General features: G+C 41.1%; 1 protein-coding gene across 3 annotated transcripts; it reads right to left on the bottom strand.

Annotated features, from left to right (window-relative positions):
• Window positions 1–11615: 11615 nt before the first annotated feature.
• SFMBT2 (Scm like with four mbt domains 2) lies at window positions 11616–218755 on the bottom strand. Of its 3 annotated transcripts, none has more exons than XM_084869269.1 (21): window positions 218701–218755; window positions 193282–193430; window positions 183107–183201; window positions 177102–177342; window positions 113228–113316; window positions 111302–111548; window positions 105248–105345; window positions 87050–87151; window positions 81142–81289; window positions 69473–69555; window positions 63145–63271; window positions 50421–50534; window positions 48177–48219; window positions 46062–46132; window positions 43625–43764; window positions 32312–32421; window positions 22293–22468; window positions 20768–20934; window positions 19941–20210; window positions 18676–18804; window positions 11616–11997 (listed from the first exon to the last, which is right to left on the bottom strand). In XM_084869269.1, the coding sequence occupies exons 2-21, from the start codon at window positions 193379–193381 to the stop codon at window positions 11857–11859; spliced, it is 2691 nt and encodes an 896-aa protein (XP_084725395.1). In that variant the 5' UTR covers window positions 193382–193430; window positions 218701–218755; the 3' UTR covers window positions 11616–11856. The 3 variants fall into 3 exon arrangements, with proteins under 3 accessions (XP_084725395.1, XP_084725394.1, XP_084725396.1); XM_084869268.1 differs by lacking the exon at window positions 218701–218755 and adding an exon at window positions 218257–218413; XM_084869270.1 differs by lacking the exons at window positions 177102–177342; window positions 183107–183201; window positions 193282–193430; window positions 218701–218755 and having other exon boundaries at window positions 111302–111357; window positions 113228–113310.
• Window positions 218756–288358: the final 69603 nt, after the last annotated feature.

Consider the following 288358-nt stretch of genomic DNA (forward strand, 5'->3'; position numbering starts at 1 on the left):
TTTCCATTTCAGTGTATTCATATGGATTGTTGGGACGGCACAGATTAGCCTGTTTACATAGTAAGGATGCCCTGTTTGAAGTGAGTCAATTGCTAGGTGGCAAATAGCACAAGTGTCTGTGTTTAGACAGTGTGAGTACTTAAATCGCCTATGCCAACAGAGGGGAGAGAATGGATCACTGCTCAAATCTTGACAGGTAGGAGCATTGTTAGTGTGCGGAATTGACCAAAACAGGCCCATTCTCACACTTACACCACTCCAGCCCCACCCCTCTCAGCTAGGGATTTATGACAAGTCAGAGGGGATAATATGCAAAACAGTTTTTTCAAACCACGATGTTTTACTACGAGTGAAACTATGCAGAAGATACATTTAGAAATGTCAACTTCCTGAGCATTTGGGGAATTGTACCTTAAATGAACCTCATGCCAATATGAATTTTCACACGGGCTAGAATTCTTATTTCTAAATAGCCTGAATAATACAAACATTAGCTTCATTTTCGAACTTACTCTAATACCACCTGCAGCTTGGAAGTCATTGTCTAAAAGAAAGGTAATATCTGAGACACTTTTCATCAAGATGGCTCTGTAAGTTTAAACCCAGTCACAATTCTGTTCTAAAACACAGACAATGACAGATAAAATTTAAAAAAATGATGAGGCATGGCTGAACTAAAAAATAAGGTGAACACTGCTAGTGACCAGAAAAGGTACAGAAACACAAAGTGGTGAGTAGGCTGTAAACTTGCTGGGTTCTGAAGCAAGCTCCAAACATCAGTCATTGGATGCTCTGTCATTGTGGAGTGAAGTGCTCCATGAGAGTTGGGGTGGAGCTAGGCTGAGAGCTTGAAGCTAAGGTCTGTGGAGGCCTTCTCCAACTGTGAAACAAGGCTGGCCCTAAGAGGAAGACACAGCTCAAACACGGGAAAGTGAAACAAGCTGACCATTGGCTCAGTGTGTGGCTGAGCAATAGCCCCCATAGCCCATGAGATTGAAATGCTCCCTCACGAACAATATGAGACCTGGTTCTGTTCGCTGGTCTATGGGATAGATAGAACATGCAGAGCCAGTAATTTGATAAGCAGAAGAAGGTAAATAAATAAAGCACATACTTCCCATTAAAAATAAACCAAAATTCCAAAGCCATAAAAATAATGTAATGCTAAAAATAAAATAAAAAAGATTCAGGATGGAAATTCCTTTCAGCTGAGTTCACAGAAGATTCTGGATAGAATATTAGCATATACAAATCAATAGAGTTCACAGGAATAGTGAACAAAATATACTAAAAAAAAAAAGGGGGGGGGGTAGCCAAAAATTATAAAATGTATAGGGAATATATTTAACAAAATATGCATACGGCTTCTATGAAGAAAGATATCTCACCCTTATTGAAGGAATCATAAAAGAAATGAGTAAAGAAAGACATTGTCTTCTGGTTTGAAAGGTTCAACAGAATAAAAGAAGTCAACGTTCTCCAAATTTTCCCATAAATTTAATGCATTTCTAATCAATATCCTAATAGAGTTTTCTATGGAATTCAACAAGTTATGCCTAAAGTGCATGATGAAGAACAATAGGTCAAAAATAGCCAAGACAATTTTAAAGGAGAATAACATAGGGAGATTTTTCCAAATATCAAGGGTTATTATGAAGCCATTAGAATTCATGCACCAGTAGGGTCCCTCAGCCTGGCCTGTGGGATCAGGCTGAAATCAGCATCTGACATCCCCCAAGACATCCCAGATTGCAAAAGGGTACAGGCCAAGCCAAGGAACTCCACTGGTGCATGCTCAGGGCTGGGGAGGGACACGGGAGGTTGGCCAACTGGAGAGTGATGGAAGGAGGGCTCCAGGGCCTATCTGGCCCATCTCACTCAGTCCCAATCAGCCAGACCCCAGCAGCAAGCTAACCTACTTGTCGGGGCACCTGCCCCTTGGTGGTCAGTGCACATCATAGTGAGCGGTTGAGGGCCTTCATATATCATTAGCATATTATGCTTTGATTGATTGAACATCCAACTGGATGACCATACACTTAGCATATTAGGCTTCTATTACTAGTATATAGGATAAAACTTAGTGTGTTGTGGTATAGGGTAGTGGTCGGCAAATCACAGCTCACAAGCCACATGCAGCTCTTTGGAGAGCTGCATGTGGCTTGTAATAATACGTGTAATAATACCACGTAGTATTTTGTGGAAGAGCCACTGAATGTGGCTCTTCCACAAAATACTACGTGGATGTGCACGTACAGTGCAATTGAAACTTCCTGGCCCATGTGCAGAAATTGGTTTTTGGCCTGGGCGAGTCTATTTTGAAAAAGTGGCATTAGAACGAACACTCAAGGGACCAAAGAGCCACATGAGGCTCACAAGCAGAGGTTTGCTGACCACAGACCAATGAAACAGACTATGTAGCCAAACACAAACCCACACATATAGGCAAAGGTGAAATGTGACACAGGTGGATGAATGGCAGGTCACTGGGGGAAGGATAGATTTCTGGCAATCATAATGGGACAACTGAGCAGCCTCCTGCCATCCATTAGCATACCTTTTCCATACCCATCCAGTCGGCAGTGATTAAAAACACTGGGGAGGATGTGAGGCAGAGGTGACTTCCATGGCAGGAGTGAAGCACTGAAGATACCAACCAAAATACATGTGTCCCCTCAAAAAAATGTATGCACACTTAGAATGATTATAAACTTAGTGTTTATTAACATAGAGTATATTTGAAAAATGTAAAAGAAGCTACAGAAATAAATAATTTTTTGTCAATGCTTATTTTCAAGCTGATGACCGGTCTGGTTCATGTACTACTGATAATGCAAATCAATGAAATTGCAAACATTGAGAATCATTTTGTTAGTTATTTGTGTGCCTTCAATTTGATTGTTGCTATTTTTGTACCATAAACTTTATCTTCTATGTATCCCCATAAAAATGTTTAGTGGCACTTTAGGATACATTTTCTTTGTTCATAGTCTGACTTCACCCACTATTTCAAATCAGTTAACCTGAAAAGAAGTGAAAATTAAGTGAGTTATCAGCTGTTAAAGTGTGTACACATTTTTTGGGACACTCTATATATGTACATTCTAGAGAGATTGGACAAAGACAAACTGACTAACTTTTAAAATAAAATATAAGAAACCATCTTAATGTTTTCAGAGTAGAAGAATTTTCTTAAACAAGAGAATAAAAGCAATAATCATAAAGCTAGAAATAATATATTGAAATAAATTAAAATTAAAACTTTCCTGAATTACAAAGAACAAAATAAGTAACAGGTCAAGAACAATGTAGAGAAACACATTTGCAACATAAGCAGTTGAATTTAAAGTTAAGAAGTTACCTTTAAAAACTCTTATAAATCAGGAAAAAAGATGGGAAAGAAGGAGAAATAATGAGGCTTTGTATAGGTTATGAACAGGCAATACACAAAGAAAACATAAATGGCCAACAAGCATATGAAAAGATGGTAAACTTTACTAATGATTAGGGAAATGCAATCAAAACTCTTGAGTTAGCATTTCCACACTCAACAGACTGACAATAATAAAAAACTCTGCCAAGTGTGGGCAGGGATGTGGAGCAGGGTAACTCCTACACATGCCTGGCAGGAGTACAAACTGGAACCGCTGCCTGAGACGCCCCTGGCACCGCCAGGCCAGCCCTCCTCAGTGACACTGCTACCTGTGTGCACAGAAGAACTAACTGCAAGAAAATCTTCATGGCAACATTTTTTAAAATAGCAGAAAAACTGAGAACTTAAAGATCCAATAGTATGAGAATGGACAAGTAAATCATGATGTATTCCATTGAATTTATGCAGCAGTAAAAATAATGAGGAAAAATACTAACATGCAAAACTCTCATAAAAATAATATTAAACAAAAAAAGCAAATTGCAATATGATCTAAGTAGCACAACACCTTACTAATATGTAGAAGACCCGTAAAACAGTGGTGTACATTATGATGGTTATATGATGTCTAGAAACAGAACACACTGTAATCAGAATTGCTGTTACACCTGGCACAAGAGGGAAGATTGGAGAGTCAGCTCATAGATAAAGAGGATTTCAATACCATCTGTAAGATTTTATAAAATATATAAATCCAAAGTAAATATGGCAAAACAATATTTTCCAAAGTTGGGTGTAACATTAGTTATGTTGAATTATTTAAAAATTATTGAAATAAAATAGTTTATTTTAAATATTGAAACATTTTTTTAAAATCCTAATATATAAAAAGCCAGAGGCCGCCATAAGCAAAACAACCAGATGGACAACTGAACAGCAGGCTGAATGGGGCGACCCAGGCCAGCAGGGGGGTTAGTAAGGGACGACCAAATGACTGAATAGCAGGCTGCATAGAGCGACCAGGCAGGCAGTGGGGGGAGGGCAGTTGGGGACAACTAGGCCAGTGAGGGGAGCATTGGGGGCAACCAGGCAGGCAGGAAGGAAAGTGAGCAACCAGCAGTCCCAGATTGTGAGAGGGATGTCTCAGATTGGAGAGGGTGCAGGCTGGATGAGGGGAATACCTCTCATGCACAAATTTTGTGCACCAGGCCTCTAGTTATATATATATATATATATATATATATATATATATATATATATATATATATATATATATATATATAAAAACATGAACTCCACCCAGAGAACATTACAAAATGAGGTAGTGAAAAAAACTTAAATGATATGAACAGTTTGACTTTAATATTGTGTTATAAATATACATGGAAATATGATAAAGTGGTAGTTGATCATAATGAGTCAATTTAATAACTGCCCTTTATTTTCCCAAATTGACTACAATATACCCATATTACTTCAATAACCAGAAAGAACATTTTAAACTTGTATTTACAACCCATGCTTTAAATTCTAAAAGGATTCCTATCATGAGCAGTGCCAAAGGCTCTAGATGACAGCTGGATTTCACTAGAATATTTTGTCGTTATTATTTGCACATAGTATATGAAGCATAATAATGGCTGCCCCGTCTCAGACTAGCTCCCTAGAAAACAAGGTTCCAAGCTGATTCTTTGGTGGTGGGATCCCAGGCTGAGGAAAGTTAGGGGCAAGTCAATGCAAAGCAGTTCATTGGAGAGCTGGCCATGTTCCACGGGTAGCTGTTCAGAGCAGGGGGAGTCTCTGGACAGACTCTCCACTCCACCGCATGGAGAAAGTCCATCTATGTGGGATGGCAGAGGAGTTTATTCTCTGGCCACATCCTTGATCAAAGTTTGTCCAGGAGACATGAACTTCCTGGCACCTCCAAGTTCTGTCACCCGAAGCAGCCACATTCCACAGCCCAATGCTCCATCAGAGTCCAGAAAGGATGGGAGGAGTTGAAGCTTTGATGAGCCCAGTGCAATGGCTCTGAGTGCCAGGGTGCTTGTGGTGGCCTCTAGGGTAGGCATCAGCTGGTGTGCAGGAGCCAGCCATTATCTTGGGGAAGGAACACAGCAGGGGGCGATGAGAGATGAAGCAGCAGCCACAGTGGCTGGGCTGTCCACAAAGGAGCTGCACAGCGGGGAGGCCAGGGATGCTGAGCCAGTCTGGGAAAGTGCCTTCAGCGACTCAACACTGAGTCCCAGTGCCAGTCAGATGCACTCACTCTCTGTGACAGCCTACCCTCACACGCGGAGAACAGGTGCCTCACCTTTTTTCCCAAGAGCAGAAGGAAGCACAAGTCGATGTCCCTGAAAACTGCATTCAAGGGGGAAAAACCAGCCCTGATTGACATATGTATCCATTACATCTCCAATGCCTGACTTCTTCAATACTAGGACAAGGACGTTCTGGAATTCCCGACTTGTTCACTGTAAGCCAACATCAGAGGACCATCCCAGGTAATCCATAGCCTGGCTCCACATAGTCCATACAAAAATATTGAATCCCAAGTTATGGGTAAATGCCCAACTTCTCGAATTTCCCACATCATCTTCTATACTGTCCGTTTGGTCTAATAGCCTCAGTTACTCCCATGTACATTCCCCAGCATCTGCAGGGACATTAGCCACATCCTGTAATCGCCTCAGTGTGTGGACTGTCCTCCCAAGATGGGGGTTTGTAATTCCCAGCTCAGATGGTGCTGAGACCAGTCTGGAGAAGCAATGGGGTTGGCGGGGGCGGGGGGGATGACACACGTTGAGAATAATGAATTTTGCAAAGCACCTGCATCTAGTGGAGTGGTTCTGTGGTGTTCAGGCAAGGAAGGTTCTGGAAAAGTGTTTTACTGTTGTTATTTTGCTTTATTATATAGCCTTTTAAATTTCTTTGTTATCAAAGACCTTCATTACAAATAGAAATACAATAGTCGTATGTACTCATGCATATAACCCTTGCCTGATTTGCTTCTAATATATTTTGAGAAAATGAACAATATGCTTCCCATTTTTGTTTGTTCTCTGAGGATTTCTTTTTGTTATTAAGGTTTTACTAAGAGAAATAGCTTCCATGATTAAAAATGAAACCAAGATTTCTATATGCAGGACTTGTCAGCGGGGTCAACATATATTAATAGGCTTGAGAATGTCTGCAGTCGGGAGGAGAAATTGTGCAGGATCCTGCTACCTCCTTTCCCTGAATGCCTCCTGCCCTGGTTCACCTTCCCTCTGTCTCTAGGCAGTTACCTGAGTCAGTACAGCAGAGGGGGCAGAGAGGGCAGAAGCAGGACCCGCCTCTGAGAGCCCCCATGACAGGACAATGACAAAGGGACCTCTTCCTCTTCCAACGGAGACACCGGAGACTCAGTCGTGACATTTAAGGGCAATGATAAGTACAAATGTGGTGATTACCGTTCTCACAGACATAAAGCAGTGCTTGTCCTAATGCACCAGGTAACCATAGAGCAACTGCAATCACTGAAAATGGGGAAGCTAGAGGTGAGCATGCGAGGGATAGAATAATGTTTCAATGAAAAGAGCACACTCGGGCTCTTAGAATAAAACGTTGCAGAGCTAGTTAGCATGTGACCCTGAAAGATAACATAGGATTTTGAGAACCACGGTTATTAAAACCCTGTCACATCTGTTTTAGCACACAGCAAAACAAACCTGAAAAATAACTAATAACCTTCAACACAAAGACACAAACACCACCATAGAATTTATTTGTACTTTATTAACAATGTGGCTTACATTTGTTTTTCAAGTAAAAAGGGTTTTTGTCATTGAGAATAAAAATTAAAATATAACTCTGATATAGATTTTCATTTATTTACAGGAAAACATATATACAGAATACAATCTTACAATGAACCAACAACATGCTCTTTTGTCCTGCAAATCTCAAAAGTAAAGAAACCCCAATTTTCCCTGTTATGCACTGAAACATACACAAGATAGATGACTCAAATTTCAATACAAACTCTTCAAATGGGAATGCAAAACAGGGAAAGGGCTTTCGACATTCACGACTAGGGACAGTTTACGCTTCCAGATATCATGCTAGCTTCCATTTGAACATCAAATGAGATCATTACTTTTTCTGTCATTTAAAGAATGTTGCCTCCAATTTCCCATCATAAAGTGGTTTCCAGCCTGCCCCCAAACTTTCCTTTCTCCTCTATGCTGCTCTTTGGCGCATAGAAAGCACCACTCTGCTTGGTGTTGTGACTAGATCTCCGTATTCACTGGTACCAAATCCTGGCCATTGAAAACAAAAGCAGTGAGATGGAGAGTCTGCAGCTCAGGACACCGTTCCTATTTATCATCTAAACTAGAGGTGCTTTTAACCCAACCCCAGGTGTCAGCCATTACAATTTTTATGTAAACGAAGTGTGAGAAAATAACCCAATTCGATTTTATTTCATCATGTTTTGAATACTTGTAAACCAACTCTAGTGATAGAAGCTACAAAAATCAATCAACCTTAAGATTCAACCAAGTTAAAGGGAGTCTAGAAATCCCTTGAACAGAAAAGGAGAGAGAATAAATAGGAGAATCATTAAATTGTAACAGTTGCTAGTTAGTTATTGCACCAAAGAGACATGGGCAGTATGCATCTCCCTCCAACAAATTCATCCTTAAAAACAACAGATACCTTACGTTACTATTTTTCCCTTCAAATCATTGCACACGCAATCACAGCTTTCTAAAGACAGAACAGAGTACTTGGAGCCTAGGTTTACCATCTTAACCAAAAAGTGACAACAATGTTCAAACCACAACAAAGATTGTACACTACTGTTTCTATCGTCCTATATACAGAAATAAATATGAACGGGTGTTCCACAAAAGAAGTATGAAAACACCTAGCACTTCCAAAACGAAGGGAGAACCGCTCTTAGAAAGGGGTGTCTGGTCTGAGATAAAAGGAAAAGCTCAGAATCTGCCTGATATGACACTCAAAATCCTACGAGACAAACTAGAAAACTGAGACCAGACTTCAAAGGCTGATCAACATCAACCTTCTGGAGACTGTAGCAGGGTCAGAGGCGGCAGTGTTCAACTTCTGAGTCGCTTTAATTTATCGAGAAACAAATCAAAGCAAACACAGGAAATCATCCTTCAAATGTGATCAAATAAGCTAAAGCCACCGAACAGCTCTAATGCTCAACCACCGTGAGCCAAACTTTGATCCAACGAACCTAATTCTAAAAGGAATGGGTGAGTTCTTCCTGCTACACAACTCCATGGTGAAGGAAATGGTCTTTGCCTGCTTTTTTTCTTTTTCTTTTTCTTTGAAAAGCACATTAAGTTCTGTTATGCCAGTCACCCTGCTCTTCTTAGGTCTTTATGCTTATAGTTTTGTGGAGAGTATTTTTCCAACGCAGTACAAATAAAGTCAAGAAGTTAGGGGCTGAAACGAGCTCCATTCGATTTCGAGTGGGATCGCGTGATGACGGGCCTTTATCCTGAAAGACGAGGTGGCATTTCTGCTTCCCAAGGTATGGATACCCATGTCCAGATTGCCAGTGTGTGCTGGCCCCGGGGACGGAGAACACGCGTCCCAGCCATCCCAAGAGGTACGAGCGGCATGGTGTGTGCAGGGTCCGGGTACACAAAGGACAGGACTTTGGTCCCAAAGTATTACCAGAGAGAGAGAGAGAGGCGAGATCACAGTATCTGGAATGGGCAAGAGAGGGGCGTCGCTTGTAGGAGTGTTTCGATGTAGGGGCAGTGGTGGCATTTGGGGGAGGGGGTGGTAGCAGGTGTCACATCAGTATTTCCTGCCCTAAGAGACACAGTAACAGCACAGTAAAACGTTCCTGGGAGTTGGCCCTATTTCTAAGACAGACGCTGGTGAGAGGCGGCTCATACAGAGAAATGAACACCGCCTTACAGTTCCGTAGCTCAGTTGCTACTGGTGTGAAGTTTATACCCACCACCACGGAAATTCCCAAAGAATCCAAGTTCAGGAGGCCATAGGCAACACTCAGAGCAAAAGCATCTTCTTGATCCTAAAACATTATTTGGGCTCCCAGAAGGGCCAGGGGATGGCATGCGATCACTTCAGGGCGATCACTCAGGCTGGCCTTCTGCCTGTGGTGACAGGTGTATCCTCCACACACACAAAGCAGAGCACAGATAGAGAGACAGAAAGAGGAGGGTCTTGGGCACCTGGCCCTGTGGGGAGCAGGAAGCGTCCCCAGCAATGGTGGCCAGCTCTTGTCCAAGCTGCCTGGTGGGGCCTTCCAGCTCCTCTGAGTGGGCGGCTCCAGATACCCCCTCCTCCCCCAGGAAATCTGCTCCAGTGCCGCGCCTCCTCCTGTGTGTCACCTTTGAGAGGGCATGAGAAGGTGATGTTAGTGCTGCAAGCACATTGCTAGGTTTCGGCTGCCACATTCCCTCCTTCCTTCCAGTTTCAAATGCAACAGAAAGAGCTGAGCTTAAAAGGCCACAGTGAGAGATCAAAAATGAGTCGGCACAGGGAGAATGCCAAGATCTTGAAATGGATACCCTTTCCAATTGCTGGTCAGAGTTTAACTCCACAAGACCGAGCATTTAAGGCCAAAAAGCATGTGGCTGAGAAGGCGGGGATGGGAAACCGAGAGGGGGGTCGGAACTTTCGCTTCGAAGAGAGAATGGACTGCAAGCCAAGCAAAAATCACCGGGGACATTTCCATCCTCACAACGGTGCTTAAGACAAGAGTCCTTCCGTCAGCAGTCCCCAGGCAAGTGCATTTGCCACAAGTTTAAAACTGGACTGCAGAAATCAGCTACAGGGGGATGAAAATGTCTCAACCGCAAAATACTTGTTTTCCATTTTCATCTGGAGCAGTGACAGAATGTTAGTATGGCTTAGCATTAGTAATCAAACTTTTCCAAGTCTGGCAGTCCTGCCTTAAAATGTAGCAGAAGTACGAGCAGCTAACAAGCGCCCTCCCCGGCAACCCCATCCCCTTCCATGGTGTTAGTGGAATTGTTGAGACTCTGATCAAAGCAAAAAGATGAAGGTGATGATAGTGAGAAACGTAACTGAAGGGCTTGCAGCCTCTGCCTTTGGTGTTCACTTCTGAACAACTTGGCATTTAAAAAGGTATTGGGGCAACTACCGTAACACAACACAATATAGTCCATTTGGGTTTGAACATATATATTGGATCACTCAGGGGGCATACACATGTGAAGTGTTTGGTACACACAACCAGCCAGTTCTCAGAGTCACAGACCTTTCTTTACCAATTTAATAAAAATTGCCCAAGAAATGTCATAAGAATCTAAAGCCAGAGTGAGCTGCAGGACTCTGTGGACACCTCTTTTCCCCATTTACTCTTTTCCCCATTTTGGCCAATCTAGACTCTTCCCTTAGCAGGAGAATGGAGACAGGAAAAGGTGTGCTCACTGCTCCAGTCATAAGTGTCTCAGCCAGTCACTTGGCAGGAATGATCGCCACCCAAGATTACAGTCATCAGCCACGCCAGGGAAAGACCAGGCCTGACTCCAGGGCACTGCCCACTCCGCTGAGGCACTGGCCGATTGTAAAGGAGTGGCCAGGGCCAAGCATGAGAATGCCCTTCAAAGGGAATCTGCTAAGGGCACGTAGCTGGTATATAAGAAGTTTCTCTCAAATCTCTTCCCACTCCTGTGATCTGAAATTAATCTCCACCTTCACTATACAACTCGGCATTTCCCCAGAGACTAAAGGAGTCTCTCCCAGATACAGTCACACTTCAATGAGAACGTGAGAGATATGTGAGATCCCGTAAGAGAACCTGCAAACAGGTGTCCATGACTCATGGAAAATGGTCTCATCACCAGGACACACCGCCTTCCTTCACCCCCAAATTTCCTAGAAGGCACCTCTGACGGGCGATGCAGGGTTAGCACACCCCTTCACAGCTATGTCCTGAAACATCGCCTACAGCTGTGTTTGAGAAACTAGTTGCCACCAAGATCAAACGGCGGTGACAGTCACACGTGTACAGGTACGAAGAAGCATCTGTGAATGCGCCTGAGAATGATTAGAGCAAACACCACCAGCCAGGCAGCCTCCTGGGTCACACTGAAAAGACATCAATGCACCTTCAGCTGTTTTCAAAGACACATGGGCCCCGGTTCAGGGAGGCCCCGTTCATAGGAAGCCGCCTGGTTTGGGGTGGGGCAAAGGCGAGAGGTGGCTGTACAAAGAAGCTCCTCATATCCCGCAGGGTCTGACACAGAACTTTAATGTGCACCCTCCAGAGCCACTGCTGTGGTCCTGGTGTGTGCTTTGAACACAGGGAACTATGAAACAGGCTGGGGGTGAAGGAGGTCCTTGGTGCTTCCTGTTTTCCGGTGACTGAATGAATCATCTCACGTCTCCAGGGAAGAATAAAAGTTCCAGTCCTGGACACCTTCCTCAGACACCGCATCACCAGACAACGACCGCCTCCGTGGAGGGTAGAGTCAGTTGGCATACTGGGCGTAGAAAGCCACTTTAACTCTCTCGATCTGATGGCACAGCTTGATGGCGGGCCCCAGCTTCAGCTCCATGCACTCCTGCACAGTTGGGAGAGTCAGCAGCAGGAGCGCCTGACCGTCGATGTCCTGTTGGAAAATAAAGCCAGGTTAGACCCCAGACAGTGAGCACCGAGGGGAGGTCTTGGTCCCAGCAGCCTTCACCCTGGGTCAAGGGCGGGAGGGGCTGCTCTCCTCTCCTCCCTTTCTGGAGAGCGAGGGCAGACAGCAACTTGGCTGGAAGGCTGTCTCATCTCTCTGTTAACACATTCTTTTTGCGAAAAGATAATTTGGCTATTCTGAAATTCACTTCTGAGCGGGTGGGGATGAGGGGCTGTAGCAGGTGAACTGCTGCAGGAATTCTTCCTCCCACGCTCACTGCCCCTTGCAGGGAGAGCACCCTGCGCCCCGAGGCCCCGTCCTTCCCAAACTCCACTGTGATGTGATCTGGGCACTGGAAAAGGGTTCTGTACTCAAAGAAATGGTCTCCCATCTCACCATCAGAATGGGTGAGAAGATGCTAGAAAAACACACCAGCTACACAGTGCAATTTTCCATAGAGGAAAACACAGGTGTTCAGACACACGGGCACGCACACCTACACCCACATACCTACATCACCCAGAAGGAAGGGCTACCTGTATTTTTATCTTAATTAGTCCTTCTCCGTCTACACGCAGGGGCCCCACAGTGACAATAACATGTCTGTGATACCGCACGGCTGCAGAAGGAAGGCTCCCTGCAAAGCTTTAGGATCATACCACTGGATATTTCTGCCCCTTCGCCCGATTGGTTCTATAGTAATGGGGTCCATTGACATAGATATTATCTGACTGAGTAACTGAATGTAACTACCATCCCTCTTTCCATTCACCAGGACTCTCTTCATACTCCAGGGGGAATACTGAGGCTCCAAGAGACTGTGGGACCAAGGTCACGACAAAGGTCAGGGAAGGAACGACAGCATAAACAGACACTCAGCACACCAGCCTTTCTGCCACAGGGGAAGCAGCGTGCCCAGGGTTGCAATAGCCACGGAGACTTAATTGTCATGCAACTAACTGCATGCGTGATCTCAGGCATCACCTGTCAGTGAATGTCACGTATGTGCTCATTTCTTTTTCTTTTTAAAAAAATATATTTTATTGATTTTTTACAGAGAAGAAAGGAGAGGGAGAGAGAGTTAGAAACATCAATGAGAGAGAAACATCCATCAGCTGCCTCCTGCACACTCCCCAGTGGGTATGTATCTGCAACCTTGACCAGAATCGAACCTGGGACCCTTGAGTCTGCAGGCCAAAGCTCTATCCACTGAGCCATATGGATTAGGGCTCATTTCTTAAACTAATAGTTTATTTAGCTATCTTGAAAATATCTACAACAACAACAACAAAACCAAAGTGAGTAGGAATGTCAGCCTTAGGAAGACTAATGTTATAAAACTATGTGCAGGAGGCTTAGCTATTAACTTCAATGAAATTAACAGAACAGGATAGAATAGACCTGAACTTATTTTAGAAACTGGAAGCTTTTCTTAAAGATGGAAATTGATGCCAAAAAACTACCTAGTTAGAGACAGCATTGAAACTGGAATCATGTTTTTGTAGTGTTAAACTTTGGAAGGAAAAGTTACAGCTCAGCTTTTAACACCTACATTTAGTCATGATGGCCATCCTTGGGCATAGAAAAACAATTATAATTGAAAATCTGCCCTAACATGTAAATGTAACTCTATATAGACAATTTCAGTGACAGTGGCTGCCATAGGCATGTAACACAGGTAAGTATGGGTTGCCATTCACTCAGCAAGCATTTACTGAGAATCTACTAAGTGCGAGGCACACTCTGACAGTCTCTGGGGGTATCATACTGAACAGAACAGACTGACCACCCACTTCCAGGAGACTCTACAAATCTCAAGGGAGGCAGACAAAAAAACAGGCCATTATGATATAGAAAAATATGAATGTATGGGCACAGAGCTACAGGTTCAAACTGAATGGCCAAATGAACTAATCTTACGGGAGTCCAGGAAGGCTTCAGAGATTAGGAGATACCTAAACTGAAACCTAAGGGAACAATGGCAATTATTAAGGAATCAAGGAATTAGTAAGATAATAATTCCCTGAGAAACAAGGAAATACAAACTAGGCCCACAATACAATTTAATTTTATAGCCACAAAAACCAAGATCTAACAATACTAAGTGTTGACACAGAAGTGTACTGTAAAGAGGACCCCCTTACACTCCTAGCAGAAAGGCACACTGTGTATAAGGAAAAAAATCAACTAAGAGCACAGGAAACACCAAGTTCAGAATAGCATTTACGGCCAGTGGAAATCAAGGGGGCTGTGCCTGGAGTTTACCATAAGAGGTCTCCATTTTGAGGCCACAGTTGGGGGTAGGGGGTGGGAAAAGTCCATTCCCTGTGTCCTGAATTTCAAATGTAGGCAATCTGGATGGGTGGAATCAAGTCCACGTCTTTGAACTTCCCTCTTCAGAGCAGTTAAACTCTTCTCGTGGGTCTCACGGGACCCACATGGCGGTCCCTGCACATCTGGGACTAACAGAACTGGGAGAAGTACAGCTGAATTTTGTCTGCAGAGACATTCCTATTTGCAGGAAGATGAAGATTATGGGGTGGGGCTGGGTTAAGGCTGAACTATCTGATTCATTACAGCGATCCTGCACACCAGCGTTTTATCTGGGCAAAACTGACAACAACTGGGACGATATCTCAAGTGGGAGCAGCGGTTAAAGCGCAGGCTGTCTGCACTGAGCCCCCTCAGGGCCTCTGCTGTCCTCTGGGTTCTCACCTCATTCGCCATCTTCCATGAGGATGTAAAACAGAACTCTAGAATGTTCTTGTTTTGAGAAGAATACGCTACCCAGAATAAAATCTGACCTCTGATTTCCAACACCAAAGTGTGTGCTGCCTGTTGAAGGCACTAGATTGAGCAGCCTGACCATCGGATTGTCATTGGTATGGGAGAGCAATGGTGGTGGCTACTGTTATCAAATGTGGTTGACCAACATGTCTATCTCATGCTGCAGGCTGCGCATCACCAACGACCATGCAGGGTCCCCACAGAGGAGTTGGGGGGGGGAGGGGGAGAGATGGATAAAAAAATTGGGCAAAACACACATAAGATCCTGCAAGGAGTCAAGGAATGCGGAGGAACTCCACCTGGCAGTTCCTCTCATAAGCAGCTGTTGCTCTGGTTTGAAGAAAGGTTTCTTATTTCCATTGATTTTGTAGTAACAGACCTCACAGTTAATTTAATTCTTACAAATGTGCTTTCACATAATTCAGAACTGCTGGCAAATCACTTGTCATGTTCAACACAGAATTAGCACAAATGGACTACTAATTTTTAGAAAATGAAATGTAATGAAATACACTGCGTGAAAGTTATGCTTAGCACATGGCAGAATTAACTTTATTTTTGTTTGATAAAGAGGTCAGTATAGGACGTGGCAGTTTCTCAGTGGGAACATTCAAGTCTACTGAAGTAGAAAGAAGAGGGAATAGTCTAAAAGTAAACCTGTAAACTATGCTGACAATTTTTTATTAAAATAAATCACTAATCTGGTTCTTTGATTATTCTGTGTCTCCCATTCATAAAAAGTGAATGAATAGGCAAAAATTTTTTGAGTGTTTGTTTAGTTATAGAAGTATGGGGTTTTACTGGTTAATATACATGTGTACAACATGAAATTACAGAGTATAGATTTTTTAAGCAGTTGCCATAATGTTTAAGAATTATAAGGCATGTATTCCAGGAATGGGAAGTTTATAATTTCTACAAATGCTCCTGGTGATTAAGATAGTCTCTGAATTTACAACACCCAGAGGAGCGAGCTCACATAGCGATCACCATTCCGTGCCCTGTGATTTTTTCACAAGCTGGTGCATAGAGACCCCGGGCTCCTTCCAGTTCATCTCAAAATTCACACGGCGCCTGGAGTGTCCTCTGGAGACCTCACCAATCACAGCCGTGGCATTCCCACTCAAAGATGATAGAAAGTATTAGTAAAAATTAGTAATTAAAGGTCTGATTGAACAAGAAAGGACTCAAGTGCCCCTGTGTTTCAGATAGCACAGCGGGGTAACAGCCTTTTATTATGACAGGCAAAATGGCCTATCGTGGAATTTGAAATTAATAGGAATGAGGCTATTATCAATTAAAGTCCACCTATTTTTCCTTTTACATGAGAAATAAGTAGGTATGTAGAATCAAGCTTTTAACTGATGTGAGAAAAGCACCTGAAGGGAGGGCCCTGCCCATTGCTTGGCTCTAGAAGTGGCAACCTGCCAGGAACACTTCACGTCTTAGAAGCCTTAGCCTGGGAAGGCATGGAGCTTTCAAAGATGCTGTTATAAGCAGACCTTAGAAGCATTAAAGTAAAAAAGACTCAGCATACGTTGTACTTGAGCCTTCTCCCCAAATCAGCTTTGATTTCACTTGTTTATTACTAGAAACTTGTAAAAGGAATCAACGCATGAGCCAGTTAACCTTTCACAGCGCAAATGGTCTCAAGCTTCATGGATAACCTGGCATCCTGGTGGGAGAAACTCTGCCCTCTGTTCTGTGTTAGGACCAATTGAAAAACATTTATCAGTTAAAGACTAGAGAGACATACACTGAGTGGCCAGATTATTATGATCTCTGAATGCATAATAATCTGGCCACTCAGTGTATATCCTATATATAATATATGATTATACACACACACACACACACACACACACACACATATATATTCACACACACACACATACTGAGTGGCATATTATTATGCATTCAGAGATCATAATAATCTGGCCCCTTAGTATATTTTTCATTTATGAGTTACAGTCATCTCATCTGCTAGATTTGGGCCTAAAATAAAACAAAAAGAAAACTTTAGACTGATAGAGAAGGCTGCATTTCCCATCTGCCTTTTGACTATAGAGGTTCCATCAGTATATGTGGATTGTGCACATATGAATGAGTAGATACATGTTACACCATCATGTTTTATACCTGCACTTGTCATGTATTCAAATGCAATGCTTTTAGCAAGATTTCAAAGTTCTGCTGTATTTTCATTCTCAAGACAGAGACATAGCTGATCAGCATGCTCCAAGTCAAAAAAGTCCTAACATTTCTTGTAATTCTCTCTCTTTTCTGTCTGTGTGTTTTAATAAAGAGACATGTTCATTAGGCAGGTTCCTTGTGTCTAAGAAAGAAGCTTTTTCCTACCTGTCTGCTTTTAAGTGTCACCCAGAGAGGAAATGCAGTCAGACAGCTGGGAGGTAACCTTGCCCTCTCACCACCATTCATTCATTCATTCATTCATTCATTTTTCATTCATTCAGGGTGCACGCATGGTTGTGTATACAAGACTCTCATGGTCAATCAGAGACCTTTAAACATTAAGCACTTCTCTCCCCTGGGAGGAGCTGGGAACCACAGTTATTTGCTTTTCACAAGTCATTGCCGCATTATGGTGAACTTGGGAGAAAAGCTGAGAAATTCACTGGGAGCATGGGAAATAAGAGGCCTTTCTTTTTTTCTTCCTGATTTATTGCTCGAATTGCCCCTTTTCTAAACTATTGGTTTGTTTGATCTAAAAAAAGACTGGATAGACATATTTTTAATTTACTTTATGGAAAACTTTAAGAAAAATAGACAGGGTCTTGAGTGACATATATTTACATTGTGACACAATGCAAGAAATTTTTAGCAGATTAAGCAAACCCAGCAGAGCACGCACCACAGGCTTAAACTTGAACTTTTTATATGAGGCCAGTGAGAAGTCTGCGAGGAGGCATGGGTTTAGAGAGTACCAATTTGTTCACATATTAATTTGAGGGAAAATATAAATAAAAACCATCCTTTCCTATGGTTCATCATGGCGCATCTTACATTTTAGCGCGTTACAGTCACCTCATATGCTAAATTTAAAATTCCTATAAGATATAGATTGCATCACTTGTTTTTGTGTTTATCCATCACTAGCACAATACCCACCTGACATACTCTGGGCTTTAAAATATTTTCCCAAGCCAAAGGGAAGCAAGGAAGAAAACAGTGTTGAAAGCAGCATGAAGAAAAACAAAGTGTATAGAAAATTACTTCTGGAAAAAACTGACGTGTCATATCTTTCCCTATTTCTCCCACTAAACATAAAGAAAAGCCCTAGATGTTATAAACAAACAAACTTCAGAGGAATTTGAAAGTGAAGAGAGGCAGACCCGCTGGGACTGCGGGACCCAAGATATGGCTTGGGGGTGAGTGCTCTGGGTTTTCTTTCTTTGGCTCCTATACCCAAGGCTTATTGCTAAAGAAGCTGGGGACCCAGAAATGCCAATGGGCATAGATGACCGAGACCTGCTCCCTCTAGCCAGAGGACTGGGGAAGGGGTGGCCTGGGGAGACAAAACCTTTCAGACAACGGCTGCTCCCCTGCGGGACAAAGCGGCCCAGGCACCATCACCAGCACAGGTGGCGCCGGGTCCCCACCCCCAGAAGTGGGGTATCTAAGAAGGTCACGTGGAGAGTCGAGACTCCCATCTCCACTTGGCCACAAAGAATCCTCCAAGGAGGTGTCGGTGAAGACCATATGTGGATCTCAGACTTCTGCCCCCCACATACAGAAGAAATGAAGACGTGCCCCTTCTCTTACCAAAGCTGTGTCTCAGGATGCCAGTTAAAACAGGGAGTTAATTGAGAGCCAGAGTCTCATAATACAAACAGCAAGTACACCACAGAGCCACTGTACCTGTTCCTGAAAAATCTTGGCCAAGGGGGCGCAGTCTGTCAGTTTGATGAACCGCACCACGTCGGTCACCGTCCACTCTAGCGGGTTGCTCTCCAGAATGAGCCGCTCCTCCTCCTCCTGCTTTGTTTCCTGTGGAGATGGAGGAAGCGGGAGGTCATTGTATCACTGCATGGGCGGTGGGGTCCTTTAACGCTTTCTGGACCCTGAGGGGATTCCCCGTAAAGTCTCTCATAACTCGCCAGGACAAGCCACAGAGACTTCCTGGGGACCTTCTTAGCAACTCATCTGGGTTATGACTGCCTCCAGTGATGGGTGTGCCTTTAGAGTAAGGTGACCAGACGTCCCACTTTTGGTGGGACAGTCCCGATTTTTAACACTTTGTCCCGCGTCCCGAGGCATTTCTTTCCAAAAATCGGGACTTTTTTTTAAATGCCTCGGGATGCGGGACAAATTGTTAAAAATCGGGACTGTCCCGCCAAAAGTGGGACGTCTGGTCACCTTACTTTAGAGTAGGGGTGTCGAACTCAATCAGAGAAGGGGCCAAAATCTAAAATCCAGCCTAAATCGCGGGCCGAATGGTTTACTTTACAGTCATAAACTGACAATGTCATAAACTGACAGCGGAGTGCAGTGATGACAGCGCGGTGCGGGCCACATTGCAAGGCCTGGCGGGCTGTATTTGGCCCGCGGGCCTTGTGTTTGACACATGTGCTTTAGAGGGAAAATATTTTTTAAAGGGAGTGATAACAGCTGTGGAATCCCATGTTCAGGAAAACTTGGGACAGCGGACCGAATAGGAGAAATGAATGACAAAGGGCATCTGCAAATGTACACAAGACAGTGAGCTGCTCCCCCATTTGTTTGGGGGACAATGGTGTCAGTGACCTGCTGGCTGATCATCTGGCACTCGTGGGCTTAGGGGAGACCCACCAGGCTGATTTACTATTTTATGGCATCATAGAGCACCCTATAAAGGGAACGACTAATGTTCAATGGGACCTTGAGGGCTTCTGTCTGTGCTCCTCAAAGAATTCTTGGTGGTTTTAAAGCCTTCCTTCAGAACTCCAGTCTGATGCTCACTGACCCACTCAGTCAAGCCATGAAATCACCAAGCCTCTTGCCCTTGACTTAAAATTAGGCTGGAGCCATGCTAGTGTTTTTAGTATTTTAAAGAGGTGCCCAAAAATATAGGTCAGGAACGATAATGCATTTTCTTCTTCAACACTCTGCCTGGACAAGCCAGTTCCTGGGCCCACGTGCTTTACCTGGGCTGTGCCCTTGTCCTGGCCGGCTGCCAGGCCCTTGTCGCCGCCCTCGGCACAGGAGGCGGCCTGCACTCTCCGGCCCCTTCTCATCCGTTCCACGGGCAGCCGGGGCTCAGGCTCGGAGCTGCTCCTCAGGGTGACGGCCCTCCGGGGCCTGGCAGAGGGGACCTCGGCCAACGAGGTGTCTATCTGGTCATCCCGCAGCTCAGAGCCGGTTTCCTCGCTCCCTGTGTCATCATCCAAGGCATCCGCATCCTCCTCCTCACTTTCCTGGGAAGGAGGGAAACATGGGGATGGAGTTACATAAGAGGAGCCTTCATGAACACGCGAGGCTGGGCTCTACCCCAAGGTCTTTCCCGTCCAGGTGGCCCTGAGGACCAATCTGCAGGTCCCAACCACGGTCCCAGTGGCAGCCCTTCCCCAGATGGAGCAGCTGACAATCTAAATCAACAAATGAGAGCCGAAACCAGTGTAGCTCAGTGGATAGAGCGTCGGCCTGTGGACTGGAAGGTCCCAGGTTCAATTCCGGTCAAGGGCATGTACCTTGATTGCGGGCACATCCCCAGTAGGGGGTGTGCGAGAGGCAGCTGATCAATGATTCTTTCTCATCAATGTTTCTAACTCTCTATCCCTCTCTCTTCCTCTCTGTAAAAAAAAAAATCAATAAAATATATTTAAAAAACAAAACAAAACAAAAAAAAATGAGGAGGAGGGTGCTGGTATCTCATGTGTCCAACCATTCCGATCAGACTTCACTGAGGCCATTGCTCTTGCCCCCAGGCCCTGTGTCCCAGTGCAGAGCTGGGAGGTGCTCCCGGTGAACATACCTCCCCCGAGCCTGCCGCAAAGTCCACGGTAGAAGACCTCCGTTTTTTCTGCACAAAAATGGATTTTCGCCGTTTCCTACGCCTGGCTGGTTTAGGGTGTCCACTTTCAATGCTGCTCTCCCCAATTGGGGGCTTAATGATCTTCTTTCTCTTTCCATAATAATAGGCTACAAGGAGAGAGAAAAGACAGGGGATTTAAAGTGTTTTTTTAAAAGGCTACACACACATACATGCATGGACATAGAGTGCAGGGGCAAGAGGGAGAAGATTCCTATGATTCATCCATGAGTGACCGTGTAGGCAGGATGAAATGGGGAGATATAATATATATCACATAGGAAATGCACACTCTGAATAGTGTTTCAAGCATGTTCAGGTTCCTGACACACCAGGTGACAAATGCCATCAGGATGGGGCCCACGGAGCACCGACCGTGCCTGTGGGTCCTGGAACATGGGCCGGCAGAACAAACTCCCAGGTCACTGTGATGGGGGTGTAGACACCCCTTGGATTAGACACAACTGAGGCAGACACAGACAGAGCAGAAGCCAGGACCAGAGAGCCTTCAGAGCCTGTGCTGTCCGCGGTGCAGAGGTGAGACCAGAGCAGAGGCAGGACAGGGCCCAGGGAGGCCAGCGCGAGAAGGAGAGGTCACCAATTGGTGGGGAGATAGAAGGGGCAAGTGCCGAGGGAGAGAACATCCTCCCGGGAAGAGGTCAAAGCAAAAGCGAGGGCCTTGGTAGCTACTCTCCCAGGCCGGGTGGAGAAGCAGAGTCAGGAGCACAAAAAGCGAAGAGTGCTCTGCCCCTTCAAACTGCTCCTGTCTGAAGGAAGTAGTATCAACAGGAGAGAAACAGATTGTGACAAGGGTGTTGCCCGTGTTAAAAAAAAAAAAAAAAAAAAAAAAAAAAAAAAAAAAAAAAAGCAGTGAAAGACTCGCCATAACTGCTTAGTGTTAAAAACCAAGAAGTAATTCTGGTGACTAGCCATTACCAATAACCTGTTTTATTGTGCCCTTCTTTTAGTTTTAGTTTTCTGAATCAACCAATGTCCTGACATGCATAACAGCATATACACTCTCGACTCTTTGTCGTCAATGCCAACCAGTGACACACGTCCTGATTTTAATCACCCACCCCCTCCTTAGACCAAGCTGGAAAACACAGAACCATTGGCCACAGCAGATCATAGAGAATTCTTCCACAGCAGTCCCTATGAAAAACATCTCCAAAGGTTATTTAAGCCCGGCCAGTGTGACTCAATGGTTGAGTGTTGACCTATGAATCAGGAAATCATGGTTCAATTCCAAGTCAGGGCTCATGCCCGGATTGCAGGTTCGATCCCCAGCGTGGGGTGTGTGCAGGAGGCAGCCGATCAATGATTCTCTCTCATCGTTGATGTTTCTATCTCTCTCTCCCTCCCCCTTTCTCTCTGAAATTAATAAAAATATGCTTTTTAAAAAAAAATTACTTAAAAAACCACACACACTAACTACTTGACCCTTCTGTTCAGTATTTGTACTCACTGTACTTGGTTTTGGTATGAATGGAGCAGTTTTCTGGGCAGTTTTCAGAAACCAGCACAGGACTGAACAAATTTGGACAGCACTCCAGCTTGGCACAGACCCGTCTGCAGAAGTCCGCTACTTGGTCAGAAGTTCGTACAATCTTGGCCACGGCCCTATATGTTTTGCCTCTGTACCTAGAAGGAAGGAAGGAAAAGTTTTGGCAAGATGCAGAATTACTCAGCCCTAGTTTGCAGAGTGTCTCCCAAAGTACCCTTTTATTTTGTGACAATAAAGCAGGTTTTGTGTGATTTCCATGTCATTTGTTTTTATCACTCTTTATGTTCTCTCACAAATATTTTTAAGGAATGCCAGTGCTGACAGTGCTAAGAGAACCACCACAGTAAAGATTTCCACTTAGCATATTCTCACTGTGGCATAAGTAATTCACACCAATTCCAGATGCTTCCAGAATCTAGATACTGTAATTTGTTGCTTATCAATTTTGAGAAGAAAACATTCTCCTGCCCAAGAAAAAACCATATGCAGTGAAATTACCAACATAAAATAGGACCCAGATCTTCTGGAAAGCGGGTTGGGTTCTGCTTTAACGTAAGTCCTGCAGGCCTCCTCCAAATATAGGGTGCCCCAAAAATGTATACACACTTTGGATAATTATAAAGGCAGTGTTTATTAAAATACATTTCATTTTCAAAATTGAGCTATCAGCTGTTTTGGGAGACACCCTGTTTTTATGGTAATTAATGATGCAAATAATGCCTCCTTGAAAGGATGAGAGCATTTGGAAATAGGTTGAATCAGCTTTCAATATATTTTTTAAACTATCATTGGCATAAAATAATTATAAACTCTTGGGTTGGCAGCAGATCATAGGTCCTTACTTTTAGTTCACATTCACTGAACTTAAGAGTCCATTGAAATGAGAACACATCAAATTGAAATCTTGAACAAGAAATTATTTTCCAGAAAACTAGCAGGTGGGGGTGGCTCTGGCAGAGAACAGGCATGGCTTTTGGAAAGCTAACCGAATGCAGAGACGCTGCCCAGTAGTGAGTGAGGATGTAAGAGAACTCTTCGCAGCCTTGCTCTTTCACACACACAGAGGTTCAGGTCCCGGGCAACCCACCACACATCACAGGGACAGGAGGCGAATCGTGCAGCTGGGAGTGTAACATCAGGTAATCATCACCATCTTTGCAGTTTGTGAATAAAACACTTAAGTTCAAAACATTAGATCTGGTTCACTAAAAATACGGTGATGGAAATAAATAGCTTTTATTTCAACTTGGTGGGGGATTTTTTCTGTCCTTCTGAAGACTAAATATTTCCCCCCTAAAATTCATTTTTTTAAAGTATCAACAACAACAAAATAAATTCTAACTTGGAAAAACTGGCCTGTGTGTTCATTCACTGGTTTTCCTTGTCCCAGTCCCTCTGTCCTTCTTATTCTTCTGTCTCTGAAAGCCAAGCTGCACATTCTGGGTAATAAGAACTACTGGTACAAAGCAATTCTTTACAGACAAGATGGTGCTTTAAGAACACAGCCTTGTCCGACTGCTGACTCTTCTAGGGCCTCCATGGACCCTAGATATAGAAGCAAGAGTGCCCCCGCCCTGAGAAGAGGCTTCCTGACTCCCTCTGGGTGGTTCTTGCTACTGCTTCCTTTGCGTTTCACAAACACAGCACAACTCTGAACAAAACAGTTGAGAGTTGAAATGTATTTTCATGAACACTGCCTTTATAATTATTCAAAGTGTGTGTATATGTTTTTTGGAGCACCCTATATTTGGAGGCGGCCTGCAGGACTCATTTTTAATATATATATATTTTATTGATTTTTTACAGAGAGAAAGAAGAGAGGGATAGATAGTTAGAAACATTGATGAGAAAAAACTATCAGCTGCCTCCTGCACACCCACTACTGGGGATGTGCCTGCAACCAAGGTACATGCCCTTGACCGGAATCGAACCTGGGACCCCTCAGTCCGCAGGCCGATGCTCTATCCACTGAGCCAAACTGGTTTAGGCATGCAGGACTTCTTTTAAAGCAGAACCCAACCTGCTTTCCAGAAGATCTGGTTCCTAATTTTATGTTGGTGATTTCACTTCATATGGTGGTGGAAACGGAGAATTAAAATACAGTCTTACTCTACATTTTCTCTTGTGATTTTTTCTACTACGATTTTAGTATTTCTGGGGCTCTCTCTTCTAAAGAGCTCAGTATCAAGATTCGTAAAGTCCCTATAAAACAGTAAAATAACAGAAGGTAAGATAGCAGAACTGTAAAAAATCAGGTCAAAATTCAAACTGTGGAAGTAGGGGCCACAGGCAGCTTTTTCTGTTCCCAGACGTCACATTCGCAAGCGGACTCTCCCAAAAGCACAGGGGAGGGCGCAGGAAAGCGGGAACAAGCACCGGAGACTGCACACAGGGTGGCCTTTCTTCCTCTCCTGAAGGAGGATGACTCAGTGGGAGAGTGTTTCAGTACAGCCCTTCACAATTAGGAAAAACCAATCTAAACTTATGAAAATAAAATTAGTCATTTTTTAACCATATCTTTATTTTCATTGTTGACACTATTGCAGATGTCCCCATTTTGCTACCCTTTACCCATTTCCTTCCCCACCTTTCTCCCCACCCCCCTCACTCTGGCCATCACCGCACAGTTGTCTGCGTCTATGGGTTATATATATCTTCTTTGGCTAATCCCTTCACTTTATGTCATCCAGTCCACTCCTCCCACTTCCCTTCTGACAGCTGTCAGTCTGTTCCATGTATCCATGCCTCGCTTTCTATCGTGCTCATCAGCTTATTTTGTTCATTAGATTCCACCTATAAGTGAGACCATAAGGTATTTGTTTTCCACCTCCTAGCTTATTTCACTCAGTATGGTTTAAAGGGAAGGGACTCCTCTCCTCTTTCCTGCCCTTTGGGAATAATTCTGTCTAAAAGCCACGGCAGTGGTGGTAAGGGTGGGAGGACAGAGCAAGGAAAGTGTCAGCCGGGGAAGGCAGGGTGGGACCTGCAGTGTCCCAGCCGGAGTGTGCACACTCAAGTGCTGCTGGGATCTCCCTTCCCTGAAGGATGAGCTGTCCTGGTTCGAGCAGTGCTGCTGGCCGGGGACCTCCAGATGTCGCCCCTTTCGGTTTGCCACAGCTGCAGAAGTTGCCTTGCCCTCCGCCTTCCCCCGGACAGCCCCATGCAATGACTAAGTGTGGTAGGGGAAAAAGGCGTGGCCACCTGGGCCAACTCTGGACAGCCACGGAGGGCCATAACGCCACAGCTGCCCACAGGCTGCAGATGGTCCCTCCCTCTGCCCAATCTGGTCTTTCTTCCACTGTCTTCCACAGGTGTCCCGTCCCCAGGGTCCCCCTTAGTTAAACCCCAGCTGGAAGGACCCACACCTGAGGCGGGTGAGAAGAGGGTATAAGGCGGCCTTCTGTGCAGGCTGCCGTGTTCTGAGCAGGGTGAGGACATCTGCATCTGGCGGATAGCTGGCGTGGGCGGGTGCGAAGGCCTGGCATTGAGAGTTGGCCCCCGAGAGGGGTGAGGGAAGAACAAAGTGACAAGAGACTGGCACTGCACTGGAGCCTGACCAAATAAACATGCTGGAGGTGGTGTGAGCCAGGTTGCCCATGTATATCGGGGAGGTTGGGGCATCTGACCAACAATTTACTACCAAATCCATCTGGAGAAAGAATAGTCCATTTTTATTTTGTAGTTGCAATCTGCGGCTTTTCAAAATAAACATAAAAAAATCATAAAAATAAAATGTATCTTATACAATGATTCACACAACATGAAGCTTAATGTATATTTCCCACCAAATGCATACTTTCGAGCGCTATTAGTACTGGGATCATTTTTCAGTTATTGACACAAATGTGGAAGAAAACCTGTTTGAAACATTCGAATCCAGACTGAAGCAATGATCGGGTTTGTTTGGGAGTTGGTCAACAAATCAGGGCAACTGTTCAAACAACTGTTTTAACAAAGCCCGAGAAACTGAGAGAGGTGCTGGCCTACCAAGACACACAGCATAAAGCAGCTCCAAGATCCTGCCCCATGGTGGGGTTTAAGGAGACAACCGTGTTTTATGCAATACTGTCCTTTCTATTTTCTCAAGGACATTACACCACATCACCATTATATAACCTTCCAGACAGAATGGATGGACAGGTGTCCGCAGCCCCACCTGAGGGACGCAGATGTGGGAGGGCAGCTGGCACCTTCGGCAGCACCCAGGCATCCAGGTGGAGCTGGAAGCCACAGTCCTCACCACTGCACTGCCTTCACGTCACCACAGGTGAACATCAGTATCTGTTTTGTAGCTGTCCATTCCACTGAAGGCTTAAGCGCGGTATCCCAATGACCTAACCTTACAGGCAGGAAATGTGAGAAGAGCTCAAAAGCCTGGGATAATGCCTTTCCCTTAGCCTCTCATTGTGAACGTGGAGAGAAAAACACTGAGCCATGTAATTTACTAAATGGCCCAGCCAGGCTATTGTAAACAGACGAAGATAAGATTTTCTTCAAGTATTACAAGGTTGGTTTTTTTGTTTTTTGTTGTTTTTTTGGTGTGTGTGTGTGTGTGTGTGTGTGTGTGTGTGTGTGTGTGTGTTTTGGGGGGGTGGCGTGTGGGATATTGAAAGAGACAAACAAGCTAGTACCCCCCGCATTGTCAACAATCTCTGAGAGAAGGAGGGAAGGAAAGAAGTAACAGGCTGCTGGTCTGGAGCCCAGAAAGAGATGCTGAGAGGACACCCGGGAGCAGAGAACAACAGACGGACAGAGGAGGGATAGCTCCCCTGGCTGCCAATGTGGGGACCCACTCAGAACCCCAGGGCTGATAGGAAGATTATTGTGAGGCAAAGGCATTTGAGATTCTGCAGATGTAGAGAGAAGCTTTTTCAGAGCTTCCATTATCTGACTAAAAGCAGAAACTTTCGAGCAACGAAGACTGCCATAAATTCCCTCTGCGAGGCAGCTTCTAATCGCTGGAGAGAGACCGAGAGTAAACGTACCATAAATCCCCTCTTGGGAGTTTCACGGGCAGGACAGAAAGAGGGCTCCCGCTGCATAAACAAACATTATCACAGACTTGCTTATCTCCTATTTGTTCTCCTAAAACACATTTGTCTTACCTAAAGAAACCCACCTCTTCTTCCCCTGGAGGCCTCTTCTCCATCCTCCCTTCCCCCCACTAAGCTAGGTCCCATGCAAATATATGTTGTTCCAAATCCTAAGGGCCCCCTGGGTTACTCAGCAAGGGGCACTCCTGCCCTTGCACCTGTAAGTAAACTGCACTTGTAAGTAAACTGTCTTTTCTCTTGCTAACTTGTCTTCTGTCAGCTTAATTTGCAAAATCCCAAGTACTGAACATAAGAGGCAGAGAAAAGGTTTCTCCTCCATGACCTCAGTAAGGAAGCGTGAGTGGCCTTCCAGTATCTTCCCACCAACCCAAATAGGGACTTATTTCCACGTGTGCCCGCACAAGGCAGGGTGAAGAAAGACAGTGAAGGTGGAGGAACAAGAGTGCTGGGAAAAGTGGTCCCTTCTTCTCCAGGAAAGAGCTAAGAAAAACCACAGTGGATTTTGAGCCAAAAGAAATAGCACAAAAAGACAGACACTGGCCTGACAATCCCCAGAATCATCGTATGGCCCATGCGGGATGCCCTCAACTTGGCCTAAGTCACGTCATTCATCTTCAAATGACTCACATCGGGACCTTCTCACAAAATTTGGGTAGGCAGTGAGAGGGCGGAATCCACATCCTTGTTTATTAAAGGAAGAACTAAAGGGTGGAAAGGGGTAACCCCAATAACTCTGTAGAAATAAGGAAGCTTCACAAGCTGTCAACAAGGAGATTTGGCTCTGATTTCCTTCACTGGGCACACCACCCACACCAGGGTCAATACGCTGGCTCCGTCACTGGTTCTCAGACTTGTGATACTCAACTCCTCAAAAACGTCTCTTCCTTCTTGATCCCTGCATTGCAAGTGCTGAGAGCTCTGCGCAATACATGAGGGAGGAGGAAGAATGGGGGGAGGGGGGGGCGGCAGGGATAGGGGTGTTTACTTTAGGAGGACCACATCTGTGTTTGAACCAGCACACCACACCTATAATCTGATGAACTGAAGCCCACACACAGAAATTCAGTCTTCTTTCCACACGCTGCTTCACCTGCCTGCTTCATGTAGTGTGTACAGTATACATTTTTCAGGGGAGCAAGTTGCATACATCTAAGCAAGGTAAACATTAACAAATGAGGAAACAAAATGTTTTTCAACAAAAAGTCTCTGTTTGGGAATCCTTCTTCACATCAAATCCTTATAGCCAAAAATTACATTTTACTGGCTCATAAAATATGGGCATGAATAAAAGGCCCCGGAAAGTAAGATAAAGACACATACAAAATTAGTCACTGCTTATGAAAAACAAGAAACCAAGATCTTTTCCATGAATCCGAGAATGACTCACCTAAAAGGACGGATCTGACTAACACCTCGCTTCTGCCTAGCTGATAATGAAGACTAATTCACTTGAAATTATATCAGGATATATCCTAGTTAAGTAAGAAGTAACTAGGGAAACCTACTAAACCTCCACCTGGCTTTTGTAAAGCTGATCACAAAAGCCACTCAAAGAAAAGCCCCCCAGACACACAACCAAGATTCTGTAACATATTGGAAAAAAATATTTAAAAGTCTCTAGATGCATAGAGTTGGACTTTTTTTTTTTTTTATTCCCACTAAGGTAGAGCCTAAATTCCTCCTCCTGAAATTCAAAACAATGCAGGTCAATTTAGTGCACTTCAATATCACCCGAAAGGAGTTTCTCTGACAGAGCAGCTGGAACAAACTGCATCAGAGTCCACCTTTCCCTTGGCACTGCCGCACTACAGTGAGCCTTTCATGTTAAAGACTCATAATATCACAGACTCCTTACACAGTGATCAAATATTGCCTTGACTTGTTTTACTGTAAGGGTATGGTTATTGGACAAACAGAAAAATAAACTCTGAGGAGCAACTGCAGGTGACAGTGTTAGCTTTCCTTCTATGCACAAGTCAAACCTTTTCAATGGCACCTCCACCCTACCAAGTAAATGGGTCTTTATTTACCCTTTAGAATGGGGGTGAGGGGTGTCCGGCCCACAGGCTGTATAAGGTCTGAGAACTCATGTGGTCTGGCCCTGCCAAGGCATTAGGTGAGCTAATTAAATGTTTGGCCAAATATAACAGGCTGATTTTTAGCTTGATAATTCTGTATGGCCCGAGAAGGATGTTATAGACACCTAAATGGCCCTGGCAGAACAAAGGTCCCCCACCCCGGCTTTCGAAGTAAAAGCCATTAGAAGCCCAGATGCTCAGTGACAGCATGCAGAGAGTCCTCTGGAGGGTCTGATGCTCTTTCTTCCCCAAAAACATCCTCAGTGATGCTATAGTTTCTCCGGCCACAACCACGGTGGCTGGATGCCCTAAATGCAGGTCTCTGTGCTGAGTTAATTTACTCATGACAGCGACCACATCAGCCTTTCAGCTCCCAGGGCAGAAGCCAGCTCTCTCTCTCTCTCTTGCTTCCCATTTGAACCAAAGAAATAGCAAGGTTGTCAGGATCTAAAAAGTTGTCGTTTTACATCCGGAGGAAAGAAGTGACTCAATACCCAGTGTGGGGAAAAATGCTCCCGCTCACTGGAAGTCTGTGGGCTTTAGCAGCCGCGGGGAGAGGCCGCTGTGATCCGCACAATTGAACCCAGTTCACAGCCCGTTCCCCAGCGCGCTGTGTGCCATCTTGCTGAGGAACTCCCTGTCACGTTTGTATGACAGGCACTTCACCGCCTTTACAATAGAGCTGTGCCGTGTCTGCATTGATTGAATCAGGCAGGATTTAATAAAAGCTCTGATAGACATGGCGATGAGAAAATGAGTGCAAATACTGGAAAATGAGTGCTCCTTTGTCATGTTGGTATTTACAGCAAGTTTCTAGCATATGTAGGAGCAGGGGGAGATTTTAATAGAATGTAGGGGTTTGTTTTTGTGTTGTTTTTTTTTAACTTCTACTATTTCCATACCCATTAAATGTATTTTGGATATATTGAATGATATAGAAAATTTTAAAAATAAGAATTAACAAGGGTTTCTGTATAAATACTTACTCACTACTATAATCAATTGCCCTTGATTTTACTATTGCTAATGGTCATCCCCTTAAGTAAGTTAGGAATATATGGAATATTACCTTGGGAAAAAAACTTATTTTGGTCTTTCCTTGGTTATATGTGAAGCTCACTTAAATATTTCTTGGGAAAGAAATGAAGGATGAGCTATGGTACCACCTTCCATTCACACGCCACTTCATAGAAATAGTCTCCTGTTTGCATATATTCCCTTTCACTTTTGTGATTTGGCAGAATATCTGTGGACCATAAGTGACTTTTACTGAATCTAAAACTACAGAGATGTTCAAAATAGAAACTAGAAAGTACTGAGTGGGTAAATGACAAAAGGTGTTGATGAACAACGCAGTACGTAAACATCTCTACTTAGTACCAGTGTAGGATAACTACAGGCTAGATAATTACTGCTCATACACATTAATTTAATATTCCTCAACTTTCACTTTGAATAAGGTATGTACTTTCTTTAAAGAAGGGTTTACATACATGCTGGCCTTTGAAAAGTGGTTCACTCCAGCATCATTTCCCAAATGTTATCTAAACAATGTTAGTTCACTTGTACAAGAAGCTGACCAGAAGACCTATTCTATTTGAAAAGAGTAACTGAATATTAAAAGGCCTCCCAGGACACCAAAGCAATTACTAAACGTAAGTGGAGAAAGGGGTCGAAACAATCCAGTTCAACCCTGTTGATCCAGGACAGGGGTCCTCAAACTTTTTAAAGTGGGGGCCAGATCACGGTCCCTCAGAGAGCTGGAGGGCCGGACTATATGAACTACTAATTCCTACTGTAACACCTCGGCTGCGCTCACTGCCCAGAAAACCTGGCGGGCCGGATCAGACTCCTCTGCGGGCCGCATGTGGCCCGCGGGCCGTAGTTTGAAGACCCCTGATCCAGGAGGTGCTCTCAGCTTGGGAACTCAAGAAACTGAAAGCAAAAACAGCACTTTTCCAACGAGCCTATTTCCAAATAAAGGAACAAGCTGAGCAACTACATGTCAATCTGCAGCACATTCACCAACGTCAAACAGAGGTACTGGTTCATTTTATCCTTTAGAGCAGTGGTTCTCAACTTTTCTAATGCTGTGACCCTTTAATACAGTTCCTCATGTTGTGGCAACCCCCAACCGCTGCTGCTTTAGAACTGTCAACTCTCAGGGTAAAGAATGTTTGGATCTGGCTTAATTAAACTTTTTACAGTACCAAATATTAAGCAATGCTAATGAATAATGCATATTGATAAGGGATAGTCTATCTTTTATAAAAGTTTCCCCTTTTGGTCAAGTGATCTATTCTATCTGAACACAGCATGTTTTAATTGTAAATGTTTAGCACACTACATGTTAGTTAAGCAACTCCCTAGTTCAGCGCTCACCAGCAAGTGGTCCGTGCGGTCCGAAAGGTTGGCGACCACTGCTCTAGTTCACTGGAGGAATCCTTAGGAGGAATCCTAAGGCTCAAGACAACTCTGTGCAGCAAATGCCAACAATCAGTGCCCAGCACCCAGAACTACAGAGCAACAGTCCCTCTGCTGCCATTTCCCTGGGCTGTGGCCAAAAAAGGGAACACAAGTTTCTGGCCCTGGCTGGGTTGTTCAGTTGGTGAGAGAATAGTCCCAATACACCACATTTGAGGGTTTAATCTTTGATCAGGGCACATACAAGCAGCAACCAATGAATAAATAAATAAGTGAAACAAAAAAAAAAATCAATGTCTCTCTCTCTTTTCCTTTCCCTCTCTATAAATCAATAATTTAAAAAAATTTAAAAAGAGGAACAAGTTTCAAAGGAGCAGGGCAAGTATTACAAGAACCCTTGTTTCCCAGAATTAAAAACACTTACTTTGCCTTCAGCGTCTCCTCCTGAAAATTCCAGTGTGGATCTTCCACTAGTTGTAGTTCTCTCAATACCCTCCCAGGTTTGTAAGCTGCATTGATTATCATGCTAAGAACCTGTTGGGGGGAAAAGAAGACACTAAATGAACTTCAATTGTAGCCATTCTCCCTGACACCAGGAGGCTCTGAAAACCCCCTGCTAACACAAGAAGCATTTGCTCTGCATCTCCATTCAGTGAGGAGCTGGGGAGAAGTTCCATAGGGCATTCTGCCTGCTCAGCAGCAGGAGAAAAGGGTGGTACTCTCTACTCTCTCTGCTGAGGAGAGAGGGTGGCCCGCTCTGACTAACTAACATTCCTGATTGCAGAAAAATTGAACTATTTCTTCCAATGTGTGTGTGTTCCATGTTGTGGAGGTGGCTCTGACTCCTGGTGACCCTATGAATGGGTGATGGCCACAATATTCTGTCTAAGCTCCTGCAGACCCATGCCTACAACTTCCAAAGAGCCAATGGTTGTTCTACAATAGACACTCTTCAGTAGGACTGGCAAGTGACATTTCATTTTACTCTTAAAAATAAATTATCAAAAGGCATCAATAAGAGGGAGACGACAGGTTCATGCCAATGCTTCTGGATAGACTGCAGATACAACAATTATGTGAAACTCACCTGATGCTGCCCCAATTTATGGATATTTCATACTAGGCTAATTCTCTCAGAGAGGCAGTGTTTCAAAAGGATGTTTGGAACACCCAACACCATCCAACATCTTATTTCCTCAAATGACCCCTTCACTTCCAAGCCCCAAGTCCAACAAAATGAGCATGTTCTCACTGCCTACTATGACACCCCCAGACAGACCATACCTACCCCTTCTAAAGTCTCAACTGTATGCTCTGGGGAGATGGCATATCCCTGTTCATCTTGATGTGTTTTTCAAATGAAAAGACAAGGAATTTAGATCCCTTGGGTCCCTCACCTTCCCATAAGCAAATCTTCATTAACAATGAACATTAATAAGTTCTGGCATGTTGCTGCTACGTGGATAGAGAACTGAAAGAATGTGAAGGTGCAATGCTGCGTACAGAGACATGGGACCTATGGTTCAGTTCCATGCAATGCCCATGGTCAGGATTTGCCATGGACCAGGCCTGGGAGCACACCAGGAGCAGGCCCTGCTGCCGCTCCTGGAGTCTCCCCCAGTCCTGAGGAGCAGAAGCCAGGCACTGAGCTCATTCTTCATGTTTTAGAGCAAAACAACGTCAAAAGAATGATAAACATATCTTATCGAGATGGGACACTGGCATCACTGCCGAAGCACCTATTATGTGTTGGAGGAGACCAGCACACTGTCAACGGGAAGGAAGGAGATACAAGTATGTTAGAAGAATTTTCATGTTTCAGTTTTCATATATCTGATGTGTTCCAGAATATGACTGTCATGGTTTGTACCCTGATTTAATTCCAAAAGACAATAAAGCTTTCTCATATTAAAACTGGGGACTTAACCTTAAAACATTTTATACTGTGCAGTCGGCATGGCAACTGATTTTTCTTTCCTGGAGTAGCATTTTCTGGGGCCCTGTGACTCCCCATAAAGAAATCGGGGTTCAGCCAAGGCACTAAGAGGCCAGGATAAGGCAGAACAAGCAGCTTTGGTATACGTATTTATGTTTTCTGCATTAGAACAATCATCTGATTTTATTGTTTACTGTCAGTACAATTTACAGAGTTGGCTTAAAAATAAATCCAATCAGTACTGGTTGGAATAATGTGCAAAGTGTTTGTCAATGGACAAGAAAATTTCAACTGATTCTTTTCATCGTGTTTTACTGAGGAACCCCCGCAGCTACATGTTATTTGCTGCATATCAAAATGCATTTTGTGGCTGTGAAAAGAAAATGCCTTCCAGAGTTCAATTCAGCCTGGAGACAGGCAGCAATTAAATTGTAAAAAGCATATGATATTGGATAATTTTCCCATGACTTTTCCCAATGCCACATCATTCTTCTCTGAATTCAACCAGCTCCCTATAAAACTTCAGGATTATGAGCTGAGCAACTTCCGTGTACGTGGCATCTTGGTGTACTGTTGTTACATCCATGACAATGACCAAGTTGACAGCTGTTACCATTACCCATAGTTAGACTGCGTGACTGTACCTCACAAAACATCGAAATGCAACTCATGATGAGGCTCTTGGCCAAAAAGGAGAGCACAGACCCTGCCTCCAGTGAACTAGCAGGACATGATTCATGCCGGAGCAATGCCTTGGAGTTCACGAATTGTTTGTTGAGAACATACTTCTATGCAGAAGCCTCCACGCTGTGTTATACAGCAGAAAGGCAATAACCTTCGTATTAGATAGGTCCCAAATCAAATCCCAGGTCCATCCCTTAGAAGCTGTGGGTCTTTAGGCAAGATGCTTGGTTACCTTTCCTCCTGTGTATAGCGGGGGCACTGCCCTTTACCTGGTTCATAATGAAGGGAGTGAGAGTATGCCACCTCGAAATATGCCCCTGGGACATTGGATTATTTTGCAGTGAAGGCAAGTGAGAAACAGAAGACGTTGCCCTCCGCTTTCGGCCTGGAGCAGGGCTTAAACTTCCCTTGTGAAGGCGCCCGTCTCCTCTCCCCCGTACCAGATCCACAGTGACCCTCCTCACTGGGGAAAGAAAGATGGCACAGGGAGGACGCTGCACAAACAAACCTTAGGAAAAGAGCCCTTATCTCCCAATTGTTCATCCTGCAAATCTACCTTCCCACCATACCACCCTTAGAAGCCCCCATCCCTTTTCCTTTGCTTATCACCTCTCCATAATTTATTGCCTTCTGTTAAAATGGTATGGAAAAATCTTTCACTTCGTTTCTGTGAGGCCTGTGTGCATTCAAAACAAACCCTTTCTTCCAGTTACCCTGTCTTTTGTCAGTTTCATCTGCAGGCCCCAGCTACAGAATTTAAGAGGAAAAGATTCTCCTTTTCTCCAACAGGGGTATTTTGAGAAATAAAGGAGATAGCAATTTTGCATAGCAAAATATTTAAAGGTAGCCCTCTTCCTAATAGCAATGCAGCCCTCCATCAACCCATAAAATGAGCTCTCCGGTGCCCTGGGCCTCTCTCTCCCATTGGCCCACACTATTTGTCTTGCATCTTTGCAAAATAACTTTCCTTAAAAGCTCCTTGGCTTTATTATTGCTTCCTTTTCAGAACCAAACCATCTCATAAAAATAATTTATACTTTCAAATTATTCATCTCCAATTCAATTCTCAGCCTACCCAAATATAGTTTCCTCTGGAGTCACTACACAGAAATGCCCCGTGACCTAATGTTAAATCCAGTGAGCACTTCTGTCTTTCCAGAACTGGCCGCAGGCTGACTGTGCACCCCACTCCTGGTCCTGCAAGGCAGCTTTGCTCTCCTCCCTCTGCTCCCTCAGGCTCAGAGTTTGTTCATAAAATAGTGAATGGGTCAGGTATGGGGAAGAGGCAAGGAATAGCCAGAGGGAGGGAGGAAGAGAGAAAAGAGCATAAGTGCTCTTAGCAGGGGAAGGAGCAAACTCTGCAGCTGTGTTTGGTGCACAGGCCCTCCTCAGTGTGTGCCAGCTTCCTGCTCCCACTCCTCCCCTTTCTTGTCCAATGTCAGTGCTCAAAATACTATGAAAATCAATGGGATTTTTTTCCCCCTGTCCACTCATGAAATTACGCTAAACCATGATTTCCTTTCATATTTGCTCTCAGGAAAACTTCTGCCCCAAAACAAAAATTACTTAGATAATTCCAAACCTCAACTGTATCCTGTGCTTAAATTATAATTATGTTGAAAGTGCAGGGAATCCCTTAATATAGACAAGTTAAATCTTTAAGTGTCAAAATTAGAAAATATTTCAGAATGCAAATATGGCTCCCACAACCTGGGTACAGCTGGGTCAGTGGGAAGATGGCAGATTGAAGGTTTGCCATGTGTTGAATCCTAGTGGCCAGGGGGGAAAGGTGTGTCTGGGGTAGACTTTGGAGACAGATGTCCACAGGACACGTGAAGGAGACTATCTCCTCTGATGGCAAGGAGCTCACCCTGCCCACCAACCCCCATGCATTCACCGTTCCAACAAACCTTTCTGCTTTGCAGTCTGCCCAAGGACCATGGTTATAATAATTCCGTTTACAAACTCAGGACCATCAAAAGCCCTCAAGGCCTAAAAGGTTTCTTATTTTCAACCTCAAAATCAGATGGAACGGAGCTCACTTTATGAATACTTTTTTAAAAATCAAATGTGTTTTTTTTTTGTTTTTTTGTTTTTTACTTAATAAGCACTTTATCAATAGGGTTTCGCTCATGAATGGGATCTTATGTGGAAAATTCAAAAGGAATAAAACGAATTAAGATTCAGACTTCACCAGCTGGCCTTGTCCATACAATGGGAGGCCCAGTGGGTGCAGAGCAGATAAGCTGAGTTTTTAGTGTTGGGACCAGGATGTTATTTAAGACCTGCCTCCTTGGCTAAGGGGTTCGGGGTTCAGAATTCCAGCAGCTGTACTTTTTTTTCACAGAATTCTGTCCAGCCTACCCTCCGTTCCAGACATCTACACTGCATCCACCATGAGCAAAGGACATCAAACTGGAAATCAGGAAGACATGCTCTGAGAGAAGACAGGATCCAGACAGTCTTCTCTTTTCTTTAGTACAAACGTAACCTTCACCAAAGCCAGAGAAAAGCAGGAAACGAGTTTTGGCAAGAAGACAAGGCAAGGAACTCTTTCAAGTTACTGACCCTTGAAAGTGGGTGTTTTCATTCTGTCTCCACTACATCTAATAAACTCATAAAAACTATGTAATAATAACTGTTTTGTTCATCCCCCCCCTTTTGTTATTAGTTGCAAAAACTCTAATAACAACAACAGTAATAATCTGACATTTTACCAGGTGGAAAACTGCTTTGGCCAACACCAGCCTCCACCTTTATTTAGATTCTTACACACTTGTGCTTTGCCAGCCTTCCCAGACCCTCTCTAGGGACTGCTGGTGCCTGCTGGTGTCTGATGAGCTGGGTACGTGGTTCTTAATGGGTTAATGAATGTCCAGCATACACTTAACACAGCAGCAACAAAAACACAGAATTCAAGAGGCACGCCACGTCTTTGATTTTGTTGACTGACTTAACCAGATGTCACCTGGGCGAGATGTTTCCTCCATCCATCATGACCTGGAAAGTCCTTTCTCTGAGGCCGCATTTCCTGCTGCCTCAGCACCACCTCCTCTCAATTATATCAACACATTCATGGATGCTTTGAAAAGTAAAAGCTATCTTCCTTTTCAGTACATTACAGTGAGGGTGACTTTAGATTTCTTACTTTCTGGGTTCCCACACAAAGCTCTAGTTTTTAAAAGCCACGACAGGGAGCCCAGGACAAATGCTCACAGATACATAATAAAGGAGAAAGTCAAACAAGTCATGGCAAACTCCCCAAATGTGGGAAATAAACACTTTAATCAAAACCAAGAGATGGAGGGAAATAGCTTAATGTGCTGGAACAATTATCTACTGAAGCCGAACTTCAAGCTGCCAGGTCCCAGTGAAAACTTCCAAGCCCGGTGGCTTTGGGGGTGGGTGGAGGTAACTTCCCCTCTATGGGCGCTCCCTCACTACGTGCAGCATCTCTGCCTGAGGATCAGGAGGGAAGGGAGGCCATGAGTTCCAAGGGTTCTGGGCAAGTAGGGCCCCAGCCTTGTGCAACCACAGGGTTTCTTTGGAACCTTCTGCTCCAAACACCTGGTTCACATGTCAGTAGAGCAGAGCAGAGTCAGCGCAAGGCCCGAAAAGCTCACTTAACGGTGGGTCTGTACCCTCACTTTCTGCTTCAGATTCATTCAGTCTCCTGTGAGGTTTGAAATCATACTTCATCTGACTGGCTTCTACTTAAGTCACTTTATGGAAGAATCCCAGAGTCAGAGATTAGCAGATACCTGTGTTAGGCAAATTTCCTCCATCCCTGCGAGAGAAGAAAAAAAAAAAGAAAAGAAAAGGCTCTGGATCCTGAGCCATAAAGAGCATACCAAACCCACTGACACAGCAACTGGACATGAGAAAGGGGATCCCTGTAAGAGCCACCTCTTCCACCTTCCATCTTATTGTCAAGGGCTCCAGCATAAAAGCAACAAATAGCAATGGGCTCCAGGTTTAAAAGCCACATCTACTGCTCCCACTGACCCGAGATAACAGAGCTGGGTGTTATTCTAATATAACCAGGACAGGTTCTGCTGGTGGTTCTGCTGGTATATTGGTATTTGTGTGGGCTTGTCACCAGGAGGCAAGGAGAGAAGATGAGGCCCCTTCCTGTCTACAGGGGTTCTGTCCACTCTCTGAGGAAGAGCCAATATCCCTTTCTCATACAACCCCTCAGCTTCTAGCATAGTGCCTGCCTGGTACATGGTTGTGACTCATGAATTCCTCAGGACACGAAGGGATGGATGGATGGAAGGAAGGATGGAGGATGTCTTATTCACTGCTGTGTTCCCAGAGCTCAGGGAACCTGAGATGGCTAAGGCTGAACACCTTGGTATTCAAAAGATTCCACAAAGACTGCAGGTAGGCAAAAAGAAATATTCATGGAGCACAGTGGCACCGTACAATCCCCACCTCATTATTCCTGTACTTTCCGAAGCCACAGAAGCAGATTGAGACCAGTGCTCATGGCTCTCATTATTTCTGCAGCTACTTTCTGCCAAGTTAAACTTATCACAACCTGTCCGCTTAACCAGTCATGTCTAAACCATTGAATCCCTTAATTAGGCTGTGATGAAGAGTACCAAAGTGACTTTTCTAGATACAACAGCTAGATAGATAGAAAGATAAAATAAATGATACCTTGATGATGGATGGATGGACATATGATAGAATAAAAGTATGATAGATAGATGGATGGATGGATGGGTGGATGGGTGGATGGATTAATGGATGGATGGGTGGATGGATTAATGGATGGATGGGTGGATGGGTGCATGGATGGGTGGATGGGTGCATAGCTGGGTGGATAGGGAGGTGGGTGAACTGAGTTGGGATTGGGTGGGTGCACACATTACTTGCATTTTACTCAACATTCCCACCCTGGCAGAGCAGAAGCTCTGTCTATCTCACTTACTTTATCATGTCACTCTAGACCAGTGGTTGGCAAGCTGTGGCTCGCAAGCCACATGCGACTCTTTGGCCCCTTGAGTATGGCTCTTCCACAAACACCACATGCGGGTTCACACATACAGTGCAACTGAAACTTCATGGCCCATGTGCAGAAGTTGGTTTTTGGCCTGGGCAAGTCTATTTTGAAGAAGTGGTTCTAACACCAAGCCACACTCAAGGGGCCAAAGAGCCGCATGTGGCTCACGAGCCGCGGTTTGACCCCCACTGCTCTATACCATCATACGTGGACTGACGCTGATGTTAGGTGGGGTGCACAGGTCTCCAGTCGTGTCTGTCACCCTCAATCAGGGGGTGGAAGTTATATTGGAGGAAGAATAAGTCACGGAGGGTCAGCCCTTCAGAAGTTCCCCTGACTGTTTGGGACTCAAGTCGCTTTCTCTGAGGTCGTCTTTTAAGCACCAGAAAGAGGAGGAAAGCGAGCAGAACACTGGGTGCTCTATTTTTCATGAGTGCACGACTTGTCGATTTTCCTACGATAAAAGTTCATGCCTTTCATGACCGGCCCAGGCTGCCAAAATGCAGTGCGCAGAACACAGGCCATTTCTGCTGCTGAGCTAGCACGTCCCACAGCATCAGCCAGCTCCACACATCAAAGGGTGATGAGCAAAACGCGACAAAGGACTCTCAGAGGTTCCCCTCTGGGAAGGTGACACACTGGCTTTAAATAACTTAAACCAAATAACGTTTAAGAAAACCATGCGTGTTCCCCAATCTCTGTAACCCACCAGGGACCTTTTCCAGCTGTGCTGCCTTTACATCCATGGCCTTTAGAGACCCTACAGTCCTTCCCAAACAGGTATTTTCAGTTATTTCTGCCAGTGGGACTGGGCCGCTGTTCTCTCATTTTGTCACGTGTCTATCAAAAGACGGCTTTTTAATGATGGGGCACAGTGACATGAGTAAACACATCACTACAGTTCCACTCTTCCCTGTCCTGCTGCACTCAGGCTGGCTCGCTTACATAATGCTCTTCTGCTCACATAATGCTCTTCTTTCACACACGGACACGACACCTGCCTCATCTCTCTGTACATGAATTAAGGACCACAGACCGGTGCCTGCATAGAAAGCAGAAAGCAAATTCCCCCACACCTTTGTGAATGGCAACAAGAATGGGGTTACTGATCTCTGAGTGAGGACAGGCTTGGAACACTAAAACCTCATGAGTCTGCCCAGGGCTGCGTAGATCTGTAGTCTCCGTGTTTATTTGGGAGACCCTGGCATCCCTGGGGACAGAACAGTCCTGGCTGGTGAAGATGAGGCTGAGCGTACAGGTTTGATTTACGGCAATGACCACCATTTACTGTCTGGACTCACAAGTCCCACCCTCGATGCAACAAGGCCCAGGGTCCCATAAAAACGCCCCAGCCTCTCAGCGTCAACAGACTCATCCCCTGTCTTGGGCCCCGGGCCTGCTTGTTCTGAGTCTCCTCATGTGGGATGACCGGACCTGACTGGGCCACCAGCCGGCTCTGGCACCAGCTCCCTAGAGTCACCTACCTGCCTGGGCAGCTCCCTTGCTAGAACTGAGCCAGACACAGCTCTTAGCCCCTCGAAACCTCATCAAGTAGAATGCTCAGCATGCTCACTGGCCAGAGGTGAACAGAGACATGCATTAATGATCACTTTTGCCAGAAACATCCTCCACACTGGGATTCTGCCCTCGGAGTGCAAGACCCTTCTTCCCAATTCTCCACGGGCCAGCTCTGCATCTAGACCCACAGGCATTATCTGCTTCTAGCAGGCCAGACGGAGGGAAGGCACTGTCACTTCATGTTTCCAAAGACACGAAAGAAGCCTGTAACTGCTACCACCGCCAATGACCTGACAAAAGCAAATGCACTCTGTCTTTCTCCAATTACCTCATTCTCTGGAAGTAACATGAAATTCGAAACCACACAGAGGTTCTAGTGCTGAAGGAAGAGCATTAGCATAAATATTGGCCTGGCGGAACTTACATTTTTCTTGGGCTCCCAGAACTGAAGTGCTGGCTTTTTTTTTTTTTTTTTTTTTTTTTTTTTTGCTTTTTTTTCTTTCTTCCCTTCCTGCCTCATGCATTTTCTGAATGTCAGCAAAAAACTAGTTTTGTCATCAGAAAACTGCTCTGGTCTGGCTTTCAAATCTGGCTGCTGGCACCTATCGGAACATTGATCCAGGGATAAATACCTTTGACTTAAAAAATCATGTAGTAAAAGTAAAGTAACCAACTGCCAAAGGGAGATGGAAACTAAGGTCATCTTGTTTGCTTACAGAGCTGGCAGCTGCCCAAGTGCTCATTTTAGTAACTGGGATGTGTGGTGCAAAGGGTGTTGCTCCTGTCAGTTCACCGCATTATCATCCGCTTTCGTGTTCTGTTCTGATCACTCACAATGGAAACAGGCACGAATTCAGGCAAACAAAATGGCTGTAGCAAAAATGCATTCAGCCCCAAAGCGTGGCAAACTAAAGAGTCAATTCATGGTCCCTGGGTCTTACTTTATATAACGACAGCAATTCTTACAGGTCATCCTGGTTTGAGCTCTTTGATCAAATCTAACATCTGTAGGGATCTATAGTCTGGGCTAATTGGAGTAAACCAGTGATCCTACCTACCATTTACCCACATATCTTTCAGAGGTATCCCTGAAAAATGAGATGTTTTTTTCTTTTCTAAATATAACATTCTTTTAAACCTGTGAATTATCCCAAGTCTAAAGACCTACCCTATTCTCCAGCAATACATGACCACCTTCATTACCCAGACACCGACTTGAACTTTTCTACCTGTGGAGTCTTCCATGCTGTGCGTTCAAGGTTCTATTTACTTCACCTAAGCCAGAGCAAGTGTCCCTTGGCATGTATTTGTCACTCCCCCCCTGTGCTCCTGGAGAATCTGCTGTGTACTCTGTTGTGTACATCAGGCTCAGAGTCATGTCATCTCCTAAATGGGAGCTCGAGACCCGAACAAGCAGAGGGCAGATGATTTTCTGACCGACTACGTCATGTAGTGCCTGGCTCCTCAGAGTTGCCTAACCAACATTTGTTCAATGGATAAGGAATTGTTGTGCCCAAGGGATTAAAACACATTCATCATGGTATAGTAGCAATAAAGAAGATATATGGAGTGTCTTTTTTCTTCAGAGAAAGTACTGATGTGTGTGAAAAATGCAGACATTTCAAGAGCAGTTTGGAAGGAAATGGTTCCAAATACCAGTCTGTGTCCAAACACGGTCTGGGGCTAAGCTATAAAAATGTAACAGAGAGACACCTCCACCAGCATAATCAGGCTTCACCTCCACCTGCAGGTTGTTTCCCAGAGGCAGGAGGAGAAATGGGAAACAGTACCATGTAAGCGATGTGCAGCCTGGGCTCTGTCTGGATGTAGCCACAGCACAAACCTGATGCAAGTGCCCAGAGCCTGTGAAAGCTTTCCTCATGAACCTCCTCCTCCCTCGTACTGTGAGGGATGGAAAACCTGCCCCTGCAGATCCAGCTGAGGAGGGTCCATTCTTTTTTTTTTAATATAGTTTATTGATTTTTTACAGAGAGGAAGAGAGAGGGATAGAGAATTAGAAACATCGATGAGAGAGAAACATCGATCAGCTGCCTCTTGCACACCCCCTACTGGGGATGTACCCACAACCAAGGTACATGCCCTTGACCGGAATCGAACCTGGGACCTTTCAGTCCAAGGCTGACGCTCTATATCCACTGAGCCAAACCAGTTTCGGCCGGAGGGTCCATTCTTAACCATACCCTCCACCATCACAGGAAACTCTTTCTTTTGCTCTTCCAGGCTACTTACCTCTTCAGGGAAACCTTCACTCTCCTGCTCTGAACCCTCACTCCACATACAACTGATCTTTCCTCTGTCTTCCCGAAGCTCTATTCAGACCTAGAGCAATGTTTCCCCTGACTCAGAGGATGGTATGTACACCCCTCCCACTAGACTGTGGGTCTTTCATGGGCAGAAACACTGTTTTCCATCTTCGTAGGACCAGCTTCCAGCCCGCAGGGCTGAGAAAAGAGATGCTTGGTAAAGGTCACCCGAATTGATCCACATTGCCATTATCTCCTTCAGAAACTGCACCTGCACCTTTAACACCCTGTGGAAATAAGCCAAATGCAACCGTGAAAGCACTTTACCTCTTTCAGAACCAGCACGCATTTGCCTGGTCCCACCGACTGAGGTAGCTCTGCGATCCTCCCCTTGTTTAGGTAAGGGCCTGAGAAACACCTGTGGTTGATGAAGAGCTGAGGACAGCAGTATTTCCCGTTGACAGGACCTATGGGAAGAGCAACCCAGCTGAGACTTGAGGAAGCAACAAAAAGCTTGCTTGGTCAATTTGGTTGGCAAAAATCGTCCAGAGGCACACTATGTCTTAATATCAGAACGTTTTATAGACACAATATTATCTTAGAAATCCTGATTCTTTTTCTACCACGTAAATTAAATTTTGTTTATTATGCAGTATTCAAAACACACACAAATGCAAAAACAAAGACAATGATATGGGAGTGAGGGCCGGAAATCACATTGTACACCTAAGTTCCCCTGTGTGTTTCACCCCAGAAACTCCTCCCAGAGGAAGCCACTACCCAGCATTGGTGCTTATCATTCCCAAGTCTATAAATTCGACCACACACATATATGTATGTGTGTAACAATAAGCAATATATATATTTAAAATATTCCATAAATGGTTTTCAGCAACATTTGGTGGTTCAACCTGATGTTTCTGAGATCCACCCAACTTGGTAAATAATTACCCAGAACATTTATTCATTTTTTCACTTCATTTTTCATCATTCCATTGTAAGAATATATTACAATTGAGTTTTCCCTTCTTTTATTGATGGACACTGTGTTGCTTCCACTTTCTCAATGTTACCAACAGTGCTTTAATGGATACAACTGTAAAAATCTACTTCTGTGATGGGCCAGAGTCTTCCAAGTACACAAGGAGTGGAATTGCTCAGCCGTGGGATCTGTGTATCTTTAGTTTTACTAGATATAGCCAAACTGTTTTCCTAGTGACTACCCAAAGGGATCCTCGAGTAAGCACTGTGTAAGAGTGTCTTGTCTCCCACCCAGGCCAACAGAGGCTTCTTCATTTGGCCAATCTGATAGATGTGAAATGTTCCTTTCAGGGGCTTAGATTTGCATTTCCCTCACTATTTTTTCAATTTAGAAAGTGAACCGGGCAAGTGGTTGGTCTAGCTGTATCTGGGCTGCCCCAGGGAAAAGGAGAATTACTACACGGTAAAATGTCACTCCCAACTTCTGCATGCCTAAGAACACAGACTGAGACTTCACTTTCAGCCAAGGACTCGGGCTCTGCCCCACTGCTCCAAGCTAAGCTACACTCACGGTGGCATTTCTGTTGAACAACTGTTATAATTAAGATGGTAATTTAACAATCCGGGAAGTTTTGTTCTCATGGGACTTCAACTAAAAAACCAACATGTAGCAAGAGGGAGTAAAATAACAATTACAGACTGAATGAGTAGCAGACACAGTATTTTTAAAACCATACTAAATTTGAATTCTATAAAACATGCTAAAAAAAAAATTAGTCTACAGCCGAAGCCGTTTTTGGCTCAGTGGTAGAGCGTCGGTCTGCGGACTGAAAGGTCCCGGGTTCAATTCCGGTCAAGGGCATGTACATTGGTTGCGGGCACATCCCTATTGGGGGGTGTGCACAACGCAGCTGGTGATGTTTCTCTCTCATCGATGTTTCTAGCTCTCTATCTCTCTCCCTTCCTCTCTGAAAAAAAAAAAAAATCAATAAAATATATATTTTTTAAAAATTAGTCTACAACTGCATTTACATGGAATTTTTTGGTAGGATTACTGTTCCTAGACCTTTAGGAAAAATAATTTTAGTAAGCTACTCATAAAACTGCTCTCTTTATGATAAAGATAATTTTAACTAATATGGTTTTTCCACAGCATAAAGCTTTTAAACCTGGAATTCAGAGCAGATTTCACTTTGACTAGAAAATAGAATTCTTAATCAAATATATTACTGAATGTACCAACGCGTCTATAATCAGATTTGTGGTCAAAGGCTAATTCACATTTGTGTTTCCAAAGATCACTGTAAGATATAGGACTTTTCATTTTAAAAAACATATGATTCACAACCAGTTATTCAAACACAGGGGGTTTTAAAGAATGATTCAAAAGCCTGCAGGGATTTAAGTATTAACCACTACTGTAAAAATGCAAGTGGAACTGACATAAAATTTTAAAAAAAAGGAATGTCTGATAATTATTACTTTCAACTTAATAATTGGGCTCATAATTTCTAATTAGTACATGGACCCTTTTCCTGCAGACCAAGAGAACTGTCTAGAGCTACTGACAAAAAAGCAGAAAAGAATAGACACTTAAGAATTTAGCTTAAAAACACACACACACACATGTTTTAAAATGTTATCCGTTAATAAGTAGCAACAGAGTACAAAAGAATAGGCTCAAATCTAAAATATTTGCATATTGACCTAAAATATATATTCATGTCTCCACTCCTAACAACAAATTGGGAAGTGACAGAGAGCCCTAAACGGGTTCGTTTACCTGTGGTTTCCAGGTGAGGGAATAGACAATGGTCATGAGGTATTTTCTCAACAGGCACTGTGGATGGCAATCTGTTGATAAAGAAAACAAAACTCTCATGGGTCCACACTGTAGAAGAAACCACTGCATTCCAAAGTGTTTTTACAACTTAAAGCGACTATTAGAGAAATCCAAGCTAAGAGCCTAGTAAGATAGGATGTGTGCATCTAGGAGAAACCTCACTAAGAATATATAAAAAGATCATTTAGATTGTTCTCAAAATCTTGTAATAATCCTAAGACACCTGACCCTGGAGTGGTCATCACTGATTAATGAGGTTCTTCTAGGTCACTCCTGGGCTGGTTTTTTGTTATAGAATTATAATAATGTACTTAACGATATTTTAGACAAGAAGAAACATCAACTTACATTGACTTTAATTAAAGTCAGAATTCTCTCTAATGTCTAATTGAAAACCACTTTCTACTGACCTTTGGTTTTGGGTGACTGTGTTTGTGTGGGTCGTGGCCACACTGAGAACAAGACCTTAAAAGAAAACCTATCAGTGATGGCTCTTAAAATGTGCAGTAGGCTTATTCTAAGACAAACGTCTACATTCTGTTTCAGTAAAAAGTTGCTGAATAAATATAAAGCCTAGTGATCTTAGGGGGGAAAAGAATGGATTTCACAGGGCGTCTAGGCTGGCTGGGTAGAAAACACACTTGAAAAGCTACATAAAATTGCAGTAAACCAATATGAGAGATGTAAATTGGGTGGTCCATGGCACTGATTCTCAAAGTGGGGGCCTGTACACTGGCAGATCAGTGTCACCTGGGAACTTGTTAGACATGCAGAGTTGGGTGTTTTGGAGATGGGAGCCTCTAGCTGCCTGTGTTTGACGAACAGTCTGGTGAGTGATGCAAAAAAAGGGTGAAACCTGCTGAAACCAGTTTGGCTCAGTGGATAGAGCGTCAACCTGCGGAATGAAAGATCCCAGGTTCGATTCGGTCAAGGGCATGTACCTTGGTTGTGAGCACATCCCCAGTAGGGGGTGTGCAGGAGGCAGCTGATCAATGTTTCTCTCTCATTGATGTTTCTAACTCTCTATCCCTCTCTCTTCCTCTCTGTAAAAAATTAATAAAATATATATATTTTTAAAAAGGGGGTGGAACCTGCTGATCCATTGACTGCACACTTAGGGGTTAGGTATTCAAATCTGGATTCAATGATGAAACCATTATTTTATTACTTATTCTTTAGTTCAGTGTTGGAATCACATTATTAACTTGATACACTGTTTAGAAATGAATGTGCAAGAAATTCTGTTATCCACATTTCAATAACAATGCAGTTATTCAATTTCATTTTATTTAAATTTAAACATGAAAAATATGGTTTTTAATTTCATTTCCATCAGAATATTGAGAAAACAGAAAGGCTTGGCAAGGAATATGTATTTTAGTATATTTTAGATATTTTCCAATATGTAAAAATGTTACCCTCCAGTCACAAGTTTCTTAAAAAAATACTGCTGGCATCTACACAGTATTCCCAAATACCCCTTTTTCTCATAAAATTACAACTGAAATGTGAGATAATCTATACTTATTCAATAACATAGGGCCTACAAATTTTACACACAGAATCTAATTTAACTGTCCTAAAAACCCTGAGGAATAGTAATCTTACAATTGAGATGCAAAAAAATTAAAGCAACTTGCAAAAGTTCACCCAGCTGGGCAGCAACCCTAAAGTCTCTCTCAGCAGGCCCAGCCATCACTAGTGGCGAGGAGCATGCTGAGTGGGGCTTCGTGGCCTGTCGGGCATTAAGAACCACTATCACAGAGTGCCATCACTAACAGTGAGTGAGATTGGGGTGTCCTTCCGGTATGCTGAGGTGGAATCAAAGTGAGATGTTACAATTTGGAGTAGAAGTTCCTTTAGAAGCACGCCCTGTGCCCTGCACAAAATAGGTGCACAGTAAACCACAGATATATTTTACTGCCATCTTTACTAGTGTTAGACTAACACTATTAACACCAGCCATGCTTCCTATCCTCTATAAAGATACTCCATAGTTTATCAGTTCATTTTTGAAAACTAAACAAACAAACAAACAAACAAAAAACAACTTACTGTTTTTCTGGCTGCACAACTGCAATCTTTCTCTTCTGTTGTGCTGTAAAACAGGCCAAAAAAAAAAAAAAAAATCAGTTTGGTTAGCTAGTTGGGTAAAAGCACTTTAAAAAAATGGCTTAGTGTAAAGCTGTTAGTTTTAAAGTAACAACTTAAATACTGTGAAGTTATTTCATTCATACCACAATTTTATCTTAATTGCTTCAAGCATAAAATAGACTTTGACTAATCAGAAATGAGGTCTAAATAGAATTCAGTACATTTAATCTTATCACTACACACTGTCTACTTCATTTTAAAATATGATTTAATAAGAAAGAAAAATAGCACGCCTATCATACCTCACATGAACACACCTGGTAAGATGAATTGTTGCAAGTATGGTTATCTAGATGAGTTTTCCCCCCAAAGAAAGTGTGATAAGTCAAATAATGTTACCATAATAGCTACTCCCAAATTAGGATTAGAGACATGTTCTTAAACTAAAGCATTTTATTATTGAAAGGAGGATTGCTATCTACCAAATATGTCTATGAAACAGTAACATAAAGCAGTCAATAATAATTTTTCTGAAAAGAAAATTTTCATTTCATTTTTATAATTGATTAAAACCACCTTAATAAAGAAAGACCAGAGCTTCTGGCATTTATTTTGGTACAAATGTTCCTGAAATTTCCAACATAAGCATAAATTGATCCCAACAAAACTTCTAAAGATGTTGAGAGTTGTTGGGTTTAGACATAGATGGATAAATAAAAAACAATGACTTGAGATTGAAATAATTATCCTGGGCTCAAAGTTTCAGACATATTTTAAAATGAAGGGAAGATATTACTCTCATTAGGTCAGTTTCCCTGAACAGTATGGTATCTGAGAGAGAAGAATCCTTTAAAACCCACTTTGCCTATAATCAGAGCTACCTCCTTTATTTCACACAGTGATGAATATCAAATAGGAGGACTCTAAGTTCCCTTCAAAATCTGTTGACATCAGGAAACATAAGGAAATAAAAGGCCAACTATGAGATGGAACTTTCTTTATATCAATGCTCTGAGATTCTACATAAATGTACTAGTGTACATGTAATATATACGCAAGTATATTGCCAGAAAGGAGTAAAGCTAGTATATAAATTATATTTAAAATATAATAAATATAATCTGGGTTATAAAAATTAAAACCCCTTATCTTTAAGGAACCAAAATTTTAAATAATATTTTTTACAAACCTATGGTAGAATACTTAATGCCAAGATTTATTAGGTTTGAAGATTTTCAAAAGGTTATCTTTTCAAGATAAAGACATATTATTATAAAAATGTATCTTAACACACACTGCTATACACCCAGGGTGTCCCCAAAGAAAGTATACACACTTCAGCAGGTACTAGCTCAATTTTCAAAATGAAATGTATTTTAATAAACACTATCTTTATAATTATTCAAAATGTGTGTATACATTTTTTGGGACACCCTATGTTTAAGTGCGTGTATTGTGGGATTGATTAACCACTAATGTTGTTTTAAGTTGGTACTGGATGTGATGTAATGCTCTTTTCAAAGAACAGTTGACATTTCTCTGGTCAATTAGTGCTGATAATAGTTTAGTTTTTATATCTATGTTGCTAAATTATTGGGGCCATTTATGACTCCTTTGGGGTAAACCTCATGAGAAAAAGTAGTCTTTTCTCAGATATGATAATATAAAAATATAGTAGTTAGTCTAATTTTTTAATAAAAATAATGAGTTGTCTACAAAACAGAGAGAAGATTCCAGATATTTATTTTTGCCTCTCTGTGACCTTCAGTTGTGTCGTCATTGTGACTTTGTCAACCTGTGAAATGTTCATCTCATTAACTTAATGAATGAGATTTAAAAAGCCAGTGTTCTGTGGGAAATTTAAAACCTTTTCTAGCAGAAACCGGTTTGGCTCAGTGGATGGAGAGTCGGTCTGTGGACTGAAGGGTCCCAGGTTCGATTCCAGTCAAGGGCATGTGCATTGGTTGTGGGCACATCCCCCATAGGGAGAGTGCAGGAGGCAACTGGTCCATGTTCCTCTCTCATCAATGTTTCTAGCTCTCTATCCTTCTCCCTTCCTCTCTGTAAAAAAATCAATAAAATATATTTTAAAAAAAAAACTTTTCTATGTTTACAACTTGGCTATACTATCTTAACAAAATTGTCTATTTATTCATACCAACACTGGAGGTTATCCATCTGGGCTTCAAACTAGGCAATACTTACGAACTATTTTGTGAGGTGTGGTCAAAGGGTAAGAATTCGCTTCACACCATCCCACTGGGAAGATGTCCATGGATTCAACATCAACAATAAACTCTGGAGCAGGAGTCTGCAGGCCTGCATTGAAAAGTTAAGACAATAGGTACAAACAGGTTACACCAAAAAAGACACCTAGGAAGAAGGAAAATACTGTGCATCCCTGAAACTGAGAAAAACATACTCCTGGATATTAAACACAAAACTGGCAATAGCCTTATAATAGGCACAAATGCCTGAAATATAAAACAGCAAGAGTACAGGAGTTCAAATAGAGTGGGGATTCTGGAAAGGAGAGATCTTGTGACTGAAAATGGGAGGAGGAAGTAACCCAGAAACATTGGCATTGCCAGAAAAGCGAGCAGAGGGAAAGAGTCTCGTCCTTCCTTTCCTAGGAACAGCTTTGAATTTGAAGAAGCATGGCTGAGCTTCAGGTGGGGGCCACAGGATATACATTTAAGCCACCAAGACATTCTTCACCCCGCACCAAGCAAAGATCAGCCTTTTGCTAATGAAAGTTAAACATAACTTTCTCTACAACACCAATTAAGAGCAGTGAAAACAGATGACACAATTTCTCTAGGGAACATGTTCCTTTATAAGTTTGATTGCAATTGATTATTTTGAACTCAGTTTGTGACTTGCAGGCTTTGGCCATGTCACACCAGAGTCATTGTCTTTTTAGTGGGTATCTGCCGACTTCCTGTTTCGTAATCATAATAATGATAAATCCGCATCTTAGCTGAGCCTCTGAAAAGGAGGAGAGGTTGCAATGAAGAGGGTTGTTGAGTTATTTTTCTATTACACAGGAGATAAAGAGGTTCTTAGTCTTCAAACTCACAAAAATAGTCTGTGTTTCCCAGTTACTCAACAATTTTGCTCACAAATTGAATTCAACTACTAGATATGTTTCTATTTCCATATTTATATTTAGCTACAAATAACTTTTCAAGGTCAAAGCAGCATTAACTGAACTTTATAGCTTATTCCTTTATGAATTATGACTTTTGTCTTCCAATGTTCTGCTAGTTCAAACATCACATCATATTAATGCTTTAATATATACACTCTATAACAATGTATACATTAATACATTTCTAAGGCTGTGTTCACTGTACTTTAAAATTCTTTGATCATGCTTTCCATTCAATTAAGCAAATATTTATGAGCTGCAATGTGTCAGCTACCCAATCCTTAAAAAAGTTATAGTCTTGCCTTCCTCCCACCCCCAAATTTAGCCCATTAAGGCAAAAACGAATGAAAAAGTGGGTTCTCTGTCATCCAGGAAAGATTTCCAATCTTGTTCTGAATGAAGGTGCTAATTCTTTATTTCTATTTATCAACCTTATGAATCTGGATACATCTTGCTGGACTCTGAAGAGTTTTTTAGAACATAACCTCTTATAATCCATTAAAAATGTATACAATGCTCTTTTATTGATTATTCTAGGATTTCCAAAACCACGTATGCAAAATTAGATGCTCCACTAAGGACTGCTATAATATATTTATCATTTCACAGAAAAAACTCTTATAAATGACACAAGACCATGGCTTAATCTCTGACTTTATTTCTGCTGCATCAAGTCAATATGGACTATACTTATTTGTTCTTATCCAGATCCTTCATTTAAAAAACCATCAGGAAGCCTAATCCTCCATCTATGAAAAAGAAATTAAATAACTATTACACATCCATAAGATGGAATATCCTGCTGCTATGAAAAACGTATAAGAAACCTCTTTATATACTTATATGTAAAAACATGTATGTATAGTTGAATACACAATGATCAGCAGGGTGCAGAATACTCTGTATATATATTAGGCTACCATCTGTTTTAAAAAGAAAAATAACATTTTTATATGTGCATGAAATAAATCTAGACGGGAAAGCAAAATAAATTTGTAAGAATCACTTTGGAACCTTCAAATAATATTGCAATTGGCTGTATCCTGAGACTGTGTCCTCAGACCAGCGGCTACCCTCCACTTCCGCAAAATCCTACTTGCCCTTCTAATTGCAGGGTTTAACCCAGCAGACTCAGGGCCCTGCCATTGAGTGTGACCTGTTCTACTCAGAACATCAGGATGAAAGAAAGAGATAGTTTGTGTGACACTGAAATCTTGGAAACACAGCCCTGTCACATTACATAATGGCTTCATCCCCAGCAAACTATGGAAGAGAACGAACATGGGCGAGCACAGGAGTAGCAGATGCTACTGGGGGGCTGGAGACAAGAGGGATGTGAGAGAAGAGACTAAGAGCTAACTGTGAGAAAGAGGGTTTATTTTCATTGACTCCAGTATTAGAACTGGGACGGCCCCTCCATCTCAGGTAAAAGCTGGAATGGGAAGAAAGGCAAAGGAAGTTAAGGAAATAAGTTAACCTTGCTCAGTGGCCTTGTTAATAGTAACAGGTTGCACCAAATTGTGATGGGCTCAGCATGTGATTGAGAGGTAAACCACTAGAAGGATGAAGAGCTGGTTGATTATGGTGAGCAAGCAAGAACTGGGTGCTGGAAACCCCATGGGCCACCTGTCATGCTTCTTCCAGTGTCAGATGCCCATTCAGGAATAGGATTTTAGAGTATCCCTTTGTCAGCTACGGAACTAAATTCCCAAGGAATAAAGAGAGGAGCAAAACTGTGACTGGAAAGATCCAGATATGACAGAATGTAGATAACCTAAAGGAAAACTGCAGAAATGGAATTCAATATGTGTGTGTGGCAAGAGAGACATATACACTCACAGGAGTGCAACTATTTACAGCTCTTTTCCGTGTTTAATCTGCACCACAACCCTAAAAGATAGGGACAGTTTTCATCCCCATTTTATAGATCAGTAAACCGAGGTACAGAAAAAGATCAAACAGCCAGCACGTAGCACACCCAGGTTTCCAATCCAAGTAGTAGTCTAGTTCCAGAGCCTCAGACAGAATATAAAAGTAGGCAGCTTTCTCCCCGTCCCCCTCCATCTCCCCTTCCCTGCCCCCTAACCCCCCCCCCCTTCCCTTGCTTGTTGTTTCTGGTCTATCTATCATGTCTTATTCCTCTTAGGGACCTATATTGTTTCTGCAGAATTCCATTATGAGGCAGCCATTGCCATCTACCATAAAGGAGAACAGCCAGATCTACCCTCTGTCTGCAGGCAGATGATGTCGGGCTCAGACCTTTTGAACCACCATGTGGTCAGTCAGAAGTCACATTCTTCACAACGGCAGCTTGAAAGCCCAAACTTCGCTTTGGTTCCTGCTGCAAAGTCTCCTGGAGCCGCCATCCAAAGGCCTTCCTCCCAGATTCCCATTTTGCTGAGACAGCCAGAGCCAGTTCTGTCGCTGGCCACCAAGAACCTGTCTAACTGCCCGACAGTTTGGGGGACAAAGCAAATTTGGAGTGATGAAGGCCTGCTCCCAGGGACAGCTCCCACTGTGGGGCCACCCTCTCGGAGGGCAGGAAATTCTGCTGCATACGCTGATCTGCCAAAGCAACCCCCCCCTCCCACAGTGCCTTCTTCAGGCTGCACCCCTTTAAAGATTTGAACCCACCCTGACTAGAAATGTAATTCTTTTCACATTTGCATTTCCCTCTGTTTCATTTTTGCAAGTCTAGCGAAATGCTTATTAACCACCTGACTTTTCACAAATCATGGGGCAGTTATCTGCCCCTGGTATCCTAAAGAGAAGAGGTTGGCTCACAGACTTTTCTTTGAAACCTGCTGCACTCTGTTCATTTGACCCCCTTAGGGTCCCTTACAAACTCCAGTGTGCCTGTGAATCACCTGGGGAGGGGACTTTAAAAGGCAGACCGCCAGGAATCTACATTTTAGTAGGACTCCTGTTGATTGTTGATTATAATATGGAAGGTAGTTTCCTGGTACTGAATCAAGCATATGAAAAAAACTGACCAAGACGTTTTTTAGATTTTAACTTACAAGTATAAAGTACCTCTCATCATTCAAAATTTGGTTCAAACAACAATTCTTAAGGGGCTGTTGTATCCTAAATCACTTTCTCATTAGAGACCACAGATTTTATTTATTCCTCATGTCTATTCAGCAAACACTGAGTGAGCCCATGAACTCGAGTATGAACACCATGCTCCGTGATAGGCCAGTGGTCGGCAAGCCGCGGCTTGAAAGCCACATGCGGCTCTTTGGCCCCTTGAGTGTGGCTCTTCCACAAAATACCACACTCAGATACACACATACAGTGCGATTGAAACTTCGTGGCCCATGTGCTTAAGTTGGTTTTCGGCCTGGGAGAATTTATTTTGAAGAAGTGCCGACCACTGCGACAGGCTATAGGCGAGGACGGGAGTACAGCCGTGTGCAATGTCTCGCAGCACCAACCACGGTATCAGGATGCTAACCTGAGTGGTCTATTCGGACGGCACACAGGCTCTATGCAGAGAGGTAAGGCTTCAGGGAAGAACACTACCTTTCTTTTCGCTCCTCACCACCTCCACTTACTGGGCTCTGACTATTACGGGCCAAACACAACTCTGAGCACTTTATAGACACTAATTCTCCCAGCTAATCTCCATAGCATCCTCCAAAGCAGAACCCATTATTATGTACATTTTATAGCGCTGTACAAATAAGAACAGGGATTTTAAACTAAAAAAGTCCTCATAATCACACATCTAGGAAGCAGGTGTGTTGCTGAAAGCCAGAATTGGAGTCTTGGCTCCACGAGAAATACAGACTCCACATGTGTTAGAAGAAAGGCATTGACTGCATTTTACAAAGCCAGCTCTTAGAGTCCATGAAGATGACAGAGAAAGCAGTTAGGGGACTACTGAAATCCTAAGAGGAAGGGATGAAGACCTAACCTGGAGAGTGGCAGCGAGAAGGAAGAGCTGCCCAGGGACACAGGGCTACCCAAGTGACTACCTAGTCACAGGAGCTGTGGGGTGTAAACAAACAATGGGAGTTATTCTAGAATTTCTAAGTTGGATGACTGTGGTGCCACCAGGTCAGATCAAAAACTCCAACAGAAGAGCAAACACAGGGGCGACATAGTAATGTCTGTACCAAGCTTATGTGCACACGGAGGTGCTTTGCGGGTGGGCGAAAATGGGGTTATGCCTGTGAGTGCTGAGAGTGGTGGGCATACGGGTTGGTTAGCGCAGAACTGCTATTTGACGCACAGAGAAAGATGAGATGGTATGGGCACCGGGGAAGAAAAGATTTGAAGAATTCTGCCCTTTACATGTGAGGAAAGCAGTACAAAGGTGAAAACAAGAACCTCAACTAGGGAATCCTCAGTGGGGAAGAGAAAGCTGCCCAGCCAGTATTCCGGAAAAGACGGAAGGAAAACTTTGGAAAAAAGACCAAGGTAGGCCAAATGCTGCAAAGGACATTTTTAAGATCTCCGAAAGTTGGGGAATTGCACGTGACTGTGGAGGAACTTACATAAAAAGAAACATCTTTCTTAAAACAAAAACAACCAAAGCAAGGGATGGAAATGTATATTGCACTTCTTCGCAAAAGGAAGACTGGATGTGAGGGGGAAATGGAGATGGAAAGGAAATTACTTAAGGAAAGGGGCACGACACCTGCCATGCCAGGAGTGTGAGTCAGAACTGAAAATGCCTCCCGTTTATCCACTGACATTCCCAACACGTGAGCAGAGCGAACAATGCATGTCTTGCTTTGTTACTTAATGTTAAAAATGAAACTTACTATTGATCAGCTAACTTGCTGAAAAGAATAAGCTTCCACCATTTCAGTATGTAACCTAAGATTTGTATGTTTCAAAATATTTATTGATGTCTACCCTGGTTTTGGCCTTCATCCCCATGTCTGACATAGAATCAAATTGTGCCACAAGGGACGCAGGCAGAAAACTCCATTAACCATACTTAGTATATTTGTTTATTCACCTCATTTGTTTATTCACCAAGTAGCTGAGAGTCCTCAAAGTACAGAGGACAGGAGGGCAAGAAGCAAGCCAGTCCAGGCTGCCGGCCCCGAGACAGGCAGTGGCGTGGAGGCAAGGGATGGGTGCGGCTAGACTGAGAAAAGACTGGTTGAAAGTCTCTCCAAGAAGCAGTTAGACCTCTCAACACACTGACAACTCTGCACAGCAGGTCACACCTCCACCCAGGCTGGTGGCTACAGGTTTACTCTTTAGAAAGCAGGAATCAGAACAACTACGAGTTGGAAACACCAGGAGACAGCTGAGAATAGAAAAAAGGCAAGGGCAAACACGGGATTATGTGAAGGTCCATGCTCCAGAAGTAAAAGGCCTGAAGCTGCCACCATCATCCTAATAGCACAGATGTAAGCTGGGTTAGGACACTGCTAGTTGCAGGTAAAGAGGGTGAGGATATGGCCCTGCAAGCCTGGCCTGGTCAGGGGACTGTCCTGCAAAGTGCAGGGCTGCATTCCCATCAGCCCTTAGATGATGCCTAAAACGCAAAGCAAGTGGACAAAGGGACACCAGCAGAACAGCACGTGCCAGGTCTATCTCACCACAGCCAAGAAACTGAGAAGAAAAAAAAATCAGATAAATAAAAAACTGGCACTGGACAATTCCACAGAGTATGCATTTCTTAAGAGGGAGAAAGGAGAGAGCAAATCCTGTGTTTAAATACCTACACTGAAATTCTACGTGAGGCACACAGGCTTAAAGAGTCCACACATTGCTCACTTTGGCTGACACCTGCGGAAACCCTGGGCAACATGTGAACAGGGCCCTGCATGTTCTGTGCTTGTCAATGTGGAATGTGAAGTTCACAGGGAAGGATGCAATCCCAGACTCTAAAAAGCTACTGTCCAAAACTATACATCACATGATCCACAGATTGAAATTTATACACTACTAGAGGCCCGGTGCACAAAATTTGTGCATGGGAGGGGAGGGTGTTTCTCAGACCAGTCTGCACCCTTTCCAATCTGGGACTCCTGAGAAATGCCCTACTGCCCACTTAGGCCCGATCCCAGTAGAATTGGGCTTAAAAAGGCAGTCGGACATCCTTCTCACAATCCAGGACTGCTGGCTCCCAACTGCTCATCTACCTGCCTTCCTGATTGCCCCTAACCACTTTTGCCTGGCAGTCTGATTGATGCCTAACTGCTCCCCTGCCAACCTGATTGTCCATAACTGGCCCTGCAGGCCTGGTCACCCCTAACTACCCTCCCCTGTAGGTTTGGGTCTCCCCCAACTGCCCTTCCCTACAGGCCTGGTTGCCCCCAACTTCCTTCCTCTGCCAGCCTGGTCACCTCCAACTTTCCTCCCTCACAGGCCTGGTCCCTCCCAACTGCCCTCCCCTGCTGACCTGATCACCTCCAACTGCCCTTCCTTGCAGGCCTGGTGCCTCCCAACTGCCCTCCCCTGCTGGCCTGATCACCCACAACTGCCCTCTCCTGCTGGCCATTGTGTGGTGGCTATCTTGTGTCCACATGGGAGCAGCCATCATTGACCACATGGGGGAAGCCATCTTGTGTGTTGGAGTGATGGTCAATCTGCATATTACTTTTTATTAGATAAGATAGAGGCCTGGTGCATGGGTAGAGGCCAGCTGGTATGCCCTGAAGGGTGTCCCAGATTAGGGTGGGGTTCCCTTGGGGCATGGGTTGGCCTGGACAATAGGCCTGTGGTGGTTTGCAGGCCAGTCACACCCACCAGTGACCCAAGTGGAGGCCCTGGTATCTGGGATTTATTTGTCTTCTATAATTGAAGCTTTGTAACCTTGAGCAAAGGCCAGGACAGGCCAGGAAGTTTGGCCTCCTCCATCGGTGGGAAAGTCCAAGCCTCCTGCTCACTCTGTGACCACAGCCATTTTTGTTGGGATTTATTTATCTTTTTTAATTGAAACTTTGTAGTCTTGAGCGGAGGACTGGGTCAGGCAGGATGTGCAGGAAGCTTGGCTTCCTCCATTGCCGGGGGAACCCAAACCTCCAATTTGCTCTGTGGCCACAGCCATCTTGGTTGGGTTAATTTGCATACTAGCTTCTGATTGGCTGGTATCCGTGGCTTGTGGGTGTACAGGAGCCATTGTCAATTTGCATATTACTCTTTTATTAGATGGAACTGAAAGCCCTGGGTAATAAAACTTACAGGATATCCTTCTCTCTAGATGTTCCCAATGCAAAAACACTCATCAGGAATACCCTGTCTGTTTTCATTCATAACAGTGCTCCAAATTTCAAAGCCAGGCTTTGATGCTCATATTCTAAAGCTCTCCACAAAAATTACTGTAGTGGTAACAAAAAGAGCTAAATAACTTAGCAAAAATTAAGCCTGTTAGTTTCCATACATTTTATGACATAAAAGGCATTTCTGCCTCAGCTAAAAATCTAAAATACTTCATATTCAGGAATGAGGAGTCCACTGCATCTCTTCTAAATGAGAAAATCATCTATCTATCTATCTATCTATCTATCTATCTGTTTCTCACCTAAGTATCTACCTACCTACCTACCTACCTCCCTATATAAAGAGCCAGGGTCCACAATGTTCAAAATGTCCAAATGGATTAACTGAACATTGGAAGTCAGTCCTGCAGTCAGTGCTGGGTTGCAGCAGTGACTCAGCACTGACTTCCACCACTGCAGGCGTGGTGACCCAGCACTGACTACTGTGGGGGCTGCAGATAAGACCCAAAGAGAGGCCCTGAGAGAGAAGTAGGGTCTGATCCATAGCCTACATGGCAGCTGTTAATCAGCCCTTGCCTCTCTTTCTCTCTGGGTCTCACCAGCAGCTGTAGGGGCTGCTGATCAGCCCCACCTTTCTGATCGGGCCCAGAGATAGGCCCAGAGATGCTGACTGGCATAGAAATTGACCAATTAGAACCAAATCAGGGTGAATTGCAAGGAGCAAATGGCTGCCTAGGAGGCAGAGCTTTTGATGCTGATTGACATACAAATTGACCAATCAGAACCAAATCTGGGTGAACTGCAAAGGCAGAACTTAAGGTGGGGGCTGAGGAGGGGTTTTAAGGGCAACAGTTGTTTGGTGTAAGGTGTAAGATATGAAGTTCAATTTTTTAATGACTGGTTTGGCAATATATGGCTGCTATCAGTCCAGACATTGGAATTATGTATTTTTGTCTGTCAAGAGCATATCCTCCTGCCGAAACCCCCCTCCCATTTAAGCAATCCTATCCTATAATTTATCTATACTAATAAAAAGATAATATGCTAATTAGACCAGGTTGACCAGATGTCTGACTTTCTTCCAGACAAAGCCATGGTGGTGGGGGCTGAGGCAGAGGTAGTTAGGGGCAATCAGGCTGGCAGAGGAGGGTAGTTGGAGGTGAGATAAGGCTGGCAGCAGAGGACAATTGGGGGAGAGATCAGGCCAGCAGGGGAGGACAGGTAGGGGCAATCAGGCAGGCAGGCAAAGGGATTAGGGGCAATCAGGAAGGCATGCAGAAGCAGATAGGGGTGATCAGGCGGGCAGGCATGTGAGTAGTTAAGAGCCAGTGGTCCCAGATTGTGAGAGGAATGTCAGATTGGAGAGTGTGAAGGCTGGGCTGAGGGAACCACTCCAACACCCACCCCCTGTGCATGAATTTCATGCACCAGGCCACTAGTATTAATAATAATGATATAAGGGAAACCAAGAAGGCAATGCAAAGATGTAAACCTTCTTAGAGAGTGAACATGCTATGAGGATGAACAGAATCCTCACATCCTATTTGTCCCAGGAGAAAATGACCTGAACTGTTTGTGAAGTGACTTGGATTTTGAGAACACAGACAGAAAAACCAGAGTGTGAGGCAGTGTTGTGTAGCTGCAATATTGGATGTGTTAACATTTCTACTCTATAGATAATGCGAGGATGGTACACATGGTTACCTAGAGCAGAGTATTACCACAGAGAAAGCACAACAATGTCCTTCCAAAAACACAAAGCCCCTTCATCAGAAACTGCCTTGATCACTATCAGTGGCTTTGTGAGAACTTGAGATTCTTTCCAAATATGCACCTAAAATAATATTACACAAATCTCATGTAATTTATTCATTGCTCCCCCTTCAACACTTAAAGAACTATCTGACTTCAAGAGAAGTGAAATATTAAATAAAAATTACCCTTTTAATGACCTACAAGTGGTCAATTAGGCATGTGTTGAAATACTTCAAATCAATTTAATGCACAAATATAACTGATAAATTGTTATGAAGTACTTTATAAATTCAAAGTGTCAAATAAATGGTCTATAATCAGCATTACCATCATTATAAAAATACTCTAACAGGCACAAAGTGAGCATAGTGGATCTCTAACATTTTGTCCCCAGGACTGAGGAAAGAAAATACTATTACATAAAACTGAAATAATGAGAACTAAGTACCAGCAAGCTTGCTATTATATAAAATAATAAATGTTCAGTAAAGACCCAAACCAAAAACAAAATAAAACATAAAATTTAAGACCATTTAAGGAGACTGAGTGGAATTTACTTTATTTGATGAGACAAATGCATAATTTTAACCAATAATTCCAGGTAGATGATAGTCAACAGATGGTTTTAATTTTTTTCTTTAAATGTGCACGGCCTGGAAAAATGGATAATTTACTTTCTGGCCTGCTTTAGAAGCCTAACTAACTCATTACTACAGAATAAAAGCACTCTGAAGAATAAGCAAAAGCGTTGCCATGAACTGACTTGTATTTAGTTTGCTATAAATCCACCAATTTATATCTAAAGAAAAACAGCAATTTGGATATAAACAAATTAGGACTGCCAAATAATTTTAACCACAATGTGCTCAATAATAATGGTAATACATGGGCTTTGAACATTTCCATTTTTGTTTTCAAATTAATAATGCAAACAAGACTCCAATCTCATGATATAGCTTAGCATAGTATAAGTTAGTAGCATGTTCGATTAAGGCAGTGTTTCCCAAACTTTTGACATATGTGTACCCCTTCTAAAATTTTCGTAACGCTGAGTACCCCTTGTACTCATGAGAACGTAGAATTAGGCACAGCTAAGCACAGTGCAGTGCATATCCCCACCAAACTCCGGTGCAACGCGTACCCCCACCAAACTCTTCCCATACCCCTGGGGGTAGGCGTACCACACTTTGGGAAACACTGGATTAAGGGATTCAAAATCATCCAAGAGCTCCTATTTTTCCAAGAGCAATGGAATCAACTTTGCACGTAGTAATGAAAATAAGGTCACACAATTACTGTGGTTGCAGAATTATCACTATTATGCTTGTGTCTACCTTTTGGCTATTTCCACTAGAGGCCATTTTATTTGAAAAACAAAGCAATCAACTTTTTGAGAATTTCCTCTTATTTCAAACTCGAGAACTGGCACACGAATTCATGCAGGGGTGGGGTGCAGCTGGCCTGTCCAATTGGGGCCAATTAGGGACAGGCTGAATGGGAGGAGGGGCCATGGGAGGTTGGATGACCAGCCCCAACCCTGTTTGGGGTGGGGGAGGCTAATAGGGAGTGGGGCCAGCCAGTGGGAGGGGCCACAGGCAGCCACCCCTGGTCAAACTCTTCGTAGAGGGGACAATTTGCATATTAGCCTTTTATTATGTAGGATTGGAAATCTTAAACCATGGTAATGTTTTAAACTATTTTCTGGGAATTAACAATACCTATGATGTTCAGCTAAAATGACTGCTCTCTGCCCTTCCTACTCTCCTGAACTGTAAGGTTGATGAGATGGTAGGCCTAGCTAAAAACTTTCAATGCTTGTTAGACCTGATTACTGATGAAATAAGGATGAAGAGATTAGCAGAAATTCTATGACCTTCCAAACTTTTTAGTCCAATGGTAATACAAGCATGTTAAAAAATCTAAAATATAGACCAGGAAAGCTAACATAACTTTATTATTCAGATCTAGTCTTACTGTTTTTTTTTTTCATAACTATTTTGAAATAACTATTGAGTGTTGTGAAACTAACAAACAAACAATAAAAAAAAACACTCAGTATTTTAAATCACAAAAAAATGTGAAAACCTTGGATATCAAATTCATTTCAATTCTTTCTCATTGAAAATATAACATCTAGAAAACAGTCTTCTATCTGATCAAGGTTTCTTTACAAAGTACATTATTCTGTGAATTATATAATATGTATAATTGTAAGTAAAAGGTAGCTATAAAGAACAGTTTAAACACCAACAAACAAGCCTGAATTCTGTTTATTATACAGGGGTGGGCAAAAGTAGTTATCTTTGTGAATATGCAAAACAGTTTATTGTTGTATTATTTTTTATTAATTATTGTATTATTTATTTGTATTACAAGTATAAACCTATTTTGGCCTGTATATTTGGGGAGAAAGCCGTCTCCATTTAGTATTTTAAGGAAAAATTAAACAACTATGGAAGAAACCAAAGTAAGGGCATTATTCACATTAAAATATGCAATTCCATCCTCATAATTACTAAGTTTCATAATAACCAAGACCTCAAATACCAGTCTTAGTGACTCATATTAATTTAATTGTGACATTAGCTTTTATAATCATAGATGTAAAAAACCCACTGTGTTCCAAATATAATTATCACTCCAGCATCTCATTTCATGAAATTATTAAATTAAAATGAGAGCCTCTGTACAAATTTGTATTTGATTAGTTTCACTTACTTGAGAACACTGAATAATTTAAGAGCTGTTTAAGTAAAAGGAACACAAAAAGGACACTTCTGAGACGTGCTGGATGGATCCTAAATTCTCCGGAACGGTTACAAAGCAGGCTTACCTTCCAGGTGAAGCCACAGCAACCGCCCCTTCACCCTCACGACAGAGGCCACACAGAGCTCTCCTGGATTCCTGGGGTTTACGGCTTCAAGCTTCATGTTCTTTGTGAAACCCCGGCTGAATGATGTCTGAAAGAGAGAAATGAGACTGAGCCATTGGTACCAGCGTGCAGCAACAAAGCTGGCCAACTGAGGAAGCAGACATGCGCACACAGGCACACGCGCGCGCACACACACAGATCTTATCTATAAGACGAGCAGTCTGTTACCGTGCTTGTCTTTCCCGCCACTCATGAAGAAAGAACCATGCCTTCTTCATTTGTATCCTAGACATTAGAGCTCTGCTTAGCACACAGCAGGTGCCTAATAACATGTGTTGAATGAATGAGAGTATGAATACAACCACAATGGAGATACAGAGCGATACCTTCACCTCCAAAACCCCCTGCACTGGCCTTTCGGTAATCATCGCCTCCCAGGCTCCAGATTCCTGGACCACCAATCTGTTTTCTGCTCCTATAATTCCACCTTTTCCATAATGTCCTATAAGTGAAATCATATACTATGTAGCCTTTGAGTCTGTCTTCTTTCAGGAAGCAAACAGCACTTGAGCATCATTCACGCTATTGCACGAATCAGTAATTTATTCTGTGCTACTGCTGAGTAGTTTATGTAGATGTATCACAGTTTGTCCATCATTTATCAGTTGCGAGACATTTGAGTGGTTTACAATTCTTGGTGCTTGTGAGTGAAGCCACTCTAAACATTTAAGCACATGTTGTTGTGGGAACATTAATATATTAGTCAGCTCCAGCTGCCATAAAATACCACAGACCTGGTAGCTTAAATAACAGAAATCTATTTTCTCACAGTTCTGGAGACTGCAAGTCTAAGAACAGAGTGTCAGTGGAGTTGTTTTTTTTTTCCTGAGGTCCATCTCCTCGGCATGTAAATGGCAGTCTTCTCCCTGTGTCTCCACATGTTCTTTCCTCCAAGCTTGTGGTGTGTGCTCTTATTATCAGGACACTGGATGTATTGGGTTAAGGCCCACCATATGACCTAATTTTACCTTAATTACCTCTTTAAAGACTCTAACTCCAAATACAGTCACTTTCTGAGATCCTGAGGTTAGGACTTTAAAGCTTGTATTTTGGAGGGACATAATGCAGCCTATAACGCTGTTTTCATTTCTCTAAAAACAGGATTGCTGGATCAGATGGTAAATCTATAATAATAAAAGTATAATATGCTAATTAGGTTAAACAGCCAGGCAACCTTCCAGACGAAGCCAGGGACACGAGGGCTGAGCCCCTTGCATGAATTTCGTGCATAGGGCCTCTAGTGTGTATATATTTCTAAAAAACTGCTCTATTATTTTCTAATATATCATCTTGCATTCCCATCAGTAGTGTATACAGTTACAGTTGCTAAACATCCTCCCAACTGATACTGCCAGTTTTTCAAATTTTAGCCATTCTTATAGGTAAGTCTAGTGGCATCTCACTATGATTTTAACTTGCGTTTTCCCTATGACTAATGACATTGAGTAATTTTCACTTTTGTCATTAGTATATCTTCTTTGTTGAAGTGTATTATTATTTTTTAAAATATATTGTTTATTGACTTCAGAGAGGAAGGGAGAAGGAGAGAGAGAAACATCAATGATGAGAATCACCAATCAGATGCATGCCCCCTACTGGGGATGAAGCCCGCAACCCAGGCATGTGCCCTTGAGCAGAACAGAACTCTTCAGTCAGCAGGCCAATGCTCTACCCACGGAGCTAAACCGGTTAGGGCGAAGTGTATTATTTTTACCTTCATTCTTACTGGATATAGAATTGTAATTCCATAATTGTATATTTTTACTGGATATACAATAGAATTGTAATTTTTTTTTTCTTATAACACTTTAAAGAAATTGGTTCACACTCTTTTGGCCTCTGTTGTTTCTGATAAAAAGCCTGTTATTATTCAAACTGTATTCCTCTATTTGAAATGTATTATTTTTCTCTGGACACTTCCAAGAGTTTTCTCTCTATGTTTATTGGTTATCAGCAATTTGACTATGCAGAGTTTCTTTGTATTTAAACTGCTTGGAGTTCACTGAGATTCCTGAACCTGTAAATGTAGATCTTTCAGCTGCTTTGAATAATTAGGAATCATTATTTCTTCATATATTTTTTCCTTCCTCTTTTGTGTCCACTTCTGGGTCTCCAGTTACACATGAGATTGGCCCTCAGATCCTTTTTTTTTTAATTATTATTTTTTATTTTATTGATTTTGTACATAAAGGAAGGGAGAGAGATAGCGAGTTAGAAACATCGACGAGAGTCATCAATCAGCTGCCTCTTGCACACCCCCTACTGAAGATGTGCCCACAACCAAGGTACATGCCCTTGACCGGAATCGAACCCGGGACCCTTCAGTCCCCAAGCCGACGCTCTCTATCCATTGAGCCAAACCGGTTTCGGCAGCCCTCAGATCCTTGAGATTCTCTTCATCTTCCTCCCAACCCCATACCAACTTTTTTCTCTGTTCTTCAGATAGAATAATTTCTGTCTTCAATATCATAAACTCTTTCCTTGCTCATATCTGTCCTGCTACTAAGCCCTTTCAATGAATTTGCTTATTTCAGATATTGCATTTGTCAGTTTTAGAATTTCCCTTTTTTATACATCTACTTCTGTTCTGGCACTTCCTATCTTTTCATTCATTAGAAGAATATTTACCTTAACATCAATGCTTCTAAAACTTTAGAGGATATCAAAATCATTTGGAAAGCCTTTAAAAACACAGGACTGCTGGGCCTCATCCCAAAGTTAGTGATTCAGTTTGAGTAAGATAATTTGTATTTCCAACAAGGTGATTCTGAGGGAGCTGGCATTCGGGCCACACTTTTGGATCCAGTGCTTTCCACCACTGAGCTTAGTTATAATAGGGACTTTAAAATACTTGAATGCTACCAACATCGGGGTCATTTGGATTTAGTCTCTGTTCGTTGTCTTTTCTACTGCGAATGAGTCAGATTTTCCTATTTCTTCATATGTTGAGGAACTTTGGATTGAAATCTGGATGTTTTAAATGTTATGTTGTGGCATATTACTCCCAAGATGGTTGGTTTTTCTGTTATAGCAAGCAATTAACTCGGTTGGTCTCAAACTGCACACTTGCCTCTTGAGAAGCAGCTCAGATCTTAATTCAGTTCTTTCATCCTTAACTACTAGGCTGCTTGGTGTTTTCCTGGCAAATACTTGGTTCCAGAATCTGTGGTTCCTCCTCCTGGCTCTCCCCTGTTTGTGATTCTTCTTACTTTCCAGTAGCTTGTGGTTTCCTAAATTCTGTTATTGTGTTCATACGGCCAGAAAGATTACAAATCTTATAATCACTGTTTTAGTCACATCATATGTTGTCAACTGTGGCTGACCTCAGGCCACTCATCTGAAAATTTGGGGATGATCACCCCACGGTCTTCTTTTTATTTAACACCTGCCTCCCAGCCCCCAGTATCTGCCTGCTTTTATTCCTGTTCCTTCAGTAGCTGTTTTCATCCTGCCCAGTGTTTAGTTACTATCTGTAAGAGGATGGATTCAGTATTGAGCTTAGCCATTACATTCACTTTTAAATAAGTAAGATACAAAAATTTCCAGTCACCCACTTCTATAAATTTTAACCAGATATTACCATATTATATAAATATATATGTTTTGAAATCTATAAACTGAGATAAACAAGTTTCTGCCAGTAACAGATTACATCTCTTAGTTACGATGGAAGGAAACGAAGGTAATTCACATTTACATGTCTTTTTATATAAGCTAAGTTGAAATTAAAGTCTATCTCTATGTAAACAGAACAAAATTATCCAATGTATGTTAAGAGACCAGTTTGCTCCTTTCCTTTATATTTCCTTGGAAATAGGAATCAAAGCTACTCTATGTGGGCTATTTTCCTACAAATCATCCTAACTTATCCACACATATTGTGTATTGAGCTTCTTTCTGGTAATACAATTTGATAGAATGGGTGCCTGTAAAGTCTCTAAGTAAGTTAAAATGCCTTTTATTCTACTTAATAAGGGAAAGCTACAACCACATAACCTCAATTTGAGAGTAATTTATAAAGGATCAATGGCAAAACCGTTATCTGTGAGTTTATTTTACAAAGCATTTGGCTGTGTCAATCCATTTTAGAACTGCCTGTGATTGTTAAACATCCTCAGGGAAATGTTATCCATGTATCCACTTCTAAACTACCTCTCCTCTGGTATACACAAGATGTATGATTAAAAAATGAACTCATAATAAGCATACCACTAAAGATCACTGCAAAGTACCAGTAATGCAGCCCATATGTCAACAAGCAGATAACAATCCTGTCGATTAAATAAACGAGGAACCCGAAAAAAGGGACATATTTGTAACAAGTGCAACCCTAATAAATACACCAATGCATTTACTAGAAAAGATGTAATCTGGGTAGCTAAATCCTAAAAGCTCAGAGGCCACCTGGGGATGTGGCTACTTGCTCCGCTATTAAGATGCATTTGGACAACAGCTGGCTGAATGGGAGCAGAGGACAGATAAAAAGAAGCCTTGGTATCACCGAAGAAACTCCTCCTTAAATACAGGACCAGGGGAGACGGGAGGGTTTCCTTCCCAAAGCTGAAGAATCAGGGAAGGGATTTTTATCATTTTCAGGTATAAAGCACAAAGTAAAGGGGTTTCAAGATATGATGAAGTGTTTCCAGGATCCTAAATGAAAGGCCAGAAGGCCAGTAGTTTTTGTCACAAGGGATGTCAACATGGTAAAAAGGTCAATAAAACTGCATTGGACTTCATAAGCCTTGAGAGGTGGCACGATCACACAGCTAGCTGCCCCCTTCAAACCACCTAAACACTCACCAGGCAGTACTTTCAACTACAGAACTGCCTTTGTGCAAAGGCTGTGTCATCCAAGTGGAAAGTCCATTTAATCATTTACAAAGCTTTGATTTCCACTCTGCCACTGATTTGTTTCTGTATTTAGGAGTACAAGTTGACCCAGTAATCAACCTACTTAATTCTCCAAAATCCGTTTTTGACTTATGCTCAGTATTGAGTTTCTCTCTACTAAGTCAACCCTTTCCTCCTCTCAGTTCTCGTATTCTGTTACCCTGAAGAACAAACTATAGGTGGGGCGGCAATGATTCAGCAGCAATAGAAGCACATGTCTAGAAAACAAGTCTGTGATTCGGGAGCACTCTGCATTTAGTATCTGCAGTCCTCAGCTGGAGGACTGTCTTTTCTCAGCACAAAGAATTAGCTTCATCATGTAATATGTGTTCAATGCACTAAGCTATATATTGATGCCTCATTCTTAAATCAGAGATACTAATCTACGTCTCTTTTCATAGTTCCCCAGGGCTGATGAAATAAAAATGAATAATTTATAAACTACTCAATACAACCAATTCTGATAACAAAGCAAATACATACATGTATGAGTGAGTGCGCACACACACACACACACACACACACACGCACAGCTTTTTTATTTGTCACAAAAATCCTATTACTGTGCCAATAAGTTCTATTTGAATGAGGAAGGGGCTTAAAGTAAGCAAGCAAAGTACAAATTTGTTGGACTAGCATCCTAGAAAAATAATCCAAGGCAAAAAAAAAAAAAAAAAGATCATATTTTAAGAATATTTCTCAAGTACACAGAATCTGTACCTATTGATGGGCTTAACAATATTATACCCCATAGTCACCAATAGCTATGCATACAAAGTGCACAGCTATTGGTAGCACAGGTGGCTAGCTGTCCACCAGTTTGTCCTCTCTCTTCTACAGTATGGAGTCACGGCTGAGGAACCAGCCAGGGCATCTCCTAGCCTCATTCATGGTGCAGATGAGGGACTGGTTCTCACTGAGAGAAAGGGAACAGAGTAGTGTGTGTCAATACTGGCTGCCCTGCTTACAACTAGGGCTGTCTTCTCTCCCTATCTGCTCACCAGATCCAGGGACTGAGACCAAAACATATCTAGCTCAAGGCTCACCACAATGAGAAGAATCACCCAGAAACCCAATACATCCTGGACCCTTCCCTCAGTGAGAACTAAATGTATAGCATGGGTAAGCCACTGTTCATTCAGTAATCAATTTGTTACTATCTCCCAGAATTACTGTAATAGACAAGCTAAAAGGAGGACTTTTCAAAAACTATGAAAGTTTTGGTGTTCCATGGAACATAGCAGCACTCTACGCTTGCTCAATAAATACAAAACAATTGATGGCACTTATGGTGAGCAACATCTGTGGTAAAAGGAGTGGCAAGAAACGAGCGTCTTACATTTTTGAAGCAGAAAGGAGGTGCTTCTTCCGTTCCATGCTGCTTGTGGTAATCGGCCCAGTCAAAGTCCTGGCCAGAGTAACCTGCACAGGACAGAACAGGACAACATTAATCAGGCTAAACACCAACAGTGAACAGCTTCACAGTGCCACTAATTAAAATAATGAGGGGTGCAAGGTTAGGCACCCCAAAGGGGAAGTCTTTTCTTAAGCCTCACAGCACATCAGATTTCAGGAGGGTCGAATGAGATATTTTGAAAAATGTGAAGTACTGCATACAGGTTAGGGTGCACCATTATTTCCAGAATGCGGTGCCCGAAACCAGGTAAAGACAAGGTGGAATTGACCACACCAGTGCATAGCAATGGATAGATCTGTTCTGAAGAATAGATAATATTGAGGGAGGGGATTGAGAAACAACTATTCATATATGCTAAATTTAATGAGATTCAGATCTTACCAAAGTGGTTTTTTCTTTCTTTATTCATTTGATTTTTGGGGGGGGAGGTACACTTATAAAATATATATATATATCCATCATACCCACCCAAGACATGGGAGAGGAAAACAGTTCAAAATTATAAAATAAGAACAACACTGAGTGTATGGCTTAAGCTAGATGGGAAAATACATCTTAATGTGTGAGTATTTGCATTTCCTGTGAAAAAAGGACTGATAGGAATGAAAAATACAGTAGTAATCAGGATTCATTGAATCTGTACAAAATGTCACTATACTCTTCATTTAGTGTTCTCCCTTTAATAGTTTAAGTATATGTAAAATACATTTAAGTATATTTATACCTGAAAGTTCACTTAACATGGGGACTTTAGTTCCTAAATCCCATAGTTGCAGAGTAATGACATAAATTTTTTACTAAAGAAACTCAAGATAACATTTGCCTCCTACCTCCATCTGTACTCACAAGTACAAAATAATGTTCTTTTTATTAAGTAAGCAAAATTTACCCAATTTTTCCTAAGATGGCGGGATTAACCTTCTCTGGCCCAGAGGCTGACCCTTGACCCTCCCATGAGCTGCTCCCCATCAGTGGCAGAGGTACCCACTTCCTTGTAAGATGTCCCTCTCATTCTATGAAGACTGACAAGTCCTCACTTCCTTCCCATAAGGAGATAGGAAGTCTGAGAGTTTTGAGGTGCTATGTACTCTTTCTAGCTGGTTCTGAATGGGGCCAGCAACATCTTCCGGCTGCTCTGCCCCTCCAGCCAGAGGCTCCAGCAGCAGCAGAGGTTTCTGGGAGGGATCAACCCAACTTTCTTCCGAATATTCATAAGCAAAACAAAACGTGTGTTAAACAAGGCAATGCAAGTTCCTGTGCAATTACTACAACCCGCCACTTGAAGAGCAGTAGTCTGTCTGGAACCGTTTTGGGTTAAATACTCAAATTAATGTATAAAAAAAAAGGAGAATCCCAACTGGTGAGAAGTTACCTAACAGTACGAAGGGTACTGAAACCAGAAGGAAGACTGATTTTAGATCCAGTTCTCCAAGAACTAGATGGACCAATGTGAAAGTAAATTAAACCTTGTATGCAACAGACTTTCTCTACTACTTCACACAATAAAGAGACGATCTTATAAAGCCCCCTCTAGCTGCTGCATTCCATGACTCAGAACCACCACCACTGATAGTTCACTGTTGCTGCTTAGGGTTTTTTTCTTTTCCTCTGTGCTTAGTGTCCTTGTCTTCTCCCAGGAGAAACGTGTGGCAGGGCTGACAAACAGAGATTACGTGACAAGACGTTCCCTAGATGAGCTCTCAATTGAACAGCTGACAAGATGAGCCCCTGTAACAGGACCGGATTTGTCCCATGGTGGGGCCAGCCGAGTCTGTTACAGAGTCAAGGTCTCTGTTCCATCTATTCCCTACACTTCTGCTGCTTCCTTACTTAATTTTGTGAATGAGGAAGCCTCATCAAGATCACAGGTGAAGAGAAAAATTAGAGGGAAACATATAAATAGTAAATTATGTTCTGAGATAACATGAAATTTAGGTATTTTAAAATATATATTTTTAGCCGAAACCGGTTTGGCTCAGTGGATAGAGCATCGGCCTCCGGACTGAAGGGTCCCTTGTTCCAGTCAAGGGCATGTACCTTGGTTATGAGCACATTCCCAGTAGGGGTTGTGCAGGCGGCAGCTGATCAATGTTTCTCTTTCATCGTTATTTCTAACTCTATCCTTCTCCCTTCCTCTCTGAAATCAAGTATATATAATTGATTTTTTACAGAGATGAAGGAAGAGGGAGAGAAAGATAAAAACATCAATGATGAGAAAGAATCACTGATCAGCCGCCTCCTGCACGCCACACACTGGGGATCAAGCCCACAATCTGGGTATGTGCCCTGTCTGGGAATCAAACCATGATCTATTGGTTCATAAGTTAATGCTCAACCACTGAGCCATGCCAGTTGGGTAAAATATAGGTATTCTTTATGGTCAATATCTGTTCAGATAAAATTTTCAACTCAGAAATTGCCTCTACTTCTACAGACAGACATTTAGCAGGGTTCTCTAGTATTCAGTACCTAATTGCTAACTCCAGTGGACTTCAACCCCCTCCATAAAATGTTCTGCTCCATTGTTTCTTGGACCAACATTCATCCTCTACATCCAGTCTTCACGATTCTATGGGAGCCATTTTTAATCTAATAATCTCAAAGGATAACCAAGTCTTGTTGAGTATGTAAGCAACGCTAGAACTCTCTCCTTTCCCTGAACATTTGAACAGCCAATACTCCTCCTCCTCCTCTCCCTCCTCCCCCTCCTCCCCCTCTTCCTCCTCCTCCTTCTCCTCCTTCTCCTCCTCCTTGTCTTAGGGACCTTTATTCACTTCATCACTTAAAATTCTTTTCCTTCGGGTTGATAGGGTTGATAATGAGGTCTCTTTGTAAGGCAGTTTTGTGACAGTTCAGAAAATAACTGCTACATAAAAACAAATTGCTATGCCTTGTATAATAGAGACAACAGGGGTCAATTATACCCATTAATCAACAAAGACAGAACAAGAAGTACTAGGGCTTAACTGCAGCCAGAAAAACATGTTTTAAAGCCAGAGAGAGGGAAATAGCAGAGGGGAAAAGAAAATGAAGGCAAATCAAAATCCCTTAGGCTATTAAAATTTGCAGCTAGCTGCCATAGGAGACTGTTGAACCACAACCACTAGAGTTATTTCAGCTTTTATTAGTGTTTATTCTGAATGAAGTTCCAACTGTTACAGATCCAAAAGGGAACAGGTCGATGACCCATTTCCATTTGACACAAATTAATTGACATAAAGCAGCTCCACTTTCAAACATTGCTATTGGCAGTGCAAGTAGACAATTGTTTTAAAAAACGGTTTGGCAGTAAAAATGTTCATGGACTTTGACACAATTTCTTTTCTAGGAACTTATCCCATAAAAACAAACCTAGAAATACAAAAAAGAATGCTATATGTTAAGATATAATGGCACTATTATTGATAATACTATCTGGGGGTGAGTGGAGGGGGGATGGGGAGAGCTTTGTATCCAAATATAGAAAATGTTTTGATACTTATCCAAGACCATGTCAAGTGATGCAGACATGAAACTTCACAGTCAGTTTTTTTAAAAAGGTCATGATAAATGATTGCTATGGCTTTATTTTATTTTTTATTACATATATTTTTATTGACTTCAGAGAGGAAGGGAGAGGAAGAGAGAGATAGAAACATCAATGATGAGAGAGAATCATTTATGGGCTGCCTCTTACACAGCTCCTGAAACCCAGGAGCCTGAAACCCAGGCGTGCACACTTGATCGGAATTGAACCAGGACCCTTCAGTTCACAGGCCGACGCTCTATCCACTGAACCAAACCGGCTAGGACAGTGGTAGGCAAACTCATTAGTCAACAGAGCCAAATATCAACAGTACAATGAATGGAATTTCTTTTGAGAGCCAAATTTTTTAAATTTAAACTGTAGAGGTAGGTACATTGTTATTAACTTAATTAGGGTACTCCTAAGCTGGCCTTTGCTAAAAATTCAAGGGACCAAAGAGCTGTGTGTGGCTCGCGAGCTGCAGTTTGCTGACCACTGGGCTATGGGTGATTGCTATGATTTTAAATGAAAAAAATGGTACAAGCATATACAGAATTACCTAATTTATATTAAAAATACGCAAAAATAAAAATAAAAATAAAAGAAAGAAAAACCTAGTGATAAATATCAAAATAACTAACTGGGTGGTGGGATTCCTGGATACTTTTTTCCCTACCTCTTGGTACTTTCCAAGCTTTCACTCATGATCACGAGCTACTTCAATAATAAAAATTACTTAAAAGCATAACATCTTTGCTCTATTTTAAAAGCTAATCAAGGCACTGGTCAATCAATCAAGGGTTGATTCATTATATAACTGCCTCCCCACAGCTGTCCTCTCACTTCTGGTGTGCTTACAGATTCCTGATGGTTTTCAGTTCCCACAGGAAGTCAGATCTCTCCTCAGTACCCGCATTCGAATCAGGGCAACCCTGAGATAACCATGGTGGTCAGGCCTGTAGCCAGTGATTTGGGAAGGAGGGGAAGAGAGGGTTACAAAAAATATTTCCCTTTAATAAAAGACAGGATAGGAATAAGGGCTGCTCCTCTATGCTGGGTAAATGTGGAAAACAAAACAAAACAAAACAAAAAAACCTGTACAGTTTTAATAAAAAATAAAAACAGCAAAAGAATATCATGTTTGCCATCTCCCTGATTGGCAAAATGAAAAAACAGTAATATGAGTCCCACCCTGTAATGACTGTTGGGAAGCAGATACTTTTTTTTCTGGTTGGTATCTAGCTTGAATAACGATTGCAGGAGTCAATTTGGCAACATGAACCAAATTTTTAAGAAAGTGTTTACTTCTCTACTCTAACCATTTGCTCATTTACACACCCATTCATTTAGAAATATTTAGTAAGTGCATGCTGTACGCTAGGCAGGGTTTTAACACTAGGAATACAGAAATGGACAAAACTGACACAAATCCTTACTTCACAGAGCGAACACTTCAGTGAGAGGAAACAGATTATACACAAATGTAAAAAGTCAAGTGATCACAAGTGCTAGAGAGAGAAAGTGGACAAAAGGTGTAGGAAGGGCTGCATCAAGGGAGCCCTTAAGGAAAAATTGAAATGTAGAGGAATGGTGGAAGCGAACCATGTGCCAGGCAGAGGGACTGGAAACTGCAAAAGCAAAATTCTAGCAAAAAATTTCAAGTTACAAAAAGATAATATAATAAAATGTCAATTTTCCTAAGTTAACCTATATATTAAAGAGGGCAGCCAAACAGACCACCTCAAAATGCAGGACTGAGGAAGGGAAGAATGTGACCAGCTCAGGGCACAGTGAGTGCCAATGTCCTATGGAGGGGATGTGCCTGCCCCTGGTCCAGGAAGGGCAAGGAGGCTGGAGTGAGGAAGTGGATCAAGGAACCCTTCAGAGATGCGGCATTGTAGGCTGTTGCCATTACCAGAACTTGGCCACTGCGTGAGGTCTGAGCAGACAGAGGAGGAACAAGTGTGCTTTACAGTTGACTACGGTGTTGAGAGTAAACTGAGGAAAGCAGGAGGCCACTGCAAGTAACCCAGGTGAGATTTAAAGGAGCCCTGAACCCAGGAGGTGGTGATGACGTGTGATCAGATCCCAAAAATGTCAACAGGATTCACAATGGATCGGACATGGGGTGCCAGAACTAGAGAGGCCAGCATGCCTCAGTTCTCCGTTATATCTGTAATGTTTTATTTCACTTTTAAAAAATCAGAATCAAATATGGCAAAATGTAACATCTCAGTCATGGTGGCAGGTGCATGAGAGTGGGTTCATTTTCTGTCCTTTTGGTATGTGGCAAATATCACAGATTACAAAATGGGCTGCGTTCATCAGTCAGTGTCCAGGAAAAGAGAATACCAGCAAGGGTTCACTACTCTGTGTCCCGATAATAATTAAAATACACCCTTACTTCCTAAACCTAAGATGGCCAGCTAGTAGACATGAAGTGTTAAAATAAGCGATTTTCTTCAGCCTTCGCTCAGACATTTTACAACAGAAATGAAAGGCTAAACATTTTCTACAAAGATCCCCAAGTGGGATGTTCTCTCCATTCATTCTACCGCTAGTCTTTGATGTTCCCCGCCATGGAGGTTAGTGAAATCATTTTGAAATAGCAAATCATGGTTGATACCCTATACGCATTTTTGCTTAGATGATTTATTATCTTGTTTGGTCACTTTTAATGCCTATAAAATTGAATTCTTCACTGGGCTTAAAGGGATGGGGTAAAACCTCCAGGCTCTGTCCCTGGCTTTATAGAAAAGCATTTGCTCATGCACAGAGAGCTCCGAAAAAGTCCTACCCACTCCAGCTTAGACGGCTTGTCTCTACAGCCTGGAAACAGACTTCAAAAAAATAGGAATGAAGTTAAAACAATGTAAGTAAGGACCTATGTTTCTGCACATCTCCTAGACCACTGGTTGTCTTTTATTTCATCATCTGCTGCTTTCCACTGACTGGGGAATGAATAGGATATCTTTTTGCTACTGGGCAACACAAAATTATAAGCAGTGTTTATGACTGGATAGGAAACCAAAACAATATATTACACTTGTGGAAAACATACACACAGCACATCTAAACACCTCTCAGCAAGTAGAATAAATCAGACATACGCTCTTTATAAAGTTCAGAATTTAAGTTAAAAATAAAAAAATTAGTTCAAAGACAGTGTATACTTTCATAAAGCAAAGAATGGTGTTTTAAAAGAATTCTACAACATAACTCCCAGCCCTGGTGTGACTACCAAAGACATTAACAAATTCCCTCACAAGAAAACAATCAAATCAGCATTAAGGAAATCCCCACCACTTCCTCTAAACTGTATTTCATTTTAATTACAAAAATGAACACATTCCCCTCTCACAAAAAGGTAAGGGAGCTCAATAAGTAAAGCTGTGACTTTGTTAGATCTGCAAGCACTTGGAAAATTATACCTGAGAACTGAAATTCTCCAAATGCTCTGACATAGAGACAATTCCAGTCACAGAAGAGCCATGGTCCACTGACATCAGCTAATCCTCTCTAAGGACACCCAATAGCCCTACATTCCTGAGGACGGCTTTTATGAATATAACAGTGACAGACAACAGGAGTAAATGGTAGATTCGGTTATAAACGCACACACACACAATTTGGGTTCTTAAGACTAGGGTTTTTAGCCAGTACTTCTGCTTCAGTACTTGAAAAATTTATTATACACCAGAGCTTCAATTTATCCACAAGTAAAATGATTAAAACTGATGAAGTCATCTTTAAGATCCCTTTTAGTTATAAAAACTCTCTACTCTTAATAATAGGTTTACTTTTAATGCATAATACATTATGTTAGATCAAAAATAAAAATACTCTTAAAAGTATTCTGCTCAGAGTCTCACTCATACCCTCACTTCCATCTGTCCTGCTCGCCATCTTTATAACTTGGAACCTCCATTCAGAATTCTCATTTTTATTAGTTCCTTTTTGTGTTTACCTTCATATACTATTTTTTTTTAAATTTTATCTTTATTGTTGAAAGTATTACAGATGCTCCTCCCCCCCCCCCCCAATAACCCCCCTTCTCTTTGCTCCCACCTCCTCCCCAGACCTTCATTACACTATTGTCTATCCATGGGTATTGCATATATGCATATAAATTCTTTGGTTAATATCTTCCAGCCCTCTCCCTTTCCTCTGAGATTCCTCTGTCTGTTAGATGTTTCCATGTCTCTGGATCTGTTTCGTTTTGTCAGTTTATTTTGTTCTTTAGATTCCATAAGTGATCAAGTGGGATTTATCCCAGGGATGCAAAGCTGGTACAATATTCATGAATCAATAAATGTGATACACCACAAAAACAAATTGAAAGACAAAAATCACATCATATCAATAGACATAGAAAAGGCATTTCACAAAATCGAACACCCATTTTTAATAAAAACTCTCAGCAAAGTAGGAAGAGAGGGATCATGCCTCAACATAATGAAGGCCGTATATGACAAACCTACAGCCAATATCATAATCAATGGGCAAAACTAAAATCATTTTCCTAAAAAGAGGAATAAGACAGGAATGTCAGCTTTCACCATTCTTATTCAACATAGTACTAGAAGTCCTAGCCACATCAATCAGACAAGAAAATAAAAAGCATCCAAATTGGAAAGGAGGAAGTAAAAATGTCATTATTAGTTTCTTATGTAACCTGACAGTTTCTTTACAGAAATACGAGCAAACAAATATTTTCCTTTACCTCTTTTCTAACAAGAAAGTGTCATGCTATAATCTACTGATATTTATCACTTGCAGCCTATCTTGGAGCACTTCTCATATCAGTACACAGAGATTTCCTCATTCTTTTTAACAATTGCATAGTTTTCATTATATGGATATCTAAAATCTATTTAATCCATACAGATAAGCACTTGGACTTTTTCCAGTATTTGCTATTCCATTATCATGCTGCAAAGAACAAACTTTTTTGCATATTATCTGCACAGTGTATCTTCAGGAGAGATTTCCAGGAATAAAACTGCTGAGTCAAAGGGTAAAATGCATTTATAATTTTAGTAAAATTTGACAAAATACCTTGGACACAGTTTGCACCTACCTGCACTGTCACCAGCAAATCTGGGAATTCTTGTTCCTCCACACACTCATCAAAACAAAATTTTTTTCTTTCTCTTTTGGTTTTCTACCTCATTTTATAAATGCATGCCATCTCAATATGATTTTCACTCACATTTCTCTTACTGTGATATGTTTGAATAAGAGTCCTTATGTTTCTTTTAATTGTGGACTATCTGTTGATATTCTGAAAGCTGGTCTTTTTCTTACTGGCTTATTAGTAAAATCTGTACTATTTCAAGATAACAGTCCGGTAGCCAAAACACAACCCCTATAGATTACCAGTGGATCCCTGACTAATGATACTGATCACTTCTTAAGTGTTTTAAGTGGGGTTTTTTTTTTTAAAGGCTTATCATGAAAATTTCTTATTAGGAGATATTAATCACCATACTCAATATTCCACAACAACATTCATGAAGAAATTTTCTTTTGTGTGTGTGTGATTTTTCAAAAGGCACCCTTCATTTTTAACAGGGGAAGAAATAATTTGGAAAACTACATAAAGATAGTTTCATTTCATCTTATATCACAAATACTTGGGTGACAGAGAAGAAATAATAAATGTGGCTAAATGTTAGGTTTAAAAAGCTTAATATATTAAAACGCTCAATATTCTAAATACATTTGAATAGTCATTTCGTTACACATTAGTTCAGTACATCAATCTAAAACAACTTTCTTAATATTATGAAATGCAATCATCCAAATAAACACATACATTTTCCTAGTAAATAAGCTATGGCTACAATCACTTTTCTAAAAAACACATTTTAAGAGTTATAATTCATAAGAAGCACATTTAGAAATTCTGGTAAACATTAAACCTCTGCCATAATGAAATAATCAAGCAGACAAAATGCATGCATTAATACTTCCCTTTTTTTCATTATGTAAGGAAATAGCCAACCAATGTTTTTAAAATTATTAAATAGATCGTATTACTAACTAGACATCTGCAAAGTCCAACTAAGAAGCATTTTAGAGATCTAGGGAAAAAAACTTCCTTCAATGGCATGAAACCCATCCATGCACATGGTTTGATTAGAGTGGTTACAAGAAGCAACAGTGGCCCAAGGGGCCTTCGAACGCCACAAGTGACCTAGTGCTAACAGTTCACAGCAGGAAAGGCCTTGCATTATCTACCACCAATACATATTTTATCATAAATAGCTGGATAGTCATTTTAAGGGACTATAAAAACACTTAGACTTTTGTCATTTCTTTGATTCTGTGCGCCTGTGGAATACCAGGAGTGTCCCCCTTTGACAGTCCTGAAAGCTGAGGCACAGGGACCTGGCCAGTCTTTGGTGAGTGCCCAAATGCAAGCAAGAACCTGGGCCTTGTGAACTGGAGTTCTCACCATGACGGGGAGCAGGATCCGGAGCCAGACCTCCTGCCCTGTGACTGTCTATGTGTGACTAATTTACCTCACAGGGAAATCCTCGTTTTGAGGATTAAATGAGTTAAGCACTTAAAATAGTATAAACACTGTTAAGCAGAAGTTCATGGTACTCTATAATTAGACCACATTCCATTACTGCAGAACCTAAATGGAAATACTCAAAAGCAGTCCTCCATGGGAATGAGCAGGGATGAACAACGAGGATAAAAGCTTAAAAATATCAAAGTATATTCATGCCAGTGGAGTACAGGCACGCCATGGATAGGAGCTGGGTGTACACAATTAAAGGTGGTACGTGGTATGTGATGGCCACCAGGAAAACTGGAACTCAACCTGTGGGCATTAATTATCTCCCAATATGGTCAACACTGCATGTAAACCAGATCCTGGTGAGCTGGAAGGGTTAGCACAAAACCCTGGTATTATTTGTAGTTATCTGTTATAATCTCTCCATAAATTTACTTTTCTACTGTCTTCTCATTTTCTCTTCTATTATTCCATTTATTTTCTCCCTATCTTCTCTCCTTTTGTCTTACTGCTTTGTTCCTTGAATAAACCTTAGACCTATAAGGGACAGCACACCAAGTTAATCAAACTTACAGTGTGGTGCATGAATCCCAATGTAAAAAATATTTTAGAGTAACCTGGTTCCCAATTTAATTATGTTAATACTAGAGGCCCAGTTCGGTCCCTCAACCTGACCTGCACCCTCTCATAATCTGGGACCCCTCAGGGGATGTCAAAGGCCCGGTGCATGGATTAGGCCCAATCCCCACAGGCCAGGCTAAGGGACCCCAAGTATGTGCACCAGGCCTCTAGTATGCATATAAGATCTTTGCTTAATCTCTTCCCTCCCTCCCCTCCCCAATTCCCTCTGAGATTCATCAGTCTGTTCCATGATTCCATGCCTGTCCCCTAGTGGTCAGTGCATTCCATAGCTACTGGTTGAACAGTCAAACAGTCACTTAGGCTATTATATATTATATATAATATAATATAATATAATATAATAAATATATATAATTATATGTTATATATTATATATTATATATTATATAGTATATAGTATATAGTATATAGTATATAGTATATAGTATATAGTATATAGCATATATTATATATTATATATTATATAGTATATAGTATATAGTATATAGTATAGCATCAAATTGTTGTATATCTGGGAGCAACTGGGCTCTAAGGAAAATATGATTCATTGTAAATATAATGCAAAGAAATGCTTCAATAGCATTTTATTGTCTTTATAAAGCCACTTCATGGACACTCTGCAGTTTTTAACCTCAATCACTTAGCAACACTTACCCTCTATCGGTACACAAGAGCAGCAGAACCAACGATCATTCAATTACTCACCCGGAACTCTGATTTACAGAAGTGGACTGAGAAGCCCAAGGTCACACTTCCCACCAGGGAAGGAATCTGTACAGATCCCTATGTCAAGCCAACCATGAAAGACATTCTTTTTCCACTCCTTCTAAATTGTTTACAACGTAAATTTCTCTAGATAAACAACGTCACCCTCCTGGATCACTCATACCCTGCACGGTTCCACAGAATACAAACCTTTGGGAGGTGTGAGATTGACTCCATTTTTAAGGCACCACTGTACTGGTAAAATCCCCAACGAATCCGCATGGCACAGCATTGAGAGTTTACTAGGTTCTGGTCTCAGGTCGTCAATAGTCACTTGAAAAAAATGATTGTTAAAAACCTGAAAGAGAAAACCAAGACAGCCAATGGTTAGTTCCTTGGGATTCCTTGCAAGACTAGTCATGAAATACTGGCACCGCTTCCAAACGCAATCAATGTATTTCATCAAAAATGGTTTGACCACAAACTGGCATGTCAATGTGTATTACTGAATTGATCCAGTTGCTAAAAAAGTTAGAGTTGATCACTGTGGTCATATGAATGAAAAGTAAACGAGTCAGTAGAATGTATTGAAGACAGAGAATAGAATGTAAACCAATAGCCATCGCTGAAAGATAAGCAAACTGTTGATGTGAAACAGACTAACCCTGGAGGAGGGGAGAGCCAGCTGGGCACTGGAAGGTCTAACTGGTTTCTCCGTGTCCATGGCAGGGACACACGTTCTCACACCAGGTCATTCAAGAACGCTCCAAAGTCTGGCCTGAAGATTTCTAGTCACATCTAAGTCTCATGGATCACTCATCTTGTGTTCGCCCAAATGCCCAACCCTCTAGCCCAAGAGAAAAGCATTCACACCAGGCCTGTCCTTAGTGTTCTCACAGTCTAACAGTGCACTCCCTAGTCAGTCTATCAAACCACAGTGCATTTTAAAAGGTCCAACCTGAAAGTCAATGCAGCTGGAACATTTATCCCAGCCACTCAGTTGGAATAAAATGCCCCTGCTCTGTGCCCCCAAATCATCAGGCTTGTAACTCTATACTGAACATCCTAACCCCCCCTTACCCCCCCTCCCCATGGACTGATATCACATCTGTCTACCCCAGCAGATCCCAAGTGCTTTGAGGACTGTGGCCTCTTCATTCCTCATGAAGGTACTCTCACCATGCAGAGAAAACACTTTGTGCGCAGAAACTGGCTGATGATCCACTGGATATAAGGGGAAAAAGAAGTCCATGAAAAAATAGGAACAGAGCATGATGATGACAAAAGAAAGGGGCAAAAAGCAGGTGAGCCCCAACAGTCAAAAGCATGATGGCTCTAGAGAACCAAGTATGTAAAACAGACCAGAGGAAAATAAAAAGAGCACTTTCCCAACTCAAAAGAAAACCTTCAGTAAGCTATGATTCCTGGCTCCTTCATTTAAAAAATATTTTTTGGAAGAAACCTACTTCAAATATAAACAGGAGAAGAAACTCACTTTACTTCTTCTTGATGTTAATTCCAGTAAATAATTAGAATTCTGCTGCCTGAGATTTGCAAAGGATCAAACATCGCCTTCCCGGCCGGGGGAGGGTGGAAGCTTCACTGACAACCCAACTTAAAATCACATCTTCCCTCCCTCCACCAACACTCCGTTAGTTCCTTTCCTGGTGCATCTTTCTCCTTTTCATTTAGCCCTTAACATTTGCTTACTTATTACTTAGAGAGAAGCTAAACGGTTCAGAAACACTGGGCCTTCTGGTCAACACACAGGTCTTAAAGCCTGTAGAGGTTAACCAACTTGCCCAAGACTGTGCAGCTCAGAGCTAGCAAATAGAAACAGAGCCCAAGACTTTAATTCCAGTGTCTTTTGCTCTAAACAATGCAATACATTTCACATTGCAGATGATATTGTCATCGCCACCATCATCGGTCACTAGCTCACTGTTTTGGAATACCACAAATAAAATCCTACTGTGCTGCTAAAGGTTGGCTATTTAATCCTGGATCTGCTACATGCTCATCCGTCTATTCGCTTTAACATTACTTATTTCTTCAACAGTTGTGCCACCAAGAAAAGCCCCAAAGAAAATAAAAAATGAAAATTTCATTATGATGACTAATAACAGCACAATACATTATATTCTCAAACTTAGTATTCTAAAACATCCTCCAGTGTTAACAGAAACGTATTTATTTATAAATACCTTCTGCGTGGAGATTATTCTGATACTTTGTTACACGTACATGAATCTTGAACCTGAGGAGGTGCTCGCTCAAGTCTATGCCTTAGACAACCCATGGCCATAGGGAAGGAAGGGTCTATAAGAATGGATGACTTAAGGATTTTATCTTTGGTACAAAAAGTAGGAAATATAAAAATGAAAATGTATCTTAAGAATCAGAGAAAATATCCTCCCACCCCCAAATTCTGATAAGATTTGTTTAGGGAATAAAGTGTTTTACTGTGGAAACCAAACAACTGCCCCTTGAAGTCCACGCAACAAGAGACAGATATTCAGGCGGGAACTAATTATAATGAGTAGGTCACATCCCAGCATCACGTATACAACTACATAAAGGCATCAAAATGTGAATGTCTAACCCTGACAAGCTAAGCACATTTGCATCTACGTTTGGCTTAAAAAAGAATTTTCCAAGTGAAGCTGACACCACAGCCTCTTAGAATGAGGACAAGGAGATATACATCCAGATAAAGGAGCAGCTGGCATCACTAAATCACCGGCTACTCAAACAAAGAGAAATTCTGTTCAGGTTTCAACAAGATATCACTCTTTAGTGTTCACAAATGTACAACAACCAGAATACACAGGAAAGAACCCTGAAGGTCATTTCAAGTGAAATGGTTTTTAATGGATGGTGTACAAACATGATAGCACACATTTCAACCTCAAGATTATCACTCAAAGCGTAAGTCAATAATTTTCTCATATGTAGTTATTCTTTAAATAAATTACTTTAACAGTTATAAAAATGATTTTTAAAGGAAAATATTTTTAAGGGGGGGAAAAAAAGACATTTCCTTATCATAACTATTTTCCACATTCTGTAATACTCTGTCACCACTCTATTTCTTGACTTTTACCAAAACATAAATTTAAAAAATCACAACTCAAGTAACATTAAAACACTTGTCACTGCATTAAGAAATCCAATCTTGTTCAGAAAAAAAGAAATTAACATTTTATTAGTATCTTCAACTTTATAAAGTTCAGAAATCAATCTTTGACACCAGAAGGATGGTTTCCTAGGACTGTGCATCTGGTGTCGCATATTTCATATGTTTGTTCTCTGGTTGTAAAGTCCTGCTCCAACTTTCTTATGGGTCCTCAGGCGTGTGGCAGCTACAGGAGCTACTGAGGACACATCTAATTGTACCCAAATACAACTGAGACTTCTGCCAATGTAAAATGACATCAAATAAACTTCTTTGTTTTTATTTCCAAAGTCTAATCTATCCTATCTAATAAAAGAATAATATGCAAATTGACCAGGCCTGCAAGGGAGGGAAGTTGGGGGCAATCAAGACTGCAGGGAAAGGCAGTTGGGGGAGACCCAGGCCTGCAGGGGAGAGCAGTTAGGAGGGACCATGCCTGCAGGGGATGGCATTTAGGGGCAAACAGGCTGGCAGGGGAGCAGTTAGGCATCAACTAGGCTGGCAGGGGAGTGGTTAGGGGGTGATCAGGCTGACAGGCTGAAGTGGTTAAGGGCAATCAGGAAGGCAGACAGGTGAGCAGTTTGGAGCCAAGAGTCCTGGATTGTGAGAGGGATGTCTGACTGCACGTTTAGGCCTATCCAGGTAGGACTGAGCCTAAACGGGCAGTCGGACATCCCTCAAGGGGTCCCAGATTGGAGAGGGTGCAGGCTGGGCTGAGGGACCCCCCTTCTTCTCCCCCGTGCACAAATTTAGTGCACTGGGTCTCCAGTTCTTGTAATAAGGAGAGAAAGAATAAATAGACCCAATTGATTTCTTCATATTAATTATGGAACTATTTCTTTGGAAAAGTGCTGCCTGGATCAAGACTCTCAGGGGGAAAAATGCACACAAAGCAATGCCTACAATAAAAATTACAAAAGCCAATAGTAGATACACTATCAGGTTTTTCAAATACTTTGAAATCAAAATACAAATTTCTTCTCTCTTCTTCTTGGATCACCAATTTCAAGATAGACCATTTCTCCACAGGAACAAAACAGTCTGATCAGCAGTTGGTAATGTTTCCAAAAAAAGGAGAGCAAATGAAAGATGACAGTAAATGTAAAATTAGAGGTATTCTGTTGGATCTTGAAAGAGTTCATTTTATCTTAAGAATGACTGACATCCCAACCCACTGTGGTGACAATCGGCTGTGGTCTACCTTGATCATCCTCTTCACACAGTAGTATTTTCATTTCAAAAGTTATGTATGCACAGGGGGCAGGTGGAAAACTCAGCAATGTGCATGGCTTTAAAGGGGAAATGAAAGCTTCCATTTCTCGTCACTGGGCATGTTGAAAACAAAGTGTGCTCAGTGATTCACTGGACTTCTGACTCCAGTTGTAGGGTTGGCCCTTGCTAGAACTGGTGATTTGTATCTTACATTAACCACCACCGCACTTTATAATAAAAAAAAACTTAAAATTCAGTTCTAAAACAATCAGGCTTAAATTTCACCAGCTAACAAGGGTCAGATAACAAGGGTAAGATAGACCACTTCTCCACAGGAACCAAACACAGTCTGATCAGCAGTTAGATCCCCAGATGCCTGTGGCATGCTTTCTTCTTGGGAGATAACTGTGATAACATAGTACCCATAAGTGGGACCAAAGGTTTGGGCAAACTTAGCTGATATTGTACTGAACATTCACATGTGCCAAGTACTGTGCCAGGCACTTCATGCATGATTCCTCACTTCTTTCAATGACATAAACTGGACGGTATAATATCTACGGTATACTAGTAGATATAAAAAACTAAGGTTTTTAAAATATAAGTAATTTATTCGGCTTGTAATTAGCAAAGCTTGTTGGGATTTATCTGCAGAGCCATTTGTTTAGACTAAAACATTATGCCCACAAGGAATTAAAACATTAAATATTACATTAGTGGGCACCAGGAGACCTTCATTTGAATCCATGAAATTGACTTTTGGACTATTAATTACCTTCCCTAGAAAATGCATAAAAGGCCATTAACTAAAACAGACATTGGCTTAAGAGTGCTAGGTTAGCCCGGCCAGTGTGGCTCACTAGTTGAATGTTAACTCATGAACCAGAAAGTAACAGTTTGATTCCTGGTCAGGGCACATGCCTGGGTTGTAGACTGGATCCCCAGTACGGAATATGCTGGAGGCAGCCAACTGACAATTCTCTCTCATCATTGATGTTTTTATCTTTCTCTCCCTCTTCCTTCCTCTCTCTGAAACCAATAATAATAATAATTTTTTAAAAGCTTAAAAAAAAGAGATCTAAGTTTGTTGGTTTCTTCCATCGTTTATAGGAGATAATTAAGGTAGAAATACACACTTTAGATGTTACCATAGACTTCATTGAGATATCTTTGATGGAGAAGGAAAATTATAATCTTAAAAGCCTATCAGACAACAATTAAAATGTCTTTACGTGAAAAAGCAATTTCATTTTAAATTTGCACATCTCAGAAGCATGACATTGCCTTTATCAATGAAAGCAGGTGATTAAAAGGAAATCGAAATGCAATGGGAATTTGCTTTTCACCATTTGCAGGCATTTTTGAAATATAAACAGATCGATCATATTAAATACTATCAGTTCAGGAGGTGCAAGTTCACAGCCATGCATCTTTAACCTTCCGCCAAGACACTCACGGATTCGAGTGTCCTCATACTGTACTATCAGAAGACAAGTGAAACTCACCCAATCATTACATGAGGGGACCTCTGATCAGATTCACTCTATGCTACCAGTAATAAAGAGAGAGCTTCAAGTAACACTGGATGGGAAAGAAGGCAGTCTGACTTAGGTTTCCTTGGAACTGGAGCATATCCTTGTGCAAATGCATTTCATCTGGTTGGCTTTGCGTAGAAAGACTTATTCGATGCCCTGTGGAGGTTGGGATACGGAGCCAGGGAGGGACACTCACCTTAGTCACTGATGCAGGACAGATGTGGAAGGGCTCACTCATGTTCACTGTTTCTAGCTTCATCCCAACTGTGAAGAAATGGCTTCGCAGATCTGCATGATCCTGCAGGGAGAAGGGGTGCAACAATTGAACAAGCTGGGACTGTAAATTAATTTGGCCACTGTCTGAACGCTGTCCTTGAACATTTTATTGGGTGACTGAAATCAGATTGAAGTAATTAACCCTCCCCGTTTCCAATGTCTAATCATTGCAAGATACTGCGAGTTTAATTATTTTTCTGCAAGCTCAATTTGCCTTTCCAAGAGAGAGGAAACAGGCCTTTGTGGCCATGCTTAAATTTACACAAAACAAAAATAATCCACATTGCACTGCTATGATTTTCTTCATCACCATAAACGGAGCACAGCAGAGTGGTAGAGGTGATCCGTTGTCTAAAACACAGCTGGAACATCATCTTCAGGAAGTGTGGCCTCTTGCCACTGGGGTACTTCGCGAGGCTTCAGTGAGTACCTTGTGGGTGACACAGCTTCTCTCTATGTCCATGTCTACGAGCGCACACACGGCTTGTCAGGTACTAGTGGCGAGCTGATCACACAGGGCCCAGAACAGCCCTGCTGACCATCGGAACCTGACCCTTGCTCAATAAAGCGGAGCAACATCTTCAGTTTAATATATGTCTGGCAGTTTTATAACTTGCTCACAGAAACCTGAGTGTGTGAAGTGGGGCTCTCCTGTCTTCTCAAGAAAACAAATTTCCATAGCCACTTCAGCTGCACAGCCATAGATGAAGCTAGCTGGATACTGGGTGCCAGGATTTATCTTGCTGAGATGGAGGTCACCTCATAACTCAAAGTCTGTATAAAGAGTAGTGGCTAGCCGAAACCGGTTTGGTTCAGTGGTAGAGCGTCCGTCTGCGGACTGAAAGGTCCCGGGTTCGATTCCGGTCAAGAGCATGTATGTTGGTTGCGGGCACATCCCCAGTAGGGGGTGTGCAAGAGGCAGCTGGTCAATAATTCTCTCACATCGACATTTCTAGCTCTCTATCTCTCTCCCTTCCTCTCTGTAAAATATCAATAAAATATATTTAAAAAAATAAAAAAGAGTAGTGGCTAAATAAAAGTATTTGCAGACTATGCCTGAGAAAATTGTACCAGCAAATAAATCCCTTTATTTCTAAATACGTCAACAGGGTGAGATGTACAAAAGCACATGGGAACTCACTACTTTCTTTTACCTGCAAATCTAAAATGGCTCTTTAATTCAATTATGCACTCTACATCCAATTCTGATGACCTTGCAGAGTCCCACGGGGATGGGCCTGCTCCCCTGGCAAAGTTGGTCAATGTGGTAATGGTACAACACAAGACTAGAGAAAAAGAAGTGCTTATCCAATTCTCTACCACTCCACTGCTTTACCAAAGAAGAGCAGAAGGTAACCACCCACAGAACCACAAGGCCCCTCTCATTTCGCATGTCACCACAGCAGCCTGCAGAGGTCTCCGTACCCAGTAGATTCAAAGTAAGCATTGGGTGTGGCTGAAATAAATAGCTCGACCTCCAGAATGAGAAGGGATGTGTTCAATGTGAAATATGACAAAAACTCACTAGAATAACTGGTCCTTTCTAAACCTTTATCAATTTCTTAAGAATTTATAGTCATCACTTTATAAAAATTGTATGCATAAGAAAAAGCACACAGAAATACTCTTAGGTGCAGGAGATTATTTTATATTAAAAATAGAGCATTTATTTTTATAGGTAGCTGGGGAAACTGGGTCCAGAAGAGAAATTAAAAAAGAAACAGTATGGAGAGTTTAATGCATATTAATACCCAGCAACCATAATGCTAAGGCAAAGCCAGAAAGAGATGTTGAGACAAAAGTAGTAAATTGAAAATGATTAACTGACATCTGAATTAGACTGTTTCTATCAGACATCATGATTCCCAGTATCTCACTATCAACAGGAATTGAGGCACATTAGTGGATTTTACAGATAAATATTTTTCTCCTAAAACCTTTTGAAAAGAGAAATTATTCTAAAACTATAATGTCATAAAAGTTTGCCTGAATATACCCAACAAGTTTAAGAATTCACCATTATACTTTTTGACAAATCAGAAGTGCACTCATGCACTAATGGCACATTTCTAATTCTAATAAAATTCCCAGATAAATGTAATATTTTCACAGAAGTTCTTCTGTTTCCTTCTCTACTACAACAGAAGTTCCCTCTCACTCCACACAGTTATAAAGCTAAACATTCTTGAGCTGTGGTTCACCAACAATAGAAAACATGTAACTTCTTCCTGGCTGCCTCCACCACCAGAGAGTTGTCCTTGAAATTTCCATCTCTCACCCATTCTCTTGCTGGCTTCTCCTTTGCATTTCCCTTGTAAGGGTGCCCTGACAGCATTCTGGGCTTCTGGTCTACCTGCCTGCCATCTTAATCTTCTATTGATTTCAGCCTGTGTGCCCCCTTTTTGTCCCATATACTTGTTCCTACCTTTGTTCTCTCAGTAGAGCAAGCTTTCTAAGAAGGGTTGACCTATGACCCCAAGACACTCTATATTCCAGGCTCTCAGGTTGACCTTGACCACCGACTTGAAGCCAAATCTACACTTATTTTATATCCATGCTCCAAGCCCTACAGAAGTCTCTATCACAGCTTCCACTGCTGTGTTGAAAACTCTGTGACCCCCCAGGAACCCTACATGAATAGTTGTCATTTATCTGCTGCCTTGTTTTATTCAATGTTGTCTAATGTGACCAGGTATTGGCTGCCTTATCCTTAGAAATAAAGCACAAAGGCTTAAGATGGCAATGTGGCCCTTAGGTAATCTTAACCTTTCAGGGCTGCAGACTATATTATAAATGTTTATTATTAATGATTATGGTGTACTGTGCATCAAGCAGTATCTCTAAGTTATGAGGGATCACTTTGTGTAGATATTACACACTCTTTTCCATCTTTCCTGGAGTCTGTGCACTTATTTTGTCAACCACTGATTGTCTCTCCCTCTCTGCTCCTAAATAGAGAATACCATTAATGTCAAAATCATACATGGCCATATGTGGGATGAAAATAAAATATTAACAACATTAATATTTTTAAATAGCGAAGATATTGTTGACAATACTTTGCTCTGATGACATTAAGATATTTTTGAACAATTTCAAAATAATGTTTAATTAGCAAAGGCTTAGAACTTTCCCCGTGTCAATCATGGCTCAGATATTCAACATCTTAAATTATTTCTACTAGATTTCAGCTGCAAGCACATAAATTTTTTCCTTGTGGAAATACATCCAAACAATGTGAAAACTCTTAAACCTGCTTGTTCAATATACTGGAAAAAGGAGCCAGATATTTTGAGAGGTAGCTGCATCCAAACATAGGAATTTATACTCTGGTCTCAAATATTCATATCTATCCATAATATCCTGTTAAATTTGAACTCCAAATTTCAGAAATTACTTTGGAAAATATAAAATACATTTCTATATCCCCAGCCTTAACTTTCTTAAGGCCATTTTTTAAATTAACATTTAAAAAAAGAAGAAAAAGAAAATCCTACAATTACCATGTAAAAATCCCACCAGTTTCAAAGTCAAGTCAACATAATGGAACTTTTTTTTTTTTTTTTTTTAATTTAGGAGCAAAGACACATAATGATGATGAGCTTTACTATATCTGCTACTTTCAAACTTAGGTTTTTCCTGAACAATGATGTCAGAAATGTTTTACTAGAGACACATGATAATATTTTCTAAAAGTACTTGTAATTGAATCTTCTGGCCATTGGAGACTTTTAAAACACATGACAGGTAGTACATGCAATACTGTCTAGTCAATGTTGAACTCTCTAATTTATATTGTGCAGTTAATCTAAGAAACATCCCAATAAATATTTACTGAGATGAAAAAACAGAACATCATTGACATTCATTCCAGTTCTATGTTCTATCATTCAGTTAATAACCATCCAGTAGAAACCACTGAGGTACCACACAGTAGGCTGCTTGATCGTGCACAAAACACACACACAGAGAAAATAGTACATTTATCAAAGAAAGAAGGAAAAAGACAAAGAACAGTTATGAAAGATCCAGGCTTAGAAGAAATTTCAGAATATTTTTACTTGTTGCAAATAAAAATTATTATCACTCCGATTATGGTAGTCCAGGGGTTTATAGGAGTGTATCTTGCTTTGAACTATGAAAAGCATGGGTAGAATGATTAAAAAAAAAAAAAAAAAAACCTCTGGGAAGGCGGCACGGTAAGTTTGGTTGGAGAGGCTGGGTCTTAAATACTGATTGAGGGACTTGAGCCTGATATAAAAGACAAACGAAGTCCTTTAGCCACTCATAAAAATATAGTTTTTTTTAAATGATAAGCAAGTAATTCAAAACCAGTGAATTTCAACATAGGCCAATACACAGACCTTCTGAGCTCTGTGTGGGTATATATGTACATTCATATTAGTGTCTGAGAGAAAAGGTACAGATATTCTCAATGAAACACAAATGTAATCACCCATAGACCATTTACTTTGGGCTGTTAATGAAGTCAGAATATATGTATTCATTTATACAAACACAGCTAATCATTTTCTATGTTAAGCAGAGAGAGTTCCTGGCCCCTGAAGATGATTCACAGAACCAATTATCTACTGAGAGATAATGGAAAACTCACTGCGGTTTGAAAGATACATGCTGGCCTTTGCAAAAGCTCTAGAGAATCATTCACACCTCACAATGACTGGATCAAGAATGATGTTATTCTTGAAATCAAAAGGGATTACTAAATCCTTAGTACCTTTACAAATATGCCTGTCACATTCAAGAAATACCATTTATTTAAATATTCTGAAGACCAGTTAAATGTCTTACAGAAAAACTCCTTTCATTTAAGAAATGCTGGCAATGTCATTCCCATCACTACACATTTTATTTTTTCCTAAAGTAGTTTCATATTTATCAGAAGTAAACATAGCATTTATTTTATACAAGGATGGTCTTACCAGCCTACCTTAAGAATCATTCTTCAGGGAATCTTTTTTTCAGTGGAATGACAATGTAAAAGAGATTACCGGTACATCAGCTTCTGTTTTCCACTACGGTTTCGTCAGCTTTATTATCTCCTGAACCCCAGTAATTCTCACGCTCTCCTAACAAGATCCAGTGACTGCATTTAGAATAACTTGGTTGGATATATGATATCAAGCAGGAAGAAACAATAACAATTAACATATTATAAAAACTTGTAAGGTCCATCCTTACAGTATTGCTTATTTCTCACAACAGACTATTGGGCAGTACCCATCCTACAGTGAAGAAATTAGGACACAGAGAGGTTAAGTTACCTAAGCAAGGACACAGCTCACAAGAGGAGCCAGGACTCAAATCCGAGTGGCCTGACTCTAAGTCCATGGTTAGCTAGCAGGTTAGAGAACACACTAGGAGACAACGACCCAAAAGGACCTTTTATTTATTTATTTATTTTTTATTACTAACTAGGAAAACAAACAAACAAAACCCTTACAACCTACAGGATCCAAATATTTTATTTCAAAGACATGTATCGCCAAGTTAAAAGTGATGGCCACTAATACTGATCATTTACTAACACTTCCAATATTTGCTGTTAATTCATAACTTTTCAATAGCTATGAAAGAGATGTGTCCAAATTTTGACACTAAAAATTGCCCCCAAAATGTTTATATATGTCAGTCACATATATCAGCAATGGATAAATAATTGTTACTAACTGCTTTCACGTGTCCCTTAAGCAATGAAAACTGAAAACATGTGTGCAGCATTAAGCTTATATTGTTATCAGTGTTAACCCAGATGGGTTCATCTGATCTAGCAAATGTTCCTGGCTGTATACTACACACAACTCTCAATTTGCTCATGGTAATGAAAATACTGTAAGTTAAGCACTAATGTATGTGAATGAAGAGAAGAGTGGATGATGAGGTTCTTGGCATGAAATTGAGTTAGAAAATGACTAAGGAGTGATAAATGTGAAGCAGAACACTAGGAAAGAAGTTTGGACAAACTGTATGTGTCTGGTTGCTGGGGCTCACATCTCACATTATTTCACCTATGAAACTGAGGTCAAGAAGATGAAACCACCTCAGGGAATTCCTGGGTACACACTGGTCACCCGCTGCTCTAAACATTAGCCTCTGACGAAGTCTCTGCATTTGAAGGGATTACCATGCCTGGGATAAGGCTCTTGCTGGTGCTGGAAGAATCCAACATAGCTGTTAAACGCTGCTGCGCAGAACTGCCTTAATGTTAAGTCATCGTGCCAAAGCTTTGAGGTGAACACTGAAGTTCTTATAAAAGAGATAAGGACCATGAGCATTAATCTACAGGAGATGAAGAGTATTGCTAATTGAAAAGACAGGAAAAATGAAAGAACATTTAGTCATTTTAGGTTCCACTATCTCCCACGTGCCTTGAATGTAGCTCCCGTCTCCACATTCACTTTCAGGGACTGCAGAACTGCAGGTTATGCTGTTATAATGTTATGTGGCCATCAGAGACTCCCATCCTGGCTTCATCAGATAAATACACCTCATACGATATAAAAATATGAAGAATGCGGCAGGGGGGAGAATGAGTGCAATCTAATTAACACCTCACAATTAAAATGCACTTGGTGAGGATTTTAATGTCAGGAAGAGCAGGGAATCATTCACTGTGCAGAAACCAAAGTTTTAACCTGAGTCCCACAATCCACAGCTGCAGGAAATTGCTTTCAGTGGTGGCAAGCCAAGCGCAATTTCTCTGGTTCTTCCTTCCTGCTTATGTTGCTACAAAATAAGACGAACAACAAATAGATATGTAATTCAGCGCCCCACCCAAAAAAAAAATTTGTAAGTACCAAACTCATTTACCATATCATACTTAGGAGAAAATACTGCACAGTATATAATTTTGTCTGTTCCAACATGCCAGTTTTTGGTCCACAGGGAACTCAAACATTGCATATGCATCTTTTAGGCCTCAATTAATTTGCATAATTTCTAAGAATAGGCTTCAGTGAAGTTAAAGGTTTTAATTAGTATTACATTCAAATTGATATATAATGAACTGTGCTTTAATTCCTTCACTTATATCAACATATGTCATGCTAAAAATAGACCCAGTGCAATTCATCATACTGTTCCTTTTTATTTCACCAGTGATTTAGTGTGCATATGTTCATTAGAAAATTACTCTCATATTCATTTCATCTAATGCTGGACATTAGGATGCCAGCATTTATTAAGTCAATAGCATTATTACATTTCAATTCTACTGCACTGAATTAAATTTAGCCAATGAAATATTTATAACAAAAAATGTTAATAAAAACCCTGAAAGCTGAACACTCATAAGCTTCCCATTTTTTTTTATTTACAGCTGTAAATAGCAGCTTTATCTACTAGTCAGACATTAAGTCAAGTTAAAAAATAGTAATGAGGAAATGTAGCATTATATACTTCGACCTGAACCACAAGACTTATAATAGGCAATTATAGCAGGCCTACTTCACAGGAAGTCCAAAAACTGGTACACTAGGTTCTTTAAAAATAATAGGAACAATGAGAATGCTTTTCATTGATTACCATTTAGCTCCATAACAGCATTTGTAAGTGGCAAGAAATTCCACCTTATTTACAGTACCACTGTGAAAAAAACATGGCTGATTTTGTGTGTAGGTACACAGTGATTACACTGTCTTTTTTCACGCTTAGTTAACTTTCCCAATAAGTGAGGGCACCCTCTTTCGTTTCCACAGCAATGCTCTCGCCGGTCTAAATGCTGCTGGCTGAAGAGAGTGTGGTGGACACTGTGTGGGTCCCTTTCCCTCCCAGCCTCACACCCAGACAGGCTGTGGTTGACAGGTACATGCTGGGGGCCCCTTCTGCTGAGAGCCCTACCTGCAGCTAAACTGTTGTCATAGAAATTTGACCAACAGCCCTGTATGGTCTCCACTCAGGTGGACACCACCCTTCAGAGAGAAGGAAGAGCTGGTGATGAGCACACTTCCCCCACAAAGCAGACTGACTGTGTCTCCACCTTTCCAGACACAGACAGCGGCTACTGGAACCTAGGGAGCGGACACCCCTCTCCACTGTATTCTGTCACAGGTGGGGAAGACTCCGAGCTGGAAAGTGCCCCGTTGCCACCCATGGTCTGTTTCTAGATGAGAGAACTATTCATCCTCTAGAGACCATGGTTTCTCCATCTTGGCACTGCTGGCATTTGGAAGCCAGATCAGTCTATGTTGAGGTTTTGTCCTGTACATTGTAGCATGTTTAGCCAATAGATGCCAATAACGTTCTACCCACTAGATGCCAATAATGCTCTCAAGCTCTGACCATCAAAATACCTCCAGACATTGCCCAATGTCTTCTAAAGGGTAAATTCAACCTCGCTGAGAACCACAAGCTCAAAACGTCATCAGAGCCTCTACCAAAGGCAACTGAGCAATGAGTCACTGGCCATCTTCCAGTTCACACAGTACTCTTAGGGTTCATTTTTTGGTTCTGTGTTACAATGATATTTGGCTTACGTATTTATTCAAGTTTACGTCTAAAAACAGTACAGCCGAAACCGGTTTGGCTCAGTGGATAGAGCATCTTGCCTGCGGACTGAAAGGTCCCAGGTTCGATTCCGGTCAAGGGCAAGTACATTGGTTGCAGGCACATTCCCAATAGGGGGTGTGCAGGAGGCAGCTGGTCAATGTTTCTCTCTCATTGATGTTTCTAGCTCTCTATCCCTCTCTCTTCCTCTCTGTAAAAAAATCAATAAAATATATTTTTAAAAAATAAATAAATAAAAAATAAAATAAAATAAAATAAAAACAGTACAAAAGCAACAGGGGAAAACACCTTAATCTTGGGTCCTGGTTCCACCTATGTTCTCTATGAGGTAGCAACAGGCTAATTCTTCTAAGCCTGGAGTTCTTCAAGTTCACAGTAAGACTATCAATGCCCACAGTGCCAGGTTATTGCAAGGATAGTGAGGCTACGTATGGAGAGTGCCTAGTACAACTTATCCTGCTGGCACTGAAGAACTAGAAGCTATTGTCAGTCCAACTAAAAATGAGTCCACTGGAGAATGCTGTGAGAGCTCACATGAAGTATCCACAGCTTCAATTGCATTTTTTTATTCTGTGCTTCTGTCCACTATCTTGGAGGGTCTACAAGGGTTAATCTAGATCCTACTACATGAGAACAAGGACTTATACAATCAACCAGCCTTGCTCCTAGACCTCATGGATGAACCTACAAGTCTCTCAGGATCAACAGAAACTCAGAAACAATTGAGGGCCAATGGACTAAAATTTGTACAAAATCACAGGTGAAGTGACTAAGTTTCCCAAATTCATTTGCAAACTGGACACATGTGTGCCATGTATGCATGTGTTTGCTTTTAGGGAAATCAAGATGTTGGGCCGGGCCAGGGCAGAGGGTCGGGGAGGTGGGGAGGAGATTAATCCTTTTGGAATCTGGACATCTCACCAGCAACTACAAGACCGATATCTTTTAAAATATTAACTAGCTTTAAGTCAGGATTCTACTATTCTAAACTTATGCATTCCTCTTATAATGTTAAACTCAGAACATTACCTAGTCATGTAAGAGATTTTATGATTTATGGATGTTGGTCCTTTTGGTTATAAATGGGGCTGGGGACAAATGGAGGCAGATTTTACTCACACCCTTGACTTTTATGCCATCAAGACAAGGAGACTGAGAGTAGGATGGTCGTCGGAACACATGAAGAAAGAAGACCTGGGACTGAAGAACTTCATTTCCATCCACAACACACATCCCCTCAGAGTGCCTTTCTCAGGGCAGGAGGGGGTGCACTGAAGGTTGGTGTTCACAGCCTTGGTGTGCTGGGCCCCTATCACATGTGGTCCTCATGTTCCATTAGATCTTAAACCTCTCAAGGCTTAAAGGGCTTAAAGTTCTCTTTCCATCAGTTTCCCTTCATGAGATGCTGCAATTTGCAACTGCCAGCGCCTGAAAGGCCCCATGGAGATCAGAGTGTGACCCAACTCACAAGGGACCCGTGCATGTTCCTAGAGAAAAAAAACAAAACTGCCTCCATACAATTTACATTTATGATCACATGCTCCATAGAAGAATGAACTCTAATCCATTTTAATTATTCTCATTAATAGACAGAAGTATGGAAAATCTGGGGGAAAAAATTTAAAACAGGACACCACAATCACTTTGAAATGTTTCTGTTTTATAAATGAGAGATGTATGGGCCCTCCCCATATCCCACCACCAATTACCTCACGTTCGCGCTAGTATTATCTTGCCTTCCCTGAAACTGCGGGAACTGGCGAGAGCCGGAATAATCAGTGGCAAACAGAAGCCACTGGGGAATGATAACTCGCAGAGCAGATAACCAAAAGTTGACTACATTCTTACACGCTCAGTGTTTGGAATTATAAGCAAGCCACTATCTAGCACACTGCAGGCGGCAGTGCTCGGGCTCCGGCGGTCCAGCCGCTGTTAGAAGCGAACTCTGAGTGTCTGGGGTTTGTGATTTTTATAGTTACATTTATTGTGTGACCAAAGCTGCCCTCTTTATATGTCTCTTATAAGATTTTCTCCAGTACTTATAAAAACGAGATGGCCCCCGCGGTGCTTTTTCAGTTACGGAATTCATGTGCTTCAATTCCAGAACCCAGAATAGAGAAGCATGACCGCACACAAGCTCTCCCTCGGCTTTCTTTCAGCCGGGCAGGGCAGACATTGCACAAACTCAACTTCTCTGTGACTTACCACCCCAGAGAGGCTGTTTCACAGACCTCCCCAAGTCTTTAAAGAAAGAACAGCAAATGAGGAAACGCAGCACAAGCCTGGCACAGCCTGTGCTGGGGCGAGTACTGGCCGCTGGGTCGAGAACTCGGACTTTTGGTCAACAACACCCATAGGTTCACTAGGGGCAAGCCAGCCGTCTGGTAACAAAATGACCCACACCCTAAGACAGCCTTTCTTTAAAGTCTAACTCGATGGGAAGAAAACAGCAACCATGTGCCACGCGAGAATTTTTTGCTAAATTATTTGGTATGAGACACTCTGCCAAGTGGGACAGGGAATGTCAGGCCAAAAAATGAAGTTATGCTCCCACATTTCTGAGAGAATCTAAGTATCCTACCTGAAGGCCAAACTTAGCTAAGAGTTTTTTGGTTTTTTTTTTATTGTTGCTGTATTTAGCTGCTGAACAAGAGAAAAAGAAATCAGTCACCATGGAAACCGCAGCATCACAATCTATCCTGACAGAACAGCTCGTATCCTTTCGTACCCCTTTGGCTGCACCAGATGGAATAAGAAAGGAAAGCTTTTCTCTCCTTGCCACACTTGATATTCTCTCTCTGGCCTTTCACAGAGGTCTCAGATGTTAAAATACGGAAAAGACTGCCTCCTAAGAGTTAACTCTACAATCACACTGACAGGTACATAATTCAAAGCAGAAAAGAACTAAGGAAATAGCAAGAGGCAGGATCTTCAGTATTACCAACATTGCCTGACACTTCACAGAGAAGAAATATGTGCATGGAATGCCCTCTTCCAATAAGTTTGTTTGCTTGTGTTAATAATAATAATAGGGCACTTTTTTTTAAAGTCAATTAGCCTTCTCTCAGCTGCCCCTTCCCTTTGTTTATTAGAACATTCAGCTGTGGGGAATAAAGTATGACAGTATAACTTGAGACCGTACCAAACTTACTGTTTCACTTACTATTTTGCCATAACTAAAAACCCTTTAGTTACAGATTTCAAGGGCACCTTTTAACTAGTATTTGGTGTGTATACACAATTCTGGACCCTTTTAACAACTACATATGCCAGAGACAACAGAACCTGAACTTGGATTAAACACAAAGAGCTGGGTGTTTAATCCAAGTTCTAGATCCAGAACACAGACAATCCCCTATGAGTCCTAAGGAAATATAAAAGCTCAGTTACCGGGACCTCAGCTCCCTTTTAACACCCATGGTGGCCACAGATATTGTCTTGGAATTGGTCAGAGAGACAATACAGAATGGATCAAAGCAAGCATTCTGGATGTATACATCCCACCAAAAAACACACCTCTCCTTAACTTCTAATAAGATGGAAATAACCTGGAAAGGCAATGCAATAGAGTGGAAAACCAGACTGACGAGGAGAACCAGTCACTCAGTGCCAGCTCGAAGGCTGAACTAAAGCATTCTCATTCCTGAAGCTCACTGCACCTACATTATATATGAGGAAATTATATATAACATTGATCCTGCAAGTTCATGAGCAATGGGATTTCAGAGAATGTGTGATGCTGAGCTGTTCTTTGGTGTGTTTTTGTTGTTGTTGTAGGTTTAAATATATTTGTATTGATTTCAGTGAGTAAGGAAGAGAAAGAGAGAGATAGAAACATCAATGATGAGAGAATCATCAATTGGCTGCCTCCTGCATGCTCCACACTGGGGATGGAGCCTGCAATCTGGGCATGTGCCTTGATTAGGAATGGAACCGTGACCTCCTGTCTTGGTTCATAGGTCAACATTCAATTGCTGAGCCACGTTGGCTGGGCTGAGAAATTTGTTTGTGTTTGTTTGTTTGTTTGGTTTTTTTTTAATTTCAATTCATCCCTAATGTTATTCTCAGTGATCTCAACTACTTCCTCTTTTTAGCCACAAACTGATCTGGGTGATTTTTCTCTGATCATGAAAATACCATCTCAGTAAATTCACAGCACTATAACAATCAAGCTCTCTCTTTGCTGTTTATACGAAGTTATCCAACTATGCACAGCGGAGGTTATACCAATTACCTCTCCAGAGCTTTTATTCTTCTGAGTTGATCTCTATAGTTATTTCTTCATTAATCCATTCAAGAATGTTTACTGAATGCTTACTGTGTACCAGGCACTGTGCAAGGCTCTGTGGATGAAGCATTCATAGAAATAAACTAACTGCTCTTTTAGGATTTAAACCCCAGCTAGGGATATATCAGATGCCACACACACACACACACACACACACACACACACACACACAGCTAATTAATACAAATCACACCTGGGATAAAAGTGATTAATAAAATACAGCAGGGATGACACTAGGGAGATTGTGGGAGAGCTCTATTTTTTATTTTAAGAAGAGACCTGAAGAAAGGGAGGGAAGAAGCTGTGGAGGAATCAGGGGGAATCACTGTCCAGGCTGCCACATTGCTGCAAGGCCTGAGGAGAGCACCTGAGTGTTGGTGGGATAACAGGAAGCCAGGATGAAGCAGAGCATGCGGGCTGGGAGCAGCAGGTGGGCTCAGAGGGCAGGCGGTGAGCTGGGCCTTGCTGGACCCTGGATGGCAAACCCTGAGTGGGTGAGATGCCACCAGAAAGTTACTCTCTATGCCACTCTGATGGTGGATACATGTATTCATTATACAGTTGTCCAAACCCATAGGACGACCACCACCAGGAGTGAGTTAATGTGAGACATCTGTTCTAACAAAGGATTCAACTTTAGTGGGGGATGCTGACAGTGGGGGAAGCTATGTATGTGTGGGGACAGGGAGTAGGGGGGAAATCTCCACCTTCCCTCAGTTTTGCTGTGAACCTAACAATGCTCTAAAAAATAAATTCTATTTTTTTAAAAGTTTCAACAATGTCACCTCTTTAAGGGCCAATGGATTTTCAATCAATGTCCATTCCTTGGAATTCAAGGTGTGGTCATGAATGAAGTAAGCTGGAGAGCATGTTTTCTCCAGGCCACATATTTGTGATCCTCTATGGAAGATATGTTTTATTCGAATTAACTGGCAAACTGGGAACTGCTGTTTCATATCTGTAGCTCTTTCAGATGTATATATGAGTTGTCAGTGAAACTTCTAAATGTGACATTTGCAAACAAGTAAGGTCACAAATGTGGATTACAATTTACAAGAACTGCAGAGAATGAAAAGTAACAGTAATTACAGAAGGCTTAGGAATGTCTGTCTCATGAAATATTACATTAATTTTAGTTAGACTCTTAATGTTCAGTCTCCCTTGGCTCTATTTTAAAACTTAAGCTAAATTCTCCAAAACCCACGCATTGCATCTCAGTGAATACTTAGTGAATTAGAAACCTGGAATAGTATAGGAGTCCCTGGCCAGAAAACTGAATTAGCCCTATAATCACTTCACTTTTTGGTGATAGAAACAAACTTGGAGAGAAACCTATCCTAGTAGTTCTTTATGAAAACAAACACAAAAAGCTGTTGTTGGCACTGGGGTATTTCACTTTGACAATGGGACATGTGTGCCATAAGTCAATCAAATGTCTTGCAAAGGTCACATAGTAAGTAATAAAGCCAGGACCATGCTGACATGCAAAGTAGTCACCCCTCTATACTTATTTTTTTTCTACAGTTAATTAGTATTAATCTATGAATTGTTTTAGCAATTTATTAGGTCTCTTAATAATGAAGGAGGTTTTCAGGGAAAAAACTGATTTCATTATTTTTCAATAAAATATATTTTTTTATCTGCTTCATTCTTTTTGGTACCCATTTAATTAATTACTTATCTTAAAATTAAATGTACATTGTGGAGATTATCTGCATTTTCCTAATACGAGAAGAGAATTTATATTCGTGGTTGCAGGATGAGTAGGAGTTAAATAGGAAGAACAAAACAGGTACAAAGGGCATCTGAAGAACAGAGAAAAGGCCAGTGTGTGGACAGCCCAGCCCACCAAGGAGAGCACCGGACAACCTAACAACAGAAGACTGCGGAGGGCAGCAGGGCGAGGCCACACCAGTCTCAGTGCGCCTTGGGAGGGTGTGGGAGCTTTTCCCTCGGTCCAAACGACAAGATATTGTGAGTGGGAGTGCCAGATTAAGATGGCCAACTGCAATTCCACACTAATTTTAGCTTTTCCTAAACTCTAACCAAAACTACAGTAAAGAGATTTAAAAAATAAAGGACACAAACCCACCCAACAGCGACAAAGCTATGGAAGCTAAAATGCAAATGAACAAGAAGTAACTAACTTAAGGTGTTCCACAGAGCCAAATCCCGAGCCATCATCAGGAAAACTGAGAACTGGCCCGGCGAAGACTGCAGAGTCCTCAGAAGCCATAATAACCAAGTATGTCTGTAACTGGGAATGGCTGGGAGTAAATAAAACAATAAGTCTGGGGAGCTCTTTGGCAAGCAGTTTGGCTCCTGGGTACCCTCCTCTTCCCCCTCCACTGTCCTCCCCCTCGCCTCCCCTCCTCCCCGCTCCCCCCTTCCCCTGCCCCGTCTCCTCTGAGGAGATGAAGGTCGCTGGCCTGTGGTTGGGCACTATGCACTCAGTGGAGAAACCCCAGGCCCTCCTCTCACCACTAAGGACACTGGCAGCTGGACCTTGAACCCCAGGCAGGAAGTTGAAAACTCCCCCTGGAAAACCAGCTGAAGAAGAAAAACCACCAAACAAAGAAGCAGCCCTCCAAGGTGACCTTCAGTGATCAGCCCTGCCCACAGCTCTCTAATCCCCGCTCTTACCCAAGAGCAGATAGTCAAGGATTTCCAGGAAAGCCTCTATGCAAAACAACAGAAATCCAAAGCAAGATGGAGGAAACACATCCTTCGGGGAGAAAAAAAACCTAATCCAATCATTCCAACAACATTCCCTCATGCTTCTGTGTCATGGGAACAAGGGGCTATAGCAGAGCATTCAGAGAAAAAACCCAAACAAACAAGCATGTGCTCATGAAACATACCAGCACAAATAAGCTGAGAAAACTTCTGACAGTGGAGCAAACAGACAAATAAAAAATAGATCTGAGGGGAAAAGATTAAAGCCAGTTTAGAAGTGCCGTATCCACAGATTCACACAGATCAAGAAAGTAAAAGAGCAAAAAGAGATGGAAGACATTGTTTTAAAAGAAATATCCCAAAATTAAAGGCATGAGTTGCAAATGGCAGAACTAACCAGTGTATAGAGGAAAATAGATGCCCACCAAAGCATGCCACTGTGAAGTCTCAGAACAGTGGATAGAAAATAATATAAGTTTCCAGAGAAGGAGAGAAAAAAAAAAAATGGGAGGAATGCCTCCAAACTCTGAGAATTCTGTTCCCAAACAGACCATCAGTGAAGAAGGAGGGTAGAACAAAGATGTTTTCATTCACTTGTAGTAAGAAGAAATGCTGTGAGCCGATGTCACTAATGGCTTGTCACTTTTTATGGACTGTGTAATCCGAGGACCGAATGCCAGACCCAGTCTGTTAACAGCTGGCTCATTCTGACCACATACTAAACAGGTTCCCGGTCCCTGCTCTAGCCCCAGCTTCCTGGGGCAGAGGAGAATGATCCATTCCCGACACAGAAATGCTGGGCTTGGGCCTGCTCCTGAGCTGGAGTGAGACAGAGGCAGAAACTATAAACCCACTGATTCCTGTCCACCTTCCCACCTATTACCTGGAGTTCATGCTACAACTCTGGCAGATGCCCAGACTAGGACACCTACTTTTCTTAAGATCAGCTCATGACGTTACCTACTCAGTTCTCTTGTAAACTGAGGAAAGGGAAAGCCAGCTGATGACCCAGACACAGTCCGGCCATCTTCCCTGAAACAATTAGGATTATGCTTTCTTCCTATGTTGTCAAAAGTAAATAATACCACACTCAGGAGAACATACACAGGTGGTATCACTACAAGAGAAGCAAGGAAATGATTAACACAAAAGTAGGGTGCCTGTGACCTGGCAGAGCCAGCAGAGAGGGGAGAGGGGTGAGGGATGGGGCAATGGAGGCTTCTATGCTTGTGCCACCTCTGGTCCCTACACTGGAGGGTGGGTATTTGTATTTTCTTTCTATTACTCTTTAAACTCTTCACATGTGTACAGTATGTGACCAAATAAAATTTATTTCTCCAGGATGAAGGACAGGACCAGATCTGTACATTTAAAATATCCCTAAGGCCTCTGTAAAGGAAGTGAATGTGAGCTGTGAAGGACACGGGAGTCCTGAGGGTCAGCTGGATTGAGAAGAGGCAGTGGAGCCAGACAGGTTACAAGTGAGTAAAATTCTATTTTTCTTTCTTTATTATTATTTTCTGCAGGGGAGGATATTATCAGAAGATAGAGGGAGGGAGGAAGGGAAAGGAAGAGAGAAATAAGAGGTATTTGGTAAATTAACAAAAAACAAAAAAAAGAAAGCCCAAAATAATGATGTTCATTGTCAGTGATCACTATTACTAACAACCTATTATCTTTATACTCTTCCTCCAGTATCGTAGGCTCAAACTACCGTAAAGGTCGTCATCCAATTAAACTTCAGAACACAATTCTATGGCTAGTTTCAAAAGAGGTCTTTGCAAGTCCAATGATACAAACATGAAAAGTGCTGAGCAAGAAGGCTGAGGATTTGCTGTGACGGGTTAAAATGCTGGGTGCAGTCTTCAGTGTAGGTAACATTCAGGATGCCAATGGCCCAGCCTTACTCTTACTGCATGTGGTACCTCCACACCACTTTAATTTCCTTTTCCAGATGAAACTGCTACGGCACTACAGAAACATGCCCTCGGAGCTGACAGTCTTCTGCAACTGCGCTGAGTGCTCCAGGGACGAATGGGCATACAGCTTTCCCCCCACATGTTCAAGTTCCGAATAAGAAGAGGTTGTTTTATGGCTTCCTCTGACCTGAGTAGCCCATTCCAGTCCAGAACTTAATATTCTACTTCATATAAGCTTTAGGCATGATTTTAAAAGTGTTGAGAACCTGACTATGCATTTCTGTTGGGGTATCTTCCTTTCATATTCTACCGCTCCTGGAAGTAGGCCTAACATGCAATAGGAACTCACACAGTGTTTTCTGAGCCATCAAGGGAATTGAGCCATCAAGACAAGCATCAGTTTCTATTATTTTTACTAAATAAATACCCAAAAAAGACTTGCTCTATTTTCTTTGTTTCTTTGGTAAGAAGAAGTGAAAATGAGATACATTATGGAGAAAAATAGTAAACCTAAAAAAAAAAATGTCAAATCCTATCTTGTAATATGAGTCTGTGAAAATCACAAAATATAACAAAACATTTAAAATGGAAACTGGCCAAGAAGGCAGCTTTTTAAACAGTGGGAAATGATTTGATAGAGGAAATTCCCCCCTTTCTCCTGTTTGTTCTTGAACAAGAGTAGATAAATTGCAATGAATTCCCATCTTACCTTAAATACTTCCATTGGAAGAGGAAACTTTGCAGCATCAATAAGGGATTTTTCCAGAGCATATTTCCATTCAGAGGCCATCTTCAAAGGATAGATTTCTGTATCAACAGCAAACCACATAAGAGTTAAAGGGCTAAAATGTTCTGCTGGGTGGTTCTTTCCTGAATTTAATCTTCCCAGGATTTCACAATAAGCCAGCACGCTCAGCAACCACAAGTATTCACACCCTGTCCGCCATAAAAGGCCACCTGCTAAAGGGATTTTCTGAGGTTAAGCAGCAACTTGGGATTCTGCTTTCAGAAATGAAGAATAAACTTAATAGGGCTCTTCTTTGGGAAACATTTGTATGCATTCTGTTGGCATTCTGTAAGTAATTTAATGGTATAAATCACATTAGCCACATCTTCACTCATCCACTGCCCCGAATTCCGTATATTACCTGGGAAGCAATATCCGCTGATGAAGAACTTATTATCTGATAAAATGGCTAAACTAGAAATGATTCTTGCCTGGCATTTTCAGTTATTACAGCATATTTTCCACTAAGTCTCTAAGCTCTCATATGCTAAAAATAGTCCATGTAAGCCAGAAAATTATTAAAAGGTAAATTAAAATTTACCAACCAAGTTTAATATTTACACTTGAAATGATGCAAATGCACCACATGTCGCCCACAGTTTTCCCCAGGCAGCAGGGGAGAGGGATTTACAAATGGGGGTTACACTGTCTGAATGCAAAAGAAAAAGAAAAAAATTGGTTGAGCACTGTTTGTTGTTCACCGATTGCTGAAACTGCAGGGGAATTTTATGATCTGATCTCAACAGATTTAAGACCTTATCAAAACAAGATTTGCAGAAGCACACACTTGCAGTAGATATGTTTATATCTTCCCTATATCAACCCCGGCTACCTCAGACAGACAGTTAGGATGTGAATATGAATCTAAGTACAGTTAAAAGGCAACATTAAACCTTTGGGGCTATGTTTTTAATTTCTTGCATGTCTGCTTTAGAGCATGGTGCCATATATTTTGATTCTCACCGCTTCTGAACTCACCTTGAGCTTGAAGCCCCTGTGTTTTGGCAGTTTATTTAGTCTTTTCAGACCGCCCTAATGATGGTAGGCAAAGGATGCTGCCAGAACTTGCCAAGTCATCAATACTCTGCCCACATCATTCACTGTCAGTTACACAAAGGCACAGCAAGCTGTATTAATGACTAAATGGGTTCCATTGTGTATAGCAGGGGTCTTCAAACTATGGCCCCGCGGGCCACATGCAGCCCCCAGGGGAGTCTGATCCTGCCCGCCAGGTTTTTTGGGCAGTGAGCACAGCCAAGGTGTTACAGTAGGGATTAGTAGTTCATATAGTCCGGCCCTCCAGCTCTCTGAGGGACCGTGATCTGGCCCCCACTTTAAAAAGTTTGAGGACCCCTGGTGTATAGTATCTAGAATCCTTCCTAGCATTTCATTTATAGTCTTTTACTTCTGGGAATCCCCTCCTTCTCCCCCCCCCCCACCCCCTCACCCCCAAATTTGGCATTTCTATATCAGAACAACAATAGAACGTGACTCTCCTTAGGAGTACTTAGCACATTTGGAGGAACACAGTGGGGCCCCAATGATACCTCTGCAGAGATACCCAGGTGAGAAGGGGTACTGTGTGAGAAATGGCTTATCACAGGGCCCCACAAAGGAGAAAGAGAGGAGTTCACAGAAACCCATAAATAGTCCCATGAGAGCTGGGAGGCTTGCTTGGAATGCCCCAGTGGTTCAGCTAATGGGCCTGGCATCAAAATCTCAGTGAAGGGGATGGCAATTCTACGGTCTCCAGAGGACACCCACTGTAGCCATTCAACAGGGCATGGAGGTAAGCAACAAGCAAGAGCTGTACCTCCTAAGAAGACCACAAATCACTTTTCCAGGGAACTGGAAGAAAGTTAATTGGGAGTCCCGTGTTAGCAAGGTAGAAAAGGAGAACCAAGTCACAAGAAAAGATAGTGATTTCCAAAGACAAGATCAAAGGCAAGGTTTGCAGGCATAAAAAGGCGGGGGGGGGGGGGGGGGGGGGGGGAGTCAACCCTGTAGATGCTCAGAGCTTTAAAGGGGGTGGAGAGAGATAAGAGGGTAAAAAAGGAGTGGTAAAAACATTACTCAAGGCTGGAAACAATGAAAACCCAAATGGCCAGGGTTAGATCCAAACTACCAGAGCTAAGGGAAGTGATGTGCAGACCCCAAGTCATCCCAGATGCTCACCACGTCACCCAGAAAGCTGAGCCCTCGGGCACCAGATGCCATATCTCCCCCACCAAAACAAAGACAAATGTAACAAGAAGCCCAGTGTAATGAACTGAATGTTTGCATCCCTGCTCCCAGATCCCTATGTTGAAATCCTGACCCCCAATGTGGTATTCAGAGGTGGAGCCTTTGGGAGGTATCAGGTCATGAGGGTGGAGCCCTCAGGTTGGGATTAGTGTCCTTATAAACACACACACACACACACACACACACACACACACACACACACTCCTTACCCACCCCTTGTACCATGTGAGGACACATAAGATAGCCATCTATGAACCAGGGAACAGGGCCTCACCAGACACCAAGTCTGCCCTTCTTGATCTTGGACTCCCAGCCTCCAGGACTGGGAGAAGTGTTGTTTATAAGCCTCCTCATCTATGGTATTCTGTTACAGCACACAAAATGACCTGAGAAACCCAGATTCCACATGACTTTTGCCTCTGTTCTACAATCTTATTCTCTGTCTTCTTTCTGAGGATAGTAAACCCTAACGTGGAATTTAACCCCATGGCAAGGCACACTTCTTCTCTTAAAAGATGAAAATCAACTTCAGTTTGTCAGTATGCTCAACACCTGCAAAAGCTAAACACCTCGTGGTTTCAATAAGCAGAAAACTATATTCCATGTGTGCGTTTCATTAGATGAGAGGAGCAGGATTATATTGGCCAGTTTATGGACAATAAATAGTACCATTAAAAGAACATAAAACATTTTATTAAGATGATCATGTTGCAAATAATTTAATAGAATGTATCATGTCAATTCTATTGGTGGGGAAGTTGTAAAGCAATTAAAATCTGTCCGAATTCATTTTTAACTAGAAGTCTAAGTGAACATGAGGCGATTTCTCTTTGTGCAAGGGTATGTCAGGCTGACTCGCAGTAAGTGCAGGAAGTGAAGTGCACAAATTCACCTTGAGGATAGATGCCTTTCTTCCACACCCCCCGAAACCTCCACTTCTTCCTTCTCCACCAGGTTCTGACCAGTGAGGCAAGACTAATCTAGGGTTGTTAACGACATTGGAAAGTTATATGGTCTGAATGTTTGTGTCCTCTTAAAATTAATGTGTTGAAATCCTAACCCCCATGTGACAGTATTTGGAGATGTGGGGCGTTTGGGAGGAAATTGGGTTAGTTGAGGTCATGAGGATGGAGTCCCATGATGGAATTAGACCCCTTTAAAAGAGGAGACTAATAGCATTTTCTGTCTTTCTCTCCCACCTCCTACACACACACACACACACACACACACACACACACACACGAAGCCATGTGAGGAAAGAGCAAGAAGGAGGCCATCTATTTGCACTGAACAGTTGAGAAATGTTTTGCCTTTAAAAAGTAGAAAGCAAAGTAAAACTAAAAGAAGGACTATGATTACCTTTAGCAGTAGTGGCAGGGTTAGTGGGGCGCACAGCACAGAGGGCACTGAGAGCAGGGAGAGCTCACCGGGGCTTATCTCAAAGTATACCTTCTCCCCCACCACTTCCAATTCTACTTCTCACCCCCAGTTAATGCAGAACACTTTTTATTTATTTAAGGGTATTGGGAATAAATGGATAAATAAGCCTAATATTTTCTATGCAAGTCTGAAATGTTATTTCCATCTATATTTCAGTTGAGGAAATAGCACTACCATATTAAGTTTTACAAGTCACACTGGGGCTTGAAATCAATTTCCACAAACCCAGAGGCTGGGGTTCTGATCCCATGTGTAAGACACGGGGAATAACTGCCTCCCTGGGATACTGCTCTGCTGAATAAGGTAACGGCATCCAGTTTTCATCTTGCAGCCCCTGCATTTGAAAAACTAAAAGTCACAAGTTTGAGTGTCCTTTTGGCTTTTATGTTTGTCTTCTCATACATAACCTTTCTTGTTGACAATTTAAATGTGGGGAAAATAACTTCTTGCTGAGGAATGCCTTTCCCAAAGTCTTTAAAGACCCACACCATCTCTCCAATGAAATGGACAACTCCTGTCCAGAAAATTACTAAGGCACACTTTATCCTTATAAAAACATCAAATTATGTAGAAGAGAAGAAATCTCATATGCAAACATTTCTACCTTGACACTTTCCATTCTTGCTTCGAGTCCCAGGATTTCACAGGAAAGGGACATTTCAGAGAACCTAAGAAGCTACTAAGAATCCTTTGCTTTGCTATAAGTTTTTACACTGGCAAATCTGTGTCTCCCCTAAAATTTAAAAAGCAATTAGATACTAAGCTAAGATTTATACACCCAGCTCTCCATACAAAGTAAGTTTCTCCTACAGCACTATGACTCCGGAGGCAAACAGGAGCTTAGATCTCTCTTCAGAAGCCGGCAAGCCCTTTGTTTATCATCAAAGTCCAAAATTACTCAGGGTATAAATGGATTTCTTGGCTGCTTCTCAAAACGTTGACAACAATAACACTCATAAAATACCGTGTTACATGTCAATACGCCTGTCAAATTCAACACAAATGCAAACTCATGAGATACAGAATCAGAAAGATTTTTTGTTTGTTTGTTTGTTTGTTTGTTTGTTTTCAATTAAAGCCCCAGAGTGGCAGAAATAGGAAATGTAATGCCTCATGACCAACAGTGACAACTAATACAAGAGGAAAATCTCTGGCAATTTTAACAAAGCAAAGAGCCAAGTCTTTCTTCCTATATGCCTGCAAAATTCCCCAGAATGAAGATTGGCATTTCTAGAAGAAATACATATTGCTTCCTCGGCATCCTTAATTCTGTAAGAACCCAACAATTTGTTCTGAGGCTACCCATCCAAAGTTTGGCAAGGCCAGTAAGGGGCAGCAGGGGAGGGAAGTAGAATGGGCAAGGGACCTGAGATTTAATTGCAGTGCATCCCCTACATGTAGCTTGGACAAGTAGCTTAAACCCAGTGGGAATTTTTTCTGCTGTAAAAGGAAATATTCACAAACAAGCATGCAGCACTTTTTTTGGAATAAAAATAAAAGCATAGCAGATGTAAAATCACCTGGCACACAATAAGCATTCCAGAATTATTATTTGTAAACACTAAGATTACTGCCCAGTTAGGTATGTCAGAAAACATAATGCACTACTCTATCCAATTAAGTCTAGAGAAAGTCACTTGGCAGTGCATTTGAAGCTAATTAAAATATCTGATATGTCAAGAGGAAAAGCATGGTGAATTTTTTTTTCTCTTTGCTATTTCCAGGTCAGAAGAGATTAGACAATGATAAGCATTTGTTTTGGATATTCTGATGGATGAATGGATGGATGGATGCATGGATAGATGGAGAACGGATGGATGGATGGATGGATGGATGGATGATGAACAGACACATGCATGAATGAATGGATGATGGAGATTTGGGAACCTCCTTGCAAGACTTTTTCTCCACCCCCATCCTTCCCACAGCCCTCACCCCCACCCTTTCCCTCTCCTCCCACACACACTTCAAGACCCCGAAAGAAAAAGGGAGAATATAACAAATCCTAATCTATTGTCTTTCATTTTTGAACCAGTGATTCCAAAGGAACTAGATGAACTTCTCCACAGCCTCCAACACAACTTTCTCCTTTTGAAAAAGGATTTAATTGAGGTCTTGGGGGTTTAATTCTCTATAGAAAATACTCTCTTGGGTTAAAATGCTTAACATTCACATATTAATATATACAAGATACCAAAGAGCTCAAAAATTTCCAGAGACACATCCAAAAAAAAAAAAAAATGCACATCTTTTTCTCATATAATTCACAACAGCAAACATTTTGGCCCTTACCTGAAGGTGGGTCCATTCTGTATTTATTCTCTTGACACCAACCAACTGGTCGAAGTCTGTAATCCAAGTAAAACAACCACTGGTCATAGGATTCAGTGTCCTCCAATCCCACATAGCGAAGGCGTAATCTTCCTCCAACATTTTCAATCACACTAACTATCCAGTACTGAAAAGGGTTCTGAGAATCCTGAAGTTCTATTAAGGAATCAACTGTAATGAGGTCTATAGGGCCTTTCCCTCGCAGAGGCTGTTTAAACAGAAGCAAAACTCCTTATTTTAAACTTTATTTTAAGGTTCTCATGGAAACAGATGACAGCAGAAGATAATATTTTTTCACACCATCATCCAAGCTATTGGCAAACAGTCTGGTGTTTCCCTCCACCCCCATCCTTCCCACAGCCCTCGCCCCCTCCCCCCACCCTCTCCTCTCACACACACTTCCATTTACCCAACTTTGTCCAACAACAAAAACCACAAGTCAATAGGAAATAACAGTCTGTGCTATGTTCTCACCAAACAAATACCCTGCCCAGATAAAATTGTATTTGTTAGAAATGAGTACACTTTTAAGAAGAGTTATATTGAAATTTGCCTTGAGCTAAAAAAATGTGTGGTAGCAGAATGTCTACTTTTCTAATAGAAAGATATATCAAACATGAGACCATAAGTTTATACTGGGACTCAACAGACATGTATCTTAGAATGGCCACTGCTACAGTAATCAAGACACTGTCATACTTTGATTATGTGCATAAAGCATGAACATGTGTAGATAAAATGTTTGATATATAATGAGATACACTAAATTAGAATATTATGTAAAGGTATGTCTACATTTAACCTGATAGTTGGTTTAGAGAATAAATGTACTCACTACCCTATCTAAGCAACCTTCTTAGCATATGTTAGCATAAGAAAAGCGTGTTTGTTCAGTCAGGCTTGTAGGTAAATGTGTTTTTAAAAAACACCTAAAAGAGTAACACACTGTGTCCTTTTGAAAGGGTCAACAATCATCATTTTGACTTGTTAACCAAACAAATCAGTAGCCATTAAGATAAACAAATACACTAGGTAAAATCTTCACAGAACCAAACCCAATAACCCAATATATCAGACAATGATGTTCCAAAGTATCAATATCTTTTATGACAGGAGGGGAACTTATATATAGTTAAGGTTAAGAGAATAATGATATTGTCAACATCCACATTGTATTCCTTGTTTTTCATTGTGTTTCCCCCTTTTTCAAGGTCATTCTTCAAACAAATATGGTAAAACAGTAATTATGTATAACACATCTTTTACTACATATCATAGAACAGGAAAAAATAAAATGTTTCATCATAAAATTATTTACAAATGAACCATCAAGATTTCAGATTTAACTATTTTTTCAGTACCATAAATTACCTTAATCATATTTAAATATGGTTAGTCACTTATCCTCTTGTTTTTATAAGAGAGGAGGTTAATTCAATTATTACTTATCATGTGCATAAAATCTTTGGGTTATGCATCCGGAATGAAATAGTTAATGAAACCATTTATCAATATGCTTCCAGACCATACTAGTTTCACCTGTACAAAACAGTTATTCTGCAGGATTTTATTTATATTCACTAATAAAGGATAGAGGCTTAAACATATAAGATAGTGAGATGTCCTAACGTAGTATTATTTAAAAATGTGTTCACATAGAAGCAAATTCCCTATTTACTGACTGTAGCAAAGATGAAGATTTTTCAATGCCATTAGAATCAGTAACCTAAGTAACTTAGGAAAAAACAGTAAGTTAGGCTCTTTGGATATAGATACCTGTGTGTACACATGTACCTGCGGAAGGATATATGCACAGGTGCCATTAGGTTTGAGCTCATGTAACTGTGATGCTTCAGACATAGAATAGCTGTAAACAATAATACATACACCTTCCAGAAGGTTAGCAGGTGCTGTCCGGGAACCAGTCAAATCACGAATGAGAAATTCTGTCCAGTCTGTGTATTTTTCTTTGATTGCTGGTGAGACAAATAAGAGAAAACACTTAAACACCACTCAATTATCAAATAAACTTAAAAGGACAGCATTTTGCTGTATATGAGTATTACTTCAGTATTTCTCTTAATTTTAAGCACCAATCTTAAGTTCTAAAATCACAACAGCAAACCTATCAACCTTGGGTGAATTCATACCCACCAGGTGCCTAGATTTTGCTGGGCCTAAGGAGATCAAATAGGAGGTTCTGAAGTCTTGCAACTTATTTAGAAACTTCTGAGAACAACAAAGATATTATAAAGTATGTAATTCAGTTGGTTCCAAGAAGAAAGAGATCAAGGAGAGCTGGCAGAATCAGAGCAAGTTTCCCAGGGGAGAAAATAAATCCAGGCTCTGAATTACTCAAAAGGTTTGTAGAGGCAGAGAAGAGGAAGAAGGGACCTTTATATTGACAGGAATGGAACAGGCTAAGGAGAGTGATGAAGTGAGGGAGGAAATGGAGAAAGACAGTCAAGTCCCTAGCAGGATCGGGCACAGTATGAGCACAAACACTGGGAAATAATGTTAAGTGGTAGAGTAAAATATGGACGGCCAAGAATGTCAACAGAGAAGTTCAATAAACAGGAAATTTATGCATAAATTAATCTGGCCAGTTAAAAAAAAATTTGAATGGAAATAAGAGACTAATGGCAGGAAAACCAAGGGTAGAAGCTTCTGCTGATAAGAACAAGTGATAGGACACTAATCAGGGGTGCCAGCTTTGAAAAAGGAGGACTACATCAGAGACATCTTCCGAAAACAGAAAACATCAGACCTTCAAGGCTTAGAACCCAAGACCTGAGAAAAATGTAATTTCTTGGCGTATTTACCAAGCTGTAGATTTCCAATGCCTTCCAGAGATAACATTCACACCCAGGAAGGCCCTAAGCCTCCCAGAGCACTACAGGGTTCACAAAATCAGCCATGGGAGGATCCAAGATGGCTGCGCGCAGGTGAACACCTAGCCGCAGCTGCACACAACAATTTCAATAAAATACAACTAAAATATAAAACGGACATTGCCCAGAACTACAGGAAGGTTGACTGACTGGAAATTCTACAGCGAGAAGCAAGGACAAAACCAGAAGGAGGCGTGGAGGAGCTGGAAAAGCCCAAGGTACGGAGACGCGGTGCGCGGCGAGGACGGAGCCGGAGAGGAGGGAGACTGAGTGCCTGGCGGGCGTTCCCTAGCGGAAAGGAGATAAAACTCCGACTGTGCTAGGCCCCCGACTGCTCTGAACCCCAGTTCCCCAGACCCCGGGGACCCAGGCTCAGCCATAGGGAGCCGGGCTGTAAGGCGGGACCCCGGGGAAGCGGCGGCGAAAGGAGGTCCCGGCGGCGCGCACACCGCGCGCAGAGAAGGGACGGTCGGCTGTGCCGCGGGATTGCCCTGATGGGAAGGAGACTGGGGCTCCAGACTGCTCTGAATGCCACCTCCAACTCCACTTCCAACTGAACTGAACCCCAATACCGGGCTCATTGGGAGAGAGCATAGACTGTTTGGCAGCAGGCGAAAATCGAGGGCACCTTTCTCTCAGAGGTGCTGGCAGCGAGTACTGAAGGACCCGCATAGGGCAGGGCTGACGGAAGCCAAAGCTGCAGGCTCCACCCTGAAACCACGTCCCATCTGTAACTGCGAAATGCGACAACAATATAAATCACAAACAAAAGAAATGGAGGACAAAAAGCGTCTGGATATAGAGTTCAAATCTACGCTTATAAGGTTTTTCAAGAATTTCCTAGAAAAGATGGATAAGACCTATGAGGATATGAAAAGAGACCATCAAGAAATGATAAGGGAACAACAAGAAATAAAGAATACATTGTCTGAAATAAAACATATTTTACAGAGTCCTGAAAACAAAAGGGAAGATCGCAAGAATCAAGTCAAAGATTTGGAACATAAAGAGCCAGAAGACACTCCTTCACAGAAGCTAGAAGGCAAGAGAATCCAGAAAATTGAAAATAATGTAAGAAACCTCTGGGACAACTTCAAGCGAACCAACATCAGAATTATGGGGGTTCCAGAAGATGAGAGAGAGCAAGATATCGAAAACATACTGAAAGAAATAGTGACAGAAAACTTCCCCCACCTGGCGAAAGAATTAGACTTACAAGTCCAGGAAGCGCACAGAACTCCAAACAAAAGGAATCCAAAGAGGACCACACCAAGACACCTCATAATTAAAATTCCAAGAGCAAAAGACAAAGAGAGAATATTAAAAGAAGCAAGAGCAAAGAAGGTAGTTACATATAAAGGAGCACCTATACGATTGTCAGCTGACTTCTCAACAGAAACCATGCAGGCCAGAAGGGAATGGCAAGAAATATTCAAGGTGATGAATAGTAAGAACCTACAGCCAAAGATAATCTATCCAGCAAAGCTATCACTCAGAATCGAAGGTCAGATAAAGAGCTTCACTAATAAAAAAAAGCTAAAGGAGTTCATCACCACCAAACCAGAATTATATGAATTGCTGAAGGGGGTTCTTTCAGAAGAGAAAGTAAACAAAGATAAAAATTATGAACAACAAATACGTAACTATCAACAAGTGAATCTAAAAACCAAGGAAATTAAAAAAAAAAAATCTGATGAACAATAGTAACTGTTGAATATAATAGAATCAGAGGTATGGAAGGGGAGTGAACTGATGATTCTTGGGGAAAAGGGGAGAGGGGGGCGTGGGAAGAGACTGAACATAAACTGTGCACCTATGGATGAGGACAATGTGGGGTGGGGAAAGGACAGAGGGTGGGGTGGGAACCTGGTGGAGGAGAGCAATGGTGGGGAGGGGGGGAAGGAACATTTGTAATAATATGAACAATAAAAACTTATTAAAAAAAATAATAAAAAAAAAATTCTAATAGCTAAGCAAAAAAAAAAAAAAAAAAAAAAAAAAAAAAAAAATCAGCCATGAGCATGCCCCAGGCCATGAGCATCCCCCAGATTCCCATCCACCCACACACTGATTCTGACCTTCACATGACATGAAGGGTACCGCCTGTGTACATCGAACACTTAGCCTTGCTGAAAGATTCAAGACTCAAGTGGTGTTTAGATTGGTTAGGTGCTCACAACTAAAGGAACAGATCTATACATATAAAAGGTTAATATGCAAAGTGCCCCCTCAGGAGTTTGACTGGTAGTTCAGTCATTCACTATGATATGCACTGACCACCAGGGGCTGGTGCAGAACAAAGGAAGGGCCTGGCAGGCTGCTGGAAGACCCCGATCAGCCCTGATTGCTGGCCAGGCTTAGCAACCCGAACATACCCATGCATGAATTTCATGCACTGGGCCTCTAGTATACTATAATGGTGAGGTGGGAGCAAAGTCACTATGTGGGTAAGATCTGGGCTCCAGGGTAACCTTGCCCTATTTGTTCAATTTCTCTTTTACTCTATCAGCAACGTTTTGCTAATAGGATGCTATAAGGATTTTAAATACACATATGTTCATAAAATATAACCATATATAAATATGAACTGTACCAATGGGGTGGAGGGAGCTAGAGCCAGGAAGTGTTCGGACTACAGGCACCTGGTTAAATCCTGTGACTTTTGGCACCACATGGGACTCCCACCTTCCTGCCATTCAAAGTCTGAGGCCGTTGAGGGACCCCTGAGCGCACCCCCACAATGTCTTAGCAGTCACCAAGACTTCCTCAGGTTTCAGGCTGACAGAAACATTTTGAAATGTCTTTTCTGTGCTGGACCTTCCTCAATTCTTTCTTGTTGGTCTGTGTTTTTTATTCCATTACGATCACTTTACTGGGACCACTGGAGGAAGAAGAGATAAATAAGAGTGCTCAGTCCACTGAATCTCCTCGCTCACAAGAGAACTGGGCCTTTACAACAAGATGTGAGGCAGCGGCCTTTGATTTATCAGGGTAATGTTTCTAACACTGACTTCTCTAGAGAAAAGAAGAAGAAACAGTGAATCTTAAATTATAAATGGAAGCACTTACTATTAAGAATAAAAGACTACAGTGTTCCTTCCCTTGGAGATTTTTAAAAGAAAACCTACATTAATTTTTCAGAGGGTTTGAATTAAATTGTTCTCATAAACAAAAGGATATATCATGAAATGATTCAAAAGGATTGATAAGCTCCTACTATGTGCAATGGACCCCGTAACATACTACTAGGGCTCAAGCACATATATATGATATATTAGTATTCCTGTTCTTAATAATAAATACAGCCCAGATAAACATGAAACTTATGAAGAATTTTATAAAAATTACACATACACAGAGACACACACATTCCTTAGTACTTGGGAAAGTTCTATTTCAACTTTAACACTCTTTCCATTGTACAAATATCCTATCTAATAAAAGAGTAATATGCAAATTGACCATATCTGCGCTACATTCACAAGGAGCACCCACCGGCCAATTAGGAGCAAGTATGCAAATTAATCCAACCAATATGGCTCTGGCCACAGAGAGAGCAGAAGGTTTGGGTTTCCCCTAGCAATGGAGGAAGCCAAGCTTTCTGCCCCTCCTGGCAGGCCCAGGCCTCCGCTCCAGGCTACAAAGTTTCAATTATACAAGATAAATAAAACCCAACAAAAATGGCAGGAAACCACAGAGTTGGAGAGAGCAGGAGGCTTGGATTGCCACCGGCAATGGAGGAAGCCAAGTTTTCTGCCTTCCCTGGCATGCCTTCTCAAGGCTACAAAGTTTCAATTATAGAAGAAAAATAAATCCCAGATACCAGGACCTTCGCTTGGGTCACCTGGGGTGTGGCTGGCCTGAAAACCACCACAGGCTCCTCGCCCAGGCTGCCCCATGCCCCAAGGAAACCCCCACCCTGATCTGGGACACCCTTCAGGACACACCCATGTACCAGGCCTCTATTCTATCTAATAAAAGAGTAATATGAAAATTGACCATCATTCCAACACACAAGATGGCTGCCACAATGTGATCAAAGATGACTGTCCCCATGTGGACACAAGATGGCCACTACAAGATGGCCTGCAGGGGAGGGCAGTTAGGGGCAAACAGGCTGGCATGGGAGTGGTTAGGGGATGATCAGGCTGGCAGGCAGAAGTGTTTAGAGGCAATCAGAAAGGCGGGCAGGCAAGCAGTTGGGAGCCAGCAGTTCTGGATTGTGGGAGGGCCTAAACGGGCAGTTGGACATCCTTCGAGGGGTCCCAGATTGGAGAGGGTGCAGGCTGGGCTGAGCGACACACACCCCCATGCACAAATTTCATGCATCAGGCCTCTAGTACTTGTATAATTACAAAAGATGGTATCATTATTTTGCTCTGAAGAACAGGCTTTAACAAAGACATTGGTGAAATTGGTGGAAGCAAAAGACAGACTTTTCACAGTGGTAACATTAGTTTAAAATAGGAAAGATAAGAACCTCAGAATATTCTCCATAATTAGACTACTTAATATTTATGTCATTGAAACCTTGTACAATATTTATGTAAACCCTTACAGAGAAAGGCCTTTGCTCTTTAACGTTTTACACATTGTTATGGCATCATATGTGACTTTTAATGGAGATTCCGTCATTGGACCGTTATAAGGATTAAATGAAAAAAAATAAATATAAATTCTCCAGTAATTATCACACATTTACAGTATCAATCAAGCCTTGTAAAAAGTGTTCTTTGAATCCCGAGACATAGCAGCATAGAAAAATAGACTGTAGGATCTCAGAGGAAAGGATGGGGGGAAGAGATCAGCCAAAGAACTTGTATACATATATGCATAACCCATGGACACAGATAATCGGGTGGTGAAGGCCTGGGACAGGCTATAGGGGGTCAATGGGAGAAAAAAGGGGACATACGTAATACTTTCAACAATAAAGATTTTTTTAAAAGGGTTCTTTGATAATGCAACTAACCATTCCTCCTTTAATGCACTCTAATACTTAATAACATGCTAAAATTTTTAAAAATCTCAAACTGATGTAATTGAGCTAATAATTTCTTTCAATCTAAATTAAACTTTTAATAAACTTGTACATCAGATCATGAATACAAAATGATGACCATGGGTATAAAAATCACAGTACTTTATTAATTTGAAACATTATAATTAGAATAAAAATTCCTTCCAGCATCTGATGGGACTTTTATAGCCTTCTAATCATTTAATTTCCCTTCCCTAGTTTGGGTATTAATGCTAATTTCGCCATTATGATCACAGCATGAAACACTGACAAACTGGCAGCCCACACACACAAAAATCTACCTTATGGAAAAAAAGTCCTAATGTAAATTGTTATGGGAATCCAATTCATTTTTAGCTTCTATTCCTGTTTCTTCATATTATTATAAAATTGATTACCCATTATATAGTAGTAAAATGCCATCTCTCTGTCTAAGTTTAGCAATAATATCTTAACACAACAGGATACATGGTACACAAAGATCATTATTCCACAGTCACTTATTCATGTTTTCATGGGAACAAGATCAATAGTGAATAGATGATACACAATGCTTACATCAATATGAATGTTTACACACACAGCTATTTACACTTATTTTTTAATTGACGCTACAGAGTATAGTATAGTTCCTGCAGTCTACATTACTTCCTCATCCAAATCAAACTTCTGTTCTTGATGTTACACACAAAGCACACAGAACCAAGAAATACAGCACTGTTGAGACCGTAATCATAAAGCTCAGAATTCAAACCAGATTCCTTCACACTTATATACCAATCTGGCTTAACCAGTTACTTTATAACTTCACTTACATCAGTAAGTTATTCCTACAATTCCCCCAATCACATCTTACTGAAAAATGAATTAATTCTAATAAGCTCTTATTGTATTTTATTATGCCTGTTTAAATAAGGCAAATGCCTCAGTAAATATCAGTTTGCAGTACTGTATTGCTGAGGGGATTTTTGGAAATTGCATAATATTTTTTGCCAGCTTCTCAGAAAGCACCCAGTGCCATCTAGGGGAATAGCAGTAAGGAGTGCTCCAATCCCGGACACACAGGAGGTGCAGTGGCGCTTGCCTGAAGGTGCCATCCTGCCTCCATGTCGGTTCTCCGTCCTTAAAAACCACCACTCCATAACTGAAGCATTAAGGAAAAAACCTGAGCCAAGCCATCACCGACAAGTTCTAGAACCACCCTTCCTTTTTAACAAATCACTTTGAATATTCTCTTCTGACAAGTTAATACCCCATTTCTTTGCTCCCCTCCAAAACCAAACTTAAGCAAAGAATTCTCACCGCCCACCATTCAACCCAGTCAACTTCCTCCCCTACAAACTACCAAACTACTGAACTACATTTTTTTCTCCAAAGACCTGCACATCCCCACAATAATGTCTTCTCAAGCCTTACTTTGATATTTGACAAAAATGACCACTTCCTCCTTCGCAGTGTCCTCTGTGGGCCTCCTCTACTCAACTTCCGATGATTCGGCGTTACTTAGAAATTGGTCCTGGGCTGTCTCTCCTTTCTTCTCGCTGTGTGGTTTTCCACGGACAGTCTTATACATTCGCCCGACTTCAATCAGATCAATACCATCAAATGCCAATTTCTCTCCACAAACCAGGCCTCTTTTCTGAGCCTCAGAGTCACAGACTCAAATGCCTGATTATCAGTGAGGTTTAGAATCATGACATTATGATAATTTAGATTTTCTTTCTGGGAACTTACTATTTACATCCCTAGATCATTTTTCTATATACATATCCTTTTTTTAAAAAAATGTTGATTTTTATGAGCTCCTTCTATATTAGATAATAGTTCTTTGTTAAAAATAGCGAAGCTCTAACTTGGTGTATGATATTCAGCATGAGCCTTTAAAAAGAAGACATGAGATCATTTTGCTCAGCCCCTGAATCTTCAATTTCAAGCTCTTCAGTCTGGCTCGATGTCCTGCATGACTGGGCCCCTCTGCACTAATCTTCCTGTGCTGTCCACACTGGATTTCTCCAAACTCTTCTTCTACTGGGCCACATAGGGTTTTGCACATACCCTTCCTTCTGCAAAGAAACGCTTTCTCCCAGTCTCATCATCTCACCCATCACTTCCTCCCTGACCTCCACTAACTTCTAAAATCATCTGTATTCTCTCCTGGAGCCTCAAATACTTTCCATTCATAAATTTAATGCACTTTATGATTATATGTTTGTACATTTGTCGGATGACAGTTCCCACCTGACTGTTCTCTCCAGGAGGCTAGGAAACATCCATGTCCATTGTGTTACTTGTGTATACCCAATATCTATAACAACTGCACATAGTAGGTGTTTAAGAAAATTTTGGCACTGGAAGGAAGGACTAACAGATTAGATGGTTCTGTACATTGTATCTGCTTCACTAATATTTGGTTGAAACAGAACTTATTGAATTCAGATGAAGAACCACTGTTACCATGGATATTACAGTCTTTTCAATAAAATACAATTTAACTCAATAGCACACTACCAGCATTCACAAATGAACTGCCATTTCTTTTTGTTTTTTTTCTTTTATTTGCCTTGTTTCATTTGTTTGTCTGATACTAGTTATCATTTAAGACTTTAGTTTTAGCATACATAACCCAGAAAGCCAGAGACCTGCCCATTTAATTGAGTTGGCAATAATATCTTATGTGCTGGGCAGACAGATAATATTATACTTATCTAGAGTTCTCCATCTGAGTTAGTACACAGTATTGGTCCATTAGGCAACACGGACCCTGTTCATTTCAGACAAAGGCACCATCCAGAAATTAAAGAAAACAAGGTACTACATACACATCCATACTTTATCCTCAAGGGACCATCTGCTTTCTCTGAAGCTCCCCGGTACCCCTTAGCACTAGAAACACCCAAGACTTACACAACAAAAGCCATACAAATATTAACTATATATGACATGCTGTAGACACAACTCACATTACTCTACATCCTATCTCTAAAAGCCCAGAAGATAAAAAGCCTATAAAACTATTAGAAGAAATTCAAAACCTTATCATTGTTCTCTGGTAAAAGATTTTTGTCCAAAAGAGTATGGAATTTCACTCATTCTTGCAAATTTTCTCTAATTCTTTTCTAGCTATTAATGTACCACTTTATAGACATTTCTGCTATTGCTTTAAGTATTTTCTTGCTTTTAAAAAATAACCTTCCAAAGAGCCTGCCACTTTTTATTCTCCACTAGGAAAAACTTGTTATAGGTCTTTTATTGGCTCGCACTATGGCAAAACTGTCAAGACTGAATTGCCATATCACAAAGGTCCCGGGCTGTGGTTCAATGGAATAAGATACACACACACACACACACACACACACACACACACTCACACATACACTTGACTTATTTCTTTTTGTAAAATTACTTTCATTGCTGCTGCAATGACTTCCATTCAAATTTTCCCCAATGCCCCCCCTTAGGTGTATGTATTAAAAAGACAGAAATAAGTTTGCAAAAAATTAACATTAATATGCCTTTTGAATATGTCTAACTACATGAATCAGCTTATTTTTCAATTTTTTTTCACATTATTGTCTATGATGGTTTATTTTATGTGTCAACTTCACTAGGCACAGTGCCCTTATATTTAGTCAAACATTATCCTGGATGAGGATGTGTTTGGATGAGATTTACATTTACATTGGTAGACTGTGATAAAGAAGATTGCCAGCAGACTGTCCTCCCAGTGTGGGTGGGCCTAATCCAATCAGTTTAAAGACACAAAAACAAAAGACTGAGAGCAAGAGGTAATCATGACAACATCAAAGAAAAATTAAATAAATAGGTATTCCATGCTCATGGATAGGAAGACTCAATATTGCCAACATGTCATTTCTTTCTATCTTGATTCACCATAGCTTCAATGCAATCCCAGTTGAAATACCAGCAAGTTATTTGGTGGATACTGACAAGCTAAGTCTAAAGTTTATATGGAGAAGCTAGAGATCCAGAATAGCTGATACAATACTGAAGGAGAAGAACAAAGTGAGGAGCACTAACACTACCTGACTTCATGATTTACTATAAAGCTATTGTAGTCAAGGCAGTGTGGTGTTGGCAAAGGAATAGACAAACAGATCAGTGGAACAGACAGATACCCCAGAGATAGCCCACATGAATACTGTCAACTGCTCTTTGACAAAGGAGCACAGGCAATATAATGACGCAAAGACAGTCTTTTCAACAAATGGTCCCGGGAACTGGACATCAACATACAAAACAATGAACCTACATGCAGATTTTACACAAAAATTAGCCTTCTAACTAAAAATAGATCACAGACCTAAATGCAAGCCTAGAAGATAACACAGGAATAAACACAGATGACTTTGTGTAGGGTGATGCCTTCTAAACTACAATGCCCAAGGCATGATCTATGAAAAAGAATTGATAAGTTGAACTTCATTAAAATTAAACACTTCTGCTCTGTGAAAGATGCTGTAAGAAGAATGAGAAAAAAAATATTAGCAAAAGACACATCTGATATAGGACTGTTCTTCAAAATATACAAAAAAAAAAAAATTAAAACTTGCCAACACCAGTTTGGCTCAGTGGATAGAGCGTCAGCCTGTGGACTGAAGGGTCACAGATTCGATTCCGGTCAAGGGCATGTACCTTGGTTGTGGGCACATCCCCAGTAGGGGGTGTGCAAGAGGCAGTTTACCAATGTTTCTCTCTCATCGATGTTTCTAACTCTCTATCCCTCTCTCTTCCACTCTGTAAAAAAATCAATAAAATATATATTTTTAAAAACACTTAAAACTCAACAAAAAGGGGGGAAAAGCTAATATGAATTTAAAGAGGGCCAAACATTTTAACAGACTTTTCACCAAAAAAAGGTATACAGTTGGCAAATACTACATGACAAAAAGCTTCATATCATGTCATCAAAGAAAAGCAAAATAAAATAATGAGATACCCATTCATGCCTATTAGAATGGCCTAAATCCAGAACATCCACAACACCAAGTTTTGGCAGGGATGTGGAGCAATAAGAACTCTTATTCACAGCTGGTGAGAATGAAAAAACGGTAGAGCCACTTTGTGGAAAACTGTTTGGTAGTTTCTTACAAAACTAAACATACTCTTACCATATAATCAGCAATTGCATTCTTTGGTTTCACACAAAGGAGTTGAAAATTTATGTCTACACAAAAACCTGCACACTTGTTTAGAGCACAACTTTACTCATAATTGGCAAACCTTGAAGCAAGCAAGATGTCCTTCAGTAGGATGGATAAGTAAACTGTGGCTCTCCAGACAGTGAAAGATTCAGCACTAAAAATAAATGAGCTATCAAAGCACAAAAAACATATAGAAGGACATTAAATGCATGTTACAAGTAAAGGAAGTCAATCTAAAAAAGGTACACACTGTATGATTCCATCTATACCATGTTCTAGAAAAGCCAAAACTATGGAACAGTGGTTGCCAGGTGTTAGTTGGGAAGGAGGGATGAAGAGCAGGAACACAGAGCATTTTTAGGGCTATGAAACTACTCTGCATGATACTATAATGCTGAATACATGTCATTATACATTTGTCCAAGCCCACAGAATGTACTACACCAAGAGTGAAACCAAATAATAATATATAAACTATGGACTCTATGTGATGACTATGCATCAATGGAGGTTCATCAATTGCAACAAATCTACCATTCTGTGGGGGATGTTGATAATGTAGGAGGCTTGACTGTGTTAGGGCAGAGTGTGTACAGGAACTCTCTGTACCTTTCTCTTAATCTTGCTGTGAACCTAAACCCTAGTCTGTAAATTCCTTAAGGACAACATGCTCTTTCTTATCATCATTGTTTATCCCAGTGCCTAGCACAGAGGACCCAACAAATGTTCCCACATGGCTTTCAAAAGTGAAGCAATTTATCATCCTCCCCTTTACCCAACATATATTAGACACCACAATTCTGATTAGGAGGGGAAAAAACTGAGTGTTTTTGCTATACCAAACAGAGCCAAGCATTTCCACACGCAGCATCTCATTAGTGCTGCCCCAAAACCAAGGAACTATTTATTCTCATCCTCATTCAACAAATAAGACTTAAAGACTCTGAGACAGACAGTTGGTAACAGATATATTAAAGAGTGTATTTGCAATCATGTATAACTAAGGGAATAAAACAGATACAAAACATAAATGATTTCATAAATCTAGGACATAAACACAATTACTCAACAAAATCTTAGACTCCATGTCCGATTTCTCAAATCTACTTCTTGTCTACTTATAAAGATTTATATAGCTAGGTAAGCAAATTTTGAAAAATTTAAAATAAAAACTCCTGTTGGTCCCAAGAGCTACACCTCATGAAATGTCACTTCCTTTAGAATGAAACTGTAAGAGTAATACTTTGCAAAAACACATAACTGACAAGTACTTTCTTAACAGATACAAATCTGATTAATAGCGAAATCACAATAATTAAATGTATCTTTAAATATACCTCATTGAAGAGAATTCACACTGAATATGAGCCATAACATGAGAAAAGAAAGGGAATGATTCTCTGTAAACATCCCACTTGAGATTTGACATATTTATGATATGCAATGAAATCCTTCTTATTAAAGTTAAGTTCAAGAAAATTCGAAGCATGCTCTTCGAGATAATCAGCCAGGTCCAACTGCAGGCACCAGTATCTTGCAGTTGCAATGGACAAACTCACTGACCTAACAGTTATGCCTGAACACAACAGATGGCCCCGGCTGTGGTTAAATACTTTAAGCCTGCCCTGTTCGTAAGTACTAATGAAACACAAGCTCTCTTCCACCAAACACTCCTATAAAAACACTGAGATTCTGTTTCTGAATTACCCAAAAACAGAACTTCTTGGCAAAATGGAGACCCCAGAAAATATTCTCCTGGCAATAGGACTAATTATCCAGTTATTGTGGATTTAAATCTTTTCCAACACTACACTCCATTAGGACCCTTTTATTGACCTTTAATTTTTATTTTAGTGAAACTTCGTTAGTGACTTGTGAGGTGTTTTTGGGTTTTTTTTTTAAAGGATCAAAACCCATTTTGCATATCTAAATTACAGTGGTCACTAGTAACTCAAAATTACAGGGAGCAGGAGGATGATATCTAAATTATAGGTCTGCAAACTGGAGAATAATTCGAACCTATAACCTCATTCCTTCACACATGTCATAAGGCAACATGCACAGATCAATTTTTCTGCCTAATTCAAGGGCAAGAGCTACAAGAGATGTCATGGTACAATTATTTGGAAGCAAGCTGGGCAAACACCATGAACCAGGTGGGGCCAGGCTTGCAGAGTACAAGGCAGAGTAGAAAAGATCACTAATGACTTCTACATGGCCAAATCCAATAGTCAATTCCCAATGGTACACCTATGTGACATAAACAGTATTTGATATGCTGGATCACTCTCTCCTTCTTCAAATATTCTTCACTTCGTGTTAAGGATTAAATGTTTGCCTCCCCAAAATCCTTATGTTGAAATCCTACCCTCAATGTGATGGTATACAGAGATGGGTCTCTTGGGAGGCTCTTAGGTCATGAAGGAGGAGCCCTGGTGATAGGACTAGTGCCCTTAGAAAAGAGGGCCCAGGGAGCTGTCTCACTCTTTCTGACCTGTGAGGACACAACAGGAAGTCAGTAGTTGGCAAGCCAGAGGAGGGCCTTCACCAGAACCTAACCATGCTGGCACCTTGACCTCGAACTTCTAGCCTCCAGAACTATGAGGAATGAATTTCGGCTGTTTATAAGCCACCCAGTCTATGATATTGTTATAGCAGCCCGAACTGGCTCAGACAGCTTCTGGGCCATCAAACTCTCTTAGCTTATCCCACTGGGTGACACCTCAACGGACTGCACCCCTCAGTCTTCTTTGCAGTTCCTTCTCTTCTTTTTAACTCCTAAACATTGGAGGGCCCCAGAACACAGTCCTTGAATCCTCTCTATCTACACTCATCCCTTAATTGACTGCATCCAGTCTCATACCTTCAAATACTGTATGCTAACAATTTCTAATCATGTCTCTGGTCAGGAAAGTCTTTCTAAACTCTAAACTCATAGATGACTTCCACTTTGACATTTCCACCAACATCTCAACTTACCATGTCCACACACAAACTTAATCCCATCCCCACGTGCTCCTCCCACAGAACTCCCCAACTCCGTAATAACTGTACCTCTTCAGTTGCTCAGGCTGTGGTCAGTCCTGGCTCTGACTTGCTCTATCCTATCCACCACACACATTCATTCTCTCTCTCTCTCAATCTCTCTCTCAGCAAACCCTGTAAACTCTACCATTAAATATATCCAGAATCCAACCACAGTTTGTTTGTTTTTTTAAACCAAATCCACAACCACCACCCAGACCCACGCCGCCTTTATTTCTTTCCTGGATTACTGCTGCAACCTTCTCATAAGACTTTGCAGCCAGAATGATCCATTTAGATCACAGGTCATGACTGAATTACTCTGCTGCTCAAGACTCTCTGTTGAGAAAAACTCAAAGTCTTCACCACGGCCTACACGGTCCTATTGGCCACAGCCCTGACCTCCTCTATTCTTCCCCTCAGCACTCAATCCTGGACAGCTCTGCTGGCCTACAGGGTGTCCCTTTAACACATCAAGTATGCTACGACCTAAGGACATTTGTACTGATTATTTCCTCTGCTCAGAACACTCTTCCCCCCAGTTATTTCCGAGGCCTGGCTCTTCCCTTCATTCAAGCCTCTGCTCAGATGTCAAGGCAATCCCTACCTCGCCACACACACCACATAAAATAATATATCTTGTGCAGCCAACCAATGTCACTCCCTAGCCCATTTATCTAGCCTTCTTTTTCTCCAGAACACTTACTTCCTTGGTCAACTAAATATTTACATGTTTATTGTCTATCTCCCCTTCCTTCTAGAACTTCAGGCACAGGAGAGCAGGGACTCTGTTTCTTCCACTGTTATATCTCAAACACGTAGCACTACTATATGGTATTTCTCAAACTAGGCTCCCCAAAAGTTAACTAGCATCTCAGCCATGCCTGCCTCTTTCCCATTAAGAATCCTCACCCAGCTTCCTTCTAAGGCTGCCTAATGAGAGGGAAATATAGCTAAGAAGCACTGTAGTATCAAATGGGAAAATGTAGTGGGTTAGAATTATTTCAAAAATCGGGCCAAGAGTAAGGGACTTTAAGAGTCAACCTAGCAGAGATATGTGAACTAGAACCCCCACTAACCACAAAAAAACTGGGGAGAAAAGGGGTGAGGGAGCACTAGAGATTATCATGGGCCTCCACGGTGTCCCAGGGAGAGAGCGCCAGGTAGGAGACTATATGATCTTTCCAAAAACAAAATAAGACTTCTGGCAAGGTAATCTCATGCTTACTTTTGTGACTTACTTCCATTTGTCCGTGTCAGGAAGTACCTTCTTATTTCTAACCTAAATAATCTTGACTGCAGCTTCAGCCTATCTCCTTCTTCTCCAAAGCTCTATACCTCCGTCCACTAATAAGGACTCCAAACACCCTCCCCCTTCTCCTCATGCAGTTGAAATATTTCAGTAATTAACTCAGCTCAGATAGTTTGAATCCATCTTCAATGTTTAATATGACCCCAGTCACAGTATTCCCGTTGGCAAGAATGCTGTGGGAATTAAATTATGGTTCATTAGTTAACCGCAGGCTAAGTAGCTGAGTAGGAGCTCACAGCTCTGAAGTTGACCAGGACACTGACCCTTGATGTAACCCAGGTGAAGTTCTTAAACAAAACAAACTGTAGTTTCAATGACTATTCCAAATACAGAGATACACAGGCAATTAGCTGGCTTGATTCTTGTTGATATGTGCAAGGCTAAGGAGAGCGATTAATTATAAGGAACATTCCAAAGTGCAGGAATCATGATTCAAAGCCATTACTCAGTTTGTGATTAAAGGAAGGCTGTTCAGAAAGAACAAAAATCAGCCATGCCTTTCCCTCCCCAGTGAAGGAAAAAAGCTGAGCAGTCACGGTGCCTACAGCAATAGAGGCATTTGGTTTGCAGGCAACAGTAGTAAAGAAAGAAGGCATATTTTAGTGTTATCTGATTCCCTCTCTCCCTCCCTTCCTATCTTATGATCCTTAGTAACTGAACAGAAAATTTCAAATAAATGAAGTCCTTATGGTTTTATCTTCTGTGATTCTTAAAACAAACCAACTAAAAATGTTTTAATAGTACAACACAAAATAGATCAAGAAATTTTTTCAAAAGGGTCAGAATATGTAAAAGAATATGCTGCTTCGGTAGCTGTAATTCATTTTGAGTTCTTACTATAAATTCTGCCTGCTCTGTTACATAAGCAGATTTCATTTGGGTTATTGCATGTGGCAGTTGTTTTTTGAGAAGCCCTCTGTAAACCCAGCCTGAATTTTCTCCTGTCAACTACCTGAGATCAAATTATGTTTGGAAAAATGGAACTTTGCTAGTAGCAATTATTTCTAAGCAATGTAATGTAACAGATGTTAACTTACAGTTTTCTTCCTATTATCACTATGAACATATTAAATGAGATTTATAGTTGTTCAATAAAACAACAACTATTACGTTGCCTTAGAAGCAGCAATTCATCAGCTAAGGTGGGGCAAGCAATTTATGCCAGGTGAGCAGAAAGAAATAAATATCCTGCTCATTTTTAAACCAGTTTTCCTTCCAACAGCGGAAGATAGGGTAATTTGAGATTTTAAAAGAGGGGAGTGTATAATAAAACAGTAACTTATTTAAATATTAACTCTCACTAAAAAATCATAAGCTCTTGGTGATTTTTGTCACTTTATCTAATATTTCAATTACCTCAACACAACACAATAAACGACTGAGATTTAAAACCAGCCCCAATTGGGATTAATCTGGAAAAGAGTCTCTGTGCAATCATCCTGAGTTAATAATTCTTAATTAAAGAATTTTTCTACATGGCCCTGGCCTGTGTGCTCAGTGGTTAGTGTATCAGCCTGCTCCAGAAGGGTCTCGAGTTCAATTCCCAGTTAAGGGTACGGAGCTGGGTGGCAGGTTTGATCCTTGGCCTCCGGGATAAAGTGTATAACAGGCACTCATCTGGATAACTCTTACAATAATATTAAAAGCAGCACCAACACTGCCTCAATGGACAGATCAGGAAAGAAACAAAATATATAAGAAAGACACAAGCTACACAAGAACCATTAGTAAAAGAACAGACAGAAAAAAATCAAATCTTAAAGGTTTCAGTTATTGGTTTGGTAAAATATACTTAATATGTTTATGGTATGATAAAATATACTAATATGTTCCTTAAATTCTGTGAGGAACACCACCAACAACAAAATGATTGTGAAAAGAAGAAAAAATATATAAATTTTGTAAGTTAAAATATAGGCATTTTATTAAAATGCCCAATCTCCCTTAACAGCAGATAAGAAGCTGAAGAGAAAATGTGCACTAGAAGATGAATGTAAAGAAATTATACAAAAGGCAGGGTAGACAAAAAGATGAAAATAGGAAAAAGAAAATTAAGAAACATCATGGAGAGAACCAAGATGGCGACACTTGCTGTCTCCCACAACCACATCGAAATTACAACTAAAAGACAAAACAACTATCATCCAGAACCACCAGAAAGCTGGCTGAGTGGAAGTACTGCAATTAGAGAAGTAAAGAAGAAAGCTCACTGAGACTGGTAGGAGGTGCGGAGGTGCAGAAGGGGTTGGTCTGGCACCCGGATGTGTCACTTTTTTAATCAGGATAGAGATCGCCTCTGCAGAGGCTGGCCGGAGGAGCAAGAGGTCCAGCCCCACACCAGACCCCCAGCCCAGGGTCCCAGAGCTGAGGAAAGAAGTTACTATGGGAAGTAAGAACTACAGACTATAAAAACCAGTGTGAATTGGGGCTGAGACACACAGGCTGCTGAAGATCTAACTGCTCCTCTTACTAGGCCTGCACCACAAACTGAATTTACAAACTCCCACTTCCTCTGAGCCCTAGTGCCAGTTGAGGCTCTGGGGAACCCAGAAACATATGGGAAGAAACTGGGCTGTCTGGCCTTGGGGCAGGAGCGTGAGGGCGGTTTTCTTTCAGACGGTCATTATTCCCTTTACTGGAACATCCCTGGTACAGTGCTGACTGGCAGCCACTGATGTTTTCTTCACCCTGGTGATTCCCTGAGACCCCATTCTACCCAATTTACAGCCCCACCCAAGCTGTGCAGTGGCTTTTGCATATGGTCTGTCCTTTCTCAGGCTAAACCTCTGTCAAACAAGCTACAGCTGAGTCAGGAAGCCTTAAACCTATCAAAAAAAGGCCAAAACCTGGCTCCAGCACCAGCCTGACTTGCTTCACAGCTGGGCTTCATTTGGGTACTTCCAAACCTCATACAAAGAGGAGGAATCTGCAGATCTCTCCGTAGCTCCTGCTGGGAGGCCTCAGGCAGTGGCTGACTTTGCACCTCCATGGAGACCCAAGAGCCAGTGTACTCAGTGGTCTGAGACTATACCAGATCACAACTCTTCAGATCCATAAGTGACACACTCAGGGGGCAGACTCAGTGAGCACCAAAGCCCCACTGAAACAAGTCCTGCTCCAAAAGGTTGTCTCCTGCACAGCAGCTCTCCTAACTGTAGTCACAGCTGGTCTCCATAGCCAATTGGCCTGGAGGTCAATTCCTCCCAGTGATACCAACAACAATCAAGGCTTAACTACAACAAAACTGTGCACATAGCCCACAAAGGGGGTGCACCAAGAATGTCCACTTCAGGTAATTGAGGAGGCTGAGCCACTGGGTCCTATAGGACACATACTATACAAGGCTGTTCTATTTACTCAAGGAGACTTAGCAGCTATCCAATACCTGGAAACAAAGGGAAGCAGCCAAAATGCAGAGACAAAGAAACATGTCACAAATTAAAGAAATAAAAGAAAGCAAACTACTGAATATAGAGTTCAAAACCACAGTTATAAGATTACTCAAAAATCTTCTAGAAGCATCTGAGGAACTTAAAGACACTTACAAGGATCTTAGTGAGAATGCAAAAACAAAAAGAAGAAGGAAAGGACCAGTAAGAAATTAAGCATACACTGACTGAAATATAGAGTAATATACAGGGATTCAAGAGTAGACTAGTAGATCCTGAGAATTATATCAATGATTTGAAATACTAGGAAGTAAAAAACACCCAACCTGAAGAGAAAAAAAAGAAAAAAAAAAATCCAAAAATATGAAGATACTGTAAGGAACCTCTGGGACAATTTCAAGCTTACCAACATCTGAATTATGAGGGTGTCAGAAGAAGAGAGAGAGCAAGATATTGAAAACCTATTTGAAGAAATAATGACAGAAAACTCCCCCTACCTGGTGAAAGAAATAGACTTACAAATCCAGGAAACACAGAGAACCCCAAACAAGAGGAATCCAAAGAGGACCACACCAAGACACATCATAATTAAAATGCCAAGGGCAAACAACAAAGAAAGAATCTTAAAAGCAGCAAGAGAAAAACAGTTAGTTACCTACTAAGGATTGCCCATATGACTATCAGCTGATTTCTCAACAGAAACTATACAGGCCAGAAGGGAGTGGCAAGAAATATTCAAAGTGATGAATAGCAAGAACCTACAACCAAGATTACTACACCCAGAAAAGCTATCATTTAGAATTGCAGGTCAGATGAAGAGCTTTACAGACAAGAAAAAGCTAAAGGAATTCATCACCACCAAACTAGTATATGAAATGGTGAAGGATATTCTTTAAGAAGAGAAAGAATAATAAAAAGGTGAAGATAAAAAATATAACAACAAAGTGACAATAAATACATATATATTAACAAATAAATCTAAATATCAAATGAATAAAAAATCTTATAAACAGAATAAACTGGTGAATGGAATAGAATCCAGGGCATGGAAATGGAACAGATTGATGATTTTCAGAGGAAAGAATGTGTGCGCGCGCGCGCGCGTGTGTGTGTGTGTGTGTGTGTGTGTGTGTGGTGGGGGAAGGGGGAGATTAGACAAAGATCTTATATGCATGTAATGCAGTACCTATGGACACAGATATTAGGGTGGAGTGGGCCTGGGGTGGGTTGGGAACCGGGTGGAGGGGAGCTATGGGAGGAAAAAAGAGAGACATCTGTAATAATCTCAACAATAAAGATTAATTAAAAAAAATAAAATAAAATAAAAGAAACATAGTGGATAAGGTCTCTGGTAAGTCTTCCTGAAATGCTATAAAGAGAAGAAAGAACAGGAAAGAATGGAGAGTAAGATACCAAAAATGTTCAGAACTGATAATAAGTCAATAACCCACAATAACCTCAGTAAGTCCAAAAGAACTCAATCAGAATCAATATATTGCCCTAACCAGTTTGGCTCAGTGGATAGAGCATCAGCCTGTAGACTGAAGGGCCCAAGGTTCAATTCCAGACATGGGTATGTACCTTGGTTGTGTGCACATACCCAGTAGGGAGTGTACAGGAGGCAGCTGATTGATTTTTCTAACTCTCTATTCCTTTCCCTTCCTCTCTATAAAAAGATAAAATAAAATTTTTAAAAAGAATAAATATGTTTAGAAACATTATAGTGAAACCACAGAATATCCAAAGCAAAGAGAATCTGATGAGAAACCAGAGGGGATAAAAGACTAAAGACTAATAATCTTTCAAAGGAATATCAATTGTCTGACAAGTGATTTTCAGTAACAATTAAAGCCAATGTGAATGGATTATATTGTCAGTATGCTGCTACAAAATACCTGTCCATCTAGCATTATGCACACAGCAGAAACACTTTTCAATCCTATGAAAGAAATGAAGACATTTGAGACAAAGAAAAACTGAGTTTATCCACAATAGTCCTCCACTACAGGAAATTCCGAAGGATATACTTCATGAAAGGAAAGTAATCCCGGAAGAAAATTGTAAGATGTAAGAGTGACTTACAAGAAAATAAAGTGGTAAGTTTAAGAAAAAATATACATGAACACTGGCAGGGCCTTAGGAAGCTTGCAGAGTTTCCCCCGGGGGGGGGGGGGGGGGGGGGGCGGTATGGGGTGGGAGGAGACACACAATATTCACTCTAATAAAAAAAAATCCCATGACACTATGTAATTATACATGGATGAAGCTCTTCCTCTTAGTCTATGAAATACCTGAATTACTAAAAATATAATTGCCTATTTGCATTTAACTCAATGAATCTTGCAGTAACACTTCTAGTGCCTATTTCTTGGTAGTTTATCTTTTACTGTGACATCCTGTTGGCTGCACTCTCCTTCACAAACTAACAGATTCTTCCACTGATGGCAACTCATAATTTTTCTATTTACAAATCCACCTGCTAAGAATGTAAAGTGATTTTTAAAAGAGAATTTGACTAATAAATCTATCACATCATCCAAGAGTGACTAACCCACCTGGGTTTATCTTGATTGACTCACAGCTCTACCAGCAGTCACAGAGCAATAAACCATTTCCCCGCAAGCTGTGATGATTAATCACCACCCTTCAGTTAAAGTCAATATCCCACTCACATCATGTTGACAACAAGAAAAATCTGGTAAGAAGGAATGGCTTTGCTTTATCTAGGCTGAAGATATATAAATTACAATCAGATTATGTAGATAAAATACATGAGCTAAATTTGTCCATGGTAACTACACTTGTCACAGCACTTTTTAATGCCTCTAAAAAAGGATTTATGTAGGTGCCAGAGTGAGCGGGCAGTTGAAGAAAAGCTATACAACAACTTCTGAAGAGCTCATTTGTAACTCATTTCAATTACTTCTTTTTCATTGTAGAAATCATTAGCTAGAATCTTTTCATTTCCCTGGCCCAGAGTTTGTTTATTAAAGCCACTTACAGAAGTTGGACTACCCTTACGGCATAAACTATAAGTAAACTACACTATTTCTTTCAGTCCACTGAAGTCTAAACCACAAAGGTGGAGCTCCAATGGTCCAAAGGAGCCCCAGCCACTGTCAAAAACAGCCAACCTACCCCAGGAGAAGGGTACAAAAGTCCTTGAGGAAACCAGGAGACCACCATTATGAGTATTTTTATCTATACTAGTAATAGAGCAATGTGCAACTTGCCTGGGATGCCGTCACAGTAACAGTAACGACTGAATAGCAGGCTGCATGGGATGACCAGGCTGGTGTGTGTGTGTGTGGGGGGGGGGGGGGGGGGGCGCGGGGGGGCAGTTGAGGGCAACCAGGCTGGGAGGGGGCAGTTGGGAGTGACCAGGCCAGCATGGAGATGAAGTTAGAGGTGACCAGGCCAGGAGGGCAGTAAGGGGCAACTAAGCCAGCATGGGGGCAGTTTGGGGTGACCAGGCCAGCAGGAGGGACAGTAAGGGGCGATCATGCCAGCAGGCAGAGGCGGTTAGGGGTGATCAGGCTGGCGGGGGGGGAGTGGGGGTGGGAGGGGTGGGGGGGCAGTTAAGGGCAATCAGGTAGGCAGACAGGTGAGCCGTTAGGAGCTAGCAGTCCTGGCTTGTGAGAGAGTGTAGGCTGGGCTGAGGGGATCCCCCGCAATGTATAAAAGCCAATGGAGCAGAAAAGATTATGATGAACAGAATTGTTGATACTGAAAGTAAAATAGATTAAATGAAGGAAAGAAGAATCCAGGAACCCAAAAATTTTGTCCTGAGATCCTACATATCCTGGATAACAAGCCAAAAATAGCCTATATGCCTGGCCAGTGTGACTCAGTGGTTGAGACTTGACCCAGGAACCAGGAGATTGTGGTTAGATTCCTGGTCAGGGCACATGCCCAGGGTTGTGGGCTCAATTCCTAGTAGCAGGTGTGCAGGAGGCAGCAGATCAATGATTCTCTCTCATCAATGATGTTTCTATCTCTCTTCCTCTACCTTCCTCTCTGAAATCAATAAAAATATTTTTTAAAAACAACCTCATGTTTCACAGACTCAAGGGCTTTTGCTATCTATACAGGAACCCACTGATAATTAGTGAATGAGTGGACTGGAACTGCTTTGATGCTCCTGTTCTCAGCTTAATGGTCTGTTGAGTTTATAGCTGGTAACTGTCTCCATAAGGGGCTGTCAACATATCAAAGTGATACTTACTGAACCTCACAGAGTAGAAAGTGAGGCTAGGGTTATTTTTTTCCCCCATGGTTAATTATAAATCCCTGAGATGGGGATTTTAATTACTTGCCAGGTAATTACTTGAAGTTAGGTGCTATATAACCTAATTTCAGAAAAAGAGAGACAGCATTAACATGACAGGATGGAAAGCTGCCTGGGGTTTCCAAAATTTGGGGGATGTTCCCAAGTTTGGCCATGTACTGTGGCTAAAATGGGAGAATGTAGAGTGCTCTGCCTTCGGAGAAATAAACTAAATAATAAGCACTGAATTCTGTTCTCAAACAAAAGAGAAGCCAATCCACGCAAAAGAATTGCCCTCATATGAACCATCCACACCACCTTCCTGCAAGGTGCAGAACTGCCCAGCATAGAAGTCATTAAGATGGGAGGGGTGGGGTGCAGGATGAAAGGGGTCCCTGGGAGAAAACTTTTCAACAATAAAGATGGTGTTTTAAAAAGAAAATGAATTTTAAATGCAGTCAATTATTCTCATTTCAACATCATGGATTCTAGAGAAAAACAGCAAATATTAACCCACCCATTCTGCCCAAGGAACTCAGTCTGGTGTGTGATGCTAAGATGGCCATGGGTCAGCCATGGTTCGCTTGAGTGAAACGAAGTCTCACTAATGGTAAGGCCACCATTTTCCTTATTTAAGATTCTAATTTAAAACATCTTCACGAGACTATCTTTATAAAAATAAAGCAGCTCATTCTGAGAAATTCGATATAGAAGAGGAAGGTGGACTTCCACTTTTTATGTTATATACTTAGCTTTAATTCTTATTACTTTTGTCATTTTTTAAAGTTGAACCCACTGAAATTATTATATAGAATCAAATATGCGTGTGTCAGAACATCTAGTAAAAAACCTAATGTGGAATTACTGTCTGTCCATTAGGTTTTATTCTTAATTCTTAACTAATTAACCTTCAACTGAAAACATAAGGACAAGTCCTTAATCGAAAGGCTAATCATATAGGTCTAATCAAAATATAGTAACACTGAACAGTTTTACCAGTTTCCACTTCCTCGGTTGCAAATTAACTTCATCTACTAACCTATTTACTTATGGTGAAAGAAAATACACAAATATTAACAGCAACAAGCCTGCAGTTGCATTATTGTTACTTAATGACAAATCAATAATGCTGACCCTTTAGGCAATTATACAAACCACGTAAGATAACCTTAAGAATGAACAAAGGCTGCCCCCTCCAGCCTTAAGGGGCACTAATGTGGATTAAGACATTGCTTCTCCTGATGAACTCAGTAAAACCAGATCCAGCTCACCTATCAGTGCTCATTAAGTTGCAGTTTCCCATTGGAATCAATAGCAATGATGGAAACATATGAGATAGTTTAGTAGAGGCTTCTTTTCCTATAATCAATGTATTTCTTTATTAAGATATACTTTTTAAAAGTTACAACATCAAACTTTTTATTTCAACTGGTGATCTGAGATTAAAGTATTTACAGTAAAGAAAAAAAGAATGAACAAATACTACCCCTAATGGTTACGTCATCTCTGGGATTTACATCTCAAGCACTCTTGGTGTAAACTGTGAGTCTATTATCCTAGCCTGTCTGTGACAAGAGGAGCTCTTTGCAAAGGGAAGGGCTTTTTACCTAAACAACCAGACCCAGGCCTGGCTGGTTGTTGCCAAATGGTTAGAGTATCGCCCTAGGCACTGAAGGGTCAGTCGCTGGTTCAATTCCCAGTCAAGGGCAGGTACCTGGGTTGCAGGTTTGACCCCCCAGCCCCAGTCAGGGCACGTCTGCCAACACAGACAGGTAAAATGTCATGATGCACTGTGATGGTTTGTTGTATATGCCCAGGGTGTTTGTCAAACATGTCTGTGTGAGGTTCTGGAGTTCGACACAGGAATTTTGAGGGGACACAAATCAGCTCATAACAAAATGTAAGGATCCTTCTCTGGATAAATACTGTACTGTTTTGTAAAATATTTGTGTTGTGAGTGTGTGTGTATTTGTGTGTGTACTGCGTCACATTAAAAAAAAAAAAAAAGTCTACAAGTCAATCTACCAGATTGATTGACCATTTCATGTTTACATCTGATGATCCAACCTCCACTTCAACAAGCAGAGTTAACTGGAAATTACTTTTTTAAAAAAAAAAATTCCTGTTAACCACTAAAAAGTTCTTCCTTATATTACCCGCAAATTTGACTCCCCGTAACTTCTATCTATTAGTCCAAACCCTAACTTTTGATGTCAAAGAGAACTTTTTCTTTTCCTTTGAAAAGAAAAAAATATTATCCCTCATATTATCCATTTTCACATTATTTTAATCATTATTCTAATCATATATTCTAATCATGTATCCTAATGATTATGACATAGTTATATGCATTTGTATGTGGAATATTTGTTTGTTGTTTTGGGTTCACCTGAAGGACTGGCTGTCTGGAAGGGAGTATGTCTCATACATGGTTCTAAAACCCTCCCAGTCATTCCTTGAGAACTACAGCTCTGAAAGATGTCATTCTTAATGCTAAGAATACACAATTTTCAAATCTTCAAACTAATATATAGCCATTTGGCAGAATACTGCCACTTCTTATGAATAAAGATGTTGCTTTTCCAAAAAAGTTAACCATTTCAAAATCAAAGGAGATGAGAAACTGATGCAAAGAAACAGCTCTTACAAGAATTTGGAAATGAGAAATTCCACAGCCTCCTTACTGGGACTGTGCTGAGCTGTGGAGCTGAGGCTGACGGAGCCAGGCAGTCTCAGAGCAGGGCTGCCGCGCACACACGAATGAGACGTTTAAACCAACAATAGTTTATGGGTATAGTCAGGAGCCCCCATCGCTAGCAACCAAATAAAAAATGTACATAAAAGCAGCATCGGATTTTAATGGCCACGCTGATGCCCTCGATAAAGGAGAATATAAAAGACAGAGTCAGATCCCTGTGGGGGAAAAAAAAAACTGGTATAAGAAAAATACTCAAGAACCTGTGTATATCAAAAGTTCAGCAAATATTCAGTTTCAAGTTCTATTAAATTAACAAGAAAAAGCATGAAGGGCGATGTTGAAAATGAGGTAACAGATAAAATACTTCTCTGGATGAAAAAGACACTGGGTTTTGGTACAAATTCCTAAAGCTCAACAAGTAAGTCCAAGAACAGCACAAAGCAGTACTGGTTTAACCACACCGGGAGAAAATCCAAAAGATTAGCAAAACATTACAAAAATATGCACCATTTTCAAAAAAAGGGAGGGTTTTTTTATGAGACTTACAATGATTGTAGAATAGAGGTAAAAATTAGTTCAACATATGTGTATACTGGTCCTTTGACAGGTAGGTCTGAGCATCAAATTCTGGGAATTTAGCAAGTTCATGGGGACAAGCAGCATCCTGTCAGAAGATCTGGCCAGTTCTCAATGATGGATCTACTCTTCCTGGAGAAGTTTCTCAACCTCTTTTCTTCATTATTATCCCCTGAAAAAGCCCTTTTAGACATTTTCTTTTCCAAATCACCCCCTCATGTATTTCAAAATAACAGGTATAGTATATATCTCTTTGTGTATTGTATGTGTATCTGTACTTTCACATTTAAAAAATACGATTTTTTCCATCCACTTAGAAATGCCTAAATTTCCAGGATATCCAATGGCCAAGTTCTCAGGTTTTAAGCAGACACTCTGGCTCAGTCATGAATTTTATGGCTCGAATAGCTCCTTCATTAGCAGAGGTTTAACACCATAACTCTGTTAAGTATGTATTGAGCCATAATATAACATATCGATCCAAGAATATCTAGTCCATCTTTCCTTAAATACACAGCCTAGATGCTGAGGGAACAGCAGTGGCCAAAACTATGAACGTTCTTGTATTCGTGCTCTTAAGTTTTAGATAGGGGGAGAGGAACAGTCAGTTGGCAAATACATTGAATGTCAGACAATGGCAAATACTAAAAGAATAAACCTGCCAGTGTGGGCCAGATTATACCTATACACTAGGAAGAAGAGCTCATTGAAAAGATGACCTTTTACAGAGACTTAAAGGAAGTGAGAGTAAATAATGCAATTATCTGGGAGAAGCGTGTTCCAGGCAAAAAGTACAGCCTGTACAAAGGCTCTGGCTTGTAAATAACTCAGCATGTCTTCCAGAATGGTGAAGAAGCTGAACCTACTGGAGCAGAGTCAGAAAGATGGATCTCACAGGACAAATCAGAGGGGAGGCTAGAGGCAGAGTAGCCATGGTCGATTCCTTTGATAACCTGCACAGAAAAACATTTTTACACTATGTGTCTCATTTAATCTAGAGATGGCTTTGGGTAATATGAACATTTAAAAATAGCACTTCTTCCAATCCATGAACCTGGGATATCTTTCCAGTTGTGTCTTCTTCAATTTCTTTCATCCAAGTGTAATAGTATTCAGTGTACAGTTCACTTCCTTGGTTAAATTTATCCCCAAGTATTTTATTGTTTTTGATGCTACTGTGAATGGACTTGTTTTCATTTATTTCTTTGTCAGATGTTTTGCTGATTTCTGTATGTAGAATTTGTATATTGTAACTTTACTGAATGTGTTGATTAGTTCTAACAGATTTTTGGTGGAGTCTTTAGGATTTTCTCTACACAAGATCATGTAATCTACAAAGACTATTTAGCTCCTTTCTTTCCTACTTGGATGCTTTTTATTTCTTTTTCTTGCCTGCTTGCTCACTTCCAGTACTAGGTTGAATAGGAGTGGTGAGAGTAGGTACCCTTGTCTTGTTATAGATCCTAGAGGAAAAAGCTTTCAGCTTTTTACCAAAGCTTTTTACCAAAAGCTTTCAGCTGGCTGTGGGTTTGTCATGTGGCCTTTAATAAGGTGAGGTAGGTTGCTTCTATATCCAATTTGTTGGGCAATTTTTTATCATGAAAGGATGTTATATTTTGCCAAATGCTTTTTCTGAATCTGTTGAGATAAGCATGTGATTTTTATCTTTAGCTCTATTAATGTGGCATATCACATTGGTTGTTTTCTCTATGTTGAACCATCCAAGAAACTATATGCCATAGAATCTTGAGGCAAAGAAATCAACATGTGAATAAAAAACCCAAGTCTGCTTATAAAGATCTTACTAAACTCAAGTCATCAAGGTCACCCACAGTAGTTTTAGGGTAAGAATGCAGAGCTAGGAACTGTATAAAATCTAGCAGCCAATATTTCTTCTGTTTCTGCAAAAGCATTATTTTTTCTCTCCAGGTGAGATAAATGCAAAGTGTAAAATTGAAGACTATTACACAACGCTGTCAACCAAGCCTTGGAGAGAACTCAAACCGTACAGGAGCAAATCTGTTCTGTAGTTGACCTTGATTTAGAAAAACCATTTTTCATGAAAGGAAACTTGTTTCTGGGTATCTTAAAAAATCCCAAGAGTCACAAGTATTTTATTATAGTAAGTCCTGAAGTTGTTTACTGTTTTTGTTTTATTTTTTGTAATATATAAACTACAGGAATTAAACTAGGTGCTGAGAGAGAAGGAGACAGAAATCAAAGCTTGACAAGTCCAAGTTGGCAAGACGAATTGCCCTCATTACTTTAATACGCTGTCATACATGCCAGGCAATTTAAATTCACTGAACTTGTTTTCCTTTCCTATCAAACTAGATGGCTAAGTGTGCAGCTGCTGACTCGTAACAATTAATTAATGACTGTTTTTTTTTTTTCTTCTTTAGTTCTTGCTCAAAAGACTCCAAATGGTTTTGTGAGTATTCTGGAACATCTTGCCCCGTAGTATCAATGAAACAGACTGATGAGCCAGAGAGCTGCAGCCACTTCTTCCTCAGTTCAGACAATAAGATAGCAAGCTTCCGTAAATGAGAACTGCCTATTACTAACGTCGGCAACTCCCACTGCCAGCATAGAAGTCCTGCCAAGCACCTAGTCATCTGTTTATCAACAGCAACAACAAAAACTAAATAAATTGTCTAAAAAATACTCATATTCAAAATTTCACTGAATGCTCGTCTCCATAACTGATTTCCCTGAGGACTCAGCATGTGTTCTTTTTAATTAATAATATGACAAGTTCTACTACAGGATCGCTCAGATATAAAACAAATTAACATTCTTCCTGAAAGAAAAGAGAAGGGAGGCTCTCATTTAAATAACATGTGTACCTCTCCTTTTAAGAGAAGGGAGTTACCCAAAGTTTCACTGAAGCATTTGTGAGCATCGTAATAGTGATGAGAGTAAAACAATGTCAGGGATGAAATGTCCAATCTGAAGGTGCACAATGGAGGAGTTATTTGAGAAATCTTTAAGTTAACTGGTTCATGGTATATGATCTTTTTCCCCCTCTGGGTTCTCTGTTTAACATGAGAATCTGTAGATTTAGTAGGGTAATCATAATATTCTACTTTTAAGACTTTGTGGCCTGACTTGTCCATTTCCAGAGATGTGAAATACTACTCAGGGGAGGACTTGATGACTTATCTGGATATTTGTAACACTTGAGACTGTACTTTGGACAATTAACACAGAAATTGTTACATTTGCAAGGCATTTTTATTTTATTTTATTATTTTTTTTTAAATATATTTTATTGATTTTCTACAGAGAGGAAGGGAGAGAGATAGAGAGCTAGAAACATCGATGAGAGAGAGTCATCGATCAGCTGCCTCTTACACACCCCCTACTGGGGATATGCCCGCAACCCAGGTACATGCCCTTGACCAGAATCGAACCCGGGTCCCTTCAGTCCCCAAGCCAACGCTCTATCCATTGAGCCAAACTGGTCTTGGCTGCAAGGCATTTTTAAATGCAAACTGAATTCAATATCATAATAATTTTCAACTCCACGATTAATAATAAATTCTATGCAACCCCAATCAAAATTCCAGGGGGTATTTCAGGAAATTTGACAAACCTGGCCTCTAAATTTCTATGGAATGTCAAAGGATCATGACTAACTGGGACTAGTACTTTCCAAACTTTTTCATACTATAGTTCACATGGGAAATGACCATGTTTGGACTCATACTGTGCTATAGGAGGAAGCTCCCAGCTGAAAGCCATCAGCAAAGAACCCTAACTGCCCTCTATCCCCCTCAGCAGACCCAAAATCTGACCACATCCTCAGAAAGCCTGGCAAGCCTGTAGCTCAGTGTGACACATCACTGATAATATGCTCTGAGACAACTGTGAAAGGGGGGGGGGGGGGGGGGAGAGACAGGAGCTTAAGATGAAGGACTCTATATATATAAAGCAGCAGTACTTAAGACACGTGATCGTGAAGAGACATGGAAATAGACCACTGGAACAGAAGAGGCAGTCTGAAGCCACCCAAGGCATAGAGAGAAACTATGTATGACAGAGAAGGCACTGCCTATCATTGGGGAAAGAAAGAAAGAAATACTCAATGCATAGTCACTAGAAAACTGGTTATCACCACAAAGATGACAGGACAACCTCCCACCCTACACAGGCATCCAATTCCAGATGGATTAAAGACCTTACTACTTTAGAAATTCTAGATGAAATATACAAGAACAATTTGGGAATAAAGATACCGAAAGCACGAACAGCAAAGGAAAGATCTGATAAGCAGACCATGTTAAAATGGGGGAGAGAAACTTGCTCTACAGAAACTCTAATGGCCAATCCTATATAATAAAAGCCCAGAACCAAACGGCGGAATGACCAGAACGACCGGATGACCAGTCACTATGGCTTGCACTGGCCACCAGGAGGCAGACACTCAACACAGGAGCTGCCTCCTGGTGGTCAGTGCACTCCCACAGTGGAAGCACTGCTCCACTGACCTGGATGAGTGGCGCTCCCACACAGAGGGCTGATCCCTGCAAGCCACACCCCCCACCAGCACACGCATCCCATGCACCAGGCCTCTAGTAAACATATAAAGAGAAACCATATATACATATAGTAATCAGGGAAATGCAGATAAAAAAAAAACAAAAAAACAAAAAAACCAACAACAACACACAATAAGATAGCATTTCACATCTACTTCAGGGGCAAAAGTTCAGTGTTGACAAGGACACATGCACGAGGTCCCAAGGATTGTTGTTCTAGCAAATGTGGTAGCTGCATTGCCTTTCGTCACTCAGCCTTAGAAGTCCCGTGTTGTCCTTGTGGCTGTACTTGATTGGTCCAGATTCCAGGAAAGGGGACACAGACACCCCTTCTCGGGAGAAATATCTAGAGTCGTAATTTAGAACTAGTGTAGCTGCCAGCTAGTTAAGAGTATGAGAACCTCCTGAAGATGTGCCTCTCAGGGTTTCAGGGAAGTGACTCTCTATGGCCCCAAGGACTGCCCTCAGCATCTAGAATCTCTTCTTTTTCTACCTTAAGAAAGCTTTGTAAAAGCTTTTTAGCCAGGGGCACTCTCTCTGTTATCACTCTTACAACTGAGCAGCAGCCTATTTCTCAAGATTCTGCTTTTGAACAACCTGAAAGATAAATTGATGCCTTCAGCTAACTTTATAACATTTCTCATTATTTTTAAAAAATAACTAGCCCAGCGATTTCCAAGACTGCTATTTGGAGACTCCCTTTGGAAGGTACACTCTCTCTTTAGCACAACCCCACCATTAATTTGCATCAAATCACTTCACATCTTATGATCAAACATTAATTAATTAATCCCTTTTGTCCAACAAGGAGAGAACAAGTAAGCAGAGTACATCAGCACCCAGTGGCCTTACTGAACACACATCACACATCTTTTCATCCATTAGTCATGCAAACAAAGCCCAGGGTCACCCCAGGAGGAGCTCCACTCTGTAAATAGGACCAGATAATTGCTAATCACCATAATTACCTAATCAAGAAAAACTGCAGCATGAGGGTCAACCCCATGATCCAAAGAGCCAATAGCAACCAAAACTCAATTTCAATAGGAGGGCCCACATAACCCATGCAAGAAACATTCCTGGAGCACCAAGTTCAGGTGATAAAGGAGATTGTGCTACAGGGTCCCACAGGACATTGACTACATGTGGCCAGTTACCAAAACTGAGAGTCATAGCAGATCTACCTAATACATAAAAAGAAAAACAGAGAGAGAAAAAACATCCACATGATAGGAGTAACCAAGACAAAAGAGAGAGCAAGAGATTGAGAACCTACTTGAAGAAATAATTTTAAAAAATTCCTTTACCTGGAGGAAAAAGAAACATAAGTCCAGGAAGCAAAGACAATACCAAACAGGAAAACCCAAAGAAGCACACACCAAGACACATCATAACTAAAATGGCGAAGGTTATAGACAAAGAGAGAATCTTAAAAGTAGCAAGAGAAAGACAGTTAGTTACCTACAAGGGAGCTCCCATAAGACTGTCCACTGATTTCTCAATCAAAACATTTCAGGCCAGAGGAATTTGAATGAAATATCCCAAGTGATGAAAAGAAAGAACTTACAAGCAAGACTACTTTACCCACCAAGACTATGATTTAAAATTGAAGGAGAAATAAAGAAGCTCCCAGAACGGAAAAAGCTGAAGAAGTTTGTTACTCCCTAACCGGTTTGGCTCAGTGGATAGAGTGTCAGCCTGCGGACTGAAGGGTCCCAGGTTCGATTCCAGTCAAGGGCGTGTACCTCGGTTGCAGGCACATCCCCAGTAGAGAGTATGCAAGAGGCAGCTCATCGATGTTTCTCTTTCATCGATATTTCTAACTCTCTATCCCTCACCCTTCCTCTATATAAAAAAAAAATCAATAAAATATATATATTTTTTAAAAAGAAATCTATTACCACCAAACAAATATTACAAGAAATGTTAAAGAGTCTTCTTGAAGAAGAAGGAGGAGGAGTAGAGAGGTACATACTTGAAAGAATAAAATGACAAAAATGTACCTATCAATAATCACTTTAAATGTAAATGAATTAAATGCTCCAATCAAAAGATAGGGTAATCCAATGGATAAGAAAGCAAGTCCCACCTCAGAACAAAAGACACAAACAGACTTAAAGTAAATGGAATGGAAATAATATTTTATGAAAATGGCAATTTTAAAAAAAAAGCTGTGGTAGCAATACTTATAGTTCACAAAATAGACTTTAAAACAAAGGCTATAATATAATAAATAAGTTCACTATATAGTGATAAAGGGATCAATCCAACAAGGGAATGTAATCCTTGTAAACATGTATGCACCCAACACAGGACCACCTAAATATAAAAAAGCAAATCTTGATAGATATAAACAGAGGGATTGCCAATAAAAAGTTATAATAGGAGATTGTAACACATCATTGACATTAATGGATAGATATGTCAGAGAGAAAATCAACAGTGGCCTTAAATGACACAATAGATAAGATAAATTTAATTGATATCATCAGTGTATTTCACACCAGACTGGCAGAATACACACTCTTTTCAAGTGCACATAGAACATTCTCAAAGATATGTTAGGTGACAAATCAAGTCTCAATAAATTTAAGAAGATTGAAATCATATCAAACATCTCTGACCATAATGGCATGCAACTAGAAATCGATCACAAGGAAAAAACTGAAAAACATACAAAGACATGGAGAGTAAATAACCTGATGAAGGATAAAGAAACACAAGTCCAGGAAGCACAGACAGTCCTAAACAAGACAGCACCCATTTATGATATATTATTAAACAATATATGGATTAACAATGATATCAAAGAAGAGATCAAAAGAAACCTTGAAACCAACAAATAAAAATAAGAATGCAACAACCCAAAATCTGTGGGACACAGTAAAAGTGTCAGAAAAGGGAAACTCATAGCATTACAGGCCCTACCTCAAGAAACAAAACAAATCTCAAATAAACAATTAAAACTTTAAACTTTTAAAGGAACTAGGAAAAAACAACAACAAACAAAGCCCAAAGTAAGTAGAATAAAGAAAATAATAAAGATCGGATCATAAATAAATGATATAGAAACCAAACAAGCAATATAAAAGATCAACAAAACCAAGAGTTGGTTCCTTGAAAAGATAAACAAGATTGACAAATGTTTGACCAGTGTCATCAAAATAAATAGTTAAGTAAAAGAAAAGACCCAAATAAATAAAATCAGAAATAAAAGAGGAGAAGAAAAACTGACACCAAAGAAATACAAAGGATCTGAAGAAAATATTATGGCTGAAACCCATTTGGCTCAGTGGATAGAGTGTGGGTCTGTGGACTGAAAGGTCCCGGGTACGATTCCAGTCAAGGGCATGTACCTTGGTTTGCCAGCACATCCCCAGTAAGGGGTGTACAAGAGGCAGCTGATCGATGCTTCTAACTCTCTATCCCTCTCTCTTTCTCTTTGTAAAAAAATCAATAAAATATATTTTTTAAATAAAATATTATGAACAACTAACTATATGTCAGCAAATTGGACAATCTGAACAAAATAGATAAATTCCTAGAAACATAAAATCCCACAAAACTAAATAAGGAAGAATCAGAAAATCACGAATTACAACTAGTGAAAACTGAAGCACTATGAATCTATGGGACATAGTAAAAGCTTCCCCAAAACAAAAGTTCTAGACAGAATGGCTTCACAGGTGAATTTTACTATATATTCAAAAAAGAACTAACATTTATTCTCCTCAATCTACTCCAAAAAATTCAAAAGGAGGAAAGACTCGCAAGCTCATTTTACACCCAAAACCAAAGACACTTCAAAGAAAGAAAATTACAGGCCAATACCCTTGATGAACATAGATGCTAAAATCCTCAATAAAATGATCATATGAGATTTATTCTGGTGACACAAGATTGGTAAAATATCTGCAAATCTATAAATGTAATACACCATATAGAAACCATGGAAAAGAATTAGTCAGAAATGAAGAATACAGTATCTAACATCAGAGCCAATTGGCCTAGGGGTCAATTCTTCCCAGTGACACCAAGAGCAATCAAGACTCAGGTATACCAGGACGGTGCACACAGCTCACACAGGGGCACACCTAGAGTGTCCAGCTCAGGTGACTGAGGAAGCTGAGGCACTGGGCCCTATAGGACACCTACTACACAAGGCCACTCTACCAACGACAGGAGACATAATAGCTCTGCCTAATATATAGAAGCAAACACAGAGAAGCAGCCAAAATGCAGAGTCTGGAAGTGGGTTCATTTTTTCTTTGTCTTTTTTCATTTGTGGTTTTTTTGTTGTTGTTTGTTTGTTTTTGTTTTTGTTTATTAAATTCTCACCCAATAATATTTTTTCATTGATTTTTAGAGAGAATAGATGGGAAAAGGAGAGACACAGAGAGAAACATTGATGTGAGAGAGATACATCACTTGGTTGCCTCCTGCAAGGTCCCGACCAGGGCCGAGGATTAAGCCTGAACAGAAGTATTTGCCCTTGACCAGAATCAAACCTGGAACCCTTCATTCCGCAGGCTGACACTGTAATTACTGAGCCAAACCAGCTAGGGCTGGAAGTGGGTTAGTTTTTAAATAGGAAAATAATCTTCACTACCCATTTGGACAGGAAAACCAGATGAAAACTGTGACCATTATGTTCATCTCAAAAAACATCCTTTAAATGTGTGTTTCCAAAGTGAGTTGTATAGAAGATCCCTGGGATTAAAATGTACTTAGAGGTTTGCTGTATCATGTTCTGCACATCTCTGCCAAGAGGAACATGGCAAACTAGAAGCTGTTTGAGTATCGTATATACTCATTACACTTCTAGAAACTTCTCCACAGTATTTAACATCCTCTTCAGGGCAGGAGAAAGAGATATGTCCTCTCCCCACCTTTTTTTCCTCCCTTCCTTTCTTCCTTCTTTTCTTCTTTCCTCCCTTACTTCCCCTCTTTCTCTTTCTCATCTTTCTTTAAGACTTTCTTTGACAGTGTGAAGCCCTAGTGCTGGGGAAACACCTGAAAGAGAGATATGAGGTGTGGGACAAATTATTAAATATAACCTGGGAAAAGCACTGATCTAAACCACTCTTTACACTTCATGGCTTATTTGGGGAAACCTCGTATTCAGAAACGTACTTTGTTTAGTGGTCCCGACAAAGGGGGAGAAGAAACTTTTGGTGTATTGTATTACTATTTTACCCACAGATCCTGAAAGCATATGCTATACTTCAGGCAACAAAACCTTTAATTGGTGACTATGGGATCAACATAATGATGCATAATGAGAAAAAAACAAGTGCATTTCACAGCTGGCCCTGGTACACGCTGTCACATACACCTGGCAAGGATAACCAGGATCAGCCATTGACTAAAAATCTCAGGGGGTTCCCCTCTACCCACTCCCTCCCCCCCCCAATCCTCCCACAATAACAAAATCAAACCACAGCCAGAAACCTGACCCTTAAGACACACAATAAGTCTTGCACTGTGCTGCCTCACATTTTCAAAGTAGCTGTATTTTTCATTAGCTCCCTCTCACAGCTAATAAAACTTCTGTTTGGAATTGCTTTCCTGCTTTTACTGTAACCAAAATGAAATCGTAGAGTAACACGGAAGCACCGCTGACATCCCATAACTAGGACTAGACCAGCATCTTCCTAAGGGTTCCCAGTCATTCGCAGGCCATAAAAAGGAGCTGCTAATGAAAAGCATGCCCCGTAACCAATCACGACTTTAAGTTAAAGTATCATTCTATCAGTGGCAGGATAAGAGGATTTCTAGGGCTCTTCATAAATGCAATTACACCGATTCAACTTGGCTTACAAAGTGCTGTCCTCTCTTCTCCCCATTTTCCATCGTCTGGAATTGTAACTCAAGTGCTTCTGGGTCGCCTTGTGGAGTTCGGATGGATCTGTTCTCCACCCTCCTGGGCCCTGCGCCACATCACAGGCACTCTGTGAAGGGCCAGGAATACAAGAAGCAAAACCTAGAACCCGCTGCCAGGAAGTTTACTAGGAAAATAAACATACAGATAAAAACCTGGACTAGAATGGGTGTTCCTCTAACCAGACCAAAGCAAATTAATTCACCGAGTTATTTTACTATGTTCAAAAAAAAAAAAAAAAAAAGGGAAAGAGAATCTATTGGGGGATTTAGGCAAAGTTTAGGAGAAAGTGATTCTTACCTGGAGTCATCAAATTCATTGAGACAGAAAGGAGAGTGGTGGCTGCAGGGTTGGGGAGAATGAAGAGTCAGTGTTTAATGGGACAGAATGCCAGTGCAGAAAGGTGAAAAAGTTCTGGTGATAACACAGTGGTTGTTAATGCCAACGAACTGTGCACTTAAAAATGAGTAAAATGGTAAATTTTATATTATGTATGTTTTACTTTTTTTTAAAATTAGTAAATAAAACCAAGACCCAACTTGCAATCCAGCTACGTCACACTGCCTTAAGAGGCACAGAACATACGCACAGCTCAGAGATAAAATCTGGAGAACATCATTACTACTGACCCCAGCTGCCACCAGCTTTTGGAGTAAGCACACACTCCCTGGATGCTGGGAAGAATCAGCAGCCACCACAATTAGAACTTCAAATATGTCGCTTCTGTGTCTCAAAACAGCCTTGAACGCATATTCAGGAACAGGAACACACACACACACACACACACACACACACACACACACACTCTGTATAGAACATTTCACATTAACTTGGAAAAAGGAATTCATCCAGCTTCTATTGTGCAGAATTTTTGCTTATAAAGGAGCAAAAATCTGATCCAAATTGGAAATGACACTTTTTTGTGTGTATATCATGCAAAAGACACTACATTCTTTGTACTATATAAAGCATCAAAGGATTAAACCTGAAAGCAACTAGCAGGTGATTCTATGTCATAACCCTCTAACCTGATTGCTTGAGTCACTCCATCTGTATTCAAAACATTTTTGGTTATAGTGCCTTATGGTGTGGTGCAAAACCAAGGCTTTTCCAATAGACTCTTAGTCACTGAAAAGAAAAAAAGAAAATACATAAAAAGGAGGACAAACAGTTCTTAAAGAGTTTCCCCTGCAAGTACAAAGTATCAGGCAAACATTTATGTACACAGTTAAGTACTTGATAATTCAATCCATCTTATCTCACTCAGCTCCCACAGCTGTAAAAAAAAAAAAAAAAAAAAAAATCCTAAATCACTTGTAAATGAAATATTGCCTCAAAAATCATAAAACAGTGTAAAATACATTCACGGAGTCATAAAAGCCTGCATATAATTATGTTCTACTTTTCTCCTCACTGATTACTTTATACCACAATTGGCTAAAATTCTATTTGAATACAATACTAATTCTTGGCTCATTACAAGAGTTTTACAAATTAGAAAAAGCACCAGCCTGGATGATACAAAATTGTGTCGGGGGGCAAGAGGGGAATAAACCCTGGTGGTCATAGTGGAAGGGCCACATGCCCACACTTCAGAGCTACGCTGGGGACTATTATACTTTATTCTGCCTTGTGTTATATTAGCAAATTGAAATGGTGGTGTCACTAGGCAGGAAGCGGAGGGACACTGAAAACCTGATGTCAAGAACTGCCAGGAGGGTAAGGATCAGGGAACTGGAAAAGTTAAGTGGGAGAAGGAAGGAGCAATCAAATGACAAAGGCAGTTGATTTATGAGAAGGTTCACAGAAAAAACCATAAGTAAGGGAGTAAGGGAGCTGCTGGTGACCTGCAAGGCGGTTTTAGCAGATGATGGACAGAAACTTGAGCTCTAAGGATAAAGTGGGTAAAGAGGAAATGGAGACAGAGGCCGTTAGATAACAAAAATTCAAGGAACCAAGACAGGCAACACCGTTACATCCAACTGTTTACAATATTAATTTCTAGAGCATTTCCATTTCCAGTATCTAATTAGGTTTAACCCAATGAAAAAGATAAAACAGTCCTCTTTTTTCCCCCATTGATAACGTGTGCCACGACTTCTCATGTACATTGACATAATTTGTGCACTGGTTTAGAGATTAAGCTTTTCTATTTCTCATTAAAATTCTAGTTTATAGCAAAGCTTGTCAATATGCAAATTGACATGTTTACTCAAGTGTCCTACCAACTGGATGGATACCTGTTTACAGCTGCCTTGCAGAGTAGGCTGTTCCCTGTCATGAGAAGGAGTTTCTCTGCCAAGGCATCACTTTACTCTATTTCAAGGCCCAGCCTGCAGGCCCTCAGAGCCCCACGGCCCCTTCAGCCAGTGCTGGGTCCCTCAGAGCCCCACGGCCCCTTATCCCTGTGCTGGGCCTTATGTGCCCCTATCCTGAGAACGCTAGAGGACAAAAGATGGCAGGTTTCCCTCAAGGATCACAATCCCTCCTGTTTTCAATTCAAGTTCCATCTTGCAAAACTTTCTGGAATACAAACTCTTGCCAGCCTGGACCTCCAACATCTCACAGGTTTAACACCACGGCAATCGCCAATGCACTGTCCATGGACTCAAGAGTTTTCCACTCAAGTTTTTCATACTTTCATGATTCCTTATGCATGCTAACCGAGTCCTCCACACATACACTGTCCTAAACCAATTTCTCCCATTGCCTCCCAAGGTCAGCAATGACAATAGCTCATAAACAATAATGATAATGAAAATAAAATATATTGGGGGGAAAAAATTTTAAACCTGGCTTATCCTGTTCTGGGCTAACCAGAGAGGAAATCTACCAAGTGGGAAAAATACTTCATCTCAAAGATGGCATTTATCCCAAGAGAATCGTTTTTGCAATACTTTCAAAATAATTGAGGTGTTCAGGAACTTGAAAGTTAGATGTTAACTAATTTTTTAATGTTAATATTTAAATGGAATTACTAATTTTTAAATGTTAACATCTAACTTTCTGCTCTATTTGACTGCCCAGTCAACACATCCAGCCTGAAACCCTCTTACGGTACTTCTTCACCCATTATTTTCACCGTCAGACACACAAGCAACAGGATATTCAAAGTATTGCTGTTCAAGTTTAGGGAAATTTGCATAATTTTAAGTTTTCTGTAAAGACTGAATTGACTTTTTCCTTCATACTTATTCGAATAAATTCCGCACAAAGGAGTCTGATCCTTTGTTAAATCTCTTCCGGATAAAGAAATAAATTACCATGTTCTTAACTTCAGAAAAATATCTAAGAGTTCAGTATAAGACACTTATTTTCTATTTCAAAACAACCACAACTTGAGTTTGGTTTAAAATTTCTTCCAACCAAAAATTTCACTTTTTGATAGGCACCAAGGGTAGGATCCTCCCTATAGCTCTAAAACCTGCTTTAATTTCAAGGTGTTGGGGCTCATTATCCTAACTCCCTTTCTTTTATTCTCCACCAATTAGGCCAAATCTGTACCAGATATCAGAGATTTTACAGAAACGGATGTTGGTTAGGGAATTGCATGCCAAGGTACCCAAGTTGCCCTTTAGCAGGAAAACTTGGGCATTCAGAATGAGCACTGAATAATTCCCCAATGTACATTAACGTAAAGGCTTTGTGGTGGCTGTCTGCAGCCAGAAGTGAGCCTTTGAGGTGGACCCTTTGTACTTGCAGAGATCCTTCCATAACTGTGTCTGGGTTCGTTTCCCCCCTTCCCCATAGCAGGGCCTCCACGGATAAGCCCTCTGCATTGACCCAGAAAGGCCCAGTGGCGTGATGAGTAGTGTGCCTAAGGTAAGGCTCCCATTACTCCGATGACTTGGATATTAACGACAATGGCAGTCGTGTCCGTAATGTACCACGCATCCAGACAGGACATGGAGTGTACAGGTTAAAGTAAAGTGAGTTCCTTGAAGACGCAGGGTAGCTGGTATGAGACATAGTGCAGGCCCCAAAGTTATTTAAAAGTAATAATAAAAATGATATTTTTAATAAAGTGACTGGAACAGAATCACAAAGATTCTTTGACAATTGTTCTAGTAGAAAAATGAAACTCATGCAGATTATTGGGGGCCCTCTACGTTTCGAAGCCTGTGTGATGAAATAAACTCATCTTCTTCAAAGCTAACTTCTAAGCACAACAGGCATCTCCGTCTTTCCACTCCTACCAGTTCTCTAAAGAAAAAACAACTAAAATAGTAACCCCAATACCAACCATAATCAATTCGCTCTGGGGTGTAGAAGCTCATCCCAAGGCAATGAATGGATATCGGGGCTCACTGATACCCAAGCTCTCTCCACCAACAGATCTAAGATGTTCCCACTGCGTATACTATAGGTTGGTGCTAACGTGAGTGGACATTTGAAAATACAAAACATCTCTTCAGTAACACAAAGCCACTTTCATCACAACAGTTCAACTCAACTATTTAAATCTAATATTTATTCTTGGCCCAATGAGAACAGAAAAAAACACAAGCTATCATAATGAAAACAGCATTTGTTTGTGTGTGTGTGTGTGTGTGTGTGTGTGTGTGTAGTTTTTTTGGAGGGGGGAGTGCTGATATTTTAGTTTTTATTCACTGAAATTTTGGGTGAGGTATACGATATGCTGCATTTTACAGCTACTAGAAAAGTATTTTTAAAACAAATGTTTGGTTCTACTTTTTAAACACCAACAAACACAAAACCCTCCCTTTAACTTCCACAGCTTCTCAATTATTCTATATCAGTATGTGCAGGATTGTCCTTTAAAGATACATTGAAATATTTACAGATGAAATTATATGATGTCTAGGATCTGTTACAAAACAATACAGGCCAAGAAAATGGGTGAGAATATTGATTAAATACAGCCTCCCTTGAACTGATCATGATTGAAGTTGTGTGATGAGCAGATGAAGGTTCTTTCTATATCCTATCTTTTTTTGGGATATACTAGCAATTGAATTTCCTCTAATAAGAGAGTATTAGAAGCAGAATAGGAGGGGCATCTTTAAAAAGGGAGCTGCAAACTACAGCAAATAACAACTTACTCTCCAGGGTAGAGTTGAGAAATGGAAGAGTTTGGGCATTAATTCTGTTTTTGTTCTTAAACCTACCTTCCTAATCAGCTCACTGCCTCATTAAAATGGATTCAACATGTGTTCACTGTGGAGGTGCCAAGGTCTCCAAGTGAGAGAACTTCAACCACTAGCAAATTGGTAGTAACCTAAGCTGATGTCTATGGGAACTGCCATAGACATCAGCTTATGACAAGGCAGCTGTGATATCTGAAACATGTATCAGACTACTACCAATATGTCAGGCCCATGTGTGTGCCTCAGCAAGTTTCACTTGTGTATGAAATGGAATGGGGAAACCATAATCTCCTTTGAGAGTATGCTAAAATGAGAATAGGAGACTACAAGATTAACTTAGCATATAGAAATGAGCCTCCAAATTAAAATGTTTATTTATATAACTCCAATTTTTAAAAAGTAATCACTAATGTCCCTATTTCCTTTGTTTTATCCATTAACTATCATGAAACAATTGCTTAAAAGACACAAAACATAAGTTTCTGTGACACAAATGAAAAACAAAAGCAATAGTACTAACAATAAAATGTCTTCTGAAGAATTGTATCAGCCTTTTTCGGGGGAGAAACATATATATCAGGAGTCAGAAGGGTAAAAAACAAAACATTGTGCCAGAACTTTTTTCTACAAGAAAACCAGTATCGATTTAGGTAGAATGAGCTCATAAATCTAACTCAGAAACATACCATTAAGGTCATGGGGACTTTCAGGTGAAGGGGGCAGAAAATAGAACTCTACCACCACAACTTCTACAATTCTTGGCAGATTTGGGGGGAATGTGTCCTGAGAGGTCAGTGAGGTGAGAGGAGAAAATGTGCATCTTTCAGATTATTCTCATCCACTGACCCAAATATCCACCAATTCTCGATTATCCATATGCTTCTGATGTGTGTTTCAATGTGACTAAGTTAGGCAAGGGCACCTTCATGCCTTGTTGGTGTAACCCCTTGTAGTGTTTGTGTGTACACTGATCTACCTGCACAAATACTACATTTTACCTCCCTAATATGCATGGCCTGGGAATTTTTGCATTTCATGGACCAGGCACATGAGTTCAATATGTGAATGTATCATCATGAAAGGAAAGAGAGAACAAAAAGTTTTCATTGCAGTGTTGTATCTGTAACTCATAATTAATTTTAGGAGATATGGTACATAAAGACAATTTTTAAAAGTTGTGAAGTGATGTCAGGCAATTCGTAGAAAAATGGGATCCACAGAGAAAGTGAAGGAACACAGGAGGGTGCTGGACAGACAGGGGAGCCAGGAGGCTGAGGGGGGACAGACACTGCCAAGGTGAGAACCAAAAGCTGAGACTCCCCCTGCCCGCCCAGGAAGACTGGTGAAATCACAAAAGACAAATTCCAGGTTCCAGAGCTTACAGATTCAAAAGACCTTTCTAAAAGTCATCCAGCCCCTTTAAGACCACTCTCAATAGATAATTATCTCCTACAAAAATAAGAAAAGGGTGGCATAAATTAGTAATTCCAAAAATCTTTTTGCCATCCTTTATTCCAGGGCCAAGCATGCAACTACAAGGCAGGCTAAGTACCAACAAGGAACCAAAGGCATGGAAGTGCCAGGGCTCCCCCACACCCCTTGCTTATCACATTTACCATCTAGACACGGGATTTGGTCATTTGCCTAAATGGTATACATCTTTCATCAGTGTCTCATGGGAACACATAATAACTAGGACATAAATCTTCTCAGAGTGGAAAAATCATTTAGTAGTTCACCATTCTACTTCTAGTGCCAAGAAATGGCCCTGATACTGCTTAATACTGAGTGATTCTCCACTGCACTCAACGCCTACCACGTTTAAGCAAACAATAAAGGCACTGAACGCCTGACCTTGGTTGCCTTTGCATCCCCAGATTCCCTCATTTTGCCTGACTTCAAGACTTCAGTCCAAAAGATGCTGGCCTAATGTTGAGCCTAACTTTTGACTACACACCATAGAAAACACATCCTAAACCTTTAGCTTTTATACTTTTGTGCAAAGTAACTGAATAAAACTATTTTAAACAACAGCCTTGGGTGTGGACTGTTTTATTTTCTTTCTAGACACCTGTGGGATCTTTCTGTCCCCAGCATTCTAAAATTGTACAATGCTGTGTCTCGGGGAGGGGCTCTTTTGATCCCATATACTGATCTTAGACAGTTAAAAACATTTACCTTCAGAAAGGGGTATTTTACAAATGTGAGCGAAACACTGCTTATTTTTAAAACAAGCCATTTAAACTATTTGTCTCTTTAAAATATTGCATGCATATTAACTTGCAAACTTGTGTGGTTTTTTTTTAAAAAAAAATTACCCAAAGCCCAATATGAAAAACCCAGAAGTAATAAATGACTTCAGATATACTGTTTTCCATAGGTGTTGCAACTCAAAGCACAGTGAAAAGTGTGGCTACCAACTTTTGAAAGTTAATAGAAGGGAAAGTACATATCCTATTAAATCAATAGCAAATACTGCAAGTTAGAAATCTAAGGTTTGCTATCGACTATAGAAAATACACACACACACACACACACACACACACACACACACACACATCATTTGTTTGGTTTTATATTTCAAACATTTTTACATTTTTCTTGGTATGTTTCCCAAGATGAAATAGCTATTCTAAAAATGTTTTTCTTAGCTGAGTTAAGGTAGACCCTGCTAAGTGTTCCCAATGACCTGTTCCCCCTTCTTTCTTTGAGTTAAAGAAGCCTCTGGGAGTTTGGGATGAAGTTGGGACATGTTGCTACAGGGTGCATTTCCCATCCCCCCACTGCTGCAAAGTATGGCCAGGTGCTAAGCTCTGAGCCAGGGAAGGTGAGCAGCTGGCCCTGCACTCTCTCTTTCTCTCTTTCTTTCTGGGTATGAAAAGGAAAATCAAGGTTGTACTATTATATGGGAAACACCCAATGGTCCAAAATGAAGAGAACTCAGTGTAGCTAAAGGACCTAACAGAATAGGTCCCGGAACCAAAAATATCTGGTCTGTTGCAGGAATGAGCAATAAACTTCTAATTAAATGTCAGCCATAATCTCTTAGATTTTTTTTGTTTTGCTTTTTAATAGCAGCTTACATTGGATCCTAATACATAAACCACGCAATCAAGGCCCTCAGATGAGCTATAAGCTACAAACCCTCAGGAAAGAAAATGTTGAAAAAGAGAAATAGAGGGTCCCGGAAGAAAGAAGAAAAGGTACCATGAAATTTAAAAATAAAAACTCAAAAAATGACCAAATCTCTTTGTTTCTAAAAACCACTTAAAAATCTTTATAATAATTCAACACACAATATTTCTAGGTAGTCATAGGAGAGCTATACTCTAAATGTAAGAATTCTTTTGATAGGAGAAAGATAAGTTGAATTGGGAAACTGAGCAGACAGGCATTTCAAAAACATTAATTTAATATGAGCATACTGTACTTAAATATTTGTTAAAGGACTGCTGCCAGCTATGTTAATAGGATTCGTAATTGACATTTATTTCCTGTTTGGTTATTTATGTGAACATCCTCCCTACAGAAATGCTTTGCAGAAATCCAGCCCAGAAGGGCAGATCCATAAATACATATGCTTAGCTGAAAGAACCATTAACCAGGCGTATAAATCTAAAGCTCTGTGTACATTAGGGATCTAAAATTAATTTTGATGGGCTGACAAATTATGCATTAGATGTACAGATGAAGGATGTAAAAAGAGTGTTGCTTTCTTCATTTCACAAAACAAATCTGTGATTAAATATTACTCCAAATAACACTAAATAAGGCCTGCAACTCATACCTTGATTGCTACAGGACAATAAAACATTTAAACCAGAGAGTAAAGCCTTAAATAAATTTCATTTTCTTTGTTGATTATTGAAGAGTTTGTTGTGTTCATGTTTAAGGTGTAGGGTGGGAACTAGTTAGGGCTGGAAAGTGTTTTGGTTTATGATGGTCTCAGAAGATATTCATCAGATCTTTTTCTAAGAAATAAGCCGAGCAGATGCTAATGACTTGACATAACTGCCTAGTGTAAAAAAATAATTACAAATTATTTCCATGGATATAACTTGTTTCCCTAATCCACAATGGGCTTTGTGGAGTTATTAGGCACCATTGTGTAAGTATGCCATCACGAGCTTTTTAACATTTTTGCATTGTTTAACCAACTATGCCTAACGTCTCTGTCAATTGGTAAGGATAGTCAGAAAAATAATTATGAAAACACTTAAAATTATATTTCCATAGTGCTTCCCTCTGATAAAACCTCTTTAGAAATATAAAGTTTAGAAATATAAAGTTGGTGACTGTAATCTCTCATGGCATAGCCTAAGAACATCCTATATAATAAAGGGCTAATATGCTAACTTGACCGGATGGTGAAAAGACCTTCCAGAGCGACCTTTCAGACGACCTTCTGGAATGACCAGTGAGTGGGGCTGTGAGGTAGCTGGAGCCACAAGGCAGCTGAGGCTGCGATGGGCCGAGTCCCAGGCATGAATTTTGTGCATTGAGCCTCTAGTTTAAAAATTAAAACAGTTGGGCTTCATTTTGCATAATCATTCAATCCTCAAAACTTTTATAACAAGATCAGTGCTAACCTTTGGAAAGTATGCAACTTTTTTAAATGTTTGACATACATTTTTTTCAAAGGAAAGGCAACTTGTACAATCTACAAGCTATTTTGGCCGTTCTGCATGTTAGCTCCGTGGCACATTCAAGTTCTCACGCATGGCAGTCCAGAATAGCTAGTTATTTCTCCAGCATCTCTAAATGGGTGAAGTGATGAGCACCATGATAAAGATGAGATACCCACAAAGATCACCGAAGTGAAGTGGAAAAAGCACTGGATGGCCATGAAAAGAAATGGAGGAAACATAAATGCATTTTACTAAGTGAAAGACACCAGTCTGCAGAAGCAGCATACTGTATGATTCCAATTACGTGACACTCTGGGAAAGACAAAACTTTGGAGACAATAAATAGAAAAGCTGTTCCCATCTACCTTAGGCGGTTACGTGTCAATGCAGGTTCATCGCTGTAACAAATGTACCACTCTGGGAAGGGATGCTGATGTGTGGGTGCAGGGGGTATATGGGAAGTCTCTGTACTTTTCTCTCACTTTTGCTTTGAATCTAAAACTGCTCTAAAAATAAAATACACTTTTTAAAAAGCACTGGACACTTGAGATACCTGGTCCAGGGTGCTTGCCTGCCCATTCCCTACCTTTCTGATCTCTCCCCCCACTCAACCATCTCTAAATCCCCTGCATGAAATCAACAGAATCACAGACCTCTTCCCTAACACATCATCTAAAATCATCTAAATCAGGAGGACACTGGTCTATAAATGGTGTTGCTACTCGATTTCCAAATGTTATGGGATGGCATGTGGGATGGAGACCCCTATCCTCTAAACCAGGGGTCTTCAAACTACGGCCCGCGGGCCACATGCGGCCCGCAGAGGAGTCTGATCCGGCCCGCCAGGTTTTTTGGGCAGTGAGTGCAGCCGAGGTGTTACAGTAGGAATTAGTAGTTCATATAGTCCGGCCCTCCAGCTCTCTGAGGGACCGTGATCTGGCCCCCACTTTAAAAAGTTTGAGGACCCCTGCGTCTAAACTGACCATACAACACTGTGATCCCCAGAGTTGAATCCCAGAAATCAGCTGCAGGTTTGGCTCCAGGACCATCACCCAGGGTCCAAAGGAGGTGGAACAACTTGCTGGCGAGTGCTGCTGGGAATAGTATGACTTTCAGTCTCTTCCTCTTTTACTCGCCTTCTGCTTTCCTCAGACCCTCAAGCTGATGCAGTGATTCCCATCCCCTGCCAGTCGTCAATCTGGAACAGCTGTATCCCAAGGAGTGCTATCGCCAAAGCAGAAATCACCAGTTTCTAGGACGCCCCTGTGTGGAAGTCACTTCACAAGGAGATAAAAAGACTGTGTCATCAGCTCAGAAGCCACCCAGCCCCACAGGCAACCCCTGGAACACTCGCACCTGCTCCTGCCCAAACTTGTTTCACTCAGGTCACCTGTTCAAGGTCCCAGAAGCATCACAGCTTCCTCTTCCTGCCCCAGGCTACCTTGTTGGGGAGGTCAAGTCATACCCTGATCCATACTGCTAGATTTTCCAACCCACTGCTCAATCCTGCTATAGGGCCCATCCCACCGATGGGGTCTTGCTTTGTTCTGGCCAGTCCCATAGAACCCCCATGCCTGGGGCATGGGACCTGGATTTCCCATCTGAATATATCCACCACCAGACATGACCTCAATACCTCATCTTAGAAAATCTATCTTAACAATCAGATACACTAATTACCACAGAGTTCTCCTCAACTTTGGACCTACTGAGCTACATTCCTGGTCAGGCCGATCCTCAGCCATGACCATTACCCCAGCATGGGCCCCACCACAGGCTCCCTCTCGGCACTGTCCCGGTTCCTCACCAAGCACATGCCTGTGCCAAGTGTCTGTCAGCTGACCAACGTAGCACAGTTCATCTTGAAACACAAAAATCGTTAAAATCTATTATTTGTGTACCAGGTCAATACCTCGAAGCTGTGTTGGCTTAGAGTTTAAGGAGCCAGAATAAGAATTGTTTGATACTCAAAATCTGGGTATAAAAGAGTTCTACCATAGTTATAGTAATAGTTCATTGAACTGGCCAGTGTGGCTCAGTCAGTTGAGTATTATCCCATGCACCAGGAGGTTGCCAGTTCCATTCCCAGTCAGGGCGCATACCAGGGTTTGCAGGAGGCAGCCAATCAATATTTCTCTTTCACATTGCTGTTTCTCTCTCTCCCTCACTTCCTCCCTCTCACTAAAATCAATAAAACCATATTTTTAAAAGAAATGCTTTGAATTTAAAAAATATATAAAATAAAATAAAAATAATAGTTCATTACTACATTCGATTCGTAGAGCACATGTTTGTCAGAGTCCCAGTTCTTTACAGTCTGTATTTCTCCACACCACACCCCTCCATGCTTAACCCTTTCTATTGAGATACAAAATAAATGTGAGATCTCTTTTAGGATTGAGAATGGTGTAAATCAATTATTCAGCACGCTCATATCATAGCTGACCCCTATGTAATAACACCATAACCTCCTGACCTACTGACAGGATCATTTGCTTCTATAGTAAAAGACATTATGCCCTAACTGGTTTGGCTCAGTGGATAGAGCATCAGCCTGCAGACTGAAAGGCCTCAGGTTTGATTCCAGTCAAGGGTATGTACCTTGGTTGCGGGCACATCCCCAGTAGGGGGTGTGCAGGAGGCAGCTGATCAATGTTTCTCTCCCATCGATGTTTCTAACTCTCTATCCCTCTCCCTTCCTCTCTGTAAAAAAAATCAATAAGTATATTTAAAAAAACAACAAAAAAAATTAGATTGCTCTTGCATTGCTATCAACTTTTCCCAGTTGTTCCATCCCCTCCCTTGCAGTTGGGCTGTCAGCGATCATTTACCTGTGAAACAAGTGTGTGTGACTAGCAGCCCTCTGCCCCTGCTCCTAACCGCTGCTTCCAACATGCAGCAAAGCCTCGGAATCCAAGTGTGGTTGTTGGGCATGAGTGCGGTCAGATTTAAAAGGATCTTGAGTAAATAACACACGTGCACTACAACTACCAATTAGTCTTCGCTTGCCATTATTTTTTTAATTAGCTCAGAAGCTTTGTTCTTAACCACTTAACAACTACTGAGCTTAACTAAATGCAAGACATAAAAAAATAAAAGGGTGCTACGATTGCAACTGTCATCCCACAAAAAAGGCAAAACTCTAGAGACAGTGAACAGATCAGTGGGTCCCAAGGGGTTGGGGGGAGGGGGTGAAAGGTGAATCAGAGAGCTTTCAGGGCAGGGAAAAGTCACTGTATGGAACTGTAATGGTGGGTACACAGCCAAACCCACAGATTGCACACCACCAAGAGCGAGTCCTCATGTAAACTGTGGACTCTGGGTGATGGTGACCTGTCAATCAATGTAGGCTCATAAGTTGTAACAAATGCACTGTCTATGGGCATGTTGACAGTGTGGGAGGCTGTGCATGTGCAGAGGCAGGGGTATATGGGAAATCTCTGCCCCTTAACCTCAGTTTTGCTTGAGCCTAAAATTTCTCTAAACCAAAATAAAAGTTTTTGCCCTGGCCGGTGTGATTCAGTTGGTTAGAGCATTCTCCTGTACACTGAAGGGTCCAGGGTTCTATTCCCGGTCAGGGCACATACCTAGGTCACAGGTTCGGTCCCTGCATACAGAAGGCAACTAACTGATCAATGTTTTTCTATACCCACCCCTCTTCTCCCTTTCTCTCTCTCTCTAAAAGTTAATAAAAACATCCTTGGGTGAGGATTTAAAAATGAAACGAAGAAAAAAGGAAGGAAGGAAGGGACGGAGGGAGGGAGAGAGGGAGGGAGGGAGGGAGGAAGGAAGAAAGTTAAAAAAAACGATAAATAAGTAAAATTAAAAAGTAAGTAAAAACCATTCTTAGCCAGAGAAAAATTAAGGAAAAAAACAAAAACAAAAACAAAAACAGCATTTCTCCAATTCCTTCTGCATTTTAAATATTGCTCTGAGGTGTTGATATACAATAGATCACAAAGGGCTGATAAGGCTGTCAGGCAGTTGTCATTATCCCAGGTCGCAGATGGGAATATCGAAGGTCACAAAGTTTAAAAATGAGGTACCGAATCCAAGTTCACACATGTAATTAAGTTGTATTGGGATCGAAAACATGTATTTCTGATCACACATGTTCACAAAGCCTTACTTTTTTAATCAATGGGTGTGATTATGTATCCATAAACAATGATAGCCGAGACCGGTTTGGCTCAATGGATAGAGCATCGGCTTGGGGACTGAAGGGACCCAGGTTCGATTCCGGTCAAGGGCATGTACCTTGACTGAGGGCATATCCCCAGTAGGGGGTGTGCAAGAGGAAGCTGATCGATGACTCTCTCTCATCGATGTTTCTAGCTCTCTATCTCTCTCCCTTCTTCTCTGTACAAAATCAATAAAATATATTAAAAAAAAAAAAAAACAACAACAATGATAACACAAGGCAAAAATAACTACAAAAGGGTATAATCAAAATTCTGAGGTCACGGGAGGTGGGGGTGGGGGTGGGGGTAAGTGGAAGTAAGTGCCTGGCACTGACCACAGCGGGGGAGGGGCTTGCAGCTGAGCCAGCCTCTGCTGCACCTCCCAGCTGCATTTCTGGGCTTCCTGTCCTAGATGCAGGCAGGACTTCCTCACTTAGCTCCCTTGTCCCTGCCTAAGGAACAAGCACCAGTAGGGCCTCTTACAGTTAAAAAAAAGAGAGAGAGAGAGAGAGAGAGAGAGAGAGAGAGAGAGAGAGAGAGAGAGAGAGAGAGAATGAGAGAATGCGATCCTGAGCGTTCTTCCCCCTTGCAATGCTCTACAGATTCCAGAAAGCTTTTGCATCTGCCATCAAAGTTGGTGCTGACAATACCACAGAGAGAGACAAGGTCAGGTGATAATTAGCCATTTTAAAGATGAGGAGAGTGCGAAGAGGTTAAGTGACTTTTTCCCAAGGTCACACTAAGCGAGAGGTACAGATGAGCTACTAGCCAAGCCACCTGACACAGGTCAATGCCCTCCACGCCTCTGTTAGGGCCTGAAGAGCACTCTTACCACACAGGAGCCAGCTGTGGACGCTCCAATTTATTTTACTTAAACGCCAGCAGAATACAGACCAGAGGGACCTTTCCACCAGCAGATCACCACAGAAGTTAGGGGTCAGGCATCCATTACCAACCACGTCAGCCTCCAGCTCTTGTAAATTTCCACCCTTGAAAAATGCTTAGCATAAAAAGACAAATTTCAAAATACAATAAAAAAAAAAAATGCTGTCTCAGAGCAGTTTCCATCAGGACAAGAAAAAGGTATTACCCATTCCAGAAATCAGAGTTTCAAATTAACTTCTGAGACTTTTTAGCAAGACACGAGTGAGATGAGATCTCCAACCAAAGCAGAAATGACCGACATATAAGAACGTACATTGGCAGTTGCCACATAAAACACCCATTTCCAAAAAATGGGTCTTCATCTGAGTGCGATGGGCCACAAGCTGATTCCATTACAAATGTGCTTCATATAAATGCTTAGTAACCATTTAGGGTGTCCCCAAAAATGTACACTGAGTGGTCAAATTATTATGATCTCTGAACGCATAATAAGCTGGCCACTCAGTGTATATACTATATAATAAAAGGCCAATATGCAAATTGTCCCCTGGACCAGGAGTTCAACCAGCAGGCAGGCCAGCTAATCGCCCATGTCCCCTCCCCCTGGTCAGGTTGGCCCGACCCCCACCCATGCACAAATTCATGCACCAGGCTATATATATATATATATATATATGTGTGTGTGTGTGTGTGTGTGTATATATATATATATATATAGCCTGGTACACAAAATCCATGCACAGGGGTCCCTCAGCCCAACCTGCATCCTCTCCAATTCAAGAGCTCTAGGGGATGTCCTACTGATGGCTTAGGCCCCTCCCTGTGATTCTCTGCTCTCTGTGGGGCCTGGGGGCTTTGCTGCAGCCATGGAGATGAAGCCCCCAGGCTTTCGGTCCACTCCCTGCCTGCCAGGTCTGGGGGCTTAGCTGCCGCAGTGCAAATGAAGCCCCCATGCCCTGCTGTCCACGCTCTGCCTGCTGCTGCCATGCAAACAAAGCCCCCAGGCCCTTCAGTATACTCTGTCTGCCAGGCCTGGGGGCTTTTCTGACGCTGACTCACTAAGGAAGCCCCCATGCCCTGCTGTCTGGTCTCTGTCTGCCGGGCCTGACAGTGTTCCCGCCACTGCTGTGCTAAGGAAGACCCCATGCCTTGCTGTCTGGGCTCTGTCTGCCATGTCTGGGGGCAAATCCAGCCTCGCTACTTGGTTTGGGGAATCCCAGCCAGGCCAACAGGCCTGGACACTCCAGCAGAGGGGCTGAAGGGACCGGGTGACACCATATTGTGGCTATGGGTGTCACCATCTTTGTGATGGAGTGATGGTTAATTTGCATATTACTCTTTTATTAGATAGAATATACTGAGTGGCCAGATTATTATGCATTCAGAGATCATCATAATCTGACCACTCAGTGTATTCACACACTTTGAGTAATTATAAATGCAACGTTTATTAAAATACATTTCATTTTCAAAATTGAGCTTTCAGTTGTTAAAAGTGTATATACATTTTTGGGACACCCTTTATTATATAATATCACACTAAAAGAAATCAGACACATAGTAAAACCTCAATAAATAATCCTTCATAGATTGACATAACATTTTTTCCCCATCTCTATGGCAACAGCTGCTGGTATCCATGGGCGGGTTCTCCCCCATCATCCCCAAATCTCCCTTCTTCTGGCTCTAGGTTTCCTGTCAGCAAGAACCTGGAGGAAGACTCACACATTTATTACCAAGGGAATCCAATAACTAAATATAAACTTTGTAAAAGCCCAAATCGCGATAAATCCTGTCGAAGCCCTGAGAACTTCCAAACACCTACACTGTAAGAAACACTGTCTTACTGAGCGAACAGGAAGGGCTGAGGGAAAGCAGCACCTTAAAAATCCAGTCAGGGAGAGCTAGGGACCAACGATGGATTTAGGGCGGGGCTTATGATAAAGTTTAATTTATAAATTAAACATAGTAGGAGATTAACAATAATAGCTAATAATAAAACAGAACAACTGTAATGATATACTGCAATAAAAGTTCTGTGAAATGCTGTCTGTCTCTGATAACTGAACTGATCACCGAGACGGCTACCGAGTGGCTAACAGGCAGGGAGTGTATTTAGCACAGAGACGCTGGACGCAGGGGTGATTCAAGCGAGACAGCCTGGGGGAGCAGGCAGGTTTCATCACAACACTCAGAGCAGCGCACCATTTAAAAAGTATACACTGTTTATTCCTGCAATTTTCTGTCTAATACTTTCAGGCCCTGGTTGGCTGTGGATAACTGAAACCACAGAAAGTGAGACAGTGGGTAAGGGAGGACCACGGTGAACTGTGGTTCCATAATGTTATGTTGGGAAGGTTGGTGTGCTGTCTTGAGTGAATGAGGCTTCACTTAGGACACAGATACCCAGTGTGCACCACAGTGACCTTCTTCTCTCACGTGGAGGAGGAGGCCGGGGTGGGTGAGGCAGGAAAGGAAACCAAAGATTGGTGTCAGGGAGGATCTGGAAACGAACTCCTCACACAGACCCGGGCCACTAACCCTCGGAAATATGTCCAATTCGCAGGAACATGAGAAATCCCCTGTGGAAACCTGGAACAGGCCCACCCATCCATGGACAGGCAAGGATATAAATGTGGGTGCACATAGCACAGGTGGGAATATGTTAAAGTTATTTATCAGTGAACAGGTTGTGGAGTAAAGTATGGCCTATCCTCCTATATTATAATATATTATAGCCTCATAATGACAGAATCAAAAAGTCTGTGAAGGGCTCCAGTTTACAGATGACTGCAAGTTGGCAAAACGCCAAAGATTACTAAATTTAAACATGATGACATGTGTCTGGGTATTTTGTTGATGGGCTAGCAGTGTTTGGATAAGTCATAAAATAAAAACTTACATAAACCATAAATCTTTAAACCTTTATTCCATAACATTTCTTTTCCTTGCCCTCATTTCAGAGAAATTATTAACTATCTAGTTTTAAGAAATTAAAAGTTTTCACATAATTTGTATTCTATTCACAGAAATCATCTAAGGGGTTAAAACATAAAATATATTATAGCCAGTCTATATAATTTTAATATTTTTAATCAAAAAATGTGAAGTGCAAAAATCAAACTTTTAAATGTTTTATGTCTTCAAAAAAGCTACTTTCCATTTAAATGTTCTAATTTATCTATTAAAATTAATAAGAAAATTACAAAGTATAACTAGCAAATATCAAATTTTTATCTAAAAATGTTTAAATAAAGTTAAATACTTCATTTAGTTTTTTGATATGTTAATTTTACTAGGTGTGTTTATAATTATAAAACTATTCACAGTTCTAGCATTTAACATCTATCTATCCAGGGCCAATGTGAAAAGTCAAGGTCACACTTCCTGTGTGATGTCATGTCTGAAGCTCTGTATTATGTGTCAGAGTATGAACTTATATTGTAAAATGTTTTAATTTCGTAAAACAAACTAAATTTTGTTTAATATTGTAAAATACTCCTCAGCCACTACATATAACTGTTGAAAATTCTGGAGAGAACAGAAGCATGGCCCTAGAAGGTCCTTATGACTTTAGAAAGAAGGCATGAGCCTGGACAGTCAACGTGGCCTTGACAGAAGGGATAGCCCTGGATGGGGCGCAGCCCTGGAGCAGAGGCAAGGCCTGAAGGACAGCCTGGGGGGCCTGAAAGCCAGCGTGGCCCTGAGACCTGGACCCATGTTGGGAGACATAATAAGAAGCAGCAGGAAATCAGAGGCTTGTACAAGAGCCCAGGGCAGGAACAGAAGTGGGAGAAGCTCACCAGCCCAACAGGCTAGAGGACAGTCAGAGGCAGGATGGAGAGTGGACAGACAGCTCCAAGGGCTCCTGGCTCAGGGTGGGGAAACAGGAGAGTTCCAGGGGGCAGGGGCAGGGTTGGAAGCAGCAGAGGTCCAAAAGGGCCAGCAGTGCCAGGGAAGACCAATCTGTGCAAATGTGAGTGCAGGCTTCTCTCACAGAGGCTACACTACTCATCCATTCAGGGTATTAAAGGAATGGGGGTGGATGGGAGCTGACCCCTGTGTATGGAAGCCTTCCTTTGAGCCAAGTCGGGGGCAGCCCAGGCCAGGATCTCTAGCCGGGAAGGTGGGGGCCGAAGGGAGGAGAGCAAACAGCTGAAACTAGGGCTCTGACAGTTAAGAAAATGAAGAATTAACAGAGTTAGACAAGAGGCCAAGAACCCACAGAACCTACTAACCCCTACATTTCACACAGAATTAAACACATGCTTGACTTAAAGTACACATGCTGCTGGATTAAGAAGCAAAAGAAAATAAATTCATTTATGACTAGCACCAAAAAGGAAAATCTTCTAGTGCCGCTTTGTGCTCACAGTTTTCATGTGGTGCAAAACACCCAAATAGCATCTGATACGATTTACATAATTTTACATAATCTCATGATTACCGTTTGTCAGGGAAGTTGCAGCCCAAATCTCTTCCATTTATTTGCCTCCAAAACTGACAACACATTCTGGACAAGAAGCTTCCCACTTTCTTCCTAAAAATCACAAGGAGCCAATTCTACAAATTTCCTTAATAATATGCTTCCAATACGTCAAGTCAAGTCTGAACATTCTAAAGTCATATTGACACATGAAATCAATAAACAAATGTTTACTGACCCCTGCTATTTTCAAAGCATTCATTTCAAAACTGGGGGCAGGGGCGGGGGGGAGGGGCATTCTACCCTTAGTTTAAAGTCTACTTCAAGCTGTCTGGCTGAAGACAAGTTATTTACCCTTCCCAAGACATATTTTTTCTAATGTAATACAAGAATAATAACAGCCAATTTACATGGTTTTTCTAGGGTTAAATTTAGTTACTTGGTGCACAGTAGGCACACAATAAAATGATTTGGCGGGTGAGAAAAAAAAAACAAAACTGTTTTTAATTGGAGATCCAGGATACAAACATGCTAAAATGCATGACTTCTTCATACACTGGGCAAGAAAATGGTAAAGAGATATGAAATATATCATGTTTCAAAAGACAAATACCAATCAGGGATTCATAGGAGAAAAGATTGTAATTTTTACTCATAAACAGTTGTAAATCACCACCTGTACAAAGGTTTCTGACTTATATGAGACCATTTAGTCTGCCTTCACTTTTTTGGTCTTTGTGTTCTCTTTCCACAAACTAAAAAAAAAAAAAAAAAAACCTTCACATTTTCTTAGGGTCCTGTTCATAAGGAATCTTATTTCAGAGTGATTTCATAAGTTTCATTCATTGCTCTCTGAATTGAAGGAAACCTTAACAATATCTGGTCCAACTGATGTTGTAAGACTGAGACTCGGAATCTTGGGGTCACAGGCTCAGAGGCTGCACGAGGTCCCCCTGTGTGGCTCTCCTGTTTCTAGGTGTTAGCTCAGAGGCCCTGAGGGCTGGAACAGATTAGAAGCCCAAGCAGGGAACAGAAGGTGTGGAGAGCAAACTAATGGCCACCTACAGAGGCAGGCAATGCAGTGAGGGATGCCTTGTGGAATACAGGTCCAACAGGTCTGCATCATCTAAGTTTTCAAGAGATGACCATAACCCAGACTTTTAAATGAAGTGACTTATAAATGGTAAAGACCAAAATTATTTCAAAATACTACTTAGATCAACACACACTCACAGTTTCATGCATACACAAACACACTCATATTCTCATCTATGTATACAAATGCGCACACATGTTCACAGCTACAGATGCACACACTTATGCATGTATGCAAGCACAGGTATGCTCACACATACACACAAACACATGACATGAACACATAAACGCATACTAGCATATGGTCATCACACTTAAAACACACCCACACATTGGCAAACCAAGTCCCCTCTGGTCTACCACAATGATTCTGTACATAGGACTCAAAATCATGTGTTTTTAAAAGGCCATTAAGTACCTAGAGAGAAAGGATCACTCTTTTCCTACCTGAATATTCCTTCTTTCACACAGCACTGTCAAAAATGGCTTTTTCTCAATAGGATACTAACTCACTTTTTAAAATATATGCCGATGACTTCTAGTTTACTTACTGTCATACTTATCAAATACAGCCTACCTTTCTTATATAACAATGTGTTTTTCTCTTTATATTAAATGATCTAATGATTAATGAGTTTAATCCCTGTGCCTCCCTCAACTCTGCTTAAGATTTATTTTGCCCTTTAAGATTTTAGCATATGTACTTAATTTTCTTATTAATACACAAATGAAACCAATGTGACTGAGTAGGTTTCATTAGTATTACTAAAATGTCACTTAAATAATAAAATATGAATAGTAAACACTGATAATTTTACATAACAAGCAAATGCTACTTCTCAGTCCTCCGTTAGACAATGTTTATGGATTGATAAATCCTGTCATCTGATCACTTTACAGTCCTGGGTACCCCTGCCATCATCTCTTACTTTGCAATCAACTACAGTAAAAACAGCAGTCCCTAAAACAGCCCTCGGACCAGGCTTCAGAACCTGGCGGAATCTACCCCCATCACATAAGGCCATATTCACACTTTCTCCTAACACTTCATGAATAAACATCCCTTTATTCAAATAAGTTATATAATAACTAACTCCAGTAATTTTGATTCAAGTTTGAATGGTAAATAGAGTCATTCTGGCAAGACTGCAGAGTTTGCAATTCAAATTATAGGAATTTTCATAATGGGGAAAATAAAAACTAGTGATATGATTCCTAAGGCACCTAATGCCAATCTTTTCCTGCAACAGTAGAAAGCACACATAAATACTTCTCCGTGCAGAAGCGGAGGAGTGCTCTGGGGACGGCACCATCACATGCATTAACCTGCAATGTGACAGCATTCCTTTCAGGGCCTCAGGGGGTACCTACCTGCTAGACCTCCAGAGCTCCCCCACTCCAGACATCAAAAGGTATCGCTGCTCCTTCTCAATAAATAGCAGTGCAACGATCACTGGATTAAATGACTTCCTTACACTATCACTGTAAACAATAATTATTTGTCAGCTGCCCTATGCGAGCTTTGCGTGTGCTTATGAATAAATCAAGCCTTATTGATTTACTAAGCCAAACGTTTTACATTTTGCAGCTCTAATAAGAGCTAATCCTCCGCTGCACTTAGTGGTGTGCTTTTAATGTAGCAGTTTCTTAATACTCTTAATGTGAAAGATTAATACTGATTAGCTCAGGAACAGGAACACTGCTCTTTGAACAGCCAATTGGCCACTAAACCAGTCTCTTTAAACATGTCCTTCCTAGGGGCATTCTGTCTGCTGCTGTACTGTTTCCTTCCTCATAACGTCTATATTAATAAAAGGGTAATATGCAAATTGGTCAGGACGCCCTCATAGTAATGACAGAACAGCAGACTGCATGGGGGCGACCACTGCGTGGGGGCAACCAGTCCAGCGGGGTGGAAGGGGGGGTGCGGGGGGAGAGGGGAGTGGGGGCAGGGGTGTGTGTAGTTAGAGGTGACCAGGCCAGCAGGGGAACAGTTGGGGGTGACCAGGCCAGCAGGGGTAGTTAGGGGCAACCAGGCTGGTGGGGAGCAGGGGGCAGGGGCACAGTTAGGGGCAATCAGGCCAGTTGGAGGCGAGCAGTTAGGGGTGATCAAGCTGGCAGGCAAGTGAGCAGTTAGGAGCCAGCAGTCCCAGATTGTGAGCAGAATGTCTGACTGCCAGTTTAGGCCTGACAGACATCCCCTGAGGGGTCCTGGATTGGAGAGGGTGCAGGCGGGGCTGAGGGGATCCCCCCTCCCCCACCCAGTGCACAAATTTGGTGCACTGGGCCTCTAGTTTAAAATAATAATGATGGCTCATGTTAATTCAAAGGCTAAGTTCATTTCAAGGAGCAATGCAGGAAAATATGGGACTATAAGGAAGGTTACATGTTTGTTAAAACTATCATCAAAAATAGTAAAACGAGTCTCTTTCAATGCAATGATTTCAGAAGAGTAAGACAACTTTGAACAATCCCAAACATCTTGAAAGATCTCAAGCACTGCAACCTCAGTCTGACCATGCAAGGCAACACACTCCCTTCACCCCAAGTTCCCATGGTCTTTTCTGGTCCAACCATATTTTGAAGCTGTCCTCCATATACTGAATGATTCAACTTTATTTGTGCTGATCTTTCTCAGTCTACAATCTCCAATGAGCAAAATGCTATCCATTTCCAGTGACTTTGGACCCAAGCACTCACAGTAACTTCCCAAACTAGTTCAGCCCTCAGTCCATTGAGATGTCATCATCCCCAACAGTAACCCAGGAGCTGTACTTCCATGCTTCGTACAGATGCCTGGGCTAGATTTCCATAGACCCTAATTCCAAAGCAAATTCCACACTCACACCTACTGTAGGAAAAGTAGCACCTTCTCCCTCCTCCTTTCTTTGACAAGGATCACAACCCAGGGCATGTGAGACTAGGAAGCTCCTGAGAGATTACAGGATACTCTAACCTCATTTTAAAGATACGAAAATGAAGAGGAGACCCACCCACGTAGCTAAGCTAATGGCTGAGGCAAGAGGAGCATCCCAGGCCCTGGCTCCAACAGCCATGTTCCTCTCTTTATACAGCCCACTTTCCCGCCCTGGTTCCTGGGATCAATAAGAAGCCTATCACCGTAGAGCACTCCTAACAAGACTATTACGTGTCATGGACTGCTTGCACCCGTGTTAATATTCTGAGAAGCCTTTCAAGTTTAACCACCAGAAAGATCAGCCAGGTACAATTGCGGAATTCACAGTGATATGAGCTCTCGAAGACAGAAACAAGAATCCTCCTTCAAAAATAGTCTGCCATTCCCAGTGGAACAAGTGCTGTCTAGCCACAAAGCAATAATTATCCTGTCCTGCAGCAATCAATAAAACCTTTTGCCCCGTGAACCTGCTATTTCCTGACTTTGTTCCCTGCACTAAAGATTTGCAAAGGCAAATTGATTACCTACTAAATTTTTTTTAAGTTCCTTAAAACGAGCCATAGAGAAATTCTCAAAATTAGCATACCTTGTTACCTTGTGAAAAGCCCTCCTACCTTCCAGTCACATTAATGGTTTCCCTCGTTACAGGGTTTTTATTTTTATTTTGAATTTGTCATGTTAAGTGTGTCTGTGTCTTGCCTGATAGTAGGAAGTCAGCAGGATACAAATTTGACAGTGTTTCTGAATCTGTGACTGCTGCCGCATTTTCATCCCAGTGAGAAAGAAGAATCAATTAATGAGCTACACCATCTTTCTCAAGCAACAGCATGGATGTTTACCAAGTGAACCCATTATCTCTTAGAATGTTAAAATTCAGTACCCCAGAACTTCTCTCTAATACTATTCACTAAATAATCTATAACGTGAAGCCATCTCACATCCTTTCCAAGGACGTTTAGCTACTACAGTGTCAACCTTTTAAGAGTAAGTCATACATGAATGACACAAGCAAGAACAGAGAAAGGTAAGGCTGCCGCTAGGAATGGGGGCTTGCCTCCTGGTTCCCTCCTGCATTCCCCTCTGACAGTGCCCCCACGTGTGTATCGCCTGCCTGGAATTAATGCATGTCTGACTGTACTCTCCTGAGAGTATAGGGGCCTATCTATGTGGCCTTTGCGTGTAGAACTGGGCAAATGAGAATTAGTCTAATTTTCTAACTACAACTGCTATTTTCCCAATATTCCATCCATATAATTCACCCATTCAAGACTGGTTTACTCTACGACAGATCATAAATTATAGGTACATTAAATCATTGCATGTTATATCTTCTCACCTTAGTGGCTGTGTGCATTCAAAGCCAAATGGAATACTATTCAGCCTTTAAAAAGGAAATCCTGTCACATGCTACATGGATGAACCTTGAGGACATTACCTTAAGTGAAAGACACCAGTCCCAAAAGGACAAGCACTGTAAGATTATGCTTATTTGAGGCATCTAAAGTCTTCAAACTCATATACAGAGTAGAATGCTGGTGACCCAAGACTAGGAAAGGGGAAATGGGGAGTTACTGTTCAATGGGTATAAAGTTTCAGTCATGCAGGATGAAAAAGTTCTAGCAATCTGCTGTCAGCATTCTACTTATAGTTACCAATAATGTACTGTACACTTAAAATTTTGTAAAAAGGGTAAAAACAAATTAATTGTCTTACTAATGGCACAATTTAAACTGAGCCTTGGACTAAAAGTAGCAAGCATTACCAAAGGCATTGCAGGTAGTGTTCAACTATTTGCCCTTGCAGAACTAGAACAAGAGTGAAAAATAAAGGCTCATGCATTAACACCATTCTCCAGCACTCACCTGAGAAGTAACCCTCAACAGAGATGAGAAATAAAGGCTCTCACTTCTGTATACAAAGACACTACCAATACGGAAAGGGGTGGGGAGGCACAGGGAGAGGGAGTCTTCTATTTAGAGAACCACACAATTCAAAGAACAGTTGCACCCAGATGCACATCAATTGACAAATGGTTAAACAAAATGTGGTCTATCCATATGATGGAATATGATTCAGCTATAAAAAGGAATGAAGTCCTGATACGTGCTAAGCATGGATGAGCTTTGAATACGAAATGCTGAGTAAAAGAAGCTGAACACGAAAGGCCACACACTATGCGATTCCATATATGGGAAATGTCCAGAATAAACAAGTCTACAGAAACAGAAAGTAGTTTAGGGCCAGGGCCTGGGTGGATGGGAGAGTGAGAGTGACTATAAATGGGTACAGGGCTTATTTATGGGATAATGGAAATACTCTGGAATTGGACAGTGATAATGGCTGCATGCCCTGGTGACTATATTAAAAATCACTGAGCTTTATAGAGATGAATTTATAGTATGTGAATTACATATCATTTTTTTTTTTAAAATCAATGGGAGGCACAGTTACAAATATGATCAACGTTAAGGGCACATGAGTCCTTGACCGCAGTTGCCTGAGAGAGTGATAAGAGAAGCTGCCAGCTGGAAGAAGATGGTGTAGGCCCAGAAGAGAGCAGGTGAGAAGACCCAAAGCAAGAAGGGCCTTTCTCTCTTTCTCCTAAGACAACAAAGGGTCACAGTGTTAGCTACGGCCAAGGCAACAATTTCAACCCTGACATATACCCATTAATGCAACTCAAACTCCTTGCATTTATTATGATCCCACTATTTATCAGGCTTTCTGTTATGCATAAAAAGGGGAAGTAAAAAACCACTGACCATTCCCACCTATCAAAAAAACAATATATTAGAACTTAAAAAAGAAGATAAAACTCAAATGCTCTGAAAGGTGAAAACAACTAAATATGATGGACACAAAGAACTTGGAATTCAGCTCTAAAACTTCACATGTCACTTTGAAATAAAAAGACCCATTCAAAGCTAAAAGTGGCAGACAAGTACTAAGAAGACATTACACTAGAGAATTAGCATCAGACGCCTTTAAATGTAACTGCTGCTGTCATCATACAATGAAACATTGAGGGTAGGTTGTTGAGATTCAAATATTGGTGACTCAGTTTTTCTCACTGACAAGATCATATGAGCTCCTTTAATGCATCTGTAATATGCTGCCACTCTTTTAAGCAGGGTTTCTCAACTATTGGAGTTTGAACTCGATAATTCTTTGTTGGGGTGCTGTCCGCTACATTGTAGGATATTTGGCAGCATCCTAGCCTCCTCCCACCAGATGCCAAGAGTTCCTTCCTCCTTGCCCTCTCATAGACAACAGTACTTCCGGACATTGCCACATGTCCCCTGAGGGTAAAAATTGCCACTGTTTTATAGCATGTCTCTTCTTTGGTTTCTGCACCCTGAGTGTCTCCCACAACAAGAGAGATTAAAACTTGGAGAGGTCCTACAGATGCTCTACAGCACTGTTCAAAATGTGAAATCTGTAAAGCAAAAGAAATACAACACAATCCATCGGCAATGGAAAACAAAACCTCGGTCTCAGCCTCCTCTCCTACCTCCAAAATCAGGCTCCAGAGCTTTTGTCTCCTGAAGGCCATGATTGGCTCAGGAAGAGTTCTGACAACCAAGTTCCCTCTCACGCCGGCACCATCAAACTTATGAAACCCAGGAGGCAATCTTTGAAGTGCTAGAGTTTCCCGCCGAATCCACTGTGGAATCTCTGCAAGGTGATACCTGCAAACACCGTGAATAAGGATGGCCCGCAAACCCAAAGGCTCTGAATCGTGGGCCAGCTGGGAGCTTACCGTCCGGGGGCATCAGGACCTTGTTGTTCTGCGTGCACCACCCCACGGGGTGCAGGTCTGCTATCACCACGTCACACCAGAAGTCGGCCCGCCGGTCCTCCCCATAGCCACAGTAGCGCAGAAGCAGCAGCTGCCCGCAGGTGGTGATGACAGTGGCCACCCAGTACGTGTCCGGGTTGTTCTTATTGGCCACTTCCAATTTCATCCCAGGCTGGAAGTTGCTCTGAATGCTGATTTCAACCTTAAGGAACCAAAAAAAAAACAAGGAAACCTGTTATTATTTTACTAGACACATATACCCAAGAACATTAGAGAACTGTTAAAACCATAGCACTTCGAAAAGGCATTTCTGTCGCCCTAGGACAGCACTCTCTAAGAGAAATAGAATGGGAGCCTGAATTTCCTAGCAGCCCCATTAAAAAAGAAGATAAAACAGGCGAGATTAATTTTAGTGATGTATTTTATTCAACCCAACCTATCTCAAATGTCATCATTTCAAGACGTCATCAATATAAAATAGGTTAATGAGGTATTTTTACATGTCTTTTCCAATGAAGCCTCCAAAACCCCGTGTGCATTCTATTCTTACAGCGCATCCCAATTCGGACGACACCCATTCCAGGTGGCTGGTGGCCACTATGTGAGCTGTACAGCCGTGGATGGGTTTTCATTTTTATTAATGAAGGATTAGAGTCTATTAATATTTATCAGCCCTACTCCCCAAAAGAAAGCTTCCCAGCCTTGTGGGCATTCCAGTGCTAACGCATCTGATGTCTATGAGTAGCAGCTGCTTAAAAGACGGTGGAATTACAGACAACTTGTTCGTGGGGTCCTTGATGCTTCTCCTTAACAACGGGCCTGGGGACACTCTGCTTCCAGAACTACTGTGACTGAAAGGGAGGGGGGAGAACTGACTGGATTAAAGAGAACAGGCGTTACTCCGCATTGAGAGGCACTGATAACCTACCAGTAAAGAAGAAAAGGAAAGTTGTATCTCTCACCTAAACCGCCTCAAGCAACCTGGCCAAGTCATCCCAGAATCATAAGAAGCTATGCAGGATCATACAAAAACTGTAAGTCGGGCGAGTTGAAGCTCTGTTATATTTTAATATTTACTTACCTCTTGGTGTCACTGAAGAGCTACAACTACATTTATAATAAACTGGCAATTATAGCATTACGAGTGTCAGTATAAAGGAGAATTGGGAACGTAATCTACTTTTATAAGTTCGTGCAACTTTAATAAGGTCTTAAATTTCTTTTCAAAAGAACATTTCACCTCCAAAAAGGATGAAATGTTCCAGTAAAATAACGAATCAAAGTTCTGGCTTCCTAATTCAGCATGAGAGCCAAAGGCAAGAGCAGGTTGAAAAAATGCCCCTATTTGCTAATGATACTCAGGCTGAATCTTTGCTCTGGGTAGGCCAGTGAAAAAATTGTTTTCTCAGAATTAAATTTTCCTTTCCAGTAAAGCAACAATAATGCAAGAAAAAACACTGGTCTTGGAAATTGAGTATTTTCCTTGAAAACAATATATTGCTAAATTCTTCTAAAAAAGCAAAAACCTGATAAAACCTCAATTTTTTATTTCCTGAGACAAGCTATTTGCATTGTTCAAAGAAATCATTGTTAAGAATGATTTGTTTTTTGGCTTGATCTAAATGTTTTCTGAATATTTATGATATTTACGTCTACGGCCATACCACCCTGAACACGCCCGATCTCGTCTGAATATTTATGATATTTTCTCTCATTTGACTAATTTGCCTAAGGAAGACTATAAAACTTTTATTATGTGTCCGTTCAAAATAAAAATATCAATTCGGCCCTGGCCAGTGTGGCTCAGTTGGTTGAGCATCTTTCCATGCACCAAAAGGTTGCCGGTTAGGTCTTAGGTCGACAGTTCAGCCCAGGGTCAGGGCACATGCCTGGGTTGTGGGCTTGTGCCCCAGTAGGGAACATGCAGGAGGCAGCTGATTGATGTTTCTCTCCCTCTATCCCTTTCCCTTCCTCTCTAAAATCAATAGATTTTTTTTTAATTTAAATTCTTTATTGTTTAAAGTATTACCTAAGTCTTCTTTTTTCCCCCATTGACCTCTCCCTGGCCGCCCCCACCAACCACCACCTTCCCTTACCACTCCCCCCAAGCCCTCTATGTGTGTCCATTGGTTATGCTCATATGCATGCGTACAAGGCCTTTAGTTTATCTCTTACACCCTCACCCCCTGCCTTCCCTTTTAGGTTCGACAGTCTGTTCAATGCTTCTATGACTCTGGTTCAATTTTTGTTCATCAGTTTATGTTGTTCATTATATTCCACAAATGAGTGTGATCATGTGATATTTAGCTTTCTCAGACTGGCTTAATTAGAAGATTTTAAAATTAGATCCTAAAAGATGGCTGCCAATGGGAGGGCAGACTGTAAGATAGTGTGTGAGTGAGAAAACAAAGGGAGAGTGTGTGGTCGCACGAGGAGTGTTTGTTTGAGTTGAGGGACAGCTATACTCCAGGAGGCTGTAGAGGGCTGCTGGATGGGGCTCCCCTGACTGGGCAGCCCCCACGGCTGCTGGGTTCCTTCCCAGAGGGACCCACTAGGACACGGAGACCACGCCATCTTGAAGAAAGGGCAAAGTGGATGCTATCAGACGCCTGAAAAGCCTGAAGAATCTACAATTATGGCTCCCACTGAACAGCTGCGAGCCCGAGAACTCCAGTCCCCACGTGCCAAAAGTTCACGGATTCAACATTCCCTCACAAAAAGGTCAGATTTCACCTGGGATAAGGTGAGGTCTATGGTGCTGGCAGGAGAGAAAAATGCACCCGCGGGAACCGGCGGACACGGAGAAGTCTGCACCTAGAAAAATGCGTGGCTGTTGGGGCTGGTGTGATCCATGAATGTGGAAGAGGGTCTGCAGAGATGCTAACAGAAGGGAACTCTAAAAAGCAACCCATTTGATCTGGGTGCAAAAGGACAGCCTAAATTTTTTAAAAGTGTGCCAGCTGCTTAGAACCAAGGGGGGAAAAGACTGCACAGACTTGCGTGCAGCCCCAGGGTTTGCAACTTACTCTGGCTCTTATTTTTTTATTTATTTTTTATTTTTTTATTGTTTTCTCTTTAAATCCTTGCTTCTGATTACTAAGCCCAATACATAGGATCACCCAATTGAGGTCACTCTAAGAGACTGCAGGGGGAAGTTGTCTTTCTGGAACCTGGGGATCGGAGTGGGGAATAATGATCAGAGAACCACCCCTGGGGCAGCCCATTCCCCCAAACCGGTATTAAGTGCCACGGGGAAAACAAAATCTAAACACTAGCCAGAGAGGACCTACAGACCCAGAGGTCAATCCAGAAACACTGCCACCCAGGGGTTGAATCACAAATTGACTCTTGTGTAAACACAAATAAAGGAATAGAATAAATAAGGACGTACTGCCTGCTTAAAAATCAGAACTGGCTTACAACACTGAAGAGCTGTGGAACACAGGGAACTCCAATACTGTTCTGACTGGGAAACAGGCATGCCAAAAAGAACAATAAAGGAACTGAATGACCTTCACTACTGCACATTTTTCTTTTTTTCATCTTTTACTTAAGAAACAAATTTTTTTCCTCACATTATTTTACCTTTTTAATTATTACATTTTTATTTTCAATCAGTATTATTAATAGTACTATTTTACCTTTTTTTTAAAAAAAGTTTCATTTTATTTTACTTTGGAATTAGTGTTCTACATTCTATTTTCATCTTTCCTTTAGCATCATTTTACTCTATCTCAGCTTTACCTTTATGTCATCACTCCTTTCCTCACTTTTCCCCTTTCGTTGTCCTGTTTCATTACTCTATTCCTGCTTTATATTTTCCCTATTCCTTCTTTTTATCCCATTAAAATTTCACCCTACTTATATATCTAATTTCCAATCTCCTGTTCCAAGTCTATACACACCTCTCCTCTTTCTTCACTATTAAAAAAATATATATTTTATTTATTTTTCTCTGTCCTTTTATTGTTGTTTGCTTGATTGTTAATTATATTGATTATTTATGCTTATTTGTGAAATTGTTTCTCTTTTTCTGTTTTTTTTATTTTATTTTGTTTTTGGTTTTTTTCTTCTGTTTTCCCACGCCTCACTTGATATTAGTTGTTGTTAGTAGTTTGCATTCATCTCCAGATACTTGTTGCTGGCATGTGTTTGGGATTAGTGGCTGTTCTATTGGAGTTTTCTCCCCATATATATAGTTTTTTCCCCTATTCTGTCTTATTCTCCCTCTTTTCTCTTACTTTTTTTTCCTTTTCCCAATTTCATTTTTGCACCCCCTTTTTTTTCTCTTCTCCATTCTCTCCTATCCTTTAATTCGCCTTTCTCTGGTGGTCACCTTTAGTTGGGATTATTAATATCATGAATACATTTGTGTTCAGTGCTTTGTGCATTGTACCTTGTGTTGTATTTTGTGCCTTTAAATGAACATAGGAGAGAGAGAACTACATAACCAGACACCCAGAGAAAAGAGATCATGGGTATACAAAGAAACAGCCCAAAAATGAAAGAAAAGCAGGCATCACCAGAAAAGGAAGTAAATGAAATGGAGGCAAGCAACCTGTCAGAGAAAGAATTCAGAGAAATAGTCATAAGGTGGATGAAAAGAATGGAAGACATTCAACAATATGTGTAAATACTAAGAGGAAATGAAGAACTAAGAAGAAATGAAAAATAACATTGCTGCTATAAAAAACTCAATAGAAAGCATCAAGGGTAGACTATAAGAAGCAGAGGACCGCATCAGTGAGCTAGTAGACAAGATGGAAAAAAATACCCAAGTAGAGCAGCCAAAAAAAAAAAATAATAATTAAATTAATTAAATTAAATTAAATTAAATTAAAAAGCAGGAGGACAGCCTAAGGGAACTTAGGGACAATACAAAATAAAACAACATCCGCATAATAGGGTTGCCAGAATAATAGGAAACTGAGCAAGGAATATAAAACCTGTTTGAAGAAATAATGACAGAAAACTTGTCTGATATAGAGAAAACACACACACACACACACACACACACACACACAAACACACACACACACACACACAAATCCAAGAAGCTCACAGAGTCCCAAGCAAAATGAACCCCAAATGACTGATGTGAAGGCTGATAAAGGTTTAATCTCCAACATCTACAGGTAGTTTATAAAACTTAATAAAAGGAAGATAAGTGATCCAATAAAAAATTGGACAATGGACCTAAATAGAATCTTTTCAAAGGAAGACAAAGGAAGGCCAAGAGGCACATGAAAACATGCTCAAAGACACTAATTATCCAAGAGATGCAAATCAAAACGACAATGTGGTACCATCTCACACCTGTCAGAATGGCTATCATCAACAAATCAACAAATGACAAGTGCTGGTGAGGATTCTGAGAAAAAGGAACCCTTGTGCACTGCTGGTGGGAATGCAGACTGGTACAGCCACTGTGGAAATCAGTATGGAGTTTCCTCAAAAAACTAAAAATGGAACTCCCCTTTGACCCAGTAACTCCACTTCTAGGAATATATCCCAAGAAACTAGAAGCACCAATCAGAAAGGGTATATGCACCCCTATGTTCATAGCGGCACAATTCACTATAGCTAAGATTTGGAAACAGACTAAATATCCATCAATAGATGAGTGGATTAGAAAACTATGATACCTCTATACAATGGAATACCAATCTTACCTGTCTCAGGCCCTGTGCAAGAGCATTTTGAGGTACAGAGGAGGTTAAAATTACACATCGTTTCTCACCTGCCCTGAGCCCAGCCTTGTATTAAGTGAGATAAGCCACAAGAGCTAGGCCAACCCACCTGCAGCTAAGCAAACAAACTTCCCCATTTCTTCTTTATTTCAAAGAAATCTTAGCTGAATTTCCCTTCTTTTTGCATCCCCTATCTTCCAATCGGTTTGGCATCGTCCTGCAGGCTTCCCTCCCACCCTCCAAATGCAGACCAGAAGGAGAAGGAAGGATACGTACGTGTTTGAATGATGTGTGAGGAGCTGCACTGGCACCTGTTTCTTCCAAGTACTCGCCCCAGTTAAAGCCAATTTCCTCCAAGCTTGAACCTTCTTCTATTGAAAGACGAAAACCAAACAACAACAAAAAACAAACACAAAAATATCAATAGTAGAGTTAAGAATGGAAAGGTACTGGCCCCCAATGAATACTAGAAAATCCCTTAATTCAATGGTTTTGGAACATATTATCAAATTATTTTCATAGCTTCAGTTTGCTGACTTTATAAACTGAGGACACCCTGAAAAAATTCTGTTTGGATACCCTGACAAAATCAAAGATAATATTAAGTGCTCTTAGGCAAAGGAGATGAGATTTGTTTCACGGCATACTGGCTGCATATTAGTATATCATTCTGGAACTGGCCACTGTGGACACTCCATTCTTTGGGGAGACTGATGGCAAGGTGAAGAAAGCCATGGGGTGCTGAGTAAGTACCATGATGTACTTACAGCACTGGCACTCTTATCCCTGGCTACATACTACATCTGGGGATTGTGGAATAATAGCATCGACTGTTAATGCCATATGGGACTTTAGAAAGCATTGATGTCATTTCAAGAGGAAAACAATTGAGACCCAGAAGGATTGTTCAAGTGTGTGAGGCCACTGGTAAGCTAGGGACAGAAACAGACCAACTGTGAGTCCCAGTCCAGGGTCCGCTGTCCTGCCAGCTGCTGTGACAGAGCTTTCAGGGCAAGGTATGCCAGTAGAACCAATAGGACATGGATTTCCCATTTACAAGGATCAAGGAGAAATACAATCAAATGTTCATGACTCTTAAAGCAATCCCTATTTTGGCTCCGAAGCAAATCATGTAATTCTCCAAACATTCAAGATTCTATATGTAAGATATAATCTGTATAGCTGAAAAACACCAAATAATTCATTTTAAAGTACAGTATAGGCCCTGGCCAGGTATCTCAGTGTCATCCCAATATGCCAAGGTTGCAGGCTCAATCCCCATCAGGGCACATGCAAGAAATCAACCAATGAATGCATAAATAAGTAGAACCACAAATTGATGTCTCTCTCTCTCTCTCTCTCTCTCTCTCTCTCTCTCTCTCTCTCTCTCTCTCTCTCTCTCTCTCCCTCCCTCCCTCCCTCCCTCCCTCCCTCCCTCCCTCCCTCCCTCCCTCCCTCTCAAATCAATCAAAAATTTTAAAGTGATATTACAGATAACGTAAGTTTATGTCACAATTTCAAATGGAAAGAACTAATCAGCTGTCACCATTACTTTAACCAATTTGTAAGACAATCCTACGGAAAGAACATACAGCAGCAAGGACTGTCATATATGCAGCTAAGTAAGAGCTTCAGATGTTCAGATTCTCTCTTCTTACAATAATGTTTCACCGTGTATCTTCTACTAGCAGGAGGCTACCGCACTGGACCAAGAACAAATACTGGCAGGTGGGCCCGGGAGATGAGGCAAAGGAAGAGTCTAAAAAAGAACGCCTTGTTCTTGAGGCTATCTATCACTACTTATTCCTACAAAAGACTTTTAAATTAAAAGTTGGAAAGGTAATTTTCTTTTGATACAGTGCATAATCTCAGAAAATGATGGAAGAGGATACTTTTTGTAAAGTCAGAACATGCTAAGTTGAAAGGCCATTACCTTCAATTTTGTCTTCTGAATCAAAGTTACTTAAAACTCTTTTCAAAGTTCACTCACATCAAGAGGTTTATAATCAAATGTCCAAGAAAATAAAAATCCATCTGAAAAGAAAACCCTCCCCTTGTATCTCCCCCAAAATGCTGCTTCAGGGACTTACTGTCTTTTTATCAGAAATGTGTTGCCTGAAAAAAGCCAGAGGGTCCTGCAGCCACCAGCTAACAAGGACACCAGATGGTTTCCGGCTACTTGGACACAGTAAGGCAAAGCAGTCACATTCAGAGTCACATGTAGGTGTCACCCAACAGCTCTGCCCACAACTATTTTGCCCCAAATAGCACTGGACATGGATTATCAATATTGCTTTTTGACCCACTAGCCAGAGCATCACAGCAGCATGATTTATCAGTCCAGGTGATGTGACCCAGGACCTGATGATAGCTAACTTGTCCTACTTTGTTTTTTGCACCCTGTCCAGCCTCAGCTCAACCTTCCAGCTCCACAAAGTGACTACACAGCAACTTGGCAAGGTCAAAAGAGCCATGCCGTAGTGGGACATCAGCTCTCTGCTGATTGCTTTACATCTGAAGAACCCTGACAGATGGATACTGCAGCCTCATTTCATAGAAGGGATGATGGGGGCCCTGACAGGGGCCCAGAAAGGCTGGAGCCCATCACTGTCACACAACCGTCCATCCAAGGAGGCATGAGTCTAAGGCAGGCTATCTGATTTCGAGGAAGGAAGTCTTACGAGGCACCTTCCTGTGTCACTCTTCTGCCCATTTCACAAATCAGACACCTCCATTCACCACCACCACCAGCTTCTCCACATGAAGACTCAGGCTGACTTCTCTCTGTCTTCCTGCACTGATGAGCCTTTGAACACTCCAGAGCCAAATCAGACAACAGAAAGACGCAGGGCTAGAGGCAGCAGCCACCTTCAGAGAGGCGAACCAGATGGGGCACAGCCCCTGAGACCTGCTTGTAAAGAAGGAGAGAACCAGGGCGCAGACATGGGCATAAAACTCGGTCCTGGGCAGGAGCATCCTCTGCTTTGTTGCCTAAGAGACGCTTTTTGTCATTGAGGTATTAGCATGAAAGGGTTGTCAGGTTGAAAACCAAAGTTTGAGACATTTTTTCTGGGAACAACTTGGTCAAGAATCAAATTGTTCCAGGTTGGAGATGTTTGAGAACCAAGGATTGACTGTAGCTACTTTCGTGTTCACCCAGATATTCATTCATTCATTCAAGTTAACCAAGAGAGGAAGAGGTACCATCGGGACTCCCAAGTGTGCTTCATTAAGAACAGGGCTGAAGAAAGGTGTTACTCTCTGCTGTCTAAAAAAAAAAAAAAACCCTGTTTGAGGAAAGCATCTAGGAGGTGGTTTGGAAAAGAGGGTTTAAGGAGTGACATAACCATTCTGCCTCTAGACTTTTCCCAGCCTGCTATCCTGCAGCCATCAGATGCTGAGCTGCAGCCACCAGCCAGGTTTCCAGCTTCCAGTCACCCCTGCGACCCACTGCCCAGACTGGCACATGCCAATGAATTGGTCTATCCAGTTGCTGCTATTTCTCCTGATTAATAAAGGCAGTAATCTCAGTTCAGTCCTGAATGGGTTTTTCCAACAACTGCAACTGAGTTTTCCTTCAGTCCCTCGATTACTTGTGCCCCTTAATGTGCAGACAAATCGTGATTGCTTAATGTATAACACACATCCTTCTTGCTCCTACATCCCAAAACTCTGGTCATAAAGAGGCCAGTGTTGGGTGATTCTTAAAGTACAGTTTAAAAAAAAAAAAAAGTATAAAATTATTCATGCAAAAAGAACTTTAATAAGCACCCCAACAGTCAGACCTAGAAATATTTTTAAAAACCTTTATGCCCAGCACTGGTAACTTTAAGTGTGTTGTTTTAACAATAAAATCTGATAGAAAATGCAGGGCTCCTCACAATACAGCCTTTTGAAGTCTGTCATTTAGTAACACGTCCTCCCCAGCATGGGCCTAAGTGGTTGATTCTCTAAAGACATTTCAATGAGCAATAGATAAACATACACCATGTTTATGAGTGGAGGTCTCATAAACCCAGAGCAAATATTTACCGCTGATTCATGAACTTCTTAAACCCATAAACATTTTATCAAGGAAACTGACAATCTCCCTCCGCGGCAAATGATCCAGTCGGAGGCATTGCCCCATGATGTAATGAAAACAGACTCTGAAAAGCTACTAAGAAAATGTCACAATTTAAAAGAAAACAGCCTCGTTCATTAGTGGCACTCCAGCTTTAGAAAACAGAAAGCTATTTATGTGACCAGGATATTTCATAATAAGCAGAAAAAGAATACCTTACTAAAAGCTGGACTGCAAGCTGCTTTATAGTGAAAAATGGAATGAGCAAACGGCTCAAACACCTTTAAGTAATCAGACCTTGGGTTGTACACAGTTTTACAATATGAAATAAGGCTAACTTTGCAAAGTTGGATATGAAAGCCCATAACCACTACCTCATAAAAAAAAAAAAAATGAAGAACTGACACATTTGAAATGAACAAAATCTTACAGAGCACCTTCTTGTGTGCTAGGTATTTTTTTAATGTGTAAAGAGAAAGAAAGACATTAAATCTTTGTTGTTTTAACTGCTGGAAGTCCATTCAGACCATCAGAGCATCTAGAAAAGAGGTGCCTTGTGAATATATTAAGCAGACACTGCATTCGAATGAAAGTCAGATAGGACTGGCCATCGCAATCCTAGCTCGGAGTTCTCAGCTACAGGACTAAACCAGGGAGGAGGGGACCGTCACCTGAGCACAGAGGTCCTGGTGCTATCTCAGCTACCCAGACTTCCAGAGAGACTTTCCAGAAAAAAAGAAAACATGTAAAACTGACCCAACCTCCTGGCTAGGAGAGACAACAACTATATAAAAGAGAGTTGTTATTTTTTTAAGGGAATATAACGGAGTTACATGAAACTAGTTCCTCTCCAGCATGAAGCGTCAGAAATCTGAATTTCTCTCATAGGAATGTTGATTCATTTCCTCCCTGAATGCAAGAGCCTGTGGGACCCAAGTTGATATAACCTAGCACCCTACCCCCAAAAATCGAACCCATATTTCCAGAGTAATGCTTTTTGACTCGGACTTGCCTGATGGAAATGCACACCACCACTTTATCTGTAGACTTATCAGGAAATTACATTTAGCTATCCTGGAAAAATTATGCCCAGGAATCTATTTATCACTATGTCAGCGAGTGTTTTGTTTTTATCACAGCCATTAGAGAAGCCTAGAGTTCCAGAAATCCAGTTCTGGCCCTCGTCCCTCTGTGTGTTTCTGTCCATTCTATCCTCTGTCCCTGCTTATCCCAGTGGCGTCCCAGAAGTGGGGGTCATTTTACATTAAGCTATTTCATCCCTGGGACTCAAATGTCAGTTATTGACCCCAACTATGTGAGCTTTTCTTAGGAAAAGAGGCAAAACTACACATGAGAAAACTGCCAATGACACTCAGAGTCCTGTGATAAGCTGATGGTTTTCACTTCAGAGGAACAGAGCACCAGTGCAAGGATCACAGCAGCTGGGCATGGGGACAGAGGAACCGAAGACACAGGATCAAAACATGGGAAGCAACCAAGTTGGACTCCCATCCTTTGGCCCCGTCAGGGAGGTACAGTCAGACATCGTATAACACATGGGGAGAAAGGATGGGAAACAACTGGTGGAGAGGACAAGAAAGAATTTGAGGTTGGCAGATCTGGTTCAGCAAAAGGTTGCTGGTTTGATTCCTGGTCAGTCACATGCTTAGGTTGTGGGTTCGATCCCTGGTCGGGGCGGTGCAAGAGGCAAATGATTGATGTTTCTCTCTCACATTGATGTTTCTCTCTACCTCCCCCACTTCCTTCCTCTCTCTCTAAGATCAATAAAAACATGTGTTGGTTTTTTTCAAAAAAAGAATCTGAGTAGTTTCTATGCCCATAAAGTGTGTGTGTGTGTGTGTGTGTGTGTGTGTGTGTGTTTATGCACACTTAATGTCCAGGCTGAAGGGCAGGCACAGCTCAGTGTTTCAGAGCACAAGGTTCCAAACCATCAGAATAAAATCTCTGGCTTTAACACAATAGCCAAGTGACTCTGCCTGGCTGTCCAGCTTCATCTGCTATTTCCCTGGGTTGTGGAAGACTTAAACAATGCAGCATGCGTAAAGCACTTAAGGGAGCGCTGCCATGAACACAAGCGTCATGTACCTGTTGTACCTCATTTGAGAGTCAATTTATAGGCAAGTGAAGAGAGCTCAGTTTGCCTTCTGCTCATCTGACATAGAAATCTCATCTGAAACCCTTCCAGGAAAAAGACCAAGCCACCATCCAACCCTAAGCACATCACAGTGGGTCCCAGAACCAAACATCCACACAACTGATGGCAGGCGGCAAGGTATTTTATGTAGTAACAAGTGAAAAGGTAACTACTTGGGAAAATAAATCACTTGACTGATCCCACTTGGGTATGTTCTTAAGAGTCTAAATGTTCAAAACTAGACCTAAAAGTTAGCCTCTGCTCTCTCCAAAGGTTTGCATCCTGCTTTAAATTGGTTTCCTCTTTAGGAAAGTCTGTCTTTGGGGCACCATCTACAAGTCTCCTCACCACACAAGTATAAATGGAAATTCCAAGGAGAAAGGACAGATTAGCCATATTAGGAGGGGAAGGAGGGAGTCAGGGCCAATATCTGGAAAATGTTAAGATCATTTAGAGCTTTTTAGGACTGTTAGTTTTAATAAAGATCTTAATCTCTTAGATGATTTAGGCACCCCAGCACACAAGAGCAAGGAACTAGCCAAGAAGTGGGCATTTGATGTGGTGTAACCCAGCCAGGGACAGGATTCTGGTGCTCACACCTCCCCATTCATGGGATCACCCACAAGAAAATTCAGTACACCTAATTTTCCTGACACCGTATTATTAATAAGTTTCAGAATCTACTGCAGGTGCCCCAAAAATGAAAAGTCAACACACAGTTGCCGGCTAGACAGTTTTGAAAACACACCAGTAAAAATGATGCAGTCATAGGTGTCAGATGTGTGTACCACAAAAATATGGTGAAAATTGGGGACTCTAAAAGTAGAAAAATAACCTCACTCAGCAAGCATAACAAAGACTTTTTTAAAGGCATATTTGTACTTAACTAGGCTGAACATTCAGTCTATGGGACTATGCTCTCTCAGAAAAAGGATTTCCATGTTTCCACAGGGAGAAAAAGATTCAACTCTGCTTTTAGACTTTTTCCCACTCCCACTTTATGTAGAAAGAAACTGAAAAGAAAACAATGAGCTAATTTTGAAAGAGATACTCACATCTTTCATGCAATTATTTTAGGGGTTTTCAGATATAGATATAATGTGAGAAACATAATCTAGTACATTCAATGGGACCTGTCCCTTCTGAACTAGAGCATTTAATCACTTATTCAAGACCCTGCCACTCTGCTTCCCGTTAACATCACACAGTCTGTAATTACAAAATTGACTGACCTCATCAAAATGTGAAAACAAATTTCATACCTTTTTGGAGCAATGGTCAAATCTCCCACTGAATTAATAATCAACATTTTTGCCCATGAATTCACCATAGCATTGTCTATGATTCTGAGACCTAAGTTGTCCTTATCTAATTTGTTGTTATGTAATACTTGTCCTTTTTAAAATATATATATATTTTTAATAATCTCTTTATTATGTTAGGAGCATTTAGGAAAAGATGCATTTACAAATTCATTGGGTAAATATCAAAATTCAACCAAAGACTGGTTTCGTTTTGTTTGTTTTGTGATTTCTTTACCACAAATTCATATCTCCTAAATTTCACATTATGCTCTTTTCTGAAAGCTGTGCTGGAGGTTTGGAGAGGGTCATGAGACTCCCATAATTCAGATGTTTGTATGCTTGAAGCTGTCCCAGAGGCTCTTTACACTATCTTCATATTTTTGGATTCTTTTTTCTTTTTGCTTTTCCATTTGGGTATTTTTTGCTTCTTCATATTTCATATCTTTGACTTAATTCTTGGATCCTCTAGTCTACTGTTGAATATCTGTATATTATTTTTTATTTCAGTCAGTGTATGCTTAATTTTTAGTTGGTCTTTTTTCATATCCTTGAGGGTTTCACTGAATTTCTCGGAGGTTTCTAGATTCTTGAGTAACCTTATAACCATGGTTTTAAACTCTATATCCAGTAGTTTGATTTCCTCCATTTCTTTCATTTGTGATCTTTTCTTTGTCTCCACATTTTGACTGCTTCCCTGAGTTGATAGAGTGGCTTTGTGTGCTAGGTGTCCTATAGGGCCCAGTGGCTCAGCTTCTCCAGTTATCTGAGGTGGACACTCTTGGTGCACCCCTTTTTGGGCTGTGTGCACAGCCTTGTTGTAGTTAAGCCTTGATTGTTGTTGGTATCACTGGGAGGAATTGACCTCCAGTCCAATTGGCTGTGAGGATCAGTTGTGTCTATGATGGGAGAACTTCTATGCTGGAGACACCCTTATGAGGAAAGACTTGCTTCAGTGGGGCTTTGGCATTTACAGAGTCTGCCCCCTGAGTATCTCTTATGGATGTGAAGAGTTGTAATTTGTATGGTCTCACTCTGACCATTGGGTACACTGGCTCTTGGATCTCCAAGGAGGTGAAAAGTCAGCCACTGCCTGAGGCCTCCCAGCAGAAGCTATAGAGAGATCTGCAGATTCCTCCTCTTTGCTTGGGGTTTGGAAGTGCCCAGATAAGGCCCAGCTGTGAAGCAATACAAATTGCTTTCAAGCCTTGAATCTTCTTTTGGAGGCTCTGTGTCTCGCAGACCTAGCTGCAATACTTTAGGTTTCAGATTGCAAAGGGTCAGGCCATTCATATGCAAAAACCTCTGCATAAAGCTTGGGTGGAGTTGTAAATTGGGTGGGGCAGGGTCTCAGGGAATCACCAGGGTGGAGAAAATAGCAATGGCTGACCCTCAGCCCTGCCCTGAAGAGGTCCCCTGGTCTCTGTGACCCATGAAACTGTGCAGGAACAATGATCACTGCAAGCACCTCTGGAGAAAGTCACACTCATGTTCTGGCCGATGCCAGACAGTCCAGTTTCTCCCATATGATTCTGGGTCCCCAGAGTCTCACTTGAAACTGGAGTTCAGAGCAGTTGGGAGCTTGTAACTCCCTTCTGATTGAAAAACAACAGTAACTCAATTGCCAGTCCTTTTCCACACTTCACTTCTGCACCTCCGGACCTCCTCCGAGCCTCAGTGTGCTTTTCTCTTCCCTTCTAGGTGTATAATTTCCACTCCGCCAGCCTTCCAGTGGATGATATCCATTTTGTCTTTTAGTTTTGCAGTTTGCAAGGCAGCAAGTTCAGGTGTTTACCTATGCCACCATCTTGGTCTCTCCCGAGAATTTGATTTCCACAACTCCCTAGACCTGTTCTATCAAGAAGTTCTGAGCATAGGGGTAAGGGGAGGTGGGTATAAAGATGACGGGATTAAGAATTACAAAGTGGTAGTTACAAAATAGTCACGGGGATATAAACTGTAGCATTAGAAGTACAGTCCATAATGGTTCCAAGTGGGTAAAAATGTTGGAGGGAACACTTTGTAAAGCATATGAATGTCGAAGTGATATGTTGTATACCTGAAACTAATCTAGACTAATAAAAGAGTAATATGCTAATTAGACCAGACATCTTCCTGATGTCCTTTTGGACAAAGCCATGGTGGCAGGGGCCGAGGCAGAGGTGGTTTTAGGGGCAATCAGGCTGGCAAGGGAGCAGTGAAGGGCATCAAGCCAGTAGTTAGGGGCTGTTAGGAGTGATCAGGCAGGCAGGCAGGTGAGTGGTTAGGAGTCAGTGGTCCTGGATTGTGAGAGAGATGTCCTACTGATGGTGTAGGCCCAATCCCTGCAGACATCTCCTAAAGGGTCCCAGATTGGAGAGGGTGCAGACAAGGCTAAGGGGACCTCCCCACTGCATAACTTTCGTGCACTGGGCCTCTAATACAAAATAATATTAAATGTGAAATGTGATTTAAAAATAAAAAATTTAAAAAGAGGTTCTGAGCAAAACCTGTCTCTTCTGAGCTAGAGCATTTAATCACTGGTTCAAGACCCTACAGCTCTGCTTCTTGTTACAACCAAGCCTGAGGCAGCAGCAGAGATGGCACTGCCAGGCACTGTGCAGAGACTCCATGCAACAGAGCACCACCAACTGTCTGAACTATAGAGTGTGAGTAATTGTGAACATTTATTTGCTAAGCCATTGAGATTTTGAAGTGATTTGGCACCTCACTATCACCTAGCCTGCCCTGTCTAGTATATAGCTAATATTAATTTTGAAGCAAATTTTGCCTGACTTTCAAGCTGCTATGTACTTATAAATATGACAGCAAAGCCTAGGAATAGGTCGCATGTGAGATCTAGATGCCCTGCCCCACTATTTTCTGAACATTTTCAGAAAGATACTGGTCAATACATCAAAAGGCCAAATGGCTCTAGAAACCAGAATCTTACCTGAATCAAAATCTCCATTACCATTGGCTGAGCTGGGATGTTTCTCCAAGGGAGAAGATGAAGGGGCTGGCATATTGGTAGCTGGCAAACTGCTCTCCATTCCTAAGCAATACGGATCTTCTCCTAATTCATCCTGCAGAAAGAATTACCTAAGGGCAACCAACAAAGAAAAGAGTTAGATTCACATATTTTTAAACTCTCCAAAACTAACAGCATCCTGTCAGAGCTGCTACTATTTCATTATAGCATGCAGGATGCAATGTAGTAATAATAGAAGATACCAAGAGTCAACACTAATGGGTACAGGTCTACACAAGGTCCACATCAAAGGTCACAGCTGAGCAAAACAATCAACTTTCTACAAGTTCTTATCACCTCACCACTAAAATGGACACATTTTTCATCAACAAACAGAATCTACATTTCAACCCCCAGTCTACCCTGGAAATATTGGCAAGACACTTCTCCACCCAACTGTTTCCTCCTCTCTCACTCAATGTTGTGAAGTGCCAAGCCCGCCTCAGCCTCAGTATACACACACACACATACACACACGCACTCACACACTCATGCACGCACGTGCACACAAGAGGTCTAGTGTCTCCCAGGCACTGGTTACCAAACCTAGTCAAAGTGTCAACGCTTGTAAATGTGATCTGTGACCAATTTGAATTTTTCTATAACAGTATGACATTCCACACTTGCCTGGGAGTTCTGACAAGACTGGTAGTAAAACAGGTGAAATTACGATCCGTACGTATAGAATCCTGCAATCTAACTCACTTATGTCACATATCCCATAAAACACCCAGGTGCAGTCATTACTAAGGATCAGCCATTCACAGTTCTGGTGGTTAGACAAAGCCAGATGTGGGGTTTTTAATCTTTCATTTATTCAGTGTTCACTTTTATTTCACATGTAGACAAAAGTTCAAATCAGCAAAGGGATAAAAATAGATGAAGAAAAAGAATAGTACATCGATAGCTACATAAACAAGGTATTTTGCCACACACATTCTAGTAAAGTATCTTTTAAGAATATCATGCCCGATACATCTGATAAACAGTTAATTTCCAAAATATATAAAGAACTTATATAACTCAACCAAAAGAAGACAAACAATCCAAAAAAAAAAAAATGGCTAACGGATAAATTGGCCATCTGTATGTCTCCAAAGAAGACATACAGATGGCCAATAGACATAAGGAAAAATGCTCAGCGTCACTAATCATCATAGAAATATAAATTACAATTACAATGAGATATCTCACACTTGTCGACTATCATCAATAAGTCAACAAATAAGTGCTGGCAAGGATGTGGAGAAAAGAGAACCCTTGTACACTGCTTGTGGGAATGCAGACTGGTGCAGCCATTATGGAAAACAGTATGGAGTTTCCTCAAAAAAATGAAAAATGAAACTGCCATTTGATCCAACAATCCCACTTCTAGAAATATATCCTAACATTCTTGGAACACCAATCAGAAAGAATATATGCAGCCCTATGCTGATAGCTGTATTATTCACAATAGCTAAGATTTGGAGACAACCTAAGTACCCATCAGTAGAGGAATGGATAAATAAGCTGTGGAATATATGGTGTGAATACATTCACATAGTGGAATACTATGCAGCCATAAAAAAGAAGGATCTCTTACCCTTTGAGACAGCATGAAAGGACCTGGAGATTATTATGTTAAGTGAAATACTAAGCCAGTCAAAGAAAGACATATATTACATGGCCTTACTTATCTGTGGAATCTAATGAACAAAATAAACTGACCAAGTCGTCAGGCATGGAGGCATGGAACAGACTAACATATCTCGGGATGAGGACAAGGGATTAGAAGAAAAAAACAAAGAACTTACATACTGAAAAGCATAGCCCATGGACATAGACAGTAGTGTAGTGAAGGCCCAGGGGAGAGGCGGGAGGAGCTGGATGGATTGGGGGGGGGGGGGGGGGGGATGGGAGAAATCTGCAATACTGTCAACAATAAAAATACATCTATAGCCGAAGCCGGTTTGGCTCAGTGGTAGAGCGTCGGTCTGCGGACTGAAAGGTCCCAGGTTCGATTCCGGTCAAGGGCACGTACATTGGTTGCAGGCACTTCCCCGGTAGGGGTGTGCAAGAGGCAGCTGGCCGATGTTTCTCTCTCATCGATGTTTCTAGCTCTCTATCTCTCTCCCTTCCTCTCTGTTAAAAATCAATAAAATATATTTTTAAAAAATACATCTATATATGTAAAAAGCTAAGTAACCAACCATATGTCTGTCTGATCATCTGACCAACCAACCAGCAGGTACATATGACATTCACTGGCAATTTAAAAATAAACGTTGAATGAATGAATGAATAAAATTTAGATAAATAAATAAAAATAAATGTTGACTCACTCATGTGCACTTCATACAAAGCTCTTACTGGCGGCAATTGCGTGAGACGCCAGACTGTATCTGAAGTCCAACTATTGGCACTTTGTTGTTGTTATATCATGTTGCTGTTCTTTATTTGTTAATCAATTTATCAATCATTGCTTTTATCAATGTTGTTTTTAGTCATGTGTTTGTTATTTTTATGTCATGTCTTTGTTGTTTTTATATCATGTTGTTATTGTTCATTTATTAATTTATATATTATTTTCATATACATTTTACTAATTTTCTTTCATCTCTGACACGTCAAATAGTGATATTAAAATATTTTGTATTTTAATTTTATAATACTATATTATATATACTATTTTGACATGTAATTTTGCAGTAACGTAATTACCATATGAATCTTTGTTCTAATTAATTTCCTTTTAATGTGCACAAATCCATGCTCTGGGCTATTCATATATACTAGTATATATTTTAAAAATATTTTAAAGGTAAAAGTAAATGCACCATATTGCATTTTCTGCAAAAAATATACCAAGCCCTTCCTAAAATACATACATACTCACACACCATGCCCCCCCCCCTCCACACACGCGCGCGCGCGCGCGCACACACACACACACACACACACACACACATTTTGGTGCTCTTTGGATTACTTCCCTGAAAAATATTGTGAGGTTTTGGCAAAATTAAAAGAAAGATGTAAGCCTAAATAGAAACTGGGTGAGTTGGTTTTTTTTTTTTTAATTATTCAAAGTTATCTCATATCACTAGTGAATCATTTGATAAGCTTAGTTTCTGAAACCCCCAGTCTACCCATTTGATGAACAGATGGGCTCTAAAATTATTTACAATGGAGGACAGTGGCAAACCCAGCACTAGAATATTGTGGCTGGTTAATTTTATCCAACGGGCATCAGTTTGCTAAAACAACCCACAGGATAATGGGCAGAACTGCATACTCCTAAGAGCATTTTTTCATCATTCCTGTTACAATACAGACACACAGCTCTGCTTCTGAGATTTCCTCCCCCAGGGACTGCACACAGTGGCAGGAGAGGCTGCCAGTGACTGGATAGTGTCCCATCCCACCCCGGGATTTCTCCAGTTTATCACCCTGGTTCCTGAGGAGCATCGCCAATGTGCTCTGCAGAGAAACCAGTTGGCATGAGCAAGTGGCTATCCAACCAAATACCCAACAACGCACAAGCATCCACTGAGAGCATGCTCACAGGGAGCACTGAGATGTCATTAAAGCCCACAGCCCTCCCAATGACACCAGCTGTGATTGTGAGTTCCCGGATCACTCCATCACTAGGCAGGGATATCACATCCGCTGACCCTTGGGATCATATATATGTATATATGAGGGCTGCTGGCATTCCAGGGGTTAACAAGTTGTCCTGGACAAAGGAGGAGATAGAGAGTGGCATGCTCAGGAAAACTGCCTTCAGGGTAATGCAGGAATCACCAAGAACCTGGAAGGGAGAAAGACAGGTAACTGAAGAGAAAGGGCAGGAAGTGGAACACTGGGCACAAACAAATACCATACACTGCCCTGATGGAGAGTACATCCTACTTGGGGAAAGCTCCAACATGTCAGAAAATTGGTAAAGTATACAGTATGTTAGAAGGTGATAAGTGCTGGAGGGAAAACTAAAAAATGGAGAGAAGGTACAGGTGAGCAAGGGGTTATAATCGTTTAGAAGATGGTGGCCAGGTAAGACCTGAGAAAGTGATGTTTGAACAAAGACTTGAGGGAGAGTAGGGAGGTAGGAGGAACCCAGGTGAGAGAGGACAGTTCGCTAAAACAAGGACCCGACCCGGCACGTCACTCTACAGAGAGGACTAGGACACTGCAGGATTTCCTTCCAGGAATGAGATGATCAGATTTGTTCTAGAAATACCACTCTGGCAGCTGCATGCCAGACAGGTGACAGACAGGGGCGAGCCCAAATGGAAAGAGAGACTAAAATCAACATGAAGGTGAAGGTGTAGACTAAGACAGTAAAAGAGAAAAGAAGGAAACAAGGTTGTTATGTAATTGAAAGGTAAAAATCCACAGGACATGGCAGAAACAACCCAAGAATCTCCCAATATTAACAAAATGCAATCTTTTCACAGCATGCGGTCAGGTTCCCAGGATAAATTACTTCACTTGCCACAGTTAGCACTCGGCAGAAGCTATGCAGTGCCTGTGGAAATAAACAATTCTGCACGAAAATATAGTAAATAGAAGAATGACAAACTACTTCACAGAAATTTGCTTTTGATGGAATTGCAGGGGGAGGGGACAAATCTTATTAGTGACAACTGATCTATAAGCTTTGCAAAATAAAAACAGGATTTTAAAAAGCACATTATTTTCCTAACTACAGTACCCTAATCCCCCCAAAAAAGTGTGCTATTTTTAAAAGGAAGCAAATTTCCTTTTGATTCTTAAAATACATGTAATCTCAAGTAATTTAAAGACTGAAGGAAAAAATGGCTATTCTTGAAAGCAGCACTTCCTGAAAACATGAAAAGAAGGCTGAGAGGGCTGGATTTTTAAAGGGTCATTTCCTGTTTGTACCATACACTGTGTGACCCTGAGTAAAGTTAATTCTACTATAATTGACTCCTCTTGTCTCTAAAGTTGTTGAACCACAGAATTATAGGACTGAACCACCTTTCAAAAAGTGGTCTTGGCCCAGTGACAAGAACAGCGTACTTGGAGAATAAGGAGCAACTAGCTGTGTGACATAAGCAAATTACTTAACCTCTCTGTTTCTCAAACTTCTCGTCAGTTAAATAAGAAGGCTTAATTAGATGCAATCAATGGCCTTTTCAAGTCTAAAATTCTATGAATATACCAGGGCTTTTAGTATTAATTGCATATTTTCTGCAATAGGATTATCTGTTTATCTGAACCAAATATGATAAGCACATGCCTCCTATCATTTGAGTATTCAAAGAAGAAAACTATTTTAGCTTTGGCTAGACAAAGCCTCCTTAAGAATATTCTAAAGTGAATCAGAAATTATTGGGAGCTTAGTTTCTATTTTGAATTGTCTCTAGACCAACAAGGTCCAAAAGAACTCTATACCTGCACAGTCTAATTTGATAACCATTAGCCACACATCAGCTCTTGGAATGTAGACAGTGTGAATGGGATCTCAATTTTGATTTTAATTAATTTTAATTTAAAAGCCCTATGAGGCCTGTGGCTGCCTACTGAACAGCACAGCTAGACCACTGCATAGGAAAACCAGAATTTACTACATTTGAATTTGGAGCACGTCCTAAATAACCATCAATTCTTGGCTCTCTTAAAAGATTTAATTTAATAACAGCAAGCTAATTAAAAAAGACATAAGAATTTTTAAACCTAGGAAATTTCAATTTCCCCATAATACCCTACAAATCTTTCATAGCAAACTTCTTAAGTAGTAGGTTTTTATTGAATGTGTGCTGCCTTTCTGTATCATTACAATTTCAAAGAGGAACTCTCAGAAAAGTTAAATTATGTGTGTCATACATGATAATTTCCTTTTCCATTCATGTGTAAAGTCAAGAAAAGTGTTCCACCTCAGAAATGTAATCATGTAGCCCAGCCGGTGTGGCTCAGTGGTTGAACGTTGACCCATGAACCAGGAGAGCAAGGTTCAATTCCAGATCAGGGCGCATGACTGTGTTACAGGCTCAATCAATGGTAAGGGGCGCGCAATAGGCAGCCGATTAATAATTCTCTCTCATCATTGATGTTTCTATCTCTCCTTCCTCTCTCTGAAATCAATAAAAAACATTTTAAAAATGTAGTCAGGCATTATATTTTTCTGTAAAGGAAAAAAAAAAAAAACCTCCATGAATTTTATTAATGTCAAGTATCAATGGCTTATCTGACATATTAAAGGGAAAATTTTGCTAAAATGTTTATGATTCCTCCATGATTCAATTCTCTCCATTTGCCTCTAACCAGACACTATAAAAAGGTAACCGGGGACTGTAAAATAAGACATCAATTTAAATGCACCAAATCAATCATTTTAAGTAGAACTCAGGGATAATATAAAAAAGAAAAAAGAAAACACCTAAATGAGTGTCAGAGTTAAGCCTCACATTATTCTATACAAGGACAAGTGACAAGGCACCGTCCCAGGTGGCTACAAAATTTATTTTGGTCACATTTTCACTTTTTAAACAGTGTTTACTTTTTCCCTCTCCATAAAAGGTACATACACTCTCTGAAGAATTCTTAAGGAATAAAATTATAGAGAAACAAATTTAAATCACTAGTAATTCTAACACCCAGAGAAAATCACTTTTATGTCTATAGTAACTCCTCCTAATAGCTTCCCTGTGGGTTTTTTCGAGTTCATATTGAATTTAGAATTTTAATTCTTTTTTCACTTAACATAATATAGAAAGCATTTACGCACATCATTAAAATTCTTTGAAAACATGACTTGAAATGGTTGGGCAATTTTTATTACAATATAAATAAGGCAACTTATTTAGCATTCTGCTACTGCTGACTGTTAAGTTGGTATGTGTGTTTTTCATCATCATAAACAGTACGGTAGTGATAATCTTCCATCATAAATTCTATTACATCTGGGATGTTTCCTTTGTGTAGAATCCCAGAAGTTAGAATATGGGGACAAATGCAGGAGCATGTGTAAGCCTCATGATACATATTGTTAAAATGCTATCCAGCCTGCTGTCCTCACCGAGTGAGTGACCAGCAGTGGAGGACATACTCTGTCTGAACCCAATCTCCTCCTTGGCCATAAAGTGTTTATTTTTACCGTTTTCAATGTGATATTTAAAAAATAGTATCCTGCCCTGGCCAGTGTGGCTTAGCTGCTTGGAGAGTTGTCCTGTACACCCAAAGGTGGTGAGTTGAATTCCCGGTCAGACACGTGCAGGTGGCAACCAATCAAATGTTTCTCTCTCTCTTCCTCTCTCCCTTTTGCTCTCTAAAACCAATTTTTTAAAAGATTAATAATAATTAATTTTAAAACAACAGTATCGTGCCACTGCAATACACAATCTTCGTGTGATACTACCTCTGTTCACATCCTTCCCACATTTTAACTCTGTTGGTATTTTGTATAATTTTTAAGAGCTCTGATATTTTACCCCATAGAACTATTGAAAGATATTTACCCCAGTTTGCCCTTCAGTGGTTCCTTTTCATATATGGAAGGTTAGTTGTTTTGCTTTATTTAACTTAGTCTAAACTACCAAATTTCTTTATTTCTTCTAAAACTTATATTCCTAAAATGTCCTCCCTCACCCTAGGATAACTTCCCCGGGGTTTCAAGTTTTACATTTAACACTCGGGGGATTTATGCTCAAATATTTTCTGAGGTGCAACTCTGAGCGGAACCCCACTTCCACAGTTAATAATTCAGTCTTGACTATTGGGTTTACATCCTGCCTTTATCATATAGTAAATTCTTAAGCATGCAAGACTACGTTTCAGTGCACCAAACTTGAATGGTAAGAAGAGAGTGAAGCCGAAACCGGTTTGGCTCAGTGGTAGAGCGTCGGTCTGCGGACTGAAAGGTCCCGGGTTCGATTCCGGGTCAGGGGCATGTACATTGGTTGCGGGCACATCCCCGGTAGGGGGTGTGCAAGAGGCAGCTGGTCGATGTTTCTCTCTCATCGACGTTTCTAGCTCTCTATCTCTCTCCCTTCCTCTCTGTAAAAAATCAATAAAAATATATATAAAAAAGAAGAAGAAGAAGAAGAAAAGAGTGAAATTGGAACTAGGACCAACGTTCACATATCTTTCTTTAGTTGTGCGATCATTAAACTTGAGGTCATTGAAGGTGGGTTTATAAATGGATGACCATGGTTTTCCATGGCTTGACATGACCATCACAAGAAATTCTGCTGTGAGAACAGAATATATCCGAAAGTGAACACAGGCAGAAATTACTATGCATCAGAAACTGTGTAATGTCCCTCTCCCACCCCCAATATCCATTCTCTCCTTTGCCTACACTACAGGGGAGGAGCAACTGGTTAGCCAAAATAAACATAAGCACTGGTTGGCTGTCCTTGTGGTTGGATGTGGCTGCACCACTTCATTCTGTCCGGTGGGAAGTCTGCAGAATTCAACTACAAGGTCATCCTTTAGTGGAAGGGACATGCCTTTGTATTTACCCCCAGAGCCACCACGGGGATCACATAAGGCCTCCGAATATGGAAACAAAAGAGAAGGGAGTTAGGTTCTGGGGTCAGCTCCAGAGTAGGACACATAAGAGAGAAATCAGCCTCTATCTTGTTTACAGTGTAAACTTTACACCATCCTACATAGGGTCTCCGATACTTTACCCAATCCCAAATCCCCAAAGATACACCCTAGCCTAGGAGGACTGTGCTCTTTTTTAATAGGTGTGTAATTACGATGCTTAAGATTGTTACTGTTCAACTCAGTTTTTATCCAGAAGACTACCAGTATTGCCAAATGCTGTCTTTGGTTTGTTTAAAAAAAAAAAAAAAAAATCACAGTTCACATTAATGTTGACCAATGTGCTTAAACCTGGAGAATGAATCCCACAGGAAAATGAAAGAGGCCCCCTTCTCTGTGGTGAGTCCAGACTGAGCTTAACCCTAAAGAATGGAGGGGAAGCATCTACGATTCTGGCAGTTCCCCAGCGTGAAGGCACAGCAGAATTACCTGCAGGATTTGTCAAAACTCAGCCTGCTGGGCTCCAGCCCCGACTTTCTGATTTAGTAGATCTGAAGTGATGCCTATTCTGGGGTAATCATTTTTGTGTCTAACAAGTTTCCAGGTGATGTGGATGCTGCTGAGCCAGGGACTGCACTACGAGACCAACTGCTTTACGAAAAGAAAAAAGAAAAAAGAAGAAAAAAAAAAAAAGAGGTTTTTGTCTACATTGCTTGGAAAGATAAAAGTTGTTCTTTATCAAAAGAAACCTATTATAGGTATACTAGAAAACATACCAGTTCTTCAAAATCACTTAAGTGTGGAGAAAGGTTGGTCTTTCTAGAAATAGTGTTTATTAAATAGTGTTTATTAAATAGCTTTACATTCTAGCTTTCCTTATAAAATGCCAGTTATCTCAATTCCATTGTTTTATCAAGTCGAACTTTACACCATCTGCCTAAAGTCAGGCCTGCTTGCTCTCCATAAAAGGATGAGTTACAGTCCCAAGAGTGTCTCCTGCTGTTTTTCATGGTGGAGCCATGCGCTCGGAGGACCTAAGCACCTGTGGGAATCATTGTTTCTGGGCCTCGGTGTTCTCAAACACCAAGAGGAGAATGGATTACCTAATCTCTGGGAATTAGGCTCCTCATTCCTAGCAGATAGCTTTTCCTTAGCTTCACTGAGATAAGAGACTAGCAGATGATTTTTTTTTACATTGTATCTGCTGATAACTTTTCTCTAAGGCTTGTAGAGCCTCCACACTCCCTTCCCCGGCAAAAAATAAAATAAAATAAAGAAAAACAACAACACAATCTCCTGCTCTTTTCCTCCTTCTCCATGTCCTGCTCCCCAGGCAATCAATTTAGTCTATTTTAGCTGACTGTTTTGGCATTCATCTCCATATCTCTAAACAATACCTTACTTCTTAATTTTTCAGTCTGTGTCATTATTAGGTAATGCCCTACTAGTCACACCACCATCTCTCTCCCTCTTCCTCTCCCTCATCTTCTTTCCCTACTTCCTCCCTCCTATACCCTTATCCTTCTAATGGATATGATTGCGAGATTATGTCACAGCAGAACCATACAGCATGCTATGATTACTTTTCCTTTTCTCACACAACTTTTCCCTGGGGTCAATGATGGTCTCGTTTTCCCCACATCTTCACTTTTCTACATAATTATCACCCATTCAAATCCAATTTTTCCATCAACTGCCTGTCTCTCCCCTGGATAAACTGAGATATATGGGCATATTGTTAGTGTCATCTTGAAGTAATTTCTACCAGGGCCTTCTGTTCTGCTCTAGTCTAGACTAACTGCCTCTGTGCCTGGTATGCAGATGCTATCCCGAAACCTCGCTTCACCTCTCTCTTTGTAAGAGCGCCCCTTTCCTGTGTCCCAGGCCTGCCTAGGGCTTGTTTTCTCCCTCCTTTTGATGGAGCACATTCCCCAATGGGTTCCTAAGAGAAGGTTTAGGTGGATGACGTGTGAAACCTTATATGGTTAAAAAAAAAAAAAGTCTTTAACCTACTCTCACATTTTTAACTCATAATTTAGGTAGGTTAAAAACAAAATCTAAGGCTGAAATCGGTATGACTCAGTGGTAGAGCGTCGGTCTGCGGACTGAAAGGTCCCGAGTTCGATTCCGGTCAAGGGCATATACCCAAGTTGCGGGCACATCCCCAGTAGGGGGTGTGCAAGAGGCAGCTGGTCGATGTTTCTCTCTCATCGACATTTCTAGCTCTCTATATCTTTCCCTTCCTCTCTGTAAAAAATCAATAAAATATATTTAAAAAAAAAAATTCTAAGTTAGAAAAACATCCTCTCTCAGAATGTTGACGGTTTTGCTCCCCTGTCTTCTGCCTTCCACGGTGGAGAATTCTTTGGATATTCTGAAATGCCACAGTGATGTGTCCAGTGGCAATCTACTTGGGGCTTGGGAGCCCTGGGTGAGTTCTTTCAAGATTAAAATTCTTTTGACACTGAAAACTGTGTTTCAGTTCTAGGATATTTTCTTGAATTATTGCTAACATTTCCTCATCCCCATTTTCTCTGTTGTCCCATTCTAATAGTCACTCAATAGTTGGGCTTCCTTAATCTCCCTAACTTTCCCTTTTGTTTTCTACCACTTTTTGAAATCTACTATCTAGGATATTGCTCAGCTTCTTCTAACTCTTTCATAGAGTTCTACAATTTAATTTCAAAAACCTCTTCCTAAGGACTTTAAAGATGGCAAAGTAGGTACACACTGTGCTCCCTTCCTGCCACAACTACCTCAAAATTACAGCTAACTGAGAGAACAACCATCGCTCAGAACCACCTGAAATCCAGCTGAACAGAACTCCTATAACTAAGGAAATACAGAAGAAGCCATCTAAAAACCAGTAGGAGCCGAAACTGGTGTGGCTCAGCGGTAGAGCATCGGCCTGTGGACTGAAAGGTCCCAGGTTCGATTCTGGTCAAGGGCATGTACGTTGGTTGCGGGCACATCCCCAGTGGGGGGTGTGCAAGAGGCGGCTGGTCAATGTTTCTCTCTCATCGACGTTTCTAGCTCTCTCTCTCCCTTCCTCTCTGTAAAAAAAATCAATAAAATATATTTTTTAAATAAAATAAATAAAATAAAATAAAAAATAAAGACCAGTAGGAGCGGCAGAGATGGGAAACAGGGTTCTCCCACACCTGCCTGTGGTGGTTAAGAGTCAGGAGAAATATCTCCGTGCAGAGGTTCCACGGAGAAACCAGAGGTCCCTGCCCCACACCAGGTTCCCAGCCAGGAGTATGAGATCCCAGAAGAGGATCCCTCCAAACAACTGGCTGTGAAAATCAGTAGGGACTCAATCCAGGTGAGAATGAGGGCTGCTGGCATCCCAGGCATCCTCGTAGAGAGCCAAGGCACAGACTCACTGGCTCACAAACATGTACTCTATGCTCCAGAGAAGGGGCGGTAGCTCAAAGAGCGGCTGGGGCATCCTGGGAGAAACTGAATTATCGGGCTTCGGAGTGAGGGCTGGAGGGACAGCTCTCTCCCAGACATAAGCGCAAAATTGTTCCTCTGTTACGCCCACCCCCACCACAGCCAGGAAGTGCTGGTGGACATGAGTGCCAGGCCCAGAGGCCATTGTTCCTTTGTCGAGGCCACCTCTTTCCTAAGCCTCTACCAGGGCTCACACCACCCTGAGACACTGCCCCACCCAACTGAGGAACCAGCCAGATCCTCTTTCAGCAGCTAGGCCCCATCTGCACTAGACTCTCCTAAAACCTCTCAAAGGTGTACAAATTCCACACAAGCAGCCAGCCCCCATCTGCACTAAACTCTCCTAAAACCTCTCAAAGGTGTACAAATGCCAAACAAGCAATGTCTGGCCTTGGCATGGCCTATACCTCTTTCTAAGCAGCCCCAAGCCTGGCACTAGTGTCACCTCAGTTGGCAGCTTAGCCTATCCCAGTTGCCTCCAAACCTGGCAAAGGCAGCTACCAACTGCATCCTCTTAAAGAGCCAAGGCACAAACTCTGTAGCTCCTACCAGGTAGCCCTAGGACACCAAAAAGCAATAACCGGCCTAGGTCTGCACCACAGCCCCCTAAGAAATCCCATAGCCAACACACCTGGTGGCTGACTTCAGACCACTTCAGCACAACACACCCAAAGGGTGGGCTTGGCAGGCAGGAGAGCTACTGAAGCAAATCCCTCTCAGTGCGGTCAGGCCCACACAACAGCTGTCTACTGTAGTCATGACCAGTCCCCATAGTCACTCAGCCTGAGGGTCAATCCCACAAACCTGCTATCAGCAATCAAGGGTCTACTATGACAGGAATGTACATACAACACAAGGATACCCTGGTGCACTGGCTCAGGTAACAGGGAGACTACACAACTGGGCCCCGCAGAACACATACTACACAAGGCCACCCTGCCCAGACTGGGAGGCACTGCAGCTCTACCTGATACATAGGAACAAACACAGGGAGGCAGCCAAAATGATGAGACAAAGAAACATGTCTCAAATGAAAGAGTAGAACAAAACATCGCCAAAAGAACTAAATGGCCCAGCCGATGTGGCTCAGTGGTTGAGTATTGACCTAGAAACCAAGAGCTCATGGTTCAATTCCCAGTCAGAGCACATGCCAGGTTGTGGGTCGATCCCCAGTCGGAGCCAGCCAATTGATGATTCTCTCTCATCATTGATGGTTCTACCTCTCTCTTCCTCTCCTTTCCTCCCTGAAATCTATTTAAAAACAAATTTTTAAAGAACTAAATGAAATGAAGGAAGAAAGCTACCAGATACAGAATTCAAGACACTGGTGATAAGGATACGCAATGAACTTAGAGGAAGACTAGGTGAAATCAGTGAGAACTTATATAAAAAGATAGAAACCATTAAAAAGAACCAGTGAGAAATAAGAATACAAGAACTGGACTGAAGAATACATTAGGTAAATCATTAGATGAGATCAACATCAGATTAGATGAAGCAGAGTATTGAATCTGTAACCTGAAATATAAAGTAATAAAAAACATCCAATCAAAACAGCAAAAAGAAATAAGACATTTTAAAAAATGAAGATAGTTTAAGGGACCTCTGGAATAACATCAAGTGTAAATTCCCTTCAGAGGGGTACAAGAAAGAGAAGTGAGAGAGCAAAGGATTGAAACCCTATTTGAAGAAATAATGACAGAAAACTTCCCTAACCTGGTGAAAGAAACAGATATATAAGACCAGGAAGCACAAAGACTCCCAACACATCATAATTAAAATGCCCAATATTAATGACAAAGGAAGAATATTAGCAGCAAGAGTACAGCAGTTAGTTACTGACAAGGGAGCTCCCATAAGACTGTCAGCTGATTTCTCAACAAAAAGTTTGTAGGCCAAAAGGAACTGGCACAAAATATTAAAAGTGATGGAAAGCAAGGAAGTACACCAAGATTATGTACTCTACCCACTAAGGCTATCATTTAGAATTGTAGGACAGATAAAGAGCTCCCCCAACCAGAAAAAGCTAAAGAAGTTCATCACTACTAAACTACTATTATAAGAAATGTCAAAGGGACTTTTTAATGTAGAAGAATAAAAAAGATTAAAACTATAATTAAGCCATAGCTGGTTTGGTTCAGTGGATAGAGCTTCCACCTGGGAACTGAAGGGTCCCAGGTTCAATTCTAGTCAAGGGCACACGCCCAGGATGCGGGCTAGTACAAGAGACAGCCAATCAATAATTCTCTTTCATCACTGATGTTTATATCTCTCTCCCTTTCCCTTCCTCTCTGAAATCAATAAAAACATATTTTTTAAAAAGACTATAAATAAAATGGCAATAACTATATTCCTATCAATAATTACTTTATTTTTTATTTATTTTATTTTATTTTTTATTAAATTATTATCTGTGTACATATACTATTCAATAATTACTTTAAATGTAAATGGATTAAATGCTCCAAGACATAGAGTGGCTGAATAGACTAAAAACAAAAAACAAAAAAAACAAGAGCCAGACATATGCTTTCAGGTAAAAAAAAAAAAAAAAAATAGACTGAAAGTAAGGGGATGGAAAAGATAGTTTATGAAAATGCAAACAAAAAATAATCTGGGGTAGCAAGAGTTATATCAGGCAAAATGAGCTTTAAAACAAATGCTATAGCAAGACAAAAAAAATGAGTATTTCACAATGATGAAGGGGTCAATCCAATAATGGGATATAATCCTTGTACACACACACTCAACATAAGAGCACCTAACTATATAAAGCAAACATTAATAGCACTATTTACAATGGCCAAAATACAGAAATAACTTAAGTGTCCACCAATAGAGGACTGGATAAAGAGCATGTGGTACATACATAAAATGGAATATTACTCGGCCATAAAAAACAATAAATATTACCATTAGCAATAACATGGATGGACCTACAGGCTATTATGCCAAGTAAAGTAAGTCAGACAGAGAAAGACAAATACCATGTAAAATGATTTCACTTACATGTGGACTCTAAAGAATAAAATAAATGAATAAGCAAACATACTCACTCATAGATGCAGAGAACTAATGTTTGGCAGATAGGAGGAGGGTTTGGAAGCTGGGTGGAAAAGGTAAAGTGATTAAGAAGTACAAATAAGCAGCCAGGGAACAGTCATGGGGAAGTAAGGAAAGCATTTGGAATATAGTCAATAATATGTACGGTGCCAGGTGGGTACTTAAATGTATCAGGGGGATAGCTTCGTATGTTATTTAAATTTCTAACCACGATGCTGTACACCTGAAACTAGTATAATATTGTCAACCATAGTTGAAAAAAAAATGTTTATTTTTTTTAAAAAAAGCTCTTTCTAATTCTCATAATATTCCCTTTCCTGTTCTGTTCTATTCCTGTCACATGAATGCAAAATCTTCTATTATATCCTGGAGACAATTGACTTTTTCTTTTTTTAGATTTTTTTTCTCTCCCTTATAAGAAAAGTTATTTTTTACCTTTTTATATTAGCTGCCTTCCTCATAAATCTGAGTTTTTGTATTTAAGAGTGGGAAATTAAAAGGCTGATTGGCATCTCTGAGCACAGGGGTGGAGGCTGTTGATCTTGGAGATCAGTGTACAAAGACCTGCTGGGCCAATCCGAGAGGAAGCCCCAATATGAGTGTCTTTAAGTCTTTGCTCCAAGGTTGCTCAGAGTGCACGAAAAGGATTTCCCAATATTTCAACATATAAGGGCTGGAGATATCTGTCTACTGTTCACTTGATTAGAATTGAGCATCCTAAGTAGACATAGTCAGTTTCTTCTGAGATTAGACAAGTACAGACTAAAAGAGAGAAAATCTTCCCTGCCCCTTAAACCCAAAGCAATAAAGATCTGTCCAGCTCCAACTTCAGTTTTGCACTTAAGAATCAATGAACACGCCGAAAACGGTTTGGCATCGGCCTGCGGACTGAAGAGTCCCAGGTTCGATTCCGGTCAAGGTCATGTACATTGGTTTCGGGCACATTCCTGGTGGGGGGTGTGCAGGAGGCAGCTGGTCGATCTTTCTCTCTCATTGATGTTTCTTTTTTTTTTTTCCTTCATTTTTTTTTTTTTTATTGATTTTGTACAGAGAGGAAGGGAGAGAGATAGTTAGAAACATCGATGACAGAGAGTCATCGATCAGCTGCCTCTTGCACACCCCCTACTGGGGATATGCCTGCAACCAAGGTACATGCCCTTGACCAGAATCGAACCCGGGAACTTTCAGTCCCCAAGCCGACGCTCTATCCATTGAGCCAAACTGGTCCCAGCTCATTGATGTTTCTGACTCTCTATCCCTCTCCCTTCCTCTGTGTAAAATATCAATAAAATATATATTTTTTTAAAGAATCAATGAATACTCTTTCTCCCTTAAGCCAGTACTTACTAATATACCATGTTTTCATCTTGACTGTTTACTAGACATAATACATGTTAAACTCTCATTGTGCAACTGGAGTTTAAAACAACTTATTCAAACTCAGGAGAAAAAGCAAAACTTCAAACTATAATAAAAAGCTATCTTAACATTAGAAATCATTCCAATCTCCCAAATGTTTACTGCTTAGAAGGTCTCACTCTAGTAAGCCATATATATTAGTGATAAAAGAAATGTGTTTATTTCAAAGTTACCCAAGTGACTTACCCAAGGTCAGAGGAAACAAACAGAAGAGCCACTGGTTCACTCTAACCATCGGGCCTTAGTGCACTCTATCCACCTATTACATACCTAGTGCACTTTCTAAAATAATGCCAAAGCCAATTTCCATAAAAAGTGAGTACTACGATTTGGCAAAACTTGACTTTTTCTCCTGTGCTTTAAAGGAAGTGAAATTAATTTTTCTTCATATAGACTGGAGATCTGACTTGCCAGCTTCAAACTTAACCAGGGGAAGAGTCTACAACCAGTTGATGATCCCAAAAAGGGCACAAGACAGACACTGCTTAGTTAGGTCTATCTGCAGTTTTCTACAAGAGAATGAAATCTATACTAATAAAAGGGTAATATGCTAATTAGATTGGGAGACCTTTCAAAAGTCCTTCCAGACAAGGCCATTGAGTCTCCAAAGACTCAGTCTCCTTATCAATGAAATAAAGATAATGCCACTCAACTGCAAAGTATAAATAAGAGAATGCAGATACAGCAGCAGGCACAGTGACCACTGCATGACCACTACACCGTAGCTACAGTTTCATGACAGTGTAAGGCTAGGAGTTACTCAGGGCCTCTAAAGTCTCATTCTCCTCATCAGTGAAATGGGGGAATAACACTGGCATCAAGTAATGAAATACAAAGCAATAAGAGAGACTGGAAAACAGTAGATATTTAAATAAGCAATTATTTTTTCTTTAACATTAATCCAAGTAAATAGGTAATTCCAAAATCCAATTAATAACACAATTCCTTTATCCTTAATCCCTAGACCTACAGATCCAAGCATCCAGTTTTTAAATGAGCACCTATTTAAGTTATATTGAAAACAAGACTTTGTAGAAACTTGCACTTAGGATTTCAGATTCTTGTATTATACCTTAAAGTGCTGCCATTCGCACTTCAGTTTTTACCAAAATGGGAAACAACAGCAGCAACTTGCCAAATGTAGCAGGTAGAGAGGGTATACTTTAATAAGTCTTTATAAGATCTTCACTTAGCCAATAAAACTTCAGAGGAGGGGGAAAATCACAGAATAAAAATCTGTCCCATCTTTTTCTGTCCCATTTTTTGTGTCCCTCCAAATCTCACTTCCATAGTCACAACTGATGACATCATTTGCCCTACTTTGCAGAATTCACCAAATGCTTTAACAAGCACTGTGTCTACCAAAATGTGTCCTTTTTGTTTTTAGTTAAATCAAAAAGAATGAAACCAAAAGGCACAATGGAATCTTTCTTTCATCACTGATTTCTTTCATCAAAAACATCTATCTTATCACAAGAATGGAAACCTAAGTGACAAGAAAATAAAACTTTTTTTATTAGTGAGTGTCATCTTATCAACACAAGGGATCCTAATTTCAACACAGCCAACACTGTGTTAGCCAGCAAGATTATTTTTCTTATGAACTGTCCCAGGACATTTCCAGTATTACAAAGAGAGGAAATACTGCTAAGTGACCCAACATAACGAGGGGAAATTGTCAGCCCTGATTCTTTCCCTCACTGGCTATAGTCATCCACCCACACTACAAATATTAGTGAATGAGGTCCACTTATTCAAGCTGTTGGGGAGGCTGGGGTACAGAGGGCTATATGGAAAGGTCCTTCTAGTCCTAGCAGTGAATAGAGCAAACTCAATTAGGTATTCTTTTTCTTTTTCTTTTTTCAATAAAATATATATTTTATTGATTTTTTTTTTTTTTTTTTTACAGAGAGGAAGAGAGAGGGATAGAGAGTTAGAAACATTGATGAAAGAGAAACATCTACCAGCTGCCTCCTGCACACTCCCCACTGGGGATGTGCCCACAACCAAGGTACATGCCCTTGACCGGAATGGAACCCAGGACCTTTCAGTCCGCAGGCCGACGCTCTATCCACTAAGTCAAACTGGTTTCGGCTCAATCAGGTATTCTTTATGGCTTGTATTCAAAGACATGCTGACCTAACCATGTCCATGACATTACTGGGGTTATTGCGAAATTCACATTTATGTATGCCTCAATCTTCTCCAAGCCTCTCCCTTTCCATAGCAAGAAAGAAAACATAACCCCACATGGAGCTTAAGTCATTTAACAACAATAGCACTTCTGCATAGTGAACTACAACCTGCTATTTCACAAATATATCCCCAGCGACTGCCAACCAACATCATAGTGTTGTCACTATACTTTGCAGACAGGAGACCAAAAGATGAATCATTTGGCCATGCCTGCATAGATGCTGAATCACAGAATTTTCCCCCAAGAGAAGCACGAAGATTCCAGTCCAATGCATTCCTTTTGTAGATAAGGAAATGAGGCTCAGAAAGCTGACATATTGGTCCTATGTCACACAGCTAGGCAGAAACATCTCTGAAGCCAGAAGCCACGCCTGCTGATTCTGTCTTCTCTTTTCCTCTGTGAGGAACCTTTCTTACAAAATAGAGTTGTTAGATCCTGGATCACCACACTGACGGCACAGGTTGGCTTTCCGGTTTATTGTGAAAAGCATAATTTTCTTAATTATTTTTATTGGTAAAATTGGGGGCAATTAAGTTGTGTGGGCCCTCAGAAAGAAGATACCTACTAAGAATGGCTCCTGGTGGCTAACTGGACTTAAATTTTTAAAAAGAGAACCCAGCAGCCATTTCTGCACAGGAGCCCCTCACACAAACTGCAGTTCAGGGAGAAGCCTGCATTGAACTACCTGCTTACTGTTTCCGCCTTCTGAGCCAGCCCTTTTAAAGGAGTTCCTGGAATCCCATTTCAATCAGTAGGAACGATGCTTTTCCCATCCAATCTTAGCTCCACAGCTATATTCCCCATCAGCTTTGATACGGGCCAATCAGAGCATCTCTGTTCCAACCAATCAGGACAGTGTTTTTTTGTACCAATCAGACTTTAAAGATCTGGAGCCCTCTTTTGCATTAGAGGACCAGGGGCTTGGGGATTATTTTTTTCCCCATGTTTAAGTTAACTCTCCTTTGGCTCTGGGAGTGCAAGTTTTCTTTTCACAAAAGACTGTTTTCCTGCTGAGTTGAAATACCAAAAATGGTTTGCTGACCTCAGCAAAGCAAACCAGATCAGCAAGGAGCAGGGCAGAACAGAGTTGTCTAACAGGAGGGGCCTAGCCCCAGGATTGCCTCATACCCCTGATGTTTTCACAGCCAGCGGTATCATAATCGAACTGTTTGGCATGGAATAAAGTTTCCTTCTTCACCAAACCTCAGATTAAAGATTCCTACTATCACCAATAACATGACATCAGTTGACAATGACATTTGTTACCAGAGTGATGTAGATGTACTGGTAAGAACAGTTTCAAAAGACACACACAAGATATGTCTTGAATTACGGTACAAGAAACTCTTACAAATTCTTTGTGATCACTTCACTGCTAAGTGAACTCCAAGTATTCCAAATTATTGAAATACTAAGAAAGAGATGTCCAAATGTATAATACTGAAAATGGGAGTCATTCAAAGCCCACTATGGGCCACTTCTGTTTAAATTGCTCAAGAAAAGAATTATTTCACTTTGATATCCTGACAAAAACTTTAAGGCTTAAGAACAAACCCTACAGAGTCTGCACTGTCATTGCACATGCTTCTTAAATCCCAAAAGCACTGTATCAATGAAACGGAACCTTCATTCACTGACTGCTCGGCGACAGCATACCCAGCATTTCTTCTCAGGTGGGGCAAGTCCTCTGGAGACACTGGCACATAGAGAAAGGCAGGACATGCCCCTTCCGCTAGAGTGGCAGAAGTGGGGTTTGATGAAGTGGTTCTATACTCCCAGGGCAGCAAAGGAAGGTCAGTGATAAAAGAGAACAGAGAGGACAGGCCAAGCCTGAGATCACTAAGGCTTTTTCTACTTTCTTAAGGAACTTAGGCTGACTTCTTTTTATTTGGTTAAGAATCATGAAGCTAGTTTTAAAACTTTAAAAAAAAAATTCGTCCATAATTTCTGCAAGAAAACATGAAGAGGAAAAGCTTTCTTATTGAAATATCCCAAAAGGATAGCCTGTTTGAGGTTCCTGGTGCAGGTATACTAATGAGAAATGAGAAATTCATCAGTTCTCATCCCAGCAGGTCTCAGCCGTCACTTCTAGAACAACAGGCTTCTCAACTGGGTGGTTGGTGGCACTCTTCTCTAGAGTGGGGGGCCACAAGTAAGTGGTTTACACTGGCCCAGGACGTTCGGCCCACAGGACAAACTTCGATGGGGGACTAGGGGGTCTCTGGTGTTCATGGGGGTGTGCCCCTGTGTCTCCTCAGCTTTTTCAGGCAGGCAGCTTGGTCCCAGGACTAGCTAAGGTAGAAAGATCTGAGACAGTACTAGTATTCGTGGAAAAGAGGAACTAATGTGTGCAAATACGGCAGGCAAAAAGTGGCAGCTCTCCTATCTCAAAGGATATAGCCTGGCCAACAATTCCCTCTATCAAGGCTTCTTTCCTCCCCCCACTTACCCCCGCTCAATCTCTCTCCACCCCTGACTGCCTCCGCAAGAAATGAGGCCGAATTTAAGCCTGCTTTTGCGTGTTCTCCAATCTGGTAAAACATGGGTCCGTTTGCTCGGCGTAGTCATGCCAATTTGATCCCCCAGGTCCCTTGGCTATGGCGCAAGATCAGAGAGGTGAGAGAAAGTGGAGGGCAGCTGCGATGGAGCAGGATTCAGATAAGGTTTCCCTTCCTTGAATGCTGTTTCCCTCCGGATTCGCAGCAATAGCGCCGCTGGAGCCAACAAAACAAAATGTAGTGCAGGACGCCTGTCTCAGGGGCCTGGGCCAGGAGCCAGGACCCTCCAACGCACCCCTCCCCCTCCTCCGCGGGGGTCCGGGGAGGCAAAGCAGAGGACGCTCTGGGTGAGGAGTCTGACCTCTGCACCGAAAGGGGAAGGAGTCTCCGCAGGGCCAGTCCCTGGAGCCCTGACTTTCCCGGAATCCCACCCCACTCTAGAAACCCACAGACCTCGAAAATTCTGAAAGCGAAACTGCTGCAAGCAGGTCTCCATAAGTTTGGGAACCGCGTCCCCCAGGCTTCTTGGCATTCTCTCTGCACTCCCCGGGCCACAAATGCCGCCACCGAAGACAGGGACCCTAGGGGTGGCGACCGCTCCCGCAAGGCCACCCTCCGCGTCCCCGTGGCACCTCCCTAGGCTTTTCACTGTAAAGGTCCCCAGCCCCGGTCTCCCGCCAAGGGGTGCAGGGCGGTGGTCGGCGAGGCTCCTCTGGCTCCTCCCCCACAATAAAGAGAAACTCGGGCCCTTCGAAATCCTGTGGAATGCGCTTCGTAAATCCCGGTGGCACATTTGCTTCCAAGGCAAAGCGCGGTGCAAAAATCGCAGGTTTCCAGGCGATTCCTGGCTGGGGGGAATTGTGCGCTTGTGAGCGGCGACGTCAGGAGGAGGAGGAGGGGAAGGGTTCCCGGCTGGAACTGCAGTTCACAGGCACAGAGCCATCTTCCACTTCATGGAAGCCCACGGAGTTCACAGGCACAGAGCCATCTCCTCTTCACCGAAGCCCCCGGGAGCGCCGGCCCGGAGAGGGCGCACCGGCAGCGCAGGCTGGACGCCCCGGGGAAGCGCCGCGCGCTCGGCCCCAGGAGGCGGAGGGCGTCTTTGCTGAAGTGTGGCCCGTCGCTTATCCCAGCTTCCCACGTGGGAGGGGACATCTGCCACAGGGTCTCCAAACCCAGTGACGCTTAACCCTGACCCTCCCACACATACACTCGGGACACCGCCAGAGACAGGGCTCGGCGCGGTACCTACGTGGAAAGGACGCGATGATCTTATCGACTCCCCCTAACCCCCAGAGGCCCCTGCAAATGCCCAAAGACCCCCGTCACTGCGTTAACTACAAACCTAGCCAACACTAGGATTTAAAAACGTCTCAGTGCACTTGGCAGAGGTGCCATCAGGTTCACCGGTGCAGAGAAGGGCACCTGGACATGCCACCGCCAGGCTCCGGAGACCGTGCACTGCAGCCGCGTGGCCCGGGTCGCCCGGTCCCCCGTTCCTCCCACAGCCGCCGCCGCGAAACCTCCGCTCAGCGCCTGCGTCCAGGCCGCTGGCGACCCCTGTTGGGGACCTCTGTCTACAGCCAAGCGAGCTCGCGTTTGCTGGCTTTTTCCCTTGGGCTCCCCTTACAGGCTCCGACTTCGACCCCAAACTCCAGTTCCAGACCCTCCCGGATCCCTGATTCGAGCCTTTCTCAGGCACCTCGCCGCCGACTCAAACCCCAAGGCCACAGCCCCGCCCGCTAGCAGGGAGGACGCCTCTCGCCAATCGAGCCCTCCAGGAGCCGAACCTGGGCTAGAGACACTTTCTTCGGAGATTTTCCCCATCCCCCACCTTCCTGAGAGGGCAAGCCCAGAGCAACTCCTAGCCGAGACCGCCTCGACCCTACAGGCGTTTTTGGCGGAGGTCCCAGTGCCCCGGCTTTTCTGCCGCTTCCCTTTCCCCCTCCCCACGTCGGGGGGCCCCTCCCCTCTCCACCCCTCCGAGGCTCGAAACCAGCCGGAGCCACGGCGAAGGGCAGCGCGCCCCCCGTGCATGCACACACAAACCCCCACAGGCTCCCGCAGTCCGGATGCACCCCATACCCTGGACCTTTTCCTAAGTGCTCCTAAGTAGCACCTTCTCGCTCCACCTACTCCAAAGCGTGACCGCACAAGATCCAGCACACGGAGAGAAAGCGAGCGCGAGAGCCCCGTCTCGTAAAAAAAAGCCGAAATAAATCATCCCTTCTTCCCTCATGTATTTTGCACCACGTGTCAGCAGTGTGTCACGTCAAATCATGGCAGGATCTCCTCGTTCCAAGATGCACTCGCACAACACACACACACATTCGGGGCGGGTCTCTTTGACATCACCACCGCCGCCCCACACCCCACCTCACACCCCACCTCTGAAGCTGCACACACAGGTGTGCACCCAGACCCAGAAGCCACACAGCCCTGGTGCTCCGAGGCCCCGGCCCCAGCCAGCGACGCCCCTCTCCCCTCCAGCGATGAATGCGCTGGGCACGCAGACTTTGCCCACGGAAAAAACGAAGGCAGCTCGCGGCCTCTCCTCTTCCCCGCTTGATTCGCTAAAGCAGCTCCCGGAGCAGCCAACGAAAGTAGAAACGAAGGGGAGGCAACTCCGGCGGCGTTTTTTCCCACTTCAAAACCTTTATTTTCAGTTTTTAAAAGCCACCTTGGCCCGCCATGTTGGAACTGGCACGGTTCCCAAACGCTCCTTCCCCGCAGCTGTGGCGCTTCCAGGAACACGAGTCCCCACCGGGCTCTGGACGTGGGTCTGGCGGCTTCCCACCGCCCAGGCTCTCCCTCCCCGGCTTAGTCCCCTCCCGCCACCAGGGTCAGAACCGATAGATATATCACTGCAGTTGTTGTTTTTGGCGGATTTTACACACACACACACACACACACACACACACACACACGCTAAAAAAAATAACTCCAAGGCCAGATCAGGTTAGTAATTCTGAAAGGAGGTCATATGAAAGTAGACAACAGGAAAGCCCCAAGTGACAGGATATTACTTGAGAGAGAGAGAGAGAGAGAGAGAGAGAGAGAGAGAGAGAGAGAAAAGAAAAAAAAAAAGAACAAAAAGCTCATCCACGCCGGAACACGCTCCAAAACTACTGCTGACAATTTCATTTCGGCTGCACAGGCAAAGGTTTCCAAGGGGGCGATTCCGAATGTGTGCCGATTTTCCACCCCCTGGATGGTTGGTCTCCAGCCCCCCCCCCATCCCTGCCCCCAACAGGGAGAGAGAGAGAGAGAGAGAGAGAGAGAGAGAGAGAGAGAGAGAGAGACCCCAGCGCAGAGCTCGGGGGAACAAGGGCGGCTGCGTCGCTAAAAGGAGCGCAAATGAGGAAGGTGGCGGCGGGAGGGGGCCGCGAGCACCCGGGGCGGAGGGCACTTTGCAACTCCGGACTGAGTCCCTCCCGGAAGGCCGGGGTTTCCAAGCCCGGGGACCGGGGAACAGAGGACTGAGGAAGCAAAAATGACAACCGGAGCGCAGAGCGGAGTTTGGGGTTCTGCTCAAGTGCTGTCGCTCCCCCCACCCCCAGCCTTTCTCTTTCGCTCCTCTCCCTCAGCCCCCCGCGCCCCCCTTCCTCCTCCACCCGCCTACCCCAGGCTGCATGGAGCTTCCCTTTTTTCCTAAGTTAAAAAAAAAAAAGAAAGAAAAGAAAAGAAAAAGGAAAGAAAAAAACCTGACCATCGCACTCAACCTGCGGGCCGGAGGTCTGCCGGCGGGGCGAGCCGGGCGCGGGGTCCTACCTGGTGAAGTTGGTGCTCCCTCCGCCGGGACCGAGGACCCGGGCGCCGCCGGCGGGGACACCGGCCTCGCTCGCGGGCTCCGCCGGGCTCCCGCTCGCTCAGCCCCGCTCGCTCGCGCCCAGCCCGCCGCCTCCCTCGCGCGCCCGCTCCGGTCCTCCGACTCCCACTACAGCCTCATTCCAATATGGCATCCTCTGTGTGCGCATGCCCGGCACTCTTTTTTTTTAAGATTATTATTTTGTGTGTATGCAGCGAACTCCTTCAACGACCTTTCCCAGCGCCTGCCGGTGGCCTGAAACCAATTAGCCTGCGGGACGTTCCGGACTCCCTCCCCAGCCCCCGCGCCCGGCTCACCGCGCACCGCACACCGGCACGGCTAGCGCGCCCGCGGCCCCCTCTCGGCCCGCTCTCCTTCCTCCCTTCCCGGAGCTCCCGCCTCCATACACGATCTGCAGAAAGTTCACATCACAGGCTTCTCCGCAAACCCATCTGCGGGGAGATCTGGGCGCGCTCCGGGTCTCGCTGGGCACTTTGTTTTCGCGGCTGGCAATCCCTCTGCGGACCAAAGGCACAGACACACCAACCTGCGCTTTATCCGCCGAGGACTCGTCGGGAAAGAGCGACCCCGAGTAAAATTCAACGCCCAAAGCCACCTTTGCCCCTCCCACTGCGCCCCACCCAGCAATTAAGTTGAGCCTTTTCTATGGAAATGAAAATATGTCCTAGACCCTAGGGTTGGCCGGAGGGGGCCCGAGAGAGGTTTTCCATTTGGGGCTGCTGGGGGTGAGCTTGCCGCCGCGATCTACCGGGGCTGGTCAGGACGCAGGTAACGAGGGTCGCCACGGCGTCTCCTGGGGCAATGCCCAGACCTGGGTGCCCTCCTCGGGGCCTGTGGTGGCTCTTGTGGGGCGGAAAAGAACCCTGCCAGAGTTCTCGTGGCCTTTGGCGACTCTTGGGATGAATCGGAGGCGGCGCAGCCGGGAGCTAGGCAGGGAGTCCAGCCGGCGTGCGCGGGTCCGCGAGCGCCTTGCCCGGGGCATGGGAAGAGGACAAAGAGGATCTTGCAGTACCTGCGGCGCAACGGTTGGGCAAAGAACGAACGAAAAATTCCCAAATTCGGAAAAGCTGGTGACGCCGAGTGGGCAAGAATGAGAACTTCCGAAGATGGGCTTCGCTGTGCTGAAGAGTGAGAAGATGCTGGTTGGGGGCTGTAATTTACTTCCCTGAGAAATAGAAAACGGACAAGTTCCTTGGAGGGAGGGGATGGGAGTTGCTCTATTGCTCCAGGGGATAAAGCCTCCCAATCCTGTGTCGCCCTTTTTCCTATGAACCCCTCGTGCAGACCCCAGAGGTTCAAGAGGACCCCACGGGGCGCCCCGGCTCCTGGGGGTTTACCTCTCCTCCCGCCCTCCCGCGCCCCGCCACCCTAGCAGGTCCTAGAAGCTCCAGCAGTTGAGACCTTTGGAGGAGAGAATGCTCTGAAGGGCGGGGGGCAGGGGAGGGACCCTGAAATGGATTCAGCGAGGCCGTCCAACCGTGCACAGTACCCGCGGGAGTCCTGCCACGAGGGTTCTTTCCCCAACACCGCGGCCCCAGAGGATCTAGGAGAGCCCCGGGAGGAACCTGCCTGGAAGCGGCTCTCCTCGAGCTACAGAGTCTGGGGACCTTCTGCTCAGACGAGGACCTCCAAGCTACGGAGACCCTGGGCGGGAGTCTGAGGCAGGGAAACCCCGCGCACTGAGGTCTCGTAGAGCACGTCACGGTATATCAAACGCCTTCCTGTAACGCGCACGTCTGAGGTGGCACCTTGAGTCAAGCAACTCACACAGTTCAAACTCTTGCCCAAGCCTGCATCTCCTCTAGCTCCCCGGGTCCCTTCTCTTGGAGACACCATGCATGTGCCCGAGATCTTTAAAGGTCCGCGAAGGCAAATTCCTCAAACTAACTGCATCCCGGGGCCAGCACCCTCTGCCCGAACTGCCTCTCTCTAGGTGGTGGGGCCGCTCCACAGTGAGTCCCACGGAGGAAGCCAGAATGTTGACTCCAGCCTCGTCTCCTGGCTGGACCCCTGGGTCTCACACAACCGAGCAATCTCTTCTCACTCCTTCAACACGAAGTCTGGCCAGGAGAGAGGGAAGGGAGGGGACAGTCTCTTCCCAAGAGAAATTACCCAGCCTGAGACGCAGTCTGTACACGTTTCCCTCCAAGGGGGTCACCAGCGCAAACACTGCTGAGCGCTGGGCAGCAGAGGGCTCTGAGTGCAGATCCTCCTCCAGCAGGGCTGCCGCCCACGCGGCGCAACAGGCAGTGGGGGTGACTCTGCAGGCGGCTGTCTGCCCTTCTCCCACGTGCGACCCAAACCTAGAGGCTGCTCCCACTGCCCCTTGAAGGGACCAAGGATCGCTCTTAGCTCCTAAAATCCCCTGATCCTGAAGCTCTTTTTTAGAGAACGAACCTATATTCCCTCTCAACCAGCTGTGGTTATTGGAGAGGCAGCCAGCCACTGCGCCTACTCCAGGCTTGTTTACAGGTTTTAAGTCATTATTATGCACGGAATGTCATTTCATCAAAATTAAAAACAAACGCAAAGGAACACTCATCCCTAACTTGAGGATGGTGTACACATTCTGTCCCGATTTCTCCAAGGTAATTGAGTCTCTATGTTTTTGGTACTCGGACCCCTATATTACTTTGCCTATATGTCTACAGAAGTGTGAAGGAATTGAGATTTTTTTTTTTTTACTGCAATAAAGAAAGAAAACCATGGAGCCAGAGCACACAATTATTGCATTGTTATCACAAAGAATCTCAAAGTTGTCTATGGTGAAACTTCTCAAAGGTTGTCAACCTTCTGCTTTTGTATTGCTTTTTCCACGTGACTTCTTAAAAGTTCCTTAGTCTTTTTGTATTCTCCCTCCATCCTCCTTTATTCAAGGACACCAAAGAGGCAAATGGAAATTGGTTAGAAGACTCCCGAGGCAATTAAAGCAGCCCCTTCATCCCACTCTAATACCTTCCAACTTTCATTTTTATTTCAGAACCAGATACTTTAGGGAGATGGGTATCCAGATGTAGATTCCACACTAAATCAATTAAACACAAAGAAAAAAAAATCCAGTATTGTTAGTCAAGGATAAAGCCTTGGTAAAAACTGAATGTTTTAAAGAAAAGAAGGCATAATACATTCCCACTCAGAAAAATTTAACCATTTACATCTCATGATTTTATAAGATTTCTCTATATATTGTTAACATTTACTAAAAATCTTGGTAAAAATAAGTCTTTGGTCACACCAACTGACTATAACTGTTATGTTGTTTCTAAACTATGGTTAAACCACGAATTTCATCACTTTAAAATGTACCTACACACCTAAGTTATGCATTCAAAGGGTTTTTGGAATTCTTTCAAATGACTGAGACTAAATTCTATAAAATATTAAAATTATATTTCTCAATTGGAAAATATTTAGATGCTATTTTTATTTGCCTGATGATACAGCACAAATTAGGAATCTTTTTAAAACTTGATAAGTTTTTCTCTCAAATTCTGTGTGTTTCTAAGTATTCACAAAAATTATTACAAGATGAGTCAAAAATTATATGCACATTATTTTATTTATTTTAAAGATATATGTTTACTTAAATCTTGGTACAATGATCTTCAACCAATTTGCTCATGATTAACACATGTTTAACCTGTTATTTCTCACTAAGAAAAGGAAAACACCCTAAAGAAGAGTGTTTTGTTTTGTTTTCATATAGGAAATCTCTAATGAGATCTTAGACATAACTTGCTTAACAAAAGCAGAAGGGGGAAAAGCCTTTCCAAAAGTCCCCCAAAATAACCAGATATTTGAAGAATTTTTGCAGTATTCTTTTTACTAGAGCAGCAATCTTCAACTGGTGTGCCATAAGAATTTTTTGAATGTGCAATACCAGGGACACTGAACTCTTTTCTCTTAGATTGTGAAATAAAAAAATAAAAAAAATAAATTGACAACAACCAACACAACAATGGCCACCTGGGTGCATGAATGCCTTATCTTGAACCAAGTATATATAAGTCAAATAATACAGTTGCCTCTTATTGGCCATTTGGCATAATAAGGTTGCATATGATTGGTTAATTCTTGGTACCAGAATTTCTTATATATGATTATAGGCTCCAAATTTTTAATTATTTAATTTTTATTTATTATTATTTTTTATACTTGAAAATATACTTATTGATTTGAGAGGGAGGAGAAGTACGAGGGAGAGAGGGAAACATCAATGGGAAAGAGAACATCACTTGGTTGCCTGCTGTACGTACCCCCACCAAGGATTGAACCCACAACCTAGGTATGTGCCCTGACAGGGAATCCAATCCTCAACCTTTTGGTATATGGGACAATGCTCCAACCGATTGAGCCAAATGGTCCAGGACAACAACTGATTAAAAAAAAAAAAAAAAAAAAAAAGCCATTTGGGAAGCAAAAAGTGTAGAATCACTATTTTTTAAAATCAATAAAAATTATATCTACTTTTGTCAGCCTGGAAAAAAAAATACAATATATTCAATATTTTTTAGTGTGCCACAGAATTTTAGAAATCAGTTTATGTGTGCCATGAGATGAAAAATGCTGAAAATGCTGTACTAGAGGGTTAAAATGTAAAGGTATTGTCTCTTAGGCTATATAAGATAGTGTTTTCACTTTATAAGGTCATTAAGAGTAATATCTGAAGACCCAACCTTATTTTTTTCACCCTTTCTCCTATTGCCAGTTCAACCACTTGGCCTGTATATTGGGAGCCAAACAACTTCATCATTGCTTCATCACTAATTTCTGTGGGACCTGTGTAAGTCAACTGACCTCTCTGAGCCAGTCTTTTCTCTTGGATAAAATATGAGGATTGGACAAGTTGTCGTATAAGTGTAAACACCAAAGAGTGCTTATCGATCTACCTCATCCCAAAGGCACAGATTGCTTTCCATATTCTACTGCATCTCTACCAATTTGAAACAGCTAGGGTGTAAACTCCGGGGTCGCAAAGAAAGGAAAAATGAAGTGAACAGATGTGCAGGAGAAGAGCACAAGGACCTTCTCTGTCCTACCATTCAAGTCATATTTCTGCCTTATTTAGATGACTGTTGTGTTTTTGCGTTTACTGTATGGATTTGAGTTGCCCATAAAAGTGTCTGGGGCTGAGGTGAGAGTACCTATGACAGTCAATCTGAGAAAAGCGTGGGGTAATCGAAATCACTGTTTAAACAAGACAAGAGTACTAACTAAGGGTAGTGATGAGTAGTGGTGTGCAAAGATGTCACCTATCAGAGCACTTCCTCCTGCATTTCTAATACATTTCAGGAACCCACTATTGCTTCTTATACATTTGGAGTTTCAGGCTTTCTTGACAACAGGAGAAAAAAAATATATGCCCAGGGTATGTAAAAAAAATTCATGATGGGACTCCATGACATTTATTTAAAGAATGGAGATGAGTTACTTATGGAAGAGCCAGTTTTTAACTAATGGGTGTTGTTTGTTTGTTTGTTTGTTTGTTGTTGTTTTTTCTCCACAGAGGAAGATAAATACTTTGACTAGTCACACCAGCCCCAGAGGGTGCCTAGACTCACGTATGTGACTTGTGAATTTTATTCTATTATATATTAGGCAGAATCTTTTAGATCTTTCAGCCTTACTTCCAGCCCTTTTGAGAGGCAACGAAGTTGGAGTCCAGGAGGTGAAGTGACTTCACATAGGGAGTGAGGCCTGGCTCTCAAGAATTGGCCCCTGCCGAAACCAGTTTGGTTCAGTGGATAGAGTCTCGGCCTGCGGTCTGGAAGGTCCCAGGTTCAATTCTGGTCAAGGGCATGTACCTTGGTTGCGGGCACATCCCCGGTAGGGGGTGTGCAGGAGGCAGCTGGTCGATGTTTCTCTCTCATTGATGTTTCTAGCTCTCTTTCCCTCTTTAATTGTAAAAAAGACAATTAAAAATATTAAAAAAAAAAAAAAAAAAAAAAAGGAAAGAAAAAAGAATTGGCCCCTTATCTGGCCACTCTGTTAGAGAGAGGAGAAAGGGGACTGGGAATTTCTTAGTCCCTTTTTTGTGCCAGAGACTCTTTTAGGTATTTTCACATTTAATATGTTCTAGTCTATTGCATGTGTGACATCTCTTTTAAATGACTTTGAAATACGTTTTAGCCGAAACCGGTTTGGCTCAGTGGATAGAGCATCGGCCTGAGGACTGAAGGGTCCCGGGTTCGATTCGGGTCAAGGGCATGTACCTTGGTTGCGGGCACATCCCCAGTGGGGGGTGTACAAGAGGCAGCTGATCGATGACTATCTCTCATAGATGTTTCTAGCTCTCTATCTCTCTCCCTTCCTCTCTATACAAAATCAATAAAATATATATATTTTTTAAATATGTTTTAAACAAAAATTCCTTTGTGTACAAAGCTGGATGCAGATCTACTGTCTCTAGAAAATATGTATGTATCATGTTTGTTGTGGAGCTGAAGTTGTCTGGAATCATTAATATTCTCTATGACCAAGATTATTTATTGACCAACACACACACACACACACACACACACACACACACACACACACGTCAAGGATGTGCTTTATGACTTTTTATGACCTAGAACAGTTTTGCCTGGAATAGTACATTAATGAACATAAATGAGAACGAGTTTGGCACTGTGCACAGATGTAGAGAGTTCCATTGAACTTACAAAATAGACTAAACAAATTAAAATTGGCAACCCCAATCCAATATCTAAAAGTGGGTTTCATATAGAAGGGAGCAAACAATTTTTTGCTGTAGCCATCCAGTCTCTTCATAAATATGCAACTGATACATAGAGAAGAAAAATCAGTACTTGGATGATGTATAATCCAACTATATTGTAGCTTCGAAACCCCAATCTTTTTGTTTCTACAGTGTAAGTTGTTTTAGATGGTATTACTGCAGAACAAATAACTTATTGTGATCAAAGAAGTAATAGTTAGTAGACTTATAAAGACTTGATTTGCAGTGCCATCTGCTGGAAACAAATATTGACTTGTTTTCAGATTTTGTACATAGAGTTTTGGGGTTGTTTTGTTTTGAGAGAGAGAGAGAGAGAGAGAGAGAGAGAGTACTGGGAATACAGATATCAGAGATAAGGAAAGAATTTGGTCCTTGTTTTATTTGATTACAGATAATGACTTAAAACCTCTAATTTTAAATAAGCTGAAATATATTCCTATCAAATCATTAATCCTTTGAATAACATAGAAGACTTGCATGTTTCTTTGAAAAATTAAATCTCTTCTATTTTTAAAAATAGGTCATTACAACTAGCTTTTTAATGGAGCATTATGATTTTTTACCTTTAAAGATTGACTTTTACACTCATATGTGCCTCTGAAATAGATCCAGTTGATAAATTCTTAGAGGATTTCATTTTAATTTCATACCTTATAGGGAAGGGACTCAAGGATTTTTCAAGGTTTCCCAAACTAATTTCTTGAAGACATAAATGCTTTTAACAGTTAGATTTAGAAGGTGAATTAACCAATGACAAATAAAATAAACCTCTGCTTACATTTATTCATTCAACAAACATTTATTGAGTACTTACTATATGCTCTGTTCAAGGATCTGAAAATACAGTAAACCAAACAAAGCTTTGCTCCATTCTACTTATTTTCATTGAGAGCTCAAAAATAAACACATGGAAATGTCACATGTCTTGTAGAGGTTGTTAAGATGGAAAAGAGCACAGCAGGGGAAGGTATAAAAAGTAACAAGGTCAAGAGAGGGTGGCATTTTACATGGGAAGGACAAGGAAAATATCTCAGATGAGGTGACATTTGAGCATAATCTTAAATGAGAAGAGTGGAGTGCCCGAGGCTCAGGGAACAGTAAGTACAAAGGTCTTGAGGTTGTCTTGGCTCGATTTCAAAGGAAGAATAAATTATGCAAAAGTTTGATGATATTTAATAGCAAAAGCATAAGCTATTAATTTGTAATCTATAAACTAAGCCAGGAGTATTAAAGGTCCCAGATGACAAACTCCCTTATCCACTATCTTCTCTTACCTTTTTCCGTGCTCCATTACTGGATAGTTTCATATTCCTGAAAACGTGAATAAAATATTTCAAAACAAGAATGTGGCAAGTAACTGATTCATATGATAGTAAAGGCTTTAATTATATTATTCTCATTGGAACAAAGTCTTCATACATGACAATGCTATATTACTTTCATGAAACTTTGTCACTCTCTAAAAGTCTAACAACTATTAATGCCCAATTTGTAAAGCTGACAATTGTATTGACAAATCGTTTTAAATTGGCATGAGGTGAGTAGTCACAGAATAATACTGCAGCTCAAAGAAGTGAAAAACAGGTATAAGGAATGAAGAGACTTGGATTCAACTCCCAATGGCATCCCTTAACAGTTTCTTTGCAAGTCAGTGAGTTTATCTGAGCCTCAGCTTTATCGCCTATGAAATGGACATCTTATCTCATAGAGATAATTTAGGGAGACATAATATACCTGGTGACTGGTAGAGAGCTTTGACTTGGGTGGTAAAAAAAAAAAAAATTTCCTTCAATCATCTTTTTTTTTTGCTTAATGATAAACTGTTTTCTAGCCCAAACCATGAAGCAAATGAAACCATAGAAGCAGGCATATTGTAAAGCAATGCTATACTCCAAGTCTTTGTGAGTTATTGTCTGTTTTATGCCAAGCATTGCAGTAGGCACTATTTTCTTTCACATTTGTATTCTTATTTCAAACTGCTTTGAGCTCTTAGAAATAATAAAGGTACAAAAATTTCATGTATGGCTTGTATTTCTTGGGAGTTTTGTTGGTGTTCCTTTAGCTGCTAAAAAAATAAAGGAAATATCTAAAACTAGGAAACTCTTTAAGACAGAAATGTATTCATCTTTTTCTCTTGACTCTAAGCATAAATCACATTGAAAGAGCCATTATTCTCTAGTTTTAAAAAATACCAGTGGGTTTTTTTTTTTTTTTTTTTTTTTTTTTTTTGTGTGTGTGTGTGTGTGTGTGTGTGTGTGTGTGTGTTTTGGGGGGGGGGGGGGTTGTCTTCATTCCACTTGTCAACTACAAGAAAGCTTTTGACCAAATTTTAGTAGTAAAAAATACATATTTGAAGATCGGAACCTGAATCTGACACTTATCAGGGCAATTTATACACAGAAGAAACTCAGTGAGAGTTTGTGGAATTTGGTCTTGGCTTTGGCATTGAACTGAATGTAAACCATGGAGTGAAGGGCCTCCCTTCCTCCTTCTTTAAAATGAGTGTCATAGTGTCATGCATACCCTTTTGGAAAGTTTTAAAGTCATTACAGGTTTTTCTGTTTTTTAGCTCCTTAGAAAAAAGGGGACAATAAGAAGTGTGTGTGTGTGTGTGTGTGTGTGTGTGTGTGTGTGTGTGTGTGTGTGTGTAAAGCAACGGTCATTTACACTGCTTCTGAGGACTGACATGCTCTACAAACCCACTGTTTGCTTTCCGTGGGTTTATTTACTTGGTGTTTTGTCATTCTGGAACAGGAGGAGACATCCTGCTGGAGAGAAGCCCCAGAAATGGGCTGTGGATGCTTTTTGTGAGAAAGCTATTTTTCCAAACTGAACGTTAGTGACATAACAATTTGGGGATGCTGGGGCCTGCAGTGTAGACTGTACTTTTTAAAGGCTATTCATAACATGACTCTCAAACTAGAGAGACTAAAGTGGGACTAAGCCCCTTTAAACATTTCTCAGAGCCATGCTGTTGAAGCGCTTGGCCTGCTTCAAAGAATGATGCAAATTTGAACCATTAATAATGTTGGTGTTCTATCTTGAGTCTCAGCCCTGGGCTCTTGGGAGAGGACTTGCTAGTGCACTGGCTGCTTCGCCTCAACACAGCCCTAATTGTGCAGCTTGCTGAAATCGGTTTGGCTCAGTGGATAGAGAGTCAACCTGTGGACTGAAAGGTCCCAGGTTTGATTCCGGTCAAGGGCATGTACCTTGGTTGCAGGCACATCCCCAGTGGTGGGGGGGGGGGTGTGTGTGCAGGAGGCAGCTGATTGATGTTTCTAACTCTCTATCTTACTCCCTTCCTCTCTGTAAAAAAAATCAATAAAATATATTTTTTAAAAATAAAAAAATAAAAGCAAGGTGCCCACCTTGACTGGTGCTCTTGACAACAGTAAATAATTCAGAGGTCTTCCTACAGACCAAACATATAAAATTGATTTCTGTGTTTTCCCCAGAGAAGGCAATGAGAAGTAAACTTTCATTTACCTGTTTATGTTTTTTCTGGTGTCACTCTTTAACTTTCACTGGACATTCAGTGTAATGGCCCTAGGCTAGGAATTGTAAAGGTAAAAGGGTCATATATATTCATGGTGGGGAGAAGGAGAGTTGAATTTTACAGTTTATCATGGGAGAAGTATACAAGGTCATCTATTCACTTGGAGGGGAAAAGAATGTATATTGTTCCACTACCAGTTTGTGGGTACAATCAGGAGCAACCAAATGGCACCAGCATTGGTATCCTACACCCCCAACTTTTCCCCCTTTGTTGCAAAAGTATGAGTGTATGGAGGCTGGGCATGGGAGCTATGATGATTAGTTTTAAGTGTTAACTCGGCTGAGCCATGGTGCCCAGATATTTGAACAAACATTATTCTGTATTTTTTGTGAATGTGTATGCTCAATGAGACTAACATTTAAATTAGTGGATTTTGAGTAAAATTATCTTCCCAAATGTGGAACGGCCTCATCTAATCAGCTGAGGGTCTTAACAGAGAAAAAACTTGGCCTCCCCCAAGTAAGGGGGGATTCAGCAAGAGAAAGCCTTTGGACTTGAACTGCAACTCTGCCCAGGGTCTCCAATTTGCCAGCCAGTCGATTAAGCACAAAATCTGCCAGTAGATTTTGGACTTACTTCCACAACTGTGTGAGCCAATTCCTTAACACACACACACACACACACACACACACACACACACACACACACTGTTGATTCTGTTTCTCTGGAGAACTCTGACTAATTGACTAATACAGGTGGTAATAAGGGATGTTTTACAACATCACTTTCCTCTAATTCTTTTGAGGCTATATCCACGGTCCACAGCCCCAATTTCTGTGCACCTGTTCTGAGCTCACACTACCCTATGCATTTGGCCTCCTTTACCTTCTCCCTCCCTCTCTGGTCCCATCACTGGGCTCACCTACCTCCAGATAAGCTCTTTTTTTAAAAAAAAAATATATATATATTTTATCAATTTTTTTACAGAGAGGAAGGGAAAGGGATAGAGAGCTAGAAACATTGATGAGAGAGAAACATCGATCAGCTGCCTCCTGCACACTCCCTACTAAGGATGTATCTACAACCAAGGTACATGCCCTTGACTGGAATTGAACCTGGGACCTTTCAGTCTGCAGGCTGACACTCTATCCACTGAGCCAAACCGACTAGGGCTCCAAGTAAGCTCTTAAAGAGCAAATCAAGTTGTAACATTCCCTAATTGAGATTCTCCAGTGATGTCCCATCCAAACACACACCCTCACTGGTTTGGCTCAGTGGATAGAGCATCAGCCTGAGGACTGAAGGGTCCTGGGTATGATTCTAGCCCAGGGCATATGCCTGGGTTGCTGGCTCTGTCCTCAATTTGGGGGGAAAAAGGGGGTATGTGCAAGAGGCAGCCGATCAATGATTCTGTCTCATCATTGATATTTCCAGTTCTCTCTCCTTTTCCCTTCTTCTCTGAAATCAATAAAAATATGTTTTAAAAATAAAAATAAAATCCTCACACAGTTTATTTACCTCTCACTTCTCTCTCTGTTTTGTCCACTCCGTTCCCTTCTCTTGCTTTATGTGGGGCTCCATCAGCTGTTCCTCGGCAGACTGAGAGTACATCCCTTTCTGAGGGCCTTTGATGTTGGAGGTAAACAGACCCTACTCCTTCCAATTCTGGGGAAGCCACAGGGATTCCATTTCTTTTGCTCCATATGACCACAAAGCACCTCTCTACCATAAGAGAGAGAACTGGGAGAAATGAATCATTTCTATATTCATATTCAGTTTCTTTTAAATCTCAATTTTACATGCAAACCTTTTACCCAAAAATTGAACTTCTAAAGGTATATTCTAAGAAGATAATTGCACAAATATATATGTACAAAGATGTCCATTACAAAACTGTTGAAAACACTATTCTATAGAGGGTTGATTAAATCAATATCCAAGGTAAAGCATAACACAGATATTAAAAGTTACGTTGTAAAGATTTATATTTATTGGCACAGAAAATATTTTATAAGGATCTTATGTATCATGATCTCATTTTGTACCCCCAAAAATGTATGTATGCCTGAAGGAATATGGAAACATGGATATCAAAATGTTAAGTTCATGGTGGCATGAGAAATTTTATTTATTTATTTATTTTTGAATAAAAAGAACTTTTATTTGAAATAAGTATAGACAGGTAGTTTCGAAAGTAGTACAGAGAGATTCTAAGTACTCTTTCCCCAGCCTCTTCCAGTGGTATAATTTTATATAATATTAAATCAGGAAATCGACTTTGGTACACTCTATTGCAAAGTGCTTTCTTTTTTATTTTTTTCTCTCTTTTTTTTATCTCCCCCCCTTTTTTTCTTTTAATAAATCTTTATTGTTTATATTATTACAAATGTTCCTCATTTTTTTCCCTCCATTGCTCCCCTCCACCAGGTTCCCACCCCACCTTCTGCCCTTTACCCACCCCCCACTGTCCTCATCCATAGGTGCACAGTTTTTGTTCAGGCTCTTCACACACCCCCCACTTCCTTTATCCCCGAAAATCGTCAGTCCACTCCTCTTCCATACCTCTGATTCTATTATATTCACCAGTTAATATTGTTCATCAGGTTTTTTAATTCTCTTGACTTTTAGTTTCACTTGTTGATAGTTACATATTTGTTGATCATTATTTTTATTTATATCTTCTTCCTCTTCCTAAAGAACCTCTTTTAGCAATTCATATAATTCTGGTTTGGCAGTGATAAACTCTTTTAGCTTTTTTTTTTATTTGTGAAGCTCTATCTGGCCTTCGATTCTGAGTGATAGCTTTGCTGGGTAGAGTATTTTTGGCTGTAGATTCTTGCTATTCATCACCTTGAATATTTCTTGCCATTCCCATCTGGCCTGCATGGTTTCTGTTGAGAAATCAGCTGACAATCATATGGGTGCTCCTTTATAGGTAACTACCTGCTTTGTTCTTGCTGCTTTTAATATTCTCTCTCTGTCTTTTGCTCTTGGAATTTTAATTATGATGTATCTTGGTGTGGTCCTTTTTGGATTCCTTTTGTTTGGGGTTCTGTGTGCTTCCTGGACTTGTAAGTCTATTTCTTTCCCCAGGTGGGGGAAGTTTTCTGTCATTATTTCTTCCAGTATTCCTTCAGTATCTTGCTCTTTCTCTTCTTCTGGGACCCCCATAATTCTGATGTTGGTTCATTTGAAATTGTCCCAGAGGTTTCTTACACTATCTTCAACTTTCTGGATTCTCTTATCTTCTTGCTTCTGTGGAGGAGTGTCCTCTGGCTCTTTGTGTTCCAAATCTTTGACTTGATTCTTGAGATCTTCCATTCTGATTTTAGGACTCAGTATAATATTTTTTATTTCAGACAATGTATTCTTTATTTCTAGTTGATCCCTTTTCATATCCTCATAAGTCTCTTTTATTTTATTGGCCTTTTCTAGGAAATTCTTGAACAACCTTATAAGCATGGTTTTGAACTCTGTATCCAGTTGCTTCTTGTCCTCCATTTCTTTTGTTTGTGATCTGTTTCCTTGACTCAGCATTTTCACAGCTTCCCTGAGTTGATAGGGTGGCTTTGTGTGCTAAGGTGTCCTATATGGTTGAGTGGGTCAGCCTCCCAATTATCTGAGGTGGACAGTCTTGGTATAGCCCTTTGTGGGCTGTGTGTGCAGTCTTGTTGTTAAGCCTTGCTTGTTGTTGGTATCACTGGAGAGAAATTTTATTTTCTATTTTATAACTTTATATATCATATGATGTATATTTCAATATACATTTATTAATTTAAAATATATTTATTTTTAATAGATTATACTTGCACATGCTATAAAATTTAAAGAATATATAAGAATAAACAACAAAAATTAAGGCTCTCTCCCTTGCATGTTCCCTTACAAATAACAGTTACCATTTCCTCTGTTTTCCCTAATCTTCCTGAGAGTCTGTGCTTTTTTAATATATTGCTTTTATGTTCAGAAAAACAATAATGCTACCTCTATTTGGAGAAAATAATTTCATGAAGATTAAAATTAAGTCTTTGGGAGTTAAGTGAAATGGAAGAACTGAAGCAGTAATATAACTACTTGTATTTTGTTTGCTTTGCAATATTGAAATATTGAATGTTATTTCCCAACTCAATGATAAGTAATAGGCCTTCTTTGTTTTATTATATTTATTTAAGTGCATGTCTTTCTCCCCCATAAGACTGTACATTTTTTGAGGATAGAATTGGTGTCATGCAATTTTTATGTCTTCCTACAGTGTCTACACACAATACAATTAATTAATTAAAATAATATTTAATTACAATATTTATAATTTATCAAGATTTTTATAAGTTATACGGTTTTATTAATACTAGGAATTACCCTGACTGCTAAATAATAATTTGTATACAGCAAGCAGGAAATGTGTATTTACTTAAGAGATTCATGAATGCAAATGATTTGAAGTAAGATTTAACAGTTTGATCTTGAGGGGTAATGTTGGCAAATACATATGTTGTACTTAAGATATGCCAAATATACGTCTAAATATTTGACAGGCATCAACTCATTTAATCTTAACAGTCTTATAAAAATTTTCCCCTATTTTACAGATAAGGGAAGCAAGTCCTAGAAAGAATAAGTAACTCACCCAAGCTTGCCATATGGGCTTGGGGTGGGGATGGGGCGTCACTTATGTGAGTAAGCCAGTACTTTACAACTAAACCTCTTAAAGTACTTTATAGCAGACAACTAGAAATAAACCCAGGGCTTTAATAAGGCACTTAAAGACTGTTGCTTGCTGTTATGCCTAAGGATAAACATCTCAATTTCAATGAAGGAGCCGAGAACTCTGAATCTCAGCCTCTTGCTCTGGCATCTGCACCACACTTCCTCACCTGAGAACTGTCTAAGAGTTGCCTCATTTGCAGGTGATGACCACAATCTAGGAAAATGAAAAGAAGCATAGTGAATATTTGTCATTTAATTGGGTGTTAATTGAGTATCCAAAGAACATTAAAAGGTATTAAAGGAGAGGTGACTGGAGAATGAGGTCATGGTATCAATGGACCTCAAAGGGTCTGTGGTCTTAAACCTAGGGGAGTGAAGTTAGTCTTTCCCAGCCTGAAGTTTTTTATTAAAACTTGACTACGTCCAGTGTCTGAGATAGACTTCAAAGAGACACTATAAATAATTAGAAATAAAACATATGCTGGACCTTGTTCCGGGTACTGAGAGAAGGCAAGAAAACAGGTATCCAAAACTTGACAGACAATTCAAGCAATGTAACAATGAAAACATGAATTCTTCAGGTACCTAAAGAATATCTTACAGAGATGAAAGAAAACTTAAAATGATCATCCTTACCCAAAACATTGTTCTTGGACCAGCATCACTTTGGATGCGGGTAGAAGCATAGACTCTCAGGCCCATCCCCAGAAACCTGCTGAATTTTAACAAGACCTTCAGAAGGTTCAAATGGTGAATACGGTTTGAGAAGCCGTAGTTTCATTCCATTATTTTATAGATGAAAAACCTATGAAGGAGCCTAACTCACATGTTTGATTCTTGATAGAGACAAGGATAAAATCCAAATGGGAAAATATAAAGACAACTACAAACTTGTTCTACCCGTTGAGTTGCAAACTGACCACTACATGTATTAATCACTTCTGAGGTTATAAGTTGGAGTTATAGATGATAGTGGAATGGGAAATAACTTCAGTTTTTATGTAACCAGTTGGACTCCATAATCATTATACCTCCTAGCCACTTTTTTCTGTACAAATTTCCAACATGTCTTTGGCAAAATGTATTTCCTTAGTGAGGGTGATTTTCCTAACATCAGTTTTTATTCCCCTGGTTCTCAGGTGAAACTGAAAAAAAATTTTTTTAAAAATGTCTCCTTCATGATATTATAATTACTGCCATATTTAAAATGTAATTTTCTAAAAATATAACTGTTAAATGCAACCTCTTAGCTGTATACTATGATTATCCATCGTTTCAATTCTCAATTGATTTTCAAATAGAATCAAATCAGCTAGGTATTTTTTAGATTTTTTTCTCTTTTCCTTTTGGAGGAAAGGAGCATTTATATTTTCATCCATGGGAGAAATAAAGCAAAGATCAATCACGTAAACATGCTTGGTCTCAATTCTAACTTCTTGGGAGAGGTTAATGGTTAATGTTTAGAAGCAGATGGAAAATTGAAATAGCTCCTTAATGCTTAGAGATAGTTACAGGATACAATAGTTGGTCTGAAAGAATGTGTCATGTTACTTTTTAGCATGCCTCAATAAAATATTGTGGTTCACATCTTAGTTCATATCAAAAACACCATAGACTGGGTATCTTAAACATTTATTTCTCACAGTTCTGGTCACTGAAAGTCTAAGATAAAGGTGCCAGAAGATGCAGTGTGTGATGAGAACTCACTCTGTGGCTTGTGGACAGTCTTTTTCTCCTGGTGTCCTCACATGGCCCAGGGAGAGCAGAGTGAGAGTGAACTAGTCCTATTTTTAAGGCCTCCACCTTCATGACCTAATGACTTCCCAATGGCCCCCACTCTGTTCCGAATGCTATCACTTTGGAGGGTAGGATTTCAACACGTGAGTTTGGGAGGACACAAACACTCATCCACATAACAACATCTAACTCTAAGTAGCCTGGATTCATATCCAGGTTGTATAAGAGAATCTTGTTGGATTTGTCCATATTACATAGTAGCAGTATCCATTTCTTTCATCTCTCTTTTCACCACATTTTTTTCTGTGCAAAATATTCAACTGGGATGTTTTAAGCTCTTACTATAATATGTATCCATCACTGCAGTGGGCACTTCCACATACATTATCACACTCACTCTTCAGTCTGAGCTTGCCTCTTAAATTACCATGAGATTCAACTTTATAAAATGATGATTCTCATCTGGGATTTATTTCAGAGAAACTCTTTTCTTCTCACTCAGGTGACTTATGATTTGAGAATTCCTAATATTCTGTGGTGAAAAAATGATCAGTGCTATTGGAAAATAATGCAAGACCCGAGGCACTTCTACGACCACCTGGTCCCACGAGCCAGTCTCCCTGTTGGCTTACTATGCAATTCCCTATGCAGAAGATGGTGGTCATCATGGAGAAAATTACCATCAGAGCTGGAATTATCATTCATGAGCCAAACTCTCAAGGTCCTCTTCAGAACGAACCTTTGGCTTCAATTATTTTTCCCTTGATAAAATGAAACATTTTATTTCCCAATAATTTGTGAACATTTTTAAAAATATATTTTTATTGATTTATGAGAGGACTGGAGAGGGAGAGAGAGATAGAAACATCAATGATGAGAGAGAATCATTGATCTGCTGCCTCCTGCACGCCCCTGATTGGGGATGGAGCCTGCAACCCTATCCCTTGACCGGAATCGAACCCTAGACCTTTCAGTTCGCAGGCCAACACTCTATCCACTGAGCCAAACCAGTCAGGGCCTTTGTGAACATTTGATGCTTTCTGTGCAAAATAGAGTGTGTATTAATAAAACTGTATTAATAAAAATGCCAAGCTTTATTTGCAAATGAGAACCCTCAAGGACAAAGTGAACTTCTATTCAAATTGAAGTTATGTAGACAACCATATATGTGCAATGTTACTCTTACCTGTCTTCAGCCCTGAACCCCGTTCCCCCCAAACCAAAGGCAAGAAGTGAGAGAGGAAGAGAGAAATGTATTCCTCAATTACCTGGCTCTTCGGGCATGTAAGGAAGGAGGAAAAGGGTTATCTGAATCAATAATGAAGCATCAATAGTAGTACGTAGAAGAAGCATTAGGGGCTCAAAGTGAACAGGAGTCATGAAAAGGGTTGGGGGATTAATAGAAGCCTTCCCTTTAGGTTTCAATTGAACTGTTCACATTTCATTCAGTCTTCTAGGTCATATTTGATTTAGAGTTTTTATAACATGAATCTTAGTCATTGTACCAATGACATGGTACCTAATTCCCCAAAGGTTTCATCAAACTCCCTTTTAAATATACCTTTCATCAGTGTATTATAGTCTGCCTGATGATTTATGTCTTTCTGAAGAAAATTATATCCCTCTGGTATTTTTTAGTTACTTTAATAACTTATACCATGTTTGAAATCTACGGTTTTTGCTCTTTGATTTAATAAGCCATAAGATTTTCCTTCACGAAGAGTTCTTTCATTGAGAGATCTTAAAGTTCTTTAGAAATATTGATTAATTCTCTGACCAGGAAATGACTCTTCCTACTTGACATCTTTGGGAAACTGAGGCAGAAAGTGAATTATATACTAGAAGTCACATTAAAAAACTTGACACTAGAGCTTAAATTTCTGTCCAGCAGATAAAGACTCAGTGTTCTCTTCAGAAAGAAATTTTGTTTTGAACTTGAGATAAATAGCAACATTCAGAAAATCAAATCATAAATTAGAAGTGGCCTGCGTAATTTCATCTCACTGACATACAAACCTGAAGAACAACTTACTCTTAATGAAGATTTAGCCACTAAGACTGGCTTAGAGTGAAACTCATATTACAAGATTTTATTACCACACGCACATACACACACAGCAGGACTTTTAGTATCCTACCATGAAGTGCTATTTGAAATCATTAAAACTAAACTGCACCTGTCAAAATAAATCAAACAGTATATTAGTGACTCGGAATCCATGACTCTTTATCTTTCCCATACATTCATTAGTTCTTAATATTCTTCCCCATCTTTAGTGTTTAATTTCTAGGTGTTCCTGTCTTATAAAAATGGTGTATTAAAATGAAATCTGGTATTTAATGCATGATTCTGACTGTGGATTCACCTGGGCTCAGCTTTGTCACACAGTATGCGCTTACAGGGCTGCTATATGGTTTTTCCTCCTATAAATGTTTTTACAGCTTTACGCTGTAAAAGCCAATCCAGCTGACAAATCTTGGCTGTCGCCTTTATGTATGTCTTTTTGATTTAACATGCTCTGATTAACAATGGAGCTTCCTGATGCTGTCAAAATAGGGAGGTACAAATGCCTTTCCAGAAATGACTGTTTTTAAACGAGAGATTAAGTAAACAAGCCTTTCCTGCTAGTAAAATAATGGATTATGTTGCTGACTATTTAACATTATGTTTAGCCAGAACTCCCCGGGGACACTTTATTACATTAACGTAAACAAAGAGAGAGCTGAAGAACCAGAGGCAGCGCTCCTCCAAGGGGGAAGCAAATGAAGCAGCCACGAGACTTGTGTCCTGAAAGAAGAGAACCAGCGCTTTCCTTGTTGAAGTGACCGATGTGTTCATGTTTGCATGAAAACATACACGTGGACTTGAGTGTCCTAAGCATATCCTGATCATATTGTAAAAAAGGACCTAAATGTTTTATAAATCACTCTCAACAGTTCTATAATGAAGTATGTAACTAATAAAATGATTGGGTTAATAAAGTTGGAACTGTTGTATATTTAGCAGGTAAGACTCTGGATGGTTTTAGCCTTTCTTTCGCTTCAGAACGGTCCAGTTTTATTTCCACATTCTGGTTATACTCAGGGAAATCTATTAACCTATTTTCCTTCAGTAGGAGTGTCAGAAAGAGAAATTGATCCACTCTCCAGGCTCCCTTGCTGACTTAGGCATAAAATATATTATTAAAAGATACTAGGCTGGCCATGATATTCCACTTATATCTGCATGATCTGAGATGGCTTTGTGATTTTTCTAGCATGTGTTTTCATTTTGGGGTTAGGAAACATTTGTTTTTCCTGCTATGTTGGATTTTGAAAGAAGGAAATAAAAAAGAAAACACGTGTTTAAAATCTACCATGTCTTTCTTTTCTGTTTGTGAAAGCTGAAAGTTTTCACAAGAATTCCTTTCCTCTATTCTCCTCCAAACCATGTGAGGTAGTTATTGTCCAGATTTGTGCAGTGGGAGAAACCAAAACTGAGTGAATTTTAGTAATTTGCTCAAGGCCACACAGCTAGCAAAAGGCATTGCCAGGTGAACTTGAACTTTCTTAATGGCAAAGCCCTTGGTGTTTCCAACCTTCCACACCCACATACATCTTTCCTTGGCACCTAGATGGGAAGGAGGTGGGAGAGAAGACTGATGATGGCATGCCCAACAATGGCTGGAGCCACCTGCTGAGCATTCCCCTCCCCTCCCCTCATACCATTCCTCCCACAGACTGTTCAGGTCCTTATCTAATATTTATTAGCAGCACTCCAACCACTCTGATTCCTCCCATTTTCAAGGGAATAGCTGGCCGAATGAAAGTGTAATAGAACTGTTTCAATTAAAGTTCTAAATTGATTGACTTAAAATAGAAATGTGGGTTTAAGGTTTGGAATATTGATAATAGTGAATAAAAAACTTGATACTAAATAATTATCTTTTCAGGTATTCTAACTGTACCTTTTAATTTAAACATAAGACATTTCCCCCTATTCTTTATTTCTAGTATATTTTGATCAGTTATATATTTGCCGATAGAAGCATTTTCTCCCTTAAACTGCTTCTAAGGTACTATTCTTCTCACCTGCCATGGTATATAGGACTTATATAGGAAGAGTTGATGAAGTGGAGACCCTGGATCAGAATTATCACGGAGGATTCAACCATTATATCTTATTTTCTGTGCTCTGTGGGATATAGTTTTAACAGCATGAATTTGGAAATCAGAAAGACTTGTATTTATATGTCACTTTAGTCATTATTTAAATACATGAATTCAAAATTCAGATTCTGGCTCCAAGACTAGCTACCTTGCCTTGAGCTTCAATTTAAAACAAAAACAAAAACAAAAGAAAACAAAAAAACCCTCCTCATCTTTAAAACAGGGAGAGTATTTCCCATCCAGCTGAATTGTAGAGGTATCTTCCAGAGGTGTCTTCAAGGCTAAGAATAGGCACAGTTGGACCCACAGGGCAGCTCCTGGTCAGGATAGGTAGATTGGAATGGAGTGTGGGGATGGGCAGGGAGGCAGATGAATCGGGAATAGAATTTTGGATGAGGGAAGTGTGGGGTAGACAATCTGAGAAGAGCGAAGTTCATAGCTGGGAAGATAACAGTGATATGTCAAATTCAGGGGGGCAAGACATTTTCCAAAAGATGAGCTTAAGGTAGAGAAACAAGGCTAGAATAGGGTATGATATTGCTGGGACACATACAGTGGTCTAAAGGGGTGTCAGCAGACTCTAAGCAGTTGGGAGAATTGAATGAATTAATGTGAAGGAACCCAGCCTGGAGCTTTATACTAGACTCCTAATTCGTTCTTCCCCTTTGTCTTCCTTTCCCACTTAACTATGAAATAGAGATCACCTGCTCCTAAAGCTTCCAAAAATCCATCCGACCCAACTACAGTGCTTTCAAACAATGTGCCAGTGATCGTTCTAAAGGGGATGTTCTAAATCCTGATGCTGCCAGATTTCCTTTCTATTTGAAATGACTTGACGTTTATTTGTGCACATTTTAAAGTTTTTTAAAGATGTTTCACTTGTAATGATTTATTCAAGGATAGAAATCAAAGTTCAGTTAATTTTTTTTTTTTTTTTGGCTCTTTAGTTTTTTTTGTTTGTTTTTTTTAAAATCAATCTTTATTGTTCATATTATTACAAAGGTTCCTCATTTCTTCCCCCCTCCACCAGGTTCCCACCCCACCCTCCGCCCCCTTCCCCTCCCCCATTGTCCTCATCCATAGGTGCACAGTTTATGTTCAGTCTCTTCCTCCCTCCCTTTTCCTGATAGTAAATCCCTTTTCAGATAGTAAATCAGTTACTTAGCATTTTCTCATATCAATAATACCTCCACATGCCCAAAGATACACTTCACACAAAGGACATTTCCAAATAGGTCAACCAACCTCATCCAGGCCCCGCACAAGGCACTCACAGATCAACACCCCAGCGTTATACTAACTCAACGTATCCAGATCTAAGCCTTCATCACTTGATTCAGCAGACCCTCAAGTTCCCCCAAAAGTTTCCAGCCATGTCTGAGAGGCAGCCTTGGGGTGGGGGCAGGCGAGGAGCGAGCTGTTCCGGGCCTGGCTGCTCCGGGCCTGACCTCTGTTGCTCTGGTCCATTCCAAAACCAGCTGTTCCAGGTCTGGCCACTGCCGCTCCCAACCTGGCCGCTCCCAGCCTGGCAGCTGCTGCTCCAGGCCTGGCCGCACCCGACCCGGCTGCTCTGGGCCTGGCCGCTCCCAGCCTGGCAGCCGCTGCTTCGGGCCTGGCCACACCCGACCCGGCTGCTCTGGGCCCGGCTGCTCCAGGCCCAGCCGCTCTGGGCCTGGCCGCTCTGGGCCTGTAAAGTTCAGTTAATTTTTTTAAACTCAGAAAACCTATCATTTAAGCAGACGGATGTTTAAATAAATTTAAATCCAGACTACATTTTCTGAAGCTCAGCTTATATCATGAAAAAAAAAAAGAAAAAAAGAAAAAGAATTAAGTTGTACAATTGAAGTTAATCCGAACAGTATTTTTTGCTCTATTTTTAACTTACATGCAATCATTTCTATCAACATTATACTCAGGCCTTCTGCGAATTAATCCATTCCTTCCTTCCTCAAGTACTATAAATTACCTAAGACCTGAGACTATTTTTCTGAGACGGTGGCACCAAGCTTCTCTAACAAAACCACCAATTAACAGCACTCTTGTGGATGAGCCTCTTCTGTTGCTCTAGGCAAGGGGGCAGCCATGGGATAGCTCTGCTGCATCCTGGGAAGGGCTCAGGGATGCCTGTAGGCTGTCAGGAGAGAAGCCTGAGACAGGAAAGGTGGGAAATGACCAGATGTTTATGGACGAACTCCATTCCTTCCAAACTCACATACCTCTGCTGCATTGGAGATGGACAGCCCTGGGTTCCAAAGTCAGATTTGAAACATATCAGCAACTTGCTTTATTAAGGTAGGTGTGTTTTGTTTTTTTCCCCCCATTGATAACAGGAGGGTAATAATGATAAGTGTAGGGAATTTTGTAAGAATTAATTAAAATAAGACATAAAAGCACCCATCACATAATAGTTACCTAATAACTAGTGAGTGCAGACATAATCGCTCATATTTATGAAGCATTTAATATACTCCAGGCATGGCAATAAGTATTTTATGGGCACTATCCTTTCTGTTTCTCTTAACAACCTTAAGAACTAAGTATTACTATACTCATTTTACTGACATGGAGACGGAAGTATTGAGCTTATGGGACTTACTCAGGTCCCACAGGTGGTAATCGGTAAATGGAGGATGCAAATTCCAGTTTTGTATAAACCCATTGTAGTTAAATGTATCAAAAGTGAGCCCTTGGGAACCGTGAGATGTGTAAATGGCTTAGAGCTTCCCAGAGAAAGCTGCCATATGATTATTATGAATAAAAGAGTAAACAAAGTAATAACATGAATTATAAAAGCCAGTGGGATTTATCAGAATCTATCTTTCCGAAATGTATCAATTCCAATTTTAGTAAAGTCTATCCCAAACAAGGTGTAGCAGAGTGGAATCGATCCAGAAGAAGGCAGAAGTGGCTTGGAAAGAAGGTGATAATGCGTGGATCAAGTGCCAGGACATAGTTGGGGCTGCAATTTTTATTTGGATTATTAACCTATGACTATCATTCAAAAACACTTAAAACTTGCATGTAGCATTTGAATTCAATCTTCGACTAGATTTTGAATCGTTGTTGTCAGGTTGTTTCTTGAGAAATTATACTTAATTATCTGAGTAATGTGGTGGGTGTTTTTGTGCGTATTTTTAAAAGAAAAAATAGCCTAAGCTAACTGAATGAGGTCTGTGACTATTGCACACCAAGAAGGAGACTTGATATCAAATAGAAGAGGGAGAGCTTCCTGTGAAAAATGTGAGGTTTAATGAGATGAAAGGAATATCTGTGATGCAGCGCAGCCTCGACTAAAGAGCGTTTCCCTAGCCTGGGTGTTGGAAGGTGCTAAGTAGTATTATCATTAATTGCATCCCTGTAATGCACTGGCTACGGGGACCTAATGTCCACTCTAAGCACTATCTCAAGCTAGAGCAATTGAAAGATAGTAAGAGGAAGATGAGTAATGAACCCTTTTTATTGTGTTCTGTAAATGGCCTCCATTGAAACAGCCTGTGTTTAGACTGCTAATAAAATCAGGGATGAAGGCAGACATTTAACATGAGAATTGGTTCCAGGGAGGAACATATTTTCTTTTCTTTTTCTTTTTAAAGAGACTCACAAATAATTTAGGTTATGGGGAAATTCCTCACTTGGACACTTTCTACAATTTCTGTGCAGTTTTTAAAATCAGCCTTGGCAAGTTGTGTGAGGCTTTTTTGTTTTTACTTTTTTGTGGCTTGACACATTGGCAAGAACTATAACAGTAGCTGAGGACACAGGACTTTATTTGTTGATTTGTCAGTATGTAGACCTTTCTGTCTCCAATGGGCAAACATAGGAATAGAGGAAGAATGACCTTCATAAAATATGTGGCACTTTTTTGGTTTCATGGACTCTGCTAAGATGTAGATCTGTTATTCAAATATTTGTACTGTAGCCTTACCTCAATCCTGAAATCATTAATCCAAAATGTATCAGCTCTTCCTTCTCATTTGCACTCCCCCTAAAAAGAAAAGAAAAAATATATATAAATCTGATTCACTATAGTCTTACTCATCATAGTGGGAGCCTCTGAACATTGGAAAAGCTCATTTTTTGAGCTTTTCCTGGCACCCTGAACACAATTCTTACAGCAGTTCAGAAAAGTGGGGACTTTTACTCTCATTTTGGGAATCAGAACATTAATGCCCAGCTCTAGGCAGTTTGGCTCAGTGGATAGAGTATTGACCTGTGGGTCAAAGGGTCCCAGGTTCAATTCTGGTCAAGGGCATGTACCTCGGTTGCAGACTCCTCCCTGGTGCTTGTAAGAGGCAACCAATTGATGTGCTTCTCTCACATCAGTATTTATCTCTGTCTTTCCCTCTTTATAAAAATCAATGAAAAATATCCTTGGGTGAGGATTTAAAACAAAACAAAAAATAAAATTAAAGTCCAGTGAAGTCCAATGACTTATCCATTGATAAGTAACAGAGTCTGGAACTCCAGGCCAATGTGGATAGACTAAGAGGCGCCATTCTTCCCTGCACTGCACTCCTCTCAGAGTGACCTGCTGCCCACATTAGGATAGCGCACTGCAGGGACCTACATAGAAACACTCCTGAGGATTACTTATTGTCCTCTGAGCTGTGTTGCTATCTAAGCAACAGCTGGGAGTGGAGATGCCTGCACTTACATATGTACATGGTCCTTGGTCTTGCTGTTTTCAGTTGTGCAGATCTTTGCTCCATTCTCTAAAGCAAATACCCTGGCTGCTTTTTCAAGTGGAAAAGTATCCCCAGCAATTGTAGAGGAAACGGTGATTAGGAAGATAGGGAAGCATTAGTAAAATGAAATTAGGATAGAGACTGGGAAAAGGAAATTGTAGGGTGCCTCTGTCCATGCCCCCCTTCACTGTGTTGGGCATCTGAGCATGTTAGTATGGTAGAGTCCAAAGGATCCTAAAGTCACTCAAACATCTCCTACAAATTGAGTGTTGGTTCCTTGTATTCTGAAAATGGCACTCTGTCCAGAAATCCCTGTATCGGGTAAAATATTAATACTCCATAGACTGGAAATGAAATATAACAGCATCTATGGACCATCAAACTGTTGTACCCAAACAGCAAACCTGCAGGGAGTTTTATAAAGGATTATAGTGGGACTTTAAGAAACAGAAGCATGAAAACAAAGCACCTGATGGCCCTGGCTGAAAAACAGTCAAAGGGAAAGCCCATGGGATTAAAGATGGCAGCAGAGTAGGAGGATGCTCCACGGACACGCTCCCAGAAACAAGCTGGGACTACAACTGAAATATGGAAAGGCTTCCTGAATAATCAATGGAACCCTGATATTCAAGGACTGAAGGTGGAAACTACATAGAGACTGGTAGGAGGGGCAGAGTCGCCAAAGGGTTAGCAGGGCACCCACAGATGGCAACTGAAATCCTGGAGAGATATCTCAGCTGGGGAGGGGTTGCCACTGAGAACTCTGGGATCTAATCCCAAGGCTGTGATCCTCAGCAGAGAGCACCAAACTGAGGAGGGTACCCACATAACATCTAGCTGTGAAAAGTAGTGGGGTGCTGTCTGCCAAGGACTGACAGCTGAGAGTTCAAGCACCTTCTTAAAGGGCCAATGCACAAAAAAATTCCCTGTGGAACCACACACCTTGTGCTCTGGTATAGGGAGTGGGAAGTGGACTGGAGCAGGGAGAACAGACTACAGGACTGGGGTCTTGGGGATAGAGCTCAAAAGGCAGACACCCCAAGTTTTCTGAGCTGAGTCATTCCCTCATGCAGCAGAGGTTATCTTTCTCACATAGACATCTGCCTTGCCTGGGGGGTGGGGGGGAGGTGGGGGGGAGAGGGAGAGACAGTTGACACACCCTTGGAAAACACCTTGCCTTGAGAGATTAAAAGTAACAATTAGCCTCCAGGCAGAAGCATCTGCCCTACACTGTTGAAAAAACTCTTGCCACACCGGAGGACAATTGCTGGGGGCAATTCAAGTCAGAACCTTATTAATTGGTAGACAGAGGTGGTCTCTCTGGAGGCTTTGAGTCTTTGCTTGATCCAATAAGTCAGAAACAGCCTTTAACACTGTCCTGCAGTAGAGATTGAGAGGTATAGAGGATCTACCTAAAATATAGTGACAACCCAAACAGACAACCAAAGTGAGGAAACAAAGAAACAACCCCCAAATAAAAGAACTAGTGAATTCTCCAGAAGAAGAGATAAATGAAACAGAGATAAGAAATTTATCTGAAACAGTTCAGAGTAATGATGTTAAAAATGCTCAACAGTATGAAAAAATGATATAGTAATTATGAAAAAAGAACAGTCTTGAGATAAAGAATGACAACACAAATAACAAATATATTGGAAGGAATACACAGCAGATTAGGGAAAGCTTAGAATTGAATCAGTGAATTAGAGGACAGAGTTGAAAATATAGTTCAATCAGAGAACCAAAAAGAAAAAACAATTTAAAAGCAGGACAGCTTAAGGCACATGTGTCAAACACAAGGCCCTGGGGCCAAATCCAGCCCGCCAGGCCTTGCAATGTGGCCCGCACCGGGCTGTCATCACTGCACTCCGCTGTCAGTTTACGACATTGTCAGTTTATGACTGTTCAGTAAACCATTCGGCCCGCGATTTAGGCTGGATTTTAGATTTTGGCCCCTTCTCTGATTGAGTTCGACACCCCTAGCTTAAGGGAACTGTGGTACAAGGTGAAACATAACAATATTAGAAGAGTAGGTGTGCTAGAAGAGGCAGAAAGGGAGAAAGAATAGAGAAGGTATTTGAAGAAAAAATTGTAAAAATCTTCCCTAACCTGGTAAAGGAAAAAGTCACACAAGTTCAGGAGGCACAGATAACCCCAAATAAGAAGAAACCAAACATGCCCACACCCAGACACGTCATAATTAAAATGCCAAAAAGTAAAGACAAAGAGGAAATCCTAAAGGCAGCAAAAGAAAATAAAACTACAAAGGAGTGCCCATAAGGCTGACACCTTATTTCTCATCAGAAACTCTACAGGCCAGGAAAGAATGACATGAGGTACTCAAGATAATGTAAAGCAAGGATCTGAGACCAAGATTACTATATCCCTATATCCAGCAAGGCTATCATTCAAAATAGATGATCAAATAAAGAGCTTCCTAGACAAAAAAAAAAAAAAAAAAAAAAAAGCTAAAGCAGTTCATCACCCCCAAGCCAGCATTACAATAAATGCTAAAGGGATTGCTGAGAAGAAGAAACAGAGAGAGAAACCTAGCCATATAGAATTAAAATGACAATAAATAAGTACCTCTCAGTAATAACCCTAAATATAATGAGGATCAGACTGGAGAGGAGTTCAGTGCCTCTACACAGAGTGAAGTTATGGAAAAAAATTATCCATGCAAATGGAAAAAGAAAAAAAAAAGCTGGAGTAGCAATACTCATATCCGACAAAATATACTTTAAAAGCATCATGTTAAGCAAAATAACCCAGTCTGAGAAAGGTAAATATCATAGGATCTCACTCATTTGTGAAATATAATGAACAACATACACTGTTGAGCAAAAATAGAGCCAGAGGGGGAAAATATATATACTAGAATATAATAGGAGTAATCCTGTTAATTCCAGATTTTTAATATTTCCTACAACTTTTGTGATACCATCCTATGTTAGTACAGTTTTGTTAATATTATTATACTTAAAATCCTTTCATTCTTAAAATATTAATGTTTATTGCATGTAATATTATTATACGTAAGATCATTTTCCTTGAATATCTGGCGTTTATTGCATGTAACATTATCATATTTAAAATAGTTTTTCTTGAGATATTAATGTTTATTGCATGTAACATTATATATTTCAGATAGTTTTTCTTGAAATATTAAGGTTTATTGCATGTAACATTATTATATTTAAAATCATTTTTCTTGAAATAAAAAGAAAAAACTGTAAAAAGAAAAAGGAAAGCCTAGGGACACTTTTTACTAAGTGTTGTGGGCGCCACACATCTGTGTTCCCCACATTGAAGCTGGTTGAATCGGTGCCTGGCTTCAAGTGCGTTTTGTGACTGTGTTCCCGTCCAGCACTGCTCCCCAGTCTCCACGCCCAGGGAGCACCAGGCGCTCCATTTACTCAAGTTCTCTAAAAGAAACATATGTTGTTTTTGCACGCATATGTTTTGCTTTCTTATGGGACGTGAAGCTTTTTTCGAACTGGTCGGTGTGCAGCTCCAGGCCGCAGCTGGACTTCGGAGGTGACGGAGGAGAGGCTGTGGGGAGGAGGGAACAGCTGAGGGTATCGAGTGATGGGGAGCCCAGCCCGAGACTCAGAACTTGTCCCGGGAAATTCACCCCGTCAAAATAATGAGGATCAGACTGGAGAGGAGTTCAGTGCCTCGACACAGAGTGTCGGGGAAATGTTCGGGGTCTAACGGCTCTTACAGTAAAGCATAAATCATGCCCCACGGACAGCCTCCTCGGCTGTGCGGCCTTCCACATGCTGTGCGTGTTCCACGGCTACACAGTTCATCATTTATTTTCCCTCCGTAGCCCCAGGGAGAAGTCAGTATTAAAACACCCTGTTCAACAAACAAGTCAAATGATTTCTAAGTAAGATAAATGAAGGCCCGGGCATACCAGTGGGTTGGACAAACTATTTGCAAACTCAACAATCCATAGACCTATTCCTCCACAGGCTTGCGAGCCTTCAGCTGGCCCTACTCCACAGTAGTAGAAAGCAGGGGGAAGGAATTCAAGACCACAACTGGAGACCGCTCCAATCCAGAAAGAGGATAATATTTTTTTTTAAAGTTTATAAGTGATTACACAGTTATGTAACCTAGAATGTAAAATTGTATTACTCTCATGCTTCCTCTTTAAATGTTTATACTCATAGCTTGCATTGAATCTCTCTTTTTACACCTTTTAGAGTCCTGCATTCCTGTGTTTCCTTGTTCTGTCCCTCAATAAAAGCATTTCATAGCATTGGTATAGGTTATGGGGATACTGACATCATCACAGTAGCCAGCACCTCAGTGTCACTTTTTAAGTAAGCATGAACAAGTTGCAGAAGCCATGTTTTAGGATGAAAGAAAGGTAAGCTTAATTAGAAGTTCTCAGTTTTCTTTCTACACACCATTAGATTGTCTCCAATGCCCCATTTGGGGAAATCACTGATCTAATTAAGAGGAAGGATGACTTAATAAAAACATTTGTGATGAATGGAGTGGCTTTTTCAATCGTACTTATTACAAGTAAATGAAGAACAAAGCTAACAAACCAGAACTGCTCCCTAAGAAACCAGCCGCAGCATTTCTGTCCTAACATATCTTTATCCCTGCAATGCTGCTACAAGTTCATGTTCTCTGGCAGAGAAAACTGCCTTGGTTTGCACAGGTTTTGACCTTGGTGTCTTCTCTTTAGAATGCGGAGGGGGACAGGTTCAGCCCTGCACCAGCTGCAGCGGGTTTGCACCACCGGTTTGTAAGGAGATTCTGCGTGTGCGTAAAGGCATATGCCATCCTCCCTTCTCCCCGATTTGTCTCTGCTTAATTGAACTGCCATGGACTCTGTTCCAGCACAGTCTGTTTCAGCTACTGATAAATCATAGTCTTCCGTTTTCTAGTTTTTAGAGCTAAACGGACCCCTGGAATGAACCACAGCTCATCTTAACTATGTCCCCAGCGCGGAGACCAGCGCATCAGGCAAGCGGATCGATGTGGTTTCGCAGCAAATCCGCAGAGTCCAGCATTTATTTCCTGGAACATCAGAAACCCAAGTATGTACTGGCTTTCCCCTGAGTCATTTGAGTACCTTGTTTGAAGGTTTAAGACAAAGAACTTGGGCTTTATTCTAGCTTCTTGTTAAAGTCCAGGTTCTAAATGATGAGTGAACTCATCGGATAAATACTCCTTCTGAGAGAAAACTTCTATGTATCCATAGTTAACATGGGAAACCAGAAACATATTTAATACATGTCTCTGAGCTCGTATACCCCAGAAATCAAATTGAGAAGAGTTTAGAGAGCCAAGATTTCCACGGATAATCAAAACCCAGACTCAGATTTACAGGAGCAAAGTCTACAGAATGGGTTTGGCCTCTCAGGGAAAATGAATTAGCATGAGGTTACACAAAAATATAAATTTTTTAAAGCATAAATGTGGAATGTGCTGCTCACAATTTACTTTAGATTGTCTTTTTTTTTAATTACATCATTTTATTTTTTAAATATATTTTTATTGATTTCAGAAAGGAAGGAAGAGGGAGAGAGAGATAGAAACATCCATGATGAGAGAGAATAAATGGACTGCCTCCTGCAAGTCCCCCACCGGGGATCAAGCCCACAACCTAGGCATGTGCTCTTGACTGAAATTGAACCTTGGGCCTTTCAGTTCACAGGCCGATGCTCTATCCACTGAGCCAAACCAGCTAGGGCTAAATTACATCATTTTAAATGGATAAACAGCCTTAGCCATCAGCCAACATTTCACAAAGGAAGGCCAGATAGGAACATAACTCGTGTAAGGTTAGAAACTATCTGGGAGTAAAGCCTCCGGATTGTCAGACCAATGTTCCTTGCTTTCCAAAATGCTGTTATAGTGGATATAAGACAAAAGACCTTTTTTTTTTTTTTTTTTTTTACTGGAATGAAAGCTCAGGCCCACGCAAGAACAAAAGTTCACTTATGTTTTTTCTAAGTCTTTATAGCTAGTAGCTCTTACTTCAGGTCAGCAAAAGTCATATGTGGATAACTGAAGAAGGTTTGCTAAATTTATCAGGACTTTGAGGTTATTAGTAGATTCTGCAAACTTACATATCTCACACATACTGTTAATAAGTTCATAGTTACATTTGCTCATCCATTTATACATTACCTCTCCTATGTGAAAGACCCTGTAATAGACACGAAGAATATTCAAAAGAGAACATGACATGGTCTGTGATACAACACCAACCTAAGTTAATCAGTACTAACCATGGCTAAGTGCCCTATTTCATAGCACAAGGATAACTTCTTTTATTCATAAAAAATAACATGGCCCTTGATTTTAAGAAATTCACATAGTAATGTGATTTAAAATAAACACCAACCCTGCCCCCGTCACCTGAGACTCCTACTTCCACTGAATAATTCCTTGTGTACCTTCTGCACGTTGCTCTGTAAATATGCAACCATAGGTCTCTTCATTTACAAATAGGGATCTAATTTATATTATTCTGTATCTTGATTTTTATACCTGGCAATATGCCTTGCTAATCTTTCTATATAAGCACATAGCTCTATTAATTTCTTTTTAGCTATGGAGTATTTCATTGAAATGACACATTATAAATTTTTAACCAGCCCCCATTATGGATATTAAAATTATTCTGTTTTTGCTCTTGCAAGCAGTGCAACAATGATTACACTTTTGCATACATTCTCATGTGCATTTTCAGCATATTTGCAGAATAAATTCCTAGAACTGAAATTACTGGGTCAAAGGGTAAATTAATTTTCTATTTTTTGTTAGATATAACCAAATAACACTCCAAGATAACATGAAACAACACATCTAAGGATGCTGTGCTAATTTACACCCATCCACAGTGTATGAGAATGCTGGCTTCCCAGACCCTTGCTAGCACCTACAGCTCCATCAAGGTGATAGGCAAAAAGAGTGTCTCAGTCCAATTTGTAGTTTTTCATTTTCAATGAGTGTGAGCATCTTTCATGTCAATACTCTATTTACAATGCTTTTTATGTTATGTTACTTGCCTTTACCACTTTTTATTATTTATTTATAAAATAATTTTAATGTATTTTTTGAAATAATTGTGTTATGTGTGCAAATATTTCTCACTTTCTTACCTGTCTTTGGTATATTTTATTATACAATAGTTGAAGAAATACATAGATCTATGTATCTCTATCTATGTATATATAACATATATTTGAGAAACACGTGTCTGGGGGAATGTCTACATATACCTCCCAGGAGAGGAACAGCAAAGAACGCCTCACCGGTTTGTGCAGTCTAAGCCAAAAGATTTACTGGGGCCTTTTCTAAATTACCATAATTATAATAAACTATCCCCTGGCAGTGTCATTTAGCAGTGTGTTTTATCTACAGCTTGTATTCAACTGATAGCAGTTTAGCTATTACTGGGAGTACTTATATTTTAGGAAACATTACTCACCATCCTTTCACTTGGTGGTATATCACCAGTCATTTGCAGGGAAGTGCTTTTTAAAATGATGTTTGGATTCGACCCCATGCAAAGAGCTGATCCAAAAATGGACATTCTTCTTTGGCTCTCAAGCCTTCCTTGTACAAACACTTGGAAGGACTCTTTGGTAGGAACTTAATTAAAAGGAGTTAGCAGGATTAATAAAAATTAGTCTTCACAAACTACCATCAGCAGTTTCTACGGTTTTATTAGAGTCCAATTCAGAATTTTTCTGAAAAGCATGGCAGCTCTTTTAGTTCTTGTTCGTGTGGAAAAGCCCCCCTCAGGGGGTTTTGGTGTCAGTGTGTGATCACTCCAGATGTCACTGTATCAGGAAGTTTTTGCCAACAAATAACAGACACCTGACTCAAATGGCTTCAGCAAAAAGGGCATTTGTCACTCTACATAACAAGATGTTTGAGTCATAGCTCCGCTCCTTCGGGTCCACCTTGGCTCTTCCCTCTCTCTGCAGCAGTGTTGGCCCCAGGCTAGCACCTCTCAAGGTCGCTGTTAGAGGAAGCATTTCCAGGCATTGCTTTCTGACACAGCAGTGCTCAGAAAAAGAGCTGTTGTCACCTGCCCCTTGATCACCAGCAAGGAGAGCTGGACTTACGTAGACAATCTGGAATCTACCAGCTAGAGGTAGAGATGAGCCAGCCTCTCCCAACACTCTTGGCTGTTCAGAGGAGAGTACACTACTTAACACATTTCAGCTCTCTTGTTACGCCCAGACTTCGTGATCCCCAAGGTCCAGCAGGGAGTCCGATGCAATAAACAAAAGAGCCTCTTCCATGCTAGCATGGGCTCTGTCCCACTCATGCCGGCAGCATGGCGAAGAGAGAGCGAACTTCGCCAAGCCCTGGAGTTTTATACTCCGGTGGTGATGTCACTGCTTTGGCTGACCCTGATTGGTTGGGTGAGGGCTAGGGTTCAGTTACAAAATGAAGGATAACTCCGCCCTGCCCCACAGTGGAGTCAGGAGTTTTATTCTCTCCCTGCCCTGCCCTCTCACTCTTAGGAAGGAGGAATGGTTGTTAGGTGGTACTAGATTCTGCCCAAGTTATAGTCTGCCTTGTTATTGTTTTTTTTAACCACAGATTACAATTTCTTTAGTGTCATTATTATTAATTTAGATTGTCAGGAGTTGTTTTTGCTAAGCTGGCAATGGGTAGTGAGGCATAACTTCATCAGCAACGTTTTGGACTGCAATTTTTCCCATAACTAAATTTAAAAATGTGTGAACTCAAGGAACCAGGAATAAACTAGTCACATCTTTTTGCCAAAGTAGATAATTCCAATAGCTCCTAACACCACCACCAATAGCTCCAACTTGCTTTTCCAGTGACCATGGTTACTAGAATTTTCCTCTAAAATGAGGCAAAAGTGCCCTGACCAGTGCTGCTCAGTCGATGGAGCATCAGCCTGTATACCAAGAGTTGCAGGTTTGATCCCCAGACCAGTTGGGCAGGCGGGGGGAGGGGGTGGCAGGCAATAAATACATGTCTCTCTCACATTAATGTCTCTCTCTTTCTTGCACATGCACACTCTCTTCTCTCCACTTTTAAAAAATATATACATTTTATTGATTTCTTTTACAGGGAGAAAGGGAGAGGGATAGAGAGTTAGAAACATTGATCAGCTGCATCTTGCACACTTCTTAATATGGATGTGCCTGCAACTAAGTAAGGTACATGCCCTTGACTGGAATCGAACCCAGGATCTTTCAGTCCCTAGGCTGATGCTCTATCCACTGAGCCAAACTGGGGCTCTTCTCCCCATTTCTTTCCTTCCCTTCCACTCTCTCTAAAACATCAATGGAAAAAATATTCTCCCATGAAGATTTTTTAAATTGAGAAAAAAGGTGAATTGTGTGTGCCTAGGGGTTATGTGATTCTGCCTACATGGGCACTGCTCAGAAAGATTTGAGAACTTATGCTTTGGGTAGGAATTTCCTGTTAGATTTTTCTTTTTTTTCTTTTTGTCACATGAAGAAAGGAGCAGAGTCTGTCTTTTAGCATCAGATGTGCTTACTTTCGTCTCAGGGCGTGGAAATCCAGCTTCTCCTCATTAGTCTCCCCTGTCTGGAATTGGCAGAAACAAGATCGCTTTATTCAGATGACCCCTCTCTCCTTCTTTTATGAACTAGAAAGATCAAGGCTCAGGAACTAAAAATACTACTATTCTGGCTGGAGTAATTCCAAGTTAATTACTATTATCATTAAGCATTAAATTAAAATATTGGCACTTAAACTGTACATGCTACAAAGTTCAGACCCTCATCACATCTCTGTTAGATTATTCTAATTGCCTCTTTTTTGATCTCTCTGACTCATCCAATTTATCTTGCACGCTGTTCTAGATGGATCTTTAGAAATCACCAAGCTGGTCATGTCACTTTCCTGCCTAAAATCCTTAAAATGACTTCCACATGAGTCCAAGTCCATTTGGGTTGCTATAGCAGAATACCATAGGCTGGGTGGCTTTTGACAAAACATTTATTTCTCACAGTCTTGGAAGGTGGATGTCTGAGATCAAGGCACCAGTAGATCCAGTGTCTGGGGAAGCCCTGCTCCCTGGTTCATAAATGGTTGTCTTCTCTTTGTGTCTTCACATGGTGGAAGGGACACTAATCCTATCATGAGAACTTGACTCTTACGGCCCAATTGCCCCCAAAGAGCCCTCCTCCTAATATGTACAATCAAATTGGGGTTTAGGATTCAACATAAGAATTTGATGGGGGACGGAGGAGGAATAGAAAACACAAACATTCAGTCCATAAGACAAGATAAATGGGTACACGAGATCATTCATGCTCTGGCCTCTGCCTTTCTTTTCAACCTCATCTCTTGCCCCTCTCCCCAGCAAAACTCCACTGGGCACTGACAAGAGCACCCTGGAACATACATGTGCTCCACCCCTACACACTTTGCTCCCTCTGCCCAGGTTGTTTTTTCTCCCTTATCTTCTGTTACTTTCCCATTTCCACATCCTCTTTAAAAGTCCCTCTTCTACTGGGAAAAGTAAGTTACCTATTTTTTGATGCAATATTGGTAGTGCTTAAGACCGTGGACTTGAGAGACAAACTATCCAGGTTCAAATTCAAGTTTCACCACTTATTGGCTGTGAGATCTTGTTGAAAACTAAGTGGGATTTGAGATTTTATCCTACTTACATGCTAGCAAGCTTGCCCGTTAGTGCATCATAGATGCTGGTAGAAGACATGAGATTCCTGGGTCAGTGATGAGGGACTCTGTTATAACAAAGGCCCTAGACGGAGCTTCATGTTAGTTTATGTTGGTTCCCCATGACCTCCAGTTCCCACAGTGGTAATGCAAAGGGCCTGTTATGGATGCTGACACGGGCACTATTGCTGCATTGCAGGAGAGGAACAGTGCGCTTGGGAGGATCGCCACTTCTAGAATACTAGTAAGTTGAATAAAAAGGCTTCTCCCTGTCCAGGAGGGAGACGTTAACCTCATCTGCCCAGGCTACTCGCTGCAACATTGCCTGGGAAACAGCCCCGGCATTGTCCTGGGAAACAGCCCCAGTAAAGAGCACCCAAGGCCTTGAATTCCTGGCACACTAGCAAGATCATCCAGGAATGCTCATGGTCCATAGTGGAGTGCCTCTCCCAAAGCCTTGGGCACATTAGTTACCTCACTCTCTTTGCCTCTTCAGTTGGGAAAACAATGGGACCTGCATTATAGGGACATTGTAGGAGTTAAAAGAACTAAACATTCCGTTCTTAGACCAGCTCCTAGCCTAGAATAAATGATTAGTAAGTGCTCTCTAATTTACCCCATCCTACTCTTTACATATTTTATTTATGGTGTTTATCACATCTCATGATAAGTATTAGTTTACACATTTTTCTTCTCTACTGGCCTTAAGGCACATTCATCTTTGGATCCCAGGTGCCAGTCCAGGGTGGGCAATTATATTTATTTAATGGAGGATAAATGAATAGTCTTCCTGTTTACCAAACAGTGTAATCTCTGTCGAATCCTCTCTATATACTTTTATCAAATTGGAAGACTCCAAACTCTTCAATCCTTTGGAGGGGGGTGGGGAGAGATGGTTCTCTCTTATGTAGTATTTTTTCTAACAAAATTCATGTTATGGCCATAGTGCCACACAGACAAGAAGATTAAGTAGTTCCTCCAATAGATGAAAAATCATCTATTCTTATCTGCTTCCATTTCCATACAATGAGAATGATAATAGTGTCTACCTCATGCTGTAGTTGTGGGTATTACTTCAGTGAATGTATGAGTAAAATGCTTAGGACAGCAATTAGCATACACCAAATGTATGTTAGCTATTTATTCCTCATTAACTCCTTATCCTATTATACCCTGTTAGAGGAAATCATGACTAGAGGTGTTTCAATCACTTGTGATGCAGAAAAGACAAACCTAGTTTTCACTGTTATTGCTTTATTGACACAGTATCTCTGGAAACAGGAGTCAGACGGGTCATTGTTCCATCAACTGCTGCTCAGGAAATAATCCAGGTCAACCCTTGGAATCTGTTCTGTGGCACTGACTGAGCCCAATGGGCTTCTCTGATCAGACAGAAGCAACCAAAAGAGATGAACCGGCACCACAATAAATTCTGGTCCATAACTGGAGGAAGAATAAAGAAAGGAATGAATTTATTTCATTGGCCATTGTTTCCCATACTTGATAAGAAAATCATCACCCAGGGTTTTGCTTTTGTTTTTTGGTTTGTTTGTTTTTTCTAAAATAAACTGGACTCTAGAAATAATGTCAAATTCTTTGAGCTGAGTTTCCTGAAGGCTAGGTCCTTCGTCTGACCACTCTGATGGTATGAACTTTGCTAAAGAAAAAATAAAAAGGCTTCCCTGCCATTTGGCACCATGCACTACTTTGTTAGGTAGAAAATGTAGCCTTTTAATCGGTATGTGGATTACTGGTCCCTGGAGGACAATAAGCAGCAAAGCCCCTCTCACCCTAGAAACATTAGAACTGAGAAACGCGTATGGCCCTGAGGGTGAGACCAGATTGACTCCAGGTCTGTGCTTTCCTTGGGTTTCACAAGAGGACCTGTGTTTCTTCTCCCACAGTCTGTGCAGAATAGGCATTTAATCCATAGCTGCCACCCGCGTTCGCTCACCTCTGACAACGCACACCTGCCTGGCTGGCCTATGGGCCACAGAATGAACATACTTCTTCTCTTAGGGAAGAGCAAGATCATAAAAAGATGTGATGGACAGAAAGGGGAATTCAGCAAGTATAGAACATTCGAGAGTGTATATGCTCATTTCAGTGCTAACCCCACGTGGCCTTGTATTGATCAGGGTTCTCCAGAGAAATAGGACCAATAGGATCGACATATATGAAGGTATTTATTTTGAGAAACTGGCTTGTGTGATTGTGGGAGCTGATAAGTCTCACCATCTGCTGTCTGCAAGTTGGAGGCCTGGTGAAGTCAATGGTGTAGTTCCAGTCTGAGTCCAAAGGCCTCAGAATCCTTGACTCCTAGTCCCAGGGCAGGAGTCAGTGTCTCAGCTCAGCTGGTAGGTAGGAAGCAAAAGGAGCAAATACCCTTCTACTTTCTTGGTTGGATGATGGATTGGATGAGGCCAACCCACCATGGGAAAGGCAATTTTCTCTACTCAGCCCACTGATTCAAATGCTAATCTCATCCAGAAACCCAGAAACACCCAGCAGACATGCCCAGAAATAATGTTTATTCTTGGCACACTGTAGCTCACTCAAGTTAACATGTAAAATTCACCATCAGAGATATGTATAGTTTTTTATGTGTATACATTATATATGTGTGTATATACAAATATGTACATACTATTGATAGTATATACATAGAAAAATGCTTTAAAAAGTATATAACCAGCCAAAACCAGTTTCGCTCAGTGGGTAGAGCATCAGCCTGGGGACTGAAGGGTCCCAGGTTCAACTCTGGTCAGGGGCATGTACCTTGGCTGAGGGCACATCCCCAGTACAGGGTGTGCAGGAGTCAGCTGATCAATGTTTCTCTCTCATCGATGTTTCTAGCTCTCTGTCCCTCTCCCTTCCTCTCTGTAAAAAATCAATAAAATATATATTTCAGAAAAGTATATGACCAGTGGCTTAGCTTAAACAATCATATAATACTATAACTACTTTAATATTTTTTAAATCAGGAGGCTAATGTGTCCAAAATCACATGCCTACTCAAGAGTAGGTCCATACTTAGCTCTCAGATGTTCTGACTCCAAGTCTAAAGTACTTGCCACACTGGACCATGGCTTCTGTTCTGTGCTCCTCAATATGAATCTGAAATACCCTATATAAAGAACTCAAGCTCAGATTCAAAAGGAAAAGTAGGGTATCCATTAAGTACCAGATGGAGAACTCTCACAAGTTCAGAAGGGGAGATGAGAAGATGCTCACCCCCTCCCTTATCTTCTTGGACACTTAGGAAGCCTACATTCCCAAACTTCTTGGGCAGTTTGGTGTGGGCCATGTGGCTGGGTTTGGGGAGATGGAGTAAGTGCAGATCTGATATCCTCCACTGCAGGCTAAGCCATCCAACATCCTATGTCATTGTCCACAGCCTCCCTCTTCCCTGTCTGTGTGGCTGTGAGCAGAAGCTCTGAGAAGGGGGGACTGCACAATGGGTGGAGATAAGATTTGAGGGAAAGCTGCCTGACCTGCAAAGGAATATACATGAGAAAAAAAAGAAAGTTAAAGGGTATTAAGCCACTGCAATTTTAGAGCTGATTGTTACTGAAGTGCACCAACTGGTCAGTGTCTCACCCCCATTCCCCGAGTCCTCCCAGAGGTCCTCTGAAGCTTCAGTCTGGGCGTCCTTACTAGGGGACTCGGGTCTCTCTCTCTACTTTAGGGCTTTCTTTGGCCATATGGGATTGCTGGTCCTCCATATGGGATAGGAAAGAAGTACGAGAAAGTGAATACCTTCAGAACCAACCCTCAACCAATTAAGGTGGTGGGTAGATCTCTCAGCTTTCTTGTCTCTTGGGGAGACAACTGTCAGGAAAGCTCTTCATATTCTCTCAGAGGTCTCACGCAGGACTGAGCTCTAGATGTCCACAGTGGCATCCCTCTCGCTATTGGCTTCCCTTTCTTGCCATCTCACTTCCCCACTCCCTCACCATGCTTCCGGGATCTCTTCCCCAAAGGAACTCCTTACAACCAAATAAGAGCTCTGCTTTGGGTGGTGCCAAACTAATACAAAGCAACTAGCTAGCATCATTTCTCTCATAAATATGTGGTCTAATATTGACTGAATAAAATATGTGGTCTAATATTTTTAGGATTATAGATAATCTATTTTTGCCTATGATTCCAGTGCTGAACCAGCAAATGAGGATAATCTTACTTATCTGATACTTAAGGGAAATGATAAAGAATAATTAACAATCCTAGATGTTAATTGTTACTTCTTGCAGATGTTAAATGTTACTTCTAAAGTAATTAGCAAAATATCCAGTTTGTGAAGTGTTTTCTGGTTATAAGAGCCAAAATATATTCCAGTATATAAAATTTGGAAATACAGAGAAGCCTAAAGAGAAAAATAAAGTGCCTCCATTGTTCCCTACTGACTTTTAAAATTTGAGTATACAACCTTTTGTTACTATTTACTATGCATATTTTAACAAAATGAGATTACATTGCTTAAATAATTTTGTACCTTGCTTTTCTCATGTACTGAAAACCAGATGTGTAGCCTTCCATGGTACCCCAGGTATTTCAGGAAGTGGATAAGTGCCGTTAGTCTGTGGATACAAACTGATAAATTGTGCCAGTATCACATTTTAGTCCATCCCAGGCCAACTCGATACACTAAAGTAAACATGTGCAAAGACCAGGAAGAATTCCAATTTACTTAGCACTCTCCAGGAGATCAGAGATTTTCCTTTTTCCATTGTCTTATCTCTGGAGTCTAGAATAATACTTGGCACAAGAAGCTCTCTATAAATACCTATTAAATAAAGAAATGAATAAGCACAGCGTCTGACACCACCTTCCTGATTGGATTAAACCCACTGTAGTCAGTATGAGGCAGCAGTCAGCATAGAGGAACAAGTGCTTTATCATTGTCAGCTTTCTGGGATGGTAACTTATTTTATTTCATCTGCTTTATTCTTCTTATTCACATGTCAGGCTCTCCTTGTATCAACACCTTGTTTTTCCATAGCCACCTAACACCCCAGAGGTTGAGAAGGACACAACTCATTCCTGTTGCGAGAACTTTCCCTTTTCCACATTATCACCTCCTCGTAAATCATTCACACAAAGTTCCATTTGTCAAGAAAATGACTGAGAGCATTTTACCTTGCTGTAAACTAGATTTGATGTCTGTTGCCAGTTTGCAATCTTCAATAATGTGGCCGCATGCCTGCTGTTCAACAGGGACCATGGACCCTTTGTCAAAGAGCGTATGGCCCAAAGTGTCACTGACATTTAATGACCTGAGATCCTCAGAGGCACTGAGCATAGCCTCAGGCAGGCTCTGAGCTCTCTCCCTGTCCAGACAAGATTTTCATGATTTACACCACCGCCCCTGCCCTTCAGGGCTTTCAGAGCCTTAAGAGGTGTTGAAGTAGCCTTAGAGACCAATGTCCATGACCAGGTCAGTGTCTTTGTTGCCATAGGAGTTTTTGGTGATTTCAGAGGTCACCTGGTTGAGTAACATAGAAAATGCTACTCTGAAAGGTGCCTCAGTTGTGTTTGAATTTTGAGCACAAGTGCGTAAACATCTTTAGGAACTGGCTCCCAGTGTGGTACGCCACACTAGTGATGCATTTCTAACCCTCCCCACTCCTCCAGGCCCAGCGAGTTACAGAGCCAGAGGTTTCCTCAGCCCTCATTGCAGCATTCCCATGCTACAGTTTGCTGTCCCACGTTTAGATGATAACCTAGATTCCCTTCCCTAAAAAAGTAGCTTCGTGGCATACACTTTCCAGTAGTAATCTTTAGGGAACAGCAAAGGAAGACCATTTAGAAGGAAAATACATCAGTGGCCTTGTCAACAATAGCTTCCCTATTACATCCACCTTCCCATTTCCAAAAGCCTTGAACACAGTGGATATCATTCAAAGTAAATTAAATTGAACTGAGGAGAATAAGCCATTGATTGATGTATCTTCATAGTTGGCTTTTTGCTGTTTTTGCGTAAATTTAGTTCACTACTACAGCCCTTGAAGAAACAGAAGGAAATAGTGATTAATCTCCTATCTAGCCTACTCAGAAAATGAGATGTGTTTAGTTGTTAAACACATGAGCTGATATAGTAAGGTTGAATGTTCTAGGTGGATCATGCATTGGCAGTAATTAGCATACAGAGAATATCTGGTTTGAATGAACATAGCCAACAGTATAAGTGGGAAAGAGAGTGTAAAAAGAGGATGAACAGAACAGAGAGCAAGTTCAGTGGGCTGAGAAGCTTTCTGTGCTCATTGAGAAATGATTGCCCTCATTCATATAGTAACATTTAAATATTAGGAAAGACAGAGAAAAAGTCAATCTTTAAAAACCAAATTTCATCAAAAATATTTTATATCACATTTTGGGGTAAACAGCTGACATAAATTAAATGATAGAAAATTGCAAACTATCTCTAGTATAGTAAAAAGTAGAATAACATTTTTATATTATGTACTTAGTGGCCCAGTGCATGAAATTCGTGCACTGGGCGGGATTCCCTCAGCCCAGCCTGCACCCTCTTCTGGTCTGGACCCCCCTGGGATGTCTGCCTGCTGGCTTAGGCCCGCTCTCCTGCAGGGAGCGGGCCTAAGCCACCTGTCTGCTCGCTGCTCCTTAGCATTGCTACTGAGGTGGGAAAGGCTCCTGCAGAATATAGTCAAACAGTGCTGCAGGCAAATATTTTACCCTTTGTTCTCCTCGCGTGATCTATAATAATAATCTATTTCTTTTTGTTACTTACTGCTGTGTTGCTGACAATTACCTGAAAGAGAAATTAGGATGCTTCATTGGGCTGGAAAAAGTTTAGCTAAATCAGCAAGCAGGTCTAATTAAGCAAGTTTATATATATAAAGCTCTCACTGGTGCCAACCATGTGTGTTTAGGTCTGTCACTGTTGATCGTGAATTTGGTTGACACTTCTATTATAGAGAAAGGGGGAATAACAATATTAAAATATTCCTTCTAATTAATTTCCTTTCAATGTGCACAAATTCGTGCACTAGGCCATTAGAATGTACAGAAGCCCAGGGGGGAGACTGGACATCCCCCCCCCCCCCCCCCCCCCCCCCGCAACTCATGTGCAACTTTGGGCAAATTCTACCACACCCCTAGATAAAATGAGTTGGATAAATAAAATGATCGCTTTTAGATATGAATTTATGAGAAGAAATTCTAACAGATTCATCATGTCCCTCCTTTTAATAACTAATTCATTAGACTGGTGGTCTTGCCCTCTGGCATTGAATGTGAGATCATTTTCAGGGTTTCCTTTAAACATTAAAGTTAGAATTGATATAAGGGAAGGCTTAGTGAGAGGGATTGGGAATTAAGTGCCAATATAAAACATACAATTCTGAAGTTATTTATTAGAGTACAGAACATGTTTATATAAGGACATTACATTTAAAAAAACCCTGCTTAACTTTATATGATCAGGGTATCTTGCCCTAATCAGCCAAAATGTTGGTAAAATGCCTCAGGGGAAAATGCATTACACAAATTTCAAGGACATTCTGATATAAATTAGAGGAGTGGATTGCTTTGTGCTTCAATACTTTGGAAGATTCATCCTTGACTTGATAAAGTCGCCTTGAAAATGTGTCAAAGTGCAGCAAAAAGAGGTGAAGGTTGCTGAAGTTGAGTGTGTTGTGAAGCTTGAGGTTGGGGAGAGCTGGGTTAATATGTCCCATTTCTTTCCATTATTTCCCGCTGTCTCATTTTCACTTTAAAATCTCCTCTTCCAATTCCTCATCTCAAACTTTTTCAGAAGTAGAGGCAACCAAAGAAAGAGAGTAAGAAATGTAGAAAAAGAGAATAGGGAGAGAGGGTGGATGGCAAAATGGAGGTGTGTAAAAGAGAATTGAGGAAAGGGAATAATTTAGAAAAGGAAGAAGTGGATTAGGGCTGTCACTGAGATACCAAAATACTGAAAACAAGACTACAAATTATTTCTGTTTTTTTAATACATGATTTTGCTTAAAAAATAAAGCAAAAGCACCAATATGAGTGCCAGGGTTAGTCAATATGTTTCCAAAGCTGAGTTGTACCAGCTGGCATTTGTATTCTTGGGCCTCAAAGTTTCTTTACAGGAAGGATGCATGTTGGTGTCCAAGGTACAAGCTTTTTTTTTAAGAATCTTAAGGCTTCACTCAGCTACACTTTCTTGCAAGGCACACAGTTCTTCATTCCTTCCCATATATGAGCACTACACCTCTTCCACCCGAGCTCCCTGGAGCAGAGAGGGCAGAGGGGATTTGCTGAACCTAGAACATCTTTTCAATGTACAATGTATTTCATTTTCCTGCTTCAGTTAACCAACAGTCTTTATCAAAACCCTTCTCCTTTTTAATGGGAGTTAAACATTTTTTTTCTTTTCCTCATTTAACCTTGACCCACTGAAAGCTTGTTCAGCAAAGTGTTAAGTTTCAGTAAGTGAATAGAAAAAGAAAAAAAAAAAACCTTGAAATTCCTGAACATACACCCAAGTGCTCTGTATGGCTCCCTGATCTTTATTTTGAAGGAGTTTCCTTGCCTGGAGCTCTTTATTGAACATCCCAAGGAGAGAGGAAATACTTTAAATTTAGAGCACATTATTCCCGGAAGGTCAAAATCTTACACTTGATCCCCTGCAATGAAATTGCATATATACGAATCATTCTTATCATTATCCCATGTGGCAAAAAGTATTCCAGGACAAATTTAGCGCAATTAAGTAACCTACTTAGTGCAAATTTTAAAGTGTGATTATTTATCACATTAATATATTTAGTTTTAGACTTTTTTAGTCTAACTCATTTTTATCACCCACCAATGACTCCTATTTTCTTATCCAATTTTGGTATAGATTTTAATAAAATAATTCAGACATTCAAAAAATATAGAGAAAGTAATATAATGCACACCAGTTAAATCACCACTGAATTTAAGAATGAAAACATTTTACAAATGTAGTGGGAGCATCCTACATGCCCCTTATAGATCCATCTTTGCCCAAATACTACTCTCCTCAGTTTGGCATTTATTATTCCCTTCACATTTTTTTTTGTATTTATAAATATGGATATTTGTCAGGGCAAAGATGAAACTTCTATAGTCCCCAAACCTCAAAATATAACAGGTTAAATAAAATAGACATGTATTTCCACTGCAAAAGTCTTTCTTCTTCTTCTTCTTCTTCTTCTTCTTCTTCTTCTTCTTCTTCTTCTTCTTCTTCTTCTTCTTCTTCTTCTTCTCCTCCTCCTCCTCTTCCTCCTCCTCCTCCTCCTCCTCCTCCTTCTTCTTCTTTTTTTGTGGTACCCAATATTGCATTATTCTTGTCTGTATGATTAAGGAAGAACAGATTTTCTTCCTTAATTCTAAAGGACACACTAAATTAGCTGGCTTCCTGTCCCCTTGCAAAATACCCACTTCTATTGAAATTACTTTCTACCCAGTTCAACTCCCTTGTACTTTGCTGTTTCTAGAGAGCAACACTCAAGCCCAACCCTTATTGTTTTAAGCCTCTTCTGCTTTTCTCTGTAGAGAAAGAGAAGTGGGCAGCTAAAATCACGAATGGGGAGCAGCGATAAAAGCTCCAAAACCTCACAAAATTATTTAAGTTGGTTTTCACAGTTTCAGGAAACAAAAAATACTCTTACCTTTTCCACTGACCTTGTTTTATTTGTCATTTCATTTTTTTAAGAATGCTGGTTGTGAATAGCTACATTGATTTCACAGCCCCACTAATGTTCAAATCCCACAGCTGGCAAGTACTGTTCTAGCAGCTCCTGACTCTCTTAAACATCTGAAGCTGCCATGTCTTCCTAATTCCTTAACCTGTTAACCGGGGAGTTCCCTTTTTAATTACGCAACATATAATGGACGTGTACTCTTTCACTAGGACGTGTCAGTACGTCACACCAGGAGGATGTAATTTCATATTATTATTTTTTTATTTATACTTAAAATAAATGAAAAGACTATGAAATATAAATTTTTTAATTTATTTATATATAAAGCAGAAAGGAAAATACAAAATTACAAACAAATAGAAAAGAATATCAACAAAAAAATGGAAACATCGAATTAAAAAATTATAAATTTTACAAACAATTATAAAGATTACAAAAATATATTTTTTATTTCCATACACAATAAAAAATATAAAAAGTTAACAATTACAGATCAATAAACAAAAGCACACAAATAAAATAGAAATATTGAGTTTAAAAAATTAAAATATAGATGTAAAAATTTAAAACTCAACTTCTGTGTGATATATTTTAAAACAATTGTTGATATAGCCGAAACCGGTTTGGTTCCGTGGATAGAGGTCTGCGGACTGAAAGGTCCCAGGTTGGATTCCGGTTAAGGGCATGTACATTGGTTGCGGGCACATCCCTGATGGGGAGTGTGCAGGAGGCAGCTGGTCGATGTATCTCTCTCATCGATATTTCTAACTCTCTATCCTTCTCCCTTCCTCTCTGTGAAAAATCAATAAAATATATTTAAAAAAAATAAAAATAAAACAATTGTTGACACATAGTGCTACCTTACAATCTGGACACCAGTATGTAGATTCTTTCTTAACACTTTTTTTGTAGCAAACTCGGCATTTTCTGGATTTAGTTTTTCCTATATGGCTTTTCATTTGTTCTGGAAAATGCCTTTCAACTAAGTGTGATGGTTTAGATGTAGAGCTGTTGTTGATGTCTTTGGGTGGGTTTTCATTACGTTGTTATCTACCAATTTCTCTACACACTCTATCAAAAAGTATAATCAATTCAAATGACCTTTATCTTTTTTGTATATAATATATGCATTGAAGCAGCACATAGCAATTAATCATAGCAGCCGTGTAGGCCACCATAACTCCATCTCCCAAATCTACGCCGCCCATATTCTTGTTATAATCCAGGACAACATTCGGTTTTTCTTGCCTTCTTCCTCTCTTTTCAATCATTGTCTTTTCGTCATTATGAATAGAACTGAGCATCAATACGTCTTTTTTATCCTTCCATTTTAAAACCATAAGTTTGTCTTTGAATCTTACTATATGTTCATTTTTCTGTAATTTTTTTGTTTTTATTTCACTGGGAATTCCAACTCTGTTTATCCTCATTGTTCCAACAATGTCTGTATTGTTTTGACACAAGAATTCAGCCAAATGAATTGGCGTATAGAAATTATCTAAGTAAATCCTATATCCTATTCAGTAAGTCATGTGTTAACTCTAAAACAATTCTTGTTGAACACATCCACCACTCTCACTAGCGAAATTATACTGATTCCCTCCGTGTCTTAAATTCATGTCGAGACATGTATGGATGACTAATATCTTTGTTGTTCAAAAATATATGTCCCGCCCGTTTCAGGGTGCAACATATATTTCAAGGACGTATTCATACGTCCTACCCGTACCCGATATTGTTTACGTTTGAGGTATTTATACGTCCCGCTCGGTTAACAGGTTAATGCTCAAAGACTGACGTTGTTAACAAAACTACTTCCACTGGCCCATTGGCCCTTCCTCCAAGGACACCCCTTTCCAGCTCTAGACTTGAAGAAACCCTTTGGCAAATGAATAGGCGGGATGCAGTCAGCCACTGAGCATGCCTTAGGCTCATGTGAAATAGTTTACACCTCAAAGAAACAGCAGACCCCATTATTCTCATGTTGGGGGCCCATTATTCCAAAGATGAAAAGTGATCTCACTACACCGTATGACATTTTTACTGAATCTGAGGAGAACATCTGTGTTCACTGAACTACATCTTATCCTGGCCTAGAGAATTAAGCAGCCCAGAAAAATGCATATATAGCAAATGTCCAAACCCAACCAATTCACGATCAGTACTCTCAGAAGACATGCCAGAGTCCCATGCCTGACCCTTGCTAAGCAGAGATATACTGGAGACAAGGTTGTCAAAGGAGTCAAGGGTATGTTTATGGACTGGATGAGTGTGAAGATGGCAACATTCTCCAAATTGATCTTCAGATCCCACAGAATCCCTATCAAAATCCAAGCCAACCTCATTTTGCAAAAATTGACAAAATTATCTTAATAGTCATATAGTAATACAGGGATTCAAAATCACCATAACAATCTTGAAAAGAAAACAAAGTGGAAGGACTTATTCTTCACAATTTCAAAACTTGCTACAAAACAATAGCAATCAAGATAGTGTGGGGGAGGGGGGGCAAAAGGAGGATAAGGACAATATATGTAATACCTTAATCAATAAAGAGAGAAAAAAAATCAAAAACAAAGAGATGGTATGATTCTGACTTGAGGACAGGGGTATGGGTCAGTGAAATAGAATTGAGAGTCCAGAATTAAATCCTAGCATTAATGGTCGATTGATTTTCAATATGTGCCAAGATAATTCAATGGGGGGAAAATAGTCTTTTCAACAAACGGTGCTAGGACAACTGGATACCCACATGCAAAAGAATGACTTGGAGCCTCTACTTCCCATCATACATACAGATTAATTCAAAAGGGATCACAGACCTAAGTGGAAGGGCTAACACTATAAAACTCCTAGAAGGAAACACAGGCATATATCTTCATGGCCTGGGACTAGGTAATGGTTTCCTCTCAAAAAAAAAAAAAAAAAAAAAAAAAAAAGTACAGTTAATCTTTTAAAAGATCCTGCTTCACACAGCTCTGGAGATCTGTTAAAAGTCCATCCATTACTCTGGTTATAGTTAGAGTTCTGGATACCATCTTTGAAATGCAGCTAATGTGCAGCGGAATGCATGCATGTGTATCTTAGATGGTGTAAGCATGCACACACACAGAAAAGTTGTTCATTGCCACTCCCAAAGCCTTCATCAGTCTCTTCAAAGTTTGGGCTCCCCCTCAAGGGTTCTACACATGCTTCAGTTTAGGCAGGAGAAGCAGATAGTCATCGGGAAAGGCGATGCCCCTGGGTAAGCCATGCTGGTCTTGAAACCGCTTTAAATATAGGCTGGAGTATTTTAGCTGTCATAAGCAGAAACGAAACTGGATTTAAAGAACCGCCAAGGCCAGATGGCGCAAATGTTCTGATCATCTCTCCAGAGACTCTGAAAGAGGAACAAGAGAGAGACTCCTTCCCGGGGGAGTGTGTGCAGCTGTTGGGGAGCGCTGGGACTTTCCCTGAGCTCTGCATACTTCACAGCTGGGCAGTGTCTGCTGGGCTGTGCGTGCTGAACAAGGCAGCTCTCTGGAGGTCCGAGTAGTTTATGTGACTGTGGCAGAAGCTCTCCTGAAATAGAAACCTACAGTTCTCAACACATCTCTAGCTCTATGTGCAGCAACGTATTTGCTGAAATGTGCAACAACACATGTGAATGAACTAAAATGTGTTGTGTGTTTATTATGGACCAGACATGTTCCAGAAAGGTTACCTATATAAATTTATTTAATCCTTAAATGTATTAACTCATTTAATCCTCAGAAGGACTAAATGGATCCTTATGAGATGAATCCATTTTACCAAATTATGTAAATTAAGACCTGAGGGAGTTAAGCAATGTCCCCAATGCATAGAGCCACCCACTAGCGCCATCTGATTCTAGAGCCTGGGTGTTGAACCGTTCATGCTCTTTTGCCAAACTACCCAAATAAAACAAACTTGCAAAATGAAATGTTCCATTCCTGGGTTTATTAGTTTCCAGTTGCTGCTGTAACAAGTTACCACAAATTTAGTGATTTAAAACAACACAACTTTATAGTCTTACGTTTTTGGAAATGAGAAGCCAGGAATGGGTCCTAGGGGCTATGAGGCACGTGCTGGCAGAGCTGGGTTCCTTCTGGAGGCTCCCAGGGAGAGTCCAGTTCCTCACCTTTTCCAGATTCCAAAAGTTACTTGCATTCCTTGGCATGTGGCCCTTGATCCATCTTCAAAATACATCATTCCCTCCAACCTCTGCTTTTATTGTAACATCTCCTCTCCCATCCTGAGCCTTTTGCCCTCCTCTTACAAGGATCCTTGTGATTACACAGGACCCACTGGATAATCCAAGATAATCTTCCCATCTCCAGATTCTTAACTCAATCACATCCAAAAAGACCCTTTGCCATGTACAGTAACATATTCACAGGTTCCAGGGATTAGGATGTGACATCGTTGGAGGGGCATTATTCTGTCTAACACAAATGGGGAACTAATGAACCCACAAATTTATCTGCATCATATAGTTATTTTTAAAAAGAAAAAGAGCCCTAACCAGTTTGGCTCAGTGGATAGAGCGTCAGCCTGTGGACTCAGCCTTGGTTGCGGGCACATTCCCAGTGGGGAGTGTGAAGGATGCAGCTGACCCATGTTTCTCTCTCATCGATATTTCTAACTTTCTATTCCTCTCCCTTCCTCTCTGTAAAAAATCAATAAAAAATGTTTAAAAAATAAAAGGAAAGGAAAGGAACTGTTGTACCAACAAATTGTTTTCGTTTTTTAATTACTTATAATTGTGGTAAAAATACACATAACATGTAACCAACCATCTGAACAAGTTGCTTTTAAGTGTATTGTTCAGTGGCATTAAGCACATTCACATTGCTGTGAATAATCCCATTTTCTTAATGAGCAAAGAATTTAAATAGATATTTCTCCAAAATTGACTTACAAATGGTCAATAAGCAAATGAAAAGATTTTCAACATTAGTAGTCATAAGTGAAATGCAAATGAAGCCTACCATGAGATATAACATTATATTTACAAGACTATCATCAAAGAAACAGAAAATAAGTGTTGGTGAGGATATGGAGAAGTTGGAATCCTCAGACATTGCTGGTAGGAATCTAAAATAATACAGCCACTTTGGCAGTTTGGCAGTTCCTCAAAGTTAATTCTACTCCTAAGTAAATACCCAAGATAACTAAAAACATATGTGCTCATATAAAAACTTGTTCGTAATAGTTTATAGCAGAAATATCCATAAAAGGCAAAAAGTAATCTGGCCAGTGTTGCCCAGTGGTTGATCCTTGATTTATGAACCAGGAGGTCAGGATTTGATCCCAGGTTAGGGCACATGCCTGGATTGTGGGCTCAATTCCCAGTGTTAGGTATGCAGGAGAAGGCTGATCAATGATTCTCTTTCATCATTGATGTTTCTGTCTCTCTCCCTCCCCCTTCCTCTGTGAAATCAATAAAAAATATATATATATTTCTGAAAAAAAGGCAAATTGTGGAGATAACCCAATAGAATATTATTCATCTATCGGGTCTAGTAATAATTAATGTCGTTTTTAAACATTCGTTTAAAATCTTGTCTTGTATTGACATAACCTTCAAACACGTGGTATCTACAGAATGTGTGAAGTGCAATTAACAAGTTTTGCTTGAAAAAGTTTGTGTTTGGTTTGGTTTTTGTTGCAGAACTAGGGCTAAGAAGATGGCGGATGAAGAGCATATTTGGCACTGCATGCTTTACGAGTTCCTTAGGAAGAAAAGCAAGTGAGACTGCAAAAAACATCTGTAGTGCTCTTGGTCAAGATGCAGTTAGCGCCAGAAAATGCCAGCGTTGGTTTGAGAAATTTCGAGAGAGAAATTTTTCGTTAGATGACAAGAGTGGTCGAGGCCATGTGTCCAATTTTGATCAAGAAGCTCTTCAAGCTCTTTTGGTGCAAAATCCTCAAATTATCCAACAAGAGCTTGCGACAACTTTAAATTGTTCACAAAAAACAATTTCCAATCAATTGCGTGCACTTGGCAAAGTCCAAAAGTTTGGAAAATGGGTTCCTCATGAGTTGACAGACAACAACAGTAATCAAAGAGTCACAATTTGCAGTTCGCTCCTCTCTAGTCAAAACCGTTTGCCGTTTTTAGAGCAAATTGTTACCGGAGATGAAGAATGGGTGCTGTATGTTAACTTGAAAAGGCGGCCTCAATGGTTGGACAAAAATGAGGCTCCGCAGCCCACGCCAAAACCTGACTTGCATGCGAAAAAAGTGATGTTGTGTGTTTGGTGGAATTTTAAAGGAATTCTTCATTATGAACTTTTACCATCTAACCAAACCATTACAAGTGCAGTGTATAGTGCCCAATTGGAAAGGTTAGCCCAAGCTTTAAGAGAAAAAGAACCCGCGCTGATTAATCGGAAAGGCGTAATTCTTCACCACGATAACGCACGACCGCATACTGCAAGAATCACTGCTGAAAAACTGCGCCAGTTGGAATGGGAAGTTCTCCCTCAACCTGCATATTCTCCTGATATTGCCCCTTCCGATTACCATTTGTTTCGTTCTTTGCAAAACTTTCTTCTTGGAAAAAAATTTAATAATGAAGAATGCCTCAAAAATGCATTGACCGAATTTTTTGCATCAAAATCACAAGAATTTTACAACAGAGGGATTAAAATGCTTCCTGAGCGTTGGGCACAAGTAGTAGAAAACAACAGCAACTATACTGTTGATTAAATTTTGTTGTATTGTTTAAATAAATTCGATTTAAAAAAAGTATTAGAAAACGACATTAATTATTACTAGACCTAAAGGAATCAAGTATTGATACATGTAACAATGTGGTGGACTTTGAACACATCATACTAAGTGTTCTGACTTCTTTCATATATTGTATGATTCTTTATATGCCATGTCCAAGAAAGGCAAATCCATAGAGACAGAATAGATAGTGGTTGCCAATGACTGCGATGAATTGGGAATGGGGAATGACTACTTAACACTATAGGATTTTTTGAGGGGCGGGGGATGTTAATGGAAATGTAGAACTGGCGCTGAGGGTTGCACAGTTTCATGCTAAACATCACTGAATTGTATGCTTTAAAATGTTAAAATGTAAATGTTATAGGAATTTTATTTTTATAAATAAATAAGTAAATAAATAAATAAATAAATAAATAAATAATAAAACTGTGAATGAAGTATGTGGCTCTGGTCTGGTGGTAACCCTTACCCCTTTCTTTGCCCTAGTGCTGTTCTTCTCAGTTTGCAAGTGTAGAGTGTCCCTTTCCTGGAGTCGGGTACAGAATGCATTATCCAAAAGGTGTTTGCAGTCTTAACCCTTTGACTTGGTTTGGCCAGTGAAATGTGAATGAAGTGGTGTGGAGCTCCAGTCAGGTAGTTTGAAGGGTTGATATGAGAGTCTCCACGTTGCCTCTGGCCCACTGGGGACCTGGGTTCCTCAGCAGAGCACATTGGGAAACCTGTACTGGCCACAGAGAAATCTTTGCTGTTTTAAACCACTAAGAGTTGGTGTACGCTCTATTATCATGGTATCACCTAGCCCATGCTGCCTAATAGAGTGCAGTGATCCCAGTTAACCGTAGGGCATTCTACCAAAACTCAGAAGGGTTAATAATTGTTTATGAATGCCCATTCTTCTTGTGTTTAGGAAATTTTGATGCAAATTCTTTTATTTTTATTTATTTATTTTTTTTAATTTAATTTATGGAGGGTGACATTAGTTAGTAAAATTATATAGATTCCAGGGATACATCATCTGTATACTATACTATCTGTTCATCATCCCAAATCAAGTCTCCTTCCAGCACCATTGTGCAAATTCTTTTAAATACTTTTAGTTACTGCCTTCCAAATTCTCTTAGGAAGGCAGTAACTGAAAGGTCCTGATAAGGGTGAAGCATCTAACTTGAATGGCTTCTCTTTCCCCCTCCTGAGGGCATATACTTAAAGAAGAACAAGGTTGAGATTGTCAGCAGTGCCCTGAGGCCACTCCTCACTGAGTTCCTCTGATCAACCTTCAGTCTCCAAAGGACTGAGTCTTAATCCTAACATTTCCTCAGTCTCACACAGAGGGACCCTCAAAATTACTGGTTTAGAAGTTGGCCTTTCTCCAGTATTTCCCCTATTCCCCCCAAAGTCTGCCACTGACCCTCTGTTCCACTCGGCCCTCCCTGGATTGGCCAGAAGCACCTGGCACTGAATTGCACTGATAATGTCTCTTACTGGCCTTGGTTGTAAGGATATTGGAATGTTGTCTTTCTACAGCTTGCCTGATTTCCTGAAATTTCTGTAGATCCCTAGGGCTGACACTGTTAAATTGTTTAAATAGAACATCAACCAAAGCCCTTCTCTAACTGCCTTGTTTCTTCCTGCCTTCTGTCACTGATACTAGAGGGCTCTGCACCCAGGATCTCATGCCCCACTGTAGCGGGGTGCCTTGGGGAGCGGGCCCTCATCAATAAAACAAATGTGGACGTTTATTGCAGGTGATTCTGTATGTGTTTGCCTCCCTTATAAAGAGATAGACCTGACCAGTTGGGTTCTCTCCCCTTCCTCAGTGTCCCTGCCTTAAAGACATGATGTCAGGAGGGGAAGTCCAAGAGAATTGCAGAGACCCCACTACCAACCAAAGCCTATAATTACCAACCGTTCGGCTGATTTTTATGTGAGAAAAGTTAGTCCCTCTTTAACAGTTGGCTGTTATTTGGATTTCTTGATACTTGCAGCCAAATGTATCCTAAAGGAAAAGATGCCCCAATAACTCCTCTTAGACTTTTATCTCTTTTAAATTGGCTGATTAATAAGGTGAGTGCAGTGATCCTCTCCTAATCCTCTGATGTTGAATATATGTTTTTATTACAGCTTATGAGGGGTAACGTCTACTAGTGATGACATCTATATTGCAAATGTTAATGTAAAAAGTGTCTACTTGGTTTTCATAATTTTGTCCCCAAACCACTAGATACTTAATGCTGCTTAGCAATCCTTATCTTCATCTCTGGTTAGCTCCTTATATCATTTCCTGCAGTGACCATCCTAATATTTTCAAGTTTCTAATCACAGCCTCATTCTTAGAGAACCACACTGAGATTTCTCAAATTACTTGCAATTATTCAAGATTGCTCTCAGTTTCTCCTCAGTTTGTTCACATAACAAACTTAATGTTTGGAGGGGGGTAAAAATCCTTCTTATAAAGAAGACTTAATGCTTAAAAAGTTTCTGTTTTTGTGTGTGTGTGTGTATTTTTTTTAAGGAAGGCCAAGAGACATATGAAAACATACTCAAAGTCACTAGTCATCTGAGAGATGCAAATCAAAACAACAATGACAATGCGGTAGCATCTCACACCTGTCAGAATGGCTATCATCAACAAATCAACAAATGACAAATGCTGGAGAGGATGCAGAGAAAAAGAAACCCTCATGCACTGCTGGTGGGAATGCAGACTGGTGCAGCCACTGTGGAAAACAGTATGGTGTTTCCTCAATAAACTAAAAATGAAACTCCCATTTCTAGGAATATATCCCAAGAAACTAGAAGCACCAATCAGAAAGGATATATACACCTGTATGTTCATAGAAGCACAATTTACCATAGCTAAGATTTGGAAGCAGCCTAAGTGTCCATCAGCTGATGAGTGGATTAAAATACTGTGGTATATGGGGTCCTCAAACTTTTTAAAGTGGGGGCCAGATCACGGTCCCTCAGAGAGCTGGAGGGCCGGACTATATGAACTACTAATCCCTACTGTAACACCTTGGCTGCGCTCACTGCCCAAAAAACCTGGCAGGCAGGATCAGACTCCCCTGGGGGCTGCATGTGGCCCGCGGGCCGTAGTTTGAAGACCCCTGATACACAATGGAATACTATGCTGTGGTAAAAAAAAAAAAAAAAAAAAAAAAAAAAATTCTTACCATTTGCAACAGCATGGATGGAACTGGAGAGCATTATGCTAAGTGAAATAAGCCAGTGAGAAAGACAAATATCGATCTCACTCATTGTGGAATATAATGAACAACATAAACTGATTTAAAAAAAAAAAAATAGATCCAGAGACAGAGAAGCATCGATCAGACCATCAAACCTCAGAGGGAAGGTGGGGGATAAGGGGAGAGATCAACCAAAGGACTTGTATGCATGCATATAAGCCTAACCAATGGGGGGATAAGGACACATATGCAATACCTTAATCAATAAAGAAAATAAGTTTTTTTAAGCAAGTTATGATGGAGAGTATAGAAACATACAGTATATAGACAGTTAAAAATAATAAATACCTGTATGCCCACACCTAGAATAAGAAGATAATTATTTGTATTATAAGAATCCCTGTAATCCCCCCAAATGTCAGACTCCCTCTCTTCTTCCACCCTAGATATAACCACTATCCTGACTTTTTGTTGTCTGTTCTCTTGCTTTTCTTTATACTTTACTAAGTGCAGTATGTATTGCTAAGCAATATGGAAGCTGAACTCTGTAAGAAAACGACTTTCCCAATAGAAGATAAACTGGACAGTCTCGGGATCATCTCAAGCTTCTCTGAAGACTTACAAGAATCCCTTTGGGGGAAATTCATAAGTAATTCCATGATTGAGTCTTTGGAAACAAAGATCTTCACAGATTTGGATCATCTAACTGAGCTGAAATGTGAACCAGGTTCGACATAACAGCAGAAATATGGCTGGAGCTGCTTTTAGCTTCTGGCTTCTCCTTGCCTGCCGAATAAATGCCAACCTCCTCAGCCTTTTGCTAATTATACTTTATAACCTCTACTGCCTACTTTTCAGAATGGACTTCCTGCCACCTCCCGCAGACCTACTCCGCAGACAGACCATTAACACTACCAGCATCACATTAGACCTCTCTGCTCCTTGCCTGTGCCTGTACCATTCCAGCCTCCAGGCATCTTCTTTTTCTCTATGTCTCTGAGAATTCTCTCCATCTTCAGGCGCCCACTAAAATGATACCTCCATGATGCTTCCTGGGGTTCCCTGGGATACCTCCCTGCACTTCCTACCCCACACCCCCTCCACCACTTCCATTCGCATCCCTCTTAGTGAGAGTTTTTTATAAACTGTCTCACAATGATGAATTGATTCTACATTCGGTGAATCATTCCTAATGGATGCAAGCATCTTTGCATGCTCATTACGCCTAATATGTTATGCAATATACTCACTGCAAATACAGGTTAAGTGAGAAGGAATACATTTTATTTTATTTCTCATTAAACTTGGTTATTTTAAGGGGTCTCAAAATTCTGTGACAGGTTTTTGGTCATGTTGTTTCCATTAAAAAGTACTGATTTTAAAAACTAATACTTAAAAACTGCCACACACACAAAAGCACTAAATGTTCCACAAGAGAAGGAATAGATTTTAAGTACTATAGGTTTAAACTAGGCAGCAAAAGTTTGAAACATGAATATGTATGTATGCATAGCCCACGGAAACAGACAAAAGTAGGGTGAAGGTCTGGGGGGAAAGAGGGTCTGGGAGGAGGGGGTTAAAAGGGGAAACATCTGTAATACTTCCAACAATAATGATACATTTTAAAAAGATATATTAAAACATGAAATGTCAGTTGCAAATCCGAGCAGTGTGTTCTAGTGGTGCATTTCAGCAAATACAGTCATTAACTGCCTTTCCCTGGCTTCTCGGAGCCTAATTAGCTGAGAGCCCAGCTGGGTGCTAAAGGCACTGCATACAGGAAAAATAACTGCGGACCCTACCTTGGTAGCAACTGGTTAAAACTGCTGATTTACGACTCTTGGCAGGAACTACTGGCCCTGTGCCGGGGACACCGCAGTGAAAGCCAAGGATCCCCAGGGTGATCCCTCCCAAACCCACCCCACGGCACCCACGGTGAGGACAGTGCTCCAGATTTATAGGTGACCTGGATTTGTACCGAGTGAGGTGGGCAGAAACTCCAGAGATTAACCGCGAAGGTGAGGGGCACTTCTTGGGAACAGCCAGGACCAGCCCCAAGTTAAGTCAATGCTTTGCTATTTGGCCTCTGAACCTTGACTCCCCAGGCTCTTGCCCAGTGTAGTTTCCTGCCAAGTGTCTAGTGCCTTCCTGCAGATCCCAGCTGTTTCTTCCAGAGAGGTGACCTGGCAACCATTCAAATCTCTGACTCTGTTCTTTCAAAGGCCAACCAGCCTCTCTCCTTCCTCCTTCCTTGGGGCTCTGGAAGGGGACTAGATGGTATATCCTGATAAAAGTTTTCATACTGAAGTGTTTATGGTTAAATGCATTCCCCTTCCAGGGATGCTTGCATTTTAAATGCTACCTTCTGGATATGGCCTTACCCCAGAGAAGTGAATCTTTAACCAGATATTCATTTTCTAGGAAGAATGGGGTGCAAGTAGGAGCTTTTGGCATCTCTAAAAAATTCATTTTGAGGTAAACATTCTTATAAAGTAAGGCCATTCTTGCTGTCGAACTGTGAAATGTGTGTTGGGAGCTCTTACAAAGCTGATCTTCAGGGTAGTATGGGCAGTCATAGGCTTGAGAACAAAGGGACAAGTGAGGGAGTTGGAGAGAAAAGTGTGTTTTTCAACAATGATATAATTAGTTCCCAAGAGAAAGAGTCTTGTCCCAACTACTAGAACACTTTAAAATTCTCCTCTTTTAGAATTAGCCCTTTTCTTGGTGTTTTCTTGTCTAGTCACTTTAATCCTATATAATAAAAGCCTCATATGCTAAGTATCTGGTTGTTTGGTCATCCATTCAACCAATCAAAGTGTAATATGCTAATAATATGCTAAAGTCACTCAACTGCTCGCTATGATGTGCACTGACCACCAGCAAGCAATTTATGCCCTGGATCCCTCCTGTGGTCTCTCTCCAGTTGGCCAACCTCCCGTGTCCCTCCCCAGCCCTGATCATGCACCTTTATGACATGAGGTCCCTCACCTGGTCTGTGCCCTCTTGCAATCTGGGCTGAGGGACACTCCCGCCCTCCAGAGTGCACAAATTTCATGTACCAGGCTTCTAGTAGGTATATAAAAGTTCTGAAAACGTACCAGAAAGAAAATGCAAAATGCAAAATGAAAGACAGTTTGGCAGCTTCCTATAAAACTGAACATTATCATTCAATCAGGCAATCCCACTCCTTAGTATTTACCCAAATGGCTTGAAAGCAATGTCCACACAAAAACTTACACACAGATGTTTATAGCAGCTTTATTCATAATTGCCAAAACTTGGAAGCAGTCAACTGTCCTTCAGTAGATGAATAGATAAATAAACTGTGGTCCATCCAAACAAGGGAATATTATTCAGTGCTAAAAAGAAATGAGCCACCTTGCCATGAAAAGACATGGAGAAAGCTTACTAATTAAAAAAGCCAATCTTAAAAGGCTATAATCTGTAGGATTCCAATTATATGATATTCTGAAAAGGCAAAACTTAGGAAACAATGAAAAGATCAGTGGTTGCCAGGAATTGGGGTTGGCTGGGTAGGGGGGCAGGGAAAAATGAGTAGGTGGAGCAAGAGTATAAAACTACTCTTGTATGATACTATGATGAAGAATACATGTCATTATACATTCAGCCAAACCCACAGAATGTACACCAAGAGTGACAGTTAAGGTAAACTATGGACTTTAGGGAATGATGATGTGTCAATGCAGGTTCATCAGTTGAACAAATGTACTATCTGGTGGGAGATGTTGGTAATGGAGAAGAGTGTGCATGTGTGGGGCCAGATGGTATATGGGAACTTTTTGTACCTTCTCTCAATTTTTCTCTGAACTTAAAACTACTCTTAAAAAAACAAAACACAAAACAAAACAAAACAAAAAAAAACACTGGTATTGACAATTTTCCTATAGATTAAATATATTCTTAAATATTCTCTGCCCATATCCACCAAAGTAGTAATGATGAGTTTTAGGACAAAAGAACTTCTTGCTTGAGATACTCACCATGATATTGTTGCCTTCCAGGTTTTAAATAGTGTCCATTAATATAGCTAATTATATTTTCATAGGGTTAATTTAGGATCTTAAACTTTTTTTTTCATTTAAAACTTGTGTCCTTATTTTTGTTTATTAAAATGTATTTTTTCTTTTACTTACATCATATTAGTTTATTACAGAAAATTTAGAAAACAGAAATCTTAAAAAGGAAAATAAAAATATTCCATAGTTCCTCTATGAAAGATTCTTCTAGTAAGTTTTCTGTACATATTTATATTTCAAAATTAGGATAAATATTTAGTGCCATATTTTTTCAAAATCAGTACAGTGTGAATTTTTTATGCTATAAATATTCTTCTACATAATAGATATAGCAAATATAACCTTTCCCCATAGTGTAGAACTGGGAGAGGTGACCTTAGGTGCCATGGTATCACACCTCATAGCACTTCTTGACTCACTCCACTGCCAATGTCTGCCCACCCCACATCATACACACACACCCACACACATATACGCACACGCATGCATGCACACATGCACGCACACACTCCTGATCAGGGCAATCAGATTTTCTCTCCCAGCAAATTGAAATTGGGCCATGAAAGACTGTCAGTCAGACCTTGATGAAGATTTTTATAAAGTCTGCTAGTACTGGTGAAATCAAAAGAATATGCTACCTGCCATCTGACTGGTGTGGCTCAGTTGATTGAAGCATTGTCCCATACACTGAAAGGTCATGGGTTCAATTCCTGGTCAGGGCACATATCCAGGTTGTGGATTTGATCCCTAGTTGGGGTGCATGCAGGAGGCAACTGATCAAATGTTCACTCTCACATCAATATTTTTTTCTCTCCCTCCTTCTCTTCCTTTCTAAGAGAAATAATTAAAAATAATAATAACAATATGCTATCTTCAAAGGGAAGCTAGGAGAGAGCAGAATTATTATGAGGAGACCAAGTGAACAACCTACACATAAAAGCAGAATAGAGTAGCCCTATAGAGAGACAGGGTCTCAATGGTGAAAAGTGAGTAGACAATGGTACCTCATTTCCACTTCCAGCTCCCATGTGATCTAGTTGAATTCTTTTCCTTAGGTGTTCATGAGTTTGCTTGTTTTGACTCTCTTAGATTTTTAATTTACTTTATGTATTTAAGGGATTTCAGCTGAAAAGCACTGACTAAGACAATCTATAATGTCATTTTAATGGGTGCATAGTTTTCCTTGTATAAATACAAATCAGTCAGTTCATTCTTTGTTGATTATTGTGAACCCTGGTGAGAGAAAGACACCTACTAAGAAGGGCTCCTGGTGGCTAACTGGGTCAAATTAAACAAACAAACAAACAAAACAAAAGAGACTAGCAGCCATTTCTGCACAAGGGCCTTTGCCCAAGGGCCTCTGCACTGAATTGCCTGCCTGCACTGTTTCTACCTTCTGAGCCAGCCCTTATAAAGATGTTCCTGGAATCCTATTTCAACCAATAAGACTGAGGCTTTCCCTATCCAATTGGAACTGCATAGCCCTGCCTAATCAGAGTAGCTCTATTCTGACCAATCTGGACAGTGCCTTTCTGATCCATCAAACTGTCAGGATTTGAATCCTCATTTGCATGAGAATAAACCAAACAGGGACCAAGGCCCCTGACTCCTGTCCATATAAGCCAGTTCCCCTCTCACTCTGAGAGCACTGTTTCCCCTGAAGGCTGCCTCCCAAGCTGATCTGATCCCTAGCTGAGCTGACACAGATGTCCTCTCACCCAGTGCAGTGAAAGCCAGACTGGAATGAATTTTATGAAAGCTCAGAGACCATCCAGGAGCAGAACAAAACTGTCTCCTCAGAGAGGGGGTTGGCCCCAGGGCCCTTCCACAGCCCTTCTGTTTCAGGCTCTATCACAATTGAGCTGTTCCACAGCAGCTGCGATGTGTTCGGAGGCCTGCTGTATCACAATTGAGCTGTTTTGCACTGAACAAAGCTCTCTTCTTCACCGCACCCCAATTTGGGGATTCCTGTTGGTGTTTAATTGGAGCCAAAGACCATTGGTTAACATTAAGTGGTTTATATTTCCCAATTATTCTAAAGAACACTGTAATAAATATCACTGCAGCTAAGTATTTGCAACTATTTCTTTGAGTTAAATTATTAGATGAGGAATTATGAGTTAGAGGAAATTAATATCATTCCCATAGCAGTGTGCATGAAAATTCCTGTTTTCCACAGTTTTACAACAGTAAATTGACAATTGAAAAAAGAAACCATTCTGCCAATTAAAGTAGCTGAACAGTCTCACAGTACTAATTTATGTTTCTAAAGTTGTACATACGGTACTCCCATTTTCTTTTATTAAGAAATGTCCATTCATGTCTTTGACTCATTTTCTTATATTTCTTTGTTCATTTGTGTCTTTTTGACTTGTGAGTATTCTCTAACTTTTGATTCTCACATATTTGAAGTTTCTTTCTCCTCAATAGCTATTTGCCTCCTAATTTTATATATATGTTTTGATATGTACATTAAAATATATTTGTATAGTTATGTGTAATAATATTTCCCTGATGGTTTATTCCTTCAATGTCATAAGTAGAAAGTAATTCATCTACAGATTATATAACTTTATACTTTCATTTTTAAGAGGACATATTGAAAACAATGAAATACCATAGCACCTAGAAATCAAATACATAAATAACATAAAATGGAAACACAAAATAACATATACTAAAAGGAAAAATCTATCACTGACCCAGTCTTAATTTTTAGGCATACTAAAAATTATTAATTATGAAACTATTCCCTCTATAGGGCAAAAAGGCAGGAGTTTTATCTCAGATTAAATTTACTTTAAAAGTATTTCCATCCTGCCTTATCTCTACCTGTATTATTTAAGCTTTTAAAATTACCAGGGAGAAAAAGACAAGAAAATGTTAAAATTTTGAGATGATAAAGACTTTTATCTATTTCTTTTTTTCTTGTGGATGAAATTACACAGAAGCAACAATGAGAGAAAAGTCACTCTAGATCTCCACATTTTTATGCCCCCATTCTTTTGTGTAGTGAGGTAGAAATAGTTGCCATTTAAATGTGGAAAGCTGTCATCTAATGGATTGTAGACTTCACCACGGACATGATTCCCATTCAGAAATGTCCCTGGAGAGTGTTGAGTTGTCAGCCGTTCACATGATTATTCTTATCTTTTTCTTTTTTCCTTTCCTCTTGAGGTGAGACACAGAAGTTAAACAATGCACTGGAAGTTAGAGAAGTTGTTCAGTAAAGAGATATAGCACAGACCAGGAATGGAAGAGATGTGGGAGCAAAGGAAAATGGGATATTGGATGCATTGCTTGTGTGGGGTGTACTATATCTGAAGTAGGGATTATTACCTCATTTTATGAAAGCTCAGAGAGGTCTAAGAACTTCCCGTGGTCACACAGTCGACGAGTGAAGGAGCTGGGTTTTGAAAAATAGGATGTTGCAAATAACGGGAATATGGGAAGACAGCAAGAAAGGTAAAAATCTAGCATGAGGTAGATGATGGGTTAAAAGTTTTTTAATGGATGGGTGGTTGTCACACTCATCTTCCTGGGGAGTGTTGAGATGGTCAACATTTAGAACAGAGTGCTAAATACTTTCTATACAAGCATAACATACATGGTTTTAATAAGAATGCCTTCAGTTGGTAAATTAATATTCTTTTCTCTAGGTGCTTTCTTTTAAGTGGGTAACGGAGGACCTATATTCATCCTTTGCTTCAAAGCCAGAAGTGTTTGCTATTTGAAGGTATGTAAGAATTTCTATAACTATGTTGCAATGGTATGCCCTGTTATCAAATAGGTCAAAAGTCTAGTTAGGATTCTACCCTACTGGAAAGGGAGAGAGATGCCTTCTCAATAACACCGGCAGTTAGGGAAGGCTCTGGGCTCCTCCCCTCATCACGGTGCTGGACACACATGCCTTCTGCAGCTTAGCTTATTTCCAGTCAGTGTCTGCTCTACTCCTCCCCACCCCTAAATGAAAGCATTTCCAAAAATAACAAATGCATCACTTCATTTGTAGACTTCCTCTTGCCAGGATCAGTATGGCTGATTTATAAATTATAGGTAGGTGTGCAAAACAGATCAAGGTTCACTGGCTCTGAGCCCACTCACTACCCCTCCCCATGATCAGATGTTGCCCTTCGTTCTCAGCTAATCGCTTCTGCAAACATTGCTAGTTCCGCAGGCTGCGCTTGGATCAAAGCAGCCCAGGCTGCCTCTCCTTAGAAAAGGGGAAATAAATGAGGTCCTTCGTTCTACAAATGACCATACTCAAAGCACGACTTCACTGGTTTAATTTTTAGTAATTGTATTTGAAATATACCTATGCCTACATATTAGGCTATTTTTATTGGTGAAGTAATTTGCCTCTGTCTTTTTGTCCCTATCAGATACAGAACTATTTCTATTGGAATTAAATTTTTACAGGAAAGAGGAAATGCCTGTAATGACATTCCTCTCCCATAATCTCATGATAGAATGTTGCTGAGTGAAATACTGTCGCTTCCCCAACAGACACTGAAAAAACGGAATCTTTGGCATAGTGGACCAATTACTGCGCGCGCGCGCGTGTGTGTGTGTGTGTGTGTGTGTGTGTGTGTGTGTGTGTGTCCTGCTGTGTTGGGTGAAATTTTTGGATATTTCAATCACACTGACTATACAAAACATCAAAATCACACCGGCCCTCTATGAAATGTCATAGTCTCTCTTTTCCTCTGCTCTCCTGGCTAACTGCCTTCCTACTTTAGGCATGAAAGGGAAGAAAAGGGGATGAAGAAGAAGAGGGACAAGGTAGAAAGAGCAGGAAACACCTTCCCACAGCACCTCTCACTGGCTCTCTACCCTCATCTGCTTTTATGCTTGTCTTTGACTCCAGTCTGCGCTCTGAAATGTGAATGAAAATTCCAGGGAAACTTGGAGGCAGAAAGCTGCATCCCGAGGCTATTGACACGTAATAATAGAATGTTATGATGGTTAAGTTTATGTGTCAATTTAACTGGGCTCAGAGACAACCAGAGAGCTGGTAAAACAATATTTCTGGGGAGAATCTGTGAGACTTGTCTCTAGCAGAGATAGGCATTTCAGTTGGTGGTCTGTGTTAAGAAGATGGTCCTCATGCAGGTGGGCATCTCTCAACAACGGAGGGCCTGAAGAGAACAAAAGGTGGAGGAAGGGCTACTTTGTCCTCTTGCTTGAGCTGAGACATCCATCTTCTTCTGCCCAGGGACACTGGCACTCCTGGTTCTCAGGCCTTCCAACTTGGACTGAATCTCACCACGAGCTTTCTATAATGTCTCCATCAGCAAACAGCAGATGTGGAACTTTTTAGCCTCCATGTAAGCCAATTCCTCATAATAAATCTCCTCATCTCTATCTCTATCTATATGAAAAAATAAATATTGAATATATAAAAAATGAGAGAGAGAGAGAGAGAGAGAGAGAGAGAGAGAGAGAGAGATCTTAAGATCTTATTAGGTCAGTTTCTTTTAAATACCCTGAGTAATAAACTTGAAAGTATGAAAGTTAGAAGCTACCTTATCTGGTCAAGAAGGCAGAATATGTAAATGCTGTGCTTGCCTTCTCCTGCAGCCACATCAAAATTACAACTAAACTGTAGAGAAGCCACCCTTGAGGACCACCAGAAGTCTAGCTGAACAGAAGTCCTAGAACAAAGGATATACAGAAGAAGTCATGCTGAGATGAGGGGGTGGGGGGAGATATGGAATAGGCTGGCCCCACACTCTCGTGTGGTGATTAAAAATTGGGAGGAACCAAAACCGGTTTGGCTCAGTGGATAGAGCATCAGCCTGAGAAGTGAAGGGTCCCGGGTTCGATTCTGGTCAAGGGCATATACCTTGGTTGCGGGCACATCCCCAGTGAGGGGTGTGCAGGAGGCAGCTGATCAATGTTTCTCTCTCATCAATGTTTCTAACTCTCTATTCCTCTCTCTTCCTCTCTGTAAAAAAAAATATATATATATATATATATATATATATATATATATATATATATATATATAAATTGGGAGGGATATCTCAGCTTCAAAGGTTCTTTCTGAGGAGCAAGAGGTCCCAATTCCAGAATAGAATTCCCAGCTCAGGGTTCCAGTGCTGAGAAGAGAAGTCTCCATAACTTCTGGCTGTAATAACCAGGTTAGATTATAGCTGAGTGAGATAGAGAAGGCTGTTAAAGTCCAAGGTATTCCTCCTAAAGGGCTCCACCACACACTTACTCCCTGATGGACTTATTTGCTCTGCACTCCAGCACTGGGGCAGCAGCTCAAAAGGCACCAGGGACACACAGGGAGGAACTGAATTGTCTGACTTGAGGGAGAGGCCTGGAGGGGCAGCTTTCTCCCAGACAGAAGTGCTGATAGATGCTATGATGCCATCATTCCTTTTCTGAGCCCTCTCCCTGCAGGTGCAGACAGATGCTTTATCTGCATCTCCATCAACCTTGCTAACACCATTTGCCTCACCCTGGTGATTCCCTTAGACCATACCTTACCCAACTTATGGGCTCACTCAGGTCACTTCTGGTGGCTTTCCATACAAACAGCCTGTCTTGGCTCATGCTGTGTACTTTTCTAACATCTCTCAAAGGTTTACAAACCCAAAATAAGCAACATCTGCCCTGGGTGTGCCTCATACCTCTTGCTAAGCAACCCCAGGCCTGGCACTAGCAGAAGCCAGCCTCATTTCAAAGCTTAAGCTCTCCCAGAAATCTGAGCCCAGCACAAGTGGAAAACATCTCCAGATCACTTTGTAGCTCATACCAAGTGGTTGCAAGCCAAGTACAAGCAGCAAAGAACTTTAGCCTATACCAGTGTCCCTCCCAAGAGGCCCAGAACCAACACACCCAATAACCAGGTTCAGATCACACTACCCAACTACCTCCACAAATGACATACCAAAAGGGCAGACTCTGCAAGCATCAGAGCCCTGCTAAAATAACCCTGTTCCATAGGGTTGAAATATCCATCTTATAAAAAAAATTGCTGTTTGAAATTTTAACCCTGCCATTTGGCTTCTGTAAATGCTTGTTTGCTTAAATAATAAGGAAAATAAGACTACTCCCACTTCAGAGAGGCGATTAAATCTTCCCCGGACAAAATTATCAGTGCTGGCACCAGGCCAAGCCTTTGGTTGAATTCTCAAGGCCCCAGCACATAGGGGCTCTTTAAGATTTTACAAAAGGGGCGCATAACACCCCATATTTAGGAGACAAAGAAGGTAAAAACATATAAACAAGGAAAATTCCTTCATGTTGGGGCCCAGAATTTGAGAGACATTTTCCTCTGGACTCATGCATAATAAATGTAACTCCATCTCTCTAAGTATTGCTTGGTTCTTGTCCGGTTTTCTGTAACAGGGTCAGCCCCTAAACAATAGCTTCTCTGAGGGTCAGTCCTTACATGGCTATTTCAAAAAGGCTCAACTGCAATAAGAGGGCACATACCACCCACACAAAGGACACACCTAGAGCACCCAGCTCAGGTGACCAAGGAGACTGTGCCACTGGACCCTCCAGGACCCTACTGTATAGGGCCACTCTACCAAGGGTGGGAGATGTATCAAATCTACCTGATACATAGAAATAAACACAGGGAAGCAGCCAAAATGAGGAGACAAAGGAATATGTCCCAAATGAAATAACAAAATTAAACTCCAAAAAGAACTAAATGAAATGGAGATAGACAATCTACCAGATGCAGAATTCAAAACACTGGATATAATGATGCTCAATGAGTTCAGTGAGAAATTTTATAAAGATATAGGAGAGTTAAAAATGGAGATAGAATACATAAAAAAGAACCAGTCAGAAAAGAAGAATACAGTAACTGAAATAAAGAATATATTAGAAAAAATCAACAGTAAATTAGGTGAAATAGAATATCAAATCACTATGGAAGATAAGGTAGCAGAAAACACCCAGTTAGAATAGCAAAATGAAAAAACAATCCAAAAAAAAAAAAATTATGCTAGTTTAAGGGGCCTCTGGAACAACATCAAGCATATCAACATGTTGTTCTAGAAGCCCCTAACTAAGCCCCTTAAAAAAAAAATTTAGATTCTTTTTTCTTTTTGCTATTCTGATCACATCATAGGAGTACCAAAAGGATAAAAGAGAGAGCAAATGATTGAAAACCTATTTTGAAATTATTGGGGGAAAAAATGATGAAAAACTTTCCTAACCTGGCAAAGGAAATAGATATTCAAGTCTAGGAAACACAGAAAGTTCCAAGCAAGATGAATCCAGAGGCCCACACAGAGATGCATCATAATTAAAATGCCAATGGTTAATGACAAAAAGAGAACCTTAAAAGCATCAAGAGAAGAGTAATTAGCTACCAACAAGGGAATCTCCACAGGAGTTTCAGCTGATTTATCAACAGAAACTTTACAGGCCAAAAGAGAATGGCACAAAATATTCAAAGTGATGGAAAGCAAGAACCTACAACCAAGATTACTCCATCCAGCAAAACTATCATTTAGAATTGAAAGACAGGTAAAGAACTTCCCAAACCCCTCCTCTCAAAAAATCTAAAGGAGTTTATCACCATCAAGCCAGTATTACAAGAAACGATAAAGGAACTTTTTAAAAAAGAAGCAAAAATAAAAGTAAAAACTATGAATAATAAAATGCCAATAACTACATATCTATCAACAATTACTTTAAATGTAAATGGATGAAATACTCCAATCAAAAGACATAGGGTGACTAAATGAATAAGAAAGCAAGACTCTTACATATGTTATCTATAAGAGACTCACTTGAGATTGAAAATCACTCAGACTGAAAAAAATATTTTATGAAAATGGAAACAAGCAAACAAAAAAATAAAATCTGGGTTAGTAATATTTATATCACACTAAATAGACTTAAAACAAAGGCTATAGCGAAAGACAAAGAATGATCCAGCAATTACACTCTGAAGAAACCTTAAACACTAATTTGAAAAGACATATGCATCCATATGTACATTGCAGCATTATTTACAATAGTCAAGATATGGAAACAACCTAAGGGTCTACCAATAAGTAAATGGGTAAAGAGGAACTGGAACATATATACAATGGATTGTGACTCAGCCATAAAAATGAATAAAATCTTGCCATCTGCAACAACATGAATATACCTAGAGGTTATTATAATAAGTGAAATAAGTCAGATAAAGACAAATAGCATATGATTTCACTTATAAACAGAACCTTAAAAAATAAAATAAAAAAACAAACAAACTACAGATACAGAGAACATTTCGATGTTGCCAGATGAGAGGAGTTTGGGGAAGATGAGTGAATTAAGAAGTACAAATTGATAGTTATAAAACAGTAATGGGGGTATAAAATATAGCATAGGGAATATAGTCAATAGTATTGCAATAATTATGTATGGTTTCAGATATGTACTAGATTTATTGGGTTGATTATTTCATAAGGTATAAAAATGTATAATTACTCTGTTGTACATCTGAAATGAATAAAATATTGTAGGTCAACTATAATTGAAAAATAAATTTTTTTTAAAAAAAGAAAGTGACTTCAACACAAGGAACACAATGGCAAGAAACAGACGAAATGATTTCTTCATGTCCACACACAGCTAACACCTATCAGAGCCAGGGCTAGATAGCTGATCTTCAGACTCGCCTAGCCCAGTGCTCTCTGTCTATCACACCCTGCTCTCCTCGATATCGCTCAGCTTCCCAAGTTTGGGCTCATGATGTCAGTCTCAGGTTTTCTTCTGCCACACTCTCCTTCACATCACACAAAGGAAGAGGGGCACTGCCACCATATTTATAGACACACTAGAATAGTGGTTTTCAACCAGCTGTGATTTTGTCTTCTCAGGATTTTTTTTTTTTTCAATGCCTGGAGATATTCTTTGCTATCACAACTTCAGGAATGCTGCTGGCATCTAGTGGGTAGAGGGCGGGGTGCTGCTGACCATCCTGCAGTACGCAGGAAAACCCCTCCTACTCTGCGCCCCCCTCCCCCCCCCCACACACACACACTGAAGAATAATCCTGCCCCAGATGCCAACAGTGCTGAAGTGGAGAAACCTACACTCGAGCATGCCAAGGCTGGTCTGGCAAATCCAGAGGCAGATCTGTCCTTGGAACCTGGCTTTGGCAGGAGCCATTGCAGATCTGTGGACATGAGACCAGTAGATTGAGTGGCAGGGTAGGAGGAAGGTTAAAACATCTGAGTTGCTGG

Source organism: Pipistrellus hanaki, assembly GCF_964339955.1.
Source record: "Pipistrellus hanaki genome assembly, chromosome: 1".
NCBI classification, from domain to species: domain Eukaryota; kingdom Metazoa; phylum Chordata; class Mammalia; order Chiroptera; family Vespertilionidae; genus Pipistrellus; species Pipistrellus hanaki.

What these genes read in the sequence shown, in the direction of transcription:
- SFMBT2 (XM_084869269.1), bottom strand. Translation starts at nt 193,381, where the DNA reads ATGGAGAGCAGTTTGCCAGCTACCAATATGCCAGCCCCTTCATCTTCT. An exon ending in CCCTCACCTGGAAACCACAG is followed by an intron (nt 43,765 to 46,061) that starts GTAAACGAACCC and finishes CTCTTCCCATAG; the next exon opens with GTCCTGTCAACGGGAAATAC. An exon ending in GAGGAGACGCTGAAGGCAAA is followed by an intron (nt 22,469 to 32,311) that starts GTAAGTGTTTTT and finishes CCTTCCTTCTAG; the next exon opens with GTACAGAGGCAAAACATATA.